This window comes from Hakea prostrata, chromosome 7, assembly GCF_041222555.1.
Source record: "Hakea prostrata isolate BN-2017 chromosome 7, UWA_Hpros_2, whole genome shotgun sequence".
In the NCBI taxonomy this organism is placed as follows: Eukaryota; Viridiplantae; Streptophyta; class Magnoliopsida; order Proteales; family Proteaceae; genus Hakea; species Hakea prostrata.
Genome location: NC_142606.1, coordinates 31,285,198 through 31,573,555, shown reverse-complemented (window position 1 = coordinate 31,573,555; position 288,358 = coordinate 31,285,198). Strand labels below are relative to the sequence as shown.

General features: G+C 41.6%; 1 protein-coding gene across 5 annotated transcripts; it reads right to left on the bottom strand.

The window, feature by feature from the left end:
• Positions 1 to 176,237: 176,237 nt before the first annotated feature.
• On the bottom strand, positions 176,238 to 184,153 carry LOC149010895 (casein kinase 1-like protein HD16). 5 transcript variants are annotated; one of them, XM_089161780.1, is made up of 17 exons: positions 184,067 to 184,153; positions 183,492 to 183,890; positions 181,959 to 182,072; positions 181,794 to 181,867; positions 181,614 to 181,683; positions 181,462 to 181,517; positions 181,287 to 181,358; positions 180,668 to 180,762; positions 180,507 to 180,573; positions 180,272 to 180,401; positions 179,970 to 180,188; positions 179,710 to 179,852; positions 179,453 to 179,627; positions 179,260 to 179,350; positions 179,014 to 179,171; positions 178,736 to 178,924; positions 176,238 to 177,132 (listed from the first exon to the last, which is right to left on the bottom strand). In XM_089161780.1, the coding sequence occupies exons 2-17, from the start codon at positions 183,840 to 183,842 to the stop codon at positions 177,055 to 177,057; spliced, it is 2,082 nt and encodes a 693-aa protein (XP_089017906.1). In that variant the 5' UTR covers positions 183,843 to 183,890; positions 184,067 to 184,153; the 3' UTR covers positions 176,238 to 177,054. The 5 variants fall into 5 exon arrangements, with proteins under 5 accessions (XP_089017906.1, XP_089017908.1, XP_089017905.1 ...); XM_089161782.1 differs by having other exon boundaries at positions 176,238 to 177,213; positions 183,492 to 184,153; XM_089161779.1 differs by having other exon boundaries at positions 183,492 to 184,153.
• Positions 184,154 to 288,358: the final 104,205 nt, after the last annotated feature.

The window sequence follows — 288,358 nt, the reverse complement described above, 5'->3', positions numbered from 1 at the left end:
TCCCTCTATGAGGCTATTTAAGTCCCTCAAGTGTGCTTCATTCTTGTCTTCGTCACTTGCAAGAATAGTCGTTTCTCTTTGCCTTTGTTGCCTCTGCATTTTTATCTTCTGACGATATCCAAATCGGAACCTGAACAAGTGAGTTTTCCTTTTCTTCTCTTCTCTATTCAGTTCCAAAACGAGCTTCTTCTCCCTGAGTAACCTCCAAAGTAGTATACTTGGGGGTTATTCATTCCGAAAGTTCTTTGCTGGATATCCTTCTCTGATGTCTGAACTTCAAACATCTAGGGTTTCTCTCCTTCTTTTGTTTTTTGCGCTGGCTGACCTCTTGGACTGATGGTATTTGTTTTTTTCTCGTAGTGCCTCTAAGAGTTAGCTTGGATGTTGTAGGGCAAAGTCTTTCAAGAAGACTACTCCAGTGCTGACAAGGTTGTTCCATCCAAAGAGACTGCTGCTGATGACTCTGCCAAAGTTCAGATTCTCACAGCCTCTGCTGATGCTTCTCTCGCGCCTCCTTCCATGATGAAGACCGTTCGGTCCCCTAAGGAAGATGTCACTCCTTCTGTCGTCTTTCGCACTTCTGAAACCTCTACTGGTGTCTCGTTGGCATCTTCCTCCAACCCTCCACTAGCTGTGGAGATTCTTCCTCTGTCAATGGAGGTGCCTCTTCCGTCAGTGGAGGAGGTTTTTGAAGAGGCTGAGGGTGCTGCTTCTAAGAGAAAGTGTCCTCGGTCAGATGACGATGTGTACAGGCCTTCCTGGTCGCTGAAGAGGTCTGACTTGGTGACGAGCAACTGTGAGAAAGCACTAGAATGGTGCACTTCTGCTTAGATGCCGGTCGAGAGCAGAGCCTTCACTGTGGTCCCGGACATGGATTTTGTAAAATCCCTTGTGCTATAAGTATCTCTACCTTGCTTTTCTTTCTAAAATTTTTCTAAAATTCTGCTCTTGACTAACTCTTGAAGTATTGCAGGAGCCTCGCTGGTAACTTCCACAAGCAGGTGGAATCAGCTTTTAGGCTTAGTTGTCACATCCTCCCAGCCGGTACCCTAACTGGCATACCCGAGAGTGTGATCCACAGCCCAAAAGATCAAGTTTAGGAACGATCATATCCATTTAGCACAATAACAAATCAAAAGCAAGAACAAATCATTGTATTCTAATAAGTTAATAATAAAATTCAAGAAAAGATCTCAAAAGAATCACTAAGAATATTAGAGTGCGAAAACATGATACCAAATCAAAAGACAACTGTAGAGTATAGCGGAAATATACTCCACAACATATGCGGAAGGTAGATCAAAATCTAAGTAAAGCTCTAAGCTAATACAAGTAAAGTAAAAGATAAGTCTAGAAGAAACAAGAGAAATCTAATCCACATCTTCAGTCTGCTCTTCTTCATCTTCAGTCTTCATCTTCTTCACCTTGCCCTTCCTTATATGGACCGTCATCATATTTCAAACCTGTAGAGAAGTCTAACAAAAGATATGGTACAAAAGGAGTGAGTTTCGAAAGAAACCCAGTAAGGCAGTTAAATCCATAATAACATAAATGACAGGATTTCAAAACAAACATAAATGTAGTATGGTATGAGACAAACAATGAATGTATGAATCTAACTCTATGTATGCTGGTCTCTATTGGCAGACATGCTTTAAGTCATAGCACCATACTTGTGAAACCCAGCCCTAACCTTGACCCGGAAACCTTGTTGTTTGTAGGTCCGATGACCCGAAGTAAAGTAAAAGTCGGCTTTGGGCCATCCCAGAGGACTTGGTGTCGGCTTTGAATCCATGAAAGTTGATGATGAGGTTCTATTTATGGAACGAATCCGATGAAGATCTAATTAGTTGATGGACTTGGAGTGCTCTCTATCTTGGTTTGAAGGCATTTCTACCTATTAGGTAAGTCACTTGACTTGTGTGCACAACCCCTTTAGGTTTGGATTTGGTCCGGACCTTCAATTCCCTGTTTTGGCCTTCTTTGTCGCATTGGTCGTGATTGGTCGGCCGCCATCGACCAATCCACTCGACCAATGAGTGCTGTCTTTGGCATTGGTTGATTCTTGCTCTATTTAGTCCAACCTCGAGTCCACTTCGTATTTGCTGCCTCCAAACCCTCGGAGCGACCAGACCTCTGCAAGTCATCTCTCTTGCATCCTTGGTGTTTTCTTGACGGATCTTCGTCGGAACTCTTCTTTTTGCATCAAAAGGTATGTCTACTCACTCTTCTTCTCCTCCATCTTTGTGTTTCTTTCCTTTTGAGTTGAGGCAGTAGAAGAGATGCTGCATCCTCTGTTGCAAACATCTCTGAACATGTTCTCATGATCATCCTAAGGATTTAAGGCTAGAACAATGATCTTAACCATGATCATTGCAAGCTTTTGAAGGATTCATGATCAAACCATGATTTAATCTCTGTTAATCTTCTAATCTGAATTCTGATCTCTTTGGATCTTCTTTCATTGATCATGTTAGTGGTTAATGGTTGTGTTTTCTTTCCATGATCCATAATCCATAGAATTCTAGTTGTTCTCTTCTACCTTACTATGTGTTCTTCATGATGCATGATAGTTACATATATGGTAGGTTTTATTTCCTTATTTAGATTTATGCTTCTAAGCCTTATTCCATGAAGACCTATGCATGTTTTCATGTTTTCATTACCGAAAGCAATGATCCATCCTCCTATAGTTCTTGTCCTTGTTTTCTATTTCAAATTCATCAAGATCCATGTTTGAGTTAATTATGGTAACTTTTTGTTTCCTAATTTGGATCTTGATACCTTGATTTGATTAGTGTTTTGAGGTCCCCTATATGCTAGAATACTACGATGTAGTCTACCCCTTGATTAGTACCCTTTTGAACCACCAAATTCGGATTTTATATCTTAAAACTCGATTTTATAGGATATCTGCTGCATTGGTCGACTGATTGGTCGACGGACCACTCAACCAATCCACTCGACCAATGAGTACAGCAACTCCAGATTGGTCTGTTTCGGATGTTTTGATATATTTTCTGTTAGGGATCTTTCCTAATATGTTGTATATACTTGTTTAGGACCTTCTTCTCAAGTTTGCCAAGATCTTACTTGATTTCTTAGGATCCTTTTGCGAGTTATAAAAGGTAAGGATGGTTATTTCCTTAATTACATAGATAGCATGAATCTAGTTTCTATATTTGAATATCATGAATATGTTTCCTAAATTAGATTCTTACAATGATATACTACTGTTGCATAACTTTGATTACGTAGCATTACTTATTCATATTGAATTGATTCATGTATGATTTACTTACCAATGTTATACAAGTGATTGTAATACTGATTTCTTTCCATATATGTAGTTACCATATATGTGATGATATGAATTGATGCATGTGTATGCTTACGTATGGTTTGGAAAGGAGAGGTGTCCTTTCGACACTTCGTCCTTGGACTACTACGGGAATATTATGGGATGTTTCCGGAGATGCCCTCTGGACACCTTCCTAAACTATTGGATGACATATCTAGGATTGTCTAGTAGTGTTTGGCTAGGATGTCTGTTATGTCGGACCCTAATCGGAGGGGTATTGAGACCGACGACCCGTGGTAGCAATGGGGATTCATGGGCGCTCAAGACCGGTAACCAACCCGTGAGAGGACAGGAATCACATTGTGGGGGCCATTTATTGGTAGGGTTGCATATGGTTAGACCTGGGCTCCGGGCGCTTAAGACCGGTAACCAACCCGTGAGAGGCGTGAGAGCTTCCCGTTTACCATATGTGGATAACCAATAGGGTTGATGAGTCCGTAGTCCGGTTGGTCGGTGCCATAGGATCGCGACTCTGTGTGAAGGATACCGGAAAGGATCGTCCGAGGATGGAAGTATCTGGATCGCTTGTGTAACCAGTAGAGACTTGCATTTGGCTGTTTTACCCGACATGCGCCGTACTTATACCAAATGGTTGTGAGAGAGTGTGTTGACTTAACCCCCTGCCAGGTTTGTCTAGGATGAAGGCCCATTCCTCGGCTGCTCAAGACCGGTGAATGATCCGTGAGAGAATCCAGATATCTTTGGTTGGGATGTGGTGGACTTTCCTAAAGAGGTCGTGCTATGACTTAAGCATGTCCAATAGAGCCAGCATCCATGGTTGATTCTTCATTCTTGCTTGTCTCATATCATTTGCTTTTGTTTGTTCGATCCCTTTTGTTATTTGGTTTTCCCTCGGTTTCTTTGAACTCATTCCTTTATTGTACATGTTGTTAGACTATCCCGTCCGGTATTATGTGGTCCCTATGAGGCGCCAGAGCATATCTCCGGGGTGTTCTTACCACTTACCAAGTCCCGCGTGGTTATGCTCCGCTGCTGTCCGCCTTGTGGCGTCCTGTGCTTTTTGGTCTTCTCGGTCCTGTGGATTTTGTTCCCAATGTCTCTCGGTTGTTTTCTTTTCTTTGCTCTTCCTGTTGTGCTTCCTCTTATCTTATCCTTATCTTTCCTATGCATTTTTTTTTTTTTTTTTTTTTTTTTTTTTTTTTTTTTTTTTTTTTTTTGTTTGTGGGTGGGTGGGGGGGGGGGGCGGGGGGTGGGGGGCGGGGCGGGGGGGGCGCGGGGGGGGGGGGGGGGGGGGGGGGGGGGGGGGGGGGGGGGGGGGAGGGTTTTTAGGGGGGCCCCGCCACACCCCGCCGGTGGGGGGGGGGGGGGCCCCGCCCCCGGGCCGTCGGGGGGGGGGGGGGGGGGCCCCCCCCCCCCCCCCCCCCCCGGTGGTCTGGCCGCGGGCGGCGGGGGGAAAGCCCAGCCAAATCAAGTCTTCTACTTAGTTATATCAAGTCAGATCCGGATACGTCCATTCCTCGCCCCACAGCGATCCTTTCCGGTATCCTTCACACTAGAGTCCTCATAGTCCCTGACTACGGACTCATCAACCCTATTGGTTATCCACATATGGTAAACGGGAAGCTCTCACGTCCTCTCACGGGTTGGTTACCGGTCTTGAGCGCCCACAAATCCCCATTGCTACCACGGGTCGTTCGGTCTCAATACCCCTCCGATTAGGGTCTGACATAACGGGACATCCTAGCCAAACACTACTAGACAGTCCTAAATATGTCATCCAACAGTTTAGGAAGGTGTCCAGAGGGCATCTCCGGAAACATCCCATAATATTCCCGTAGTTGTCCAAGGACAGAAGTGTCAAAAGGACACCTCTCCTTCCCGAACCATACTTAATCAATCACAATCACAAATCAATCATATCATACACATTTACACTATATAGAAAATATACCATAATAAGATTCATCTCATATACAGTTGAAAAATAAAGACATTCATAAACTAAAGAAAGCAAGTAAATAATACAACTGTAATTGAAGTAAATACAACAGTAATATATTCATAAAAGAATCTAATTATGGTAACAAATCCGAAAGATTCTAATATAGAAACTAAAATCACACAATCTATGCTATTATAGAAGTAACCATCCTTACCTTATATAACTTGAAGAGAATCTCCAAGGATCAAGGAGAATCTTCCTAAACTTGGCAAGAAGGTCCTAAACAAGTATATATATCATATTAGGAAAGAAACCTAGAAGGAAAGATATCAAAACATCCAAAACAGACCAAATCTAGAGTTGCTGTACTCATTGGTCGATTGGATTGGTCTACTGTCTCATTCGACCAATCAGTCGACCAACAGAGACAGTGGCCTACAAAATCAAAGTTTTAAGAATAAAGAACCGAATTTGGTGGTTCAAAAGGGTACCAAACAAGGGGGAAACTACTATGACAGTATCCTAGTATATAGAGGACTTCAAAACACTAATCAAATCAAGTCTTCAAGTTACAAATTAGGAAACAAAAGTTACCATAATTAGATTAATCATGGTTCTTGAAGAATTCATAGTAACAATCATGGACAAGAACGATAGGATGATGGATCATTGATTGTGATAAAGAAATCATGAAAAGCATGCATAGATCTTCAAGAAAAATAGATCTAAGACTGAAGAACATGAATCTAAATAAGGAAACAAAACTTACCATAAATGTATCAGTTATGGTTCTTGGAGAAAGCATGGTATGATCAAGAAGAAAGAACTAGAGATTGATAGGTTACAACTCTTGTAAAGAAAACACAGCGATTGACTACTAATATGATCAATAAAACAGATCTAAGAAGATCATAATTTGAATCAAAAGATGAACAAAGACAAGATCATGATTTAGATCATGATTCCTTCAAAAGCTTGCAATGATCATGATTAAGATCATTGCCTTAGCCATTAATCCTTAGGAAATCATGAGAGACGAATAGAGAGATGTTTGCAACAGAGAATGCAGCATCTTCTCTACTGTCTCAGCCCAAAAAGGAAAGAAAAACAAAGATGGAGAAGAAGAAGAGAGTGTAGACATACCTTTGATGCAAGAGGAAGAAGATTACTTGAGTTCTTGCGAGGGATCAACCAAGGATGCAAGGAAATTGGTTAGAATGGAGTTCTAACTCGTTCCAGAGGCTTAGGAGGCAGAGGAGACGAAGTAATCCCGAGATTGGACTTAAATAGAGCAACAAAGACCTAAATCTGGAAAACGGATCTCATTGGTCGATTGGATTGGTCTACCGCGATCGACCAATCGACCAATGGAGACAAAGAAGGTACAGATTGCACTGTTTTGGTCATAACTTCTTCGTTTGAAGTCCGATTGATCCGAAATTCAAAAGGGAACTTCACACAAGCATACTAAGACTATCTAGCATGAATTTGACATCATCCATGGTCCAAAAATCAGTACTTTATAAATTGGGAACATGAGTTTCTAAATTGGAAACAACATGGTTCTCATAGAAAACTCACCATGGATTCAAGGGAAGAATTAGAGAGAACAAGGCTTCTCTCTAATGGAATATCAAGAACATATCAGAGGCAAGAATAACTAAATAGAAAATCAAAAGAATACTAATCCTAGAATGAGAGGAATCAAAAATAGAAACTTAGTAGAATGCTTATATCAATGGTCAACATAGAAGGCTAAAATGGCTAGAAAGAAAGGGGAATTGATTCAAAGAGATGAAATACATTAAAACAACAGTAAGGCTAAGATCAAACATGTTAAACATTAATTAGAAAAGAAGCTACAGTAGAATGATCATGCTGTCCAAAACTCAACCAAAATCAGTGAAGAATTGAGGAGATTCACCATGTGGTTTCAAGGAATGCATAGAGTGATTGGGAGTTCACTCTAAGACATAAGGAGATTAGAGAATAGGTAGTTATAGTAGTGTAACACCTTCTCCACAATCAAAACATCAAGATAGAACAGTAAGAAGAAGAAAAGAGAGAAGAAGGAGACAGAACACTGAAATCAAGGTCCAACTTCAAGATGTAACATTAAACTAACCTTTCTTCACCCAAAATAGATAGGGTGTCCTGGCTAGGTTTGGGCTGGATTTCACATTAGTAGCCTGAGTAATAATCTTTCCCGGCTTCAGGAGGAATCCAAAGCCAAAGACGCCAAGATTGCTCATCTTAAGGAGAGGCTTTGGGAAGTTTCCTGAGTAAAGAATTCTAAAATCGTGCAACTTCATTCAGATTTGGATGGTGCTAAGGAGAAAATCCAAAGGCTGGAGTGGGAAGTAGACAAGCTTTCAGAAGAGCTGAAAGGGTCTGGAGCTAAGGCTCCTGCGCCTTTAAGGCAAGCTGTTACCCTTCTGCCCGAATCTCTTCCGACTGATGTTCGCAGGGCTTGCATCTTCAAATATTTGCAGAGTAAGCTGTTCGTTAACATGCTGAACGCTTATAATTTGTAGGCATATCGGGATGGCGAGAACGGGGTATGGGAGTCGATCTTAAGGAGAAATCCTTATTTCAACACGGCTCCCCACTGCGCGAATTGTCATCCCGAAGTGTTTGAAAAGCTGCGGCTTCCTCTTCCTGCTTAGGCCAAGGACGTGGTGGACCTGCCCATTCTAGATCTGGATATAATGCATTATCTTGATGACTCTCCTCCTTTGTCCCCTCTTAAGGATTCAGCTATGAAGAGATTGCCTTGAATGCAGGTCTGACCAAAGATCAAACCTCTTCAGAAAAAGCTAGATAAAGAGTATGGAATTGAGGAGGATTTTGTAGGTGGGAGTTTACGAAATTCTTCACAATCACCGAGGAGAAAAATCAAATGATGAGAGGACCTATGTCTCCACGGCCAGTAGTCATCATACGTTTTCCCGACTCTCTTTCAACGTTCCAAACTCATTTTTCTTGACTCTGTGTTGCTTCTAGAAAAGCTACTTTGATCCTTTTTTTTGGAGTTCTTCGCAATCACCGATGATGATGTTTCTTCTTGACCGAAAGAAGATTGTACCTCAACACTTGTTATCTCATATGTATTTTCTGAGAATTTTGTTGTAAAGGTTGGCCCCTTTTGGTCGTTTAAAGAAATAACGAATTAACTTTATCCTTGAGCTTTGTCATTCAATGAAGTCTTCATTTTAATAGGTCTTAGTCACTTTAAAACGATGCCTTTACTTAAGGATTTCCGTAGAGATTCAATAAGCTTGAGAAGGTCCCACTCGGGTTTTAAACCGATGCCTTTACTTAAGGATTTCCGTAGAAATTCATTAAGCTTAAGAAGGTCTCACTCGGGTTTTAAACCGATGCCTTTACTTAAGAATTTCCGTAAAAATTCATTAAGCTTGAGAAGGTCCCACTCTGGTTTTAATCCGATTCTTTTACTTAAGGATTTCCGTAGAAATTCATTAAGCTTGAGAAGGTCTCACTCGGGTTTTAAATCGATGCCTTTACTTAAGGATTTCCGTAGAAATTCATTAAGCTTGAGAAGGTCTCACTCAGGTTTTAAACCGATGCCTTTACTTAAGGATTTCTGTAGAAATTCATTAAGCTTGAGAAGGTCTCACTAGGGTTTTAAACCGATGCCTATACTTAAGGATTTCCGTAGAAATTCATTAAGCTTGAGAAGGTCTCAGTCGGGTTGTAAACCGATGCCTTTTGTTTTTGATCCATTTGTCGCTGAATATTGTATGTTGCCCCCAATCAAAAGATATTGTGTTGAAACTGGGAATTGCATTGATTGAGTTGAATGCTGTTACATCGAAAATGAAAATGATGATCTTCTTAGGGATTGTATTTCTTCAGATGTCTAGCATTCCACGAACGATCCAGCTCTTTACCGGTTGCCATGTTCTTCAGCTTATGTAAAATCCGGCCTTATCCTAACCCTGACCCGGCCCGGATTTTATACTGTTGCAGGTCCGAAGACCCGAAGTGGTATTAGAAGAGACCTGTGGGACCTCTTAGTGGATGATTCGATGCTTGATATAGAGCCTATGGACATTGACAATGATGCCCCTTACTTGAGCACATTGTCTGTGTTGAGTGAAAATCTGTGCATCGATGAAGGTTGAATTAGTTGAAGCACTTCTTGGAACCTCGTGATCAATCCAAAGGTATTTTCTGAAACTAGACTTGTTGATTGACTTGTAGGAGAAAAGCCCGCTCGATTTGACCCTGTATAGCCTCCGGAATCCACTCCTGAAGTTGCTGTCATGGCTTGGTCGACTGACAGTCAACCAGCCAGTTGACCAAGAGTAATGGAATTCGATTATTCACTAAATCACTTCCCATTTTGCCCCTACCTTTTTGGATGAATGAGGACCTAAACTAATCATTGGCACTCTAGAGCTCGAGGTTGGACACTCTCTTGGGCTATTCCTTGATGTTTGGGAAGATCTTTGACTCCAATCATTAGTGTATACATTAATCATCAACTCAAGGTATGATTTCTTCTATTCTTCTTCTAATCTATTCATTTTTCTATCAATTGATGATCTTGAAACCATGGTTGAAGTGCTGCAACCTTGCAAACACTTAACCATGAGTTTCCCCCTTTCAATTCCTTGATCCTTCCCCACTCATGCTATGTTAAAATTCAAATTAGATTAATTGCACTCCATCACTTTGATTCTATTCAATTTAACCTATTTTGATTCAAATATGATGTGTAGATGCATGTTAAGCTTAGACTATAATGAAATTAAGATTCTAACTTGATTCTTAACACTCATTTGATTGATTCCCATCATCCTTTACAATTTCTATCAATTCCAATTTAATTCTTGTTAAGTATCATATAGAACCTAAGATTTCGATTTTGGCATTTTTGATTGAACCGTTGGATCATCATGAAAATTAGTGTGTAGTATCCTCTTACTGTTTTAAACATGCCCTCAAAATTTCGTGACGATCGGAGAACCGGAAGGGCAATTTCGGATCAAGTTTCCATTGCTGCCCTGTGGTTAACAAGTCTTGGTCGACTGCTTGGTCCACTAACAGTCAACCAAGCCAGTCAACCAAGAGCTGTTAAGACCTCTGTACTCAGCCGAATTGATCCGTTTGAACCCCGATTCGATTGCTTTCTTCTCTGACATTACTTGTATGTTATCTAGGATATCAACACTGATTTTGGGACCATACTTGTAAAACCCAGCCCTAACCTTGACCCGGGAACCTTGTTATTTGTAGGTCCGATGACCCGAAGTAAAGTAAGAAGTCAGCTTTGGGCCATCCCAGTAGAGGACTTGGTGTTTGGCTTTGAATCCATGAAAGTTGATGATGAAGTTCTATTTATGGAAACTGAATCTTGATGAAGATCTGATTAGTTGATGGACTTGGAGTGCTCTTTATCTTGGTTTGAAGGCATTTCTACCTAGTAGGTAAGTCACTTGACTTGTGTGCAAAACCCCTTTAGGATTGGATTTGATCTGGGCCTTCAATTCCCTGTTTTGGATTTGCTGTCAGCATTGGTCGACTGATTGGTCGACTGGGCCAGTCGACCAATCCACTCGACCAATGAGTGTTGTCTTTGGCAATTAGGTTTTTCTTGCTCTATTTAAGTCCAATCTTGAGTCCACTTCGTATTTGCTGCCTCCAAACTCTTTGGAAAGAACCAAAGACCTCTGCAAGTCATCTCCCTTGCATCCTTGGTGTTTTCTTGACGGATCTTCGTCAAAACTCTTCCTTTTGCATCAAAAGGTATGTCTACTCTCTCTTCTTCTCCTCCATCTTTGTATTTTCTTTCCTTTTTGAGTTGAGATAGTTGAGGAGATGCTGCATTCTCTGTTGCAAACATCTCTGGACTTGTTCTCATGATCATCCTAAGGATTAGAGGCTAGAACAATGATCTTAACCATGATCATTGCAAGCTTTTGAAGGAATCATGATCAAACCATGATCTAATCTTGTTAAACTTCTGATTTGAATTCTGATCTCCTTGGATCTTCTATTTTGATCATGTTAGTAGTTAATTACTGTGTTTTCTTTTCATGATCCTTGATCTATCAATCTCTAGTTGTTCTCTTCTACCATACTATGTGTTCTTCATGAATCATGGTAGTTACATATATGGTAGGTTTTATTTCCTTATTTAGATTTATGCTTCTAAGCCTATTTCCTTGAAGATCTAAGTATGTTTTCATGATACCTTTACCTGAAGCAATGATCCATCCTCCTATTGTTCTTGTCTTTGATTTCTATTTCGAATTCATCAAAATCCATGGTTGATCTAATTATGGTAACTTTTTGTTTCCTAATTTGGATCTTGATGTCTTGATTTGATTAGTGTTTTGAGGCCCCCTATATGTTAGAATACTACTGATGTAGTTTACCCCTTGATTAGTACCCTTTTGAACCACCAAATTCGGATTTTATATCTTAAAACTCTGTTTTTTTTAGGCTACTGTCTGCATTGGTCTACTGGACCAGTCGACCAATCCACTCGACCAATGAGTTCAGCAACTCCAGAATTGGTCTCTGTTGGATGTTTTGGTATCTTTTCTGTTAGGGATCTTTCCTAATATGTTGTATATACTTGTTTAGGACCTTCTTCTCAAGTTTGCCAAGATCTTACTTGACTTCTTAGGATTCCTTTGCGAGTTATAAAAGGTAAGGATGGTTATTTCCTTAATTACATAGATAGCATGAATCTAGTTTCTATATTTGAATATCATTGATATGTTTCCTAAATTAGATTCTTACAATGATATACTACTGTTGTATAACTTTGATTACAGTAGCATTGCTTATTCATATTAAATTAATTCATGTATGATTTACTTACCAATTATATACAAGTGATTGTAATTATTGATTTCTTTCCATTAATGAAGTTACCATATATGTGATGATATGAATTGATGCATGTGTATGCTTAAGTATGGTTTGGAAAGGAGAGGTGTCCTTTTGACACTTCTGTCCTTGGACTACTACGGGAATATTATGGGATGTTTCCGGAGATGCCCTCTGGACACCTTCCTAAACTATTGGATGACATATCTAGGATTGTCTAGTAGTGTTTGGCTAGGATGTCCTGTTATGTCAGACCCTAATCGGAGGGGTATTGAGACCGAAAGACCCGTGGTAGCAATGGGGATTCATGGGCGCTCAAGACCGGTAACCAACCCGTGAGAGGATAGGAATCACATTGTGGGGGCCATTTATTGGTAGAGTTGCATATGGTTAGACTTGGGCTCACGGGCGCTTAAGACCGGTAACCAACCCGTGAGAGGACGTGAGAGCTTCCCGTTTACCATATGTGGATGATCAATAGGGTTGATGAGTCCGTAGTCAGGGACTATGAGGACTCTAGTGTGAAGGATACCGGAAAGGATTGTCAGGGACGAGGAATGGACGTATCTGGATCTGACTTGATGTAACTAAGTAGAAGACTTGCATTTGGCTAGGTTTTACCCCGACATGCGCCAAGATTTATACCAAATGGTTGTGAGAGAGTGTGTTGACTTAACCCCCTGCCATGGTTTGTCCTGAGGGATGAAGGACCCATTACCAATCGGCTGCTCAAGACCGGTGAAATGATCCGTGAGAGAATCCAAGATATCTTAAATGGTTGAGGATGTGAGCGGACCTTCCTAAAGAAGTACGGTGCTATGACTTAAAGCGTGTCTGCCAATAGAGACCAGCATACATAGAGTTAGATTCATTCATTCATTGCTTGTCTCATATCATATTGCATTTATGTTTGTTCTGGAATCCTGCCATTTATGTTATTATGGATTTTAACTGCCTTACTGAGTTTCTTTGAAACTCATTCCTTTATTGTACAATGTTTGTTAGACTATCCTGCAGGTACTGAATACTATGACGGTCCCTATGAAGAAGCGCAAGGCGAAGAAGCATATCTCCAAGAAGGTGATTGCGGTTACCACAATTACACTGAAGATCCCGCGAGTGGTTATGCTCCGTACGATGCTTAGTCCGACCATTGAGTGGAAGCGTCCTTGTGCCATTTATGAGATTTACACTTATAAGGATGTTGTCTATAAAGTGGAGAACAATTTAGTTACCCAATGTACTTGCTACTGGGATTAGATTTTTGTCTAGTTTATTATCTTTTAGAGCTACTTTTCCGCTGGTTGTAAAGTGGGATTTTTGCCTCACTTCACTTATCTGTTTGATACTCTGATTATATCTATTATTCTGATTTATATATGATTCATTCTTTCCTTATTGGATCTATGGTTTATCTTCCGCACTTTTATTATGATTGTTCATGATTATGTTATTGTTTATGTGGGAGGTTGATCACTCGATACCTGATCTTTGGGCTGTGGATCACACTCTCGGGTATGCCAGATAGGGTACCGGCTGGGAGGACGTGACAATACTTGTTGATCATTAAATATATTTACAACTTGATTAAGGTAAGCACAATCGTTAACTCAAGTATGCTAATTATACCAACATGTTTACATTATGGGAACTTAATGGTTATGTTCATATAAGTATTCCTTTACTATACATGACTGTTATATGTTTTCTTATTTGTAATAGAATGTTATATATCATTTAGAATGTCATGTTCAATTGTACTTTATGATTTTTATATATGATCAATCATGTTATGATATGTCGTGCTTATATGATGAATCGTTGATTTAGTATGATATGATGAGATTGAGCTTGTGATTGACTACGTACGACTTGGGATTGGGAAGTGTCCTTTTGACACTTTTGTCCTTGGACATCGGAGAGAGTAGTATGGGATATTCTCCGAAGGTGTCCATCGACGGTTTCCCGGGTTGTTGGATGACATGTATAGGATTGTCTAGGTGTATGGTTAGGATATTTTTCCTTGTCGTATCAGACCCGAATCGGAAGGGTATTGAGACCGAACGACCCGTGGTAGAGTATGGTTAAAGGGCGCTCAAGACCGGTATCCACTCCGTGAGAGGACTTGAACTATACTGCGAATACCCGAAAGGGGCCATTTATTGGTAGGGTTGCAAATGGATAGGCCTGGGCTCACGAGAGCTCAAGACCGGTACCCAACCCGTGAGAGGTCGTGAGAGCTTCCTGTTTACCTTTTGTGGATGACCAATAGGGTTGATGGGTCCGTAGTCTGAGTTGGTCGGTGCCATATGATACGCTGACTCTAGTGTGAAGGATACGGAACCGAGTTGGTCGGTGCCGTAGGGAAAGTATCCAAATTTGACATGATACGACTGAGTAGATGGCTTGCATTGGGCTAGGCTTCGCTGCGACATGCGCCAATACTTATACCAATGGTGATGTGAGAGAGTGGTGACTAAATCCCCAACCATGGCTTGATGAGGACCTTACCCAATTACCACGACAGACCCAAGATATCTTATGATTGAGGGGGAGTGACTAACAACCCAAAGAAGTATGGTGCTATGGCTTAAAGCATGTCTACCTTAGAGACTAGCATACTTAAGATTAGAATCATATTTCATCATTGTCTCATATTATATTGCATCATATTGTGACTTGTATCGAATGAACTGTGTATTATGAAACGACTTGCCTTGCTGAGTTCTTTTGAACTCATTCCTTTTTGTGCAATTTGCTAGATTATACTGCAGTACCGAAAAACCTTGATGGCACGTCCTATGACCCGAGCTATGATCCAGCATACTACCCTTCAGGTGATGGCTACGCGGAGAGTCAGGATTGCTATACCGAGGAAGATTATGGTTCGTACCAGGGTTAGCCCCACCTTAGTGAGGGAGTGGCCACGTTGGGTTTACTTCATCCACACTTATGAAGAAGAAATCATTAGGATAGAAGAAACCTATGTGTAGGCCCCATTTCCCTGGATGACTGTAATTGTTTGGATATTCTCTCTCTAGTTCTTATGGATTTACTCGTTACACTATTTGTATTCGGGATGTATTAACCACTTTTCCGCTATTGTGAAGGAGTGACTTCTGATTACTCTTTCTCTTTGTGATTTTGTCATTTAGAAGTTGATGCTTAATATTTCCGCACTCTGATTTAGTATCTTTTCTCATTCAATTGATCTATTTATTGTTTATTTTAGACATTGATTATATTGTTCATGATTATAATATCGCGTATGTGGGAGGTATGGCCGCTCGATCTGGATCTTCGGGCTGTGGATCACATCCCGGGTATGCCAGATAGGATACCGGCTGGGTGGATGTGACAGAGTGGTATCAGAGCCCAAGATCAAGTAAGGCCCTAACCACATAAACGATAACGGAACATTCCGAGTCACAGATCCAAGGTGACTCAATTACTCTTAGAAGTGAATAATAGAAAACTCGGACTAGAAACCTGATTAACGAAGCATAAGTGGATTGTTGAATAACATACAATAATTATAATTTAACAATCATCATTTAATGAAACAAAAAAAGAAAGTGAATAATACACAATAACAGATGAAACTGAAATAACTTTCATTAACTTAAATAAGTTTTACAATGGGTTACATATAGAAAGCATAACTGAAATCCTAGTACAATCTATCTATCTAGGAGATCGTCGCTGGACTCTGGATGTCCTGACATCCTCTATGATCTGAGTGAGCTGAGACTGCATCTGATCCTACCTGGACTCTATCTGTGCAAGCCTCACCTCAAGCCTCTCATACATATGTGATTGACTCGCCTCCATCCTCTCGTATATCTGAGTCTGCCTGGCTCCTAAACTCTCGAACAACTACTCCTGTCTAACCCCCATCCTCTCCATCATGGAAGTCATAGACTGCATCTGAGCATACAAATCTGGTGCCTCTGGTGCAGCCTGTGATGGACCCCCAGTCTCAAACTGTGATGCGGGAACCCCCTGATCATCGGGACCGACCTCCTGTACGCCGATATCATCCCCAGCCTGATCCTCTCCTGGAACATCCTCACCATCATCCTCGGACTCTGACTCGTCACCTAGACTGGGAGACTTGTCAACATGATCTAACTGCATCAGTCCAATAGTCCTTGTACCAATGGAATACCCCGCACCTCCAACAACTCTATCCTCACCATCCAGATCTATCCCGAAATAACTGAAGATGCGTGTCAATAGAATCCCAAAGCAAAGATTTCTAACACCCGGATGCGTGACAACCTCGATCATAACATTCCGTATAATATAAGACAGATCGATCTCGAATCCCATATAGATCCGATAGATGAGTAAGGCATCCATCACCGTAACCACATTATGATGTCCCGCTCTCGGTATAATGTTCCTCCCTACAATCCGACCGATGACTTTGGCCGATGCAATCATCTCACCGCTGTTTCTAGGCTGATAACACCGGTCATCGTTCCAAAGTGTCATGCATATCTCATACAACTCGTATGGAAGCATATGTCTACTGAAATCCTCCCCTACTGATATCCACACACATGCATGTGGACAATAAGGAACCCCGAGAATCTCTGCTATTGTGCGAGTAGTAAATCTAATCTGAGTCTCCCTGATCTGACTCGCTATCACTAACTCCATCTGATCAGCTCGCCCCTACACAAATGAAGTCAAATTGCTGTAAAACAGTCGAATTAACTCTGGGTACACCGGCAAATCCTCAATAAGTAGGTGTGTCCACCCCAAAGCATCGAATCTCTCCCCGATCCTAAAAGTAGTCAACTCTGCAACCCAAAATGGTCGCCCATACTCTATGTGACAATGCCCAAAGTATGCATCGTAAAGAAACTCGGCCAATGGTGTGACGAAGCGGTGTCGATCAATCACCTCTGCTCGTGGCAGCAAAGGCACCTGACCTCTACCTCTCCTGGCTCCTACTACCCTACCTCGAGCTTGACCACCTCCTCCTTGTCTCTCCATAGAGTATAAATATCTGTAGAAAAGATCAACAAGTCAATGTTAGGAGATTAACCAAAATTGGACATGAAGGGCATTTTCGTAATTTTTGGAAAATTTTCAAATTTGGGGGAAATTCAAGTTGAGTATACTGGCATATGCATAATACTTAGAATTGCATGATTGTGGTGTTTGTTCGAAGAAAACCAGTCGAAATCGCGTCCTAAAGTTGAAAATTCAGCAAGCTAGAAAAGAGGAATTTCGACGTTTTGGTCAAATTTGGGGATTTTTGATATTGTTGAAATTGGTTGAAACGAATTGCATGGTAATGTGTAGCATATCATTTGGAATGTGTGGCATCAAATTTGGTGTTAAAACTCCTAGCGGTTTGGGAGAAATCGGAATTTTTCTAAATTTTGGAAACTTTCGGCTACGTTAGCGAGATCAAGTTGAAAATTTGTGTTTGCTAGATGTTTAAGCGTTTTTGTTGCATGAAAATTTTGGGATTATGTTTCTAAGCATGCATGAACATGTTTCTATCTTAGAACAAGTCTAACATAGTATTTTGAGAAATCTAAGTAAAGAAAATATTTGAGAAGATGATGAATAGTGATTTACTTACTTGGTTGAGTAATGCTTGATGTATTGACGATGTGGAAGCCTCAAATCACTTGGATTATACTTAGAAGTGTTTGCTAATGCGTTCTCCAGAGCCCCTCCACAAGAGAAATGAGTTAGAAATGAGAAATGAAGAGGAAATGAAGTTAAAAAGCCTGATTTTTCGTTACTGTTGGGCTTGGTCGACTGACAGTTGACCAAGGCTATTAAAATTGAGAAAAATGGAAATTTTGGATTTTGAAAAATGTTTGATTATTTGCTTATTATATTGATGAATCTATGTATAATTTGAGCATTTTAATCATGTGGTCAAATGTGTTTTGATGAATCTTCGTATCTCTATGTGGTCAATGTTCTTTTGCAGAATGGTCTTGCTGAGAAGTCGTCTTGTCGGCTCCGGTAGTACCGGAAATGAGGAGCCACCTGCTGGAGGGTCTGATCAACAGACCCAAGAGGACAGCCATACTACCAATGGCATCCCCAATGCCCCTGACATTGGAAGCTTCAAGGACATTGCAAGTGTCATGACCAACATGATGCAACAGCAGCAAGCTCAGTTCAACCAGATGATGGCTGGTTTTGTGAATCTGAGGGAAGAGAACCGTGCTGGTGGGCATGGCAACCCTGGCTTGGCTGCCTCGTATGTGGAGAAGTTCGCAGGAACCCCGCATACCCGGCTGATGGAGAGTTTCTTGAAACTGCAGGTGCCTTCATTTACTGGTGTATCAAAGGATGTTCTGTTCCCTAACAGATGGCTGAGGGAATTAGAAAAGGCCTTTCGGAACTTGCAGTGTACGGATGCTCAGAAGTGCTCTTCGTCAAGCAGAAGCTTCAGCAAGAAGCGGATGCATGGTGGACTTCTTCTCGACCTATTCTTGAAACCCTCCACGGTGGTGTTGTCTCTTGGGAAGTATTTAAGGAAGCCTTCTGTAAGAACTATTTTCCCGAGGCAGTGAAAGACGCCAAGGAGACTGAGTTTATGGCATTGGCCCAAGGTTCCCTTTCTGTGCTGGACTACCAGTAGAAATTTGAAGAGTTATTCTTTTTTGCCCCTGATTTGATGAAGCCTGACAATGCGAAGGCAAAGAAATTCTTCAAAGGACTGCGGCCATCTTTAAAGACGTACCTCACCCTTCTCCCTCTTGAGAGTTACGCCCGGTGGTTCCAGAATGCAATGAAGTTGGAAGAATTTGGAAGAAGCTGAAAGCGAAAATGCTCGAGTTCAGAGGCCTTGGTAGCCTAGGCATCTCGGTCTTGTGGATCGCACTGAGCGTCAGTTTGTGAGGCCTTCACCATATCCCACTCCTGCCTTCCAGCCTAGGAGTGTGGGTCAGAGTTCCGGTACTACTATTGTGGGCCCCCGTGGCCAATATAGTGGAGCTCGACCTACAAGATTTGTGCAGCCTTCCCGGCATGGTGTGGTTTCCCCTCGGCCTGCTTTTCAGAGACCCCCTTTGGTAGCCGCCCTTGTTGGACAGAGAGATCTTGTGTGCTTCCTTTGTAAGCAGCCCAGACATTTTGCTCGCTTGTGTCCGAAAAAGTCCGCCTTGCCTAGTGTTTCTGCTCCTACCATGAGAGGCGCTCCCGCTTCTGTTCCTGCCCCTACCCCTCCTTCTGGTAGAGTATTTAGCATCTCCGATACTGAGCAGGACCCTTGCCATGAAGTTGTAACAGGTACATTGTTAGTCGCTTCTTTTCCAGCACTTGTGTTGTTTGATACGGGTGCATCTCATTTGTCACGTCCTCCCAGCCGGTACCCTATCTGGCATACCCGAGAGTGTGATCCACAGCCCGAAGATCAGGTATCGAGTGATCAACCTCCCACATAAACAACAACATAATCATGAACAATCATAATAAAAGTGCGGAAGATAAACCATAGATCCAATAAAGAAAGAATGAATCATAACTGAATCAGAATAATAGATATAATCAGAGTGTCAAACAGATAAGTAAAGTGAGGCAAATATCCCACTCTACAACCAGCGGAAAAGTAGCTCTAAAAGAATAAACTAGACAAAATCTAATCCCAATAGCAAGTACATTGGGTAACTAAATTGTTCTCCACTTTATAGACAACATCCTTATAAGTGTAAATCTCATAAATGGCACAAGGACGCTTCCACTCAATGGTCGGACTAAGCATCGTACGGAGCATAACCACTCGCGGGATCTTCGGAGTAATTGTGGTAACCGCAATCACCTTCCCGGAGATATGCCTCTTCGCCTTGCGCTTCTTCATAGGGACCGTCATAGTACTCGGTACTGCGGGATAGTCTAACAAACATTGTACAATAAAGGAATGAGTTTCAAAGAAACTCGGTAAAGCGATTAAAATCCATAATAACATAAATGGCGGGATTCCGAACAATCATAAATGCAATATGATATGAGACAAGCAATGAATGAATGAATATAACTCTATGTATGATGGTCTCTATTGGCAGACATGCTTTAAGTCATAGCACCGTACTTCTTTAGGAAAGTCCACTCACATCCTCAACCATTTAAGATATCTTGGATTCTCTCACGGATCATTTCACCGGTCTTGAGCAGCCGATTGGTAATGGGTCCTTCATCCCTCAGGACAAACCATGGCAGGGGGTTAAGTCAACACACTCTCTCACAACCATTTGGTATAAGTATCGGCGCATGTCGGGGTAAAACCTAGCCAAATGCAAGTCTTCTACTTAGTTACATCAAGTCGATCCGAGATACTTCCATTCCTCGTCCCTGACGATCCTTTCCGGTATCCTTCACACTAGAGTCCTCGTAGTCCCTGACTACGGACTCATCAACCCTATTGGTTATCCACATATGGTAAACGGGAACCTCTCACGTCCTCTCACGGGTTGGTTACCGGTCTTAAGCGCCCGTGAGCCCAAGTCTAACCATATGCAACCCTACCAATAAATGGCCCCCACAATGTGATTCCTGTCCTCTCACGGGTTGGTTACCGGTCTTGAGCGCCCATGAATCCCCATTGCTACCACGGGTCGTTCGGTCTCAATACCCCTCCGATTAGGGTCGACATAACAGGACATCCTAGCCAAACACTACTAGACAATCCTAGATATGTCATCCAACAGTTTAGGAAGGTGTCCAGAGGGCATCTCCGGAAACATCCCATAATATTCCCGTAGTAGTCCAAGGACAGAAGTGTCAAAAGGACACCTCTCCTTTCCAAACCATACTTAAGCATACACATACATCAATTCATATCATCACATATATGGTAACTTCATATATGGAAAGAAATCAATAATTACCATCACTTGTATAACATTGGTAAGTAAATCATACATGAATCAATTTAATATGAATAAGTAATGCTACTGTAATCAAAGTTATGCAACAGTAGTATATCATTGTAAGAATCTAATTTAGGAATCATATCAATGATATTCAAATATAGAAACTAGATTCATGCTATCTATGTAATTAAGGAAATAACCATCCTTACCTTTTATAACTCGCAAAGGAATCCTAAGAAATCAAGTAAGATCTTGGCAAACTTGAGAAGAAGGTCCTAAACAAGTGTATACAACATATTAGGAAAGATCCCTAACAGAAAAGATACCAAAACATCCAACACAGACCAATTCTGGAGTTGCTGTACTCATTGGTCGAGTGGATTGGTCGACTGACCCAGTCGACCAATCAGTCGACCAATGCAGACAGTAGCCTAAAAAAACAGAGTTTTAAGATATGAAATCCGAATTTGGTGGTTCAAAAGGGTACTAATCAAGGGGTAAACTACATCAGTAGTATTCTAACATATAGGGGACCTCAAAACACCAATCAAATCAAGATATCAAGATCCAAATTAGGAAACAAAAAGTTACCATAATTAGATCAACCATGGATCTTGATGAATTCGAAATAGAAATCAAAGACAAGAACAATAGAAGGATGGATCATTGCTTCAGGTAAAGGTATCATGAAAACATACTTAGATCTTTAAGGAAAAAGGCTTAGAAGCATATATCTAAATAAGGAAATAAAACCTACCATATATGTAACTACCATGCTTTATGAAGAACACATAGTATGGTAGAAGAGAACAATTAGATATTGATAGATTATGGATCATGGAAAGAAAACACAGTAATTAACTACTAACATGATCAATATCGAAGATCCAAAGAGATCAGAATTCAAATCCGAAGTTTAACAAGATTAGATCATGGTTTGATCATGATTCCTTCAAAAGCTTGCAATGATCATGGTTAAGATCATTGTTCTAGCCTCAAATCCTTAGGATGATCATGAGAACATGTTCAGAGATGTTTGCAACAGAGAATGCAGCATCTCTTCTACTGTCTCAACTCAAAAAGGAAAGAAAAACAAAGATGGAGGAGAAGAAGAGAGAGTAGACATACCTTTTGATGCAAAAGGAAGAGTTTCGACGAAGATCCGTCAAGAAAACACCAAGGATGCAAGGGAGATGACTTGCAGAGGTCTTTGGTTCGTTCCAGAGAGTTTGGAGGCAGCAAATACGAAGTGGACTCGAGATTGGGCTTAAATAGAGCAAGAAAAACCTAATTGCCAAAGACAGCACTCATTGGTCGAGTGGATTGGTCGATCGGCCCCGGTCGACCAATCGATCGACCAATGCTGACAAGTCCAAAACAGGGAATTGAAGGCCCAGATCAAATCCAATCCTAAAGGGGTTTTGGACACAAGTCAAGTGACTTACCTAATAGGTAGAAATGCCTTCAAACCAAGATAGAGAGCACTCCAAGTCCGTCAACTAATCAGATCTTCATCAGGATTCAGTTTCCATAAATAGAACTTCATCATCAACTTTCATGGATTCAAAGCCAGACACCAAGTCCTCCACTGGGATGGCCCAAAGCTGACTTCTTACTTTACTTCGGGTCACTGGACCTACAAATAACAAGGTTTCCCGGTCAAGGTTAGGGCTGGGTTTTACATCATTCATTCATTTCATCTACTTTTGCTGTGAAGACTAACCTAACACCCAGATGTTTATCTACTTGTTTGTCAATTTGTACCCCTGTTGGGTCTGCTGTTAAACTAGATAAAGTGTTAGAAGAATGTCCTGTTCTTGTTTGTGAGTTGAACTTGAAGGCAAATCTAGTGTTGTTTGATATGAGGGACTTCGACGTCATCTTGGGAATTGACTGGTTGAAATCCTACAACGCTGTGATCTTGTGCTCTTTGAAGAAGATTCAGTTTTGATTGGATGGGAATTCAGTTTTCGAGTTCCAAGGAAAGAAGGGAAGCGTGAGCAAGAAGACTTTGACCGCTTTAATGCAAGTCCACGCTTTGGTGGAAGGTGCTTCATCTAGAAGCAAGGTCAAGGAAAGGAAGAGACTTAAAGATGTCAGTGTTGCTTGTAATTTTGCTGATGTATTTCCAGACGATCTATCAGGACTACCCCCTGATAGAGAGGTTGAGTTCTCCATAGACTTGATTCCTGGAGCGTCTCCGGTGTCTAAGGCTCCATATAGGATGGTGCCTACCGAGCTTGAGGAGTTGCGAACTCAGTTAAATGAACTCCTGGATAGAGGTTTTGTGCAGCCAAGTGTGTCGCCCTGGGGAGCTCCGGTCTTGTTCGTTAAGAAGAAAGATGGTAGTATGCGTCTGTGCATTGACTACAGAGAGTTGAACAAGTTGACGATTAAGAATAGATACCCGTTGCCCCGGATTGATGATCTATTTGATCAGTTGAAAGGCGCTGCTATGTTCTCAAAGATTGACTTAAGGTCTGGGTATCACCAGTTGAAAGTGAAGTCAAGTTATATCTTTAAGATGGTGTTTAGGACAAGGTATGTACATTATGAATTCAAAGTCATGCCTTTTGGTTTAACCAACGCTCCTTCTGTTTCCATGGACCTCATGAACCGGGTATTTCACGATGTGCTCGATAAGTTTGTAATCGTTTTCATTGATGACATCTTGATATACTCGAAGAACGAAGAAGAGCATGTGAAGCACCTAAACTTCACATTGCAAAGGTTGAGAGAAAAGAAACTCTATGCTAAATTTAGCAAGTGTGACTTTTGGCTCTCAAGGGTAGTGTTCCTTGGCCATGTTGTTTCAACCGAAGGTATTCATGTTGACCCGGAAAAAGTGCAAACCGTTACCGATTGTGAAAGACCGAAGATCGTGGCTGAGATAAGAAGTTTCCTTGGATTGGCTGGATACTATCGGAGATTTATTGAGAATTTTTCTAGGTTGGCTGCCCCTATGACTAAGCTAACTAGAAAAGAAGAGAAGTTCGTTTGGACCGAAGCCTGCGAGAAGAATTTTGAAGAGCTGAAAGTTAGATTGACAAGCACCCCGGTTTTAACTATACCTGATAGTTCCGGTGGGTTGACAGTCTACACTGATGCTTTCAAGATCTGTTTGGGTTGCGTGTTGATGCAACACGGCAAGGTTGTGGCTTATGCCTCTCGGCAATTGAAGGATTATGAGCGGAATTATCCCACTCATGACTTGGAGCTTGCCGCCATTGTTTTTGCTTAAAAGATTTGGAGGCATTACCTGTACGATGAGAAGATCGCTATTTTCACAGACACAAGAGTTTGAAATACTTCTTCACACAGAAAGAGCTGAATATGAGACAAAGAAGATGGTTGGAGTTGGTTTCTGACTATGATTGTGACATTCAGTATCACCCAGATAAAGCAAATGTAGTTGCGGATGCTCTTAGTAGGAAAGATCAGAGGAAGGATTTGAACTTGTGTGCTTTGAATCGGCCTTTGCTTTTGTCGATGGAAAGATTTGGTTTGGAAGTGGTTCCTGAGGGTTCGGATTGTATCCTTTATGCCATGACGGCAAGATCCACCCTTAGAGACCACATTGTTGCCTTGCAAAGTTCTGATCTTGAGTTGAAAGAGAAGCTCGAGAAGATCGCCACGAATTCAGAAATGGACCCTGCTTTTAGTACATCTTTAGATGGTACCTTATTGTTTAGAGGTAGACTTTGTGTGCCTGCTGCTGATGAAATCAAGAAGGAAATATTGAAAGAAGCACACTAGTCGATCTTTACAATATACCCTGGAAATACCAAAATGTATAAAGACTTAAGGGAACATTTTTGGTGGGATGGTTTGAAAGCGGATGTTGAAGACTTTGTTGCCAGGTGTGAGACTTGTCAACGTGTGAAAGCCGTTCGTCAGCCTCCATCCGGATTGCTTCAACCCCTTCCTATTCCTAGCTGGAAGTGGGAAGATATCTCCATGGACTTCGTGACTAGCTTTCCGCGGACAAGTAAGGGAAATGACACTGTGCGGGTGATTGTCGATAGGTTGACCAAATCAGCCCATTTCATTCCTATGAAGATCACTTACACTTTGGATAAGCTAGCTAGGCTTTATGTGGACAATGTGGTTCGTCTGCACGAAGTGCCTATGAGTATTGTTTCTAATTGTGATCCTAGGTTCACCTCAAGGTTTTGGAATGATTTGCAGAAAGCCTTGGGAACCCAATTGAATCTGAGTACAGCCCATCATCCACAGTCTGATGGACAATCTGAGCGTACAATTCAAATCTTAGAGGATATGCTTAGATCCAATGTGGTGGACATGGGTGGAAATTGGGATGAACACTTAGCTTTAGTTGAGTTTGCCTATAACAACAGTTATCAAGCAACAATAGGCATGGCTCCGTTCAATGCTTTGTACGGTAACACTTGTAAGACACCTTTGTATTGGACTGAGACAGGTGAAAGAAAAGTCTTAGGTCTGGAAATGATTGAAGCTACAAGTGCAATGGTCGACATGATTAGAGAAAGAATTAAGTCTGCCCAGTCAAGACAGAAATCTTATGCCAACAAGAGAAGGACCGATTTGGAGTTTCCAATTGGGGAAAAAGTTTTCCTTAAAGTGTCACCTATGAAAGGGGTGACGAGATTCAATGTAAAGGGAAAGCTTAGCCCTCGCTTCATTGGACCTTATGAGATCCTGGAGAAGGTTGGACCTGTTGCTTATCGCTTGGCCTTGCCCCCATCTCTTGTTCACATTGTGTTCCATGTTTCAATGCTTTGAAAGTACATTGAGAACATAGAGCATATATTACAGCAAGCACCCGAAGGACTTAGTGCCGATCTTTCTTATGATGAAGGACCAGCCGAAATTCTTGATAAAAAGGAAAAGCAGCTGCGGAATCGCACCATCCCTTTGGTGAAGTTTCGGTGGAAAAAACCATACCCCGGAAGAAGCCTCATGGGAGAAAGAAGAAGACATGAGAGAGAAGTTTCCTCATCTTTTTAGAAGCACATGTACGCTTTCAATTTCGAGGAAGAAATTTCTTTTAAGGGGGGGAGAATGTAAAATCCGGCCTTATCCTAAACCTGACCCGACCCGGATTTTATACTGTTGCAGGTCCGAAGACCCAAAGTGGTGGTAGAAGAGACCTATGGGCCCTCTTAGTGGATGATTCGATGTTTGATACAGAGCCTATGGACATTGACAATGATGCCCCTTACTTGAGCACATTGTCAGTGTTCAGTGAAAATCTGCGCATCGATGAAGATTGAATTAGTTGAAGCACTTCATGGAACCTTGTGATCAATCCAAAGGTATTTTCTGGAACTAGACTTGTTGATTGACTTGTAGGAGAAAACCCTGCTCGATTTGACCCTGTATAGCCTCCCAAATTCACTCCTGAAGTTGCTGTCATGGCTTGGTCGACCGCTTGGTCGACTGACAGTCGACCAAGAGTAATGGAATTCGATTATTCACTAAATCACTTCCCATTTTGCCCCTACCTTTTTGGAACTCGTGAATGAGGACCTAAACTAATCATTGGCACTCCAGAGCTCGAGGTTGGACACTCTCTTGGGCTATTCCTTGATGTTTGGGAAGATCTTTGATTCCAATCATTAGTGTATATATTAATCATCAACTCAAGGTATGATTTCTTCTATTCTTCTTCTAATCTATTCATTTTTCTATCAATTGATGATCTTGAAACCATGGCTGAAGTGCTGCAACCTTGCAAACACTTAACCATGAGTTTCCCCCTTTCAATTCCTTGATCCTTCCCCACTCATGCTATGTTATAACTCAAATGAGATTAATTGCACTCCATCACTTTGATTCTATTCAATTTAACCTATTTTGATTCAAATCTGATGTGTAGATGCATGTTAAGCTTAGACTATAATGAAATTAAGATTCTAACTTGATTCTTAACACTCATTTGATTGATTCCCATCATCCTTTACAATTTCTATCAATTCCAATTTAATTCTTGTTAAAGTATCATATAGAACCTAAGATTTCGATTTGGGCATTTTTGATTGAACCATTGGATCATCATGAAAATTAGTGTGTAGTATCCTCTTACTGTTATAAACATGCCCTCAAAATTTTGTGATGATCGGAGCACCGGAAGGGCAGTTTTGGATCAAGTTTCCATTGCTGCCTTCTGGTTAACAAGTCTTGGTCGACTGCTTGGTCGACTGACAGTCGACCAAGCCAATCAACCAAGAGTTGTTAAGACCCTTGTACTCAGCCGAATTGATCCGTTTGAACCCCGATTCGATTGCTTTCTTCTCTAACATTACTTGTATGTTATAGAGGATATCAACACTGATTTTGGGACCATACTTGGTGATCATTAAATCTATTTACAACTTGATTAAGGTAAGGACAGTCGTTTAACTCAAGTATGCTAATTATACCAACATGTTTACATTATGGGAGCTTAATGGTTATGTTCATATAAGTATTCCTTTACTATACATGACTGTTATATGTTTTTTTATCTGTAATAGAATGTTATATATCATTTAGAATGTCATGTTCAATTGTACTTTATGATTTGTATATATGATCAATCATGTTATGATATGTCATGCTTATATGATGAATCGTTGATTTAGTATGATATGATGAGATTGAGCTTGTGATTGACTACGTACGACTTGGGATTGGGAAGTGTCCTTTCGACACTTTTGTCCTTGGACATCGGAGAGAGTAGTATGGGATATTCTCCGAAGGTGTCCATTGACGCTTTCCCGGGTTGTTGGATGACATGTATAGGATTGTCTAGGTGCATGGTTAGGATATTTTTCCTTATCGTATCAGACCCGAATCGGAAGGGTATTGAGACCGAACGACCCGTGGTAGAGTATGGTTGAAGGGCGCTCAAGACCGGTATCCACTCCATGAGAGGACTTGAACTATACTGCGAATACCCTAAAGGGGCCATTTATTGGTAGGGTTGCAAATGGATAGACCTGGGCTCACGGGCGCTCAAGACCGGTAACCAACTCGTGAGAGGATGTGAGAGCTTCCCGTTTACCATTTGTGGATGACCAATTGGGTTGATGAGTCCGTAGTCCGAGTTGGTCGGTGCCATAGGATACACTGACTCTAGTGTGAAGGATACGGAACCGAGTTGGTCAGTGCTATAGGGAAAGTATCCAGATCTGACATGATACGACTGAGTAGATGACTTGCATTGGGCTAGGCTTCGCCGCGACATGCGCCAATACTTATACCAATGGTGATGTGAGAGAGTGGTGACTAAATCTCCAACCATGGCTTGATGAGTACCTTTCCCAATTACCACGGCAGACCCAAGATATCTTATGATTGAGGGGGAGTGACTGATGACCCAAAGAAGTATGATGCTATGGCTTAAAGCATGTCTACCTTAGAGACTAGCATACTTAAGATTAGAATCATATTTCATCATTGTCTCATATCATATTGCATCATATTGTGACTTGTATCGAATGAACTGTGTATTATGAAACGACTTGCCTTGATGAGTTCTTTTGAACTCATTCCTTTTTGTGCAATTTGCTAGATTATACTGCAGGTACAGAAGACCTTGATGGCCTGTCCTATGACCCGAGCAATGATCCAGCATACTACCCTTTGGGTGATGGCTATGCGGAGAGTTAGGATTGCTATACCGAGGAATATTTTGGTTCGTACCAGGGTTAGCCCCACCTTAGTGAGGGAGCGGCCACGTTGGGTTTACTTCATCCACACTTATGAAGAAGAAATCATAAGGATAGAAGAAACCTATGTGTAGGCCCCATTTCCCTGGATGACTGTAATCGTTTGGATATTCTCTCTCTAGTTCTTATGGATTTACTCGTTACACTGTTTGTATTCGGGATGTATTAACCACTTTTCCGCTATTGTGAAGGAGTGACTTTTGATTACTCTTTCTCTTTGTGATTTTGTCATTTAGAAGTTGATACTTAATATTTCTGCACTCTGATTTATTATCTTTGCTCATTCAATTGATCTATTTATTGTTTACTTTAGGAATTGATTATATTGTTCATGATTATTTTATCACGTTTGTGGGAGGCATGGCCGCTCGATCTGGATCTTCGGGCTGTGGATCACATCCCGGGTATGCCAGATAGGATACCGGCTGGGTGGATGTGACAGCTTATATGCCCCCGAACTGATCGGTTTGATTACCATATATGGTCCTTCCCATGAGGGACCTAGTTTCCTCTGGTGGCGCAGATATGCAGCTAAGGTATTCCTTAGAACTAGGTCTCCTGCTCGGAATTGATGATGCCTTACTCGAGTATTGTAGTGTGACGCTATCCTTCGCTGATAATATTGGGTTCGAGCAATCGCTTTTGCCTGAACTTCATCTAGTAGCTCAACACTATCCAGCCATCCTTGTTCATTGGCTTTGCCTTTTAACTTGTGGAGAACGTGAGAAGAACCCTAGTAGAGCCTCGTCTTCAAGCCCAAGGTTGAATCCAAGCAAGGTTCCTCCATTGATCTTCTTCTACAATAACATAATCATGAACAAGATGTAATCAATGTAACATTATATAAACAATGAGATCAAGATAAGAAGAAGAGAATGATAACATAATCAGAGTGCGGAAAGAAATGATACCAATATAATAATCAATGTCGAACAATCATATGAAGAGTGTGTGGAAAATCAATCCACATATCATAGCAGAATGTAGCTCAAAACTAAAAGGAAAAGATTACAACCGATTCCCAAAAGAAAGGAAAGAAAAAAAATAATCAAACTAAACTAAGGTCTCTTCCGTCTTATAAAGAACGTCTTCATAACATAAGCTAGAGAAACTAAACACGGCCACTTCCATTCCAAAATAGGGCTAATCCTGGTACGCAGCATGATCTCACGAGGGATCTTCACCGTTATCTTCTAACAGCTAGCACCTTGAGAGTAGTATGTATCATCGGCTTGTGCTTCATAGTACTGGCCTTCATACTCGTCAGGACCTGCAAGATAGTCTAACAAAGATATTTGCAAAAAGGAGTTAGTTCAAAAGAACTCAGCAATGCACGTTATTCCATAGCAACATAAATAACATGATAGCTAAACATAGCAAATGCCAAAATGATATGAAACAGACAATGCATGTATGATTTTACTCTATGTATGCTGGTCTCTATTGGCAGACATGCTTTAAGTCATAACACCATACTTCTTTGTGTAGGTCTCAAATCACTCTCCCTCAACCATTCCGGTATCTTAGGTTCTCCATTGGTAATTGGGTCATGCATCACTCGGCACATTCCTTGGCTGGGGTTTAGGTGACCGCTCTCTCACATCACCATTGGTCTAAGTATTGGCACATGTCAAGGTAAAGCCTAGCCAAATGCAAGTCATCTACTTGGTTATATCAAGTCAGAGTTAGATACTTCCATTCCTCGCCCCGGGCGATCCTTTCCGGTATCCTTCTCACTAGAGTCATCGTATCCTATGGCTACAACCAACTCGGACTACGGACTCATCAACCCTATTGGTCATCCACAAATAATAAACAGGAAGCTCTCATGTCCTCTCACGGGTTGATTAATGGTCTTGAGCGCCCATGAGCCCAAGTCTACTATTTGCAACCCTACCAATAAATGGCCCCAACAATGTGATCCATGTCCTCTCAAGGGTTGGTTACTTGTCTTGAACGCCCACAAACCCACATTGCTACCATAGGTTACTCGGTCTCAATACCCTTCCAAATTGGGTCTAATATAACAGGGACATCCTAGCCAAACACCGCTAGACAAGCCCTAGGTATGACATACAATAATCCAGGAAAGAGTCAAAGGGCACCATCAGAAATTTCCCATACAATTCCCATTGATGTCCAAGGATAGAAACATTAAAAGGACATTCCCCAATCCCAAATCATACCTAATCAATCACAATCCACATTCAGTCACAACATACACAACTGATATTCCAACATATAGAAAGATACATATAAACATGATCAATCAAATATGTAAATGACAAGAATAATGTCCATACATGATCAAAGTAATAAGAACATACATGAACAACAACTGTCCTTACCTTAAATAGATTCGAAGATATTCCGAAGGAACAAGAGATCAAGTCCAAAGTTAGCATATAAACCCTAGACAAGCATATATACAACATTAGGAAAAAGCCCTAGAAGATTGAAGGTCAAACGGATCAAACTAGACAAAGAAAACAATGTTGTTCATGCCTGGCAGCGTGGCTGGCTGACTGGTCCAGTCGACCAGGTGAATAGTACTCGTAGCCAAAAACTGAATTTTGATCCGAAGCTCATCTTTCGGCATTCAAAACACTCTAAAATTTCAAAGGAACCTTAGGAACAGTAATCTAATACTAACTAGCATAGATTAGACACCAAACAATGATCAAAACCATGACTTTCTAATTTGATCAAAAGCATGGTTTTCAATGAAAACAACCATGGATGCAAAGGAGAATGAAGGATTCACTCAAGAGGATTATTAGCAATAGATCAGAGATGAATACTAACATAAAATCAAATCTAATATTCTAGAGAAATCAATTTAAAAGAATGATCATGGCTTCATGAAAAAATCATATGAATCATGGCTAAGAATCAAGTATGACGATCATAGCATCAATGGAATGAATGGAGATTCATTCTCATCATTGGAAACTGTAGAAGAGGTGTTTGCAAGGTTGCAATACCTTCTTCATAATCACAGTAGTAAGAATTTGATCATGCAAGAGTAAATCAATAAGAAGTACAAGAGATTACTAACCTTGAAGATGAAAAAGAAATGAAGAACTTGAGATCTTGCAAGAGTTCTTCACTAACACCAAGGAGAGGCTTTGAGAGAGGCTTCCCACATTCTCCAAGGGTTTTAGAAACAAAAGAGGCTAAGAAACACAAAGTCTACTTACATAGAGCATCAAAAGACCTAAACAGAAGATATTCTCAGATTCTGTCAGCAGCTGACAGCCTAGCTGGCCGATTGGCCAGTTGACCAGGGCAGTCGACCAAGCTAGGACAGCAAGCTTTAAATAGGAAAATGAAGGCCTAAACTTCATCAAATTCAAGTGGGCTTCTCCCAACTCAACAATTGACTTACCTAGCATAGAGGAATGCCTTCAAACCATTTCCAAATAGGCTTTAGGTCCATCAACTAATCTCTCCTTCAACGAGGTGTAGTTTCTTATCAAACACTGCCAAAGCTTCCAAGTGTGGAGCACCATCATCAATCTCCATGGGTTCGGGGTCAAACACCATGTCTTCCACTGAGATGGCCCATAATTGTCTTTTTCCTTCACTTCGGGTCTTTGGACCTACAAACAACAGGGTGTCCAGGTCAAGGTTAGGGCTAGATTTCACAATTACTCTATTGTAACGACCCAACCTCTAATCTTCTTAGTCTTAGAGTGAATGGAGATTCACTCTATGTTTTCCTTGAAGCCATATGGTGTTTTTCTATATTTTGATCTAGCATGAGACCATGATTTACTCTTAGTGTAGTTTTTTATTTTAATCCATGTTAGATTCATTCCTAAGTTGCTTTCTATGCATGATCTACTATTTTCTTACCTTTAGAATGAATCCCCACTCATTCTAGCATTTCCGTGAAAATCCGCAGTTTAAGCCTAATAGATGATTTGTTGGAATTCTATTCCAATGGCCTTATTAGATGTTTAGACCATCATAGATAGTCTTAGTATTTTGTTTTAGAATTTTTCTATTAATTTTGGAGTGTTCCGATGTGTTTCAAAGAGTTTCCAACCAAAGTTGGGAGTTTCTGTCCATACACAGAATGCTTGGTCGATCCTCCTTGGTCGATGCCATCAACCAAGAGACCATCGACCAAGGGTATTGTTGAAGCAACTTTGCTCCGTTTTGTCTCCGTTTCGTCTCCGATAATTAGAGTTTGTTCTTTATATTCTGTACATGTTTGTTTAGGATTGTTCAGGTGATTTTAGACTTGCTCTCTCATCTCTTACTTGAAGGTTACGGAGTTGGATACGGGGTGAGTACGTTCACTCACAATTTACATACTTGCATTGTAAACTTTGTTAGATTGCGGTTGCATATGTTAGCTACTATTTAGAATTCTTTTTTATATTGTTTCAATTCTGTAATTACAGTAGGCTATTCATGTGGTGATTTACATATTGGAATTGATTATGAATGATGAACTGTGAACTGGACTTGATTGTGATATGTATGGAATCATGATGTGATATGATTGCCTAGGTTGTGGTTGTGGAATGGGGAATGCCCTTTTGGCGTTTCTATCATTGGACACTAGTGGAGGTGGTATGGGACGCATTCCTATGGTGCCCTTTGGTGCTTTCCTTGACTCCTGGTTGACATACCTACCTAGGTTTGGTCTATAAGTGTTTGGCTAGGGAAACCCCGTCATATCTAACCCTATCAAAAGGAGAATTGAGACCGAGTGATCCGTGGAAGCAATAGGGATTTGTGGGCACTCAAGACCGGTAACCAACTTGTGAGAGGACTCAAATCACATTGTGGGGCCATTTGTTTGCAAAATAAAAATAACCGCAAGCACATAGTATCATGTAGCTAACGAGTCGATCTCAAGGAGATATGCAACTTAGAATTTAACCTCTTAATGGTAATGCGAGTGTAATGATTCAAATTTGTTAACTAATTAAACTAAACGAGCCGCCCTAATCCATACATCTAATGCAATCAAATTGAGATAAATAACACAAACATAACCAACCCATAAATAAAAAGCAAGAAAAAAATGCGAACAATAAATAAATAAATAAAACGATGTGACCCGAGTGTCAACTCTTGATCAAGGGAAGGGGAGTATAATTAGGATGACTTTGACCATAGACCCTTTATTGTAGTTTACAGTCCACCGATCAAGGGAACGGATATTAAAAAGAAAGAAAAAAAGTGCAATAAGTAAATAACAAATCAATAAAAGGAAAAGGGAAACCTTAACCAAAGAGAGGCATGACTGTAGGCATCTTTGATCAAGGACCTAGGGGGAAGGGATAACAATAAACAAATGATAGAAAAATAAATTGCAAAAAGTAATAACAAAGCAATAAAAGAAAAAGGGAAACCTTAACCAAAGAGAGGCATAGGCATCTTTGATCAAGGACCCAGGGGGAAAGGAGAACAATAATAAATGCTGAAAAATTAATCCTAAGTTAAGAATATGGAGGGAAAAATAGAAGCGGGAATGGGGGGAGGGAAGAAGATTATTGGCTAAGGTTACTTACTTGCATCTTTAAATCTTGAATAATAAAAAAAACTTGAATGAACGATTCAAATCTCAATCAACCCTAACACCCATATCTAGAACGATCAAGATTTGCAATTGCTAGACCCAAAGAAAAACGAATCATCAAACTTGAAACTTGAACTTGAAATTGAAATTGAAGTTGCATTACATAGAAAAATTAAACTTAAACATTCAATCTCGAAATTAGAACCTCACAAAAGCAATCAAAGAAAATTAGATAAAGCCTAAAAAATTGAAGAGAAAAGAAAGTGTGCTCTTCCTAAGCTCTCCAAAAATGTTCTCCCTTATTGACTGACTTAGAGAGTTAAAATGCAAAATTCCACCATTGGCTTTGAGGATCAAGAAGTCATGAAGCTCTCCTCCAAAAATCAGCTTGATTGGACACCGGATGACCATTCGATGAAGGGCTTGATCAAAACTGGACAGAGACACTCAAAAACGGGATTTTCCCTCTTCCTTCTCTAAATATGATTCTTTTTCCTCTTTTTCTTTCTTTAATCAAGTCCCAAATAGGAAATAAAATATTGAAGCATGCAAGGGACTCTTTCTCTCCATGTTCTTCTTTATTACTAAAATACTTTGGAGTTGGCCCATAATCACATCTCTATCCCATTATGCTCCAGATCAAGCCCATTTTTACACTTGGGAATTTGAACAGACCTCTTGACGTTTTAAATTGCATTTTCATACCCAAAAGTCCAAATGTTTGCTTAAATCTTGAAAAGTCCTAAAATCTGCAAAAACAACATAAAACCCAATGTAGCTCCACTCTAAGTGTGTAAAATGCATGTGTTATGCCCTAAGATTTCATACTAATACGATGAAAATTGCACCAAACCCGCCAGACCGGGTTCACAATCTTCGTCTTGGTCAGACCATGATCGGGCCCACCAAGACCTAATGAAACAATCATAAAGGCGTCGTATTACAATTACTAATCTGGTATGGCCTCCCAAACTTTGCGGTAGACGAAACTGACTTGTAGAAGGCCTCTATCAGCAAAGCGGTGAAGGAATCATGCTGAGAATAGGTAACTAGTTACATCCCTGAATATCTAGGGGAAAACCCTAAGATCGGACGGCCACCGAAGGAGATCGAGAATTCATTCAATGGTCGAAGATTAGAAGTAAAGTCTATATAAACCACGGACGTACAACCTATCAGGTATCTGAATCGTTTCCCAATTACATTATTCTTATGCTCTGCAATTAGCCAGACCCTTTGTGATCAGTCCAATTACTGACTTAAGCTTCGGAGGTGGCCTCTCGACCCCAGCGGTCGGGCCACATCTAACTTTATTTTGCAGGTCATCTTCACAAATCCGAAGGCTTAACAATTTTTGGACTCATCATTTGGCGCCGTCTGTGGGAATCTTAATCAAAAAGCCATCGTGCAAATCAGATCAAGAATGCTAAATCAACCGAATAATAATAAGGTGATCAAATTCCCTTATGTGGTAATCGGTAATCTTGCTTTCAATTCCCGTTTTCAGTAACCACCCATAAGGAGGTACGTGGTACATTCCTTCTTCCCTTAAATTAAAGTAGCCATTACAGAGGGATTATTTAGTGAAGAAATCTCAGTTTTATTTCGCTCCCGAATCGAATCGGGGCAATTAATCTGAATTATTGGGAAATTCGCTTAGTTTTGTGAGAATCGATCAGTGTTTCATTGATTTCATTGGTTTTATAAAAATAAAATTATATTTATTAGAATCATGTGCAATGGAATGGTTAAATTTGAATGATTTCTTTGCCTAACAACATCATTGCTGCAATAAATTAACTTTTATCGTTGCTTTCTACAAAGAACGGTAACATAAGAACTGATTCGGAGTTATGAATTCTTTATGTTAAAGCATATTCTTTTGCGTTCGTGAGAGCCTGTCTTCAGAATTTGAACAACAGAGGAATTTGGAATCTAATGGTCTTACCTGCTAAAGAGGTGAGAGTTTTTATCAACGTCAAGTGGATCTAGAGAAGAAGGCCTGAATCGATGAAGATTCAGAAAGGTGTTCTTGAACGATTCCGTGTCGTGGTCTGCTGGAATGATAGATTTTCCAGACAAGACATAATGGTTGTCGCCCATCTTAAAACTTAAATATGTTTTACCTCACATTATAGCGTGGTATGCAAATTCACGGTCTGTGTTAAGTATTGGTTCATATAGATAAAATAAGATGTAAATTCGTATTTTGTCTCATTAGCATCTGTTTCAGCTATAGCTGTTTTGATATTGATACGGAGAAAATATAATCAAACTGGGTTCGCCCTTGGTTCAACCCTCGACCCCTGTCGGAAAGAAAGGAATCGACTCGCTTCCGAGCGGGCCGGGTTTAAAAGATAGCTTGCTAAGGAAGTAAGTTGACTCAGTCGACAAGCACACCCGAATCCGTGATAATCTGAGTGGATGAATTGTCAAGGAGATGGTTAACAACACTTGCGGAAGATACCGATCGTTATTATATGGATAACTACCATATAACGTTCGTATTATCAAAGGAGTTATCTATTAGCCCAACCACGGATGGATCTATCATTAACGGATCTATTCATTAAGATCTGACGGCTACCTGAAGAAGGCTCAAATACATCCAACGAAGGAGATTCGAAGGTACATACTATATAAGACATCACCTACCCACAAGGTGAGAAGGATATAAATACAATCTGAACTGTATTCTCAATATTCATTTCTTTTGCTCTGTGCTCAAGCAGAGCCATTTACGATCAGTTCATCAACTGACTTAGCCTTCGGAGGTGGACTCCCTACCCCAGCGGTCGGGCCACATCTGACATTCATTTTTGCAGGTCATCCATAGGAGATCTAAGGGCTGAGCAGATTTTGGACGCATCATTTGGCGCCATCTGTGGGAATTGCTTCAGAAAGCCATGGTTACTAGATCAACAGCAGCAACTACAGCGGCCCAATGAGAAGCTGGCATTCAACTCCCAAGAGGAAATGATCCAGAGATCCCTGAGGGAAGTCGACCTCATGAAGTACGGGAAGATGGTGGTCAGGGAGGCAATAATCCTCCTGATCCACTCCAGTACCAGCTAGATCAACTGAAACTCCAGCTATTGGAGGTGAATCAGACGCTTCCTACGTCACCCATACTGACAATATTTGGAGGTCCCGAACCTGAGTCGCTCAGGAAGCTAAAGGCCAAATCCAAGTTCGTTGGAACCAAAGAAACGTAGAAGCGGAAAAGGCCGAATGGTGAGGGTTTGATCACCTTCTGTGAAGAAGAAGAAAGAGGCGTTTGTTTACCTCATGATGATGCCATAGTCATCAAAGTAGAGATTGCACGCCGAGAAGTACACAGAGTGTTAGTTGACACAGGGTCTGCTGCAAACCTTTTATCTTATGCAGCTTATCAAAAGCTTAAAGTGGATGAAGACTTAATGGAGCTGTCATCCACGCACCTATATGGCTTTGCTGGATCGTCCGCAATAGATGAAGGATCCGTACAGCTAGATTTATCAATCGGAAGCTTCCCTAAAGAGGCTACTATTCGGGTAAACTTCATGGTGGTTCGAGAACTTCCGACTTACAACGTCATTCTCGGGAGACCATCCTTATCGAAGTTATGTGCTATAGTTTCGACAAAGCACCTGAAGATAAAATTCCCGACAGAAATGGGAATTGGTTAGGTTTCTTCTGACTAAAGAATCTCTCGACAGTGCTATGTTGTCACATCCACCCAACCGGTACCCTACCTGGCATACCCGAGTGTGTGATCCACAGCCCCAAGACCAAGTATCGAGGTAATCAACCTCCCACATAGACAATAACATAATCATGAACAATAATAATCAATGTGTAAAAGATAAACAAAAGATCCAAATAAGGAAAGATTAAATCATATATATCATCAGAGTACGAAAGACAACCAGAATGTCGAAATCAATAAGTAAAGTGAGGCGGAATCCCACTCTACAACCAGCGGAAAAGTAGTACTAAAAGAAAAGGAATGAAAACTAATCCCAATAGCATGTACAAAAAGTAACTAAATTGTTCTCAATCTTATAGACAACATCTCTATAAGTATAAATCTCAAAAATGGCGTAAGGGCGCTTCCACTCTATGGTCGGACTAAGCATCGTACGCAGCATAACCACCCATGGAATCTTCAGTGTAATTTTCGTAACCGCAATCACCTTCCTGGAGATATGCCTCTTCTCCTTGTGCTTCTTCATACATGTAGTCATGATACTCAGAACCTGTAGAGTAATCTAACAAAACATTGTACAAAAGGAATGAGTTTCAAAGAAACTCAGTAAGGCAGGTAATCCATAACAACATAAATAGCAGGATTTCAAAGCAAAGTAAAATGCTATATGATATGAAACACATGATGCAATATGATTCTAACTCTATATATGCTGGTCTCTATTGGCAGACATGCTTTAAGTCATAGCACCGTACTTCTTTAGGAAGGTCTCATCACACAACGCCTTTTGGTAGTGGGTTCGGCATCCCTCGGTACATTCCATGGCTGGGGGTTAAGTCACCACTCTCTCACATCACCATTTGTCTAAGTACTGGCACATGTCAAGGTCAAAGCCTAGCCAAATGCAAGTCTCCTACTCAGTTACATCAAGTCAGATCCATATACGTCCATTCCTCGCCCCTGGGCGATCCTTTCCAGCATCCTTCACACTAGAGTCCTCATAGTCCCTGACTACGGACTCATTAACCCTATAGGTCATCCACATATGGTAAACGGGAAGCTCTCACGTCCCCTCACGGTTGGTTACCGATCTTGAGTGCCCATGAGCCCAAGTCTATCCATATGCAACTCTACCAACAAATGGTCCCCATAATGTGATTCATGTCCTCTCATGGGTTGGTTACTGGTCTTGAGCGCCCATGAATCCCCATTGCTACCACAAGTCGTTCAGTCTTAATACCCCTTCGATTAGGGTCTGTCATAATGGGACATCCTAGCCAAACACTACTAGACAGTCCTAAATATGTCATCCAACAGTTTAGGAAGGTGTCCAGAGGGCATCTCCGGAAGCATCCCATAATATTCCCGTAGTAGTCCAAGGACAGAAGTGTCAAAAGGACACCTCTCCTTTCCAAACCATACCTAAACATACACAAGCATAATTCCATAACATCACATATATGGCAATTTCTTATATGGAAAGAAATCAATAATAACATCCAACTTGCATATATTTGGTAAGTAAATCACACATGAATCAATCTAGTATAAACAAGTAATGCTACTGTAATCAAGGTAATGCATCAGTACTATATCAGTGTAAGCATCTAATTAAGGAAATAAACTAACAAGATTCAAATATAGAAACTAGAACATGCAATCTATGTAGTTAAGGAAATAACCATCCTTACCTTATATAACTCACAAAGGAATCTTAGGGAATCAAGACGTTGACTAAACTTGGGAAGAAAGTCCTAAACAAGTATATATAACATATTAGGAAAGATACTAAAAAGGAAAGATATCAAAACATCCAAAACAGACCAAATATGAGGTTGCTGTACTCATTGGTCGATTGACTTGGTCTACTGCCTCAGTCGACCAACAGAGACAGTGGCCTTAAAAAAATCAGAGTTTTAAGAATATGAAACCGAATTTGGTGGTTCAAAAGGGTACTAAATAAGGGGTAAACTACAATGGCAGTATACTAGTATATAGAGGACTTCAAAACACTAATCAAATCAAGTCTTCAAGTTACAAATTAGGAAACAAAAAGTTACCATAATTAGATCAATCATGGTTCTTGAAGAATTCATAGTAAAAAACATGGACAAAATTAGCAAAACAGAACCCATTGGTCGATTGGTCCAATCGACCAATCAGAACAGCAAGACCAAAACAGGAAAATGAAGGCTCAGATAAAATCCAAACATCAAGGGGTTTTGCACACACACCAAGTGACTTACCTAGTAGGTAGAAATGCCTTCAAACCAAGACAAAGAGCACTCCAAGTCCATCAACTAATTCAATTTTCATCAGGATGCAGTTTCCATAAATGGAACACTGACATCAACACTCATGGATTCCAAGCCAGCCACCAAGTCTTCAACTGAAATGGCCCAAAGCTGACTTCTTGCCTTACTTCGGGTTGTCGGACCTACAAACAACAGGGTTTCCGGGTCAAGGTTAGGGCTGGGTTTCACATATGTAGCATATTTGAAAGATAAGGAGGGCCCAAGGAAGGTAACTGCATTACCAATAGAAGTACGAGACGATCGGGATGAGCCAGAGATGCAAAGACCCGAGCCAGTCGAGAAGTCGGAACAAATCTAGTTGTATCCCGATAATGAAAAAAGAATTACCTACATCGGGTCTCAGCAACTAGAGGAATTCAAGAAGGAACTAATGTTTTTTCTTCAGCAAAACAACGATGTGTTCGCGTGGTTTGCAGAGGATATGCCGCGAATTGATCGGTAGGTTGCAGAGCATAAACTTTGGATAGATCCGAAGGTAAAACCAGTAATTCAAAAGAGGAGAAATTTCTCCATAGAAAAGCACGAAGCCATTAGAGGTGAGGTTGAAAAATTGAAGAACTCTGGGTTCATTGAACCCATCGAATGCCCAGTCTGGTTGGCCAACATGGTAATGGTCAAGAATGCAAATGGAAAGTGGAGAATGTGTACAGATTACACAGATCTCAACAAGGCTTGCCCAAAAGATTGTTATCCGTTGATAGATCTTTTAATAGATGCCACTGCAGGATATGAAACATTAAGTTTCATGGATGCATACTCGGGATACAACCAGATCCTCATGAACAAAGAGGATGAAAAGTTTACTGCTTTCATGACTGATCGTGAAAGCTTCTATTACAAAGTCATGCCGTTCGGCCTGAAAAACGCAGGGGCTACTTATCAGAGGGCTGTCAACAAAATATTCAAAGACTTGACCGGGAGAAACGTGGAAGCGTATGTTGATGATATGTTGGTAAAGAGCACTGCAAGGTCAAAACATATTGAAGATTTAGCAGATGTATTTTCAGTACTCCGGAAATACCAGATGAAGTTGAACCCGGAAAAGTGCGCCTTCGGTGTATCATCGGGCAAGTTCCTGGGCTTTATGGTGTCATAAAGAGGTATTAAGGCTAATCCGGCCAAAATACAGGCTTTGATAGACATGGAAGCTCCCAAGACTGTTCGAGATGTGCAATGCCTAACAGGAAAAGTAGCCGCGTTGAACCGGTTCATCTCACAGTCGGGAGAAAAATGCCTACCTTTTTTCAAGGCACACAAAGATTTGAGAGGCAGTAAGGAGGCAAAATGGTCGGAAGAGTGTCAAAAGGCGTTCGAAGATTTGAAGGAAACACTGGGAAGACCACCGCTCCTTGTCCCGACCGAAAAGGGAGAAATGTTGCAACTATATTTGGCAACATCCCCCTCGGTAGTAAGTGCGGTGCTCATTCGGGAAAAAGTCAAAAAACAGTGGCCAATCTATTTTGTCAGCCACGTACTACTCAACACGGAAACACGATATTCCCATATCGAAAAGCAGGCTTTGGCTCTTATGATAGTAGCCAGAAAGCTACGGCCATACTTTCAGGCTCATCCAATTGAGGTATTTACTACTTTTTCTCTTAGTAAAATTCTTCATAAACCTAATTTGTCTGGAAGAATGGTGGCATGGTCGGTCAAGCTAAGCGAATTCCAAGTAAGCTTTAAGCCTCGAACGGAAATTAAGGCCCAAGCATTGGACAACTTTGTAGTAGAAACTACTACACCAATAGAGGAGATTGTCAAGCCTAGTATTCCGACCATGTGGGAGGTATACGTGAACAGCTCGAGCAATAAACAAGGAGCAGGGTCTGGGATTCTTTGAAAAGCCTAGCAGGTTTTATTATTCGTTATGCGTTAAGGTTTGCATTCGAAACAAGTAATAATGAGGCGGAGTACAAGGCTCTAATAGCTGGACTTCGCTTGTCAAAAGCATAGGCAATAGCGGAGGTATATCTTTAGTGACTCACAGCTTATTGTCAATCAAGTACAGGGGGAGTATGGCGTCAAAGAACCTCGACTACAAAATATCAAGAGATTGTGCAAGCGTTGCAGAAAGAATTCAGGAATCCGAAAGTATGTCAGATCCCAAGAAAAGAAAATATAATGGCAGATGCTATCAAGACTAGCTTAATGGCAAGGAAAAGAATTTAGACCCTTCGGTCTATATTGAGGAAGTAACATTTCCAAGCAATCAGGAGAAGGAGATATCCTATATTGAAGCTAAACGATGCTGGATGGACCCGATCGTGGAATATCTTAGAGATGATAAGCTACTAGAAGATCCGAAAGAGGCAAGATTAATCAAGGTACGGGCAACACGATTTATAATGCAGAATGGAAGGCTATACTAAAGGTCCTATGCTAGACCCCTCTTGAGATGCTTGGGTCCCGAAGGATCGAAAATAGCTCTAGCAGAGGTTCATGAAGAAATTTGTGGGGCTCACATGGCCGGTCGAGCTCTAGCCCACAAAATTTTTAGGCTCGGCTTGTATTGACCGAAGCTCTAACAAGTTGCTATGGAATATGTTCGTCGATGTAGCAATTGCAGAATCCATGCTACGGTATCAAAAAGACCAGTTGAATCCTTGACTTCAATTCTAGACCCCATCCCTTTTGCGATGTGGGGAATTGATATCATGGGAAAATTCACCAAGGCAGCCGGCGGAAGAGAATATCTAATAGTAGCAATTGATTACTTCACCAAATGGGTCGAAGCTAGTGCTCTGGCGACCATCGCTGAAAGAAAAGTGGAGAAGTTGATGTTAGAGTCTATCATTTATCGGTTTGGGATGCCAAAAATTCTCGTGACTGATCACGGCACACAATTCGATAATCCACAATTTGAACAATTTTGCAGTACATATCTAATCGAGCATCGTATGTCATCAGTAGCATACCCCCAAAGCAACGGCCAAGTGGAGGTTACAAACCGAACACTACTTGAGGGGATAAAGAAGAGACTCAAAGCGAATAAAGCTTTATGGGTCGAAGAATTGCACAACGTTCTATGGGCCTACCGAACTACGGTTTGAACTCCCACAGGAGAAACTCCTTTTAAATTGGCCTATGGGTTTGAAGCATTGGCACCTGTCAAGGTAATGGCTGGAACACTACAGGAAAGAGAGTTCGAGGAAAAAGCAAACGAACAAGGATTGCTAGATAGCCTTGAATTATTAGATGAAGTTCGTACAACAGCAATAGCACGAACTCAGCATTATCAAAGAAGGATAGCATCACATTACAATTCCCGAGTAAAGAGTTGTCGATACCTGGCTGGAGACTTGGTATTAAGGAATACCTTAGCTTCAGACCCACGCCACCAAAGGAAATTGGACCCTTCATGGGAAGGCCCATATATGGTAACTAAACCTGTCACATCCACCCAGCCGGTACCCCATCTGGCATTCCCGGGAATGTGATCCACAGTCCAAGGATCAAGAATCGAGGGACCATGCCTCCCACATACATGATAACATAATCATGAACAATAATAATCAAGGTAAAAACAACTAATACTAGATGTCATGAATAAGATAAGATTCAATAAATCAGAGTGCGGAAAAGCAAATAATATCAAGGTGTAAATGTGATCATAAAGGTGAGAGGATATATGATAATCACCCTCTCAAAGCAGTGGAAATGAAGTATGATTAAGTTAATTACAAGTTCAAGTATCAAAAGATAATCCTAAAACAAGTTAGTTACATGACCAAAGGTTCCATAAATAGATCAGGGAAATGGGGCACTAAGCTAGGGTTTCTTCTGTCCTAATGATGGTCTCCTTAATGGTGTGGATGAAGAAAGCCCAGCTCTGCCGCTCCCGCACTATCGTGGGGCTAACCCTGGTACGAATAGTAATCCTCCTCGGCACCAACACTCTAATCTTCACCAAAGATACCACCCGGAGGGTAGTATGCGGGATCAAAGTCCATCTCGAAGGGGGTGCCATCATAATCTTCGGTACCTATAGGATAATCTAAAAACATTTGTACAAAAGGAATGAGTTCGAAGAACTCAGCAAGGCAGTTATTCCATAATTAAAATCATACATATACAAACATAACATAATGCAATGTGATATGGAACATATGATGCAAATATGACTCTAACTCTATGAATGCTAGTCTCTATGGTAGACATGCTTTAAGTCATAGCACCATACTTCTTTGGGTGGTCAGTCACTCCCCCTCAATCATATAAGATATCTTGGGTCTGCTAGGGAAGTTAGATAAAGTCATCTCAAAAACCATGGTAAGGGAATCGGTCACCGCTCTCTCACATCACCGTTTGGTATAAGTACTGGCGCATGTCATAGTAAAGCCTAGCCCAATGCAAGTCATCTACTTAGTTGTATCAAGTCAGATCCAGATACGTCCATTCCTCACCTCCGGCGATCCTTTCCGGTATCCTTCACACTAGAGTCAGCGAAATCCAAAATTTTGGACTCATCAACCCTATTGGTCATCCACAAATAGTAAACGGGAAGCTCTCACGTCCTCTCACGGATTGGTTACCGGTCTTGAGCGCCCGTGAGCCCAAGTCCAGCCATTTGCAACCCTACCAATAAATGGCCCCTTTCAGGTATCCGTAGCATGGTTTATGTCCCCTACCGAATTGGTTACCAGCCTAGAGCGCCCATCAAACCATACACTACCACGGGTCGTTCAGTCTCAATGCCCTTCCGATTCGGGTCTGACACGACAGGAACAATCCTAGCCACTCAACTAGACAATCCTATGTATGTCATCCAATAACCCGGGAAAGTGTCGATAGGCACCTTCAGAGAACATCCCATACTATTCCCTCCGATGCCCAAGGACAGAAGTGTCAATAGGACACTCCCCAATCCCAAGTTATACGTAGGCAATCACATATTCAAATTCATCATTTCTCATGCATCCAATATTGAAATGAATCATCATAGACATAAGTAATCAATATTAATTTAACATGACAAGAGTATAAGAATTCCGATGCTACTGTCCTAACACATGTATAACAGTCTTACAATAATTAAAAGAAATTAAGAGATTCTATTCTCTAAGTAAGAACACAATTCATAAGTTGATGGCCTATATTGTTTATGGAGATAACCATCCTTATCTTGGGTTGAGTTGATGATGAATTGAGAATACCAAGAAATGGTCCAAAAGAATTGTTAAAACCCTAAACAAACATCAATAATAAGTTAGAGAAGAGATCGGAAAGATCGGATGTGAAATGGGTCTAAACTGGCTAAAGTTGCTGTCAGCAACAACTTTGGTCGATGGTCTTTGGTCGATGGCATCGACCAAAGAGGATCGACCAAAATTCTCTTCGGGACAAAATAGTGGATTTTGGGGGTTTTCATCCGAAATTGGTTTTCCGGTGTTCGGATCAATCTGAAACTTGGAGGAATGCTTAAGACAGTATGAGGACACTATAAATCAAGAAAACAACATAATCCAATGGTCTAAATAGAAAGCCCCAATTTGAGCTATCAAGTTCAAATGACAAGCATTATGGCATGGTTTGGGATTGATTGCATTGACATAGAAATGGCATGAAATAGCTAGGGGAACTTATAGAAATTCGTTTGGAATCAAATAATAGTGATAAACATGAACATAGCATACCATACAACTCAGTTTTGTACAAAATGACATGATGTTGAGAGGAAAATCAAGAAATACATATGCTAGGCTTGAGATGGGGTCATAGCATCAATAGATGGCTAAGGAAATCATAGGTTAAGCATGAGTGGACACTTGGAGTGATGGTTGCAAGGTTGCAGCATCATCTCCAATGTCTCAACAGCAAGAGAGGGATAGAAAAGAATAGAAAAAGGTAGAATAAAGAGTGGAATGATGATTCATACCTTGATGTTGAAGATGGAGGCAAGAATCAATGATAAACAATGTGTTTTTGGTGGAGTACCCTTCACATATACCTAGGAATTGCTTTGGGAAGCTCTCCCCACGTTTTCAGGAGTGAAAATGATTGCAATAGGGCTCAAGGCTCGAGGTTATAATAATTAGAAAAGAGAATATTCCATGGAATCATTAACTTGGCTGACTGGGAAACTTTGGTCAATGGTCTTTGGTCGATGGCATCGACTAAAGAGGATCGACCAAAATATTTTTCAGCAGAAAAACAGGTTTAGTTCAGCAACTTCAAGTGGGGTTTTGAAAGGCTATACAAGGTCAAATTGAGTGAGGTTTTCTTCTGCAATTCAATCAAGAAGTCTAGTTTCGGGGAATACCTTCGGATTGTGCATGGGAGGTCATTAAGTAGTTCAACTAAATCAATCTTCACCGATGTACAGACTTTCCTTAAACACTGACAATGCATTTAAGCAAGGGGTATCATCATCAATGTCCATGGGCTCGGTCTCCGCATCATAGTTATCAATCAGAAGGGTCCACAAATCTCTTCTACCACCGCTTCAGGTCTTCGGGCCTAAATACAACAGTGGATCCGGGTTAGGGTCAGGGTTAGAATAGGGCTGGATATTACAAAACCGGTCAGTTCAGGAGCATATAAGCTGAAGAACATGCAAACAAACAAAGAGCTGGATCGTTCGTGGAATGCTAGACACCTGAAGAAATATTATCCTTGAGAAGATTATCATTTTCATTCATGATGTAACAGCATTCAACTCAATCAATACAATTCTCAGTTTTCCACACACCAATTTTTGATTGGGGGCAACACAATACTCAGATCAGATCCAGTGACAAAATCAAAAGGCATCGATTTAAAACTCGAGTGAGACCTTCTCAAACTTATTGAATTTCTCCAGAAATCCTTAAGTAAAGGCATCGGTTTAAAACCCGTGTGGGACCTTCTACAAGGCATCGATTTAAAACCCAAGTGAGACCTTCTCAAACTTATTGAATTTCTCCGGAAATCCTTAAGTAAAGGCATCGGTTTAAAACCCGCGTGGGACCTTCTACAAGGCATCGGTTTAAAACCCGAGTGAGACCGTCTCAAACTTATTGAATTTCTTCGGAAATCCTTAAGTAAAGGCATCTGTTTAAAACCCGTGTGGGACCTTCTACAAGGCATCGGTTTAAAACCCGAGTGAGACCTTCTCAAACTTATTGAATTTCTCCGAAAATCCTTAAGTAAAGGCATCGGTTTAAAACCCATGTGGGACCTTCTACAAGGCATCGGTTTAAAACCCGAGTGAGACCTTCTCAAACTTATTGAATTTCTCCGAAAATCCTTAAGTAAAGGCATCGGTTTAAAACCCGTGTGGGACCTTCTACAAGGCATCGATTTAAAACCCGTGTGGGACCTTCTACAAGGCATCGGTTTAAAACCCGAGTGAGACCTTCTCAAACTTATTGAATTTATCTAGAAATCCTTAAGTAAAGGCATCAGTTTAAAACCCAAGTGAGACCTTCTCAAACTTATTGAATTTCTACGGAAATTCTTAAGTAAAGGCATTGTTCTAAAACAACTAAGACCTATTGCAGTAGAGACTCCAATGACTGACAAAGTTCAAAGATAAAGTTAATTCTTTATTCCTTTAAACGACCAGAAGGGATCAACCTTTACATCAAATGTACATATGAGATAATAAGTGTTGAGATACAATCCTCATTCGGTCAAGAAGGAAAATCATCATTGGTGATTGTGAAGAACTCCAAAGACAGGATCGAAGTAGCTTTGTCAGAAGCAACACAGAGTTAAGAGAACAGAGTCGGAAAAACATATAATGGCTACTGGCCGTGGAGACATAGGTCCTCTCATCATTTGGTTCTCTTCTTGGGTGATTGTGAAGAATTCCGTAAACTCCCACCTACAAAATCCTCCACAATTCCATACTCTTTATCCAGCTTTTTCTAAAGAGGCCTGGCCTTTGGTCGACCTTGCATTCAAGGCAAGCTCTTCGTAGTTGAATCCTTTAAGAGGAGACAAAGGAGGAGAGTCAACAAGATAATGCATTATATCTGGATTTGGAGGAGGGAGGTCCACCACGTCCTTGGCCCAAGTAGGAAGAGGAAGTCCCAGCTTTGCAAACACTTCGGGATGACAATTTGCGTGGTGGGGAGTCGTGTTGAAATAAGGATTTCTCCTTAATATTGATTCTTATACCTTGTTCTCACCATCGCGATATGCCTGCAAGTTATAAGTGTTCAGCATGTCAACAAAAGGCTTACTCTGCAAATATTTGAAGATGCAAGCCCTACAAACATCAGTCGGAAGGGACTCGGGCAAAAGGGTAACAACTTGCCTTTGTGGCGTAGTTACGGCTTCAGACCCTTTCGCCCCTGCTGAAAGCTTCTCAACTTCCCGCTCCAGCTTTTGGATTTTCTCCCTAGCACCATCCAAATCCGAACGAAGTTGCTCATTTTCAGAATTCTTCACTCGGGCAACCTCCCAAGCATTGTCTCCAAGATGAGCAATCTCAGCATCCTTGGCTTTGGATTCTTCCCGAAGCCTGGAAACCTCATCACTCAGTCTACTGAGTCTAAAAGTTGCTTCCACCTGATTGTGGAAATTACCAGCAAGGCTCCTGCAACAACTCAAGAGTTCGTCAAGAGCAAAAAATCTTCAGAACGAAAGACAATGAAGAGAAACTTACATCATCAGGGACTTTATAAAATCCCTATCCAGGACCATAGAGAAGGCTTTGTTCTCGGTAGGCATCTGGACAGAAGTGCACCATGCCTTGTCAAAATCGCCTGGTCACCAAGTCGACCTCTTTAGCGACTAGGAAGGTTGGAACACATCATCATCTAACCAAGGATGCTTTCTAGAAGCAGCACCCTCGGCCTCCTCGGGAACCTCCACAACAGTTGGAGGGTTGAAGGAGGACGCCAAACAAGCACTAGAGGCAGGTTCGGGAACCCGAACAATGACCAAAGGAACCACATCTTCCGTAGAAGACTGAACGGTCTTCATCATGGAAGAAAACGCCAACAAAGCGCCAGCAGGGGTTTCGGCAGTGCGAACAACTACGGAAGGGGCCACATCCTCCTTGGGAGACCGAACGGTCTCCATCAAAGAAAGGAGCCGCGGGAGAGGCACCAACGGAAGCTGCAGCAATCTGAACTTTAGAAGATTCACCAATAGCAATCTCCTCGCATGGAACAACCTTCCTCAACATTGGAGCAGTCTTCTGAACAGTCTTCTGAACAGTCTTCTTGAAAGATTTCTCCCTAACATCATCCAAGTTAACTCTTGGAGGCACTACAAAGGAAAAGATAGCATCGTCAGTACGAGAGATCAACCAAAAATAAAGAAGAAAAGGGAAAACCCTAGATTTCCGAAGAACAGATGAAGTGAAGAATATCCAATAGAGAACTTTCGGAATAAGTAAACCCCAAGTATACTACTGTGGAGATTGAATGACAGAGAAGAAACTCACTTGTTCAGGTTTTGATCGAGGTATCGTTAGAGGATAAGAGTACAGAGGCAGCAAAGGCAAAACACTACTTTGCAAACGATGAAGACAAGAACGACTTGCCGATAGCGAAGACAAAAATGAAGCACGCTTGAGGAACTTAAATAGCCTCAGGGAGTGACGTGACGGTTGAAAACCCAAGTAAATCAAGGGTTAAAACAGAAGGGACGTTTTGAATTCCGAAAAATGCAGGATCAATGGTCAGGGGATAACGGCGCTTCAAATTCGAAACTTAAAGGTTGTCCCAAGTTTCCACGTGGAGCAACGTGCACTTGATACAAGGATACTGCCATATACCAACCATCACACCAGTATTAAATAAGAGAGTATTCCCAAATCCTTGGGAAGGACAATTTATATGCGAATACAAGGAAACGTTTGGGCTTCATCATAAAGAGGGAGCAATCGGGGGAGAAATGCGCCAAGCATCATAAAGGGTTCGGTAAGAACCAAATCAACTCAAATCAACGCTCCCGAGCATATCCCTCTGATGTCCTGAGCGTCTTCTTCAATTAAGGTACAAGTTTATCTCCATAAGAGCTTATCTCATTCCTGAATGTCATTCTAAGTGCGCTATGAGAAAGTATTATCAGAACTTTATAGCAATCATTTAAAGAGTTCGAGAATGAGGCAAATATCTATTTCATTATCAATAGGCCATGGGGGGCCAACCCTTACAAAAAAAAAAAAAAAAAAGGAGATAGCTTCCTATTGTTCTTTAACAATTTTGGCCGAAGGATCCTTGTCTGAGGCAAGCTTTGGAGGATCTTCAGGAAGAGGCAGCGAATCATTAAGATACTTCTCGATATCAGGATCCGTTGGAATAGGGTCCTCTTCCTCCCAGACCCAGACGGGTAAAGGCAGTTCAAGCTTCTCAAACACTTCCTTGTGGCAAACACTCTGGAAGGGAGTTGTGTCAAAAGAGGGGTTAGCCTTAAGAATAGCCTTCCAGACGTCATTCTACCCCGCTCGGTAAGCTTGAAGGTTGAACGAAGTCATCAGATTGCTGAAGGGGGTGCTATTCAGATACTTCCGAATGCAGTCCCTTCGAAGATCTTGAGAAAGATGTTCAGGTTTGCTAGGAACCGCCATTCCCTTCAGATGCTCATTCTCTTTGGCTTGAAACTCGAGTCTGTCAGTATCTCGGTAGCAAGCATTTTTTGCTTCTTAGCCTCGCGTTCGGCAGCAGTAGCACGACTGATTGACAAGTCAAGATCTTTTTTCAAAGAGTTGATAGCCTTGTCATTCTCCTCCTTCGACACTTCAGCTGCTTTCTTCAACCGGTCTACCTCAGAATTTGCCTTCGCCAAATTCTCTTCAGTAGTCTGTAGCAAGGAGTCATTACGACCAACTCGGCTCAAAGCCTCCATGTGTTGGTAGAAGCTCAGCATGGCATTCCTAAGAAAGTAGGTGAATTATCAAAAATCCCAGGAGAGATTACAAAACAAGTAGCAAAAGACCAAGAAAAATAATACCTTGTGGAGAGACGAAGAAGAGAGTCATCTTCAAGGTTTCAAAGGCTTGGCGATCGGCCGGCATCAGGCCGAGAGAGCTCCACTCGGAAGCCTTCTCATGGTCCTGCGTGACCCGGTCCAACACCACCAATGACCATTGTGGAACAAAGACTTCTTCAGAATCTTTGTTCTTTTTGGATTTCTTCGAGGCAGAAGCATCGACCAAGTCATGCTTCCTTTTGGATCAAGCAGGAGAAGGGACTTTGACCTCTTCCACCATTGGTCATTTCCCTCTCCCCGAGGCCTCAACTATTGGCCTCAAGTTTCTTATACCCTTATAGGAAGGGTCTGGAGGAGGCATAGAGGCCACCTGGTCTGCAGTCAATGATCGAGGAGACCGTTGCTCTGCAGTTACAATGGCCTTGGCAGCCTTAACCCGAAGGTTGTCTAGGTTAATTCTTGGAGGCATTGCAAAGGGACAAAAGTCATAAAGTTGAATAAGGTTGCAGTACACTCAAGAAAGATGAAACGTGACAGTTAGAAAGCTCACATTGAGCTAGCCCCCAATATTGAAGAATGAGGGTGTATTCCATCTCATAACCATGTATCTCTTGATACCATGGAATTGACTTGATCCTCCCAACAGCTGCTCTGTTTGCCTTGGAAAGTGGAGGGATCCGGTTGCCCTCAGAATATGAAGTGAACAGTTTCCAGGTGGTCGGGAAGTTAAGGTCTGATTGAGGCGCTCGATAGAAGAAATACCGCTTGCGCCACCCCTTGTGATTGGAAGGATAGGTTCCCCTGGCAAGAATGTTGCTCGATCCATCAAGCTCAACCTTGTTGCGCTTGGAAAGAACAACCCAACCCGGAGGGTGAGAAAGAGACAGTTAATGAAATGTACAAAAAGAGGACGAGAAGGTGTGATGCCAAGTTCGAAACATAAACCCAGAAAGCCGACGATGAGAAGCCAACTATTGGGAAGGAGCATGCTAGGACAAATCTCCCAGTGATTTAAAATGGCAGAAAACAAAGTATTGAAGAAGGGAAAGCGAACTCCACTTTCTAGAGTATCTATATACAAGGAAAATTCGCCAGGAACGATTGAATTAACCCTCTCATCAGGATTGGGAGCTAAGATGGTACGAAGAAGGAAAGTCGAAGTGTTCGATGGCCGAAGGAAGGTTCTCCTCAGTAAAGGAGGAGGGAACAGAGCCAGGTTTGTGACAACCCCCGTATTTCTAACCCGAGATCCGTATTGCAGGTCCAAGAACCCGAAGGTCTAGTCGGGTAAGTTTGTGGAGTGTCCGGATAGAAGTCCATGATCGATCCCCTGTCTGAAGAGCCTACCTTGCTTGGTAGTTGGTCTTCTGGAAGGCAAGTGTTGTTCAGAGATGTCCGGAATGAAGGTAAGATCTCCCCTATCTCTTCTTTAGGGCTAGGTTGTACTTGGATATCAACCCCCTAGCAAAAGCACCCTTGTATGGCAAATTACATGGGGGCGATTGCTAGTGGCGGTCGATCAAACCAAGCGACCGCTGGAGCGACAGCCCGATCTGTTTTCTGGGTTTTGCCCTATTTTCCCCCGTGACTTGTATAAAAGGTAACCCTCGTCCAACTTACGAATATTTTATTCGTGGTTACCGTTTTTGGAGGTCAGACGGCTGCGGAGAAGTGCTGAAAGTGGATCTGAAGTGCTGGCAGTGATCTGGAGATCAGTCCTTCCCTTTTTCTGGTGTTCCGAAGTGAGGTAATGGATTCACCCTTCATCCTTTATCTCATTTGTCTTTCAATTTCGTGTTAACCCATCCCTTCATCATGGTGGTTACCCTTTTGATTCAATTGTGACTCTCTTTCTAATCTTCTTGAGGTGATTCATCCGAAAACGAAACCCTGCTTTCGTGAAAAGGATAATCTAATCAAGGGGAGAGTTCTAGGTAACCAATGATGGTAATTGTTAGGATTCCATCACCCATTGGCTATAGGAGTCTAAGATTCGAGATTTAGGTCATGATTGTAATATCCAGCCCTATTCTAACCTTGATCCTGACCCGGATCCACTGTTGTATTCAGGTCCGAAGACCCGAAGCGGTGGAAGAAGAGATTTATGGACCATTCTGATTGATGATCATGATTATCAGACCGAGCCCATGGACATTGACAATGATACCCCTTGCTTAAATGCATTGTCAGTGTTTAAGGAAAGTCTGCGCATCGGAGAAGATTAATATGGTTGATGTACCAAATGACCTCCTGTGCACGATCCAAAGGTATTCCCTGAAACTAGACTTCTTGATTGAATTGTGGAAGAAAACCTCATTCAATTTGACCTTGTATAGCCTTTCAAATCCCTACTTGAAGTTGCTGTTCTAAACCTGAGTTTTCTGCTGGGAATATTTTGGTCGATCCTTTTGGTCGATACCATCGACCAAGGACCATCGACCAAAATATCCCAGTCTGCCAAGTTACAATTCCATGGAATATTCCTTTTCTATTTAATATAACCTCGAGCCTTGAGCCTTTTGCAATCATTTTCTCACTTGGGGAACGTGGGGAGAGCTTCCCAAAGTAGCTCATTGGTTAGTGTTAAGGGTACCTCATCAAAGACACTTAGTTTATCATTGATTCTTGTCTTCATCTTCCACACTAAGGTATGACTCCTCATTCCACTCTCTACCCTACCATTTTCTACTCTTTTCTATTGTCACCTTGCTGATGAGACATTGGGAATGGTGCTGCAACCTTGCAACCACCACTCCAAGTGCCTACTCATGTTCAATCCATGATTTCCTTAGCTATTCATTGATGCTATGCTTCTATCTCATGCCTAGCATATGTATTCCATGATTTTACCTATTAACATCATGCCCTTTGATATCAAACTGAGCTATAGAGTGTATTATGTTCATGTTTAACATTGCCATATGATTCCAATCGAATTTCTATTAGTTCCTCTAACTATTGCATGCTATTCCTCATCAATGCAATCAATTCCAACTCATGCCATGATGTTTATCACTTGAACTTGATAGCTCAAATTGGGGCTTTTTAATTAGACCATTGGATTGGGTTAATTCCTTGATTTATAGTGTCCTACTACTGTTGTTAAGTATGCCTCCAAGTTTCAGATTGATCCGAACACCGAAAGACTCATTTTGGACCAAAATCCCCAAAATCCACTATTCTGTCCCAAAGACAATTTTGGTCGATGGTCTTGGTCGATACCATCGACCAAGACCATCGACCAAAGTTGTTGCTGACAGCAACCTTGGTCAGTTTTGACCCAAATGACATCCGATCTTCCCGACTTCTTTTCTAACTTATTATTGATGTTTGTTTAGGGCCTTAACAATTCTATTGGACTATTCTTGGTATTCTCAATTCATCATCAATTCATCCAAGGTAAGGATGGTTATGTCCATAAAGATATAAGTCATCAAATATTGAACTGTGCTTTATTTAAAGAATGAAATCCCTAAATTTCCTTTCAATCATTATGAGACTGTTACATATGTGTTAGAACAGTAGCATTTAAATCTTTATACTCTTGTTGTGTTACTTTATCATTTTGATTTGCTTATGTTTATAATGATTCGTTTCAATATCATGATTTGATTACTATTATGAATATGCATTGGATGCATGAGAAATGATGAGATTGGATGTGTGATTGCTTACGTATGACTTGGGATTTGGGGGGTGTCCTACTGACACTTCTATCCTTGGGCATCGGAGGGAATAGTATGGGATGTTCTCCAATGGTGCCTATCAACACTCTCCCGAGTTATTGGATGACATACATAGGATTGTCTAGTTGTGTGGCTAGGTTCATCCTTGTCGTGTCAGACCCGAATCGGAAGGGCATTGAGGCCGAACAACCCATGGTAGTGTATGGTTGGATGGGCACTCTAGGCCGGTAGCCAATCCGGTAGAGGACATAAACCATGCTACGGATACCTGAAAGGGGCCATTTATTGGTAGAGTTGCATATGGATAGACTTGGGCTCACGGGGGCTCAAGACCGGTAACCAATCCGTGAGAGGACGTGAGAGCTTCCCGTTTACTATATGTGGATTACCAATAGGGTTGATGAGTTCGAAATCCGGGATTTCGCTGACTCTAGTGTGAAGGATACCGGAAAGGATCGCCGGGGGCGAGGAATGGACGTATCTGAATCTGACTTGATCGACTGAGTAAATGACTTGCATTGGGCTAGGCTTTACTGTGACATGCGCTAGTACTTGACCAAATGGTGATGTGAGAGAGTGGTGACCGATCCCCATACCACGACTTTTTGATGACTTTACCGATCTTCCCCGAGCATTCCCAAGATATGGAAATGGGAGAGTGACTGACGACCCAGAGAAGTACGGTGCTATGACTTAAAGCATGTATACCCTAGAGACTAGCATTCATAGAGTTAGGCTTATATCTGCATCATATGTTCCATATCGCATTGCATTATTATATGTTCTGAATGTGTATGATTTCTAATTATGGAATAACTTCCTTGCTGAGTTCTTCGAACTCATTCCTTTTTGTGCAAATGTTTTAGATTACATTCCAGGTACCGAAGATTACGATGGCACCTCCTATGAGGCGGACTATGATTCCACATACTACCCTCCGAGTAGTGGCGTCGGTGAGGATCCGTATATTGGAGCCGAGGAGGATTACTATCTGCACCAGGGTTAGCCCCAGAGTTGTGCAGGAGCGGCAGCGTTGGGTTTACTTCATCCATACTGTTGAGGAGACTACCATTAGTATAGAAGAAACCCTAGCATAGTGCCCCATTCCCCTGGTGTATTTGTGGAACCTTGGACCTTGTAATTAACTTGTTTTTGGATTATTCTGGTGACACTTGGATATATAACTAACTTGATTTACTTCTTTTCCGCTGCTCTTAGAGGGTGGCTACCACACCTTCTCACCCTTTATGATTTTGATCACACTCTATTATTATCTATATTCCGCACTCTAATTTAGTTAATCTTATCTTATTCATGATACTTAGTATTAACTATTTTTACCATTGATTATTATTGTTCATGATTGTGTTACCATGTATGTGGGAGGCATGGACCTCAGATCATTGATCCTTGGACTGTGGATCACATCCCGGGTATTCCAAATGGGGTACCGGCTGGGTGGATGTGACAGATTGGTATCAGAGCCCAAGATCGAGTGGAACCCCGACCACAGAAACGGTGACGGAACATTCCGAGTCACAGTTTCGAAAGTGACTCAAGTACTCCTAGAAGTGAATAATAGATAACCTGGACTAGAAACCAAAATATTGAAACATAATTTGACTCATGAATAAGACACAATAATATAGACAAAATAACTGAACTTGTCACGCCCTCCCAGCCGGTACCCTATTTGGCATACCCGAGAGTGTGATCCACAGCCCGAAGATCAGGTATCGAGTGATCAACCTCCCACATAAACAATAACATAATCATGAACAATCATAATAAAAGTGCGGAAGATAAACCATAGATCCAATAAAGAAAGAATGAATCATAACTGAATCAGAATAATAGATATAATCAGAGTGTCAAACAGACAAGTAAAGTGAGGCAAATATCCCACTCTACAACCAGCGGAAAAGTAGCTCTAAAAGAATAAACTAGACAAATCCTAATCCCAGTAGCAAGTACATTGGGTAACTAAATTGTTCTCCACTTAATAGACAACATCCTTATAAGTGTAAATCTCATAAATGGCACAAGGACGCTTCCACTCAATGGTCAGACTAAGCATCGTACGGAGCATAACCACTCGCGGGATCTTCAGAGTAATTGTGGTAACCGCAATCACCTTCCTGGAGATATGCCTCTTCGCCTTGCGCTTCTTCATAGGGACCGTCATAGTACTCGGTACTGCAGGATAGTCTAACAAACATTGTACAATAAAGGAATGAGTTTCAAAGAAACTCGGTAAAGCGATTAAAATCCATAACAACATAAATGGCAGGATTCCAGAACAATCATAAATGCAATATGATATGAGACAAGCAATGAATGAATGAATCTAACTCTATGTATGCTGGTCTCTATTGGCAGACATGCTTTAAGTCATAGCACCGTACTTCTTTAGGAAAGTCCACTCACATCCTCAACCATTTAAGATATCTTGGATTCTCTCACGGATCATTTCACCGGTCTTGAGCAGCCGATTGGTAATGGGTCCTTCATCCCTCAGGACAAACCATGGCAGGGGGTTAAGTCAACACACTCTCTCACAACCATTTGGTATAAGTACTGGCGCATGTCAGGGTAAAACCTAGCCAAATGCAAGTCTTCTACTTAGTTACATCAAGTCGATCTAGATACTTCCATTCCTCGTCCCTGACGATCCTTTCCGGTATCCTTCACACTAGAGTCCTCATAGTCCCTGACTACGGACTCATCAACCCTATTGGTTATCCACATATGGTAAACAGGAAGCTCTCACGTCCTCTCACGGGTTGGTTACCGGTCTTAAGCGCCCGTGAGCCCAAGTCTAACCATATGCAACCCTACCAATAAATGGCCCCCACAATGTGATTCCTGTCCTCTCACGGGTTGGTTACCGGTCTTAAGCGCCCATGAATCCCCATTGCTACCACGGGTCGTTCGGTCTCAATACCCCTCCGATTAGGGTCTGACATAACAGGACATCCTAGCCAAACACTACTAGACAATCCTAGATATGTCATCCAACAGTTTAGGAAGGTGTCCAGAGGGCATCTCCGGAAACATCCCATAATATTCCCGTAGTAGTCCAAGGACAGAAGTGTCAAAAGGACACCTCTCCTTTCCAAACCATACTTAAGCATACACATACATCAATTCATATCATCACATATATGGTAACTTCATATATGGAAAGAAATCAATAATTACCATCACTTGTATAACATTGGTAAGTAAATCATACATGAATCAATTTAATATGAATAAGTAATGCTACTGTAATCAAAGTTATGCAACAGTAGTATATCATTGTAAGAATCTAATTTAGGAATCATATCAATGATATTCAAATATAGAAACTAGATTCATGCTATCTATGTAATTAAGGAAATAACCATCCTTACCTTTTATAACTCGCAAAGGAATCCTAAGAAATCAAGTAAGGTCTTGGCAAACTTGAGAAGAAGGTCCTAAACAAGTATATACAACATATTAGGAAAGATCCCTAACAGAAAAGATACCAAAACATCCAACACAGACCAATTCTGGAGTTGCTGTACTCATTGGTCGAGTGGATTGGTCGACTGGCCCAGTCGACCAATCAGTCGACCAATGCAGACAGTAGCCTAAAAAAAACGGAGTTTTAAGATATGAAATCCGAATTTGGTGGTTCAAAAGGGTACTAATCAAGGGGTAAACTACATCAGTAGTATTCTAACATATAGGGGACCTCAAAACACCAATCAAATCAAGATATCAAGATCCAAATTAGGAAACAAAAAGTTACCATAATTAGATCAACCATGGATCTTGATGAATTCGAAATAGAAATCAAAGACAAGAACAATAGAAGGATGGATCATTGCTTCAGGTAAAGGTATCATGAAAACATACTTAGATCTTCAAGGAAATAGGCTTAGAAGCATAAATCTAAATAAGGAAATAAAACCTACCATATATGTAACTACCATGCTTTATGAAGAACACATAGTATGGTAGAAGAGAACAATTAGAGATTGATAGATTATGGATCATGGAAAGAAAACACAGTAATTAACTACTAACATGATCAATATCGAAGATCCAAAGAGATCAGAATTCAAATCAGAAGTTTAACAAGATTAGATCATGGTTTGATCATGATTCCTTCAAAAGCTTGCAATGATCATGGTTAAGATCATTGTTCTAGCCTCAAATCCTTAGGATGATCATGAGAACATGTTCAGAGATGTTTGCAACAGAGAATGCAGCATCTCTTCTACTGTCTCAACTCAAAAAGGAAAGAAAAACAAAGATGGAGGAGAAGAAGAGAGAGTAGACATACCTTTTGATGCAAAAGGAAGAGTTTCGACGAAGATCCGTCAAGAAAACACCAAGGATGCAAGGGAGATGACTTGCAGAGGTCTTTGGTTCGTTCCAGAGAGTTTGGAGGCAGCAAATACGAAGTGGACTCGAGATTGGGCTTAAATAGAGCAAGAAAAACCTAATTGCCAAAGACAAGACTCATTGGTCGAGTGGATTGGTCGATGGCCCAGTCGACCAATCGGTCGACCAATGCCGACAAGAAGTCCAAAACAGGGAATTGAAGGCCCAGATCAAATCCAATCCTAAAGGGGTTTTGCACACAAGTCAAGTGACTTACCTAATAGGTAGAAATGCCTTCAAACCAAGATAGAGAGCACTCCAAGTCCGTCAACTAATCAGATCTTCATCAGGATTCAGTTTCCATAAATAGAACTTCATCATCAACTTTCATGGATTCAAAGCCAGACACCAAGTCCTCCACTGGGATGGCCCAAAGCTGACTTCTTACTTTACTTCGGGTCACTTTGGACCTACAAATAACAAGGTTTCCGGGTCAAGGTTAGGGCTGGGTTTTACATTCTCCCCCCTTAAAGAAATTTCGTCTTCGAAATTGAAAGCGTACTGTGCTTCCAAAGAGGTAAGGAAACTTCTCCTTCATGTCTTCTTCCTTCTCCCAAGAAGCTTCTTCAGGGGGTATGGTTCTTCCACCGAATCTTCACCAAAGGGATGGTGCGATTCCGCAGCTGCTTGTCCTTCCTATCCAAGATTTCGGCCGGTTCTTCATCGTAGGTCAAATCAGCACTAAGTCCTTCAGGTGCTTGGTGCAAAATGTGTTCCGGATTCTCTATGTATTTTCGGAGCATCGAAATATGAAACACATTGTGAACACCAGCAAGAGGCGGAGGTAATGCTAATCGATACGCAACAGGTCCAACCTTTTCCAAAATCTCGAAAGGTCCAATGTAGCGAGGGCTAAGCTTTCCCTTAACATTGAATCTCATCACACCCTTCATTGGTGAAACCTTCGAAAGACTTTCTCTCCAACTTGAAATTCCAAATCGGTCCTTCTCTTATCAAGATAAGATTTCTGTCTTGATCAGGCGGACTTAATCCTTTCTCTTATCATATCTACCATAGCACTCGTAGCTTCAATCATTTCAGGACCTAAGACTTTTCTTTCACATTGTCTCAATCCAAGACAAAGGTGTCCTACAAGTACTTGCCATACAAAGCCTTGAATGGAGCCATGCCTATTGTTGCTTGATAACTGTTGTTGTAGGCAAACTCAACCAAAGCTAGGTGTTCATCCCAATTACCACCCATATCCACCACACAAGATCTGAGCATGTCTTCCAATGTCTGAATTGTCCGCTCGGATTGTCCATCGATCGTGGATGATGAGCTGTACTCAAGTTCAATTGGGTTCCCAAGGCCTTCTCAAAACTATTCCAAAACCTTGAGGTGAACCTAGGATCACGATCCGAAACAATACTCAATGGCACACCATGCAGGCGAACCACATTATCCACATAAAGCCTTGCTAGCTTATCCAGAGTATGAGTGATCTTCATAGGAATGAAATGGGCTGATTTGGTCAACCTATCAACAATCACCCACACAGTGTCATTGCCTTTACTTGTTCGAGGCAAGCTAGTCATGAAGTCCATGGAGATATCCTCCCACTTCCAACTAGGAATAGAAAGGGGCTGAAGTAATCCAGATGGAGGTTGTCGAACGGCTTTCACACGTTGGCAAGTCTCACACTTGGCAACAAAATCATCAACATCCGCCTTTAGACCAATCCACCAAAAATGTTCCTTCAAGTCCTTGTACATCTTGGTGCTTCCCGGGTGTATAGTAAAGACTAACTGGTGTGCTTCCTTCAATATTTCCTTCTTAACTTTTTCGTTTGCAGGCACGCACAGTCTTCCTCTAAACAACAAAGCACCATCCATGGATATACCAAAGTCGGGGTCCGACTTAGGATTCGAAGAAATCTTCTCAACTTTGATCAAAAACTCTTGATCAGAACTCTGCAGAGCAACAATCTTATCTCTAAGACCAGATCTTGCCGTCATGGCGTAAAGAATAAAACCAGAATTCTCAGGGACGATTTCCAAATCAAAACTCTCAATAGAAGACCACAATGGTAAACTCAAAGCATTCAAATCCAAAGTCTTCTTCTGGTTCTTCCTACTAAGAGCATCAGCAACAATGTTTGCTTTCCCAGGGTGATACTGAATATCACAATCATAATCAGAGACTAGTTCCAACCATCTCCTTTGTCTCATGTTCAACTCCTTTTGGGTAAAGAAGTATTTCAAACTCTTATGATCCGTGAAAATGGCAATCTTCTCACCGTAAAGGTAATGTCTCCAAATCTTCAAAGCAAAGACAACGGCGGCAAGTTCTAGATCGTGAGTGGGGTAATTCCGCTCATAATCCTTCAATTGCCGAGAAGCATAGGCTACGACCTTGCCATGTTGCATCAGTACACAACCCAAACCAATTTTTGACGCATCGGTATAAACTGTCATACCACCGGAACTATCAGGTATAGTCAAAACCGGGGCACTTGTCAATCTATCTTTCAACTCTTGGAAATTCTTCTCACAAAGGCGTCAGACCAAGCAAACTTTTCTTCTTTCCTGGTCAACTTAGTCATAGGAGCAGCCAACCGAGAAAAGTTCTCAATAAACCTTCGGTAGTAACCCGCCAATCCAAGAAAACTTCTTATTTCCGTTACTGACTTCGGTCTTTCCCAATCAGCCACAGCTTGGACCTTTTCAGGATCGACACGAATACCTTCGGCTGAAACTACATGACCAAGGAATACCACTCTCTTAAGCCAGAAATCACACTTGCTAAACTTAGCGAACAACTTCTTTTCTCGCAACCTTTGCAACGTGAAACTTAGATGACTCGCATGCTCTTCTTCGCTCTTCGAATAGATCAAGATGTCATCAATGAAAACAATCACAAACTTATCAAGCACATCATGAAATACTCGGTTCATGAGGTCCATGAACACCGCAGGAGCATTGGTCAATCCGAAGGGCATGACTCTAAACTCGTAGTGACCATACCGCGTTCGGAAAGCTGTCTTGAAGATATCACTAGACTTCACTTTCAATTGGTGATATCCGGACCTTAAGTCAATCTTTGAGAACACAACTGCACCCTTCAACTGATCGAAGAGATCATCAATTCTGGGCAGCGGATATCTATTCTTGATAGTCAACTTATTCAACTCACGGTAGTCGATGCACAAGCGCATACTACCGTCTTTCTTCTTGACGAACAAGACCGGAGCTCCCCAAGGTGACACACTAGGCTGTACGAAACCTCTATCAATGAGCTCATTCAACTGATTTTGCAACTCTTTCAACTCAGTAGGAGCCATCCTATACGGAGCTTTAGATATCGGAGCGGCACCAGGGACGAGATCAATAGAAAATTCGACATCCCCTGTCCGGAGGCACTCCCGATAGATCATCGGGGAAGACATCAACAAAGTCGCAGACAACTCGACTTCATCGACTCTCTTCTCCACTATACCCTTGCCTTCGGATGAAGCATCATCCACTAGGGCATAGACTTGCATCGGTCACAGACATACACCTTCTTACAAACCCTTCTCTTTTCACCCCGAAATTCTAAGACCGGACTTCCACGAGATATGGAACTGAATCTTCTTTGAGGAACAAAGGAACACAGCTTTGTGGGCTGTCAACCAATCAATTCCCAAAATAACATCGAAGTCCTTCATGTCAAGAATCACAAAATTGGCTTCCAAGTTCTTCTCACCAATCAACACAGGACATTTAGATAACCCCTTATCTAGTTTCACAACAGACCAGTAGGTGTACTAATCAATAAACAACTAGACAACTTCTCGGGGATTAGGTTAGTCTTCTTGATGAATGCAGATGACATGAACGAATGAGATGCACCCGTATCAAATAAGACAAATGCAGAAATAGAAGCAACTAACAATGTACCTGTAACCACTTCATGGCTTGGATCCTGCTCAAGACTGGAAATACTGAAAACTCTACCAGAGGGAGGAGCAGGAGAGCACTCTTCACCACCAGGGCAAGGCTGCTGGGGCGGGTCCGCTTCGGACAGTGCACGAGCAAAATGACCAGCTTGCTTGCGAGTAGAAGCACACAGGATTGCTGGATCCAACAGGGGTGGCTGCAACAGAGGGCTTCGAACAAAAGGCCTTGCACTTGCACTTGCACTTGCACTTGCTGGTGGTCGGTTTCCGCCATACTGTCTAAACCGGCCGGGCTGCTGAAAACCCGTGTTCGACCTACACTCTTAGCCCGAAAGGTAGGAGTGGGATAGGGTGTAGGTCTCACAAAACGACGGTCATTACGATCCACCAACCCAGAATTCCTTGATCTGCCGGGGCTTCGCACACGAGCACTTTCCTTCTCCGTTTCTTCCAACTTCTTCGAGTTCTCGCACCATTTGAGCATAGCTCACTATAGGCTGGACTATGAGGTAAGCTTTAATGGCGAGGGCGCAGTCCTTTGAAGAACTTCTTTGCTTTCGCGAGGTCATCCTTCGGAGAATCTGGAGCAAAGAAATGAAGCTCTTCGAACTTCGTTGGTACTCCAACACGAGACAGAGATCCCTGAGTAAGAATCATGAACTCAACTTCCTTCGCATCTTTCACCGCCTCGGGAAAGTAATTCATACAAAAAGCCTCTTTGAATAACTCCCAAGTTACAACTCCTGCATGCAAACCTTCCAAAACAGGCCGAGTGGAGATCCACCATGCATCAGCTTCTTGTTGCAACTTCTGTTCAGCAAACAAAATCTTCTGAGCTTCCGAGCATTGCAGATGTCGGAAAGCCTTCTCCAACTCACGAAGCCACTTGTTGGGAAACAAGGGATCCTTGGTAACTCCAATGAAAGTGGGTACTTGCATCTTCAGAAAACTCTCCATCAGGCTAGTATGAGGAGTTCCAGCTAAACCTCCCGCATTCAGGACTGCGGCATGAGGAGTCATGAAACCCACCAACATTAGCACCAGCCCGGGTCTCATTATGCAGAGTCATGAAACCCACCAACATCTGGTTGAATTGAGCTGCTTGCTGCTGCATCATATTGCCCATAATATTGGCAATATCTCGGAAACTTCCAACATTCGGGGCACCAGGTATCTCACCACCTCCATGAGGTATTTCACTACCTCCCTGAGGTATCTCACCACCACCATGACCACTGGATTCACCACGCCCACTTCTCAGAGTAACCATTCTACAAAACCGAGAACATCAAAATACCGAATTTTCGAAGTTTCAACATAAACCACAAGTCCAAATGATTTGAAAACTTAAATCATGCTCAAATATATCCATATAGTCATCAAACAATAATCCATTAGGCAAAAATCACATTTTCCAAAAATTCAACAGCAAATGAGGTCTCTGTGACCATTGGTCGAGTGATTGGTCGACTAACCCAGTCGACCAATGAGTCGACCAATGCAGACAGAATGCGAAAATTCGCATTATAAGCCTCATTTTCACATTCCAACCTATTCTAACTTCTTCCAAAGGTGGGAGAGCTCAAGGGAAAGTCTCCAAGAGTTCTCACAAGTATTCTTGAGGTGATTTAGTGCTTCAAAAACAACACCACAACACACAATCTTCACAAACAAGGTAAATCTCTTATTCTTTCTTCCATTTTCATCTTCTCATGCTTGCATTTCAATAAAACCATGCTTTACTTGTATCCAATGCTAGAAATTATGCTTAGGAATGCTTAGAAACATATTCCCTAGGTTTTAAACACAATGCCATGCATAGACTACAAGTTTTAACATAATGGTGTTCATCTCGCAAAGTTTTCATACCGAAATCAATATCTTTAGAAAAATTCCGTTTTCTCTCAAACCGCTTGAAATTTTCACACGAGATCAAATGCTACATGCTCAAGATGACATTGTAGATAGGTCCATACAATTTGATTTAACCAATTTCAACTTTTCAAAAATCCAATTTTGACCTAAATTGCAAAATCCCCAAATTTTCCTTCTTGCTGAATTTTTCGCTTTAATCCAAGTTTTCGATCGATTTTCATCAAACAAACTTCATAGACATGAAATTCCAAGTATTGCGCACATGCTAGTATATTCAAATCAAATTTCCCCCAAATTTGAAATTTTCCGAAAAATTACGAAAATACCCTTTTGGCTCAAATCTTAAAATAGCACTAACTGGAATTGTCTCTTGTCTCTTTCACAGATACCCACTATGCGAGAGGGGAGGGCGAGGACGAGGTAGAGGTCGTGGGTCGCATTGTAGGTGCTCTTAGGGGCAGAGGTCGGGTTCCTTCGAGCCTAGACAAGAGGTTAGGAGACCGGACATGTTTGACACACCTCGGGCCGAGTTCCCCGTACGAGGCCTACTTCGATTCTTGCAATATCGAGATGGGACGTCTACTTCACTTACGCCAGCTCGTAGCCTTTAGGATTCGGCGGAGAGGTTCGACACATTGCGGTGGACTCATCTCTTCACCGAGGATCCGCCGGTATACCCGGAACTAGTGAGGTTGTTCTTCAAAGAACCTTACCTACAAAGAGGAGGCTCGAGGCCAAGGACATCCACTTAGACTTGTCCTCGGGAGCGGGGTCTTCCGGACTCGGATTCGCTTCTCTACCCGGACACCGGGCTGAGATCTTGCAGGGTTCCTTACTATCCACAAGCGGTGTGTGTGGATACCCGCAGGAGCAGATCTGGACAGCCATCCGATGCCGTACGAGCTACGCGAGATATGCTCTACGCTATGGGATAGCCGTCGATGCTTCACTCCATGGACCAGCGGACGGATGACGGATTCTGCATGGATTATCGGTCGCATAGTCGGCCGAAACATTATGCCGAAAGCCGGACATCACCATCGGGTCACAGTGATGGAGGCCTTAGTCATCTACCGCATCTACATGGGCTTCGAGATCGATCTCTCCTACATCATTCAGCAGGTCATGCTGGACTTAGTTCTGCGGCCTAGCATGCGGAACCTTTGCTATGGGAGGCTACCGACTTTGATCTTCGGCATTTCGGGGTGAGTTTCGAGGATACACCGGTGGACACCGGTTCACAGGGGATACTCTATTGGGACTCGGACCATTCGTCGGATGAGACTACAACGATCGGAGAGATCTCCCGGTCCGGAGGGTGAGGATGATGATGAATCGAGGGAGGAGGATCGGGGGTCGAGAGGATGGAGGAGAGGATATCGGTCCCGATAGTGATGATCAGGCCGGAGATGATGCAGATATGCACGAGGCCGAGCCCGTGCATCACGAGTTTCCTTCATCACACTTCGAGGTAGGTGGCCCTTCACATGCGGTTCCGGAGACTTCAGATCTTGGAGCACAGATGAGATCGATGACTTCCATGCTAGAGAGAATGGAGGTCGACAGAGCAGATGTACGAGAGGATGGAGTCACGACAGGATAGGATAGAGCATCGGGTGACTCAGCTAGCGGAGGAGTTCGGAGCATACGAGAGATCGAGAGAAGATCACCTAGATAGACCGTACATTAGGATTTCCATTTATGCATTTCAGATGTAATCGTTGTAACAACTTTTGAAATTAATGAAGTTCATTTTGTTTCCCTTTAATTATTGTATATTATGCACCTTTCTTTTCCTTGCATTAGTGACATTTGTTCAAGTATAATTATGGTATGTTATTCGGAAATGTTCTGTTATGCCTCAAAGGTCAAGTTTCTAATTCAGTGTTCTATTATTCACTTCTAAGAGTAGAAGAGTCATTTCAGATCAATGACTCAGGAATGTTCAGTTATTGTCTTTTGTAGTTAGGATCTCCTCGAACCTTGGGCTCGATACCAATCATCACGCCCTCCCGGCCAGACCCTATCCGGCATACCCGAGAGTGTGATCCACAGCCCGAAGATCAGGTATCGAGTGATCAACCTCCCACATAAACAATAACATAATCATGAACAATCATAATAAAAGTGCGGAAGATAAACCATAGATCCAATAAAGAAAGAATGAATCATAACTGAATCAGAATAATAGATATAATCAGAGTGTCAAACAGACAAGTAAAGTGAGGCAAATATCCCACTCTACAACCAGCGGAAAAGTAGCTCTAAAAGAATAAACTAGACAAATCCTAATCCCAGTAGCAAGTACATTGGGTAACTAAATTGTTCTCCACTTAATAGACAACATCCTTATAAGTGTAAATCTCATAAATGGCACAAGGACGCTTCCACTCAATGGTCGGACTAAGCATCGTATTGAGCATAACCACTCGCGGGATCTTCGTAGTAATTGTGGTAACCGCAATCACCTTCCCGGAGATATGCCTCTTCGCCTTGCGCTTCTTCATAGGGACCGTCATAGTACTCGGTACTGCAGGATAGTCTAACAAACATTGTACAATAAAGGAATGAGTTTCAAAGAAACTCAGTAAGGCAGTTAAAATCCATAATAACATAAATGGCAGGATTCCAGAACAATCATAAATGCAATATGATATGAGACAAGCAATGAATGAATGAATCTAACTCTATGTATGCTGGTCTCTATTGGCAGACATGCTTTAAGTCATAGCACCGTACTTCTTTAGGAAAGTCCACTCACATCCTCAACCATTTAAGATATCTTGGATTCTCTCACGGATCATTTCACCGGTCTTGAGCAGCCGATTGGTAATGGGTCCTTCATCCCTCAGGACAAACCATGGCAAGGGGTTAAGTCAACACACTCTCTCACAACCATTTGGTATAAGTACTGGCGCATGTCAGGGTAAAACCTAGCCAAATGCAAGTCTTCTACTTAGTTACATCAAGTCGATCCAGATACTTCCATTCCTCGTCCCCGACGATCCTTTCCGGTATCCTTCACACTAGAGTCCTCATAGTCCCCGACTACGGACTCATCAACCCTATTGGTTATCCACATATGGTAAACGGAAAGCTCTCACGTCCTCTCACGGGTTGGTTACCGGTCTTAAGCGCCCGTGAGCCCAAGTCTAACCATATGCAACCCTACCAATAAATGGCCCCCACAATGTGATTCCTGTCCTCTCACGGGTTGGTTACCGGTCTTGAGCGCCCATGAATCCCCATTGCTACCACGGGTCGTTCGGTCTCAATACCCCTCCGATTAGGGTCTGACATAACAGGACATCCTAGCCAAACACTACTAGACAATCCTAGATATGTCATCCAACAGTTTAGGAAGGTGTCCAGAGGGCATCTCCGGAAACATCCCATAATATTCCCGTAGTAGTCCAAGGACAGAAGTGTCAAAAGGACACCTCTCCTTTCCAAACCATACTTAAGCATACACATACATCAATTCATATCATCACATATATGGTAACTTCATATATGGAAAGAAATCAATAATTACCATCACTTGTATAACATTGGTAAGTAAATCATACATGAATCAATTTAATATGAATAAGTAATGCTATTGTAATCAAAGTTATGCAACAGTAGTATATCATTGTAAGAATCTAATTTAGGAATCATATCAATGATATTCAAATATAGAAACTAGATTCATGCTATCTATGTAATTAAGGAAATAACCATCCTTACCTTTTATAACTCGCAAAGGAATCCTAAGAAATCAAGTAAGGTCTTGGCAAACTTGAGAAGAAGGTCCTAAACAAGTATATACAACATATTAGGAAAGATCCCTAACAGAAAAGATACCAAAACATCCAACACGGACCAATTCTGAGTTGCTTGTACTCATTGGTCGAGTGGATTGGTCGATCGCCCAATCGACCAATCAATCGACCAATGCAGACGATAGCCTAAAAAAACGGAGTTTTAAGATATGAAATCCGAATTTGGTGGTTCAAAAGGGTACTAATCAAGGGGTAAACTACATCAGTAGTATTCTAACATATAGGGGACCTCAAAACACCAATCAAATCAAGATATCAAGATCCAAATTAGGAAACAAAAAGTTACCATAATTAGATCAACCATGGATCTTGATGAATTCGAAATAGAAATCAAAGACAAGAACAATAGAAGGATGGATCATTGCTTCAGGTAAAGGTATCATGAAAACATACTTAGATCTTCAAGGAAATAGGCTTAGAAGCATAAATCTAAATAAGGAAATAAAACCTACCATATATGTAACTACCATGCTTTATGAAGAACACATAGTATGGTAGAAGAGAACAATTAGAGATTGATAGATTATGGATCATGGAAAGAAAACACAGTAATTAACTACTAACATGATCAATATCGAAGATCCAAAGAGATCAGAATTCAAATCAGAAGTTTAACAAGATTAGATCATGGTTTGATCATGATTCCTTCAAAAGCTTGCAATGATCATGGTTAAGATCATTGTTCTAGCCTCAAATCCTTAGGATGATCATGAGAACATGTTCGAGAGATGTTTGCAACGAGATGCGCATCTCTCTCCCCAAAAAGGGAAGTGAGGAGAAGAAGAGAGAGTAGACATACCTTTTGATGCAAAAGGAAGAGTTTCGACGAAGATCCGTCAAGAAAACACCAAGGATGCAAGGGAGATGACTTGCAGAGGTCTTTGGTTCGTTCCAGAGAGTTTGGAGGCAGCAAATACGAAGTGGACTCGAGATTGGGCTTAAATAGAGCAAGAAAAACCTAATTGCCAAAGACAACACTCATTGGTCGAGTGGATTGGTCGACTGGCCCAGTCAACCAGTCAGTCGACCAATGCTGACAGCAAGTCCAAAACAGGGAATTGAAGGCCCAGATCAAATCCAATCCTAAAGGGGTTTTGCACACAAGTCAAGTGACTTACCTAATAGGTAGAAATGCCTTCAAACCAAGATAGAGAGCACTCCAAGTCCGTCAACTAATCAGATCTTCATCAGGATTCAGTTTCCATAAATAGAACTTCATCATCAACTTTCATGGATTCAAAGCCAGACACCAAGTCCTCCACTGGGATGGCCCAAAGCTGACTTCTTACTTTACTTCGGGTCACTGGACCTACAAATAACAAGGTTTCCGGGTCAAGGTTAGGGCTGGGTTTTACAGAACTTCATTGATTTCATAGGGAAATTTTTACAATTCTAAAAAAGAGAAATAAATCCATGATGACATAAAAGAAAATTCCTAGTGCTGTCTATGTAGGTGAACGACTCCTGCGATCTGTCTGATCCCTCCTTGATCTGAACTCCTCCTCCATTCGTGCAAACCTCTCACTGAGGGTGCACATGTGTAACTCCATCCTCTCCTGCCGAGCCTCGATCCTCTCAAGAATAGAGTAAATCGATGACTGATGAGAAGCCACATCTGGAGCCTCAGAAGTCATGAGTGATGGGCCTCCGACCTCAGTAAATCATGGAGCGGGAACCTCCTCATGTCTCGGAGCCTCCTCATGACCCTGATCATCATCCTCACTATGCTCATCATCGTCACCACCATCATCATCATCAGTACTATCATCCTCCGAGTCGTCATCTCCTGATGCATCATCGATATCATCCTCATCCTCTGATCTGACTGCATCCTGGAGTCCCATCTTCCTGATCAACCATGTACCAATGGGCTCACCTAAATCTCGACCCTGAATCATAGGTGTATCCTCCAAGTCCACACCAAAGTACTCAAAGATACAAGTCAAGAGTCGGCCGAAAGCCAAGTTCCTATCCCTAGGAAACTCGATCCGATCAATCATGACATTTTGCATGATGTATGCTAAATCGATTTGTGCTCCAGTATACATACTATAAATGACCAGTGCCTCAATCGCCGACGCTTTGCTATGATGCCCTGCCTTTGGAAGGGTGTTTCGCCCGACGATGCGAGCGATAACTCTAGCTGAAGGACGCATCGCGGTACCACACCGAGGCATATAGCAGTCAATGTCATCCCATAGAGTCATGCACACCTCGTATACCTCATAGGGAAGAAGCACCTCTGTGATATCTGTGCCAGCGGGAATCCACCAATGGGAATCTCGTACGATCAGTACATCTAAGATGCGAGCCAGTGTCCTCATAGTGAAACTGATCTCTCTATCTCCGACCATGGAATCCATGACAATCCTAGAACCATCCCTCGGATCATCCTCTATACGGTAAGTCAGATTACTATAGAAGTATCTGATAAGATCTGGGTAGACTGGCTGTGCCGTAGTGTATAAGTGAAGCCAATCCATAGCCTCTAATCTCTCTCGGATGCGAAATACCTCTAAATCATCCACATCCACCAATCGTCCGTGCTCGATCGGTATATCATGGAAATAATGTTCGTGTAGAAACTCCGCCATAGGAGTAGTGAAATGCTCCTCGTCTATGACCTCAGCATGGGGAACAAGTCCTCTACCCCTGTCCACTAGTCTCCCTCCTCTAGGCATGGTGGATCTGTTGAAACAAGGAAAGAAACTCATTTGGATTAGTCTCAGTGTGTGATTGTTAGATGAAGGGCATTTTCGTAAATTTTCAGAAAATTTGATTTTGGTGAAATTTTGATTTGATCATTCTAACATATGCATAAGACCTATACAAGCATGCTAGAATACTTTATTTGGTGAAAATCCATCTTTTTGGCATATTCAAAGTGAAAATTCAGCAAGTAAGAGAGAGAAAAAATCCCTCTTTTGGCTTGCATTTGTAATTTTTGAAAAATTGGAATTTGACCGAATGGAGAGTGGGAACACTTTCCCCATAGTAGATCAGTGTTGTAGAAATTTGTTTCATGTCAAAATTCCTTTTGGGTTGAAAATGAGACAAGTGCTTGTAAAGTTGAGTTTTTGTGAAATGAGTAGTGTTTTGGTAACCAAAATAGATGCAATCTTGTGTTTGGAACTTAATCTTACTTGAAAAGTTATGAAAACATGTTTCTAATCATTTATATGTATGATTCTAACCATTAGCTACAAGTATTATTCAGTTTTATTGAAGAACACAACAATGGTGAATGAAGTTTACAAGAAAAGAGAAAAAGAAAGAGAACTTACTTGTGTAGATGATCAAGTGAGATTATCAAAAATGATTGAAGCCTTGAATCAAGTCCTAGCACTTTTGAAAACCCTAGAAAATTGCCTTCTCCAGAGCTAAACTCGAAATGGTTGAGTGAGAAATGAAAATGAAATGAGAAGTGGGCCCTTTAAATCTGATTTTCGCGCATAATTTATTTTGGTCGATCCTTTTGGTCGATGCCATCGACCAAGAAGCATCGACCAAAATTCATCATTTTTCTGCATTGGGTTATTTTGGGAATTTTTGATTCTTTGACTCATTTCCTTTGGATTTTGATCAATGCTGATTTATTTGACTGTTATATTGATAATTCTAACCATGATTTGGTTATCCTATTCGTTGGCCAAGTTGTCTTTGTCAAATTTGAAATTTTGGTATCCTTATCTTTGATCCTTGTAGAATGGTCTTACTTAGAAATCGTTTCATCGAATCCGGAAGCAACGAAAACGAAGAAACCCGTGCTGGGGGCTCTGATCAGCAGACACAGGACGATAGCCACACCACGAATGGCATTCCTGGTGCCCCCGATATCGGAAGCTTTAGAGATATCGCCAGCGTCATGACCAACATGATGCAACAGCAGGCTGCCCAATTTAATCAAATGATGACTGGTTTTGCTACCCTTCGCAATGAGAACCGTGCCGAAGTTTGAACTTCTGGAGCCGCAGCCCCTCTTATGGAAAGATTCACCGGGACACCCCACACCCGTTTGATGGAAAGTTTCCTAAAGTTACAAGTACCTTCTTTTACTGGTGTGACCAAGGACACCCTCTTTCCGAACAAGTGGCTTCGTGAGTTGGAGAAGGCCTTCAGACATTTGCAATGTTCTGATGCTCAGAAAGTGTTGTTTGCCGAGCAGAAGCTTCAGCAAGAAGCTGATGCATGGTGGGCTTCCACTAGGCCTATCCTTGAGACCTTGAATGGTGGTGTTGTTACCTGGGAGAAGTTTAAGGAAACTTTTTGCAAGAACTACTTTCCGAAAGCTGTAAAGGACGCAAAGGAGGCCGAGTTCATGGCCTTAGTACAAGGTACTTTGTCTATGCTTGAGTATCAGCAAAAATTTGAAGTACTTTTCTTCTTCGCCCTCGAGTCTATTAAGTCTGAAGAAGCCAAGGCGAAAAAGTTTTTCAAGGGTTTGCGACCTTCTATTAAGGCATACCTCACTGTCTTGCCTCTTGAAGGATATGCTCAGGTGGTTCAAAACTCGAAGAAGCTTGAAGAAAATGAAAAGGAAAATGCTCGAGTTCAGAAACCCTGGCAACCTAGACCTTCTGGATTTGTAGACCGCACTGATCGGCGTTTTGCTAGACCTACTCCTTATCCTGCACCCGCCTTTCAGCCGAGAAATTTTGGTCAGAATCCTAATTCCCTTCCTGTGAGCTATTATGGTCAGTCCAGTGGAGCCAGACCTCGGGGAGCTACTTATCCTCCTAGGCCCGGGATGGTGAATCCTAGACCAGCTTATCGAGACCTCCCCCCGCTGCAGCTCCTATTGGACCGAAAGGTACTACTTGCTTCCTCTGCAAGCAAGCAGGCCATTATGCTCGTTCCTGCCCCAAGAAGTCTGTGCAACCTCAAGCTCCTGTAGTGAAGAGTACTCCTGCTGCTACTTTTGCCCCTCCCTCTAGCAGAGTGTTTAGCATATCTGGTACAGTGCAAGACCCCTGCCACGATGTTGTAACATGTACTCTGTTAGTAGCTTCTCTTCCCGCATTTGTATTATTTGATATGGGTGCATCACATTCATTCATATCATCTACTTTTTCCTTGAGAACTAACTTGACACCTCGATGTTTATCTAGTCATTTATCTATTTGTACCCCTGTTGGGTCTGCTGTTAAACTAGATAAATTGTTAGAAGATTGTTCTGTATTGATTTGTGGAAGGAATCTGAAGGCAAACCTTGTATTGTTTGACATGAGAGATTTTGATGTAATCTTGGGAATCGACTGGTTGACCTTCTACAATGCCGTGATCTTATGCTCCTCAAAGAAGATTCAGTTCCGTGTAGAAGAGAATTCAGTTTTCGAATTTCAAGGAGAGAAGGGAAGATTTAGCAAGAAGACCTTGTCCACTCTAATGCAAGTCCATGCCTTTTTGGGAGATGCTTCGTCTGGAAGCAAGGTCAGAGAGAAGAAGAGACTTGAAGAAGTCAGAGTTGTTAGTGAATTCCCCGATGTTTTTCCGGATGACTTGTCGTGTTTGCCTCCGATAGGGAAGTTGAGTTTTCTATAGACTTAATTCCCGGAGTGGCTCCTGTATCCAAGGCCCCTTACAGAATGGCACCTACTGAACTCGAAGAGTTGCAAACTCAATTAAATGAACTCTTACAGAGAGGTTTCGTGCAACCAAGTGTGTCGCCTTGGGGAGCTCCGGTCTTGTTTGTAAAGAAGAAAGATGGTAGTATGCATCTGTTCATTGACTACCGGGAATTGAACAAGCTGACAATCAAGAACAGATACTGTGAAACCCAGCCCTAACCTTGACCCGGAAACCTTGTTATTTGTAGGTCCGATGACCCGAAGTAAAGTAAGAAGTCAGCTTTGGGCCATCCCAGTAGAGGACTTGGTGTCTGGCTTTGAATCCATGAAGGTTGATGATGAGGTTCTATTTATGGAAACAGAATCCTGATGAAGATCTAATTAGTTGATGGACTTGGAGTGCTCTCTATCTTGGTTTGAAGGCATTTCTACCTACTAGGTAAGTCACTTGACTTGTGTGCAAAACCCCTTTAGGATTGGATTTGATCTGGACCTTCAATTCCCTGTTTTGGCCTTGCTGTCAGCATTGGTCGACCGATTGGTCGATCGGGCCAGTCGACCAATCCACTCAACCAATGGGTGCTGTCTTTGGCAATTAGGTTGATTCTTGCTCTATTTAAGTCTAACCTCGAGTCCACTTCGTATTTGCTGCCTCCAAACCCTCGGAACGAACCAAAGACCTCTCGCAAGTCATCTCTCTTGCATCCTTGGAGTTTTCTTGGCGGATCTTCGTCGAACTCTTCTTTTTGCATCAAAAGGTATGTCTACTCTCTCTTCTTCTCCTCCATCTTTGTTTTTCTTTCCTTTTTGAGTTGAGACGGTAGAAGAGATGCTGCATTCTCTGTTGCAAACATCTCTCGAACATGTTCTCATGATCATCCTAAGGATTTAAGGCTAGAACAATGATCTTAACCATGATCATTGCAAGCTTTTGAAGGATTCATGATCAAACTATGATTTAATCTCTGTTAATCTTCTAATCTGAATTCGATCTCTTTGGATCTTCTTTCATTGATCATGTTAGTGGTTAATAGTTGTGTTTTCTTTCCATGATCCATAATCCATAGAATTCTAGTTGTTCTCTTCTACCTTACTATGTGTTCTTCATGATGCATGATAGTACATATATGGTAGGTTTTATTTCCTTATTTAGATTTATGCTTCTAAGCCTTATTCCATGAAGACCTATGCATGTTTTCATGTTTTCATTACCGAAAGCAATGATCCATCCTCCTATAGTTCTTGTCCTTGTTTTCTATTTCAAAATTCATCAAGATCCATGTTTGATTTATTTATGGTAACTTTTTGTTTCCTAATTTGGATCTTGATACCTTGATTTGATTAGTGTTTTGAGGTCCCCTTTATGTTAGAATACTACTGATATAGTCTACCCCTTGATTAGTACCCTTTTGAACCACCAAATTCGGATTTCATATCTTAAAACTCTGATTTTATAAGTTATCTGTGTCCCATTGGTCGATCGATTGGTCGATCGGACCACTCGACCAATCCACTCGACCAATGAGTACAAAGAACTCCTGCAATTGGTCTGCTTTGGATATTTTGATATATATTCTGCTAGGATCTTTCCTAATATGTTGTATATACTTGTTTAGGACCTTCTTCTCAAGTTTGCCAAGATCTTACTTGATTTCTTAGGATTCTTTGCGAGTTATAAAAGGTAAGGATGGTTATTTTCCTTAATTACATAGATAGCATGAATCTAGTTTCTATATTTGAATATCATTAATATGTTTCCTAAATTAGATTCTTACAATGATATACTACTGTTGCATAACTTTGATTACAGTAGCATTACTTATTCATATTGAATTGATTCATGTATGATTTACTTACCAATGTTATACAAGTGATTGTAATTACTGATTTCTTTCCATATATGGAGTTACCATATATGTGATGATATGAATTGATGCATGTGTATGCTTACGTATGGTTTGGAAAGGAGAGGTGTCCTTTTGACACTTCTGTCCTTGGACTACTACGGGAATATTATGGGATATTTCCGGAGATGCCCCTCTGGACACCTTCCTAAAGCTGTTGGATGACATATCTAGGATTGTCTAGTAGTGTTTGGCTAGGATGTCCTGTTATGTCGACCCTAATCGGAGGGGTATTGAGACCGAACGACCCGTGGTAGCAATGGGGATTCATGGGCGCTCAAGACCGGTAACCAACCCGTGAGAGGACATGAATCACATTGTGGGGGCCATTTATTGGTAGGGTTGCATATGGTTAGACTTGGGCTCACGGGCGCTTAAGACCGGTAACCAACCCGTGAGAGGACGTGAGAGCTTCCCGTTTACCATATGTGGATGATCAATAGGGTTGATGAGTCCGTAGTCCGAGTTGGTCGGTGCCATAGGATACGCTGACTCTAGTGTGAAGGATACCGGAAAGGATCGTGCGGGCGGGAGGATGGAAGTATCTGGATCCGACTTGATGTAACCAAGTAGAAGACTTGCATTTGGCTAGGGTTTTACCCCGACATGCGCCAGGACTTATACCAAATGGTTGTGAGAGAGTGTGTTGACTTAACCCCCCGCCAAGGTTTGTCTTGAGGGATGAAGGACCCATTACCAATCGGCTGCTCAAGCCGGTGAAATGATCCGTGAGAGAATCCAAGATATCTTAAATGGTTGAGGATGTGAGTGGACTTTCCTAAAGAAGTACGGTGCTATGACTTAAAGCATGTCTGCCAATAGAGACCAGCATACATAGAGTTAGATTCATTCATTCATTGATTGTCTCATATCATATTGCATTTATGATTGTTCCGAATCCTCGCCATTTATGTTATTATGGATTTTAACGCCTTACCGAGTTTCTTTGAAACTCATTCCTTTATTGTACAATGTTGTTAGACTATCCTGCAGTGCACCGAGTACTATGCGGTTCCTATGAGGAAGCGCAAGGCGAAGAGACATATCTCCGGGAAGGTGATTGCGGTTACCACAATTACTCGAAGATCCCACGGGTGGTTATGCTCCGTACGATGCTTAGTCCGACCATTGAGTGGAAGCGTCCTTGTGCTATTTATGAGATCTACACCTACAAGGATGTCGTCTACAAAGTGGAGAATAATTTAGTTACCCAATGTACTTGCTACTGGGATTAGCTTTTATCTAGTTTATTCTTTAGAGCTACTTTTCCGCTGGATGTAAAGTGGGATTTTTGCTTCACTTTACTTATCTGTTTGATACTCTGATTATGTCTATTATTCCGATTCGTTTATGATTCATTCTTTCATTATTGGATCTATGATTTATCTTCCGCACTCATGTTATGATTGTTCATGATTATGTTATTGTTTATGTGGGAGGTTGATCACTCTCGATACCGGATCCCTCTCGGGTGTGCTGAGGGCACTGGCGGGGGGGCGTGCGGTAGGCTGGGGAGATACCCTTTGCCTCGGATTGATGACCTTTTTGATCAGTTGAAGGGTGTTGCTGTCTTTTCAAAGATTGATTTGAGATCGGGATATCACCAGATGAAGGTGAAGTCAAGTGACATCCTTAAGATAGCGTTCAGAACAAGGTACGAACATTATGAATTCAAAGTGATGCCTTTCGGCTTAACTAATGCCCCTGCCGTGTTCATGGACCTCATGAACCGAGTATTTCACGATGTACTCGATAAATTTGTAATCGTTTTCATTGATGACATCTTGATTTACTCAAAGAATGAGGAAGAGCATGCGGAGCACCTGAACTGCACGTTGCAAAGGTTGAGAGAAAAGAAACTCTATCCTAAATTTAGCAAGTGTGACTTCTGGCTCCCAAGTTTAGTATTTCTTGGCCATGTTGTTTCAGCCGAGGGTATTCGTTTTGACCCAGAGAAAGTCCAAACTGTTACTGATTGGGAAAGACCGAAGACCGTGACTGAGATAAGAAGTTTTCTTGGATTAGCAGGATACTACCGGAGATTCATTGAAAACTTTTCTAGGTTGGCTGCCCCTATGACTAAGCTAACTAGAAAAGAAGAGAAGTTTGTCTGGACCGATTCTTGTGAGAAGAACTTCGAAGAGCTGAAAGTTAGATTGACAAGCACCCCGGTTCTAACTATACCTGATAGTTCCGGTGGATTGACGGTCTACACTGATGCTTCTAAAATCGGTTTGGGCTGCGTGTTGATGCAACACGGAAAGGTAGTGGCTTATGCCTCTCGACAACTAAAGGATTATGAGCGGAACTACCCCACTCATGACTTAGAGCTTGCAGCTGTTGTATTTGCTTTGAAAATTTGGATACACTATCTATACGGTGAGAAGATCACCATCTTTACGGATCATAAAAGTTTGAAATACTTCTTCACCCAGAAGGAGCTGAATATGAGACAGAGAAGATGGTTGGAGTTGGTCTCTGACTATGATTGTGACATCCAGTACCACCCGGGTAAAGCAAATGTAGTGGCGGATGCTCTTAGTAGAAAGAGTCAAAGCAAAGAGTTGGATTTAAATGCTTTGAGTCGGCCTTTGTTGTCCTCGATGGAAAGATTTGGTTTGGAAGTGGTCCCTAAGGGTTCGGATTTCATTCTCTATGCCATGACTGTAAGATCCTCCCTTAGAGATAGAATTGTTGCCTTGCAAGGTTCTGATCAAGAGTTGAAAGAGAAGATTGATAAAATTGCCTCGAATTCAGAAATGGACCCTGCTTTTAGTACATCTATGGATGGTACCTTATTGTTTAGAGGTAGACTCTGTGTGCCCGCTGTTGATGAAATCAAGAAGGAAATATTGAAAGAAGCACACCAGTCCATCTTTACAGTACACCCTAGAAGTACCAAAATGTACAAGGACTTAAGGGAACATTTTTGGTGGAATGGTTTGAAAGCAGACGTTGAAGACTTTGTTGCCAGGTGTGAAACTTGCCAACGTGTGAAAGCTATTCGCCAACCCCCATCTGGATTACTTCAGCCCCTTCCTATTCCTAGTTGGAAGTGGGAAGATATCTCAATGGACTTTGTGACTAGCTTGCCGCGGACGAGTAAGGGAAATGACACTATGTGGGTGATTGTTGATAAGTTGACTAAATCACCCCATTTCATTCCTATGAAGATCACCTACTCTTTGGATAAGCTAGCTAGACTTTATGTGGACAATGTAGTTCGTCTACACGGAGTGCCAGTGAGTATCGTTTCGGACTGTGATCCTAGGTTCACCTCAAGGTTTTGGAATGGACTGCAGAAAGCCTTGGGAATCCAATTGAATCTGAGTACAGCTCATCACCCACAGTCTGATGGACAATCTGAGCGGACAATTCATATTCTTGAAGACATGCTTAGGTCTTGTGTGGTTGACATGGGTGGAAATTGGGATGAACACCTAGCCTTAGTCGAGTTTGCCTATAACAACAGTTATCAAGCAACAATAGGCATGGCTTTGTATGGTAACACTTGTAGAACGCCCTTGTATTGGACTGAGACTGGTGAAAGAAAAGTCTTAGGTCCAGAGATGATTGAAGCTACAAGTGATATGGTTGACATGATTCGGGAAAGGATCAAGTCTGCTCAATCTAGACAGAAGTCGTATGCCGACAAGAGAAGAACCGACTTAGAATTTCCAATTGGAGAGAAAGTTTTCCTTAAAGTATCACCTATGAAAGGGGTGACGAGATTCAATGTGAAAGGAAAGCTTAGTCCTCGCTTCATTGGACCTTTTTAGATTTTGGAAAGGGTTGGACCTGTAGCATACCACTTGGCCTTGCCTCCGTCACTTGCTGGAATTCACAATGTGTTCCATATTCAATGCTTCGGAAATACCTAGAAAACCCGGAGCACATACTACAGCAAGCACCCGAAGGACTTAGTGCCGATCTTTCTTACGATGAAGGACCAGCCGAGATCCTAGATAGAAAGGACAAGCAGTTGCGGAATCGCACCATTCCTCTGGTGAAGATTCGATGGAAAAACCATACCCCTGAAGAAGCTTCATGGGAGAAAGAAGAAGACATGAAGGAGAAGTTTCCTCATCTTTTTGGAAGCACAGGTACGCTTTCAATTTCGAGGACGAAATTCTTTTAAGGGGGGGGGAGAATGTAATATCCAGCCCTATTCTAACCTTGACCCTGACCCGGATCAACTGTTGTATTCAGGTCCGAAGAGCCGAAGCGGTGGAAGAAGAGATTTATGGACCAATCTGATTGATGATCATGATTCGGAGACCGAGCCCATGGACATTGACAATGATACCCCTTGCTTAAATGCATTGTTAGTGTTTAAGGAAAGTCTGCGCATCGGAGAAGATTAATATGGTTGATGTACCAAATGACCTCCTGTGCACAATCCAAAGGTATTCCCCGAAACTAGACTTTTTTATTGAATTGTGGAAGAAAACCTCACTCAATTTGACCTTGTATAGCCTTTCAAATCCCTACTTGAAGTTGCTGTTCTAAACGTGAGTTTTCTGCTGGAAATATTTTGGTCGATCCTTTTGGTAGATACCATCGACCAAGGACCATCGACCAAAGTTGTTGCTGACAGCAACCTTGGTCAGTTTTGACCCAAATGACATCCGATCTTCCCGACTTCTTTTCTAACTTATTATTGATGTTTGTTTAGGGCCTTAACAATTCTATTGGACTATTATTGGTATTCTCAATTCATCATCAATTCATCCAAGGTAAGGATGGTTATATCCATAAACATATAAGTCATCAAATATTGAACTGTGCTTTATTTAAAGAATGAAATCCCTAAATTTCCATTCAATCATTATGAGACTGTTACATATGTGTTAGAACAGTAGCATTTAAATCTTTATACTCTTGTTGTGTTACTTTATCATTTTGATTTGCTTATGTTTATAATGATTCGTTTCAATATCATGATTTGATTACTATTATGAATATGCATTGGATGCATGAGAAATGAAGAGATTGGATGTGTGATTGCTTACGTATGACTTGGGATTTGGGGGGTGTCCTACTGACACTTATGTCCTTGGGCATTGGAGGGAATAGTATGGGATGTTCTCCGATGGTGCCTATTGACACTCTCCCGAGTTATTGGATGACATACATAGGATTGTCTAGTTGTGTGGCTAAGTTCATCCTTGTCGTGTCAGACCCGAATCGGAAGGGCATTGAGACCGAACAACCCGTGGTAGTGTATGGTTGGATGGGTGCTCTAGGCCGGTAGCCAATCCAGTAGAGGACATAAACCATGCTACGGATACATGAAAGGGGCCATTTATTGGTAGAGTTGCATATGGATAGACTTGGGCTCATAGGCGCTCAAGACCGGTAACCAATCCGTGAGAGGACGTGAGAGCTTCCCATTTACTATATGTGGATGACCAATAGGGTTGATGAATCCGAAATCCGGGATTTCGCTGACTCTAGTGTGAAGGATACCGGAAAGGATCGCCGGGGGCGAGGAATGGACGTATCTGAATTTGACTTGACCGACTGAGTAGATGACTTGCATTGGGCTAGGCTTTACTGTGACATGCGCCAGTACTTGAACAAATGGTGATGTGAGAGAGTGGTGACCAATCCCCTTACCACGGCTTTTTGATGACTTTACCGATCTTCCCCGGGCATTCCCAAGATATGGAAATGGGAGAGTGACTGACGACCCAGAGAAGTATGGTGCTATGACTTAAAGCATGTATACCCCAGAGACTAGCATTCATAGAGTTAGGCTCATATCTGCATCATATGTTCCATATCGCATTGCATTATTATATGTTCTGAACGTGTATGATTTCTAATTATGGAATAACTTCCTTGCTGAGTTCTTCGAACTCATTCCTTTTTGTGCAAATGTTTTAGATTGCATTCCAGGTATCGAAGATTACGATGGCACCTCCTATGAGGCGGACTATGATTCCACATACTATCCTCCGAGTAGTGGCGTCGGTGAGGATCCGTATATTGGAGCCGAGGAGGATTACTATCCGCACCAGGGTTAGCCCCAGAGTTGTGTGGGAGCGGCAACGTTGGGTTTACTTCATCCATACTGTTGAGGAGACTACCATTAGTATAGAAGAAACCCTAGCATAGTGCCCCATTCCCCTGGTGTATTTGTGGAACCTTTGATCTTGTAATTAACTTGTTTTTGGATTATTCTGGTGACACTTGGATATGTAACTAACTTGATTTACTTCTTTTCCGCTGCTCTGAGAGGGTGGCTACCACACCTTCTCACCCTTTATGATTTTGATCACACTCTATTATTATATATATTCCGCACTCTGATTTAGTTAATCTTATCTTATTCATGATACTTAGTATTAACTGTTTTTACCATTGATTATTACTGTTCATGATTGTGTTACCGTGTATGTGGGAGGCATGGACCTCAGATCATTGATCCTTGGACTTTGGATCACATCCCGGGTATTCCAAATGGGGTACCGGCTAGGTGGATGTGACAATGATCACTCGAAATCCGGATTGAAAACGGGTGATCAGAAGCTTGAGTTTCAGATTGAAACTCTCTATTTTTGGGGCGGTCACTAGTGGCGGTCGCTCAACCTAAGCGACTGGCACGAGCGACCGGCTGGTAAACAGTGACCAAATGACTTTTGGTTATGATCCACATTGATTCAATTAACTTATACATTATTGTAACCCTGTAAAACCCAGCCCTAACCTTGACTCGGAAACCTTGTTATTTGTAGGTCTGATGACCCGAAGTAAAGTAAGAAGTCAGCTTTGGGCCATCCCAGTGGAGGACTTGGTGTCTGGCTTTGAATCCATGGGAGTTGATGATGAAGTTCTATTTATGGAAACTGAATCTTGATGAAGATCGGATTAGTTGATGGACTTGGAGTGCTCTCTATCTTGGTTTGAAGGCATTTCTACCTATTAGGTAAGTCACTTGACATGTGTGCAAAACCCCTTTAGGATTGGATTTGATCTGGGTCTTCAATTCCCTGTTTTGGAATTGCTGTCAGCATTGGTTGACTGATTGGTTGACTGGACCAGTCGACCAATCCACTCGACCAATGAGTGCTGTCTTTGGCAATTAGGTTTTTCTTGCTCTATTTAAGTCCAATCTCGAGTCTACTTCGTATTTGCTGCCTCCAAACTCTTTGGAACGAACCAAAGACCTCTGCAAGTCATCTCCCTTGCATCCTTGGTGATTTTCTTGACGGATCTCGTCGAAACTCTTCCTTTTCATCAAAAGGTAAGTCTACACTCTCTTCTTCTCCTCTATCTCTTATTTTCTTTCCTTTTTGAGTTGAGACAGTAGAGGAGATGCTGCATTCTCTGTTGCAAACATCTCTGGACTTGTCTCTCATGATCATCCTAAGGAATAATGGCTAGAACAATGATCTTAACCATGATCATTGCAAGCTTTTGAAGGAATCATGATCAAACCATGATCTAATCTTTGTTAAACTTCTGATTGAATTCTGATCTCCTTGGATCTTCTATATTGATCATGTTAGTAGTTAATTGCTGTGTTTTCTTTTCATAAAATCCATGATCTATCAATCTCTAGTTGTTCTCTTCTACCATACTATGTGTTCTTCATGAATCATGATAGTTACATATATGGTAGGTTTTGTTTCCTTATTTAGATTTATGCTTTTAAGCCTATTTCCTTGAAGATCTAAGTATGCTTTTCATGATACCTTTACCTGAGGTAATGATCCATCCTCCTATTGTTCTTGTCTTTGATTTCTATTTTGAATTCATCAAGATCCATGGTTGATCTAATTATGGTAACTTTTTGTTTCCTAATTTGGATCTTGATGTCTTGTTTGGATTAGTGTTTTGAGGTCCCCTATATGTTAGAATACTACTGATGTAGTTTACCCCTTGATTAGTACCCTTTTGAACCACCAAATTCGGATTTCATATCTTAAAACTCTGTTTTTTTAGGCTACTGTCTGTATTGGTCGATCGATTGGTCGATCGGACCAATCGACCAATCCACTCGACCAATGAGTACAGCAACTCCGCAATTGGTCCGTGTTGGATGTTTTGGTATCTTTTCTGTTAGGGATCTTTCCTAATATGTTGTATGCACTTGTTTAGGACCTTCTTCTCAAGTTTGCCAAGATCTTACTTGATTTCTTAGGATTCCTTTGCGAGTTATAAAAGGTAAGGATGGTTATTTCCTTAATTACATAGATAGCATGAATCTAGTTTCTATATTTGAATATCATTGAGTTGTTTCCTAAATTAGATTCTTACAATGATATACTACTGTTGCATAACTTTGATTACAGTAGCATTACTTATTCATATTGAATTGACTCATGTATGATTTACTTACCAATTATATACAAAGTGATTGTAATTATTGATTTCTTTCCATATATGAAGTTACCATATATGTGATGATATGAATCGATGCATGTGTATGCTTAAGTATGGTTTGGAAAGGAGAGGTGTCCTTTTGACACTTCTGTCCTTGGACTACTACGGGAATATTATGGGATGTTTCCGGAGATGCCCTCTGGACACCTTCCTAAACTGTTGGATGACATATCTAGGATGGTCTAGTAGTGTTTGGCTAGGATGTCCTGTTATGTCAGACCCTAATCGGAGGGGTATTGAGACCGAACGACCCGTGGTAGCAATGGGGATTCATGGGCGCTGAAGACCGGTAACCAACCCGTGAGAGGACAGGAATCACATTGTGGGGGCCATTTATTGGTAGGGTTGCATATGGTTAGACTTGGGCTCACGGGCGCTTAAGACCGGTAACCAACCCGTGAGAGGACGTGAGAGCTTCCCGTTTACCATATGTGGATGATCAATAGGGTTGATGAGTCCGTAGTCAGGGACTATGAGGACTCTAGTGTGAAGGATACCGGAAAGGATCGTCAGGGACGAGGAATGGACGTATCTGGATCCGACTTGATGTAACTAAGTAGAAGACTTGCATTTGGCTAGGTTTTACCCTGACATGCGCCGGTACTTAGACCAATGGTGATGTGAGAGAGTGGTGACTTAACCCCCAGCCATGGAATGTCCCGAGGGATGCCGGACCCATTACCAACTCATGATGAGTGATTGAGACCTTCCTAAAGAAGTACGGTGCTATGACTTAAAGCATGTCTGCCAATAGAGACCAACATACATAGAGTTAGATTCATTCATTCATTGCTTGTCTCATATCATATTGCATTTATGTTTGTTCTGAAATCCTCGCCATTTATGTTATTATGGATTTAATCGCCTTTACCGAGTTTCTTTGAAACTCATTCCTTTATTGTACAATGTTTGTTAGACTATTCTGCAGTGCCGAGTATTATGACGGTCCCTATGAAGAAGCGCAAGGCGAAGAGGCATATCTCCAGGAAGGTGATTGCGGTTACCACAATTACACTGAAGATCCCGCGAGTGGTTATGCTCCGTACGATGCTTAGTCCGACCATTGAGTGGAAGCGTCCTTGTGCCATTTATGAGATTTACACTTATAAGGATGTTGTCTAAAGTGGAGAACAATTTAGTTACCCATTGTACTTGCTACTGGGATTAGATTCTGTCTAGTTTATTCTCTTTTAGAGCTACTTTTCCGCTGGTTGTAGAGTGGGATTTTTGCCTCACTTTACTTATCTGTTTTGACACCCTGATTATATCTAGTATTCTGATTTATTTATGATTCATCTTTCCTTATTGGATCTATGGTTTATCTTCCGCACTTTTTTTATGATTGTTCATGATTATGTTATTGTTTATGTGGGAGGTTGATTACTCGATACCTGATCTTCGGGCTGTGGATCACACTCTCGGGTATGCCAGATAGGGTACCGGCTGGGAGGATGTGACAAACCCTGTGTTTAGGTATTCTCTGTTTGAAAAGAAAGTCTTGTAATAGTTTACGGATCTCTTTTTACGGACAGTTTATTTATATGCAAGAAAGGACATTCTAACCTATCTTTATGAATAGACTTAAACATGCTAGTCCAGTGTCTGTTAGCAATAGCCTTTCATTATATATATTGTTGTAGTCATGTTTTATATACTGATCTTGTTGTACTACTGTTGTTTGTCTTGTTTACATATATACTTTGTTGGTTATGAATGTGATATACTGATGATGCATAGTATGAGGTTCTGATGGATGAGGTATTCCTTTGGGATATCTTAGATTAAGATATCAGAAGGTTGTGGAATGGGACACATGCCTGCTGATGTCTCCAGCACTGTCATGACTATTGGATGACATTCTTAGGTAGAGTCTAGAATTTCATGGTTAGGTACCCCACATGCTACTACCCTTTCGGTAGGGGGATTGAAACCGAGTGACCCGTGATGACAGTGATGTGACGTTGGTCCATTGTTAGTCATATAGGGTTGGGCTCATGGACGTCCAAGGAACGGACTGGGTGTCATGAGGAGTCATGAGAGCTTCAGCCCCAATAATATGTGGATGACCATAGGGTTAAGGAGTGGAGTCCAACAGCGATAGCCAGTCCGTGAGGATTCACATTCCTAGGTTGCGAAGGATACTGAACCGAGTTGGTTGGTAGCATAGGGGATGTATCTGGACTTCATGTAGACATGTTACCAGTATGACCCTTGCATTGGATTAGAAACCCCGACATTCGCCAGTACTCATTACCAATGGTCATGGTAAGAGAGTGTTGACTTAACCCCAGCCATGGTTTGTGAGCCAGCTGTGGACTTTCCCTTTTTGCCCAAAATCCCTACAGAGGTAACCAGTCCTTGCCGGATCAGAGTGACTAGACTTACCCAAAGGAGAGCTGGTGTGTATCTTAAAGCATGTCAGCTAATAGAGACCTGCATAGTTAGAAATCATAGTATCATTAATACTTTGCACTCATTCATGTCATTTATGCATTTATGCATTTATGCTTTGTTGGAAAATTGATGGGATTTGTAATTGTTCTTACTGACTTCTCTAGAACTCACTCCTTTATTTTGTATATGTTTATTAGCCTGCACAGAAGAAGGAATTGTACCGGAAGATGGACTGGTTTCCTATGAAGGAACCATCCCGTATGAAGAGGATGTGGCACCGGCAGTGGGAAATGGAGATAGCCTGTGCGGGAGCTCCTGCGGGTGCATGGAGTGCGCTTATCGCACCTATTGATGGCCAGAGACCAAAAGTGGTTAAATAGTTCATTCAGCGAATGGAGAAGAACTGGAGGACACCCTATCTTGAAATTCATGAAAAACACTATTTAACCTTAGAAAAGGAAACTGGAAAGAAACTGATATAATTCTTTTGATTGCTTCCGCTGAACTCGTGTTCGTTTTATTCATTATTCTTTCATTTATTATTGTTATTGGATTATTTGGACTCCTGTAATTCTTTAATTCATTTATTGAACATTTATTGCTCTTGATTGTCTATATTTGTATTTATTATTGTTGATAGACTAAAACCGTGGATCTTGTGATGGATCACTCCCACGGGTTGTCGGGAGGGTAACCGAGACCGGCGGGTGGGGTGTGACAGAGTGGTATCAGAGCTGTGGTTTTACGAAGTCAATAATACTTAATACAAGTGTTAGATGAGCAATCTGAGTCATAGATCCAGAAGTGAATCAAAAGAACTAGAGTGGATAATTGAACATCTTTCGTTAGAAATAAACTAAGATAGTAAGTGAATCTTTCTTTTGCATAATTTACTATAAGTCAAGTGAAATATATTCTCACATCTTAATTATCAAGAAAGTGCATAAGAGACAATAATATAAATGCAACAAACATAATTGTACTTCATTAATGAGTTAATGCTTTACATAATTTGGAGTGTACTTTACGCTTTACAAAATGATAGGGAATGAACATGTGCTAAATAAAAACTACAATAAACATATCTAAACCCTAAAGTCAGTACTGAATCAAATGGATCAAGGTCTAAGTCTATCTACTGCTGTGGTGGAGGTGGTGGTGCTAGTCTCATCTGGCGGAGCATATCAAGGCACTCTACTATCTGGCCCCTCATCTCTACCTGCCCCTGCTCGAACTGGTCCATCCTAGTAAACAGACCTCTAGCCCAAGGTGGTGCGACCTCCAAAGTATCCTAAGTCTCGGATGTGCCTCCTGTCTCGAACTGAGAAGGTGGTGGCGAGTCTACATGATTAGCATCATCAGCCTCTACATCCATGTCCTCCGGCTCGGCTGGCATCTCTGGTGAGTTTGGTCCGCCCAGTAAGTGCATCTGAGCGACCAATTTGTGACCTATCGTGCTGCCAGGCCCAACCGGAATAGCCTCCTTGTGAAACCCAGTCCTAACCTTGACCCGGAAACCCTGTTGTTTGTAGGTCCGACAAGCCAAAGTAAAACAAGAAGTCAGTTATGGGCCATTCTAGTGGAAGACTTGGTGGCTGGCTTGGAATCCATGAGTGTTGATGTCAGTGTTCCATTTATGGAAACTGCACCCTGATGAAGATGGAATTAGTTGATAGACTTGGAGTGCTCTCTGTCATGGTTCAAAGGCATTTCTACCTACTAGGTAAGTCACTTAATGTGTGTGCAAAACCCCTTTATGTTTGGATTTGATCTGAGCCTTCATTTCCCTGTTTTGGACTTGCTGTCCTGATTGGTCGACTCATTGGTCGACTGGACCAGTCGACCAATCCAATCTACCAATGAGATCTGATTTTTCTAATTAGGTCTTTGCTTGCTCTATTTAAGTCCAATCTCGAGTCTACTTCGTATTTTCTACCTCCAAACTCTTTGGAACGTACCAGAGCCCTTTGCAAGTCATCTCCATTGCATCCTTGGTGATCATCTTGACGAATCTTCGTCAAAACTCGTGCTTTTACACTAAAAGGTATGTGATCATCCTCTTCTATGTTTCATCTTTGATTCTTCGTTATTTTTATTTCCTTTTCTGATTGAGGACAGTAGAGATGATGTTGTATCTGTAATACAACTATCTCAGTCACGCCCTCCCAGCCGGTACCCTATCTGGCATACCCGAGAGTGTGATCCACAGCCCGAAGATCAGGTATCGAGTGATCAACCTCCCACATAAACAATAACATAATCATGAACAATCATAATAAAAGTGCGGAAGATAAACCATAGATCCAATAAAGAAAGAATGAATCATAAATGAATCAGAATAATAGATATAATCAGAGTATCAAACAGATAAGTAAAGTGAGGCAAATATCCCACTCTACAACCAGCGGAAAAGTAGCTCTAAAAGAATAAACTAGACAAATCCTAATCCTAGTAGCAAGTACATTGGGTAACTAAATTGTTCTCCACTTAATAGACAACATCCTTATAAGTGTAAATCTCATAAATGGCACAAGGACGCTTCCACTCAATGGTCGGACTAAGCATCGTATTGAGCATAACCACTCGTGGGATCTTCGTAGTAATTGTGGTAACCGCAATCACCTTCCCGGAGATATGCCTCTTCGCCTTGCGCTTCTTCATAGGGACCGTCATAGTACTCGGACTGCAGGATAGTCTAACAAACATTGTACAATAAAGGAATGAGTTTCAAAGAAACTCAAGAAGGCGATTAAAAATCCATAATAACATAAATGGCAGGATTCCGTAACAATCATAAATGCAATATGATATGAGACAAGCAATGAATGAATGAATCTAACTCTATGTATGCTGGTCTCTATTGGCAGACATGCTTTAAGTCATAGCACCGTACTTCTTTAGGAAAGTCCACTCACATCCTCAACCATTTAAGATATCTTGGATTCTCTCACGGATCATTTCACCGGTCTTGAGCAGCCGATTGGTAATGGGTCCTTCATCCCTCAGGACAAACCTTGGCAGGGGGTTAAGTCAACACACTCTCTCACAACCATTTGGTATAAGTACTGGCGCATGTCAGGGTAAAACCTAGCCAAATGCAAGTCTTCTACTTAGTTACATCAAGTCAGATCCAGATACTTCCATTCCTCGTCCCCCGACGATCCTTTCCGGTATCCTTCACACTAGAGTCGGCGTATCCTATGGCACCGACCAACTCGGACTACGGACTCATCAACCCTATTGGTTATCCACATATGGTAAACGGGAAGCTCTCACGTCCTCTCACGGGTTGGTTACCGGTCTTAAGCGCCCGTGAGCCCAAGTCTAACCATATGCAACCCTACCAATAAATGGCCCCCACAATGTGATTCCCGTCCTCTCACGGGTTGGTTACCGGTCTTGAGCGCCCATGAATCCCCATTGCTACCACGGGTCGTTCGGTCTCAATACCCCTCCGATTAGGGTCTGACATAACAGGACATCCTAGCCAAACACTACTAGACAAATCCTAGATATGTCATCCAACAGTTTAGGAAGGTGTCCAGAGGGCATCTCCGGAAACATCCAATAATATTCCCGTAGTAGTCCAAGGACAGAAGTGTCAAAAGGACACCTCTCCTTTCCAAACCATACTTAAGCATACACATGCATCAAATCATATCATCACATATATGGTAACTTCATATATGGAAAGAAATCAATAATTACAATCACTTGTATAACATTGGTAAGTAAATCATACATGAATCAATTTAATATGAATAAGTAATGCTACCGTAATCAAAGTTATGCAACAGTAGTATATCATTGTAAGAATCTAATTTAGGAATCATATCTATGATATTCAAATATAGAAACTAGATTCATGCTATCTATGTAATTAAGGAAATAACCATCCTTACCTTTTATAACTCGCAAAGGAATCCTAAGAAATCAAGTAAGATCTTGGTAAACTTGAGAAGAAGGTCCTAAACAAGTATATACAACATATTAGGAAAGATCCCTAACAGAAAAGATACCAAAACATCCAACATAGACCAATTCTGGAGTTGCTGTACTCATTGGTCGAGTGGATTGGTCGAGTGGTCCAACGACCAATCAACGACCAATGCAGATAGAGCCTAAAAAAACAGAGTTTTAAGATATGAAATCCGAATTTGGTGGTTCAAAAGGGTACTAATCAAGGGGTAGACTACATCAGTAGTATTCTAACATATAGGGGACCTCAAAACACTAATCCAATCAAGATATCAAGATCCAAATTAGGAAACAAAAAGTTACCATAATTAAATCAATCATGGATCTTGATGAATTTGAAATAGAAAACAAAGACAAGAACAATAGGAGGATGGATCATTGCTTTCGGTAATGGTATCATGAAAACATACATAGATCTTCATGGAATAAGGCTTAGAAGCATAAATCTAAATAAGGAAATAAAACCTACCATATATGTAACTACCATGCATCATGAAGAACACATAGTATGGTAGAAGAGAACAACTAGAAATCTATAGATTATGGATCATGGAAAGAAAACACAGTAATTAACTACTAACATGATCAACAAAGAAGATCCAAAGAGATCAGAATTCAGATTAGAAGTTTAATCAAAGATTAGATCATGGTTTGATCATGATTCCTTCAAAAGCTTGCAATGATCATGGTTAAGATCATTGTTCTAGCCTCAAATCCTTAGGATGATCATGAGAACATGTTCGGAGATGTTTGCAACAGAGAATGCAGCATCTCTTCTACTGTCTCAACTCAAAAAGGAAAGAAAAACAAAGATGGAGGAGAAGAAGAGAGAGTAGACATACCTTTTGATGCAAAAAGAAGAGTTTCGACGAAGATCCGTCAAGAAAACACCAAGGATGCAAGAGAGATGACTTGCAGAGGTCTTTGGTCTGCTCCGGAGGGTTTGGAGGCAGCAAATACGAAGTGGACTCGAGATTGGACTTAAATAGAGCAAGAACAACCTAATTGCCAAAGACAAGACTCATTGGTCGAGTGGATTGGTCGATCGGCCCAACGACCAATCAGTCGACCAATGCCGACAAAGAAGACCAAAACAGGGAATTGAAAGTCCAGATCAAATCCAATCCTAAAGGGGTTTTGCACACAAGTCAAGTGACTTACCTAATAGGTAGAAATGCCTTCAAACCAAGATAGAGAGCACTCCAAGTCCATCAACTAATCAGATCTTCATCAGATTCAGTTTCCATAAATAGAACCTCATCCTCAACTTTTATGGATTCAAAGCCGTACACCAAGTCCTCTACCGGGATGGCCCAAAGCTGACTTCTTACTTTACTTCGGGTCATCGGACCTACAAATAACAAGGTTTCCGGGTCAAGGTTAGGGCTGGGTTTTACATTCTCCCCCCTTAAAGAAATTTCGTCCCCGAAATTGAAAGCGTACTCGTGCTTCCAAAGAGGTAAGGAAACTTCTCCTTCATATCTTCTTCCTTCTCCCAAGAAGCTTCTTCAGGGGTATGGTTCTTCCACCGAATCTTCACCAAAGGAATGGTGCGATTCCACAGCTGCTTGTCCTTCCTATCCAAGATTTCGGCCGGTTCTTCATCATAGGTCAAATCAGCACTAAGTCCTTCAGTGCTTGCTGCAAAATGTGTTCCGGATTCTCTATGTATTTTCGGAGCATCGAAATATGAAACACATTGTGCACACCAGCAAGAGGCGGAGGTAATGCTAATCGATACGCAACAGGTCCAACCTTTTCCAAAATCTCGAAAGGTCCAATGTAACGAGGGCTAAGCTTTCCCTTAACATTGAATCTCATCACACCCTTCATTGGTGAGACCTTCGTAAAGACTTTCTCTCCAACTTGAAATTCCAAATCGGTCCTTCTCTTATCAAGATAAGATTTCTGTCTCGATCAAGCGGACTTAATCCTTTCTCTTATCATATCTACCATAGCACTCGTAGCTTCAATCATCTCAGGACCTAAGACTTTTCTTTCACCTGCCTCTACCAAAGACAAAGGTGTCCTACAAGTACCGCCATACAAAGCCTTGAATGGAGCCATGCCTATTGTTGCTTGATAACCGTTGTTATAGGCAAACTCAACCAAAGCTAGGTGTTCATCCCAATTACCACCCATATCCACCACACAAGATCTGAGCATGTCTTCCAATGTCTGAATTGTCCGCTCGCATTGTCCATCGACCGTGGATGATGAGCTGTACTCAAGTTCAATTGGGTTCCCAAGGCCTTCTGCAAACTATTCCAAAACCTTGAGGTGAACCTAGGATCACGATCCGAAACAATACTCAATGGCACACCATGCAAACGCACCACATTATCCACATAAAGCCTTGCTAGCTTATCCAGAGTATGAGTGATCTTCATAGGAATGAAATGGGCTGATTTGGTCAACCTATCAACAATCACCCACACAAAGTGTCATTGCCTTTACTTGTCCGAGGCAAGCTAGTCACAAAGTCCATGGAGATATCCTCCCACTTCCAACTAGGAATAGGAAGAGGCTGAAGTAATCCAGATGGAGGTTGTCGAACGGCTTTCACACGTTGGCAAGTCTCACACTTGGCAACAAAATCATCAACATCCGCCTTTAGACCAATCCACCAAAAATGTTCCTTCAAGTCCTTGTACATCTTGGTGCTTCCCGGTGTACAAGAAAGACCGACTGGTGTGCTTCCTTCAATATTTCTTTCTTAACTTCTTCGTTTATGCAGCACACACAGCCTTCCTCTAAACAACAAAGCACCATCCATGGATATACCAAAGTCGGGGTCCGACTCGGGATTCGAAGAAATCTTCTCAACTTTGATCAAAAACTCTTGATCGGAACTCTGCAGAGCAACAATCTTATCTCTAAGACCAGATCTTGCCGTCATGGCAGAAAGAATAAAATCAGAATTCTTAGGAACGATTTCCAAATCAAAACTCTCAATAGAAGACCACAATGGTAAACTCAAAGCATTCAAATCCAAAGTCTTCTTCTCGGTTCTTCCTACTAAGAGCATCAGCAACAACATTTGCTTTCCCAGGATGATACCGAATATCACAATCATAATCGGAGACTAGTTCCAACCATCTCCTTTGTCTCATGTTCAACTCCTTTTGGGTAAAGAAGTATTTCAAACTCTTATGATCCGTGAAAATGGCAATCTTCTCACCGTAAAGATAATGTCGCCAAATCTTCAAAGCAAAGACAACGGCGGCAAGTTCTAGATCGTGAGTGGGGTAATTCCGCTCATAATCCTTCAATTGCCGAGAAGCATAGGCTACGACCTTGCCATGTTGCATCAAGTACACAACCCAAACCAATCTTTGACGCATCGGTATAAACTGTCATACCACCGGAACTATCGGTATAGTCAAAACCGGGGCACTTGTCAATCTATCTTTCAACTCTTGGAAATTCTTCTCACAAGCGTCGACCAAACAAACTTCTCTTCTTTCCCGGTCAACTTAGTCATAGGAGCAGCCAACCGAGAAAAGTTCTCAATAAAACTTCGGTAGTAACCCGCCAATCCAAGAAAACTTCTTATTTCCGTTATCGACTTCGGTCTCTCCCAATCAGCCACAGCTTGGACTTTTTCAGGATCGACACGAATACCTTCGGCTGAAACTACATGACCAAGGAAAACCACTCTCTTAAGCCGTAAATCACACTTGCTAAACTTAGCGAACAACTTCTTTTCTCGCAACCTTTGCAAAGTGAAACTTAGATGACTCGCATGCTCTTCTTCGCTCTTCGAATAGATCAAGATGTCATCAATGAAAACAATCACAAACTTATCAAGCACATCATGAAATACTCGGTTCATGAGGTCCATGAACACCGCAGGAGCATTGGTCAATCCGAAGGGCATGACTCTAAACTCGTAGTGACCATACCGCGTTCGGAAAGCTGTCTTGAAGATATCACTAGACTTCACTTTCAATTGGTGATATCCGGACCTTAAGTCAATCTTTGAGAACACAACTGCACCCTTCAACCGATCGAAGAGATCATCGATTCTGGGCAGCGGATATCTATTCTTGATAGTCAACTTATTCAACTCACGGTAGTCGATGCACAAGCGCATACTACCGTCTTTCTTCTTGACGAACAAGACCGGAGCTCCCCAAGGTGACACACTAGGCTGCACGAAACCTCTATCTATGAGCTCATTCAACTGATTTTGCAACTCTTTCAACTCAGTAGGAGCCATCCCGTACGGAGCTTTAGATACCGGAGCAGCACCGGGGACGAGATCAATAGAGAATTCGACATCTCTCGTCCGGAGGCACTCCCGATAGATCATCGTGGAAGACATCAACAAAGTCGCAGCACAACTCGTACTTCATCGACTCTTTTCTCCACTATACCCTTGCCTTCAGATGAAGCATCATCCACTAGGGCATAGACTTGCATCAAGCAAGGCAGAAAGACCTTCTTACAAACCCTTCTCTTTTCACCCCGAAATTCTAAGACCGGACTTCCACAAATATGGAACTGAATCTTCTTTGAGGAACAAAGGAACACAGCTTTGTGGGCTGTCAACCAATCAATTCCCAAAATAACATCGAAGTCCTTCATGTCAAGAATCACAAAATTGGCTTCCAAGTTCTTCTCACCAATCAACACAGGACATTTAGATAACCCCTTATCTAGTTTCACAACAGACCAGAGGGTGTACTAATCAATAAACAACTAGACAACTTCTCGTGGATTAGGTTAGTCTTCTTGATGAATGCAGATGACATGAACGAATGAGATGCACCCGTATCAAATAAGACAAATGCGAAATAGAAGCGACTAACAATGTACCCGTAATCACATCATGGCTTGGATCCCGCTCAAGACCGGAAATACTGAAAACTCTACCAGAGGGAGGAGCAGGAGCACTCTTCACCACCGGGCAAAGCTGTGCCGGGCGGTGCCGCTTCGGACAGCACGAGCAAAATGACCAGCTTGCTTGCAATAGAAGCAAACAGATTGCTGGATCCAACAGGGGGTGGCTGCAACAGAGGGCTTCGAACAAAAGGCCTTGCACTTGCACTTGCACTTGCACTTGCTGGTGGTCGGTTTCCGCCATACCGTCTAAACCGGCCGGGCTGCTGAAAACCCGTGTTCCGACCTACACTCTTAGCCCGAAAGGTAGGAGTGGGGTAGGGTGTAGGTCTCACAAAACGACGGTCATTACGATCCACCAAACCAGAATTCCTTGATCGCCAAGGCTTTTGCACACGAGCACTTTCCTTCTCTCGTTTCTTCCAACTTCTTCGAGTTCTCGCACCACTTGAGCATAGCTCACCATAGGCTGGACCGTGAGGTACGCTTTAATGGCAGGACTCAGTCCTTTGAAGAACTTCTTTGCTTTGGCGAGGTCTTCCTTCAAAGAATCGGAGCAAAGAAATGAAGCTCCTCGAACTTCCGTTGGTACTCCAACACGTACGCAGTTCCTTGAGTCGAATCATAAACTCAGCTTCCCTCGCATCCTTCACCGCCTCGGGAAAGTAATTCATACAAAAAGCCTCTTTGAATAACTCCCAAGTTACAACTCCCGCATGCAAACCTTCCAAAACAGACGAGTGGAGATCCACCATGCATCGGCTTCTTGTTGCAACTTCTGTTCAACAAACAAAATCTTCCGAGCTTCCGAGCATTGCGGATGTCGGAAAGCCTTCTCCAACTCACGAAGCCACTTGTTAGGAAACAAGGGGTCCTTGGTAACTCCAAAGAAAGTGGGTACTTGCATCTTCGTAAAACTCTCCATCAAAGTAGTATGAGGAGTTCCAAACTAAACCTCCCGCATTCAGGATCGTGGCATGAGGATTCACATTAGCACCAGCCCGGGTCTCATTATGCGAGTCATGAAACCCACCAACATCTCGGTTGAACCGAGCCGCTTGTCGCTGCATCATATTGCCCATAATATTGGCAATATCTCTCGAAACTTCCAACATTCGGGGCACCAGGGATCTCATGAGTACCCCGATCAACATTTGGTATCTCACCACCTCCATGAGGTACTTCACCACCTCCCCGAGGTACTTCACCACCTCCATGACCACCGGATTCACCACGCCCACTTCTCGGAGTAACCATTCTCACAAAACCGAGAACATCAAAATACCGAATTTCGAAGATTCAACATAATCCACAAGTCCAAATGATTTGAAAACTTAAATCATGCTCAAATATATCCATATAGTCATCAAACAATATTCCATAAGGCAAAAATCACATTTTCCAAAAATTCAACAGCAAATGAGGTCACTGTGACCATTGGTCGAGTGATTGGTCGAGTGACCCACTCGACCAATGAGTCGACCAATGCGGACATGTAATGCGAAAATTCGCATTATAAGCCTCATTTTCACATTCCAACCTCATTCTAACTTCTTCCAAAGGTGAGAGAGCTCTAGGGAAAATCTCCAAGAGTTCCCACAAGTGCTCTTGAGGTGATTTAGTGCTTCAACAACAACACCACAACACACCATCTTCACAAACAAGGTAAACCTCTTAATCTTCCTTCCATTTTCATCTTCTCATGCTTGCATTTCAATAAAACCATGCTTTACTTGTATCCAATGCTAGAAATCATGCTTAGGAATGCTTAGAAACATATTCCTTAGGTTTTAAACACAATGCCATGCATAGACAACAAGTTTTAACACATTGGTGCTCATCTCGCAAAGTTTTATACCGAAATCGATATCTTTAGAAAAATTTCGTTTTCTCTCAAACCGCTTGGAATTTTCACACGAGATCAAATGCTACATGCTCAAGATGACATTGTAGATAGGTCCATACAATTTGATTTAACCAATTTCAACTTTTCAAAAATCCAATTTTGACCTAAATTGCAAAATCCCAAATTTCCTTCTAGCTGAATTTTTCGCTTTAATCCAAGTTTTCGATCGATTTTCATCAAACAAACTTCATAGACATGAAATTCCAAGTATTGCGCACATGCTAGTATGTTCAAATCAAATTTCCCCCAAATTTGAAATTTTCCGAAAAATTACGAAAATACCCTTTTGGCTCAAGTCTTAAAATAGCACTAATTGGAATTGTCTCTTGTCTCTTTCACAGATACACTATGCAAAGGGGAGGGCGAGGACAAGGTAGAGGTCGTGGTCGCATCGTAGGTGCTCTTAGGGGCAGAGGTCAGGTTCCTTTCGAGCCTAGACAGGAGGTTAGGAGACCAGACATGTTTGACACACCTCGTGCCGAGTTCCCGTACGAGGCCTACTTCAGCTACTGCAATATCGAGATGGGACGTCTACTTCACTTACGCCATCTCAGAGCCTTTAGGATTTGGCAGAGGTTCGACACTTTGCAACCTAACTTACACAGAGGAACCTAACTTACACAGAGGAGGCTCGGGGCTAGTGAGGTTGTTCTTCAGCGAGGATCTACCGGTATACCCGGAACTAGTGAGGTTGTTCTTCAGCAACCTAACTTACACAGAGGAGGCTCGGGGCCAAGGACATCCACTTAGACTTGTCCTCAGGAGCAGGGTCTTCCAGGACTCGGATTCGCTTCTCTACCCGGACACCGGCTGAGATCTTGCAGGTTCCTTACTATCCACAAAGCAGTGTGTGTGGATACCCGCAGGAGCAGATCCGGGACAGCCATCCGATGCCGTACGAGCTTCGCGAGATATGCTCTACGCTATGGGATAGCCGTCGATGCTTCACACCGTGGACTAGCGGACGGATGACGGGTTCTGCACGGATTATCGGTCGCATAGTCGGCCGAAACATCATGCCGAAAGCCGGACATCACCATCGTGTCACAGTGATGGAGGCCTTAGTCATCTACCGCATCTACATGGGCTTCGAGATCGATCTCTCCTACATCATTCAGCAGGTCATGCCGGACTTAGTTCTCGCGGCCTAGCATGCGGAACCTTTGCTATGGGAGGCTACCGACTTTGATCTTCGGGCATTTCGGGGTGAGTTTCGAGGATACACCAAAGGACACTAGATCACAGGGATACCCTATTGGGACTCGGACCATTCGTCGTATGAGACTACAGCGATCAGAGAGATCTCCCGGTCCGGAGGGTGAGGATGATGATGAATCGGAGGATGAGGATCGGGGATCAAAGGATGGAGGAGAGGATATCGGTCCCGATAGTGATGATCAGGCCGGAGATGATGCAGATATGCGCGAGGCCGAGCCTCGTGCATCACGAGTTTCCTTCATCACACTTCGAGGTAGGTGGCCCTTCACATGCGGTTCCGGAGACTTCGGATCTTGGAGCACAGATGAGATCGATGACTTCCATGCTAGAGAGGATGGAGGTCGGACAGAGCAGATGTACGAGAGGATGGAGTCACGACAGGATAGGATAGAGCATTAGGTGACTCAGCTAGCGAGAGGAGTTCGAGCATACAGAGATCGGAGCGGATCACCTAGATAACCGTGACCTTAGGATTTCCATTTATGCATTTCAAATGTAATCGTTGTAAAAACCTTTGAAATTAATGAAGTTCATTTTGTTTCTCTTTAATTATTGTATGTTATGCAACTTTCTTTTCCTTGCATTAGTGACATTTGTTCAAGTATAATTATGGTATGTTATTCGAATCGTTCGTTATACCTCAAAGGTCAAGTTTCTAACTCGGTGTTCTATTATTCACTTCTAAGAGTAGAAGAGTCATTTCAGATCAATGACTCAGGAATGTTCAGTTGTTGTCTTTTGTAGTTAGGATCTCCTCGAACCTTGGGCTCGATACCAATCATGTCACGCCCTCCCGGCCGGTACCCTATCCGGCATACCCGAGAGTGTGATCCACAGCCCGAAGATCGGTATCGAGTGATCAACCTCCCACATAAACAATAACATAATCATGAACAATCAAAACAAGAGTGCGGATGATAAATCATAGATCCAATAAAGAAAGAATGATTCATAAATGAATCAGAATAATAGATATAATCAGAGTATCAAACAGATAAGTAAAGTGAGGCAAAAATTCCACTTTACATCCAAAATGGAAAAGTAGCTCTAAAGAATAAACTAGACAAAATCTAATCCCAAGTAGCAAGTACATTGGGTAACTAAATTGTTCTCCACTTTATAGACAACATCCTTGTAAGTGTAAATCTCATAAATGGCACAAGGACGCTTCCACTCAATGGTCGGACTAAGCATCGTACGGAGCATAACCACTCGTGGAATCTTCGAGTAATTGTGGTAACCGCAATCACCTTCCCCGGAGATATGCCTCTTCGCCTTGCGCTTCTTCATAGGGACCGTCATAGTACTCGAGACCTACAGGATAGTCTAACAACATTGTACAATAAAGGAATGAGTTTCAAAGAAACTCGGAAGGCGCTTAAAAATCCATAATAACATAAATGGCAGGATTCCATAACAAACATAAATGCAATATGATATGAGACAAACAATGAATGAATGAATCTAACTCTATGTATGCTGGTCTCTATTGGCAGACATGCTTTAAGTCATAGCACCGTACTTCTTTAGGAAAGTCCACTCACATCCTCAACCATTTAAGATATCTTGGATTCTCTCACGGATCATTTCACCGGTCTTGAGCAGCCGATTGGTAATGGGTCCTTCATCCCTCAGGGACAAACCTTGGCAGGGGGTTAAGTCAACACACTCTCTCACAACCATTTGGTATAAGTACTGGCGCATGTCGTGGGTAAAACCTAGCCAAATGCAAGTCTTCTACTTAGTTACATCAAGTCGATCCAGATACTTCCATTCCTCGTCCCCGACGATCCTTTCCGGTATCCTTCACACTAGAGTCGGCGTATCCTATGGCACCGACCAACTCGGACTACGGACTCATCAACCCTATTGGTTATCCACATATGGTAAACGGGAAGCTCTCACGTCCTCTCACGGGTTGGTTACCGGTCTTAAGCGCCCGTGAGCCCAAGTCTAACCATATGCAACCCTACCAATAAATGGCCCCCACAATGTGATTCCCTGTCCTCTCACGGGTTGGTTACCGGTCTTGAGCGCCCATGAATCCCCATTGCTACCACGGGTCGTTCGGTCTCAATACCCCTCCGATTAGGGTCCGACATAACAGACATCCTAGCCAAACACTACTAGACAAATCCTAGATATGTCATCCAACAGTTTAGGAAGGTGTCCAGAGGGCATCTCCGGAAACATCCCATAATATTCCCGTAGTAGTCCAAGGACAGAAGTGTCAAAAGGACACCTCTCCTTTCCAAACCATACTTAAGCATACACATGCATCAAATCATATCATCACATATATGGTAACTTCATATATGGAAAGAAATCAATAATTACAATCACTTGTATAACATTGGTAAGTAAATCATACATGAATCAATTTAATATGAATAAGTAATGCTACCGTAATCAAAGTTATGCAACAGTAGTATATCATTGTAAGAATCTAATTTAGGAATCATATCTATGATATTCAAATATAGAAACTAGATTCATGCTATCTATGTAATTAAGGAAATAACCATCCTTACCTTTTATAACTCGCAAAGGAATCCTAAGAAATCAAGTAAGATCTCGGTAAACTTGAGAAGAAGGTCCTAAACAAGTATATACAACATATTAGGAAAGATCCCTAACAGAAAAGATACCAAAACATCCAACATAGACCAATTCCGGAGTTGCTTGTACTCATTGGTCGAGTGGATTGGTCGAGTGGTCCAATCGACCAATGCAGATAAAGAGAGCCTAAAAAAAACAAAGTTTTAAGATATGAAATCCGAATTTGGTGGTTCAAAAGGGTACTAATCAAGGGGTAGACTACATCAGTAGTATTCTAACATATAGGGGACCTCAAAACACTAATCCAATCAAGATATCAAGATCCAAATTAGGAAACAAAAAGTTACCATAATTAAATCAATCATGGATCTTGATGAATTTGAAATAGAAAACAAAGACAAGAACAATAGGAGGATGGATCATTGCTTTCGGTAATGGTATCATGAAAACATACATAGATCTTCATGGAATAAGGCTTAGAAGCATAAATCTAAATAAGGAAATAAAACCTACCATATATGTAACTACCATGCATCATGAAGAACACATAGTATGGTAGAAGAGAACAACTAGAAATCTATAGATTATGGATCATGGAAAGAAAACACAGTAATTAACTACTAACATGATCAACAAAGAAGATCCAAAGAGATCAGAATTCAGATTAGAAGTTTAATCAAAGATTAGATCATGGTTTGATCATGATTCCTTCAAAAGCTTGCAATGATCATGGTTAAGATCATTGTTCTAGCCTCAAATCCTTAGGATGATCATGAGAACATGTTCAGAGATGTTTGCAACAGAGAATGCAGCATCTCTTCTACTGTCTCAACTCAAAAAGGAAAGAAAAACAAAGATGGAGGAGAAGAAGAGAGAGTAGACATACCTTTTGATGCAAAAAGAAGAGTTTCGACGAAGATCCGTCAAGAAAACACCAAGGATGCAAGAGAGATGACTTGCAGAGGTCTTTGGTTCGTTCCAGAGGGTTTGGAGGCAGCAAATACGAAGTGGACTCGAGATTGGACTTAAATAGAGCAAGAACAACCTAATTGCCAAAGACAACACTCATTGGTCGAGTGGATTGGTCGACTGGCCCAGTCGACCAATCAGTCGACCAATGCTGACAGCAAGACCAAAACAGGGAATTGAAAGTCCAGATCAAATCCAATCCTAAAGGGGTTTTGCACACAAGTCAAGTGACTTACCTAATAGGTAGAAATGCCTTCAAACCAAGATAGAGAGCACTCCAAGTCCATCAACTAATCAGATCTTCATCAGGATTCAGTTTCCATAAATAGAACCTCATCCTCAACTTTTATGGATTCAAAGCCAGACACCAAGTCCTCTACTGGGATGGCCCAAAGCTGACTTCTTACTTTACTTCGGGTCATCGGACCTACAAATAACAAGGTTTCCGGGTCAAGGTTAGGGCTGGGTTTTACAATCTCTTTACTCTTTCCCTCTCTTTTCCTAAGGATCTAAAGCTTGGTGGATGATCTTCATAAAGATCATCACTTGCTTTGCTTTTGAAGGAAAGCTTGTATTCGTTCTCTTTCCTTATTTAGATTGATGTTCTTCAGCCTTAGCTCTATTTCTTTTGAGAATCCATGCATGTTTTTCATGATTCCTTTATCACAAACAGTGATCCATCATCCTATTGTTCTTGTCCATGATTTTTACTAAGATTTCTTCAAGAACCATGATTGATCGAATTATGGTAACTTTTTGTTTCCTAATTTGTAACTTGAAGACTTGATTTGATTAGTGTTTTGGAGTCCTTTATACACTAGTATACTGCCATTGTAGTTTCCCCTTTGTTTAGTACCCTTTTGAACCACCAAATTCGGTTTCATATTCTAGAAACTCTGATTTTTGAAGGCCACTGTCTCTGTTGGTCGACTCATTGGTTGACTGAGGTAGTAGACCAATCCAATCGACCAATGAGTATAGCAACCTCATACTTGGTCTGTTTTGGATGTTTTGATAACTTTCCTTTTAAGTATCTTTCCTAATATGTTATTGATATGGAGGAAATATGATCGGACCGGGTTCACACCTGGTTCGACCCTCGACCCCGGTCGAGACAGAGGGAATCGACTCGCTCCCGAGCAAACCGGATCCAGAAGATGGCTTGCTAAGGAAGAAAACTTATTCAGCTACAAGCACGCCCTAATTCAACTTATGAATTAGGTTAATTACCCTAATGATGGCAGACTCGAATTGACGGCTACGGCTAATCATTATCGAAGGGATAATCATCGCATAACCTAAAGGTTATCTCAGGAGTCCTCTACTAGTCCAAACTAGTAGAAGTTTATTGCTCAACGGATCTAACTGTTAAGATCCAACGACTACCCGAAGAAGGCTCAAGTGCATCCAACGAAGGAGATTCGAAGTACACTATATAAACCTCACTGCCATACGAGGTGAGACACACACAATCTGATACTCAGACTCAGATTCAGATACATACTGATAGACGTAAACTATCAGCGACTTACGATCTAGATCACCTTCCCAGATCTTTATTCCTTAGCCCTGTGCTTCTAGCAGAGCCCTTTGTGACTTAGCCTTCGGAGGTGGACTCCTGACCCCTGCGGTCGGGCCACATCTGACGCTTTCGTTTTGCAGGTCATCAAGAGGAGATCTAAGGGCTGAGCAGATTTTGGACGCATCATTTGGCGCCGTCTGTGGGAAGAGACTTGAAAAACCATGGTGACTAGATCAGCAGCAGCCGCTGCACAGCGCGATTCCAGTGTTCAGATCCCTGGAGCGAATAATCCAGATATTCCCCAGGGAAGCCAAAATCCTATCGAGGTAGATGGTGGTCAGGGAGGACGTAATCCTCTTGATACATTCCAAGATCAATTGAATCAGGTAAAGATTCAATTCTTGGAGGTGAGCCAAGCACTCCGCATGCTCACCAGACGAGTGGTTTTACCACAAGAACCTGATCAACGCGATTCAGGGAGACGTGCGTTGCCACTTGATCAAAGATTGGCTGAAGACTGGAATATCGGTCAGAATTTTCGTGAAGGAGACCGAGGACCTAGGAGGATTGACGATCAACCTAAGCGAGACGATCGGTTCGACAGACTGCAAGAGAGTACAACTGATTCAAATACAAGGTTGGATACAGGGGTAAGAACTCACTCACCAATTGTCAGAAGAACTGTTCGTGATGATCGAGCAGTTCGCAATGAATGGAATGTTCGTGATGGACGGGTCGTTCATGATGATCAGATAGCTCGGATCATGTTAATCGAGGTTGTGATCATATTGCTGAGATCACCCGACCCAGATTGGTCAGGAATTGGCCAACATCAATCAGAAATTAGGGCAGTTGGCTAAGGGAAGGATAACTGAGGATATTTACTCAGTCATTCGGAAGACCCCATTTGCCGAGCCAATTGCGGGATATCAGTTTCCCCATAACTTCCGTTTGCCTACCTTTTCTACATTCGATGGCTCCGGAGATCCAACAGCTCACATTGGCTATTACCAACAGACCATGGCAATTTCAGGTAATTCTGATGAAATTTTATGCGGGGTTTTTGGTTCATCTTTAACTGGAGCAGCACAAAAGTGGTTTTCGAACCTCCCCTCTGGAAGGATCGTAAACTTTGATGAATTGGCGTGCAAATTCATAAGGTGATTCCAGAGTGGAATACAGGTCAAAAAGACAGAGGAAACATTGTTTACTGTCAAGCAATGAAAAAACGAATCAATCAGAGAGTTTTTGAAAAGATTCAACAAAGTAACGATGGAGATAGAAAATTTGGATGAGCAAGTAGCCAAAACTGCTCTATTCACGGGCTCACTAATCGGAAACTCCTGGAGTTATTACTACAGGATATGCCTGCAACTTATGCTGAGTTGGTACAGAGATGCCAGAAGCAGGCCGAAGTCATGGAGATTCTAGATGCGCGCCAAGGAGATAATAAAGTCTCCAATGAGGAACAGAAGGCTCCTGAGCAAAAGCAGAAGCCAAAGAAAAATGTCCGTGATCGGGTTGGAAAATCTCAGGCTTGGTGCTAGAGGTCTCCCGGTAAAAGTGAATATACTCCATTGAATGTTCCTCGAGCTGATATTCTAAATATCATCAAAAGAAAAAATATTTTGAAGTGGCCGCCTAAAATTCTTTTGAAGCCTGGAGAGCAACAGGATCGAGAAAAATATTGCCGATTCCACAAGGACTATGGTCATTATACAAATGACTGTCGTCATCTGAAAGCAGATATTGAGAGATTAATCTCAGGGACACTTGTCCAATTTTGTCAGCAGAAGGAGGGAGGAGCCACGTGAGCCACGCGCGGCTGCTCCTAAAAGGGATCGTTCGGTTAGTTCAGAACGATCAAGGGAGGCTCCAAAGTCTAAGAAGGGCAAGGAGGTGATTGAAGCTACTCGGTCACCGATCCTTACCATCTTCGAAGGACCAGAGCCCGAATCACTCCGGAGTTTGAAAACAAAATCCAAATTTGTCGGAACCGGAGAGACGCAGAAGCGAAAGAAGCTGAATGGTGAAGATTCTATCACCTTTGGTGAGGAGGATGAAAGAGGCGTCTGTTTACCTTATGATGATGCTATAGTCATCAAGGTAGAAATTGCACGTCGGGAAGTGCATAGAGTTTTGGTTGATACAGGGTCTGCAGCTGACCTGATTTCTTATGAAGTGTATCAAAAACTGAAGGTGGATGAGGACTTGATGGAGCCTTCATCCACGCATCTATATGGTTTTGCAGGGTCGTCTGCGGTGGCAGAAGGATCTGTCCAGTTGGACTTATGTATTGGAAGTTTTCCTAAGGAAACAACCGTTCGAATCAATTTTTTGGTGGTTCGGGAACTGCCAGCTTACAATGTTATCCTCGGGCGACCATCTTTATCCAAGATAGGTGCTATTGTTTCGACAAAACACTTGAAGATAAAATTCCCGACTGATATGGGAATTGGTCAAGTCTCCTCTGACCAGAGGATCTCTCGGCAATGTTACGTTGCCTATTTAAAAGACAAGGAGGGCCCGAGGAAGGTGACTGCCCTACCTATAGAAGTTCGAGACGATCGGGAAGAAGCAGAGATGCAAAGGCCCAAACCAGTGGAGAAGCTGGAGCAAATCCAACTGTGTACCGAAGATAAGAAGAAGATTACTTATATCGGGTCTGAACAGCCTGAGAATTTCAAAGATGAGTTGAAGTTATTTCTTCAATAGAATAAAAACGTATTCGCATGGTCTGCTGAAGACATGCCAGGAATCGATCGGGTTGTCGCAGAGCATAAACTCTTGATAGATCCGAAGGTGAAACCAGTGATACAAAAAAGGAGAAATTTCTCCATTGAAAAGTATGAAGCCGTTCGGGGCGAGGTTGAAAAACTGAAGAATTCTGGTTTCATAGAACCAATTGAATGCCCAACTTGGTTAGCTAACGTGGTAATGGTAAAAAAGGCGAATGGGAAGTGGAGAATGTGTACAGATTACACAGATCTCAACAAGGCTTGCCCTAAAGATTGCTATCCGTTACCTCGGATTGACTTCTTGATAGATGCGACTGCAAGATATGAAACTCTAAGTTTCATGGACGCCTACTCAGGGTATAATCAGATCCTTATGAATAAGGAAGATGAGAAGTTTACGGCTTTCATGACTGATCGTGAAAGCTACTACTATAAAGTCATGCCATTTGGCCTGAAGAACGCAGGAGCAACATATCAGAGGGCCGTCAACAAGATTTTTAAAGATCTGATAGGAAGGAATGTTGAAGCTTATGTTGACGACATGCTAGTGAAGAGCATTACAAAAGCAAATCATATTGCAGATTTGACTGAGGTATTCTTAGTACTGCGAAAATATCAAATGAAGCTTAATCCAGAAAAGTGCGCCTTTGGAGTTTCCTCGGGCAAGGGCTTCATGGTGTCACAGAGAGGTATTGAGGCTAATCCTGCCAAAATACAGGCTCTGATTGATATGGAGGCTCCCAAAACTGTTTGTGATTTGCAGTGTTTAACAGGGAGAGTTGCCGCTTTGAATCAATTCATCTCCGAGTCTGGAGAAAAGTGTTTGCCATTCTTCAAGGCACTCAAAGATTTGAGGGGTAACAAGGAGGCAAAATGGACCGAAGAATGCCAGAAAGCTTTCGAGGAGTTAAAAGAAGCACTCGGACAACCGCCGATCTTGTCCCGACCAGAGAAGGGGGAAATATTACAGCTATATCTAGCGACGTCCCTTTCAGCGGTCAGTGCAGTACTTGTTCGTGAGAAAGATAAAAAACAGTGGCCGATTTACTATGTGAGCCACGTATTGCTAGACGCGGAGACACGATATTTGCAGATTGAGAAGCAGGCTCGGCTCTCATGATGGCCGCCAGGAAGCTAAGGCCATACTTTCAGGCTCATCCAATTGAGGTATTTACAACTTTTCCTCTCAGTAAAGTTCTTAATAAACCGGATTTATCTGGAAGGATGGTGTCCTGGTCGGTTGAACTCAGCAAGTTCCAAGTGAGCTTTAAGCCCAGAATCGCAATCAAGGCTTAGGCGCTAGCCAATTTTGTAGTAGAAAGTAGCACCAATGGAGTCCACCGTCGAGGATCCCATTATACCAACCATTTGGGAGGAATATGTGGATGGTTCGATTAATAAAGATGGAGCAAGAGCTGGAATTCTATTGAAAAGTCCAGCAGGATTTATTATTCGATATGTTTTGAGATTTGCATTTGAAGCAAGTAATAACGAAGCAGAATATGAGGCTCTGATAGCTGGACTTCGGTTGTCAAAAGCGTTATCTATCGCAGATGTTACTATTTATAGTGACTCTCAACTTATAGTCAACCAAGTCCAGGGGGAGTACGGTATTAAAGAACCACGCTTGCAGAAATATCAAAAGATAGTGCAGGCATTTCAAAACCAATTTCGGAATTTGAAGATATCTCAGATTTCGAGGAATGAAAATTCAGTGGCAGATGAGCTATCCCGACTAGCCAATGCCAAAGAAAAGAATCTAGACCCTTCGGTCTATATTGAAGAGATAAATTTTCCAAGTTATCATGAGAAAGAAATTTCTTATATTGAAGCAGAGCGTTGCTGGATGGATCCGATAATCGAGTATCTGTGTAATATCCTGCCCTATTCTAACCTTGACCCTGACCCGGATCCACTGTTGTATTCAGGTCCGAAGACCCGAAGCGGTGGAAGAAGAGATTTATGGACCATTCTGATTGATGATCATGATTCGGAGACTGAGCCTGTCACATCCCCCCAGCCGGTACCCTAATTGGCATACCCGAGAGTGTGATCCACAGCCCAAAAGATCAAGTTTAGGAACGATCATATCCATTTCACACAATAACATAATCAAAAGCAAGAACAAATCATAATGTTCAAGTAATTTATAATAAAAGTCAAGAAAGGATCTCAGAAGGATCACTATAGATTATCAGAGTGCGGAATAACAAGATACCAAATCAAAAGACAACTGTAGAGTATAGCGGAAATATACCCTACAAACACATGCGGAAGGTAGATCGAAATCTAAATAAAGCTCTAAGCTAATACAAGTAAAGTAAAAGATAAGTCTAAAAGGAACAAAAGGAATTTAATCCACATCTTCAGTCAGCTCTTCTTGCTGTTCAGTCTTCATCTTCTTCACCTTGTGCTTCCTCATATGTACAGTCAAAGAAATCCGAACCTGTAGAGAAGTCTAACAACAGATTGTACAGAAAAGGAATGAGTTTCGAAAGAAACTCAGTAAGGCAAGTTAATCCATAACAACATAAATAACATGGAAGCAAACCATAACAAGATGCAATGCAATATGAAACAAGTAATGTATGTATGCATCTAACTCTATGTATGCTGGTCTCTATGGCAGACATGCTTTAAGTCATAGCATTGTACTTCTTTGGGAAAGTCCGCTCACACCCTCAACCGTATAAGATATCTTGGGTTCCCTCACCCATTTAAGGTATTCTTGGGTAGCCGGTTGGTAATGGGTCCTTCATCCCTCAGGACAAACCATGGCAGGGGGTTAAGTCAACACACTCTCTCACAACCATTTGGCATAAGTACTGGCGCATGTCAGGGAAAAGCCTAGCCCAATGCAAGTCATCTACTCAGTTACATCAACTCAGGTCCAGATACTTCCATTCCTCGCCCCGGGCGATCCTTTCCGGTATCCTTTCCACTAGAGTCCTAATAGTCCCAGACTACGGACTCATCAACCCTATTGGTTATCCACATATGGTAAACGGGAAGCTCTCATGTCCTCTCATGGGTTGGTTACCGGTCTTGAGTGCCCATGAGCCCAAGTCTGGCCATATGCAACCCTCCAATAAATGGCCCCCACAATGTGATTCCCGTCCTCTCACGGGTTGGTTACCGGTCTTGAGCGCCCGTGAATCCATTGCTACCACGGGTCATTCGGTCTCAATACCCTTCCGAATCGGGTCTGAAATAACAGGGGTGTATCCTAGCCAAACACTGCTAAACATCCTTAGGTATGACAATCATTGATTCGGGAAAGCGTCGATGGGCAACCCCGGAAACATCCCATACTATTTCCGATAATGTCCAAGGACAGAAGTGTTAAAAGGACACTTCCCAATCCCAAACCAAACTTAAGCAAACACATTCTCAGATCAGTCATGACATACACAACCAGTAGTTCATCATATAAAACAGAATGTAAAAGCAACATCAGATTAAGCAGTAATAAGTAATTCATATAACATAAACAATGAAAAGATGATATAAATAAGTGCTACTGTTCCCACAGTAGGAGATCAGAATTAAAATACAATAATAGTAGGTAATCTCATAGTTTCATAAAGTAGAAACCAGAGAACAAGCAATCTATGTAGTTAAGGAATTAACTGTCCTTACCTTCTAACTTGGATAGGATCTTAAAGAATCAAGTATGATCTTGACTAAACTTGAGAAGACAATCCTAAACAAGTGCACACAACATGTTAGGAAAGATGCAAAAAGGAAAAGATCATAAATCAATCGTAACAGACCAAGATTGAGGTTGTTGTACTCATTGGTCGATTGATTGGTCTGCTGGACCAGTCGACCAATGAGTCGACCAATGTAGACAGTGGCCTGCAAGAATCCTAATTTTGAGAATCCAGAACCGAATTTGATGGTTAAAAAGGGTACAATTAAGAAGGGAATTATCATGGTAGTATTTTAGGGTATAGAGGATATCAAATCATAACTCAAAACAAGTTCTCAAGTTACAACCTAGAAATCATGAGGTTAACCTAATTAGGTTGAACATAGGTTAGGAGGGAAAAAAATAGAAAGATTAAAGATAATGAACTAGGATATGAAAGAATTCAGATCTAGTAAAGAAAACATAATAATTGGGTTAACATGATCAACTAGGGGATTCCTGGGTTTAATCCAAGAGAATTAGGGTTTCACCCTTTTGGCTCCCTGGACAATAATTGTGAGATCTGGATGAACAAAGACAAATCAAAACAGGAAAAATATAGATGATTAAGTTTTAGGTTAACACAAGGTCACCCAAAAAGGATTTCCCTTTCACAAGGTAGGTTACCAAAAGTTCTCCAGACAATCACACAGGTTAGGGTTTCAAAGGATTAGAGTTAGGTTTTCAAGAATTCAATAGGTAGGGTTTAAGAACATGATGATGATCATGAGTCTTAAAGAATATGGTGAGATTAGAGAATTGATGATTACAAGAATGCTTCATCATCTTTCTGATCTCAATGAAGAACAGAATAAAAGAAAGAAATCAGAGATAGAAGAGAGAGTGAGTGAAATCATACCTTTGCCGTAGGAGGATGAAGATTTCTTCAAGTCTTGTGAGAGATCACCAAGGAATGCAAGGGAACTGATTAGATTAGGGTTCTAACTCGTTCCAGAGGCTTAGGAGGCAGAGGAGGCGGAGTATTCCCGAGATTAGACTTAAATAGAAGAGACAGGACCAAATTGGTAAATTCAGACACCATTGGTCGATTGGATTGGTCTACTGGTCCAGTCGACCAATGAATCGACCAATCAGGACAGCAAGGTTCAAACAAGGATTCAGAGGGCTATACAGGGTCAAATTGAGTGAGGTTTTCTTCTACGAGTCAATCAAGAAGTCTAGTTTCCAGAGATACTTTCATATCAAGAATGGGAGTTCATTAGATCCACCAACTAAGCTCATCTTCTTTGATGCGCAAGCAGGATTTGTCAAACATAGTTCAGCAACTTCGGACAGGGATTTGGAAGCTTATATGGGGTCAAATTGAGTGAGGTTTTCTCCTGGAAGTTCATTAAGAAGTCTAGTTTCGGAAAATATAATCGGATTGAGTACAGGAGTTCATTAGGTATTTCAACTAATTCACCCCTCTTCGGTGCGCAGATTCAGAACAAAACTGATGGCTCTCATGGAAAGGCTAGGGGTAATCAAGATTCACCCTAGGAAAAGAGAAACAAAGAATGCACAATCTGAAAAGGTGTTGGGAAGTTTTCAACAGATAAAAGAACATTAGGGTCTCAGATATGGTTACCTCTCATAAGAGTTGGTTACCTCCCATGAGAGTTACCCATAATTAACTCTTACAAAAACAACCCAAGATGGATAAAGGAACATCTCATTAATATTTCAAAATCAAGAATGGAATTAGGAAGGGTCTACCAATGAGAGGAAAGAATGTAAATAAATTCAAAGGAAAGAAGTCCTAATATCCCATGGGAAGACTAGGGAGAATAAAGATTCACCCCAGGGAATAAAGATTAAGAAATCATAATAAAGAAAGTCTTGGGGAGGATCCAATGAATTAATAGAAAATAGAAGGGTTGCCAATTGGTCCAAGGAAAAACAAGGATCGACTCCTCAATCATGAGTACACAAGGGAAGGTCATGGTAATAGTGTGAGACCTTCCCCATAATCATAAAGATAGGTAGAAAATTCAAGGAAAGTATCATCAAGATTGTTGGTGGAATCAAATTCAAGAATCATCGCCATATGGCTTCAAGAACATAGAGTGAATTAGGGAATTCACTCTAGGGCTAAAAGAATTAGAGAAGAGGTCATTACAGCAGTGTAATACCCTTCTCATAATCAGAATATCAGAAGTAGAGAAGAAAGAATGAATTAAAGAAGAAACGAATTGAATACTAACCTTTTAGAAGAGAAACCGATGAAGAAATCTGAACAAATGCTTGAGGGTCTTTCTTGGCTTCGAAGGAGAGGATCTAGGGCTCTTTCCACGTTCTCCAAAGGCTTAGAACAGATTGAGAGTGAAAAACATGGAGTCTCCCCCCCCCCCCCTTTTAAATAGCACAAGGAGTCCAAGAATTACTAGGATTTCACCAAACTAACCAAATTGACCCTGCTGATTGATTGGTTGCCAAAAAGGAAGATCTAAGGTCCTTTCCACGTTCCATAGAGAGTTAGAAACCTAGTGGGAATGTTTACCACGAAATTAAAAGAAATAAAGCTTTTAAAAACCTTAAAAACAGAAATTTACCAAAATGCCACTGCCTAGACAGCTTGTTCAAAAATAGGGATTTAATGGGCCTAACTTCAATATTTTTGGATGGGCTTCTTTCAACGCATCATACTACTTACCTAGTATAGAGGGATGTCTTCAAACCAGGTCCAACTAAGCGTTAGGTCCATCAACTAAGTTCTTCTTCACCAATGAGTAGTTCAACACCAAATCAATTAAGGTTTCCATAAGGAAACACCATCATCAATATCCATGGGTTTTGGGTCAAACACCATATCTTCTACTGAGATGGCCCACAAAGACATCATCCCTCATTTTGGGACATTGGATCAACCCTAAGAGAAAGGTCTGACATGGCTTCCTAAGATTTTCAAAGATAGTAAAACTGAAATCACGGTCAAACTTCAAAGTCAACATTAAACAAAACTGAAATCACGGTCCAACTTTAAAGTCAACATTTAAACTAACCCTTCTTTACCCAAAACAGATAGGGTGACCTGGCTAGGTTTGGGCTGGATTTCACATTCTCCCCCGCCCCCCTTAAAATAATTTCGTCCTCGAAATTGGGAGAGTGCTTGGTTTCAAAAAGGCAGGGGTACTTTCCTATTATCTTGGCTTCCTTCTCCCAAAGTCCACGAAAAACAAATAACAATAAGTCTTTTGTAATAAAACAAGGAGTAAATCTGACATGCTTTGAAAACAAATCGAAAGTATGATCATGGCTTCATGAAGATTTTACAAGGATCGTGGCAAAGATTAATATGAAGATCATAAAGCTTTAAGAATGAAAGGAGATTGTAGAAGAGATGGTTGCAAGGATCAATATGTTGCAAGGATGCAACATCTACTTCATAATCTCAATCTCAAATCATAGCAAGAGTAGATCAATACAACGCAAGAGAGGTTACAAATCTTTGATTGAAGAATAGGAGATGAAAAGCTTGAAGTCTTGAAACAATTAGAAGGAATAACAAATCATGAAGATCATACTTGATTTCTCTTCGAAATCATCATGTGGAGAATTCACAAGGTTATAGAGTGTATGGATATCCACTCTAGAATAGCAGGAATAGAAGGATCAGTTTTAAGATCATCCTCCTATCAAAGGGAATGTAAGGCACAAGAAGAAATCGTGGAGAGGATAGATCAACTTTCGGGTAAACTTCTACCAAACGAAACTAGGCAATTCATACGGCAGAGAATAAATCGAACAGAGTGTATGGTATATATGCATTTAGTACAACAGCAAGGTTAGGAATAGGTGGGATCTCACAAAGCCCATGGACATTGACAATGATACCCCTTGCTCAAATGCATTGTCAGTGTTTAAGGAAAGTCTGCGCATTGGAGAAGATTAATATAGTTGATGTACCAAATCACCTCCTGTACACAATCCGAAAGTATTCCCCAAAACTAGACTTCTTGATTGAATTGTGGAAGAAAACCTCACTCAATTTGACCTTGTATAGCCTTTCAAATCCCTATTTGAAGTTGTTGTTCTAAACCTTAATTTTTTGCTGAAAATATTTTGGTCGATCCTTTTGGTCGATACCATCGACCAAGGACCATCGACCAAAATATCCCTGTCTGCCAAGTTAATGATTCCATGGAATATTCCTTTTCTATTTAATAAAACCTTGAGCCTTGAGCCCTTTTGCAATCATTTTCTCACCTGAGAACGTGGGGAGAGCTTCCCAAAGCAGCTCCTTGGTTAGTGTGAAGGGTACCTCATCAAAGACACTTAGTTTATCATTGATTCTTGTCTTCATCTTCCACACTAAGGTATGACTCCTCATTCCACTCTCTACCCTACCATTTTCTACTCTTTTCTATTGTCACCTTGCTAATGAGACATTGGGAATGATGCTGCAACCTTGCAACCACCACTCCAAGTGTCTACTCATGTTCAATCCATGATTTCCTTAGCTATTCATTGATGCTATGCTTCTATCTCATGCCTAGCATATGTATTCCATGATTTACCTATTAACATCATGCCATTTGATACCAAACTGAGCTATAGTGTGAGATCCCACCTATTCCTAACCTTGCTGTTGTACCAAATACATATATACCATATGCATTGTTCGATTTATTCTCTGCTGTACGAATTGCCTAGTTTCGTTTGGTAGAAGTTTACCCCAAAGTTGATCTATTCTCTCCATGATTTCTTCTTGTGCCTTACATTCCCTTTGATAGGAGGATGATCCTAAATCATTCCCATGACTGATCCTTCTATCCCTGTTGTTCTAGAGTGGATCTCCATACACTCTATAACCTTGTAAATTCTCCACATGATGATTTCAAAGAGAAATCAAGTGTGATCTTCATGATTTGTTATTCCTTCTAATTGTTTCAAGACATCAAGCTTTTCATCTTCTATTCTTCAATCAAAGATTTGTAATCTCTCTTGTGTTGTATTGATCTACTCTTGCTATGATTTATTCTTTGAGATTGAGATTATGAAGTAGATGTTGCATCCTTGCAACATATTGATCCTTGCAACCATCTCTTCTACAATCTCCTTTCATTCTTAAAGTTTTATGATCTTCATATTAATCTTCGCCATGATCCTTGTGAAATCTTCATGAAGCCATGATCATACTTTCCATTTGATTTCAAAGCATGTCAGATTTACTCCTTGTTTTCTTACAAAAAGACTTATTGTTATTTGTTTTCCGTGGACTTTGGGAAAAGGAAGCCAAGATAATAGGAAAGTACCCCTGCCTTTTTGAAACCAAGCACTCTCCCAATTTCGAGGATGAAATTATTTTAAGGGGGGGAGAATGTGAAATCCAGCCCAAACCTAGCCAGGTCACCCTATCTGTTTTGGGTAAAGAAGGGTTAGTTTAAATGTTACACCTTAAAGTTGGACCTTGATTTGATCTTAGCTTGTTTCTTGTAGACCCTTTTGGTTGACGATTTGGTGTCGGAATCCAAGCCCATGGACATTGTCGATGATGCCCCTCACTTGAGAGCATTGTCAATGTTAGTTTTGAATCTGTGCACCGAAGAGGGGTGAATTAGTTGAAATACCTAATGAACTCCTGTGCCCAATCTGAATATATTTCCCGAAACTAGACTTCTTTATGGACTTGGAGGAGAAAATATCACTCAATTTGACCCCATATAACCTTCCAAATCCCTGTCCGAAGTTGCTGAACTATGTCTGTCAAATCCTGCTTGCGCATCGAAGAAGATGAGCCTAGTTGGTGAACCTAATGAACTCCAATTCTTGATCCGAAGGTATTTCTGGAAACTAGACTTCTTGATTGACTCGTAGAAGAAAACCTCACTCAATTTGACCTTGTATAGCCCTCCGAATCCCTGTTTGAACCTTGCTGTCCTGATTGGTCGACTCATTGGCCGACTGGACCAATAGACCAATCCAATCGACCAATGGTGTCTGAATTTACCAATTTGGTCCTGTCTCCTCTATTTAAGTCAAATCTCGGGATTACTTCGCCTCCTATGCCTCCTAAGCCTCTGGAATGAGTTAGAACCCTAATCTAATCAATTCCCTTGCATTCCTTGGTGATCTCTCACAAGACTTGAAGTAATCTTCTTCCTCTCGCATCAAAGGTATGTCTACTCTCTTTTCTTTCTTCTCCATCTCTGATTTTCTTTCTCTAATCTATTCTTGGCTGAGATCAGGAAGAAGATGATGCACTCTTGCAACCATCCACTCCATGATCTCATCTTGTTCCTTGAGATCTATGATCATCATCATGATCTCAACCCCAGCCAGTGGAATCTTTGAAAACCCTAACCCTAATCCTTTGAAACCCTAACCTGGGTGATTATCTGAGAACCTTTTTGGTAACCTCCCATGTGAGGGAAACCTCATGGGTAATGTGGAGGTTGATCTAAATTCAATATTCTTTAATTCTTCTTGTTGTAATTGGCCAATCATCAATTCCCTCCCTCCTGTGATCTTAACCTTTTTATGGGAACCATAAAGGTTGAAACCCTAATTTCTTGGGTTAAATCAAGAACCCATATTTTTACCATGACTTGATGATTTTATCTTCCCATATGATTCTAATACATCCTAGGAAGTTCCCCTTCGAATTTCGGATCAATCCGACTTCAAACTAAGAAGTTATGGCCAAAACAGTTTTCACTATCCCGTACTGACTCGATTGGTCGACTGATTGGTCGACTGGGTCAGTAGACCAAGGCAATCGACCAATGAAGTCAGTAGCTTCAATTTTCGCTCGATTTGATTCGTTTGCTCTCTGATCTTTTAGATATCTTTCCTAATGTTGTATCTATGCTTGTTAGGGGTTTAATTGCCATGTTTGGTGTCTCTCTCTTTGATCTTTGGATTATCTTCGGCGATAATCAGGTAAGGACAGTTGATTCCTTAACTACATAGATTGCTTGTTCTCTGGTTTCTACTTTATGAAACTATGAGATTACCTACTGTTATTGTATTTTAATTCTGATCTCCTACTGTGGGAACAGTAGCACTTATTTATATCATCTTTTCATTGTTTATGTTATATGAATTTCTTATTACTTGCTTAATCGATGTTGCTTTTACATTCTCTTTTATATGATGAACTACTGGTTGTGTATGTCATGACTGATCTGAGAATGTGTTTGCTTAAGTTTGGTTTGGGATTGGGAAGTGTCCTTTTGACACTTCTGTCCTTGGACATTATCGGAAATATTATGGGATGTTTCCGGGGTTGCCCATCGGCGCTTTCCCGAATCAATGGTTGTCATACCTAGGGTTGTCTAGCAGTGTTTGGCTAGGATATACCCCTGTTATATCAGACCCGAATCGGAAGGGTATTGAGACCGAACGACCCGTGGTAGCAATGGGGATTCACGGGCGCTCAAGACCGGTAACCAACCCGTGAGAGGACGGGAATCACATTGTGGGGGTCATTTATTGGAGGGTTGCATATGGCTAGACTTGGGCTCATGGGCGCTCGAGACCGGTGAGTTATATCCGTGAGAGGACATGAGAGCTTCCCGTATACCATATGTGGATAACCAATAGGGTTGATGAGTCCGTAGTCCGAGTTGGTCGGTGCCATAGGATACGCTGACTCTAGTGCGAAGGATACCGAAAAGGATCGTCAGGGACGAGGAATGGACGTATCTGGAACTGAGTTGATATAACTGACTAGATGACTTGCATTGGGCTAGGCTTTTCCCTGACATGCGCCGGTACTTATGCCAAACGGTTGTGAGAGAGTGTGTTGACTTAACCCCTTACCATGGAAATTGTCCGAGAAGGATGCAGGACCCATTACCAATCGGTCGCCCGAGATATCTTAAATGGTTGGAGGGAATCCAAGATATCTTAAATGGTTGAGGATGTGAGCGGACCTACCCAAAGAAGTACGGTGCTATGACTTAAAGCATGTCTGCCATAGAGACCAGCATACATAGAGTTAGATGCATACATACATTACTTGTTTCATATTGCATTGCATCTTGTTGTGGTTTGCTTCCATGTTATTTATGTTGTTATGGATTAACTTGCCTTACTGAGTTTCTTTCGAAACTCATTCCTTTTTTTGTACAATCTGTTGTTAGACTTCTCTACAGGTTTGGATTTCTTTGACGGCCCGTATGAGGAAGCGCAAGGTGAAGAAGATGAAGACTGGAGAACCAGAAGAGCTGACTGAAGATGTGGATTAGATTTCCTTTGTTTCTTCTAGACTTATCTTTTACTTTACTTGTATTAGCTTAGAGCTTTATTTAGATTTCGATCTACCTTCCGCATGTGTTTGTAGGGTATATTTCCGTTATACTCTACAGTTGTCTTTTGATTTTGGTATCTTGTTATTCCGCACTCTGATATTCTATAGTGATCCTTTTGAGATCCTTTCTTGACTTTTCTTATAAATTACTTGAACATTATGATTTGTTCTTGCTTTTGATTATGTTATTGTGCGAAATGGATGTGATCGTTCCTAAACTTGATCTTTTGGGCTGTGGATCACACTCTCGGTATGCCAGATAGGGTACCGGCTGGGAGGATGTGACAGAATGGTATCAGAGCCTAAGTTTTCGGACAATCATAACCATAGAACACAGTAATGAAAGCATCCTTGAGTCATAGATACAGAAATGACTCAAACATTCTTAGAAGTGAATAATTGAAAACTTGGATTAGAAACTTGAACAATCAAAGCATAATATACCGAGCTTGAATAATACACAATAATTAAAGTTTATGACTTGTACTTGGGTTGTAGTCATGGTTAGAGTTAAGTTGTCAGTTTTAAGTTATTGGGTATGTGTGTTGAGTTGTGAGTTGAGTCTTGCTTTGAAAGTTGTCGTGGTGAGTTGTTTTTGTGAGTAAATTGTCATTGTGAGGTGTTGTCGTCATTGTCGTCATGAGTTGTCATATGAGTCTGTGTCATGTTGCTGTCGTGTGTTGTCATATAAGTTTGAGTCGGGAGTTGTCATTGGGAGTAATGGTCGTTAGTAGTCGTTATGAGTTATAAGTCATAACTAAACATTAACAACTACTGATACAACAAAAGAAAATGCATAATGTACAATAACACAAGTGAAACAAACTGAATTTCACTAATCACTTAGGTTTACAAGTATGAGGGAAACTACATCTAAGAAAGCATAAAAGGAAACTCCTAGTACTGTCTATCTAGGTGATCGACTCCGGTGATTTGTCTGGTCCCTTCTAAATTTGAACTCTTTCTCTAGTCGTGTCGTATGTGATGGACCTCCAATCTCACGAAAGCGTGGTATAGGAATCTCCATGTGTTTCGAAATCTCACCCTGATCCTGATTCTCATCTCCTTGATCATCAATAACATCCTCAATCTGAACTGGAACCCCATCATGATCATCATTGTATCCATACTCATCCTCATCATCATCATCATCATCATCATCATCATCATTATCATCATCATCATCATCATCACTGTCGTCAGCATCCTCATCCTCTGTGTCATCAGCCTTGACAATGTCACTCTCATCCTCTGACCTAGCTATGTCACAAAGCCCCTATGATGTCCCTGGTAGTGAAATTGACCGCTTTGCCTCCAACCGTAGACTCGATTACAATTCTAATGCTTTTGTTTAGGAAATTGTTCCTGAGAATCGAGCTGACCTCTCATAGCCCGAGACTTTCATCTTAGTCGTGTCAATCGATCTTCTATAGTGTATTTGTGTGCCTCTATCCTCAAAACTGTCGAGCTGGAATAGTTTCCTCCTCATCTTCCTGGACTTATTGATCCTGAGTCTCATCCTGAGCTTGAACCTCATCCTCGTACTCATCCTCATTCTCATCATACCCCCATCATCATCATCACTGTCATCAGCACTCTCATCCTCTGATCTAACTGCATCTCAAAGCCCCATCTTCCCGATCAACCATGAGCCGATAGAAGATTCAATGTCGCAATCGGTACGTTGCTCTTATCCTTTAACTTCTGCTATTGATCTATTCTTTACTTACACATTGTATAAATACCATATGCTCTGCTTTGATTTATCTTTGCTTGCGCATTGTATGAATACCACATGCATTGCCCTGATTTATTCTTTACTTATACATTACATACATATCATATGTGTTGCTTGATTTATTCCTTACTGATGCATTGCATATAGGCCATATGCATTGTTTTGATTTATTCTTACCTTGTGAGTTTTCCTAGTCTCTTTGAAGTGGTTGTCAGTATTGCTTTGAATTCCTCTTAGCTGTTTGAAAAGTCAGCCAAGAGTCCAATGTTCTTTACCTATTAGATCTATTTTTCGTTCTACCTTCCATGCCCTGGTGAAAATTCGGTGGAAGAATCACACCCCTGATGAAAGTTCCTCATCTTATTGGAAGCCCAAGTATGCTTTCAATTTCGGGGACGAAATTATTTTAAGGGGGGGAGAATGTGAGATCCCACCTATTCCTAACCTTGCTGTTGTACCAAATACATATATACCATATGCATTGTTCGATTTATTCTCTGCTGTACGAATTGCCTAGTTTCGTTTGGTAGAAGTTTACCCCAAAGTTGATCTATTCTCTCCATGATTTCTTCTTGTGCCTTACATTCCCTTTGATAGGAGGATGATCCTAAATCATTCCCATGACTGATCCTTCTATCCCTGTTGTTCTAGAGTGGATCTCCATACACTCTATAACCTTGTAAATTCTCCACATGATGATTTCAAAGAGAAATCAAGTGTGATCTTCATGATTTGTTATTCCTTCTAATTGTTTCAAGACATCAAGCTTTTCATCTTCTATTCTTCAATCAAAGATTTGTAATCTCTCTTGTGTTGTATTGATCTACTCTTGCTATGATTTATTCTTTGAGATTGAGATTATGAAGTAGATGTTGCATCCTTACAACATATTGATCCTTGCAACCATCTCTTCTACAATCTCCTTTCATTCTTAAAGTTTTATGATTTTCATATTAATCTTCGCCATGATCCTTGTGAAATCTTCATGAAGCCATGATCATACTTTCCATTTGATTTCAAAGCATGTCAGATTTACTCCTTGTTTTCTTACAAAAAGACTTATTGTTATTTGTTTTCCGTGGACTTTGGGAAAAGGAAGCCAAGATAATAGGAAAGTACCCCTGCCTTTTTGAAACCAAGCACTCTCCCAATTTCGAGGACGAAATTATTTTAAGGGGGGGAGAATGTGAAATCCAGCCCAAACCTAGCCAGGTCACCCTATCTGTTTTGGGTAAAGAAGGGTTAGTTTAAATGTTACACCTTAAAGTTGGACCTTGATTTGATCTTAGCTTGTTTCTTGTAGACCCTTTTGGTTGACGATTTGGTGTCGGAATCCAAGCCCATGGACATTGTCGATGATGCCCCTCACTTGAGAGCATTGTCAATGTTAGTTTTGAATCTGTGCACCGAAGAGGGGTGAATTAGTTGAAATACCTAATGAACTCCTGTGCCCAATCTGAATATATTTCCCGAAACTAGACTTCTTGATGGACTTGGAGGAGAAAATATCACTCAATTTGACCCCATATAACCTTCCAAATCCCTGTCCGAAGTTGCTGAACTATGTCTGTCAAATCCTGCTTGCGCATCGAAGAAGATGAGCCTAGTTGGTGAACCTAATGAACTCCAATTCTTGATCCGAAGGTATTTCTGGAAACTAGACTTCTTGATTGACTCGTAGAAGAAAACCTCACTCAATTTGACCTTGTATAGCCCTCCGAATCCCTGTTTGAACCTTGCTGTCCTGATTGGTCGACTCATTGGTCGACTGGACCAGTAGACCAATCCAATCGACCAATGGTGTCTGAATTTACCAATTTGGTCCTGTCTCCTCTATTTAAGTCAAATCTCGGGATTACTTCGCCTCCTATGCCTCCTAAGCCTCTGGAATGAGTTAGAACCCTAATCTAATCAATTCCCTTGCATTCCTTGGTGATCTCTCACAAGACTTGAAGTAATCTTCTTCCTCTCGCATCAAAGGTATGTCTACTCTCTTTTCTTTCTTCTCCATCTCTGATTTTCTTTCTCTAATCTATTCTTGGCTGAGATCAGGAAGAAGATGATGCACTCTTGCAACCATCCACTCCATGATCTCATCTTGTTCCTTGAGATCTATGATCATCATCATGATCTCAACCCCAGCCAGTGGAATCTTTGAAAACCCTAACCCTAATCCTTTGAAACCCTAACCTGGGTGATTATCTGAGAACCTTTTTGGTAACCTCCCATGTGAGGGAAACCTCATGGGTAATGTGGAGGTTGATCTAAATTCAATATTCTTTAATTCTTCTTGTTGTAATTGGCCAATCATCAATTCCCTCCCTCCTGTGATCTTAACCTTTTTATGGGAACCATAAAGGTTGAAACCCTAATTTCTTGGGTTAAATCAAGAACCCATATTTTTACCATGACTTGATGATTTTATCTTCCCATATGATTCTAATACATCCTAGGAAGTTCCCCTTCGAATTTCGGATCAATCCGACTTCAAACTAAGAAGTTATGGCCAAAACAGTTTTCACTATCCCGTACTGACTCGATTGGTCGACTGATTGGTCGACTGGGTCAGTAGACCAAGGCAATCGACCAATGAAGTCAGTAGCTTCAATTTTCGCTCGATTTGATTCGTTTGCTCTCTGATCTTTTAGATATCTTTCCTAATGTTGTATCTATGCTTGTTAGGGGTTTAATTGCCATGTTTGGTGTCTCTCTCTTTGATCTTTGGATTATCTTCGGCGATAATCAGGTAAGGACAGTTGATTCCTTAACTACATAGATTGCTTGTTCTCTGGTTTCTACTTTATGAAACTATGAGATTACCTACTGTTATTGTATTTTAATTCTGATCTCCTACTGTGGGAACAGTAGCACTTATTTATATCATCTTTTCATTGTTTATGTTATATGAATTTCTTATTACTGCTTAATCTGATGTTGCTTTTACATTCTCTTTTATATGATGAACTACTGGTTGTGTATGTCATGACTGATCTGAGAATGTGTTTGCTTAAGTTTGGTTTGGGATTGGGAAGTGTCCTTTTGACACTTCTGTCCTTGGACATTATCGGAAATATTATGGGATGTTTCCGGGGTTGCCCATCGGCGCTTTCCCGAATCAATGGTTGTCATACCTAGGGTTGTCTAGCAGTGTTTGGCTAGGATATACCCCTGTTATATCAGACCCGAATCGGAAGGGTATTGAGACCGAACGACCCGTGGTAGCAATGGGGATTCACGGGCGCTCAAGACCGGTAACCAACCCGTGAGAGGACGGGAATCACATTGTGGGGGTCATTTATTGGAGGGTTGCATATGGCTAGACTTGGGCTCATGGGCGCTCGAGACCGGTGAGTTATATCCGTGAGAGGACATGAGAGCTTCCCGTTTACCATATGTGGATAACCAATAGGGTTGATGAGTCCGTAGTCCGAGTTGGTCGGTGCCATAGGATACGCTGACTCTAGTGCGAAGGATACCGGAAAGGATCGTCAGGGACGAGGAATGGACGTATCTGGAACTGAGTTGATATAACTGACTAGATGACTTGCATTGGGCTAGGCTTTTCCCTGACATGCGCCGGTACTTATGCCAAACGGTTGTGAGAGAGTGTGTTGACTTAACCCCTTACCATGGAAATTGTCCGAGAAGGATGCAGGACCCATTACCAATCGGTCGCCCGAGATATCTTAAATGGTTGGAGGGAATCCAAGATATCTTAAATGGTTGAGGATGTGAGCGGACCTACCCAAAGAAGTACGGTGCTATGACTTAAAGCATGTCTGCCATAGAGACCAGCATACATAGAGTTAGATGCATACATACATTACTTGTTTCATATTGCATTGCATCTTGTTGTGGTTTGCTTCCATGTTATTTATGTTGTTATGGATTAACTTGCCTTACTGAGTTTCTTTCGAAACTCATTCCTTTTTTTGTACAATCTGTTGTTAGACTTCTCTACAGGTTTGGATTTCTTTGACGGCCCGTATGAGGAAGCGCAAGGTGAAGAAGATGAAGACTGGAGAACCAGAAGAGCTGACTGAAGATGTGGAATAGATTTCCTTTGTTTCTTCTAGACTTATCTTTTACTTTACTTGTATTAGCTTAGAGCTTTATTTAGATTTCGATCTACCTTCCGCATGTGTTTGTAGGGTATATTTCCGTTATACTCTACAGTTGTCTTTTGATTTTGGTATCTTGTTATTCCGCACTCTGATATTCTATAGTGATCCTTTTGAGATCCTTTCTTGACTTTTCTTATAAATTACTTGAACATTATGATTTGTTCTTGCTTTTGATTATGTTATTGTGCGAAATGGATGTGATCGTTCCTAAACTTGATCTTTTGGGCTGTGGATCACACTCTCGGGTATGCCAGATAGGGTACCGGCTGGGAGGATGTGACATATAGAGTGTATTGTGTTCATGTTTAACATTGCCATATGATTCCAATCGAATTTCTATTAGTTCCTCTAACTATTACATGCTATTCCTCATCAATGCAATCAATTCCAACTCATGCCATGATGTTTATCACTTGAACTTGATAGCTCAAATTGGGGCTTTTTATTTTGACCATTGGATTGGGTTAATTTCTTGATTTATAGTGTCCTACTACTGTTGTTAAGTATGCCTCCAAGTTTCAGATTGATCCGAACACCGGAAGACTCATTTCGGATGAAAACCCCCAAAATCCACATTTCTGTCTCGAAGGAAATTTTGGTCGATCCTTTTGGTCAATACCATCGACCAAAGACCATCGACCAAAATGTTGGCAGACAGCAACCTTGGCCAATTTTGATCCAAATGACATCCGATCTTCCCGACTTCTTTTCTAACTTATTATTGATGTTTGTTTAGGGCCTTAACAATTCTTGGTATTCTCAATTCATCATCAATTCATCCAAGGTAAGGATGGTTATCTCCATAAACATATAAGTCATCAAATATTGAATTGTGTTTTATTTATAGAATGGAATCCCTTATTTTCTTTCAATCATTATAAGACTGTTACCTATGTGTTAGAACAGTAACATTTAAATCTTTACACTCTTGTTGTGTCCTCTTATCATTTTGATTGCTTATGTTTATAATGATTCGTTTCAATATCATGATTTGATTACTATTATGAATATGCATTGGATGCATGAGAAATGATGAGATTGGATATGTGATTGTTGACGTATGACTTGGGATTGGGGGGTGTCCTACTGACACTCCTGTCCTTTGGCATCGGAGGGAATAGTATGGGATGTTCTCCGATGGTGCCTATCAACACTCTCCCGGGTTATTGGATGACATACATAGGACTGTCTAGTTGTGTGGCTAGGTTCATCCTTGTCGTGTCAAACCCGAATCGGAAGGGCATTGAGACCGAACAACCCGTGGTAGTGTATGGTTGGATGGGCGCTCTAGGCCGGTAACCAATCCGGTAGGGGACATAAACCATGCTACGGATACCTAAAAGGGGCCATTTATTGGTAGAGTTGCATATGGATAGACTTGGGCTCACGGGTGCTCAAGACCGGTAACCAATCCGTGAGAGGACGTGAGAGCTTCCCGTTTACTATATGTGGATGACCAACAGGGTTGATGAGTCCGAAATCCGGGATTTCGCTGACTCTAGTGTGAAGGATACAGGAAAGGATCGCCGGGGGTGAGGAATGGACGTATCTGAATCTGACTTGACCGACTGAGTAGATGACTTGCATTGGGCTAGGCTTTACTGTGACATGCGCCAGTACTTGACCAAACGGTGATGTGAGAGAGTGGTGACCAATCCCCTTACCACGGCTTTTTGATGACTTTACCGATCTTCCCCGGGCATTCCCAAGATATGGAAATGGGAGAGTGACTGACGACCCAGAGAAGTACGGTGCTATGACTTAAAGCATGTATACCCTAGAGACTAGCATTCATAGAGTTAGGCTCATATCTGCATCATATGTTCCATATCGCATTGCATTATTATACGTTCTGAATGTGTATGATTTCTAATTATGGAATAACTTCCTTGCTGAGTTCTTCGAACTCATTCCTTTTTGTGCAAATGTTTTAGATTACATTCCAGGTACCGAAGATTACGATGGCACCTCCTATGAGGCAGACTATGATTCCACATACTACCCTCCGGGTAGTGGCGTCGGTGAGGATCCGTATATTGGAGCCGAGGAGGGTTACTATCCCCACCAGGGTTAGCCCCACAGTTGTACGGGAGCGGCAGCGTTGGGTTTACTTCATCCGTACTGTTGAGCAGACTACCATTAGTATAGAAGAAACCCTAGCATAGTGCCCCATTCCCCTGGTGTATTTATGGAACCTTGGATCTTGTAACTAACTTATCTTTGGGATTTTCTTGTGACGTTTGGACTTGTATTTGACGTTGTCACACTTCTTTTCCGCTGCTCTGAGAGAGTGGTTATCATACCTTCTCTCACCCTTATGATTATGTTTATACTTTAATGTTATTGTCTTCCGCACTCTGATTTATTTAATCTTATCTTATTCATGATACTTAGTATTAACTATTTTTACCATTGATTATTACTATTCATGATTATGTTACGGTGTATGTGGGAGGCATGGACCTCAGATCATTGATCCTTGGACTGTGGATCACTTCCCGGGTATTCCAAATGGGGTACCGGCTGGGTGGATGTGACAATCTAAGAGATGACAAATTACCTGAGGATCCGAAAGAGGCAAGGTTGATCAAGATACGATCAGCGAGATTTGTCATTCAGAATGGGAGACTATACAAAAGATCTTATTCTGGACCCCTTATGAGATGTATAGGCCCCGAAGGAGCAAAGTCAGCTTTGGCTGAAGTTCATGAAGGAATTTGTGGGGCTCACATGGGTGGACGAGCCCTGGCCCACAAAATTCTAAGACTTGGGTTATATTGGCCTAAGATCCAAGAGGCTGCTATGGAGTATGTTCGTCAATGTGGCAACTGTCAAATTCATGCTACAGTATCGAAGCGCCCGGCGGAAACCATGACTTCAATCCTAGATCCTATTCCCTTTGCGATGTGGGGAATTGATATCATGGGCAAATTCACCAAGGCGACAGGCGGACGGGAATATCTGATAGTAGCAATTGATTACTTCATGAAATTGGTTGAAGCCGATTGCTGCAGGCAGCAATTGCGAGAAAAAGTGGAGAAATTTGTGCTTGAGTCAATCATATATCGCTTTGGGATTCCAAAGATTATCGTAACGGACCATGGTACTCAGTTCGACTGTCCGCAATTTGAACAATTCTGCGGAACATTTATGATCGAGCATCGTATGTCCTCAGTGGCATACCCCCAGAGCAATGGACAAGTAGAGGTTACTAACCGAACGCTACTGGAAGGAATAAAGAGAAGACTCGAAGCTGACAAAGCTTCTTGGGTCGAAGAACTTCATAACGTACTGTGGGCCTATAGAACTACGGTTCGAACACACACAGGAGAAACTCCATTCAGGTTGGCATATGGATCCGAAGCATTGGCACCAGTGGAGATAATGGCAAGGACTTTACGGGATCGAGAGTTCGAGGAAAAAGCAAATGAGCAAGGACTGCTTGATAGTCTTGATCTGTTGGACGAAGTTCGGGCAAAGGCAATAGCACGAACTCAACATTATCAAAGAAGGATAGCGTCTCATTATAATTCTCGAGTGAAGAATCGTCGGTACTTAGCCGGAGATTTGGTGTGAAGAAACACCTTAGCTTCCGAGCCACGTCACCAAAGAGAATTGGACCCTTCCTAGGAAGGACCTTATATGGTTGTAAAACCAGTTGGTTTAGGAGCTTACAGGCTGAAGAACATCAACACCCAGAAAGAGTTGGATTGTTCGTGGAATGCCAGGCATCTCAAAAAGTTTTATCCTTGATGATGATTTCAATTTTGTTCACGATATAAACATTTTCAACTCAATCAATGCAACTTTTGGCTTTCAACAAATTATCTTTTGATTGGAGGGCATCATACACCACATTCAAGAACAAGATCCAACTATAAGGCATCGGATTACATTCAAGAACAAGATCCAACTATAAGGCATCGGATGAAAATCCGTGTGGGTCCTTCAACACTTATGGAATTTTTTCGGAATTTCTTAAGTTGAGGCATCGGATGAAAATCCGAGTGAGTTCCTTTTGCAAGGCGTCGGTTTGAAACCCGAGTAAGTTCCTTCAAGACTTATTGAATTTTTGAATTATCCTTAAGTAAAGGCATCGGTTTAAAACCCGAGTGAGTTCCTTCTCAGACTTATTGTATTTCTCCGGAAATCCTTAAGTAAAGGCATCGGTTTAAAACCCGAGTGAGTTCCTTCTTAGACTTTTTGTATTTCTCCGGAAATCCTTAAGTAAAGGCATCGGTTTAAAACCCGAGTCAGTTCCTTCTCAGACTTATTGTATTTCTCCGAAAATCCTTAAGTAAAGGCATCGGTTTACCCGAGTGAGTTCCTTCTCAGACTTATTGTATTTCTCCGGAAATCTTTAAGTAAAGGCATTGTTTCAAACAACTAAGACCTAATGCAACAGCGATTCAAGTGGCTAGCAAAGTTCAAGATGAAGTTAATTTCTTATTTCTTCAAAAGATCGAAAGAGGCCAGTATCAAAACATAAGATTACAAGAGCTAGATACAATCTTCGGTCAAAAAAGAAAGTCATCATCGGTGATCATTAAGAAGTCATACAAGATCGGCACAACTTTGCTAGAACAAACACATGAGTCAACCATTGGTATGGATTCAAGGAAAAGAAGAGGAGAAATGAGGATTACAAAAAACATTTCAGCATGTATAAAATCCTCCGCAATTTCATACTCTTTGTCCAGCTTGTCCAGGAGAAGTATGGTCTTCGACCAAACTTGCATTCAAGGCGAGCTCATCATAACTGAATCCTTCCAAGGGAGAGTAAACAAGAGAGTCTTCCAGATAATGCATAATATCTCGATTAGAAGGCGGAGGATCAATCTTATTTTTGGTCCAGTCAGGAGGAGGAAGGCCCAGTTTGGTAAATACTTCAGGATGGCAAACAACACTGTAGGGAGTTGTATCAAAATGAGGATCCTTCCTTAATATTGATTCCCATACTTCGTTCTCACCATCCCGGTACGCCTGCAAGTTATAAGCATTCAGCATATCAACAAAAGGCTTACTATGTAAATACTTGAAGACGCATGCTCTGCGAACATCAGTTGGAAGGGATTCGGGCAATGGAACGACAGCTTGCCTTTGGGGTAACGTTTCAGATCCTTTGGCTCCTGACTTTCCAACTGCTCGTTCCAGTTGTCGGATCTTCTCCCTGGCATCATCCAAGTCCGACTGAAGACAATCGATCACCGAATTCTTTTCTCTTGCAACCTCCCAAGCTAGTTTCCTAAGGCGAGCAATCTCAGCATCTTTAGCTTCAGAGATTTTCTGAAGCCTGAAAACTTCATTGCTCAACCTATTGAGCCTAAAGGCTGCTTCCACTTGGTTGTGGAAGTTACCAGTAAGACTCCTGCAAACAACTTCCGAGTTAAAAAGGAGCAAAAGAGTAATATTCAGAATCAAAAGATAATGAAGAAAGACTTACATCACCAGTGACTTCATAAAGACTTCATCTGGAAGTTTGGAAAGAACTGCGCTCTCAGAAGTCATTCGAGCAGTAGTGCACCATTCCAACGCTCTGTCAAACGAGTTTGACACTAATTCGGGTGAAGGATGAGAAGGATGAGCTACACCAAGAGAAGGGGGAGCTGCATCACTTGTCACCCGACGGCGCTTCCTGGTGGCAAAATCCTCCAACTCCAAAGGAGAGGAGGAGGATGCCAAACAAGCACTAGAATTGGAAATAGGAGCAGCACCTGTTGGGACCACACCTTCATCAAACGCCAACATAGTTGTCTCAGATGCCCGAAGAGTCTCCTTCGGGGGTGCACCAATGGTCTCTGCAGCAGGGGCGTCAGCAGCGCCATCAACAACGGAGTGATCAAGATTTTCCTGGGAAAGACGAGCAATCACTTCAGGCAAAAGAGGCGCAAGGACGGCATCAATAGAAACTGTGGGAATCTGACTTGAAGATTCACCAACAGCAGTCGCCTTACGCTTGGAGGATTCACTAGCTGAAACCACCTCACTGGCCCCAACCACAGCCGACAAAACGATTTTCTTACAAGATTTCGCTCTGATAAAGTTCGGGTTGATCTTGGGAGCCACTATATAAACAGAAAAGCCGTATTAGTACAGATATCCAGCGACGAAAGAAAATAGGGAAAACCCTAGTTCTCTATCACTTATGAAAAACCCGATTAAACTAAACCCCAAGTACTACTACTGTGCAGTTTACTCAGGGGAAAGGGGGAAAGAGATGAGTAATCAAAAAACTCACTTGTTCAGAGGTTGATAGAGTTATTGTTGGAGTACGAGGAATACGGAAGCAAGCAGGAGGATGGAATGTCACTTTAGCAAATCTAACTTGCAGATAGCAGGATAGATGGAGAGTACCCACGAAGGCTTTAAATAGTCTCAGGTATTAAGACGATGGTTGAGAGCTAAGGACAACCAATGGCCCAGATCGAAATGACGCTTTGAAATCCACAGAAAGCAAGATCAACGGTCGGAGGGATGCCACATGAAACATGTGGAGGCGAGCACCCAATGCAGGGATACCGCCAATCGTCGCACCGCCATTGTAATAATGGATGTATTTCCGATTCATTGGAAACAGTGAATGGTATACCAAAGCAAGGAAACGTTTGGACTTCGCAGATACGAGAAGGGAAACGTGTGAACTTTGCAGTAAATGAAGTAGTGGGGAAGATTAATGCATCTTTCCAAAACGCATCTTCATAATATCTCTACAAGATTATTATTCGTCGAAGAATGTGAAGTTAAATGATGAGTTTTATCATTTATATTTTGATATTCAAGACAAGATTTCAGCAAGAGACAGGGAAATGGAAAGGCCAACATGAAAAAGAAGTGTCTATTCATTAGCAAGGAGGTCAATCTTTATAAATAAAAAAAAAAAGAGATAACTCCCTAAGCCTCTTCTTCATTGTTGCCCGAGGAGCCCTGGTCGGGAGGACTTTTCTCAGGATCCTGAGAAGAGCCTTCCTCAAGAATAACATTGTTGGAGTCCTCTTTAACAGCAGCTTGTGACTCGGCTTGTGACTTCTCCTCTAGAAGCGCCGGCTCGTCAGACAAATATGCCTCATATTGTGGGTCAGCTGGAAAAGGATCATTTTCTTCTCGAGCCCAGTCTGGGAGATCCATGCCTAATTTCTCGAAGACCTCTTTATGGCACACCTCACGAAAGGGAGCGGTATTGAAGGCAGGGATTGATGCGAGAATTCGCTCCCAAACGTCATTCTGCCCTAAGCGATAAGCTTGAATGTTGTAGGCACCTAGCAGCTCGGAAAAAGGTACGCTATTCAGGTACTTCCGAACACACTCCTTCCGAAGCTCTGGCTTGATGTGCTCGGGCTTGCTAGGGACTGCCCACTTCAGATATTCTTCGTTCTCCCTACATTGAAATTCAAGCTTGTCACCGAACAACGTGGCAGCTTCTTTTTGCTTTTTGGCCTCGCGCTCGGCAGTAGTGGCACGAGCCTTCGAAGCATCAAGGGCCTCTTTGAGGGAGATCACTTCTTCCTCATGCTTTCTTTGCAGCTCCTCGGTAGCTGCAGTCAGCCGGTCTATCTCAGAATTGGCTTTGGCCAAATTCTCTTCACAGGTCTGCAGCAAGGAGCTATTGCGGCCAACCCGGCTCAATGCTTCCATGTGTTGATAGAAGCTCAACACAGCATTCCTGGGAAGGCGGAAATTATCAGAAAAAGTCATAAGAAATTATGAAAAAATAAGTAAGCAAGAAGACCGGTACCTTGTGGATTGACTAACAAGGGCAACGTCATCCAGGTTTTCAAATTCCTGGCGATCAGAAGGAACAAGACTGAGGGAGCTCCACTCTGCAGCTTTCTCAGGGTCTTGAGTCACCCTGTCGGTCAACTTCAGGGTCCACTAGGGGGTGAAGACCTCACAATCCGTTGAAGTTTTGGATTTTTTATGGGAGGAAGCATCAATTGTATCATGCCTCCTTTTGGTTCGAGCAGAGGAGGAGACATTAGACCTCTCCACCATTGGCTTTTTCCCTTTACCCGAAGCATCAGCCACGGGCCTGATATTCCTGATACCCCTGTAAGAGGGGTCGGGAGAGGGAACAGAAGCCTCTTGATCAACGGTCAAGGCACTAGGCGATCGTTGCTCGGCTGTCACAACGGCCCTAGCAGCCTTCACTCGCAGGTTCTCGGGGTTCATTCTTGGAGGCACTGCAAAGAAGAGCAAGAGTCAGAATTAAAGACATATCACTTCAATAAAATTAAAAGATGATGTTTAGAAGCTCACAATGAGCCAAGCCCCAGTACTGAAGAATGGAGTTATACTCCACCTCAAGTCCATGTATCTCTTGATACCATGGAATGGATTTGATCTTCCTGACAGCCACCTCGTCTTCTTTGGATAAGGGAAGGCCTCGGTTATTCTCGGAAGAAGAAGTACACCGCCTCCAGGCGGTCGGGAAGTTAAGATCCGATGGAGGCGCTCGACAGAAAAAGTATCGTTCACGCCATCTTTTGTGGTTAGAAGGGCAAGTTCCTTTGGCAAGGATGTTGCCCCTCCAATCAAGTTCAGCCTTATTGCATTTGGACAGAAAAACCCATCCGGGAGGATGGGAGATAGAAAGAACATGAAAATGTACAAAGAGAGAAAGAGATGGCGTAATGCCGAGTTCAAAACACAAACCCAAGAAGCCGACGATGAGACGCCAGCTATTGGGAAGGAGCATTCCGGGAAAAATGTCCCAATGATTCAAAACTACGGAGAACAAAGGATTAAAAAAGGGAAAACGAACCCCGCTTTCTAGTGCATCTATGTACAAAGAAAATTCACCCGAAAGGGTTGAATCAACCCTCTCATCAGGATGGGGAGCCCTAACCTGATAAGAGGAAGGAAAATCAAAATCTTGGATGGCTGAAAGAAGGGTTTCCTCCTTGTAAATGGAGGGAACAGAGCCAGGTCCACCATCGGACCTGGAAGTTTGAGGCTGCCTAGAAGACTCAACAGTCTTGGAAGATCCAGACTCGAGGAGGACAGAAGGAGTTTCGGTTTTTCTCTCTAAACCTTTTTGAGAAACTTCAGCAAACTCGCGCCAGAGGACAGTTAGGGTTTTGTTATCACTATCCAACTGTTCGGAAGGAGGAGAAGCAAAAGCTTCATTACCACTACTATTACTAACACTGGGTACCAGAGAGGCCCTATTATCCGCCATTACTTGTTTCAGTAAACTACAAAAAGAAAAAGACCAGTAAACTTACTGATTCAGTGAGGCAAAAGCTTGAGAGCAGGAAGGCGCGAAGCAGACAACAAAGGTTCAAATTCTGGACAGGAAGAATGAAACCTACGAAGACAACGAACCGCTTTTAAAACACCCGCACGAGTGTTCGGGAATCTGAACGATCGAGATTGATTCAAAATCGACGATCGAGAATAGAAGACGGTTTGAAAGTTTGAACTCACGAATCCGAAACAGGCGTTTGGAAACCGTCGCTTGGATTACATGAGATACGTGGGCTTACCCTCACAACGCTCGAGGAAAAGTGACCACCGCATTAAATGTGACATGACATTTAATGGAACACGCAGAGACTATTGCCTGACGAAAGAACCCAGTTAAAAACCAAGCCCTCGGGATCGACCGAACTTTTGGTCTGGGGGGCTCGTGATATGGAGGAAATATGATCGGACCGGGTTCATACCTGGTTCGACCCTCAACCCCGGTAGAGACAGAGGGAATCGACTCACTCTCGAGCGAATCGGATCCAGAAGATGGCTTGCTGAGGAAGAAAACTTATTCAGCTACAAGCACGCCCTAATTCAACTTATGAATTAGGTTAATTGCCCTAATGATGGCAGACTCGAATTGACGGCTGCGGCTAATCATTATCGAAGGGATAATCATCGCATAACCTAAAGGTTATCTCAGGAGTCCTCTACTAGTCCAAACTAGTAGAAGTCTATTGCTCAACGGATCTAACTGTTAAGATCCAACGACTACTCGAAGAAGGCTCAAGTGCATCCAACGAAGGAGATTCGAAGGTACACTCTATATAAACCTCACTGCCATATGAGGTGAGACACACACAATCTGATACTCAGACTCAGATTCAGATACATACTGATAGACGTAAACTATCAGCGCCTTACGATCTAGATCACCTTCCCAGATCTTTTTTCCTTAGCTCTGTGCTTCTAGTAGAGCCGTTTGTGATTAAGTTCATCAACTGACTTAGCCTTCGGAGGTGGACTCCCGACCCCTGCGGTCGGGCCACATCTGACGCTTTCATTTTGCAGGTCATCAAGAGGAGATCTAAGGGCTGAGCAGATTTTGGACGCATCAGTTATATACACTTGTTTAGGACTTTCTTCCCAAGTTTAGTCAAGGTCTTACTTGATTCCCTAAGATTCCTTTGCGAGTTATATAAGGTAAGGATGGTTATTTCCTTAACTACATAGATTGCATGTTCTAGTTTCTATATTTGAATCTTTGGTTTATTTCCTTAATTAGATTCTTACAATGATATACTACTGATGCAACTACCTTGATTACAGTAGTATTACTTGTTTATACTAAATTGATTCATGTATGATTTACTTACCAAATATATGCAAGTTGGATGTTATTATTGATTTCTTTCCATATAAGAAGTTGCCATATATGTGATATGATGGAATTATGTTTGTGAATGATTAAGTATGGTTTGGAAAGGAGAGGTGTCCTTTTGACACTTCTGTTCTTGGACAACTACGGGAATATTATGGGATGTTTCCGGAGATGCCCTTTGGACACCTTCCTAAACTGTTGGATGACATATTTAGGGCTGTCTAGTAGTGTTTGGCTAGGATGTCCTATTGTGTTAGGCCCTAATCGGAGGGGTGTTGAGACCGAAAGACCCGTGGTAGCAATGGGGATTCACGGGCGCTCAAGACCGGTAACCAACTCGTGAGAGGACAGGAATCACATTGTGGGGACCATTTATTAGTAGGGTTGCATATGGATAGACTTGGGCTCACGGGCGCTCAAGACCGGTAACCAACCCGTGAGGGGATGTGAGAGCTTCCCGTTTACCATATGTGGATGACCTATAGGGTTGATGAGTCCGTATTCAGGGACTATGAGGACTCTAGTGTGAAGGATACCGGAAAGGATCTCCAGGGGCGAGGAATGGACGTATCTGGATCTGACTTGATGTAACTGAGTAGGAGACTTGCATTTGGCTAGGCTTTGACCTTGACATGTGCCAGTACTTAGACAAATGGTGATGTGAGAGAGTGGTGACTTAACCCCCAACCATGGAATGTCCCGAGGGATGCCGGACCCACTACCAAAAGGCGTTGTGTGATGAGACCTTCCTAAAGAAGTACGGTGCTATGACTTAAAGCATGTCTGCCAATAGAGACCAGCATACATAGAGTTAGAATCATATGGCATCATGTGTTTCATATCATATAGCATTTTACTTTGCTTTGAAATCCTGCCATTTGTGTTGTTATGGATTAACTGCCTTACTGAGTTTCTTTCGAAACTCATTCCTTTTGTACAATATCTTTTGTTAGATTACTCTACAGGTACTGATGACTATGAAAGTCAATTCGAGGAAGCGCAAACTGAAGAGGCATACTACACGCAAGGTGCTGGCAACCATGAAGATTACATTGAGGATTCCTCAAGTAGTTTTGCTTGTTACCAGGATTAGCCCATTGTGGAGTGGGAACGTTTGAGCGTCATTGATGAAGTCTATGTTTATGAAGATGTTCTTTATAAGATAGAATAGACTTTAGTTTAGTTTGTTATATCTGTCTTTCTTATCTTAGAACCAGATGTAACCTTTCTTTTGACTTGCGATCTACTTTCCGCTGGTTGTAGAGTGGGATTCCGCCTCACTTTACTTTATTGATTTAGACATTCTTATTGTCTTTCGTACTCTAATTATATATGATTTATTCTTTCCTTATGTGGATCTTTTGTTTATCTTTTGCACATTAATTATTTATGTTCATGATTATGTTATTGTCTATGTGGGAGGTTGATTACCTCGATACTTGATCTTCGGGGCTGTGGATCACACACTCGGGTATGCCAGGTTGGGTACCGGCTGGGTGGATGTGACACTCCTCTCCCTTTAGGTCGACCCCGAAGTGCTCAAAGATTCGTGTCAGAAGTCGCCCGTATCCAAGGTTCGCTCCCCTCGGATAAGCCACTCGATAGATCATTGCATTCTGGATTATGTAAGCCAAGTCTATCTGGTAGTGGGTGTACACAGTGAAGGTCATCATAGCCTGCATGAGTGAAATCTCACTCTAATGACCTGCCTTAGGTAGCAGGTTCCATGCTATGATCCGGGAGATGATCCTGCATGAGGGAAGTAGCTCAGTCACTGACTCTACCCCGCTGCACTCCTGTATGCAGATGCTCGAGTAGATGAGAGCTCTCTCCTCCCAGTGGATGACATCGTTCCATTCAGCCCCCGGCTCAAACCATCTCCTGTCTCTGTGGACGTATGGCACATCAAGGATGTGAGCCAGCTCCTCTATGGTGAAGCGAATGTCTGTAGTCTTCACCCGGCTCTCTATCACCAGCCTAGTGTCATGCTCTCCCACCCTCTCTCTCTGTGGAAGGTCAGGTCTTGTAGAATAACCTGACTAGCTTTGGATAGGCATCCTCGTTCAAGAACAAGGTACCTCTCCAGCCCAAAGCCTCGAATCTACTCTCGATCTGGAATTGCTGAACCTCTGAAGTCATTACCAGTCGACCATACTCGATCGGGCGTTGACTGAAGTGGCCAAAGTACAGCTCATGTGCCTCCTTTGATCTGAAGTAGTCTGGATGGACTGGGTCATGTGCGTCACCTCTACCTGGACCACGACCTCGGCCGCGAATCGGTACTCTCCTACCTCCGCGGGCAGCCATCTAGTGAGAAAATCTGTTTTTAGGCTAAAAAGATGCAAAATGAGAGTCATGAGATGTCCAATAATTACCTGTTAGCGTAAAAATGCATAGTGAACAGTAGATCTATGCCTAGACATGTTATGGGAAGTAAAAGAAACATTTTGCATCAAAGAAAACCTAGAAATAGTTACACATTGTAGTTTCTTACATGCAAACCATGGAAATGAAGGGTTTTGTGAGAAGATTACCTGTGTAGCGTGTAGAAGTTGCGTGGGAAGTAGATCCGAAGCCAACGGAGTCTCCAAAATGTTTTCCTAACCCTTAGCACGAAATCCCCAGAGCCCAAAGTGTGTTTGGAGCAGTGTAGAAGTCCAAATGAGACCCAAAAATCGTATTTGAAGAGTTTTTGTCGCGAGTATTTTGGGGCGGTCGCTCCTGGCGGTCGATTGACTTAAGCGACCGGCTCAAGCGACCGGCCCAGTTACTGTTGCACAGATTTTTGGATTTTGGCTCTGCTTTGATTCTTTTTGGACTTTGTGCTTGTTGTTGCTTTTGTTTGTGAATGTTGACCATGTTGTGGAGTTACTTTGACTTGAGGAATCTTTTTCCGGACTTGATCTTATATTGTTGCTAATTTCTGGATTTCTTTTCGCAGAATGGTTCAATTAAGAAATCGTGCTATTAATGGTCAAGGTGGTGAAGATCAAAACCGTGTTGAGATACCTGTCGTAAACACTGGAACTGAGCCTCCCCGAGTTGAAATTCCTTCTACTGGAAAAAATCCTCTGCGTGCACCGCAAGTAGTCTCTATACAGGATGTGATGAACATTCTGGGAAACATGATGCATCAGTGGCAGAATCAGTTTACTACTGTTGTGGATAAAATATTCACTTCCGATTTATATCGGTCTAATCAGGCTTCACCTGGTTCAATTGATGAGATGAAAGAACTTATGAGTTCACTCGATATTAAAAGAGGAGAGGATCAACACCATCCAATGAGAAGCGATGATCCGATGGTCTTGATTGAAAGTGTTATGAGCGGGAAAGTTTATATAAAAGGGAAAGGAAGATTCGTAGGAAGGTAAGTCTCTGAAATCAACCAAAATACTGATTCACTCTCATTGAACTCCATTAGAACACCTTGGAAGCTCTCTGGAGCTCTGAAGCATCATCTGCACCATACTGACTAGGCTGTCGGAGACGTGACGCCAATCAAGACGATAGGCTCCGTTTCTCACTGGTGTTCTATTTTTCAAGAGTGGAAGGTTGATTGATTGAAGAGCAAACCAAATCGATTCAAATCTGAGGAGTTCGGTGCGAAAGTGACGGATCAAGACGATCGGCGATTTTAGCACCAACATTTTGGCGTCGTCTGTGGGAAGAACAGTAGCTTGAACAAGTTCAAAGCAAAGGTTATGGCTCAATCACCTGAGCGAGAGGAGGTATTACCAACTGAAATGGCAGAGACAAGCCAGAGGGAGCCGAGGAGAGTAAATCCAAAAAGCAGAACAAGAGAAACGGTTCCAATACCACAAATTCCGATGATGCAGACTCGGCAGAGGCAAAGAATGATTGAAGATCATTCACTTCGTCCTACTGAACAGTTCGAAAGACAGGAGAAACAACTGGCGGATGCGTTGGCTACATCTCATTAGGAACTAAATCCGAATCAAATTACGTAGTGATTCGAAAGTATGCAACATCAAATCTTAGAAACTCAAAATTTGATGAGGACGTTCTTAAAGAAAATTGGAATTCATCCAGAAGGAAGAGGTCCGATCTCACCAGCTAGAAGATCTCGAACTCTTTCCCGAGCTGAGACAATCTCTGTTCCGAATTCTCAGATTCAAAGGTCAAGAGAGGGCCAAAGAAGAACAATTCTCAAAGAAGGATCTGGAGAAAGTGCAGATCCAAATTATATTCCTCTGGAATCTGAAGACCAAGGATCATCTAAAGACGATCGACTAAGTCACATTCAAAGTAAAAAGAGTAGAAGCCTTGGAGATTGGGGAGATAAAAGAGAAACAAGGAGGTCAGAAGGTAGCAGATCTGAAGTTCACGGATCGGAAATCAGTAAAAGATTTCGCATCCTGGACAATCAAATTCAGTGATTGGCGAACAAGGATAGTGGAGAAAAAGTGGAAGAAGTGATAAATCAAAATCCATTTGCTAAAGATATTATGTCGGCACCTTTGTCGCGCAATTTTAAACTTCCGGTATTCACGATGTATGATGGAAGCACAGATCCGATGGAGCATCTGGCTCAATTCAACTCTGTTATGATGCTAGCAGGTAATTCTGATGTTTTAAAATGTCGATCCTTTCCATCTTCATTGAAAGGTTCTACAACAACTTGGTTCTTCAGTTTATTACCAGATTCTATTAGAGATTTCAAAGATTTGACGAAAATATTCTTGTCAAGGTTCCAAAGTAGTATGAAGAGTAGCAAAACTATTGATAATTTGGCTACAATTCAACAAAAATCAGGAAAATCAGTTCGAAGTTACATGAAAAGATTCAATCAAGAATCAATTCAGATTAAGAATTTGAATGAAGCAGTAGCATATGATGCTATGTTCAGAGGTCTGACAGATGATCATTTGTTAGAATTTCTGATCATGAACAAACCGGCAACTCGCTGTAATCAATATGCAAACATGAAAGATATCCTTCAAGCAAGGAAGGAGAATGATGGCGATGGAGGCAAAAGGAAAGAGGACGGAGTCATGAGATCTAATCAAAGGGATCGAAGGAATAACAGAAATTTTCCAAGAAATGGTCCTGATCGTCAATTCAGAAGGGATATTCCAAGACCATTCTAGGAAAATTATACTCCTCTCAATACTAGAAGGTCGGAAATTCTTATGCGAATTCAACATCAAGGAATTGTAAAGTGGCCATTACCAATGATAGCAAAGGCAGATGAGAGAAATCCGAACAGATTTGTGAAACCCAGCCCTAACCTTGACCCGGAAACCCTCTTGTTTGTAGGTCCAGCAACCCGGAGTAAGGCAAGAAGTCAGCTTTGGGCCATTTCAGTAGAAGACTTGGTGGCTGGATTGAAATCCTTGAGTGTTGATGTCAGTGTTCCATTTATGGAAACTGCACCCTGTTGAAGATCGGATTAGTTGATGGACTTGGAGTGTTCTCTGTATTGGTTCGAAGGCATTTCTACCTACTAGGTATGTCACTTTAGGTGTGTGCAAAACCCCTTGATGTTTGGACTTGATCTGAGCCTTCAATTCCCTATTTTGAAGTTGCTATTCTGATTGGTCGACTCATTGGTCGACTGGACCAGTCGACCAATTGATTCTGTTTTTGTAAATTAGGTCGTGGCTACTCTATTTAAGTCCAATCTCGGGAATACTCCGCCTGATCTGCCTCCTAAGCCTCTGGAACGAGTTAGAACTCCATTCTAATCAATTCCCTTGCATCCTTGGTTGATATCTTGCAAGAACTCAAGTGATCTCCTTCCTCCTGCAAAAAAGGTATGTTTATGTTCTATTTTTCTTCCATCTCTGATTTTATTTTCTTTGATATGTTCTTGGTTGAGATCAGGAAGATGATGCTGCATTCTTGTAACCATCTATTCCATGATCTCATTCGATTCTTTAAGATCTATGATCATTGTCATGATCTTAACCCTAACCAGTTGAACTCTTGAAACCCTAGCCAATTAAATTCTTGTAACCCTAACCCTTGGATGATCTTTCTGGAAACTTTTTGGTAACCATGTGAGGGAAACCTCATGGGTAATACTTAGGTTAATCTAAATTTGATCTTTCTATGGTTTTTCTTGTTGTTATTGGCAAATCATTAATTCCCTTTCATCCTGTGATCTCAACCTTTTCATGGGAGCCAAAAAGGGTGAAACCCTAACTTCTTGGATATATGTTATTGACCCTGTTAATAGCCAATTAATGTGTTTTCCTTACAAGAATTGTAACCTATCATCCTCTAATTCTTTATCCTTGATCATACTATGTTTTCTTCATGATCCATGATTTAACCTAATTAGGTTAACTTTTTGGTTCCTAAGTTGTGACTTGGAAACTTGATTTGGTTGGTGGTTTGATGTCCTCTATATACTAGGATGCTTCCATTGTAGTTTCCCCCTTATTTTGTACCCTTTTGAACCACCAAATTCGGTTTCTTTTTCTAAAAATCCGGATTCTTGAAGGCCACTGTCTCTGTTGGTCAACTCATTGGTAGACTGGGGCAATAGACCAATCAATCGACCAATGAGTACAGCAACCTCATTCTTGGTCTATTTTGATTGATTTGATATCTTTCCTTCTATGTATCTTTCCTAACATGTTGTATACACTTGTTTAAGACTTTCTTCTCAGGTTTAGTCAAGGTCTTACTTGATTCCCTAAGTTCCTTTACGAGTTAGAAGGTAAGGACAGTTATTCTTTAATTACATAGATCGCAAACTCTCTGGTTTCTACCTTATGAAACTATGAGTTTACCTATTGTTGTTATACTTATATTTCTGATTTACTACTGTGAGAATAGTAGCACTTGCTTATGTTTTCTTTTTATTATTTAAGCTTATGTGAATTGCTTATTACTATATTGTTTAAAGATTAGATCATGACTGCATACTCTCTTGTATATGATGGATTGTTGATTGTGTATGTCATGTCTGATCTAAAATTGTGTCTGATTAGGTATGATTTGGGATTGAGATGTGTCCTTTTGACACTTCTGTCCTTGGACATTATCGGAAATAGTATGGGATGTTTCCGGGGTTGCCCATCGACGTTTTCTCGAATTATTGATTGTCATAACTAGGACTGGCTAGCAGTGTTTGGCTAGGATGTCCCCGTTATATTAGACCCAAATCGGAAGGGTATTGAGACCGAACGACCCGTGGTAGCAATGTGATTCACGGGCGCTTAAGACCGGTAACCAACCCGTGAGAGGACGGGAATCATATTGTGGGGGCCATTTATTGGAGGGTTGCATATGGCTAGACTTGGGCTCATGGGCGCTCAAGACCGGTGAGTTATATCCATGAGAGGACATGAGAGCTTCCCGTTTACCATATGTGGATAACCAATAGGGTTGATGAGTCCGTATTTGAGAGAGTCGGATATGATGACTCTAGTGTTAAGGATACCAGAAAGGATCCCGAGAGGGGAGGAATGGAAGTATCTGGATCTGAGTTGATGTAACTAAGTAGATGACTTGCATTGGGCTAGGCTTTTACCCTGACATGCACCAGTACTTAGACCAAATGGTGATGTGAGAGAGAGATGACTTAACCCCCAGCCATGGAATGTCTGAGAGGGATGCCGGACCCACTACCAACAGGAGCCGTACGCTTGACCTACCCAAAGAAGTATGGTGCTATGACTTAAAGCATGTCTGCCAATAGAGACCAGCATACATAGAGTTTAGATGCACACATACATTATCTGTTTCATACTGCATTGCATCTTGTTATGTTCTGCCACATGTTATTTATGTTGTTAATGGATTAACTACCTTACTGAGTTTCTTCGAAACTCATTCCTTTTTGTACATTGTTTTGTTAGATTATTCTACAGGTACTGACTACTATGAAGAACAGTACACTGAAGCGCAAGCCGATGAAGCGTACTACACGCAAGGTGTTGGCGACAATCAAGATTACTCTGATGATCCCTCAGTTGATCAAGTTTCGTACTACGATTAAAGGCAACGTGGAATTGGAACATCTCAGTTGGATTGATGAAGTCCACTATTTTGAAGATGTCATCTATAGGATAGAAGACTCTTAGTTTAGTTTATCTTTCTTATTTCCTTTGATTTCAGTTGTTATTCCTTTTAGACTTATACTACGTTCCGCTGTATTTGTGGAGTGAGTTTCCACCTCACTTTACTTCTTTTGATATCTACAGATATCTGGTATCATTTTCCGTACTCTGACTATATTGTTTATTCATTTCTTGTTTTGAACCTTGTTTGTTATATTAAACCTTGATTATTTCTTGTTTATGATTATGTTATTGAATATGTGGGAGGATGATTTCCTCGATACTTGATCTTCGGGCTATGGATCACACTCTCGGGTATGCCAGTTAGGGTACCGGCCGGGAGGATGTGACAGATTTTGCAGATATCACAGGGATCATGGTCATGATACTGATGATTGCATAATTTTGAAAAATGAGATTGTATGATTAATCAGTCAGGGGAGACTGGATCATTATGTTCAAAGAAGAAATGGAGGTAACCGGAGGAATGTTGCTTATCAGCCGAGAAGATGGAATAACCAGCCACCAGCAAGGGAAGATCAGCCGAAGGGATATTTTCAATATAACTCTCCGGTTGAAAATGTTAAGCATCAGGAAAACCAGCAAGTTCAACGGAAGCAATCTCCTGTCATGACCATCTTGGGAAGTTTAGATTTGAATTCACTTTCAAAGTCTAAGGCACATGCAAGGTATGTAAATGCTGTCGAATCTCATGTTATTCCTAGAAGAATCAAAAAGATGAAAGAGATAGTCTTCACAGAGGAGGAGATGGATGGAATTCAGGAACCACATGATGATGCCATTGTGGTAGTCATTGAAGTGGCAAACAGGGATATTCACAGGGTTCTAGTCGATACGGGGTCATCCGTAGACATCATGTCTTATGAAGCTTTTCAATGATTAAAGTTGGATACAATCAAGATAAAACCTTGTGGGACAAGACTATTTGAATTTTCTGGAAAATCTACTTCGGTAGAGGGAATTGTGGAGTTAACAATCACATTGGGAACACATCCACAAACAATAACTATGGTTACTAAATTTTTGTTGATAAAGAGTCTATCAGCCTACAATATAATTTTGGGGAGACGAACGTTGAATGCTATTGGAGCTGTAGTTTCGACGAGACATTTGAAAGTTAAATTCCCAACTGAAGGAGGTATTGGAGAATGCAAATCTGATCAGAAAATTTCAAGGCAAAGCTATACAAATTTTTTGAAAGATTCAAAGGCACAGGGTAAAGCTCTTGCTCTTACTGTGGAAATCATGGATAACAGGGATGAAGAAAAAATTCAAAGAGGTGAGCCAATAGAAAAGCTAGAGAGAATTTGTTTTGGCCTTGAAAATTCAGATAGAGGAACCATGATTGGAGCTGATCAGAGCAATCAGGACAAGGACCAGTTAAAAGAATTTCTTCACAAAAATGCAGATGTCTTTGCTTGGTCAGCACAAGATATGCCAGGTTTAGGCAGAGAAGTGGCAGAACATTGTCTCTGGATAGATAAATCTATCAAACCAGTAAAACAAAGACGAAGAAATTTCTCATCAGAAAAGCATGACGCGATTAAGATTGAAGTGGAAAAACTTAGAGAATCTAAGTTTATTGAGCAAATTGAATGTCCTAAATGGCTGGCGAACGTGGTAATGGTGAAGAAGCATAATGGCAAATGGCGAATGTGCGTAGATTATACTGATTTGAACAAGGCATGTCCTAAGGATTGTTATCATTTGCCACTAATTGATCAGTTGATCGATGCTACGTCAGGTCAGCAAATGTTAAGCTTTATGGATGCTTATTTTGGTTATAATCAAATTCTTACGAAAAAGGAGGACCAACCCCACACAACATTCATGACAAATCGGGAAAGCTATTGTTATTAGGTCATGCCTTTCGGGTTAAAAAATGCTGGCGCAACGTATCAAAGGGCAATGAATAAATTGTTTGCTGACCAGATTGGAAGAAATATGGAAGTTTATGTAGATGATCTTCTTGTAAAAAGTCAATTCAGATTTGATCATCTCACTGATCTAAGGGAGCGCTTTGATGTGTTGAGAAGGAATGGAATGAGACTCAATCCTGAAAAGTGTGCATTTGGAGTTTCGTCTGGTAAATTCCTTGGTTATATGGTTACACAGAGGGGTATTGAGGCGAATCCAGAGAAAATCAAGGCCATCTTGAATATGACAGCACCCAGTAGTATGAAGGAAATCCAAAGTTTAACAGGAAGAGTTGCGGCATTGAGCAGGTTTATATCAAAATCAGGAGATAAATGTGCACCATTCTTCAAGGCGTTGAAAAATTTAAATGCACTTAACGAATTCAAATGGTCGAGGACTGTCAGAATTCATTTGAAGAATTAAAAAGGAGGCTGGCCAGTCCACCAGTTCTGTCTTAACCAAAGCCAGGAGAGATCTTGCAGATATATTTATCTTCTTCGAACGCAGCAGTAAGTGCGGTATTAATTCGAGAAGAAGGTACTATCCAAAATCCTATCTACTTTGTAAGTCATACATTGTTAGATGCAGAGTCTAGATATCCGGAATTTGAAAAACAGGCTTTAGCTTTGATAATGGCAGCTAGGAAGCTTAGACCTTATTTTCAAGCTCATCCAATTATTGTTCTTACTAACTGGCCTTTAAAGAAAATATTGCATAAGCCTGATCTGGCGAGGAGAATGGTATCATGGGCAGTAGAGTTAAAAGAGCATGATATAGATTATAAACCCAGAATTGCGATAAAGGCACAGGTGTTGGCTGATTTTATTGCTGAAAGTATTTCACTACCAGAGAAAGAAAAGGATTCCAATGAGATGTCTTCTGGGTGGACTCTGCATGTGGATGGATCAAATCATTCTCAGGGATTAAGATCAGGGGTGATTTTACAAAGTCCGTTCGGATTTGTAATTCAAAAAGCACTTCGATTTAATTTTCATGCTTCAAATAATGAGGTAGAATATGAAGCTCTAATTGCTGGTTTGCGGCTGGCCAGATTTCTTTATGTACAGAATATTGAGGTAAGAAATGATTCCGAGCTGGTGGTTAGCCAAGTTATAGGAGTATATGATGCGAAGGATGACCGGATCGTCAGTTATCTTAAGAAGGTGTGGGAGTGTAAAGAGTGGTTTTCACAATTCTCGATCATGAGAATATCCCGAAATCAAAACAATGAAGCAGATTCTCTGGCAAAATTAGCATCTGCAAAATCTACTTCTTTACCGCAGTCTGTATATTTTGAAGAGCTGGATACACCAGCATATTCAAAGCCAGAGATAATGGAAATTGATGCAAAAACATCCTGGATGGATCCTATTATATAGTATCTTAAAAATGGTATTCTTCTTGAGGATAGAGAAAAGGCCAAAGCTGTGAAAAGAAGAGCTGCTAAGTTTATTCTAAAGAATGAACTGTTATATAAAAGAACAGTTTCTGGGCCACTTTTGAAATGTTTGGGACCATCTGATGCATAGTATGCTTTGGCAGAGGTCCATGAAGGAATCTGTGGAAGTCATCTAGGCGGTAAGGCTTTGGCTTATAAAATTCTAAGACAAGGATTTTATTGGCCACGCATGCAATCTAAAGCCATTGGGTATGTAAGGAGATGTCATCAATGTCAAATTCATGCACCAATTCAGAACCAGCCGGCAGAACAACTGACATCAATACTCAATCCCCTTCCATTTGCTATGTAAGGAATGGATTTACTAGGTCCATTTCTTGTTACAACAGGAGGAAAAAATTCGTGGTATCTGCAATTGATTATTTCACGAAATGGGTGGAAGCAGATTGAGAAGTTCTTCAGAAACCATGTCATATTCAGATATGGTCTACCGAAGATTTTATTGACAGATCATGGAACTCAATTTGACAATGAAAGATTCAAAGAATTCGGCGCAAATTATCACATTGAATGCAAGCACTCATCTATGGCATATCCTCAATGCAATGGTCAAATCGAGGTAACCAACAGAACACTTCTGCAAGGAATAAAGAGGAGACTAGATGAGGCAAATAGCCTATGGATCGAGTAATTACCTCATGTACTGTGGGCATATAGGACTACAGTTAGGACACCAACGGGAGAAACGCCTTTTAGACTAGCATATGGGTCTGAGGCATTGGCTCTAGTGGAGGTTATGGTGGGATCAGACAGATCAGAAAAATTTGATCCAATGACTAATGAAGAAGGATTGAGGGCAAATCTTAAATTTTTGGATGAAGTCAGAGAAAAAGCTTTATACCGCAATATATAATATCAAAGGAGAACAGCGGCGTACTACAACGCTTGGGTCAGACCTAAATCTTTTAGAGTGGGAGATTTAGTCTTGAGAAAGAAATCAGCATCAGATCCAAGGAACTGTGGACACTTTCTGCAAACTGGGAAGGACCATATGTGGTGACGAAAACGTGAGCCAGAAATATATTTTGGCTACAGGATGCTTATGGGAGCTGTTTGAAACGACCGTGGAATGTAATTCATCTCAAGAAGTATTATCAATAGAAAGGAAACAGGATTTTTTGGTATTCTTGAAGAAATCATCTTATTAATCGTTATCATCAAAGGATTCTTCTTCATTTAATTCAAAGGATATTTTTGGCAAACCAATCTTCTGATCATGCCTTTCAACACTGATCCAGGGTCATTCCTTTCGAGGGTGATCCCGACTTTCCGAAGTCAGGCTCAAGTAGCCAGCCTTTTGAGGTCTGATCATGCTTTTCAACACTGATCCAGGGTCATTCCTTCTGAGGGTGATCCCGACTTTCCGAAGTCAGGCTCAAGTAGCCAGCCTTCCGAGGCCTGATTATGCTAGCTGATCACGGATCATTCCTTCCAAGGATGATCCCGACTTTTCGTAAGTCAGGCTCAAGTACCAAGCCTTCCGAGGCCTGGTCATGCTTTCCGAAGCTAATCACGGATCATTCCTTCCGAGGGTGGTCCCGACTTTTCGTAAGTCAGGCTCAAGTAGCCAGCCATCCGAGGCCTGGTCATGCTTTTTGAAGCTGATCACGGATCATTCCTTTCGAGGGTGGTCCTGACTTTACGTAAGTCAGGCTCAGGTAGCTAGGTCACGCTAGCTAATCATGGATCATTCCTTCCGAGGATGGTCCCGACTTTCCGAAGTCAGGCTCAAGTAGCCATCTCTCTAAGGCAGCCTTTTGATCGAAAACAAAGGAGCTAATCAATAAAACAACTCACAATGTAGATTATGTGGAGGATTTTGATCAAAAGTTCAAAGACTTTCTACAAGCCAATTATCTAAGAATATCTGATCGGTTATAAAAGCTTCATCAGTTGTATTCTCTTCAGGCATATTTCGTTAGAAGCTAATGAAGAATGTAGGTTTGGTCAGAGGCGTATATCTAATCAGATATGCAATAGCCTGAGCATGATAGTCAATATTATAAAGAATCTCTTCAAAAAATGCTATTCTGTCAAAGCCAAAAGGAGCAAAGGAAGAATGAAGAAAATTCTATTGATGAAAAAGATGGACAAAATCAAAGACCTCATATACTGAAGAGGTTGACAAAAAAAAAAAAAAAGGGAATGGAAATGTTCCTTTAAATTTTTGAATTTGCAGACGGATCAACATCTGCAACATCATCACACGAATCAACATCTGCAGCATCATCAGCAACAACTTCTTCATCATCTTGAAAAGGTGAGTCATCATCATTATCATCTAGATCACTGCCGAATGGTTATGGCCAAGAGCTGGAAGACTCATTATCATCATTATCAGTATCATCTTCTGACGTACTATCAGAGTTCGGGTATTTCAAATTCCTGAGATCAAAAAATGTTCTGAATGGGAGAAATTTTGGAGGCAGCAATTTAAAATCTATGTTGGGGTGAATCTTAAGGATTTCCGAGAAGATTTGGTCGAGCAGGTCCTTTACCATACTCTTGCAAAATCTGAGGAAAGCTAGGTTATCTCCAATTTCCTTCATAGATGAGGTAACTGAATTAAGGACAATCTGATTTTCATTCTGTATTCTTTTCTTTTCTGCCTCAAACTGTCTTTTTTCTGTCTCCATATTTTCATGCATTAAGGCTTTGTACCTGAGAGTCTCATCTAAAAGAGCATGTAGACTCTCTTTTTCCTTTGAAATTAAGCCTAAGGAAACCTTAAGATTATCTGTTTCTGCTGCAGCCTCGCAGAGTCTCAATCCCAACTGTCATTTTGACTTTCTAAAGTAGACTTTTCCTGTAAAATCGAGTTAAAAGCTTTGACATGATATTCCTGAGCCAACTCCAAATTTGCATTCAACTTTTCAATCTCATTGAACTTTTCCTGAAGTTCATTCTTCTCTTTCTCAATATCTTTTAACCAGGCAAAAGCTCTAGTTAACTTTTCCTTGATCCTCTCTCTCAGCAGTGGCAATCTTGGCCCTTTCGAGGGCATTATCCTTTAACATCTCAAGCTGGAGAAGCTCGTCCTTATGATTCAAAACAGCCTCCCTTAACATAGAAACCTCTTCCTATAAATCAGCACAATGATCAGAGCAGAGTTGATAATCAGTTTGCAAATCATCTAGATCATTCATTAAATCTATTTCTCTGAATTTAGCAGCTGTTAACTTTCTCTCTGAAGAGTTCAAATTCCTTTGAAGTTCTTGTACCTCATTAACTAGCTCAAAATTCCTCTTAATCAAGTGATCATTTTCCTGAGATAAAGTTTTTTTCCCTCTCCAATACTTCAAAAAATGCATTAAAAGCAGCTCCAAAACACCAGTGGATTAATCAATAAAAATCGAACCGAATAAATATATAAAATCAATAATAAATCAATTTTAATGAAGAAAGAATGAAGATTTGTTTCTTACCCCCATCTGTGAGAGTAAAGCTCAGAGTCGAACATTCGAGCTGTTTCTCTCTTGTCGCGAGGAATCCAGCCTTTGGTTCCCCATTCTCTGGCAACCTCCCAATTGCGACTGGCAGTATGATTTTCTTTCAAAAGCCATTCAGGGTTGAAAGGGTTTCCTCAGTCGGCAACACTCAAGGTATCGTCAGGTTGACCAGGAATTGGCTGGAGATCAGCAACTTCAATCACATTCTAAAGATCTACATTTATGGCAGCATCATTTGAATCGACTTGCCCAACAATATTTTCAGCCGCAATATTTTCCTGATCTCCAAGACCAATCTGGGGATCAACTGCCATAGGGGCTTCATGAAGGGCAGCATTATTTTTTGGTGGGGTAACTTCGGGGATTTCTTCAAAAGGAGGAGCATTCTGGTTACTTTCTTCAAAAGGAGGAGCATTCTGGTGATTTTCTTCAAGAACAAGGGGTATATTGATGTCTGGAATGACATCATCCAACACAGGGTCTGATAAAGGCAAAACAAAAGTAGAAGGCTCATTCACATTTTCTTTGGCAACAGTTTCCAGGGGATGATTGGACACATCAACATTCACATCACATAACTGATCAGCAATTTCCTCAATAATATCACCTGCAGCATGAATTAATATATCTTCAGCGATTTTCTTCAAATGATCAAGAGGATAGTCAAAAATTTCCTTACCCTGACCTTCATCTTCAACCATCTTTTCTGGGAAGATTGAAGTGTCATGGGATAACTCAGCTAATATGTCTGGCAGTATGTTTTCTCTGTTTTCTTCAACATTAGTTCCAACAACAGTAGGGATTTCTTCGGAAGGATTGTTTTCCTCATTGGGGGCTTCAACAGGAACAGAATTGGATTCTTTTCTCTTCTTTTTCTTGGAGCCAGATAACCCCTGGCCAGAAGCTAGACCTGTAGATTGAAGTCTACATCTCAGGGTGTTGGAAGTTCTGGAGGTCCTCATCTTGGGACCAAGTGTTTTGCTGGCAACAGTCTTCACAATTTGAACATCAGGGTTTTCTTTGACAGAATCTTCTGGCGTCTGGTCAACTTTTTCCTGACTAGGAGAAGTCTCCTTCTCAGTAGACTTTCTTTTTGAGGAGCGAAGAGCAGTGTGTTTTCTTTTCTTGGAAGGCTTGACAATCTTTGAATCAGATTTTTCTTCTTCTAAGACAACCCTTCGAAGTTCAGCGATACTAGGAATTGGACGGACAACAGTTTCTGTATATGCATAAAATGAAGACAAGGTTTAAAAGAAAAGTAATGATAAAGGGAGGAAAGGTATACCATTGTTATTATCCTTACCTGGAAAGAGACCATGACTGATTAGGCCCGCATCTGTTTTTAGTTTGGCCACGTCAATTGGAGTTCCGGTAGGAATCAAACCCCAAGTTTCTCGGTTATATTCATTGAGTTATGGGCGCGCTTTCAAAGGGGACAAGGAGTTCAAAGAATGTAAGCACCATCGGGAGTGGAAATTTGGATTCGGAATGGCGTAGAAAAAATACTTTTCTCGCCACTATTTGTTATCATGGGGAATGGAGGAGTCAATGAAAATCTGGGATTCTTTACCCAGTTCAACAGAAATACAAGTTCTTCTGGCAAAGTGAAGGTATCCGGGTTCGCGGGATACTTTCAGAGTGTAATAGTTCCTGAAAAGATTGGCAGAGGCGGTGCGTTCCATTCTAAGAATAAAGGCGAAAAAGCAGTACATCAATCTCCAACTATTTGGAGTGAGTTGAGAGGGACAAACATGATAGTAATCTAACAAAGACTGAACTATTGGGATCAAAGGAATTCTGAAACCTGAATCGAGATGGTCAAGGTATATGGTGATGACTCCTGGATCAACTGAATAAGGACGATCAGAAGGTTCGGGAACCCATATTCTGGCGTCAGAAGGGAAATGGTAACTTTCCAAATAAGAAGCCAGGTGAGACTTCTTTATCTTGGTGGGATACACTCAGGGCGTGCATATTTTGGGTCCATCTTCTCCTTGGACATATCTACAGGAGTATAAACAATGATGGTTTCATCGTGAGCGTACAGAATGGGTTTCCAGTCTGAGGGATTCTGATGAGAAGAGGAGGCACTAGAAATATATTTCAGTCATTCGATGCTTAAAGGAATAATGGACTGAGCGGAGGTATTGGGTGCTGAAGGGTTGGAAGCAGGATCCATGGTGGAAGCAGGAAAGGAAGAGGAAGAAAAATTGAAAAATGAAATTTGAAGAAAAGTGATAGGAAGAAATGGCGGATAAGTGTATTTGATATTCTCGAAAGAGGAGAACAGTGTACGGAGGAGAGAATGTGACAGTTGAGAGATAAATATATAAAAAATGAAGAGGGATGAAGAGGGGCGAAAGGAGATTTCTTGAAAAATGGGGGGAATTACATGATGTTTCAAGATCAATGGTCATTACTTTTCATAACCAACGCATGGATTCAATCTGTGAATTAAGGGAAATTACGGTTGAAAATACGAGGATGATATATGAAAAGTAAGGGAGAACATGATGACTGTACGTGGGGAAGAGACAAAATTCATGATCAAGCGGCGATAACATTAAGGAAGATGAAAAGTTATATTTAAAAATTTGTGAAAGGTCTGACAAAAAAGAGATTTCAGCCGGTTTGCAGGATGATTTGGGGGCTGAGTACAGAGATGTGATAATCACACAAGATGGTTCCACAATTACAAAAAATATGATTCTATAAGGGGGAGAGCAATAAGTCAATTGTCAAGTTAATGATGATATGATGGTTTGACGTCATAGTTTTTCAAGAAACAAAAAGTACCTTGGGAAAAGACGTAAGAGCTGAACAGGGAATGCTGGATAATTTTGATGGACAGGTTCAAACCTACTGATCAGAGTCTCATGAAAATTCAACCTGATCAGTAGGCTTGGGGGCATGTGTTGTGGATAAAATATTCACTTCCGGTTTATATCGGTCTAATCAGGCTTGACCGGGTTCAATTGATGAGATGAAAGAACTTATGAGTTCACTCGAGATTAAAAAGAGGAGAGGATCAACACCATCCAATGAGGAGCGATGATCCGATGGTCATGATTGAAAGTGTTATGAGCGGGAAAGTTTATATAAAAGGGAAAGGAAGATTCGTAGGAAGGTAAGTCTCTGAAGTCAACCAAAACACTGATTCACTCTGATTGAACTCCATTAGAACACCTTGGAAGCTCTCTGGAGCTCTGAAGCATCATCTGCACCATATTGACTAGGCCGTCAGAGACGTGACGCCGATCAAGACGATCGGCTCCGTTTCTCACTGGTGTTCTATTTTTCAGGAGTGGAAGGTTGATTGATTGAAGAGCAAACCAGATCAATTCAGATCTGAGGAGTTTGGTGCGAAAGTGACGGTTCAAGACGATCGGCGATTTTAGCACCAACAACTACTATGATGCAAGGTTTCGCGACTACTCAGCAGAATGCTCAAGCAGCTCTTAACCCTAATGGAGCTGATACTTCTGCAGCTGGTACGCTTGTGGACGGTTTTGCCCCTGGTCCGCATGCAAGGTTGATGGAGCATTTCTGAAGCTTCAGATTCCTGCTTTTACTGGTATTTCGTCGGATGCATTGTTCCCTAACAAGTGGATCCGAGAGATGGAAAAGCTTTTCGCAACCTTAGTTGCAGTGAAGCTCAGAAGATTCTATGCGTGGTGGAATGCTACCAAACCTATTTTGGAAGCTTCGCACCCGATTCTTACTTGGGAAATTTTCAAGGATGCATTTTGCAAGAATTATTTTCCTGAGTCTGTGAGAGATGCTAAAGAAGCTGAGTTTATGGCACTCACACAAGGACCTAGTACTGTTCTGGAGTACCAGAAGAAGTTTGAAGAATTGTTCTACTTTGCCCCTGCTGCTTTCAAAGGTGATCGTGAGAAGGCAAAGAAGTTCTTCAAAGGTTTGAGGCCATCACTGAAGACTTACCTGGCGATTCATCCGATTGTGGATTATGCTGAGATGGTACAGAATGCGAAGAAGGTAGAAGATAATGAGAGAGAGAATAATCTGCTCCAGCGTTCTGTTGCGAACAGGAATCATTTGGTTGACTGTAACCGGAGATTCTCTAGGCCTGCTCCTTATTCTGCCCCTTCGTTTCAGCCTAGAGGAGCTAGTTCCAGTTTTAGCTCTGCCTCAAGCTATGGTTCTAGCAGTGCACCTGTGCGTCCTGTTGCAGGTAGTCAGGGTACTGGACCGATCTATGCTAACCCTCGTCCAGTGGCTCATAACCAGAGACCTGCATATGCTCCTTCAACAGCTCCTGTGAGTGGTAGGGATTAGATCTGCTTTAACTGTGGGAAGCCGGGTCATTATTTCTCGTAATTGCACTCAGAAGCCGAATCCTCAGGTGTCAGCTTTGAAGCCTGCTTCGAATGTTCCCTCTGGGAAAGTGTTCAGTGTAGTTGGTTCAGAATCTGAGACAGATCATGATGTTGTGACAGGTATTATTTCAGTATCATCTACCTCTGCTTTCGTACTATTTGATACTAGTGCATCTCATTCATTCATAGCATCTTCTTTTGTGAGTCGTATTCCTATTACACTTGCGAAGTTGGAAAGAGGACTAGTTATTAGTACTCCTACCAGATCTGTTGTTAGATTAGATGAAGTGGTTGAATCTTGTTCGGTTGTTATTGCTGGTAGAACCCTAGAAGCCCGTTTGATCAAGTTGGATATGTCTGATTTTGATGTGATTCTTGGAATGGATTGGTTATCTAAGTATGGCATAGTTATCCTTTGTTCTGAAAGGAATGTACTGTTTCATCCTAAGGATGATAGTCCGTTTGAGTATCATGGTAGACAAGAGAAGTTGAGCAAGAAGATAGTGGCTGCGACTGTGAAAGTCAGGCAGTGGACCAAGGATGTTGGACTTCTTTCCTCTCCTGTGGATGTCTCGGAAGGTGTGAAATAGTTGTTTGGTATTGAAGTTGTCAGGGACTTTCCTGATGTTTTCCCTGATGATTTGTCTGGTTTGCCTCCAGAGAGGGAGTTAGAGTTTTCAATTGATCTAATTCCTGGAGCAGCCCCTGTGTCGAAAGCTCCGTATCGGATGGCTCCAACTGAGTTGAAGGAACTCCAGACTCAGTTAAGTGATTTGTCAAGCAAAGGGTTTATCCAACCCAGTGTTTCGCCCTTGGGGAGCCCCGGTATTGTTTGTGAAGAAGAAGGACGGTAGTATGCGAATGTGCATAGACTATCGGGAATTGAACAAGTTGACGATTAAAAATAAATATCCTCTTCCTAGGATCGACGACGTGTTTGATCAGTTGAAAGGTGCCTTTGTGTTCTCAAAGATCGATCTGCGATCTGGGTATCATCAGTTAGGAGTAAAGTCCAATGATGTCTGCAGGACTGCATTTAGGACTAGAGATGGGCATTATGAATTCCGAGTTATGCCTTTTGGTCTTACTAATGCACCGGCAGCATTCATGGATCTGATGAACCGAGTATTTTAGGATGTCTTAGATAAGTTTATCATTGTATTAATTGATGACATTTTGATTTATTCGAAGAGCGAAGAAGAACATGTTGTGCATTTGAGTTTTGCTCTGCAGCGTTTGAGAGAGAAGAAGTTGTTTGCCAAGTTCAGTAAATGTGACTTTTGGTTACCTAAAGTTATGTTCTTAGGTCACATTGTTTCTGCTGACAGTATTAAGGTTGACCCTACAAAGGTTCAAGTTGTTGCCGACTGGGACCGACCTAAGTTAGTCATTGAGATTCGAGGTTTTCTTGGTATGGCGGGATATTATAGGCGCTTCATTGAGAATTTCTCTAGACTCTCAGCTCCTATGACAAAGCTACCAGAAAAGGAATCAAATTTGAGTGGAAGGAAGCCTGTGAAAAGAGTTTCCAAGAACTCAAGAAAAGGTTGACTAACACTCCTGTGTTGATGATACCAGATGACTCTGGAGGTTTGACAGTGTATACTGATGCCTCTAAAGTTGGTTTGGGTTGCGTTCTGATGCAGCATGGGAAGGTTGTAGCTTATGCTTCTAGGCAGTTGAAGAACTATGAGCATAACTATCCTACTCATGACTTGGAATTGGCAGCTGTGGTTTTTGCTCTGAAGATCTGGCGTCACTATCTTTATGGTGAAAAGATATCGATTTTCACAGACCACAAGAGTCTCAAGTATTTCTTTACTCAAAAGGAGTTGAATATGAGACAGAGAAGATGGCTAGAACTGGTGAAGGACTATGATTGTGATATTCAGTATCATCCAGGAAAAGCTAATGTGGTTGTTGATGCTTTGAGTAGAAAGAGTAATCAAGGAAGTGTAGATCTGACATCTCTCAGTAAGCCCTTATTGTTCTCCATTGTCAGATTTGGACTTGAGATTTTGTCAGAAGGTTTCATTGCTATTTTGGCAGCTGTGTCAGTTCGACCGAGTTTGAGGGACCGAATTGTTGCTCTGCAGTCGACTGATCCGGAATTAAAGAAGAAGATTGACCTGATCACTTCAAAGACTAAGGATGTGGAAGATTTCTCCCTAGCCTTTAATGGTGCTCTTGTTTTTAGAGAAAGAGTTTGTGTTCTTGCTGTTGAAGACCTCATAAACGAAATCTTGACTGATGCTCATCAGTCCATCTTTACTATTCACCCCGAAAGTGTGAAGATGTACCATGATATGAAAGGGTATTTTTGGTGGTCTGGCATGAAGAATGATGTAGAAGACTTCATTGCTAAGTGTGGAACTTGTCAACATGTGAAAGTTGTCCAGCAGCCTTTGTCTGGCCTTCTGCAACCTCTTCCAGTACCTAGTTGGAAGTGGGAAGACATTGCTATGGACTTTATCACCGGTCTACCCCGAACTAGCAAAGGGAATGACTCAGTGTGGGTGGTAGTGGACCGATTGACCAAATCGGCACGCTTCATTTCGATGAAGATCACCTATACTATGGATAAGTTGGCCCGACTTTATGTTGATAATGTGGTGAGACTGCATGGTGTTCCTATTAGCATTGTGTCAGATAGAGACCCAAGGTTTACTTCGCGTTTCTAGAATAGTCTGCAGAAAGCTCTAGGTACTCAACTGAATTTGAGTACTGCTCATCATCCTCAGACCGATGGCCAATCGGAAAGGACCACACAGATTTTGGAAGATATGCTTAGAGCGTGTGTCATAAATATGAGTGGTAATTGGGATGACCACCTAGCCTTGGTGGGGTTTGCTTATAATAACAGTTATCAGTCTACTATTGGAATGGCCCCGTTTAAAGCTCTGTATGGAAAGACTTGTAGAACTCCTCTGTATTGGGATGAAGTTGGGGAAAGGCGTGTTATTGGCCCTGATCTAATCGAAACTACCGGTACCATGGTGGAAATGATTAGAGAAAGGATCAAAACTTCTTAGTCTCGACAGAAGTCTTATGCGGATAAAAGAAGATCAGACCTTGAGTTTCAAGTTGGTGAGCTTGCGTTTTTGAAAGTTTCGCCGATGAAAGGAGTCATGCGTTTTAATATCAAAGGAAAGCTCAGCCCTAGGTATATTGGTCCCTTTGACATTATTGAAAAAGTTGGACCAGTAGCTTATCGGTTGGCTCTGCCTCCGTCTCTTGCTGGTGTGCATGACGTTTTCCATGTGTCAATGCTAAGGCAATGCTTGGCAAGCGCAGAGCAGTTTCTCCAGCATGAACCGGAAGGTTTGAGTGTGGATTTGACGTATGATGAAGAACCGGCCGAGATTTTGGATCGGAAGGATAAGCAGTTGAGAAACCGGACTATACCTTTGGTGAACAAGGTGTCCTTAGTAACACCAGTGAAAGAAGGCACTTGCATCTTCAAGAAAACTTTCCATCGACGAGTGTAAGGAGTTCCAGCTAGCCTTTCCGCATTTGGTACTGCGGTATGAGGAATTCCATTCACACCAGTACGAGTCTCATTATGTAATGTCATGAAACCCATCATCATCTGGTTGAACTGATTCGACTGCTGGTGCATGATGTTGCCCATGATATTGGCAATATCACGAAACTATTCACTTCCGGAGCATTAGGTATTCCGGTCGTATTATCACCGTTCACATGAGTGTGCTGACCAGTGCTACCATTAGGAGTATCTTCATGAAACACTTCTTCCTCATTTCCAGTATTATTAGAACCAATATTGCGGTTCCTTAGCACAACCATTCTGCAAAAATCAAAGCAAGTCAAAAACACTGAAATTCCAATATACCATCAATAATCACTTAACCTTAGTCTTAGCATATCCAAATAAAGCTTAAAATCATCACTTTAATCATCAAATAGTCATTCATGAACCATATATCAAAATCCCCAAATTTATCCAAAGTTCCAAAAATTTACTCTTTGGTCGATTAGCTGGGTCGAGTGATCCAGTTGACCCAAGCAGTCGACCCACGCATACAATGCGCGAAAAACACCTTAAAAATCACATTTTTCATTTCATACTCATTCCAAAACACAAGACTTCGTGGGAGAGCTCTAGGGCAAGGTTCTCTAATGTCTTCTAGAGTCATTCTAGGCCATTCAACATCAACAACAAGTCTCCAACATTCTTGCAACATCATCTAAGGTAAATTTCCTTCTTTTCCTTGCTTAACAACTTCAAACCGATAGGCATTCTTCCAAATATCATGATTTGCTTGTTATAAATGATAGGAATCATGTCTAGGAACATATAGGAATGTGTTCTAGGTGATCTTAACACAATGCCATGTCTTCACAATGCTTGCTATCAATTTCATGGTCTCTTGTTAACGATTTCTCAACCGAAAACCCTCTTTTGAAAATCTTCTCTCATTTTCAAACCACAAGGAGTTTCGTCTTCAAATTAATTCCAACATACTTGCAATGATATGATGAACATGTGTATGTAAATTGATTGAACCAAAACCAAACTTAAAAAATCGCATTTTGACCTAAATTGAGAATTTTTCCCCTTTTTATGCTTGCTGAATTTTGACCTTTAAACCACCAAATTGAAATGTTTTTTCTCAAATAAAACATGTTAACACACTATTCTAAGTACCGTGCACATGCTAGTATGCTCAATTTGAAATTTCGCCAAAATCGAAAATTTTCGAAAAATTACGAAAATACCCTTCATGCTGAATTTTGTAATTCTACTAATGTCAAGTCTCTTTTTGTCTTCTTTACAGCTATACAGACATCATGCCTCCTCGTGGACGACATATGGATGGGAGGAGAGGCAGAGGTCAGGTTCCACTCTTGGAGCCACGAGATGTAGTCATTTGAGGAGACCTATTTAGTACACCCCGAGCAGAGTACTTATATGAGGTCTTCTTCGAGCAGTGCCGCATTGAGTATGGCCAAGTACTCAGGCTACGACAGCTTAGCACTTTCCGGATTCGTCAGAGATTCGATACGATGGAGTGGACGCATCTTTTCACTGAGGATCTTCTGGTCTATCCGGACTTAGTGAGGTTGTTCTTCAGCAACCTTACATCGGTCGAGGAGGGTCGAGGGCGAGGTCCATTCGATTTGATCCTAGAGAGTCGAGTTTGAGAGACACGGATTCGATTTTCTTCTAGCACACTGGCAGAGATTTTCCAGGTACCACACTACCCTCATGAGTGTGTATGGATACCGACTGGGGCAGAGATAGATGCTTATCTACTACCACACGAGCTGCATGAGATTTGTATCACACTTTGGAAAGATGATGGGTGTTATACACCACGGACTAGTGCATAGATGACAGATTCGGCTAGAATCATCGGTCGCATTGTGGGCTGCAAAATCATCCCGAAGGCGGGGCATCACGAGAGAGTATCAGTGATGGACGCTCTACTGATTTACCTCATATACCGGGGTTTCGAGATTGATCTTTCCTTCATCATCCAGAACGTCATGCTAGAGGTTGTGACGTCTCCAGGCGTACGGAACCTTTGCTTCGGACTTCTACTCACGCTTATCTTCCGGCATTTCAGAGTGAGGCTGGAGGATACATTGATGCAGACACGATTGCTAGGCTATGACATCAGGACGATGACTATTCATCAGATGCACATTACTCAGACTGAGAGGTCAGATGATGAGGATGGTGTTGAGACAGATGAGGAGGATGATGAGGAGGATGGTGGTGACTACGATGCTGGTCCAGATACAGATTACCAGGCAGGAGATGACATTGAGATGCGTGAGGCAGATCAGGGTCATCAGGAGATCCCCACATCATCACATTTTGAGATCGGAGGTCCTTCACTCACAGTTCCAGAGACTGTGGAGCTGTGTGCATAGATGCGCTCTATGACTTCCATCTTAGGGAGGATAGAGGAGGCAGGAGAGGATGGAGTCACAGTTGACTCAGGTTGTAGAGGATGTTAGAGTACTGAGAGAGCAGAGGCAGTAGTCTAGATAGATTGTACTAGGATTTCCTTTTATGTTTCTCAAATGTAACTTGTTGTAGAACTTTCCTAGAATTAATGAAGTTCACTTTTGTTTCACCATCTTATTGTGTATTATGTATTTTCTTTTGTTGCATTATGTGATGTTTGTTAAATCAGACTTATTATGTATTATTCGGAGTATATTATTCTTCACTTTTAAGTTTCTAATTCAAGTGTCCTATTATTCAATTCTAAGAATACTTGAGTCACTTCTGGATTTATGACTCGGGAATGTTCTATCATTGTTTCTGTGGTTAGGATTTTACTTAGAACTATGGGCTCTAATACCACTATGTCACATCCACCCAGCCGGTACCCTATCTGGCATACCCGAGTGTGTGATCCACAATCCACAATCCACAATCCACAAGATCTAGTATCGAGTAAATCAACCTCCCACATTCACAATAATATAATCAAGAACAGGACTAAATCAAGGTTAACAATATTATTCAAATGAATCAAAGTAAAGTAATGAGATAATCATCAGAGTGCGGAAATGATACCAATAGATATATAAAATCAAATATAGAGTGAGGCGGAATCTCACTCCACGAGTACAGCGGAATGTAGATTGAAAGTCAAAGGAGATTACAACTGGTTCTAAAGACAAGAAAGAAAAATATAATCTAACTAGGCTAGAGTCTATTCTACTTTATAAAGAACGTCTTCATAAACATAGACTTCATCAATCATGCTCAGACACTCCCACTCCATAGTAGGGCTAATCTTGGTAACAAGTAAGACCACTCGAGGAATCCTCAACGTAATCTTCATAGTTGCCAACACCTTGCGTATGGTACGCTTCTTCATCTTGCGCTTCTTCATATTGGCCTTCATAGTCAGCAATGCCTGCAGAATAGTCTAACAAAAGATGTTGTACAAAAGGAGTGAGTTTAAAAAGAAACCCAGTAAGGCAAGTAATTTCATAATAGCATAAATAATATGATAACATAAGCAAAGCATAATGTGATATGATATGAGACAGACAATGCATGTATGAGTCTAACTCTATGTATGATGGTCTCTATAGGCAGACATGCTTTAAGTCATAGCACCATACTTCTTTGGGTAGGTCTCAATTCACTCATCCTTGGTTGGCAAAGGGTCCTTCATCCCTCTCGGACAATCCATGGCTGGGGGTTAAGTCACCTCTCTCTCACATCACCATTTTGTCTAAGTACTGGCGCATGTCAGGGTAAAGCCTAGTCAAATGCAAGTCATCTACTCAGTTACATCAACTCAGATCCAGATACGTCAATTCCTCCCCTCTCGGGATCCTTTCCGGTATCCTTCATACTAGAGTCAGCGCATCCAGCTCTCTCAAATACGGACTCATCAACCCTATAGGTCATCCACATATACTAAACGGGAAGCTCTCATGTCCTCTCACGGGTTGGTTACCGGTCTTGAACGCCCATGAGCCCAAGTCTATTCATATGCAACTCTACCCATAAATGGCCCCCACAATGTGATTCATGTCCCCTCACGGGTTGGTTACCGGTCTTGAGCGCCCATAAATCCCCATTTCTACCACGGGTCGTTTGGTCCCAATACCCTTCCGAATCAAGTCTGATATAACAGGGAATATCCTAGCCAAACACTGCTAGACAAGTCCTAGGTACGAAAACCAATAATCCGTGGAAAGTGTCAAAGGGCAACATTGGAAATATCCCATACTACTCCCAATGATGTCCAAGGACAGAAATGTCAAAAGGACATTCCCCAATCCCAAATCATACCTAAACAATCACAATCATAATTCAGTCATATCATCCACGACAGATATCTCATCATATGAAAGAGTATAATAAGACAAGATTAAATGAATAAGCAACATACATGAATAAGTATTCATACATGATCCAAGTACATAAAGTAATTAAGGAAATTAGATAATACTGTACTTACAACATTCATATCATAATAGAAACTAACATAACAGTAGCAAATCTAAGTAGTTCCCAAATTAGAAACTAAATCTATGAAATCTATGTTAATATGGTAACAACTTTTCTTACCTTAAATAAATTCGAATATATTCCGGACGGACAAGAGGATGAATCCAAAGTTAGCAAATAAACCCTAGAATAATATCATACAGTCATTAGGAAGTAGTCCTAAAAGAATAAGCATCAATCGAATCAAAACGGACGAAGAAATCCAATTCTGTCATTGCGGGTTGATTGGCTGGGTTGACTGAGTCAGTCGACCCAGGCAGTCTGCCAAGAGCAAATCCGAATTCAAAAATAGAATCTTGATCCAAAACCTATGCTATACAATCCGGAATGCTACGAAACTTGGAGAGAATGTCAAGCACAGTAGTCTAAGACTAAAAAGCATAATTTAGACATCAAACCATGATTAAAACCATTACTTACTAATTTGAAATCATAGTTTCTATTTTGGTAAAAATCATGGTTTTCATTGGAAACATGCTATGAATGAAAGAGATGAACTAGAGATGATAAGGTCTCATTCTAGTACAAGAACACAGTAAATCAGAGGTATGAATAATCATGGAGAGGCATCTACAATGCTAGAATAAATCAAAATAAGAATATGATCATAGTTTAAGAAGAAATCATAAAAAATCATATTAAGAATGAATGAGATGATCATAGCATAAGAGAATGAAAAGAGATTGTAAAGATATGACTACAAGGTTGCAGCATCTTCATCATAATCTCAGTTCAGAGATGAGAGTGATCATGGAAAGAATGAATCAATAACACAAAAGATTGAATACTAACCTTTGATTGAAGAACAAGAGAGAGAACTAGCAAGTTTGCAAGATTAGGTCTTCTTCAACACTTTTGGAGGCTTGGAGATGAGTTCCTTTCATTCTCTAAGTGCTTTGGAGGCTAGGGATACTAAAATCACAAAGTCATGGGGTATATATAGCAATATAACCTAAATAGAAAATTCTGCTCAAGTTCAGCATCTTTGGGTCGATTGGCTGGGTAGCCTGGCCTAGTCGACCTAAGCAGTCGACCCAGCAGACAGCCAAAGCCAAAGTCAGGGATTTGAGGGTCTTCCACTACTCGAAATCAAACGAAACTTTAAACACATATACTATAACTTACCTAGCATGGAAAAATGGCTTTAAATCATATCCCACCAAACTCTATGGTCATCAACCAATCTTCTCTTCATCAAGGTGTAGTCTCTTCTCTATATCCAATACTGTCTTCAAACATGGGGCATCATCTTCAATCTCCATAGGTTCGGAGTCGAACACTATATCTTCTACTAATATGGCCCATAGTTGACTTTCACTTCTACTTCGGGTCTTCGGACCTACAGACAAAAGAGTATCCGGATTAAGGTTAGAGTCGGGTTTCACAGTTTGGACTGCCCAGAAGATTCGGTAGTCGCCTTTGGAGTTCTGGATGGTCCAGACTCAGGAAGCACAGAAGGAGCCTCAGCACTTTCTTCTGCTCTTTTCTGTTGGCTAACTTCTTCGAAGTCACGCCAAAGAGCAATTAAGGTTTTCTTATCACTATCTGACTATTAAGGAGGGGCAGAAGCAAAGGCCTCATCACCAGAGTCACCTTTACCGACGCTATGTTCAGAAGGAATTTCAGAGGAAACCCTACCACCTCCCATCGCTGTAAAGGTCTGGTTGTGGTTTTTAACAAAAAGGAAATCGGAGATGAAAGTAAAAAATCGAGATAACAAGTAAATGTTATAAAGGAGTCAGTAGACTTACTGATTCACCGAAAGCAGAAAGCCTAAGGGCGAGAAGATTGTTAGACCGCGAAGAAGACGACGAAGTTTCAAAATTCCAGACAAAGAGAATGAAACGTACGAGGACAACGAACCGCTTTTAAGCACTCACACAGATGATCGGGGACATGTACGATCGAGATGGATTCAACATCAACGATCTTGATTTGAAGATGTTTTAAAAGTTTGAACTCACGAATCAAAACAGGCGATTCAAAAACCGTCGTTTAGATTTCGTGAGCAATGATGGTTTCGGCTGCAAAGGACGCGTGGCGTCACCCCCATAGAAAGTGAAGACATTCACGATGCTCGAGGAAAAAGCAATACAGCCGCATTAAATGCGATACGACATTTAATAAGCTGAGGATTATGCAAAGCCCTCTTTCAACAGATTATCAAGTTCAAAACCAAGCCCTTGGAATTGCCCGAACGCTTGGTCTGGGGGGCTCATGATATGGAGAAAATATAATCGAACCGGGTTCGCCCTTGGTTTGACCCTCGACCCCAGTCGGGAAGAAAGGAATCGACTCGCTTCCGAGCGGGCATATTCAAAAGATAGCTTGTTGAGGAAGTAAGCTGACTCAGTCAACAAGCACGCCCGAATCCGTGATAATCGGAGTAGATGAATTGTCAAGGAGACGGTTAACAACACTTGCGGAAGACATCGATCGTTATTATATGGATAACTACCATATAACGTTCATATTATCAAAGGAGTTATCTATTAGCCCAACCACGAACGGATCTATCTTTAACGGATCTATTCATTAAGATCTGATGGCTACCCGAAGAAGGCTCAAATACATCCAACGAAGGAGATTCGAAGGTACATACTATATAAGACATCACTTGCCCACAAGGTGAGAATGACATATATACAATCTAAATCGTATTCTCAATATTCACTTCTTTTGCTCTGTGCTCAAGCAGAGTCGTTTATGATCAGTTCATCAACTGACTTAACCTTCGGAAGTGGACTCCTGACCCCAGCGGTTGGGCCACATCTGACGTTTGTTTTTGCAGGTCATCCATAGGAGATCTAAGGGCTGAGCAGATTTTGGACGCATCAGATATTAATGATTTTAAAACACCTTCTAATGTTGATTCTTTGTGGATGCTTCTCTGGATAATTGAGAAGCTGACAGTGTATGATGAATCAGTAGCATGGAATAATTTATGATGAACCATTATTGATTTCTTAGAGATCTGATTAAACACGTAATTGGGTCTAACATAAACGTATGCAGTTTCTTTCATTACAGAATGTTTTGGCTTCATTGGATGAAAATCCATTGATTTAAGATTTTTTTACCTTACATTGATGAGGTGATGATTAGTCTCGTTCAGCAACTAGAGCACCATGATTCATTGTTCATGGAGTAGGAAAAGCATTAATAGATATCAACTGGCCAGAACCAGGAATTCTTCAAGGAAGAGGGAAAGGATTTAATGAAGAAGGATCTCCTTGAAAAGTGGATGGGTCAGTCGCTCCACATTCCAGGAAGATGCAAGTTTTACAAAATCCAAAACAAAATCTGCACGTAAGAAAAAAGAAGGGCGGCAAATCTTCAGAGGTCTCCTAATGAGAGTCGGTTATGTGAATTTGAAGAAGATATCGAGATCTTCTTGCCAAATAAAATTGTGTTAATTTCACTAAGATGCAGAAAGTTATTTTTCTCTATTTTCACAGATGTAAATATCTCTATTTTCTAAGATCTCCATCACTCTTTTTTGGCAAGTTGGTGACCGCTTGAGAACGACTCATGCTCCGAGCGATCCAATAAAGAAATCATTCACCGATCTATTACCTTCAAGAATTCGTGAGGAATTTCATGAAGGACTTCTACAGGAAAGATGCTACGATTTTATCACGATGAGGTCGTAGGAAAAGCTACAAGAACGTAGCAGCGAGACGGAGATGATGCCCCAGGGATTATTGAAGTAATTATGCTTCAAGCTAGCCTTCCGCGCGGTCCACCTGTGATTAGGCTCGCCACCTCTGCGTCACTCCCTAATGCTCGATGATATCGTATTGGTGAAGCATTACTCGAACGCTATGCTATTCAGGAATAGTGAATTGGTCCCATAGTGAATCAAAAGCCTAATGACGCAGTGGATCTGCTGCTGCCCGTCGTTTGTCCGACACTTTCGCCGAGTTCAGTGTCGACTGCTAGTCCTTTTCGATCGGGATCTCCGATCTGCAGACCCAGAAAGCAATTAAAAAAAAAAAAAAGCAGAGGCTGGTTCTCCAGCATGATCATGACGTATCTGCTCTAGTTTCTCATTAATTAAGAATTCAACAAGTTCCGGAATAAACTCATAAAATCAGAAGGCCACAGTGCTGAAAGTTCCTCTTCTTGCTGTAAGTTTTTCCACAATTCTGATTTGCAGCTTTTTTATTCCTCTATAGATTTGCAAAAATGGTCACCGTGCTTTTGGCATGATTCTAAAGAGACCATAAGTATGCTAAGAATCCAGTTTTGTTGACAAATGTCATGGTACATGCATGCTTTTATTATCTTTTTTTCAATACTACACGCATAGTTACACTGCTGGTATTGTTCGTCATTTAAATAATGAAATTGCTATTATTTATGCTCCATCAATTCTGTCCCAAAAAACCAAATCACATGACTCTAGTGATTATTTATCGGGTTTTATGGAGATTAAGGGTCGAAATTACAGATGTATTTTTCAATTTCAATACGTGGTTCTTATAATGGACAAGCGTGGTCATGCATGACTTCCAAACCATGGAGATTTTTCAGTAGTGAACTCTTCACTAACAAAGGGAAAAAATGAAGGTGTTTAAATTGGCCGAGGTTCTTGGTCAGAACCCAGAGACATTCGATCCCATCTCAGCAGCGCTCCAATTTTCCTTAACATTCAGACGAGATCCAACCAGATACCATGTTAGATCTAATCAACCATGTCAACATCCTATTGATCGGTACCATGGACTACCCGTTTACAATAGCCGGCATATCCTACATCGAGGTGCACGCAAAGAAGGCTAGGGAAAAGATGCTCGCTACAATATACTGTGTGCTCAATGCACGGACTAATATCCAGCTCAACCTCTTTGTAGAGGGAAGATTTCAGATGGTAAAACAGTTTCTTTCTTTATAATATATTTTGGCTTCATTGGATGAAAATCCATTGATTTGAAACATTTTACCTTACATTGATGAAGTGATGATTAGTCTAGTTCAGCAACTTGAGCGCCATGATTCATTGTTCAGAGAACTTCAATCTGTAAGGAACTATACAACGAAAATGTTTAGATATTCAAGTTAGACTTAAAGGGTCGATGTTGGACCGATGTGGAAGGCTTGGATGATCAAATATTATTTAGTGATTGGAAAGAGATTCTTTCTACATTTGATGCCTGATCAGAGTATTCGTTCGTCATATACAACCTAGAGTTGGATGTGGAATATCAAAAGGAATATGTCAAATATTCCATATGAGTGCAGCTCTTTACTTGCGGATGGTTACTCACTTCAGCTTCACCAAGGGCCTTGGTTTTCTATTACCATGATTATTGCGTAAAATGTCATTTTAAAATAAAAATGCTGCTCCTGCCGCATCATCTTCTCAATTGACAACATTTTGATTATAATTTATGCTTGATTGTTTATTCTATATTGGATGAGACCCAAGTCAAAATCTGAAATCCAAGATTCGAGAAGAATCATTATGATTTTGATAGCACAATAAAATCTTTTAGGGGTATGGGTAATATCATACTCCTCTAGTTATTCATACTCAATCTCAGTGGAGCAATATGCCCGGTAAGGGAGCTACCTTTCGATTAGCCTTTACTTTGATTTCTTTCAATCTAAATTTCAATATGGCAATGCATTGTATATGGTAAATTATGGCTGCAAACCTCAAAGGTGAGTAAACAAGGTAGTAATGCATGAAGCTTTTTGTATATTATTCTCAAGCTACTACATGTGATTTGTCATTTTCTTTCCCTTGGTTGGGAAAGGCTCCAGAGCATTAATAGTTTTTTCTTGGCATTTGATTTGTTGTTAGCATTATCTTACGATTGAATATTTGATATTGATCCCACGCTTGATATCAGCTTCAGAATATATTATGATATTATTCTGTTTCATGAATCATGATTAGTTTTTATTTAAAAAATAAAAAATCCCTGGTAAGAGGATGATATGTCATTATGACAATGGGTCAATCAACCACATTCATATGTGGATACAGCAGATTCAGCAGAGATTTTTTCTTAGATAGTCCATCAAATGGATGGCTTGGATTCAGTCAATAATTGCACCATTCTGGTTCTTCTAATGCATCTGGGACTGCAAGCTCGATCGAAGGAGATACCCGGAGAACCTATTATTCATCCAGCTGTGATATGATGAGGTCACTAGTTTTTCACATCATCCATCTATTCGAGGCAACCTGATGATAGTACACATGTTTTTATGCTCAATAATATCCTAACTACTCGATCACCAACTGGTGCATACATTTCTGCTAAAGCTTCAACAACTTTTATAGATGCTAAATTGATAAGGTTCCTGACCCGTGCACTTCAAGTTCCAAAAACCAAACCTCTTTTGAATAAGGGGCCATATGAAGGGTATAGCAGTACAGCACAATCACTTCAAAAGGCTTTCGGTTTTGACCGAATGAGACTTCCGAAGACGATGATGAGGCATCGGGGGCACTAACCCGAATGAGTCTTCCGAAAGCTTATGAATTCTATGGAATTCATCTAAGTATGTTTATGATGAGGCAAATAAGAGCAAAGGGAAAGTTGTTGCAACTTTTTCTAAAGAGCGTGAAGTCAATAAGCAGGAACCTTCCACATCTCTTGCAAAGATTGTTCTTTTTAAAGCTATTGACTGAGATACTCAAGGAGATGAAGAAAATAATGTTCTTCAGGAATTAATGCAGGAGAATAATGGCTAAAGTCTTTTTGTCTTACTGTTGCTCATGCATAGTGTTGTTATATATAGCTGGTTCATACCTAAACTGACGATGGACACATCGTAGCCCTATGATGAGGATGGCTTAGATGAAGGGTGGAGATGGCTTCTCGGTGTAGCTTGCGCAGCAAGCTAGTCCGCATGATCTCCAAGACAACTGGAGATCTAACAGGTGAATCCAGAGATCAACGTTGAGTTGATCCTGATTTGACACCATTCCTCAATTGGGAAGACAAAACATGGGACACAGTACTCAAGCCAAGCCTTCGACGAATGAGAAGCTTTCGAGCTATCCATGCACATTCAATGAAACTCAGTGCATTTATTGCTTAAATAAATACGAGGATTGGCATACGAATATGCGTAGAGTTCCTTGACGACATTACTTTTCCTGAGAAGTAGTGCATTTGATAACTATTGGGAAGTCTACTAAGAAGCTTCTCGGGACAGCTGGTGACCACTCATGAAACTCTCATCTCCGTGTCTTTCTATAGCCGACAAGGGACCTTCACGACTAATGAACTAGGGTTTTTAATGAACCAAGGCATTGGTTGGGGAGTCCGAATTTGCGACCCCGACGGCTTACCACCACAAAAAACAGGGGGGGCCCAGGGGTAGTGATGGGAGGGGTTTTTTTTTTTAATATTTTTAGTGGTGGGGCCCACCATTTTTGTGGTGGAAAAACCGTCGGGGAGCACAGAGAGTGCTCCCCGTCGGGGGTGATGATCCGGATTCTTGGTTGGGTTGGTTCTCCTAGATCCAAGGGTGTGAGCCGAATATCCATAACTCAACCTTCATCAGGATGCTTTTCGATCACCACACCTTTTATTTTATTTTTATTTTTTTCTAATTGAATCTGATAAAAAACCACACCCCGACCGGTAAAGTTTCCCAAGCTTACCTGCTGAACAGTTTCGTAGAGCCGATGATACAGAAAGACATGATAGGGGCAACTGGCATGGTAACTTAATTAGCACCAGATAATGCTTCGTAATGTAGACACAAGACGATGTAACTACGTAGCATCAATGAACAAAAAAATATACATATATAAGTAGCATCAAGGCCAGCTTTAATGGTTTCCGTACCTCTACCCATAACACTACCTGACACGCCGCCACCATTCATTTCTGAGGGATCCACCATTTGTTTTTTTTTTTTTTTTTTTTTTTTTTTTTTGGTAATAAAGGAAATTTATTTGAAAGAAAAGCCACGAGGGAAATAATTCCCAGAGGCATCAAAGTACATAAACCAGTGGATGAGGGGGGGTGGAGGAGGGGGGATGAGGGATTGGGAGTTGGCAGCATAATAGGCTAGGCTATCAGCCACAAAATTCCCCTCCCTAAGAGTGTGAATGAAGGATATAGAGTCAAAATTTACAATATGGAACTTGATGTCATTTAAAATGTGTTTAATCTTCCAAGGCACTGAAGGACATGGCTGATTGAGCAGATTAATGATAATTTCATTGTCTCCTTCGAATATCACTTTCTTGACCGTTTGCTATGGCAAGATGAATGACTTTTTTTAAAGCTTCAGCTTCGGCTTGAATAGCAGAAATGTTGCCACATGGGGATGCAAAGCTGAGGAGGTGATGACCAAAATAGTTTCGAGCAACACCCCCAATGCCGGATTTGAACCTGCTAGATGTATCCAACAAAGAAGAGCCATCAAAATTAAATTTAATGAAATCCGAGGGAGGAGGAGACCATTTAAGGATCAGGTGCTGCTTCGATTTTCGAGTTCTTCTATGACAAAGTTGCAAGTATTCTGAGTTTAAATTCCACGCAAGCCGCCAGATCTGTTTATGAGTTTTGCTGGGAAGACCGTGAGCTGCTTTGTTGAAGTTCGACCATATAATCCAGAGTGTAGTGAGGTGGAGAGATAATGCTTGTTCTTCCTTGGAATGATGCTTGATTTTGGAGATCCAATTCTTAATTTGGTCGCAGATGTCAGCATTTTGTATCCACCAACATACTTTGAAATTGCTCCAGATCTGTTTGACAAAGGTACATTTCAAGAAAATATGATTAATGTCAATCAAAACATCAGAGCAAAGACGGCATTTTTCAGGAATATCGCATCCTCTGTTTCTGAGTAGGGAAGGTGTTGGGAGTTTCTCATGGAGCAACTTCCAAGTGAAGTGTAAAATCCGAGGGTTGAGAGGGAGGTGCCAAAGCTTCTTCCAATGGGTGTGAACCTGTTGTTTCTTGAGACTGAGAAGTCTGGTAACTGAAGATACTGTGAGGTTCCCTAATTGGGATTGATCCCAAATGATGCGGTCTTGTTGCTTGATTGAAGGTAAAGGTATTTCCAAAATGGTTTGAGCTACATCTGGGGGCCACCATTTCTTTACAATGTGGACGTCCCAAGATGATGTAGAATGGTTGATGAAGTGAGAGACTTTCTTAGGAGCATCCAGTGGGATTGGGTGAAGCACTTGTAACTTATGATTATGATTAATCCATCTCGATGACCAAGATCGATAGTTTCTCCATCCCCCACTTGAAAGAAAAGGTTGTTCTTGATAGCTTCTCAGACTCTTATAAGTGATTTCCAACCCCAAGATGAGCTTCAGTTGGCAGTAGCATGGAGGAAACTGCAATTATCGAAGTATTTGCTTTTCATGACTCTGTACCACAATGAATCTTTCTCTGTGATTAGGTCCCATGCTTTCTTAGCTAGAAGAGCATAGTTGAAGGACTCGAGATCTTTGAGATTGAGACCACCACAGCTTTTTGGAAGACAAATGGTCTTCCAATCAATGGTATGAATGTGATCCTTGTCGCCATTGGACCAAAAGAATTTTCTGTTGGCAGCTTCAATGGTTGTGAGAGTTCTTTTTGGCAGAATAAAGCATGACATGTAGTGGCTAGGCATAGTTTGTGTAACTGATTTAATCAAAACAGATTTCCCAGCATAGCTCAGGAGCTTGGCTTTCCAACCTTGGAGTCTATGATTGACTCTTTGTATGAGATTGTTACAATGTAGATGCTTTATTTTACCACTGAAGAGGGGGATACCCAGGTAAATATCAAGTTCAGAAGTGGGTATCAAATTGAAATTTTCCTTGAGTTTGTTTCTGATTGAGTTGGGGGTGCTCTTGCTGTAATGGGCTTTGGTCTTTTGGGAGTTTAAGACTTGACCGGAAGCCTAACAGTAATGGGAGATGATTTTGTAGAATTGAGCAATCTCTTTGTAGCTGGCTTGGGCAAAGAGAATGAGGTCTTCGGCAAAAGCTAAGTGGGATAGGCTTTCTCCACCATTATTGAGTTTAATACCCCTAATTTTCTTCTTCCATCTAGCTTCTTCAATATGAGAAGATAGGACTTCAGCACATAAAGCGAAAATATAGGAAGAGAGAGGGTCTCCCTGTCTAAGACCTCTTTCAGGCTTAATGTTTTTGGATGGATTGCCATTGATGAGAAAGGACATTTGGGGAGAAGTGATGCAAAACATGATCCATTGAATCCAATTGGGGGGAAAGCCATAAGCCTTTAGAACTCTCTCAATGAAACACCATTCAAGTCTATCATAAGCCTTACTCATATCGAGCTTGATAGCCTTGATACCTCTCTTACCTTTTCTTCTTTGGTTGATTTTGTGCATAATCTCATGTCCAATGAGGATGTTATCCTGTATATGTCTACCTTTGATGAACCCATTTTGGTTAAATGAGATGATTGATGGGAGGATGAGTTTGATTCTGTTGACCATGATTTTGGTGATGATTTTGTAGCTGACATTACATAAACTGATTGGCCTGAAGTCGTTAACAGATGTGGGAATGTCAACTTTGGGGATGAGAGTGATGTAAGTGTGATTGATGGGAGAGGAGAAGGTTGATGATTTGAAAAAAGTTATAAACATGATCAATGATGTCTTTTCTACAGATTTCCCATGAAAATTGGTAGAATCCACTAGAGGATCCATCAGGGCCAGGGGCTTTTTGTTCAGGGATGCTGAAAAGTGTATTTCTGATTTCATTTTCAGTGATGGGAGAGTTAAGAATGTTAAGATGATCATCAGTGATCCTGTTTTTAATGGGATCAAGGTAGGACTCATCAAAGCTCGGTTTAGTTGAGGTAAAGATAGATTTGAAGTGTGAGATGAATGCAGCCTCAATCTGATTGGAATCTTCACAGGGAGATGCCGTTATAGTTGATAAATCTGATTCTATTTCTGGCTCTTCTCTTCATGGTTGTTGTGTGATAGAATTTGGTATTTCTATCTCCCAATTGAACCCATTGAGTTCTAAATTTTTGGAGCCATTTTTTATCAATCTGATTGAGGGTGAGTCTAAGTGAGGCAAGGAGTTGGTTCTCTTTGATTTCCCAATGTGAATCTCTTAAATCAGTGGGGCATTTCATGTGATTGTCAATGTCCATCCTAATAAGAGATTCTTTTTTATGTAGGTCACCAATATGGGACCAATTCCATTTCTTGAGTTTCCATTGGAGTAGTTGGAGTTTGGATGCAAGGATGTATGAAGAGGATCCTTTGAATTGACAAGACCAAGATTGGTGAACTATGTGTAAGAATGATGGTTCAAGTAACCAGAATTTTTCAAATCTGAATGGTTTTTTGGTATTCGGTGAGGGGGGGGGTCTAGATGAAGAAGAATGGCACAATGGTCTGATTTTGTAACAGTTAGATGTTTAACAAAGGCTTCAAGAAAGATATTAATCCAGAGTGTGTTAGCCGAATATCTATCAAGTATAGAATCGACTCTCTTTTTCCCCTTCAGTTTGTTACACCAGATGTGTTTGTTCCCATGGGCTTGTAAAGGTACAAGGTTAGCATCAAAAGTGAAATTTTGAAAATTTTTAGTTTGATGCTGTTTAAGGGCTAAGCCTCCAAGTTTATCATGTTCAAAAATGTATGAGTTCCAGTCACCACATAAAAGCCATGCATTATCAACAAATTGTGCAAGATTGTGAAGTGTTAACCATTGGTATTTCCTAATGTTACTATAGGAACTCAAATAAATGAAAGTCATAGTCCATTGAATGGAGTTGTAAGATACATGAGTATGGATACACCAATCAGAGGACCATAAGACATGAACATTAACTGCAGTAGACCAACATAAGAGAAGGCCTCCACTATTGTGAAGGGGGGGGATAACAAAATGAGAATCAAAACCTAATTTCTTAGAGAAAGAGCTAGGACAAACAGTAGAACTTTTAATTTCAGATAAAAACACAATATGTGGCCTCAATTTATGGATGTTCACTTTGATTTCTCTTTGTGCAGAGGGTTGGCCGAGCCCTCTGCAATTCAGGCAGTAGGTCATCATGGCTTCCTTGATGGCAATTGACGGTTTGCCATCGACACCTCAGATTCAGCAGTCTTTTGCTTCTTAAGGAGAAAATCAGGATGATTAGAACCTTCCCCAATTTCTTTGATGGTGCATTTTCTCTTGTAGGAGGGGAGGGTAGATGTGTGGGGGGAAAGTGAGGACCACCCCTTTGAGTAAGAGTGATTGAGATTTTCAGCTAAAGTGATGTTGCTTTGTTGGCTGGATGGTGTTGTTTGAGAATTTTGATTATGAACCTGTTGGATCATCCATTGGAAATGTTGAAAGAGTGGAGTGATGGGAGAGTGGCTGGTGCTTTGATTTACCAAGTGTTGTGGGTCATTTGGGGTAGCTAGAGATAGCTTTGTAAAGGGTTGGGAGCTGGAATCAGTTGGAGGAGTAATTGTGAATTTCATATTTTCAAAATCAGTGGGGGATTCATCAGGCTGTTGGGCTCTATCCTTCAGTGGTTTAATGATGTTGATTGGGATGTGATCATCAACAGTCAGATACCTCGGGATTTCAAGGTTGAGTGAGTGAGCAATCCATAGGAAGGATTTCAGGATACAAAGCTGTCTGTCTTTAGTGTATGGAGCTTGGATGGGAGGGTTAGGGATACCATTTAGATCAGTAGGGTTAAAAGGAATTGATCCGAGGAATAGATCATCATAGATCCTACTGATGTCAACAAGTGAACTTGCTCTTCTAGCAGGTATGGCAGTTGTGGGGAGCCTGAGTTTCAATTTTTCTGCAGCAAGGGTGGAAGAGATTGATTGGGTGAGCTCTTTTGTGTTCTTGTGTGGACAATCAATGCATTTATGGCCAATTCTGATGCAATTTGGGCAAATGTTGGATGGGAGATACTCAAAGCTGAAGTGGATGATCTGTTTTTTGTTTGGGGTAATTTCAAAGATGACAGAGGTGAGATCAAGCATTAAAGGGATGGCTATGCGAGCGGCAGGGAGATTGTTTGAGGCAGTGGGGCCTTCTGGATTTTCCAATTCAATAACATGACCAACAGTAGAGAAAAGATCAATAAGGATGTCAAGTTTGTGAAGGCTCCAATGGAGGTTGGTAATTTGGACCCACATGATTCCTAAGGAAAAGGTAGCAAGACTAGCAGGTATAGATTGGTTCCATGGTTGCATAAAGATAATATGGTTTTTGTAGTACCAAGGCTGAGAGAATAGAACAACATTCAGATCTCTAGCTCTGTCGAATTTGATGATGAATTTGTCATGAGCTCCTTCAACAAGATGGAAACCATTGACTTTAACAGATTTGGATTTCCAGCCACCTTGAATCATCTTTTGAAATTCAGAGTAGGTGATGTGGATGCCATCAGGGACCCAACCAATGATGGTATATTTGAGATCCTGCTTGATCTCTTCCACAAGAATCGTGAGGACAGGGTAACCTTGCTAACAGGGCGAACAGGGATGTCTATCTTAGCTGCAAAATCCGCAGCTAATCTCTCCGCAGAAGGATCATTGGGGAGGAAATGAAGATAATCAGTGTGGATAAGAGGGACAGAAGATGAAGAAGAAGATGGGTTGGACATGATATCCTTATCAACGAAGGATCTGACCACGGTTTTACTAACACGGAGAGTGTTGAAAATCAGATGTAGATATTCTAAGTGACAAGGATGACCGAACCATCTTCTCCAATAAATAGATGAGGTGAGATGAAGTGGGAGAATGAATGGAGACAGAGGGTGTCCAAGGAGAGATTAGTAGATAAACATCGAATTGGGCGGCTACATAAGGTAGATGAACGCCGGCTGAGGCAGAGTTAGGGCTGCCGTCACAGAAGATGCAGGGTCGAAGGAGGGTGGGAGGGAAGGGGGGTAAGAATAGGTTCATGATGGCACATACTCAGGTATCTTATCGAGCTCCACAGAAATGAAGTTGCAGAAAAAAGTGATGATACAACCAAGAAAGCATGCATGCAAAGGGATCCAATAAAACAAAAAATCAAAACAAAAATGTGCAAATAAAGTAAATGTAAAGTGTGACTGGGGAAAAGAGGATCTCGCTCTGACCTTGATTTATATTGGCTAACATAGATGAGATAGGTGATTATGCCAAGATGTGCCAGAGGGTGATGGCTAAGCAAACGATGCAAGATCCGGCGGAATAAATGTGCAAGGCAGGTCCTCCTCAAAATCCAAGCATTACTCCCTTCAAATCGATAAATACACCAGGTAACGAAATTACTATCTTCGTTCTCGGGAACCCTCGCTAGGGAAAAATGCATCAGCTATAAAGCAGTTCAACACCAAAACTGGGGAATATGTGCACAGTAAGGGATCCACCATTTCAGCATTAACTACCTTATATATTATTTAAACTACAGGAAAACTAAAAAAAAAAAAAAAAAAAACCAAACTTCCCAGAACACAACCAAGCATTTACAACAAGTAAAACATGAACTGGGCATGACTTTAATCAAGAAATCTTTGATCAGGACTATACAAACTACACAATAATTAAAACGCCATCATTTGCTTGTAGTAACCTTTTTACACTCTTCACAAAAGACACAGCACAATGCGTTAGCAATTGCTGGTCTCAGAATTTAAGTAATTAACACTTCACACATCAAAATTTCTCCAGAGTAATTAACCAACATTTTGGCTTCAGAAATTGAAGCGTCTGTGGCTTTCCTATCAGATGACATGAGATAAGAACATAAGAACAGCACCCAGAAGTACGCAGCGACTCCAACTATAGAATCTGGAAGCACCCTGAACAAAAAAATGAGAGACTCAAGAGACCGTTCGACCATAGCAGATTGATGCAATGTAAAGATTTTTAGCCCATTTTTCCTGCAAGCAACCATAGTAATCTTCAGTCTAAGGTTACAGAAATTTCCTTCTTTTCAGTAAATGACAAGTATACGCTTCCATTTTCAGAGAATGACAGCTACCTCCCCTCAGTTTTCACAAAAACCTGCCCACCCTTAGTTTTCTTTGTTAGATGCTACAAAATGTCAATATTAACCCAAATATTGTTAATAGACTAAAATACTAAATCTCCTCAAGTTTATAGTTAAAACCCCAAAATCCATAATGTCTAGGGTTCCTTCAACCTTCAATAATCCAATTGTCTTCTGCAACCTTAATACCTGAAATTGAAGTCCTTCACCCTATTAATTGCCAAACAAAGTGAACAGATTTCACTCCTCAACCACCCTCATCTTCAAATGTTGCATCCCAATGCATTCAATAAATTGCTCTAGTGAACTGAACGACAGTAAGCCAAAAAATCCAGAGAGCTGATCATGTGAGCGGTTCAAAAGTTATAGCTCCCAATTGATTATTCTCGAACACTAATTTAGTGCTAGTCAGAACCATATTTATCAACCCATGCAAAGGTAACAATTTTGGGCTCTTGCATTAAAATTTCTGAACACCAAAAATTAACCCAACATGGGTCCATCAATTGCAAGCACATTTCGAGGGCAGCTTCCTCTTTTGATTGAGGATACTCTTACCATCTGATTTTGCCAATTACTTGCTGAGTTGCAGATCTACTGCACAGAACCTACAACCTAAATGCCCTGCTGATCGTGTATATTTAACCTGCAAGAGACTGCACTTCTTTTTGGGGACGAAGGGGGTGGGAGGGAGGGGTGGGCTGTTGTGGTTGGGGCTAAAGGAAAACCCCATTCCAACAGCACATTGGTCAATCTAAAGCAACCTCAGAGCTTAATAGCATGGAGTATGATGGTTCATTCCAATTCTCAATTCAACATAAATCCATTAATGGAAAACCATCATTATGTTTGAACATGGCTCCGGATTGGAGTGATATGTGGCTTAAGAAAGTGTTAGGATAGGATCCACAGTGCCGAGATTAAGGCTGGCCCTGCACAAACCACGGTTTCAAGCTTCTGTCCTCTTCAATATGTACAAAATGATTAAAAAGTTCTGAAAAGGGGTTCACAAATGCCTATGGAATCGAGTCAAACCAAATCTTCTCCATCTCATCTTCTTTATTTAAGGAAGTTGGCAATTGGTGATTGTCCCACCTCGTTTGTTTTAATTTAAGAAGATGGGTGAAGGATAACTCCTTCACCCACATCTTGTATCCACCAAAATAAAATAAGGTATTTGGGGTTTTAACTGTAATGGTAACTGGGGGTACTTATTGGGGGGTTTCAACAAAATAATCACATTGGTTAAGGGCATTGAAGGTTTTCAAAGATATTTTATAACAATGATACCACTTAACAAGGAAAACTAATGGTAAGGTTCTTATTATTGGGGTTTTTAGGTAAGACAGTAGGTACATGTCAGTCACAAATATCAAGGGGAGGGTTTTGCCAATTAAGAGGGAAGTACGAACCTTGACATGTGTACTAGGAAAAGCAGATGTCCGAAGAGTCTCCTGTGTTTCATCCACTGGTCTTCTTCTAGGCACACTCAGCACAAAAGCAGCCTGGTCCCAAGTTGCTGCAGTGGCTGTGATGCGATAACCACTATCCCATCTTCGATGGATACCTTCACTAGGGTACAGAAAATCTAATTCAACAACCTGAAATAAAGAAAGATGAGATTAGTTGCAATCCGTCATTTGAAAAAAGAACTTCACAGGAGAAAGACAATTTGACAGAAATAAAGAACCTGATCCGAAAATCCTGCACTGCGCGACATAACAATACCCCATCTATTTCCTGCAGTGGCCATCGAGGTCACAAAGAAACCCTCCCTCCATTTTTTGTTGATCCACTTGAATGGAAATGAATCACTAACTTTGTATGACTGCTGTGCATATTGTGTACCTGCAACAAATGAATTAACAGAGCTCAGAGAACTGGAGATATATTTGCAAAACCAACTTAAAAAAACATTAAAAGGATGCCAGTCAACCTTTGGACATTACAACCAATGAGCATCCATTATTAGCTCCTGCTATTGCGCTGATATAGTAGTTCTTCTCCCACTGTTCCATAATCCATTCCTACAAAAAACATAATTAATTAAGGGGAATGACCAAATTTGGCAGAAGACCCATGCAGGCAATAAGAGCCTCAGGTGGACAGGAGTAAGAACACTCACTCACTTTTGGAAGAAAACAGGGTGAGAGTTCATGAACTTGTGAAGTGAAGCCAGTGCCGGCATCCATGATAAGGGCCCATAGATTTGAGCAAGATGCTACACTACTAATAAATAGACCATCTTCATTTCCTTTCTCAATATGTTGTGCCAGCCTAGCATCTGCAACATTATAATGATACCTACAGTCACACAACTCCATGAGCTCGCACTATCTTTTTGTACCATTAATTAAGCGACTCGTGGAATCTGAGTAACATATACCTTTGCTTCATAGGCCGGCGAGCATTATAGACACTAATCCATTGGGTTGCAGGCATCCCCATCCTGACCTTTTTCTTCGGCTGCTCATCTTCCTCATCCTCCATTGTCAACCGGCCTCTCTTATGGCCAACCTGATAGATAAGCTTTACAACATGTAATCATAGGTTAGATGTTTTAAAATGTACTAGCTAGGAAGTGTATCAATAACAAAAGTAAGAAAAATAAATAAAAATTTTAGTATGAGGGATAAAGGAGAGTACCTTCTGAGCACCATCAGTATTAATTGGTCTTATATCAGGATTTGGACCAACAATACCATCAAATAAGGAAATGCATTTTGCATAGTTAGGTTCCTCGTCATATTTCAGATTCACAACATAATCTACAAACTGTCTAAAAGGTTGTGGACAAAAGCAACAAAGAGTTTCTGGGGACGTTGCCATCTTCTTTTTGCAGACAAGGAACCCTTTATTTTCCCCCTGTAAATAATAACAGACAATGTGAGGAAACGGATACACGACATAATGTTGACATTTATGTTAACATTGAGAAGGGAATATACCTGGTAGCCCTGCCACGGTAGACGACCACGAAGAAGAAAAATTAATGTATAAGCAAGCGATTCCAAATCATCTCGCCTGCTTCCGGTTCTTCCAAGATGAGCATGAACACTAGCATAACGCACGGTTCCCCTACAAAACCAAAAAAATAGCCAAGCAAAAAATACACAGTTGTCATTGAGTTCTACATTCCATCATAAGCAAAGAGATAGGCCAATAAATATTTTAGGCCAATACCTGAAAACATCAGGTCGCTGGTCATACTCTACATGCTGACCAGTAGTACTATCTCGCCACCTAGTCGCTGCCACCCAACACAGGTTATGACGTAATGAGAAACTCAACAATTTCTACCAAGAACCATAAGGAAATGGCAATTGAAGACAAACTGCACTAACCCAATCCAAGATCAATAAGGAAAAGTTTTTTCTCATCTGAAGTCCCTGGAGTACCAAGCAAAAAGTTCTCTGGCTTTACATCCCCATGGACATACCTGCCAAAAATTATATTCCACAAACAGCAAGACCAATACTTCAAAAACTCATTTCCACAACCAAGTGCTTTTATGCATGCCAATTAGGAGGGATAAATGTAACAAATAGAAGCTGATAAACCAGAGAATATTGAGAAGAGAGGAAGAAGGTGGTGGTGGAGACAACTTTTCTTAGCAGTCCCACCCCCCAACCCCCACACACTCTTCTTTCCAAAAAAAAAAAACATCATTAAATAGTCAAAGGAATCAGATCTGCTGGAATAAGCAACTTCTTAAAACTAGAAACATAGACGAGAAAAGTAAATAAAGGAAAATACATTGAAAATCTAGCTTACAGCACACTACTCAGCACCATAAACTAATACACAACAAGAACATCAATACATGACACATGGATCCATGTACACATGGGTCATGTACTCCCCTACTGCCTAAAGTGGTAGACATTAGGATAATCAACAATATAAGGGAGAGGAAAGCTATTAAAATGCCAGACCATGTGGGTATTGTTTTCCCAATCTCACCCTTTAGAATGCATCTTCTCCAAAATAGAGATTGCTTCAATTGCAATGCAAGCAACCATTTCAATCGACATTCTGCAGTCAGTAAAGTGGGATTAGAAGCTAAAAAGTAGAAAATACAAGTTGGTCAGGATAAAAACTGATAAGAATCTATTGAGCTCTTCTCAGATGAACGCACGAGTGAGAATTGTTATTCCAAACATCCCATAAACTAGGTCCCAGCATATCCATAACCTGGAGGATGACGAATAATCAGAAGTAATCACAGAAGCAGACCCATGGGGTATCATTACGTGAAAACCATAGAGATAATTGCAGACGGAAACATACCATGACATAATAATCACCTTGGCGGCCCTTGTAGTATACTCTTGGTACACCATGACTGCCACCGAGAGTGCTGCCGTTCAATACAAAAAGTTCAACAATAAATTGTCTGTAAAATTTTAACAATTGAAGTATCTAGAAGATAACTTAAGTAAACAAGAAAGAGAATGTAAGGGGTCATACTTGTAGACTTGCCACTCGTAAGGCGGTCCATAATTACAACCCTTGCTAGTTCTATGCTCAAATTTTAAAGCAACCTTCAATAGAGTAACCCCAGAACATATTAAAAAATGAGATCAAACAAAAACCATGTTAAATAGCCACTATGTATGGAAATGAGAAACATACCTCTACAGGCCCCGTACTTACACCAGAAATCCGTCGTCCAACATACACTTGCCCAAAGCCTCCTTTGCCCAGCTTCTTTTCTAATCTGTACACAGGGGAATTACCCACTTGGACCTGTAGCAAAGAAACCAAACTATAAGATGCAAAACCAAACAAATATATTCAGAAAGTACCAAGTGCAATCAGATTTAATAACTACGTCAATCATAATTTCTTTCTTCTTTTAACTGCATCATCGCTTGTAACTGAAAGTGACCATAAGTAGTACAACCAATGGCCAAAACAACCAAGATACCAGAATCAGATGTAATTTCAAGGTCACACCAGTAATTAGCAATTTGATCAAAATCCAACTTTTGGGTTTTCATTCTTATCCAACAGTACAGAAGGAATGCTTAACAAGACATGTATGCAGCCATTTCCAGAAAAAGTAGGAAACCATAAGGATGCCAATACTAGAATATGAGACAAACTGGATTACAGAAAGATAAAAAAAAAATAATACTAAAAAAGGAAACACAAAGTCCACATGCCGGTAATTAAAGTGAGACCCAACCACGCTTTGGAATAGGATTCAATGTATAGCTGGAATCTCAATAATGTCTGGCCTGCCACGTGCTCCTAATGAGCATGACCATACGTCCCCTTAGAATAAAGTGGAAAAGATAATAATTTCCTTCCATTTCAATTTCTCATCATTAATCAAATGTAATATCAGAACTCTGCTAGAGCATCACTGAAAGTGCAGTTTGAAAGTCTTGTAAAAACAAGGACCAGAACCCATTTTCCAAATCACCGTGTATCTGTGGTATGGAAACCATATTCGTCAAGCTCATTGAAATGGATCATGATCACGTACTGTGGTTTAGATGCGTGAAAATAACATCAATAAACAGAAGCAACTCCACATATCTCATTTTCTGAGAAAAATATATCAGGCCAGCTTTAAAGGGAAAATGATGCATTTTTGTTTTACCAAAAAACTAATATTGTAAGAGAGGAAAAAGAATGAAAATGACAAGAAACAAAATATTACAACTCTTTTTGCTTAGAACTCATGCACATAGGGTTTGAAGATGATGAACTGTCCTATTGCGCAAAAAATTAAATTTCCTATAATGGAAACTCAGCTACTGAAGTAAAAATTCTAGTAACTGAAAGAATAGAACGCATAGAACACATAACAATCTCCCAATCCCTATTTTATCAAATCTCCTCAACTAATATTATAAATCATCTGCTATTCACTGTCAAAAGGAAGGGGGTGACAACTGGTTCTAAAACAATACTAAGTTCACCTCTAAGCAGAGACCATACCATAAGGATCTTCAATCGATATGTTCTCAAATCTCACAGAAATGAAAAGGTAAAAAACTGCATACTTTCGCAACATTACCAGAGAAGAATAAAACCTCAATAATATTTTTTTTAAAATTTAAAACACCACGATCTCCAACCACCCACAGTTAGAGTTTGAAACAAAAAGCACAAGGCAATGACCAACAGAGGGGAAAATGAAAAAGTAGGTGACACCTTTTCAGGAACGGGAGCGGCGCTTCCTTCATCCTCAGCACCAGGAGCCTTGTCAGCGCTTCTTGCTCCGCTATCATAGTCGTCCATTTGCTTCTCCCCAACCTCTTCTTTACCAGCACCAACTAATCCACCGAGATCAGCCCCAACTCCTACGCCGCCTTCCTCTAAAATCCTCTCTCCTCCCTCTTTAGGTTGCGTCGTAGGAACACAACCTTTCACGATGTTCTCATCAATCGGTTGCTTGTTCTTCGCTGTTCTTCTTCTTCTAGTCTTGGTAATCAACCCCTTGTCTCCGGTTAGATTCGGCTGTGCTGCCAGGCCTCTGCGGACTCCACTACGCAGTTCTGGCATCGTTCATCAAATCTCATGCCTGAAACACCTTCACAGTTCCACCAGAACCTTCTCGTGTCATGCACAAACCCAGAATCGGAAACAAGAACCAACAGCAGAAAAGGTTTACGATTAAAAACCCAAACTTCTCTGACAGATTTCAGGCAAAGATATTAGAAAAATGAAAAATCAAAGAAACAAGAAAGGATCGAAAGACTGATTCAGAGAAAGTTAGGGTTTTCAACGATGTAATTTTGGTGATCCGTAGAGGTAACGCTTCCAGTACATTCGAAGGAACAGAGTGAAATTTGCTAACGGAGAGCCTTTCCGAGTTCCGCAGCTTCCGCTAAAGCGTAAATTACTAAATTTTCATTTTATTTGCATGAAGAAAGCAGGTCTCAACATATTATAGATACGTGGATCCAACGGCTGATATATTTCAAGAGATGCATTTGATGCCTGATGGACGGTACGATTTGGTTTTCAGACAGATCTTTTTTCTTAGTTTTTCATTTTTTGCGCACAAATTTGAAATTTTTCACGTGATAATACAATAATAATAGGTGGATTTACGTGTCACAAGTAATAAAGTGTCGCAGTTCTCAAGGGATTCAATTTTTTTCCCTAACTCAAATTTAATTTAAAAGATAAAATTGATGGATGCCAAACATTAATCTTCTAGATATCAGAGCAACGCAAAAATCCAATTCATGGAAAAATTCCTTGAATCCCTTGAAAAAACGTAGAATTACAAAGTTCAAAAACAGACTATTAAGGGAATAATATCATCTACGAAAGCTTAAATACAAACGAAACCATAGGACTAGCATATTGAAATGAGAGACCACTTCGTTCTTATCTGCTTTATCCATGATGTGAGCGTAATTTTGACGTAGTTTCTAATAAGGCCGAATGAATTCCAATGGCTTCACTCATCAAAAAGGATCCTTTTGCATCAACTAGAGATTCCATGAAATAAAAGTGCGGAGTGACATTAATTCTTCTATGCATTTTTTATAGTGTTAATATTATCAAGTAGAAACACTTGCATTCTTGCCCTTGAAATACGTAGTGGTCGTCAACTAGCCCGAGTACCCCATGGTTAGGATGGCCTATACCCCCTTGAGAAAGGCATGAAGAGCCTACCCCCTCAGGAAAGACATGAAGGACTTTCCCCTCAAGAAAGGCATGAAGAACCTTCCCCTCAAGAAGGGCATGGACAGTCTTACCCCTCAAGAAGGGCATGAAGAACCTTTCACCTCGGGAAGGGCATAAAGAGTCTACCCTGTGAAATCCAGTCCAAACCCTAACTTGAAAATTCATTTATTTGTAGGTCCAAAGACTCAAAGTGAAGGTAGAAGGCAATTGTGGGTCATCTCAATGGAAAACATGGTGTTTGAATCAGAACACATGGAGATTGATGATGGAGTTCCCTATTTGGAAACCTTATTTGATTTGGAGAAGAAACTACATCTTGATGTTGAAGAGCTTCGTTGATGAACTTAAGGCCTAGTTGGACATGTTTTGGAAGGTCCCTCAATGCTAGATAAGTCACTTGTTGAGTTGGGAGGAGCCCTATTGAAAATTTTGAGTTTTGGAGCTTGAAATCCCTGTTCTCGGCTTGTGGTCAGTGCTAGGTCGATCACCTAGTCGATCAGACTGAGACCAAGTGAGCGACCAATAAAAATAGGGGCTTATGTGTAAATCTATGATATTTAGGTTTTTTATGCTTTATTTATTAGAACTTTGTGGTAATCAGCCCCATATTATTCTAAAAACTATGAAGAACGTGAGAAGCCTCTCTCAAACATTCATATTGGAGTTTTAGAAGATCCTCATCTGATACGGAAAAAATATGATCGAACTTGGTTCATTCATGGTTCGACCTTCAACTCCAGTCGAGACGAAGGGAATCAACTCGTTTCCGAACGAGTCGGGTTCAGGAGGTAGCTTGCTGAGGAAGAAAACTAAATCAGCTACAGGCACACCCTAATCCAATACTTATGGAGGAGGTTAATTAACCTAATGACGGCAGGCAAAATTCGGCGGCTGTCACTTATCACTTTCAGAAGGATAATCACCAGATAACGATCGGATTATCCTAGGAGTCCTCTACTAGTCCAAACGAAGAAGGCTCATATACATCCAACGAAGAAGATTCGAAGGTACACTCTATATAAACATCGCCTCCCCACAAAGGGAGGGGGATCTGGAGACACACACTTGAACGTGAACACTCAGATGCTTACTATCTGAATCGTATTCCAGTTATTCATTCCTTAGCTCTGTGTTCTAGCAGAGCCGTTTGTGATTAAGTTCATCAATTGACTTACCCTTCGGAGGTGGACTCCTGACCCCAGCGGTCGGGCCACATCTGACGCTTTGTTTTACAAGTCATTCTCAGGAGATCTAAAGGCTGAGCATATTTTGGACGCATCATTTGGCATTTTCTATGGGAAACGTTTCAGAAAGCTATGGTGACTAGATCAACGGCAGCAGCAGCCGTTGCACAGCGGGATGTTGGTATCCAAATTCCTGGAGTAAACAATCCAAATATTCCCTAGGGAAGTAGTCGGCCGCTCGAGGTAGATGGCGGTCAAGGAGGTAATAATCCTCCAGAGACACTCCAATATCAACTGGATCAACTGAAACTCTAGATGTTGGACTTAAGTCAGGCACTCCGTGCACTGTCCAGACAGGTGGTGATACCACCATAGCCTGATCGTCGTGATACGGGAAGGTGTGCATCGCAACGAAGAATAATTGTTGAACAAAATGTCGGTCAAAACTTCCATGAAGAAGACCGAATACCTAGGAGAACTGAAAATCTCCCTAGACGTGATGATCGGTTCAACGGACCACAAGGGAGTACTACAGATTCAAATACAAGGTTGGTTACCGGAGTGAGAACTCACTCACCAACTATTAGACGAGCTGCTCCTGATGATCGTGTTGTTCATGATGATCGAGCTGTTCGTGATGATCGTGTTGTTCGTGATGATCGAGCTGTTCGTGACGATCGTGCTGTTCGTGATAATGATTACGTTGTTCGGGGTCGTGATCGTGTTGCTGAATATCGATCGACACACATTGGTCAGGAACTGGCTAATATCAATCAGAAGCTCGGGCAATTGGCGAAAGGTAGGATAACTAATGATATATATTCAGTTATTCGAAAGACTCCGTTTGCCGAGCCCATTGCCGGATACCAGTTTCCTCACAATTTCCGTCTGCCAACTTTTTCTTCATTCGACGGCTCCGGAGATCCTACGGCCCACATCGGTTATTATCAGCATACTATGGCAGTTGCAGGTAATTCTGATGAAATTCTCTGCAGGGTCTTTGGTTCATCTTTAACTGGAGCGGCACAGAAATGGTTCTCGAACCTTCCATCAGGGAGGATCTTGAATTTCGACGAGTTGGCACGCAAATTCATAGGGCGGTTCCAAAGTGGAATTCAGATCAAGAAGACTGAAGAAACCTTGTTTACTATTAGACAAGGGAAGAATGAATCAATTCGGGAATATCTAAAAAGGATCAACAGGGTTACAATGGAGGTAGAGAATCTAGATGAGCAAGTAGCTAAAACTGCCTTGTTCACTGGACTCACTAATCGAAGACTCTTGGAGTTATTACTTCAAGACATGCCCACAACTTATGCTGAGTTGGTACAGAGATGCCAAAAGCAAGCGGAAGTCACGAAAATCTTGGATGCACGCCAGGGAGACAATAAAGTCTCCGCAAAAGAACAAAAGGCTCCTGAGAACAAGCGAAGCCAAAGCCAGAACATTCGTGATCGAGTTGGAAAGCCTTATCAGGCGTGGCGGCAGAGATCTCTCGACAAAGGTGAGTATACTCCAGTAAATACTCCTCGGGCTGATATTCTGAACATTATCAAAAAGCGGAATATCTTGAAGTGGCCTCCGAAGATTCCTTCAAAACCAGGGGAGCAGGATCGAGAAAAATATTGCCGTTTCCATAAAGATTATGGTCATTATACCAATGATTGTAGACATTTAAAGGCAGATATCAAGAGATTGATATCCCAAGGACATTTGTCCAGCTTCGCCAGGAACCACGTGAGGCAGGGCCAAAAAGGGACCGTTCGGTTAGCCCAGACCAACCAAAGGAGGCTCCTAAGTCTAAGAAGGGTAAGGAGGTAATTGATGCTACTCGATCACCGATCCTTACAATCTTTGGTGGTCCCGAGCCTGAATCACTCCGGAGGCTGAAAGTAAAATCAAAACTTGTTGAAACCGGAGAGACTCAGAAGCGTAAGAGACTAAATGGTGAGGATTCGATCACCTTTGGAGAAGAAGATGAGAGAGGCGTTTGTTTACCTCATGATGATGCCATAGTCATCAAGGTAGAGATCGCACGCCGCGAAGTACACAGGGTGTTAGTTGACACCGGATCTGCTGCAGATCTTTTATCTTATGCAGCTTATCAAAAACTTAAGGTGGGTGAAGACTTGATGGAGCCATCATCCACACATCTATATGGCTTTGCAGGATCATCTGCAGTTGCGGATGGTCGGTCTAGTTGGACCTATCAATTGGAAGCTTCCCTAAGGAAGCCACCGTTCGGGTAAATTTCTTGGTGGTTTGGGATCTCCCTGCTTAAAATGTAATTCTTGGGAGACCATCGTTGTCAAAATTAGGTGCTATCGTTTCAACGAAGCACCTCAAAATTATATTCCCCACTGAGATGGGAGTCGGTCAAGTTACATCTGACCAGAGAATCTCTCAGCAATGTTATGTTGCATATCTGAAAGACAAGGAAGGCCCGAGAAAGGTAACGACATTACCAATTGAAGTATGAGATGATCAGGATGAGGCAGAAATTCAAAGGCCCGAGCCAGTAGAAAAGCTTGAGCAAATCCAGTTTTATCCCGATGATGACAAAAGAGTTACTTATATCTGGTCTGAACAACTGGAAGAATTCAAAGGGGAGTTGAAGTCTTTTCTTCAGCAAAATAGTGACGTGTTCGCATGGTCTGCAGATGATATGCCGGGAATCGATAGGCATGTTGCAGAACACAAACTTTGGCTAGATCCCAAGGTGAAACCAGTTATCCAACGAAGGAGAAATTTCTCCATGGAAAAATATGAAGCCGTTCGAGGCGAAGTCGAGAAGCTGAAGAGTTCTAGTTTCATCGAACCAATTGAATGCCCCGTCTGGCATGCCAACGTCGTGATGGTCAAAAAGCAAACGGGAAGTGGAGAATGTGTACAGATTACACAGACCTCAACAAGGCTTGCCCTAAAGATTGTTACCCGTTGCCTAGGATTGATCTGCTGATAGATGCAACTGCAGGGTATGAAACCTTGAGTTTTATGGATGCTTACTCAGGGTATAATCAAATCCTCATGAATAAAGAGGACGAAAAGTTTACAGCTTTCATGACTGATCGTGAAAGTTTTTATTATAAAGTCATGCCTTTTGGCCTGAAGAATGTAGGGGCTACTTACCAAAGAGCTATCAACAAAATATTCAAGGATTTGATCTGGAAAAATGTCGAAGCTTATGCTGACAATATGCTGGTAAAGAGCATTGCAAGAGCGAGACATATTGAAGATTTAACAGAGGTATTTTTAGTACTACGCAAATACCAGATGAAGCTGAATCCGGAGAAATGTGCCTTCGGAGTCTCGTCGGGCAAATTTTTGGGCTTCATGGTATCACAAAGGGGTATTGAGGCTAATCCAGCCAAAATACAAGCCTTAATTGACATGGAGGCTCCCAAAATTGTTCGGGATGTACAATGCTTAACGGGGAGAGTAGCCGCTTTGAATCCGTTTCATCTCACAATCAGGAGAAAAGTGTCTACCTTTTTTCAAAGCTCTCAAAGACTTGAGGGGAAGCAAGGAGGCAAAATGGACTGAAGAATGTCAGAAAACTTTCGAGGAACTGAAGGAGACACTAGGAAGACCACCACTATTATCTCGACCCGAGAAGGGGGAAGTTTTGCAGCTATATTTAGCAGCATCACCTTCAGCGGTCAGTGCAGTTCTTGTTCGGGAAAAAGATAAGAAGCAATGGATAGTATATTATGTCAGTCACGTATTACTGGACGCGAAAACTCGATATTCTCAGATTGAGAAGCAGGCTCTAGCTCTTATGATAGTAGCTAGAAAACTACGGCCATATTTTCAAGCTCTTTCCATCGAGGTATTTACTACTTTTCCTCTTAGTAAAGTTCTTCGTAAACCTGATTTATCTGGAAGAATGGTGGCATGGTCGGTTGAACTTAGTGAGTTCCAAGTAAGCTTTAAGCCTCGAACGGCAATCAAAGCTCAAGCACTATCCGACTGTGTAGTAGAGACTACTGCACCCGTGGAAGAAGTTATCGAGCCCACTATCCCGACTGTCTGGGAGGTATATGTGGATGGATCAAGTAACAAAGATGGAGCAAGAGCTGGAATTCTCCTAAAGAGCCAAGGAGGATTCATTATTCGTTCGGCACGATTCATTATGCAAAATGGGAGGTTGTACAGAAGATCTTACTCTGGACCCCTCCTAAGATGTTTGGGTTCTGAAGGATCGGAATCACCCTTGGCTGAAGTGCATGAAGGAATTTGTGGTGCCCACATGGGTGGTCGAGCCTTGGCACACAAAATTTTGAGGCTTGGTTTATACTGGCCTAAGCTCCAACAGGTTGCTATGGAGTACGTTCGCCGATGTAGCAATTGTCAAATCCATGCCATGGTGTCTAAACGCCCAGCTGAAACCATGACTTCGATTCTAGATCCCATCCCTTTTGCGATGTGGGGAATTGATATCATGTGCAAATTCACCAAGGCGTCGGGCGGAAGAGAGTATCTCATTGTAGCAATAGACTACTTCACCAAATGGGTCGAGGCTAGCGCCCTGGCAACCATCACTGCAAGAAAAGTGGAGAAGCTTGTGCTCAAGTCAATTATATATCGATTCGGGATGCCAAAAATAATCATTACCGATCATGGCACCCAATTCAACTATCCTCAATTTGAACAATTTTGTGGAACTTATTTGATCGAGCATCGTATGTCATCAGTGGCATATCCCCAAAGCAATGGTCAGGTAGAGGTTACAAACAGGACACTACTTGAAGGAATAAAGAGAAGACTCGAAGCTGATAAAGCCTTGTGGGTCGAAGAATTGTAGAATGTCCTGTGGGCCTACCGAACTATGGTTCGGACACTTACAGGAGAATCTCCTTCTAAGCTGGCATACGGATCTGAGGCTTTGGCAGATGTGGAAGTAATGGCTGGAACACTTCGGGACAGAGAATTCGAAGAAAAAGCGAATGAACAAGGACCGGCTGATAGCCTTGATTTATTGGATGAGGTTCGTGCAAAAGCAATAGCACGAACTCAGCATTATCAAAGGAGAATAGCGTCACATTATAATTCCCGAGTAAAAAACAGTCGGTACTTAGCAGGAGAAATGGTATTGAGAAATACCTTAGCTTCAGATCCACGCCATCAGAAGAAATTCCCTTCGTGGGAAGGACCATATATGGTTATCAAACCAGTCGGTTCGGGAGCTTACAAGCTGAAGAACTTGACAACCCAGAAAGAGCTGGATCATCTGTGGAATGCCAGGCATCTGAAGAAATACTATCCCTGAAGATTATCATTTTCGTTTACGATGTAACAAATTTCAAACTCAATCAATACAATTTTCAGTTTTCAACATACTGTCTTTTGATTGGGGGCATCATACAACACATTCAAGGAGCAGATCCAACGATAAATCAAAAGGCATCGGTTTAAAACCCGAGTGAGTTCCTTCTACAAGGCATCGGTTTAAAACTCGAGTGAGTTCCTTCTCAAACTTATTGAATTTCTACGGAAATCTCTAAGTAAAGGCATTATAAGACCTACTGCAACAATGACTCAAGTGACTGGCAAAGTTCAAAGATGAAGCTTAACTCTTTATTTCTTTAAACGACCAGAAGAGGCCAACCTTTACATCAAGCATACATATGAGACAACAAGTGTTGGGGTACAATCTTCACTCGGTCAAAAGAGAAAGACATCATTAAGAAGTTAAACAAGATCGAAGGAGCTTTGCCAGAAGTAATACAAAGTCAAGAAGCAACACAGATTCAAGAAGAAGAAGAACAGAGTCGGGAAAAAGCATGTTATCAAAATCCTCTGCAATTCCATACTCTTTATCCAGCTTGACCGGAAGAGGCCTGATCGTTGATCAAACCTGCATTCAAGGCAAGCTCTTCATAATTGAATCCTTGGAGAGGAGCATAAGGAGGGGAATCATCGAGATAATGCATGATATCCGGATCTAGAGGTGGAAGGTCGTTCGTATCCTTGGACCAGTCAGGAAGGGGAAGACCTAGCTTTGCAAACACTTCAGGATGACAACTGGCGTTGTAGGGAGTCGTGTTGAAATAAGGATCTCTCCTTAATATTGATCCATACTTCGTTTTTGCCATCCTGGTAGGCCTGCAAGTTATAAGCGTTAAGCATGTCAACAAAAGGCTTACTGTGCAAATACTTGAAGATGCAAGCTCTGCGAACATCAGTTGGAAGGGATTCGGGCAAGGGAATAACAGCTTGCCTTTGGGGTAACGCTTCAGATCCTTTCGCCCTTGACCTTCTTGCTCCTCGTTCCAGCTGCCGGATCTTCTCCCTGGCATCATCCAAATCCGAATGGAGACAGTCGATCATAGAATTCTTCTCCTTTGCAACCTCCTAAGCTAGGTTTCCAAGACAAGCAATTTATGCGTCTTTGGCTTTGGAGTCTTCCCGAAGCCTGGAAACTTCATTACTCAGTCTACTGAGTCTAGAGGCTGCTTCCACTTGGTTGTGGAAGTTACCAGTGAGACTCCTGCAACAACTTCCGAGTTAGTCATGAGCAAAAGAAAAATCTTCAAAACAAAAAGGAAATGAAGAAAAACTTACATCACCAGAGACTTCATAAAGTCACTATCTAGAATGGTGGAAAGGGCTCTGCTCTTGGTAGGCATTTGAACAGCAGTGCACCATTCCAGTGCTTTATCAAACTCGCTTGACACCAAATCAGATTGCCTCGAAGAAAAAGAAGGATGAGCTACATCATCCGCCAACCTAAGGCGCTTCTTAGTGGCAAAATCCTCCAGCTCCAGAGAAGGGGAGGAGGAAGATGCCAAACAAGCCTTAGAGTTGGAAATAGAAGCAACCCCTGCTGGGACCGCACCTTCATTAGATGCCAACATAGTTGCTTCAGATGTCTGAAGGGTCTTCATCAGGGGATCCCGAACAGTTTCTCCAGCAAGGGCATCAACAGTACAACCAACGACGGAGGGAGCCACATCCTCCTTGGAAGACCGAACGGTTTCTTCAGGCAGAGGGAGCGAAGAAGAAACATCAGCAGAAACTGTGGGAATCTGATCTGAAGATTCACCAACAGCAGTCTCCTTACGTTTAGAAGATTCACCAAATGCAATCGCCTCACAGGAAGCAACCTTCATCGGTACTGGGGCAGCTTTCTTACAGGAATTCGCCCTAATAAAGCTCAAATCAATTCTGGGAGGCATTGCAAATACAAAAAAGTAGTGTCAGTACGAAGATCCTACAACATACAAGAAAAGGGGAAACCCTAGGTCTCTGTTAAGCACGAACAGTTTAGAACTTCCTTAATAAGTAAACCCAAAGTATGAATACTGTTGAGTTTACTCAAGGGAGAAGAAGAGATAAAGATTCGTGACAAAATACTTACTTTTTCAACTTCGATCGAAGATGGTGTTGAAGGACAAGAGTATGTATAGAGCAAAAAAAAGACAGAATGTCGTTTTGCAAATCTATCAGACATAAATAATTTGCAGATAGCAAGATAAGGGTGAAGTACCTTTGAGGGGCTTAAATAGCCTCAAGGTGTGATGCGATGGTTGAAACCCCAAGGTAATCAAGGGACAGGATTGAAGAGATGCTTCGAACTCCTCAAAACGAAGGATCAACGGTCAGGGGATAACGGCGCTTCAAATTCAAAATTTGAAGGCTGATCAAAGTTTCCACGTGGAACAATATTCACCTGATACGAGGATACTATCAACCGTCGCACCACATGAAGTATTAAACTCCTTGGGAGAAGTGATGGGTATACGAACGCAGGAAAACGTTTGGACTTCACAATAAGTAGAGGAACGGTTGGGAATAAATGTTCAGAGGAAAATGAACACATTTCTCCCGAGCGCGTCTCTGTGATATCCCAAACGATATCTCCAGTTAAAGTACAAGTTATTCTGCAAGATTAACTTATATCATTTACGTCTTGACCTAAAGACGATATTTTGGGATATGAGACGAAGAAGCATTAAGGCAATCATTGGAAGAGTTCGAGAAAAGAGATTGATTTCTATTTCATCAATAATGTGGGGGGCAACCCTACAATGTATATATATATACGTAGGAAATTTGGTTCCCTATGTATCAACCGAGGAGTCTTTCTCAGGATCTCTTTCCGAAGTAGGCTGTGAAGGTTCTTCAGGAAGAGGCGGTGAATCAGCAAGATACTCCTCAATATTTGGGTCCGCAGGAATAGGATCCTCCTCTTCCAAAACCCAATCCGGGAAAGCCAACTTAAGCTTCCCGAAGATTTCTTTATGGCACACCTCTCGAAAGGGAGTTGTATCAAAGGCAGGATTGGATTCAAGAATCTTCTCCCAGACGTCATTTTGCCCCACTCAATAAGCTTGAAGGTTGAAATGGCACATCAATTTGGTAAAGGGGACGCTGTTCAGATACTTCCGGATGCATTTTCTCCAAAGATATGGCTTGATATGTTCGGGTTCGCTGGCAAATGTCATTTTCGATAGGAGCTCATTGTCCAAGGATTTAAGTTCAAGGCTCTCGCCAAAGGCAATAGCCTCCTGTTTATGCTTCCGGGCCTCACGTTCAGCGTCACGGGCCCGAACATTGGACGAGTCAAGTTCCTTCCTTAAGGAATTCAGCTCCTCCTCGTGCTTCTCCTTCAGCTCTTCGGCTGCCTTCTTCAGCCGGTCGACTTCGGAATTGGCCTTTGCCAAATTCTCTTCGCAGGTTTGCAGCAAGGAGCCATTACAACCAACTCGGCTCAATGCCTCCATGTGTTGATAAAAGCTCAACACAACATTCCTGAGAAGACAAGGAGATTATTAGAAAATCTCAAAAAAGACTACGGAGCAATTGGCAAAGGATCAAGAAAATTAATACCTTGTGGAGTGACTAGCAAGTGCGTCATCCTCTAGAGCTTCAAAGGCCTGACGATCAGCAGGCAAAAGACCAAGAGAGCTCCATTCAGCAGCTTTCTCGAGATCCTGAGTTGCCCGATCTGTTCGTGTCAGCGTCCATTGAGGCATGAAGATCTCCTCAGAGTCCTTATTCTTTTTGGATTTCTTCGGGACGGAAGCATCGGCTGAGTCATGCTTCCTTTTGGATCGAGTGGGAGAGGGGAGGTCTATCTCTTCCACAATTGGTTTTTTCCTTTTCCTCGAAGCGTCAGCTACTGGCTTCAAGTTCCTGATAGCTTTGTATGAAGGGTATGGGGGAGGCGCAGATGATACTTGTTTTGCAGTCAAGGCTCGAGGGGACCGCCTTTCAGCAGTCACAACAACCTTGGCAGCTTTTACCCGAAGACTCTCGGGATCCATTCTTGGAGGCACTACAAAGAAAGGCAAGAGTCAGAGTTAAAAGAATTCTCAATATCTTCAAGGAAATAAAGCATGGCGGATAGAGAGCTCACGTCGAGCCAACCCCTAGTATTGAAGGATGGAGTTGTATTCCATCTCATATCCATGTATCTCTTGATACCATGGAATTGACTTGATCTTCCCAACAGCCGCTCTGTCTTCTCGAGATAAAGGAAGGACCCGGTTACCCTCAAAGTATGAAGAGTACTGCTTCCAGACGATCGGGAAGTTAAGGTCAGATTGAGGCGCTTGACAGAAGAAATATCACTTGCACCACTCTTTGTGATTAGAAGGGCAAGTTCCTTTGGAGAGAATGCTGCCCCTCCAGTCAAGTTCCACTCTATTTGCGCTTGGAAAGCACAACCCAACCAGGAGGATGGGAGATAGGAAGAATGTGAAAATGTACGAAAAGAGGAAGAGAAGGCGTAATGCCAAGTTCAAAACATAATCCCAAGAAGCCGATGATGAGACGCCAGCTATTGGGAAGAAACATTCTAGGACAAATGTCCCAATGATTTAGAACGGCTGCAAATAAGGGATTGAAGACAGGAAAGCGAACCTTGCTTTCCAGTGCATCTATATATAGGGAAAATTCGCCCGGAAGGGTCGAATCAACTCTCTCATCTAATTTGGGAGCCCTAAGATGGTACGAAGAAGGAAAGCCAAAACCCTGGACAGCTAAAGGAAGATTTTCCTCATTATAGGAGGAAGCTACAGAATCAGGTCCACCGGCAGATTTGATGGATTCTTTTGACTGCCCAGAAGACTCGGCAGTCGCCCTAGGAGTCATGGAAGGTCCAGACTTAGGATGCACAGAAGAAGTCTCGGTTCTTTCTTCTACTCTTTGTTGGCTAACTTCTGCGAAGTCACGCCAAAGAGCAGTTAGGGTTTTGTTGTCACTATCCGACTGCTCAGAGGGGAGAGAAACAAAGGCCTCATTGCCACTATCGCTTTTACTAGTGCTTGGCACAGGGGAAACCCTATTATCTTCCATTACTAAAAGGTCTGACGACAGTTTCTAGAGAAAAAGAAACCTAGAGACAGAAAGTAAACTTTGCAAAAAGACCAGTAAACTTACTGATTCACTGAGGCAGAGAGCTCGAGAACGAAAGAATCGTAAAGGCGCTAAGAAGACGACGAGATTTCAAAATTCCAGACAAGAAGAATGAAAACCTACGAAGACAATGAAGCGCTTTTAAACACTCGCACGGATGTTTGAGGACATGAACGATCGAGATTCATTTGGCATCAACGATCGAGATTTGAAGACGGTTCGAAAGTTTGAACTCACGAATCCAAAACAGGTGTTCAAAAACCGTCGTTTTGATTGCGTGAGCCACGATAGTTTTCAATGGTAGGAGGATGTGTAGTGGCACCCTCACAAAGCTCGAGGAAAAAGCGACACTACTGCATTTAATGCAAAATGACGTTTAAAGGATTATGCAAGACTATTGCTTGACGACAAACCCAGTTAAAAACCAAGCCCTCGGGATCGACCAAACGCTTGGTCTGGGGGGCTCGTGATACGGAGAAAATATGATCGAACTTGGTTCATTCATGGTTCGACCTTCGACTCCGGTCGAGATGAAGGGAATCCACTCGTTTCCGAACGAGCTGGGTTCAGGAGGTAGCTTGCTGAGGAAGAAAACTAAATCAGCTACAGGCACACCCTAATCCAATACTTATGGAGGAGGTTAATTAACCTAATGACGGCAGGCAGAATTCGACGGCTGTCAGTTATCACTTTCTGAAGGATAATCATCAGATAACGATCGGATTATCCTAGGAGTCCTCTACTAGTCCAAACTAGTAGAAGTTTATCACTCAACGGATCTATCTATTGAGATCCATCGGCTATCCGAAGAAGGCTCATATACATCCAACGAAGAAGATTCGAAGGTACACTCTATATAAACATCACCTCCCCACAAGATAGGGGGATTTGAAGACACACACTTGAACGTGAACACTCAGATGCTTACTATCTGAATCGTATTCCAGTTATTCATTCCTTAGCTCTGTGTTCTAGCAGAGCCGTTTGTGATTAAGTTCATCAACTAACTTAGCCTTCGGAGGTGGACTCCCGACCCTAGCGGTTGGGTCACATCTGACGCTTTGTTTTGCAGGTCATTCTTAGGAGATCTAATGGTTGAGCAGATTTTGGACGCATCAGTTCCACAATAAACCAGGGAAATGGGGCACTAGACAAGGGTTTCTTCTATCCTAATGATCGTCTCCTCGTAGGCGTGGATGAAGAAAGCCCATCTCGGTCGCTCCCGCACAATAGTGGGGCTAACCCTGGTACATAGAATAATCCTCTTCGGCACCAAAACTTTGATCCTCACCGTAGCTACCACCCGGAGGGTAGTATGAGGAATCAAATTCTGTCTCGTAGAATGAGCCATCAGAGTCTTCGGTACCTGCGGGAAAATCTACAACAATTGCACAAAAGGAATGAGTTCAACAGAACTCAGCAAGGCAGTTATTCCATAATCCAAAATCATATAAATACAGATCATAACATAATGCAATGTGATATGAGACATATGATGCAAATATGATTCTAACTCTATGAATGCTAGTCTTTATGGTAGACATGCTTTAAGCCATAGTACCATACTTCTTTAAGTAAGTCTCAATCACTCAATACCGGGGGGAATTGGGTCCTGCATCCCTCTCAGACAAATCCATGGTTGGGGTTTCGGTCACCACTCTCTCACATCTCCATACGGTCTAAGTATTGGTGCATGTCAAGGTAAAGCCTAGCCCAATGCAAGTCATCTACTCAGTCGTATCAAGTCAGATCCGAATACTTCCATTCCTCCCATCCCGGGATCCTTTCTGATATCCTTCACACTAGAGTCACGGATATTACCCACCGGACTCATCAACCCTATTGGTCATCCACAAATAGTAGATGAGAAGCTCTCACGTCCCCTCACGGATATGACTCACCGATCTTCGAGCGCCTGTGAGCCCAAGTCTAGCTATTTGCAACCCTACCAATAAATGACCCCTTTCGGGTGTCCATAGTGTCACATCCACCCAGCCGGTACCCTACCTGGCATACTCGAGTGTGTGATCCACAGCCCCAAAGATCAAGTATCGAGGTAATCAACCTCCCACATAGACAATAACATAATCATGAACATAAATAATCAATGTACAAAGTATAATCCAAAAAATCCAAATAAGGAAAGAATAAATCATATATCATCAGAGTACGGAAGACAATCAAAATGTCTAAATCAATAAGTAAAGTGAGACGGAATCCCACTCTACAACCAGCGGAAAAGTAGTTCTAAAAAGAAAAAGAAAAGGAATGAAAACTAATCCCAGTAGCAGGTACAATAAGTAACTAAATTGTTCTCAATCTTATAGACTACATCTTTATAAGTATAAATCTAAAAAATGGCGCAAGGGCACTTCCACTCTATAGTCGGACTAAGCATCGTACGCAGCATAACCACCCGCGGAATCTTCAGTGTAATTGTCGTAACCGCAATCACCTTCCTGGAGATATGCCTCTTCTCGTTGCGCTTCTTCATACGAGCAGTCATGATACTCGAACCCTGTAGAGAAGTCTAACAATATATTGCACAAAAGTAATGAGTTTCAAAGAAACCCAGTAAGGCAGTTAATCCATAACAACATAAATAGTAGTATTTCAAAGCAAAGTAAAATGCTTATATGATATGAAACACATGATGCAATATGATTCTAACTCTATGTATAAAGGTCTCTATTGGCAAACATGCTTTAAGTCATAGCACCGTACTTCTTTAGGAAGGTCTCATCACACAACGCCTTTTGGTAGTGGGTCCGGCATCCCTCGGGACATTCCATGGCTGGGGGTTAAGTCACCACTCTCTCACATCACCATTGGTCTAAGTACTGGCACATGTCAGGGTCAAAGCCTAGCCAAATGCAAGTCTCCTACTTAGTTACATCAAGTCAGATCCAGATACGTCCATTCCTCGCCCTTGGCGATCCTTTCCGGCATCCTTCACACTAGAGTCCTCATAGTCCCTAACTATGGACTCATCAACCCTATTGGTTATCCACATATGGTAAACGGGAAGCTCTCACGTCCCCTCACGGGTTGGTTACCGGTCTTGAGTGCCCGTGAGCCCAAGTCATTCCATATGCAACCCTACCAAAAAATGGCCCCCACAATGTGATTCCTGTCCTCTCACGGATTGGTTACCGGTCTTGAGCACCCATGAATCCCCATTGCTACCACGGGTCATTCGGTCTCAATACCCCTCCGATTAGGGTCTGACATAATAGGACATCCTAGCCAAACACTACTAGACAGCCCTAAGTATGTCATCCAACAGTTTAGGAAGGTGTCCAAAGAGCATCTCCGGAAACATCCCATAATATTCCCGTAGTTGTCCAAGGACAGAAGTGTCAAAAGAACACCTCTCCTTTCCAAACTATACTTAATCATTCACAAACATAAACCCATAACATCACATATATGGTAACTTCTTTTATGGAAAGAAATCAATAATAACATCCAACTTGCATATATTTGGTAAGTAAATCATACATGAATCAATTTAGCATAAACAAGTAATGCTACTGTAATTAAGGTAGTTGCATCAGTAGTATATCATTATAAAAATCTAATTAAGGAAACAAATCAATGATATTCAAATATAGAAATTAGATCATGCAATCTATGTAATTAAGGAAATAACCATCCTTACCTTATATAACTCGCAAAGGATCTTAGGGAATCAAGTAAGACGTTGACTAAACTTGGGAAGAAAGTCCTAAACAATTGTATATAACATATTAGGAAAGATACTAAAAAGGAAAGATATCAAAACATCCAAAACAGACCAAATATGAGGTTGCTGTACTCATTGGTTGATTGGATTGGTCTACTGCCTCGGTCGACCAATGAGTCGACCAACAGAGACAGTGGCCTTCAAAAATCAAAGTTTTAGAATATAAAACCGAATTTGGTGGTTCAAAAGGGTACTAAACAAGGGGGAAACTACAATGGCAGTATACTAGTATATAGAGGACTTCAAAACACTAATCATATCAAGTCTTCAAGTCACAGATTATGAAACAAAAAGTTACCATAATTAGATCAATCATGGTTCTTGAAGAATTCATAGTAAAAATCATGGACAAGAACAATAGAATGATGGATCACTAATTGTGATAAAGAAATCATGAAAAGCATGCATAGATCTTCAAGAAAATAGATCTAAGACTGAAGAACATCAATCTAAATAAGGAAAGAGAATGAATACATGTTTTCCTTCAAAAGCGAGTGATGATCTTGATGAAGATCATCCACCAAGCTTTAGATCCTTAGGAAAAGAGAGGGAAAGAGTATAGTGATGGTTGCAACAGAGATACAACATCACTACTACTGTCCTCAATCAGAAAAGGAAAGAAAAGTAATGAAGAATCAAAGATGAAACATAGAAGAGGATGATCACATACCTTTTTGTGTAAATGCAAGAGGTTTGACGAAGATCTGTCAAGAGAATCACCAAGGCTGCAAAGGAGATGACTTGCAGAGGGCTCTGGTTCGTTCCAAAGAGTTTGGAGGCAGAAAATACAAAGTAGACTCAAGGTTGGACTTAAATGGAGCAAGCAAAGACCTAATTAGCAAAATCGGATCTCATTGGTCGATTGGATTGGTCGACTAGCTCAGTCGACCAATGAGTCGACCAATCAGGACAGCAAGTCCAAAACAGGGAAATGAAGGCTCAGATCAAATCCAATCATAAAGGGGTTTTGCACACACATTAAGTGAATTACCTAGTAGGTAGAAATGCCTTCGAACCAAGCCAGAGAGTACTCCAAGTCTATCAACTAATTCCATCTTCATCAGGGTGCAGTTTCCATAAATGGAACACTAACATCACACTCATGGATTCTAAGCCAGCCACCAAGTCTTCCACTGGAATGGCCCATAACTGACATCTTGCTTTACTTCGAGTTGTCGGACCTACAAACAACAGGGTTTCCGGGTCAAAGTTAGGGCTGGGTTTCACACGTAGCATGTTTTATGTCCTCTCCTGGGTTGGTTATCGGTCTTGAGCTCCCATCAAACCATACACTACCACAGGTCATTCGGTCTCAATGTCCTTCCGATTCGGGTCTGACACTACAAGGACAAACCTAGCCACACAACTAGACAATCCTATGTATGTCATCCAATAACCCGGGAAAGTGTCGATAGGCACCTTTGAAGAACATCCCATACTATTCCCTCCGATGCCCAAGGACAGAAGTGTCAATAGGACACTCCCCAATCCCAAGTTATACTTAGGCAATCACATATTCAAGTCCATCATTTCTCATGCATTCAATACATCTTCATGATAAAAGTTAAGTCATAATATTGAAATGATCCATCATGAACACAAGTAACAAGAATAATAAATCATTATGACAAGAGTATATGAGTTGTAATACTACTGTTCTAAAAACATGTATGGCAGTCCTATAATAATCAAAACAAATAAGAGATTATGCTCACTAAGTATAAGTACCAAAACATAAGTTCATAGCCTATGTATTTATGGAGATAACCATCCTTACCTTAGGTTGAGTTGATGATGAATTAAGAATTACCAAGAAATGGTCCAAAGTAGTGTTAAGACCCTAAACAAACATAAATAAGAAGTTAGAGAAGAAATCGGGAAGATCGGATGTTGAACGGGTCAAAACTGGCTAAGATTGCTGTCAGCAACAACTTTGGTCGATGGTCTTTAGTCGATGGCATCAACCAAAGAGGATCGATCAAAAAGTCTTCGGGACATAATAGTGGGTTTTGGGGATTTTGGTCCGAAATTGGTCTTCAGGGGTTCGGATCGATCTGGAACTTGGAGGGATGCTTAATAATAGTATGAGGACACTACAAATCAAGGAAATTGCATAATCTAATGGTCTAAATAGAAAGCCCCAATTTGAGCTACTAAGTTCAAGAGATAAACATCATAGCATGGATTGAAATTGATTGCATTGACATTGAAAAGGCATGCATTAGCTAAGGGAACTTATAGGAATTTGATTAGGATCATATGCTAGTGATAAACATGTACATAGCATAGTATACACTTCAATTTGTACAAGAAGGCATGATGTTAAGAAGAAAATCAAAGAATGTATATGCTAGGCTTGAAATGGGGGCATGACATCAATAGACAAGTGAAAGGATCATAGGTTAAGCAAGAGTGGACACTTGGAGTGATGGTTGCAAGGTTGCAACACCATCTCCAAGGTCTCAACAGCAAGAGAGGAATAGAAAAGAATAGAAAAAGATAGAATAGAGAGTGGAAGTGATGAATCATACCTTGTAGTTGTAGATGGAGACAAGAAACAAAGATTAACAATGAGTTTTGGTGGAGTCTTCTTCACAAGTGCCTAAAAGTTGCTTTGGGAAGCTCTCCCCATGTTCTTAGGAGTGAAAATGATTGCAATAGAGCTCAAAACACGAGGCTAGTATAAATAGAATAGGGAATATTCTAAGAATCATTAACTTGTCTGTCTTGGGAACTTTGGTCGATGGTCCTTGGTCGATGGCATCGACCAAAGAGGATCGACCAAAATGTCTTTCAACAGAAAATCAGGTTTTTGATCAGCAACTTCGGACAGGGATATGGAGGGCTATACAAGGTCAAATTGAATGGGGTTTTCTTCTACAATTCAATCAAGAAGTCTAGTTTGGGGAATACCTTCAGATTGTGCACGGGAGTCCATTAGGTACTTCAACTAAATCATTCTTCTCCGATGCGTAGACTTTCATTGAACACCAACAATGTACTCAAGTAAGGGGTATCATTGTCAATGTCCATGGGCTCGGTCTCCGGCTCATAATTATCAATCAGAAGGGTGCATGAGTCTCTTCTACCACCGCTTCGGGTCTTCGGACCTAAAAACAACAGTGGATCCGGGTTAGGGTCAGGGTTAGGATAGGGTTGGATTTTACATTTATAGTACTGACCATCATAGTCAACAGTAGTAGTACCTGCAGAAAGGTCTAACAAAAGATGTTGCAAAAAGGAGTGAGTTCAAAAGAACTCAGCAAGGCAGTTCAATCCATAATAACATATGATAACAAATCATACAAAATGCACAATGATATGAAACGGACAATGCAGATATGCTTCTAACTCTATGTATGCTAGTCTCTATTGGCAGGCATGCTTTAAGTCATAACACCATACTTCTTTGAGTAGGTCTCAATCACTCCCCCTCAACCATCTCGGTATCTTGGGTCTGCCGGTGGTAGTTGGGTCAAGGCATCCCTCTCGGACATTCCATGGCTGTGGTTTAGGTCACCACTCTCTCACATCACCATTGGTCTAAGTATTGACGCATGTCAAGGTAAAGCCTAGCCAAATGCAAGTCTTCTACTTAGTTATATCAACTTAGCTCCAGATACTTCCATTCCTCGCCCCGGGCGATCCTTTCTGGTATCCTTCACCCTAGAGTCAGCGTATCCTATGGCTACAACCAACTCGGACTACGAACTCATCAACACTATTGGTCAGTTACATCAATTTAACAGGAAGTTCCCGTTTCCTCTCACGGGTTGGTTACCAGTCTTGATTTCAGGGGCCTTTGTTCCACTTCTGCAACTGTACCAATGAATGACCTCTCACTAGTATCCACAATGTCATTCATGTCCTTTACGGATATAACTTTCCGGTATCCGAAGCGCCCACAAATCCCCATTGCTACCACGGGTTGCTCAGTCTCAATTCCCTTCCGATCGGGTCTGATATAATAGGGACATCCTAGCCAAACACTTCTAGACATGCCCTAGGTATGTCAATCAGTAATCAGGGAGAGCACTAAGGGGCATAGGAAAATGTCCCATACCACCTCCACTGGTGTCCAAAGGCCCCTCACAATGTGACTTGTGTACTCCCATGGGTTGTTTACCTGTCCTGAGCGCCCACAAATCCCCATTGTTGCCACAGGTCACTCGGTCTCAATTCCCCTCCGATAGGGTCTGATATAACAGGGTATTCCTAGCCTAACACTGCTAGACATACCCTAGGTATAACAACAAGTAATCAAGGAAAGCGCCAAAGGGCACCATAGGAAAGTGTCCTATACCACCTCCACTAGTGTCCAATGACAGAAACGCCAAAAGGGCATTCCCCATTCCCGGTTACAACTTAGGCAATCACATAGTAATTCAACCAATCATAATCATAACCGATCAGCCATTCACATGAGTAATAACCAATCACTCATATTCCATATAGATATGCAATTCATATGAGTAATGTCCTACTGTAGTTATAGTAGTACTTCAATTATAACCAAGTTCTAAAAACAATAGTATGATCATGCAATTCAATTCCAATGTGAGTAAGCATGTAAATTAGGTTATTTGTAAATGAACATCCTTACCTTGATTAGATTCATAAACTCCGGAGAAAAGGTCAGGGAGTAAGTCCAAAGTTACCAAAAAAAACCTAAACAAACATAGATTAAGCATTAGTGTAAAATCCACCTTTTACCTAACCTTGACCCGACACGGTCATTGTTGTGTTTGTAGGTCCGAAGACCCGAAGTGGTGGTAGGAGGGACTTGTGGGCCCTACTGGTTGATGACGTAATGTCGGAACTCCAGTTTATGGACATTGATGATGCTGCTCCTTCCTTGAGTAAATTACCAGTGTTAGGTTAGAATCTGCGCACTGATGAAGAGTGAGACAGTTGAAATATCAAACGGACTCCGGTGCAAAATCCGAAGGTAGTCCCTAAAACTAGACCTCTTGAGTGAACTGTAGGAGTAAACCTCATGCAAATTGACCTTGTATAGTCCTCCAAGTCCGCACCTAAAGTTGCTGAACTATTCTGTAAAATTCTACAGAAACTGTTTTGGTCGATACTATTGGTCGATACTATCGACCAAATGTATCGACCAACAAGCTTGCTGAACCCAAATTTAAAGATTCTTGGAATATTCTTTTCTAATTATTTATTCCTCGAGACTGGAGCCCTATTCTCGCGTTTTTAACATCTGGGAACGTGGGAGAGCCTCCCAAGAACTCCTCCTTGGTAGTGGTGAAGCATCTTCTTCATCAATCATTGCCAACCACTCCTTTTTACTTTCTTGTTCCACTTTAAAGGTATGACTCTCTCTCTCCTAATCACTTTCTCACTCATCTTTTCTCTATTTTACTGTTGGGACCATGGCCAAGGTGCTGCAACCTTGCATACACCTTGCCATGAACTTTCTAAACCCCATACAATGATGTTTTCACCGATATGACTATGATTGATTCACCTCATGATCATTAACTACACATTTCCATGATTTATTGCTTACCAACTTGCTTTATTTACCAAAACTGAGATGAAGCTCATGAGTAACCTAATCTATACCTTGCATATGTGTTCCATGTTACTTCTAAACGATTCCCTACCTAATCCCCCATGTTTTCTCTTAATTTGCATTGAGATGTAGCCAATGCCATGACCTACAACTCTTAACCTTAATATGTCGATTTGGGGATTTCCAAATGGACCATTGGATTATGAAAGTTTCTTGATAATTAGTGTCCCCATGTTGTGCTTAGACTATCCTCCAAGTTTCGTGTCAATCCGAGACCCGGAAGACCAAATCGGGCAAGAGTCCAAAAAGCCGCTTGTCTGTCCCGGAATTGATTTGGTCGATACTATTGGTCGATACTATCGACCAAATGTATTGACCAATAGAGTTGTCAAAGCAACTTTTGCCTAGTTCTGATTCGTTTGATCTCCAATTGTTCTGATTTCTTCTCTAACCTTTCATATATGCTTGTTTAGGACTTTAGGCTATTTGGGCCACTTGCTTGTGATCTTGGACCATTCTCTTCTCCAATTCAAGGTACGGATAGTTATCGATATAATCACCTAAGATATGGAATTTTGACTTGGTATCCCTAACTTAGTAAATATAGTTTCTATTTCATATTCTTATCATGTTAGACTTGCTACATATGTTTTTCAACAGTAGCTTTGTGTTTACATTATGTTATTTCAATGTCTTATCATGTTTATCAATTTCAATATATGATGACTTATGTCAATATCATGAATTGAATGTTTATTATGATGTTGTATCTTGTGAACTAATATGATGAACTTGGGCATGTGATTGCTTAAGTATAACTTGGGATTGAGGGGTACCCTACTGGTGCTTCTGTCCTTGGACATCAGAGGGAATAGTATGGGATGTTCTCCGAAGGTGTCCATCGACGCTTCCCGGGTTATTGAATGACATGCGTAGGACTTGTCTAGATGTATGGCTAGGATGTCCCTATCATATCAGACCCGATTCGGAAGGGCATTGAGACCGAACAACCCGTGGTAGTAGTGTGGGTTGTGGGCGCTCAAGACCGGTACCCACTCCGTGAGAGGACATAAATTGCATTATGGTTACCCGAAAGGGGCCATGTATTGGTAGGGTTGCAAATGGTTAGACTTGGGCTCACGGGCACTCAAGACCGGTGAAATGATCCGTGAGAGGGACGTGAGAGCTTCCCGTTTACCATTTGTGGATGACCAATAGGGTTGATGAGTCCGGTGAGTAATATCCGTGACTCTAGTGTGAAGGATACCGGAAAGGATCCCGAGAGGGGAGGAATGGATGTATCTGGAACTGATATGATATGATTAAGTAGATGACTTGCATTGGGCTAGGCTATACCTTGACATGCGCCAATACTTAGACCAAACGGTGATGTGAGAGAGTGGTGACCGAAACCCCCAACCATGGATTTGTCCGAGAGGGATGCAGGACCCAATTTCCCCCGGTGATGAGTGACTGAGACTACCTAAAGAAGTATGGTGATATGACTTAAAGCATGTCTACCATAGATGGCCAGCATACTTAGAGTAAAATTGTAAAACCCAGCCCTAACCTTGACCCGGAAACCTTGTTATTTGTAGGTCCGATGACCCGAAGTAAAGTAAAAAGTCAGCTTTGGGCCATCCCAGTAGAGGACTTGGTGTCTGGCTTTGAATCCATGAAAGTTGATGATGAAGTTCTATTTATGGAAACTGAATCTTGATGAAGATCGGATTAGTTGATGGACTTGGAGTGCTCTCTATCTTGGTTTGAAGGCATTTCTACCTATTAGGTAAGTCACTTGACATGTGTGCAAAACCCCTTTAGGATTGGATTTGATCTGGGTCTTCAATTCCCTGTTTTGGATTTGCTGTCAGCATTGGTCGACTGATTGGTCAACTGGACCAGTCGACCAATCCACTCGACCAATGAGTGCTGTCTTTGGCAATTAGGTTTTTCTTGCTCTATTTAAGTCCAATCTCAAGTCTACTTCGTATTTGCTGCCTCCAAACTCTTTGGAACGAACCAAAGACCTCTGCAAGTCATCTCCCTTGCATCCTTGGTGATTTTCTTGATTGATCTTCGTCGAAACTCTTCCTTTTCATCAAAAGGTATGTCTACACTCTCTTCTTCTCCTCTATCTCTTATTTTCTTTCCTTTTTGAGTTGAGACAGTAGAGGAGATGCTGCATTCTCTGTTGCAAACATCTCTGGACTTGTCTCTCATGATCATCCTAAGGATTAGAGGCTAGAACAATGATCTTAAACCATGATCATTGCAAGCTTTTGAAGGAATCATGATCAAACCATGATCTAATCTTTGTTAAACTTCTGATTTGAATTCTGATCTCCTTGGATCTTCTATATTGATCATATTAGTAGTTAATTGGTGTGTTTTCTTTTCATGATCCATGATCTATCAATCTCTAGTTGTTCTCTTCTACCATACTATGTGTTCTTCATGAATCATGGTAGTTACATATATGGTAGGTTTTGTTTCCTTATTTAGATTTATGCTTTTAAGCCTATTTCCGTGAAGATCTAAGTATGTTTTCATGATACCTTTACCTGAAGCAATGATCCATCCTCCTATTGTTCTTGTCTTTGATTTCTATTTCGAATTCATCAAGATCCATGGTTGATCTAATTATGGTAACTTTTTGTTTCCTAATTTGGATCTTGATGGCTTGATTGGATTAGTGTTTTGAGGTCCCCTATATGTTAGAATACTACTGATGTAGTTTACCCCTTGATTAGTACCCTTTTGAACCACCAAATTCGGATTTCATATCTTAAAACTCTGTTTTTTTTAGGCTACTGTCTGCATTGGTCGACTGATTGGTCGACTGGACCAGTCGACCAATCCACTCGACCAATGAGTACAGCAACTCCAGAATTGGTCTGTGTTGGATGTTTTGGTATCTTTTCTGTTAGGGATCTTTCCTAATATGTTGTATACACTTGTTTAGGACCTTCTTCTCAAGTTTGCCAAGATCTTACTTGATTTCTTAGGATTCCTTTGCAAGTTATAAAAGGTAAGGATGGTTATTTCCTTAATTACATAGATAGCATGAATCTAGTTTCTATATTTGAATATCATTGAGTTGTCCTAAATTAGATTCTTACAATGATATACTACTGTTGCATAACCTTGATTACAGTAGCATTGCTTAAATTGATTCATGTATGATTTACTTACCAATTATATACAAGTTGATTGTAATTATTGATTTCTTTCCATATATGAAGTTACCATATATGTGATGATATGAATTGATGCATGTGTATGCTTAAGTATGGTTTGGAAAGGAGAGGTGTCCTTTTGACATTTCTGTCCTTGGACTACTACGGGAATATTATGGGATGTTTCCGGAGATGCCCTCTGGACACCTTCCTAAACTGTTGGATGACATATCTAGGATTGTCTAGTAGTGTTTGGCTAGGATGTCCTGTTATGTCAGACCCTAATCGGAGGGGTATTGAGACCGAACGACCCGTGGTAACAATGGGGATTCATGGGCGCTCAAGACCGGTAACCAACCCGTGAGAGGACAGGAATCACATTGTGGGGGCCATTTATTGGTAGGGTTGCATATGGATAGAGTTGGGCTCACGGGCGCTTAAGACCGGTAACCAACCCGTGAGAGGACGTGAGAGCTTCCCGTTTACCATATGTGGATGATCAATAGGGTTGATGAGTCCGTAGTCAGGGACTATGAGGACTCTAGTGTGAAGGATACCGGAAAGGATCGTCAGGGACGAGGAATGGACGTATCTGGATCTGACTTGATGTAACTAAGTAGAAGACTTGCATTTGGCTAGGTTTTTCCCTGACATGCGCCGGTACTTATGCCAAATGGTTGTGAGAGAGTGTGTTGACTTAACCCCCTGCCATGGTTAGTCCTGAGGGATGAAGGACCCATTACCAATCGGCTGCTCAAGACCGGTGAAATGATCCGTGAGAGAATCCAAGATATTTTAAATGGTTGAGGATGTGAGCGGACCTTCCCAAAGAAGTACGGTGCTATGACTTAAAGCATGTCTGCCAATAGAGACCAGCATACATAGAGTTAGATTCATTCATTCATTGCTTGTCTCATATCATATTGCATTTATGTTTGTTCTGAAATCATGCCATTTATGATATTATGGATTTAACTGCCTTACTGAGTTTCTTTGAAACTCATTCCTTTATTGTACAATGTTTGTTAGACTATCCTGCAGGTACTGAGTATTATGACGGTCCCTATGAAGAAGCGCAAGGCGAAGAGGCATATCTCCAGGAAGGTGATTGCGGTTACCACAATTACACTGAAGATCCCGCTAGTGGTTATGCTCCGTACGATGCTTAGTCCAACCATTGAGTGGAAGCGTCCTTGTGCCATTTATGAGATTTACACTTATAAGGATGTTGTTTATAAAGTGGAGAACAATTTAGTTACCCATTGTACTTGCTACTGGGATTAGATTTTGTCTTGCTTATTCTCTTTTAGAACTACTTTTCCGCTGGTTGTAGAGTGGGATTTCGCCTCACTTTACTTAACTGATTTAGACACTCTGATTATATCTAGTACTCTGATTTATATATGATTCATTCTTTCCTTATTTGGATCTATGGTTTATCTTCTGCACTTTTATTATGATTGTTCATGATTATGTTATTGTTTATGTGGGAGGTTGATTACTCGATACCTGATCTTCAGGCTGTGGATCACACTCTCGGGTATGTCAGATAGGGTACCGGCTGGGAGGATGTGACAAAAATCATATTGCATTATATGCTTCATATCATCTGCATCATGTTATGATTATCTTGTGGTTTATGTGTGATGGAATAACTTCCTTGCTGAGTTCTTTTGAACTCATTCATTTTCTGTTGCAATATTTTGTTAGGCTATTCTTCAGGTGATTACTCTGATGGCACCCTCCCTGAGGCGGAGCTGGATACCTCATACTACTATCTGGAGGCTAGCTATATTGAAGACTTCGGTGACCATACCGAAGAAGATCACCCGGAGTACCAGGGTTAGCCCTGGAGTTGTATGGGAGCAGTCATGTTGGATCTCCATAGTCCTCACCTTTGAAGAGGACATATCCATTTCGGAGGAGACTTATGAGTAGTTACCCCTTCTTTTTGTGACAGTTAAACTTAGAAGAATTGTAATAACTTTAACTTATCTTCATAACTTGAGACTTGTACTTAACTAGATTTTTGACCTCACTTCCGCATGGTGAAGGAGTGGATTCCGCCCACTGCCTTCTTAAATTATCTGATTTGATATTTATTTCCGCAGTCTGATTATCCATGATATCTTATTCTTGAATTCTATTTTATTGATTGTAGCTTAATATTGATTGTTCATGATTGCGTTATTGTCGATGTGGCTGATGTGGTCTCTGAACTATGGATCTTCGGGGCTGTGGATCACATCCCGGGTATGCCAGATAGGGTACCGGCTGGGTGGATGTGACAGAGTGGTACCGGAGCCCCAGGTTCAGTAAGACCCTAACCACGGAAGCGATGATGGAACATTCCGAGTTACCGATCAAGGGGGTAACTCAATTATTCTTAGAGTTGAATAATAGATAACCAAGATTAGTAACCAAATAAATGAAACTTAACTGATTATGGAATAAGACACAATAATATAAGCAAAACAACTTGATCTCATTAATCACATAAGGAAATTTTTACAAGTCTGAAAGAAAGTACATTTGTGAGAACATAAAAGGAAATTCCTAATGCTATCTATTTAGGTGATCTACTCTGACGATTTGTCTGATCCCTCCTCGATCTAAACTCATCTTCGAGCCGTATAAACCTCTCACCTAAAGTGTGCATGTATGTCTCCATCCTCATCTGTCGAGCCTCGATCCTCTCGAGTATGGAATAAATCGAAGACTGATGAGAAGCCACACCTGGAGCCTCAGAAGTCTGGTGAGATGGACCTCCATCCTCGGAGAATCGTGGAGCGGGAATCTCCTCATGCCCCTGATCATCATCTTGAGCTGGAGCATCACCCTGATCATCATCATCTCCATGCTCATCTACATCGTCATCCCCGGCATCCCCATCGATGTTGGCCTCATCTCCCGATCTAACCGCATTACCAAGCCCCATCTTCTTGATCGACCATGCACAAAGGTTCTCACCTATCTCTATATCAGGAATCATCAGTGTGTCCTCTAAATCCACATGGAAGTACTGGAAGATGCGTGTCAAAACCCGGCCAAAAGCTAGGTTCCTGACCTCGGGAAGCTCAACTCGGTCTATCATGATATGCTGCATGATGTGAGCCAAGTCTATCTGCACGCCAGTGTAAATGCAATAGATGACTAGTGCCTCCATGATCGTCACCCTACTGTGATGCCCTGCCTTCGGAATAATGTTTCGCCCGACAAAGCGAGCGATGACTCGGGCAGATGGTAGCATAGAAGTGCCACTCCTGGGCATGAAGCAGTTCTCATCGTCCCATAGAGTCATGCATATCTCGTGTGTCTCGTATGGAATGAGACCCTCCAGAATGTCAGTGCGAGGAGGAATCCACCAACAAGAGTTTGGTACGGACGGCACCCCCAAGATCTCAGCCAACTCGCTGGTAGTGAATATGATCTCAATGCCTCTGACCACAGAACTGATGACAATCCGAGGACCATCTCGCGGGTCATCCTCGAATCGGTAGGTCAGGTTACTATAAAAGTACCTGACAAGCTCTGGGTAGACTGGATATGGTGTGGTGTACAAGGGTAACCATCCCATCGCCTCTAACCTCTCCCGTATGCGGAAGGTCTCTAGCTCATCTAAGACTACCAACCGCCCGTACTCGATCGGTATGTCATAGAAGTAGCGCTCGAACAGGAACTCTGCCTGAGGTGAAATAAAGAGGTCCTCCTCGGTAACCTCCTGTCGTGGAGCATGTCCTATACCTCTATCAGCCCTCCGTCCTCCTCTGGGCATGGTGAACCTGCAGAGACAAGAAAGAAATTTCATTTTGATTAGTTCCCTTGGTCATTTGTTAGATGAAGGGTATTTTTGTAATTTTTCAAAAATTTGAAATTGTTGCGAAAATGCGATTCGAACATACAAGCATGTGTATAAGACATGGATAAACATGCGGGGATATTTCGTTTGGTAAAAATCTAACATCTTGGCCATGTAGGAGCGAAAATTCAGCAAGAAAAGTGAAGGAAAATCCCTCTTTGGGCTATGTTGTGATTTTTTTCAAAAGTTGGAGTTTCGGCAAACCGAATGTGGGGACACCTTTCCCATGGTAAATTAGTCATGTGGGACTTGGTTTCATGTCAAAATTCATTTTGGTTTAAAAATGAGGCAAATAATTGCAAAGTTGAGAATATTGAGATGAATAGTGATTCTTGGAACCTAAGAATGTGAAATCTTGTGTTTCATGCTTAGTTTGGCTTGTAAAATGGTGGGAGCATGTCTCTAAATGTCCCAAGGCATGATTCTAACCATTAGCATCAGCCATTTTGAAGTTTTGAAGAAAAACCATATCTTGGTAAATGAAAACGCAAGAAGAGAGAAGAAGAGAATGAGACTTACTTGTGTTGTTGATCAATGCAAGCTTGCAAGAGTAGTGGAAGCCCCAAACGAACCCTAAAACCCTTAGAGACCTTAAGAAGAAGTTTTCCCCAGAGCCAAGTTTGAAATGGAAATGTTTTGAAATGAAACGAGTGGGCCATATATTCTGTTTTCGCGCAGAATGTTTTTGGTCGATACTATTGGTCGATGCCATCGACCAAATGTATCGACCAATAGGGAAAAAAATTCTGCTTTTGGGCTTTTGTGGAAATCTGATTTGTGATTTGTTTCTTGTCAATGTTGGATTATAATCTTGCTATGTTGATGATTTTAAGCATGATTTGGGCATTCTATTCTTTTGATCAAGTGATTTTTATAAGTTAAATTTCGATGTTGAAAATTCCGATGCTTGCAGAATGGTGCTTTTGAGGAATCGTTTGATTGGTTCCGATAATTCTGGAGTTGAAGATGTGCTTGCTGGGACCCCGGACCAGCAAAGACAAGGAGAGCACCCCGCCCCTAATGGAGTTCCCGATGCTCCTGAAATCGGAAGCTTCAGAGACATTGCTAGCATTATGACCAACATGATGCAACAACAGGCGGCACAGTTCAATCAAATGATGACCGGATTTTTGGCTATGCGAGAAGAGAACCGAGCAAGTGGTTCAAGAAACCCTGGCCATGCAGCTCCGTATGTGGAGAGGTCCACTGAGATCCCGCATACCAAGCTGATGGAAAGTTTTCTTAAACTTCAAGTACCATCTTTTACCGGAATGACCAAGGACACCCTCTTTCCTAATAGATGGTTGAGAGAATTGGAAAAGGCATTTAGACACTTGCAGTGTTCAGATAATCAGAAGGTGTTGTTTGCAGAGCAAAAGCTTCAACATGAAGCTGATGCATGGTGGACCTCCACCAGGCCTATTCTCGAGAACCTTCATGCTGGTGTGGTTACTTGGGAGTTGTTTAAGGAAGCATTCTATAGAAACTATTTCCCTGAGTCGGTGAAAGATGCCAAGGAGGCAGAATTTATGGCATTGGTGCAAGGCACCCTTTCGTTGCTGGAATACCAGCAGAAGTTTGAAGAACTCTTTTTCTTCGCTCCTGATTCCTTGAGTTCCGATGTTGCCAAGGCGAAGAAATTCTTCAAAGGGTTGCGACCTTCGATCAAAGTCCACCTCACTGCCTTACCTCTTGGAGACTATGCTCAGGCCGTGGAGAATGCGAAGAAAATTGAGGAAACTGAGAAGGAGAATGTGCGAGCACAGAAACCTTGGCAATCCAGACCTTCTGGATTTGTTGATCGCACCGACCGTCGCTTTGTGAGGCCTGCACTGTACCCCACTTCCACCTATTAGCCCCGGAGTGTTGGGCCGAGTCCCAGTGCTGTTCATGTAGGCCAGTATGGCCAGACTAGTGGGACCCGACCTGCAAGAATTGTTCAGCCTTCTCAACCTGGAATGGTACACCCCAGGCCTGCATTTCAGAGACCTCCAGTGGCAGCTACCTCGGTTGGACCGAAGGATAATGTTTGCTTCTTTTGCAAACAGCCCGGCCATTTTGCCCGTCTCTGCCCCAAGAAGTCTGTTCAGCCTGGTGCTCCTGTTCAGAAGAGTGTCCCTGCTCCTCCTGCCGGTAGAGTCTTTAGTATATCTGGTACTGACCAAGAAGCTTGTCATGATGTTGTCAAAGGTACATTATTAGTCACTTCTTTACCAGCATTTGTATTATTTGATACGGGTGCATCTCATTCATTCGTTTCATCTAATTTTGCTGTGAAGACTAACCTAACACCCAGATGTTTATCTAGTTATTTGTCAATTTGTACCCCTGTTGGGTCTGCTGTTAAACTAGATAAAGTGTTAGAAAAATGTCCTGTTTGTGTTGGTGGTTTGAACTTGAAGGCAAGGTTGGTGTTGTTCGATATGAGAGATTTCGACGTGATCTTGGGAATTGATTGGTTGACGTCCTACAACGCTGTGATCTTGTGCTCTTCTAAGAAGATCCAATTTCGATTGGAGGGGAATTCAGTTTTGGAGTTCCAAGGAAAGAAGGGAAGAGTGAGCAAGAAGACCTTGACCGCTTTAATGCAAGTCCACTCCCTGGTGGAAGATGCTTCATCTGGAAGCAAGGTCAAGGAAAAGAAAAGACTGATAGATGTCAGTGTGGTTTGTAACTTTGCTGATGTATTTCCAGACGATCTATCAGGACTACCCCCTGATAGAGAGGTTGAGTTCTCTATAGACTTAACTCCTGGAGCGTCTCCGGTGTCTAAGGCTCCTTACAGGATGGCGCCTACCGAGCTAGAGGAGTTGCAAACTCAGCTAAATGAACTCCTGGATAGAGGTTTTGTGCAGCCAAGTGTGTCACCCTGGGAAGCTCCGGTCTTGTTCGTTAAGAAGAAAGACGGTAGTATGCGCCTCTGCATTGACTACCGAGAGTTGAACAAGTTAACTATCAAGAATAGATACCCGTTGCCTCGGATTGATGACTTGTTTGACCAGTTGAAGGGCACGTCTGTATTCTCGAAGATCGACTTGAGATCGGGGTATCACCAATTGAAAGTGAAGTCAAGTGATATCTTTAAGATGGCATTCCGCATGAGGTATGGACATTATGAATTTAAAGTTATGCCTTTTGGTTTAACAAATGCCCCTGCCGTGTTCATGGACCTCATGAACCGGGTATTTCATGATGTGCTCGATAAGTTTGTGATCGTGTTCATTGATGATATCTTGATTTACTCGAAAAATGAAGAAGAGCATGCGGAACATCTGAACTTCACTTTGCAAAGGTTGAGAGAAAAGAAACTCTATGCTAAGTTTAGCAAGTGTGACTTTTGGCTCTCAAGGGTAGTGTTTCTTGGCCATGTTGTTTCAGCCGAAGGTATTCGTGTTGACCTGGAAAAAGTGCAAACCGTCACCAAATGGGAAAGACCAAAGACCGTGACTGAGATAAGAAGTTTCCTTGGATTGGCAGGATACTACCAGAGATTTATCGAGAATTTTTCTAGGTTGGCTGCCCCTATTGTGAAACCCAGCCCTAACCTTGACCCGGAAACCTTGTTATTTGTAGGTCCGATGACCCGAAGTAAAGTAAGAAGTCAGCTTTGGGCCATCCCAGTAGAGGACTTGGTGTCTGGCTTTGAATCCATGAAGGTTGATGATGAGGTTCTATTTATGGAAACAGAATCCTGATGAAGATCTAATTAGTTGATGGACTTGGAGTGATCTCTATCTTGGTTTGAAGGCATTTCTACCTACTAGGTGAGTCACTTGACTTGTGTGCAAAACCTCTTTAGGTTTGGATTTGATCCGGGCCTTCAATTCCCCGTTTTGGCCTTGTTGTCCGCATTGGTCGACCGATTGGTCGATCGGGCCAGTCGACCAATCCACTCGACCAATGGGTGCCGTCTTTGGCAATTAGGTTGATTCTTGCTCTATTTAAGTCTAACCTCGAGTCCACTTCGTATTTGCTGCCTCCAAACCCTCCGGAACGAACCAAAGACCTCTCGCAAGTCATCTCTCTTGCATCCTTGGAGTTTTCTTGGCGGATCTTCGTCGGAACTCTTCTTTTTGCATCAAAAGGTATGTCTACTCTCTCTTCTTCTCCTCCATCTTTGTTTTTCTTTCCTTTTTGAGTTGAGACAGTAGAAGAGATGCTGCATCCTCTCGTTGCAAACATCTCTCGAACATGTTCTCATGATCATCCTAAGGATTTAAGGCTAGAACAATGATCTTAACCATGATCATTGCAAGCTTTTGAAGGATTCATGATCAAACCATGATTTAATCTCTCGTTAATTTCCTAATCTGAATTCTGATCTCTTTGGATCTTCTTTCATTGATCATGTTAGTGGTTAATGGTTGTGTTTTCTTTCTATGATCCATAATCCATAGAATTCTAGTTGTTCTCTTCTACCTTACTATGTGTTCTTCATGATGCATGATAGTACATATATGGTAGGTTTTATTTCCTTATTTAGATTTATGCTTCTAAGCCTTATTCCATGAAGACCTATGCATGTTTTCATGTTTTCATTACCGGAAAGCAATGATCCATCCTCCTATTGTTCTTGTCCTTGTTTTCTATTTCAAAATTCATCAAGATCCATGTTTGATTTATTTATGGTAACTTTTTGTTTCCTAATTTGGATCTTGATACCTTGATTTGATTAGTGTTTTGAGGTCCCCTATATGCTAGAATACTACCGATGTAGTCTACCCCTTGATTAGTACCCTTTTGAACCACCAAATTCGGATTTCATATCTCAAAACTCGATTTTATAAGCTATCGTCTGCATTGGTCGACCGATTGGTCGACTGGACCATTCGACCAATCCACTCGACCAATGAGTACAAAGCAACTCCAGAATTGGTCTGCTTCGGATGTTTTGCTATATTTTCCGTTAGGGATCTTTCCTAATATGTTGTATATACTTGTTTAGGACCTTCTTCTCAAGTTTGCCAAGATCTTACTTGATTTCTTAGGATTCTTTGCGAGTTATAAAAGGTAAGGATGGTTATTTCCTTAATTACATAGATAGCATGAATCTAGTTTCTATATTTGAATATCATTAATATGTTTCTTAAATTAGATTCTTACAATGATATACTACTCGTTGCATAACTTTGATTACAGTAGCATTACTTATTCATATTGAATTGATTCATGTATGATTTACTTACCAATGTTATACAAATGATTGTAAATATTGATTTCTTTCCATATATGGAGTTACCATATATGTGATGATATGAATTGATGCATGTGTATGCTTACGTATGGTTTGGAAAGGAGAGGTGTCCTTTTGACACTTCGTCCTTGGACTACTACGGGAATATTATGGGATGTTTCCGGAGATGCCCTCTGGACACCTTCCTAAACCGTTGGATGACATATATAGGATTGTCTAGTAGTGTTTGGCTAGGATGTCCTGTTATGTCGACCCTAATCGGAGGGGTATTGAGACCGAACGACCCGTGGTAGCAATGGGGATTCATGGGCGCTCAAGACCGGTAACCAACCCGTGAGAGGACAGGAATCACATTGTGGGGGCCATTTATTGGTAGGGTTGCATATGGTTAGACTTGGGCTCACGGGCGCTTAAGACCGGTAACCAACCCGTGAAAGGACGTGAGAGCTTCCCGCTTACCATATGTGGATGATCGATAGGGTTGGTGAGTCCGTAGTCGTGGACTATGAGGACTCTAGTGTGAAGGATACCGGAAAGGATCGTCGTGGACGAGGAATGGAAGTATCTCGGATCCGACTTGATGTAACCAAGTAGAAGACTTGCATTTGGCTAGGTATTACCCCCGACATGCGCCAAGACTTATACCAAATGGTTGTGAGAGAGTGTGTTGACTTAACCCCCCGCCAAGGTTTGTCCCGAGGGATGAAGGACCCATTACCAATCGGTCGCCCGAGATATCTTAAATGGTTGGAGGGAATCCAAGATATCTTAAATGGTTGAGGATGTGAGTGGACTTTCCTAAAGAAGTACGGTGCTATGACTTAAAGCATGTCTCGCCAATAGAGACCAAAGATACATAGAGTTAGAATCATTCATTCATTGTTTGTCTCATATCATATTGCATTTATGTTTGTTCCGGAATTCCGCCATTTATGTTATTATGGATTTTAATCGCCTTACTGAGTTTCTTTGAAACTCATTCCTTTATTGTACAATGTTGTTAGACTATCCTGCAGGTACGGAATACTATGACGGTCCCTATGAGGAAGCGCAAGGCGAAGAGACATATCTCCAGGAAGGTGATTGCGGTTACCACAATTACTCTGAAGATCCCACGGGTGGTTATGCTCCGTACGATGCTTAGTCCGACCATTGAGTGGAAGCGTCCTTGTGCTATTTATGAGATCTACACCTACAAGGATGTCGTCTACAAAGTGGAGAATAATTTAGTTACCCAATGTACTTGCTACTGGGATTAGCTTTTATCTAGTTTATTCTTTCGAGCTACTTTTCCGCTGGATGTAAAGTGGGATTTTTGCTTCACTTTACTTATCTGTTGACACTCTGATTATATCTATTATTCCGTTTCGTTTACGATTCATTCTTTCTTTATTGAATCTATGATTTATCTTCCGCACTCTTGTTATGGTTGTTCATGATTATGTTATTGTTTATGTGGGAGGTTGATCACTCGATACCCGATCTTCGGGCCGTGGATCACACTCTCGGGTATGCCGATAGGGTACCGGGCCGGGAGGGCGTGATGATTGGTATCGGAGCCCAAGGTTCGAGGAGATCCTAACCACAAAAGGCAACAACTGAACATTCCCGAGTCATCGATCCGAAGTGACTCTTCTACTCTTAGAAGTGAATAATAGAACACTGAATTAGAAACTTGAACTTTGAGGCATAACAGAACATTTCTGAATAACGTACCATAATTATACTTGAACAAATGACACTAATGCAAGGAAAAGAAAAGTGCATAACATACAATAATTAAAGAGAAACAAAATGAACTTCATTAATTTCAAAAGTTTTACAATGATTACATCTGAAATGCATAAATGGGAAATCCTAAGGTACAGTCTATCTAGGTGATCTACTCTGATCTCTATATGCTCCGAACTCCTCTCGCTAGCCGAGTCACCCGATGCTCTATCCTCGTCTCGTCGAGACTCCATCCTCTCGTACATCTGCTCCCGTCCCGACCTCCATCCTCTCTAGCATGGAAGTCATCGATCTCATCTCGTGCACCAAGATCCGAAGTCTCCGGAACCGCATGTGAAGGGCCACCCGCCTCGAAGTGTGATGAAGGAAACTCGTGATGCACGGGCTCAGCCTCGCGCATATCTCAGATCATCTCCGGCCCGATCATCACTATCGGACCGATATCCTCTCCTCCATCCTCTCGATCCCTCATCCTCATCCTCCGATTCATCATCATCCTCACCCTCCGGACCAGGAGATCTCTCTAACCGATGTAGTCTCATCCGTCGAATGGTCCGAGTCCCAATGGGGTATCCCCGTGATCTAGTGTCCATCGGAGTATCCTCGAAACTCACCCCGAAATGCCCGAAGATCAAAGTCGAAGCCTCCCATAGCAAAGGTTCCGCATGCTAGGCCGCAGAACCAAGTCCAAAGATGACCCGCCGAATGATGTAAGAAAGATCGATCTCGAAGCCCATGTAGATGCGGTAAATGACCAAGGCCTCCATCACCGTGACCCGATGGTGATGTCCGGCTTTCGGCATGATGTTTCGGCCGACTATGCGACCGATAATACGTGCAGAACCCGTCATCCGTCCGCTAGTCCACGGTGTGAAGCATCGGCGGCTATCCCATAGCGTAGAGCATATCTCGCGAAGCTCGTACGGCATCGATGGCTGTCCAGGTCCGCTCCGGCAGGTATCCACACACACCGCCGTGGGTAGTAAGGAACCCGCAAGATCTCGGCCGTTGTCCGGGTAGAGAAGCGAATCCGAGTCCGAAGGACCCCGCTCCCGAGGACAAGTCCGAGTGGATGTCCCCCGGCCCCGAGCCTCCTCTCGTGTAAGTAAGGTTGCCGAAGAACAACCTCACTAGCTCCGGCATACCGGCAAATCCTCGGTGAAGAGGTGAGTCCACCGTAAAGTGTCGAACCTCCCGCCGGATCCCGAAGGCTCCGAGCTGGCGTAAGTGAAGTAGACGCCCCATCTCGATGTTACAATAGCTGAAGTAGGCCTCGCACGCAAACTCGGCCCGAGGTGTGTCAAATAGGTCCGGCCTCCTAACCTCCTCTCTCGGGCTCGAAAGGAACCCGACCTCCGCCCCCGAGAGCACCTACGATGCGACCTCGACCTCTACCTCCTCCTCGTCCTCCCCTCTCGCATGATGTATCCGTGGAAGAGACAAGAGACATTTCCAATTAGTGCTATTTCAAGATTTGAGCCAAAAGGGTATTTTCGTAATTTTTCGGAAAATTTCAAATTTGGGGGAAATTTGATTTGAACATACTAGCATGTGCGCAATACTTGGAATTTCATGTCTATGAAGTTGTTTTGATGAAAATCGATCGAAAACTTGGATTAAAGCGAAAAATTCAGCAAGAAGAAATTTGGGGATTTTGCAATTTAGGTCAAAATTGGATTTTTGAAAAGTTGAAATTGGTTAAATCAAATAGTATGGACCTATCTACAATGTCATCTTGAGCATGTAGCATTTGATCTCGTGCGAAAATTTCAAGCGGTTTGAGAGAAAACGAAATTTTTCTAAAGATATCGATTTCGGTATAAAACTTTGCGAGATGAGCACCAAATGTGTTAAAACTTGTTGTCTATGCATGTCATTGTGTTTAAAACCTAGGGAATATGTTTCTAAGCATTCCTAAGCATGATTTCTAGCATTGGATACAAGTAAAGCATGGTTTTATTGAAATGCAAGCATGAGAAGATGAAAATGGAAGAAAGAATGAGAGATTTACCTTGTTTGTGAAGATGGTGTGTTGTGTTGTTGTTGTTGAAGCACTAAATCACCTCAAGAACACTTGTGGGAACTCTTGGATATTTTCCCTAGAGCTCTCTCACCTTTGGAAGAAGTTAGAATGAGGTTGGAATGTGGAAATGAGGCTTATAATGCGAATTTTCAGATTCTGTCTTCATTGGTCGACCGATTGGTCGACCGGGTCACTCGACCAACCACTCGACCAATGGTCACAAGTGACCTCATTTGCTGTGGAATTTTTGGAAAATGTGATTTTTGCCTTATGGAATATTGTTTGATGACTATATGGATATATTTGAGCATGATTTAAGTTTTCAAATCATTTGGTCAAGTGGATTTTTGATGATTTTAAGTAAAGAGTGGAAGCAAGTTGTTGATGATGTCCTTGGATATCTTGCTTCTGATTTGGAAACCAAGGTGACACACTAGGTGGGAAAAAGTTAAAGAAGAGAAGGGAGTTTCACCTTGGGGAGCTCCGGTCTTGTTCGTCAAGAAGAAAGACGGTAGTATGCGCTTGTGCATCGACTACCGTGAGTTGAATAAGTTGACTATCAAGAATAGATATCCACCGCCCGAATCGATGATCTCTTCGATCAGTTGAAGGGTGCAGTTGTGTTCTCAAAGATTGACTTAAGGTCCGGATATCACCAATTGAAAGTGAAGTCTAGTGATATCTTCAAGACAGCTTTCCGAACGCGGTATGGTCACTACGAGTTTAGAGTCATGCCTTTCGGATTGACCAATGCTCCTGCGGTGTTCATGGACCTCATGAACCGAGTATTTCATGATGTGCTTGATAAGTTTGTGATTGTTTTCATTGATGACATCTTGATCTATTCAAGAGCGAAGAAGAGCATGCGAGTCATCTAAGTTTCACTTTGCAAAGGTTGCGGGAAAAGAAGTTGTTTGCTAAGTTTAGCAAGTGTGATTTCCGGCTTAAGAGAGTGGTTTTCCTTGGTCATGTAGTTTCAGCCGAAGGTATTCGTGTCGATCCCGAAAAGGTCCAAGCTGTGGCTGATTGGGAGAGACCGAAGTCGAGAACGGAAATAAGAAGTTTTCTTGGATTGGCGGGTTACTACCGAAGGTTTATTGAGAACTTTTCTCGGTTGGCTGCTCCTATGACTAAGTTGACCAGGAAAGAAGAGAAGTTTGTTTGGTCTGACGCCTGTGAGAAGAATTTCCAAGAGTTGAAGGATAGATTGACAAGTGCCCCGGTTTTGACTATACCCGATAGTTCCGGTGGTATGACAGCTTATACCGATGCGCCAAAGATTGGTTTGGGTTGTGTACCGATGCAACATGGCAAGGTCGTAGCCTATGCTTCTCGGCAATTGAAGGATTATGAGCGGAATTACCCCACTCACGATCTAGAACTTGCCGCCGTTGTCTTTGCTTTGAAGATTTGGAGACATTATCTTTACGGTGAGAAGATTGCCATTTTCACGGATCATAAGAGTTTGAAATACTTCTTTACCCAAAAGGAGTTGAACATGAGACAAAGGAGATGGTTGGAACTCGCCTCCGATTATGATTGTGATATTCAAGATCATCCTGGGAAAGCAAATGTTGTTGCCGATGCTCTTAGTAGGAAGAACCAGAAGAAGACTTTGGATTTGAATGCTTTGAGTTTACCATTGTGGTCTTCTATTGAGAATTTTGATTTGGAAATCGTTCTCGAGAATTCTGATTTTATTCTTTCTCGCCATGACGGCAAGATCTGGTCTTAGAGATAAGATTGTTGCCCTGCAGAGTTCTCGATCAAGAGTTTTTGACCAAAGTTGAGAAGATTTCTTCGAATCCCGAGTCGGACCCCCGACTTTGGTATATCCATGGATGGTGCTTTGTTGTTTAGAGGAAGACCGTGTGTGCCTGCAAACGATGAAGTTAAGAATGAAATATTGAAGGAAGCACACCAGTCGGCTTTCATCAGACACCCGGAAGCACCAAGATGTACAAGGACTTGAAGGAACATTTTTGGTGGATTGGTCTAAAGGCGGATGTTGACGATTTTGTTGCCAAGTGTGAGACTTGCCAACGTGTGAAAGCCGTCCGACAACCTCCATCTGGATTACTTCAACCCCTTCCTATTCCTAGTTGGAAGTGGGAAGATATCTCCATGGACTTTGTGACTAGCTTGCCTCGGACAAGTAAAGGCAATGACACCGTGTGGGTGATTGTTGATAGGTTGACCAAATCAGCCCATTTCATTCCTATGAAGATCACTCATACTCTGGATAAGCTAGCAAGGCTTTATGTGGATAATGTGGTTCGTCCGCATGGTGTGCCATTGAGTATTGTTTCGGATCGTGGATCCTAGGTTCACCTCAAGGTTTTGGAATAGTTTGCAGAAGGCCTTGGGAACCCAATTGAACTTGAGTACAGCTCATCATCCACAGTCTGATGGACAATCTGAGCGGACAATACAGACATTGGAAGACATGCTCAGATCTTGCGTGGTGGATATGGGTGGTAATTGGGATGAACACCTAGCTTTGGTTGAGTTTGCCTATAACAACAGTTATCAAGCAACAATAGGCATGGCTCCATTCAGGGGCTTTGTATGGTAGTACTTGTAGGACACCTTTGTACTGGACTCGAGACAGTGAAAGAAAAGTCTTAGGTCCCGAGATGATTGAAGCTACAAGTGCTATGGTAGATATGATAAGAGAAAGGATTAAGTCCGCCCACCGAGACAGAAATCTTATGCCGATAAGAGAAGGACCGATTTGGAATTTCAAGTTGGAGAGAAAGTCTTTCTGAAGGTCTCACCAATGAAGGGTGTGATGAGATTCAATGTTAAGGGAAAGCTTAGCCCTCGTTACATTGGACCTTTCGAGATTTTGGAAAAGGTTGGACCCGTTGCGTATCGATTAGCATTACCTCCGTCTCTTGCTGGTGTGCACAATGTGTTTCATATTTCGATGCTCCGAAAATACATAGAGAATCCGGAACACATTTTGCAGCAAGCACCTGAAGGACTTAGTGCTGATTTGACCTATGATGAAGAACCGGCCGAAATCCTGGATAGGAAGGACAAGCAGCTGCGGAATCGCGCCATTCCTTTGGTGAAGATTCGGTGGAAGAACCATACCCCTGAAGAAGCTTCTTGGGAGAAGGAAGAAGACATGAAGGAGAAGTTTCCTTACCTCTTTGGAAGCACAGGTACGCTTTCAATTTCGGGGACGAAATTTCTTTAAGGGGGGGAGAATGTGAAACCCAGCCCTAACCTTGACCCGGAAACCTTGTTATTTGTAGGTCCGATGACCCGAAGTAAAGTAAGAAGTCAGCTTTGGGCCATCCCAAGAGAGGACTTGGTGTCCGGCTTTGAATCCATGAAGGTTGATGATGAGGTTCTATTTATGGAAACAGAATCCTGATGAAGATCTAATTAGTTGATGGACTTGGAGTGATCTCTATCTTGGTTTGAAGGCATTTCTACCTACTAGGTGAGTCACTTGACTTGTGTGCAAAACCTCTTTAGGTTTGGATTTGATCTGGGCCTTCAATTCCCTGCTTTGGCCTTGCCGTCAGCATTGGTCGACCGATTGGTCGATCGGGCCAGTCGACCAATCCACTCGACCAATGGGTGCCGTCTTTGGCAATTAGGTTGATTCTTGCTCTATTTAAGTCTAACCTCGAGTCCACTTCGTATTTGCTGCCTCCAAACCCTCTGGAACGAACCAAAGACCTCTGCAAGTCATCTCTCTTGCATCCTTGGAGTTTTCTTGGCGGATCTTCGTCGGAACTCTTCTTTTTTGCATCAAAAGGTATGTCTACTCTCTCTTCTTCTCCTCCATCTTTGTTTTTCTTTCCTTTTTGAGTTGAGACAGTAGAAGAGATGCTGCATCCTCTGTTGCAAACATCTCTGAACATGTTCTCATGATCATCCTAAGGATTTAAGGCTAGAACAATGATCTTAACCATGATCATTGCAAGCTTTTGAAGGATTCATGATCAAACCATGATTTAATCTCTGTTAATTTCCTAATCTGAATTCTGATCTCTTTGGATCTTCTTTCATTGATCATGTTAGTGGTTAATGGTTGTGTTTTCTTTCTATGATCCATAATCCATAGAATTCTAGTTGTTCTCTTCTACCTTACTATGTGTTCTTCATGATGCATGATAGTACATATATGGTAGGTTTTATTTCCTTATTTAGATTTATGCTTCTAAGCCTTATTCCATGAAGACCTATGCATGTTTTCATGTTTTCATTACCGAAAGCAATGATCCATCCTCCTATTGTTCTTGTCCTTGTTTTCTATTTCAAAATTCATCAAGATCCATGTTTGATTTATTTATGGTAACTTTTTGTTTCCTAATTTGGATCTTGATACCTTGATTTGATTAGTGTTTTGAGGTCCCCTATATGCTAGAATACTACTGATGTAGTCTACCCCTTGATTAGTACCCTTTTGAACCACCAAATTCGGATTTCATATCTCAAAACTCCGATTTTATAAGCTATCGTCTGCATTGGTCGACCGATTGGTCGACTGGACCATTCGACCAATCCACTCGACCAATGAGTACAAGAACTCCAGAAATTGGTCTGTTTCGGATGTTTTGCTATATTTTCTGTTAGGGATCTTTCCTAATATGTTGTATATACTTGTTTAGGACCTTCTTCTCAAGTTTGCCAAGATCTTACTTGATTTCTTAGGATTCTTTGCGAGTTATAAAAGGTAAGGATGGTTATTTCCTTAATTACATAGATAGCATGAATCTAGTTTCTATATTTGAATATCATTAATATGTTTCCTAAATTAGATTCTTACAATGATATACTACTGTTGCATAACTTTGATTACAGTAGCATTACTTATTCATAATGAATTGATTCATGTATGATTTACTTACCAATGATATACAAATGATTGTAAATATTGATTTCTTTCCATATATGGAGTTACCATATATGTGATGATATGAATTGATGCATGTGTATGCTTACGTATGGTTTGGAAAGGAGAGGTGTCCTTTTGACACTTCTGTCCTTGGACTACTACGGGAATATTATGGGATGTTTCCGGAGATGCCCTCTGGACACCTTCCTAAACCGTTGGATGACATATATAGGATTGTCTAGTAGTGTTTGGCTAGGATGTCCTGTTATGTCGACCCTAATCGGAGGGGTATTGAGACCGAACGACCCGTGGTAGCAATGGGGATTCATGGGCGCTCAAGACCGGTAACCAACCCGTGAGAGGACAGGAATCACATTGTGGGGGCCATTTATTGGTAGGGTTGCATATGGTTAGACTTGGGCTCACGGGCGCTTAAGACCGGTAACCAACCCGTGAAAGGACGTGAGAGCTTCCCGTTTACCATATGTGGATGATCGATAGGGTTGGTGAGTCCGTAGTCGTGGACTATGAGGACTCTAGTGTGAAGGATACCGGAAAGGATCGTCAGGGACGAGGAATGGAAGTATCTGGATCCGACTTGATGTAACCAAGTAGAAGACTTGCATTTGGCTAGGTATTACCCCCGACATGCGCCAAGACTTATACCAAATGGTTGTGAGAGAGTGTGTTGACTTAACCCCCCGCCAAGGTTTGTCCCGAGGGATGAAGGACCCATTACCAATCGGTCGCCCGAGATATCTTAAATGGTTGGAGGGAATCCAAGATATCTTAAATGGTTGAGGATGTGAGTGGACTTTCCTAAAGAAGTACGGTGCTATGACTTAAAGCATGTCCGCCAACAGAGACCAGCATACATAGAGTTAGAATCATTCATTCATTGTTTGTCTCATATCATATTGCATTTATGTTTGTTCTGGAATTCCGCCATTTATGTTATTATGGATTTTAATCGCCTTACCGAGTTTCTTTGAAACTCATTCCTTTATTGTACAATGTTGTTAGACTATCCCTGCAGGTACGGAATACTATGACGGTCCCTATGAGGAAGCGCAAGGCGAAGAGACATATCTCCAGGAAGGTGATTGCGGTTACCACAATTACTCTGAAGATCCCACGGGTGGTTATGCTCCGTACGATGCTTAGTCCGACCATTGAGTGGAAGCGTCCTTGTGCTATTTATGAGATCTACACCTACAAGGATGTCGTCTACAAAGTGGAGAATAATTTAGTTACCCAATGTACTTGCTACTGGGATTAGCTTTTATCTAGTTTATTCTTTCGAGCTACTTTTCCGCTGGATGTAAAGTGGGATTTTTGCTTCACTTTACTTATCTGTTGACACTCTGATTATATCTATTATTCCGTTTCGTTTACGATTCATTCTTTCTTTATTGAATCTATGATTTATCTTCCGCACTCTTGTTATGGTTGTTCATGATTATGTTATTGTTTATGTGGGAGGTTGATCACTCGATACCTGATCTTCGGGCTGTGGATCACACTCTCGGGTATGCCAGATAGGGTACCGGCTGGGAGGGCGTGACACCTATGACTAAGCTAACTAGAAAGGAAGAGAAGTTCATTTGGACCGAGTCTTGCGAGAAGAATTTCGACGAGCTGAAGGTTAGATTGACAAGCGCCCCGATTTTAACTATATTCGATAGTTCCGGTGGATCGACAGTCTACACTGATGCTTCCATGATCGGATTGGGTTACGTGTTGATGCAACACGACAAAGTTGTGGCTTATGCTTCTCGGCAATTGAAGGACTATGAGCGGAATTATCCCACCCACGACTTAGAGCTTGCCGCCGTGGTTTTTGCTTTAAAGATTTGGAGACATTACCTATACGGTGAGAAGATCGCTATCTTCACAGATCATAAGAGTTTGAAATACTTCTTCACCCAGAAAGAGCTGAATATGAGACAAAGAAGATGGCTGGAGTTGATTTCTGACTATGATTGTGACATCCACTATCACCCAGGTAAAGCAAATGTAGTTGTGGATGCCCTTAGTAGGAAGAGTCAGAAAAAGGATTTGAACTTGTGTGCTTCGAGTCGACCTTTGTTGTTATCAATGGAAAGGTTTGGCTTAGAAGTGGTTCCTGAGGGTTCGGATTGTATTCTTTATGCCATGACGGCAAGATCCACCCTTAGAGACCGGATCGTCGCTTTGCAAAGTTCTGACCCTGAACTAAAAGAGAAGATTGAGAAGGTTGCCATGAATTCAGAGATGGACCCTGCTTTTAGTACATCTTTTGATGGTGCCTTATTGTTTAGGTAGACTCTGTGTGCCTGTTGTTGATGAAATCAAGAAGGAAATATTGAAAGAAGCACACCAGTGGATCTTTACAATACACCTTGGGGGTACCAAAATGTATAAAGACTTAAGGGAACATTTTTGGTGGATTAATTTGAAAGCGGATGTTGAAGACTTTGTGGCCAAGTGCGAGACTTGTCAGCGTGTTAAAGCCGTTCGCCAACCTCCGTCCGGATTGCTTCAGCCCCTTCCTGTTCCTAGTTGGAAGTGGGAAGATATCTCAATGGACTTCGTGACTAGCTTGTCGCGGACAAGTAAAGGAAATGACACTGTGTGGGTGGTTGTAGATAGGTTGACTAAATCAGCCCATTTCATACCTATGAAGATCACCTACACTTTGGACAAGTTAGCTAGACTCTATGTGGACAACGTGGTTTGTCTACACGGTGTGCCGGTGAGTATTGTGTCTGACCGTGATCCTAGGTTCACCTCAAGGTTTTGGAATGGATTGCAGAAGGCCTTGGGAACCCAATTAAATCTGAGTACAGCTCATCATCCCCAGTCTGATGGACAATCTGAGCGGACGATTCAAATTTTAGAAGACATGCTTAGATCTTGTGTGGTGGATATGGGTGGAAATTGGGATGAACACTTAGCTTTAGTGGAGTTTGCCTATAACAACAGTTATCAATCAACAATAGGCATGGCCCCTTTTAAAGCTTTGTACGGTAACACTTGTAGAACACCTTTGTATTGGACTGAGACAGGTGAAAGAAAAGTCTTAGGCCCGGAAATGATTGAAGCTACAAGTGCTATGGTCGACATGATTAGAGAAAGGATTAAGTCTGCTCACTCAAGACAGAAATCCTATGTCGACAAGAGAAGGACCGATCTGGAGTTTCCAATTGGAGAGAAAGTTTTCCTTAAAGTATCACCTATGAAAGGAGTGATGAGATTCAATGTGAGAGGAAAGCTTAGCCCCCGCTTCATCAGACCTTTCGAAATCTTGGAAAGGGTTGGACCTGTTGCTTATCGCTTGGCCTTGCCTCCATCTCTTGCTGGAGCTCACAATGTGTTCCATGTTTCGATGCTTCGGAAGAACATAGAGAACCCGGAACACATACTACAGCAAGCACCCAAAGGACTTAGTGCTGATCTTTCTTACGATGAAGGACCAGCTGAAATCCTAGATAAAAAGGACAAGCAATGCAGGGAATCGCACCATCCCTTTGGTGAAGATTCGGTGGAAGAACCATACCCCGGAAGAAGCTTCATGGGAAAAGGAAGAAGAAATGAAAGAGAAGTTTCCCCATCTTTTTGGAAGCACAGGTACGCTTTCAATTTCGAGGACGAAATTCTTTTAAGGGGAGAGAATGTAAAATCCAGCTTTTACCTAACCTTGACCAGACCCGGTCATTGTTGTGTTTGTAGGTCCGAAGACCCGAAGTGGTGGTAGGAGGGACTTGTGGGCCCTACTGGTTGATGACGTAATGTCGGAACTCTAGTTTATGGACATTGATGATGCTGCTCCTTCCTTGAGTACATTACCAGTGTTAGGTTAGAATCTGCGCACTGATGATGAGTGAGACAGTTGAAATATCAAACGGACTCCGGTGCAAAATCCGAAGGTAGTCCCTAAAACTAGACCTCCTGAGTGAACTGTAGGAGAAAACCTCATGCAAATTGACCTTGTATAGCCCTCCAAGTCCGCACCTAAAGTTGCTGAACTATTCTGTAAAATTCTGCAGAAACTGTTTTGGTCGATACTATTGGTCGATACTATCGACCAACAAGCTTGCTGAACCCAGATTTAAAGATTCTTGGAATATTCTTTTCTAATTATTTATTCCTCGAGACTGGAGCCCTATTCTCGCGTTTTTAACATCTGGGAACGTGGGAGAGCCTCCCAAGAACTCCTCCTTGGTAGTGGTGAAGCATCTTCTTCATCAATCATTGCCAACCACTCCTTTTTACTTTCTTGTTCCACTTTAAAGGTATGACTCTCTCTCTCCTAATCACTTTCTCACTCATCTTTTCTCTATTTTACTGTTGGGACCATGGCCAAGGTGCTGCAACCTTGCATACACCTTGCCATGAACTTTCTAAACCCCATACAATGATGTTTTCACCGATATGACTATGATTGATTCACCTCATGATCATTAACTACACATTTCCATGATTTATTGCTTACCAACTTGCTTTATTTACCAAAACTGAGATGAAGCTCATGAGTAACCTAATCTATACCTTGCATATGTGTTCCATGTTACTTCTAAACGATTCCCTACCTAATCCCCCATGTTTTCTCTTAATTTGCATTGAGATGTAGCCAATGCCATGACCTACAACTCTTAACCTTAATATGTCGATTTGGGGATTTCCAAATGGACCATTGGATTATGAAAGTTTCTTGATAATTAGTGTCCCCATGTTGTGCTTAGACTATCCTCCAAGTTTCGTGTCAATCCGAGACCCGGAAGACCAAATCTGGGCAAGAGTCCAAAAAGCCAGCTTGCTGTCCTGGAATTGATTTGGTCGATACTATTGGTCGATACTATCGACCAAATGTATTGACCAATAGAGTTGCTGTCAGCAACTTTTGCCTAGTTCTGATTCGTTTGATCTCCAATTGTTCTGATTTCTTCTCTAACCTTTCATATATGCTTGTTTAGGACTTTAGGCTATTTGGGCCACTTGCTTGTGATCTTGGACCATTCTCTTCTCCAATTCAAGGTACGGATAGTTATCGATATAATCACCTAAGATATGGAATTTTGACTTGGTATCCCTAACTTAGTAAATATAGTTTCTATTTCATATTCTTATCATGTTAGACTTGCTACATATGTTTTTCAACAGTAGCTTTGTGTTTACATTATGTTATTTCAATATCTTATCATGTTTATCAATTTCAATATATGATGACTTATGTCAATATCATGAATTGAATGTTTATTATGATGTTGTATCTTGTGAACTGATATGATGAACTTGGGCATGTGATTGCTTAAGTATAACTTGGGATTGAGGGGTACCCTACTGGTGCTTCTGTCCTTGGACATCAGAGGGAATAGTATGGGATGTTCTCCGAAGGTGTCCATCGGCGCTTCCCGGGTTATTGAATGACATACGTAGGACTTGTCTAGATGTATGGCTAGGATGTCCCTATCATATCAGACCCGATTCGGAAGGGCATTGACACCGAACAACCCGTGGTAGTAGTGTGGGTTGTGGGCGCTCAAGACCGGTACCCACTCCGTGAGAGGACATAAATTGCATTACGGTTACCCAAAAGGGGCCATGTATTGGTAGGGTTGCAAATAGTTAGACTTGGGCTCACGGGCACTCAAGACCGGTGAAATGATCCGTGAGAGGGACGTGAGAGCTTCCCGTTTACCATTTGTGGATGACCAATAGGGTTGATGAGTCCGGTGAGTAATATCCGTGACTCTAGTGTGAAGGATACCGGAAAGGATCCCGAGAGGGGAGGAATGGACGTATCTGGAACTGACATGATATGATTAAGTAGATGACTTGCATTGGGCTAGGCTATACCTTGACATGCACCAATACTTAGACCAAACGGTGATGTGAGAGAGTGGTGATCGAAACCCCCAACCATGGATTTGTCCGAGAGGGATGCAGGACCCAATTTCCCCCGGTGATGAGTGACTGAGACTACCTAAAGAAGTATGGTGCTATGACTTAAAGCATATCTACCATAGATGACCAGCATACTTAGAGTAAAATCATATTGCATTATATGCTTCATATCATCTGCATCATGTTATGATTATCTTGTGGTTTATGTGTGATGGAATAACTTCCTTGCTGAGTTCTTTTGAACTCATTCCTTTTCTGTTGCAATATTTTGTTAGGCTATTCTTCAGGTGATTACTCTGATGGCACCCTCCCTAAGGCGGAGCCGGATACCTCATACTACTATCCGGAGGCTAGCTATATTGAAGACTTCGGTGACCATACCGAAGAAGATCACCCGGCGTACCAGGGTTAGCCCTGGAGTTGTATGGGAGCAGTCATGTTGGATCTCCATAGTCCTCACCTTTGAAGAGGACATATCCATTTTGGAGGAGACTTATGAGTAGTTACCCCTTCTTTTTGTGACAGTTAAACTTAGAAGAATTGTAATAACTTTAACTTATCTTCATAACTTGAGACTTGTACTTAACTAGATTTTTTACCTCACTTCGCATGGTGAAGGAGTGGATTCCGCCCACTGCCTTCTTAAATTATCTGATTTGATATTTATTTCCGCAGTCTGATTATCCATGATATCTTATTCCTGAATTCTATTTTATTGATTGTAGCTTAATATTAATTGTTCATGATTGCGTTATTGTCGATGTGGCTGATGTGGTCTCTGAACTATGGATCTTCGGGGCTGTGGATCACATCCTGGGTATGCCAGATAGGGTACCGGCTAGGTGGATGTGACAATAACAGTATCTGGGGGCTTCTGAACCAAAGGTCTAGAATTTACATTCACAGGCCTAGCATTCGGAATATTCACAACTTGTCTATTTCCACCATACTGACTATGCTGGCCGGTTTGCTGAAATCCAAGACTCTGACTTACACTTCTAGGCTGGAAAGCAAGAGTAAGATAAGGTGCAGGTCTAACAAAACACCGCTCAGTATGTTAACAAATCCAGGATTCCTTGACTGCCAAGGTCCTTGCGCACGAGCGTTTTCCTTTTCAGTCTCTTCCAACTTTTTCGAATTCTGAACTGTAAAATCTAGCCCTAACCTTGACCCGAAAACCCTGTTGTTTGTAGGTCCGACAACTCGAAGTAAAGGAAGAAGTCAACTATGGGCCATCTCAATGGAAGACTTGGTGTTTGGCTTAGAATCCATGGAAGTTGATGACAGTGTTCCATTTGTGTTAATCTAAACTCTTTCAATGACTTTCTTGTTATCAAATTGCTAAGAAAATTATTCCCTTTCATCTTGTGAACCTACCTTGGGTTATCTGGAGACCTAATCTAGGTTAACCTTCATGGGAGGATATTCAATTGGAAACCTTAACCCTTTATTGATTTTTGAATCATCCTCAAAGCTTTTCTTGATGTGATTACTTATTCTTTATTCCCTAGGGTGAATCCTTATTGCACCCTAGCCTTTCCATGAGAACCATGGTCAAGTATATGTTAAGACCCTAAATCTTCTTGGTTCAAATCAAGAACCTATCTTTTGACCTTCCTAGTAGTTCTAATATGTTCTAGGAAGCTCCCCTTCGAATTTCGGATCAATCAGACTTCAAACGAAGAAGTTATGACCGATTTGGTGTTTGCAATTCCGTCTTGATTCCATTGGTTGACTAGTTGATCGACTGGGCCAATAGACCAACCAAGTCAGTAGCCTCTATTTTGCTCTGCTTTGCTTCCGTTTCGTCTCTGATCATTAGGGTTTGTTCCTTATGTTCAATACATGTTTGTTTAGGGTTGTTTTGGTGATCTTGGACTTGCCCATTGATCTCTTTCTTGAAGTTTATGAAGTCGAATACGAGGTGAGTATTCCACTCACAATATGCATATTTACATACATTTTGTTATGATATGATTCGAATGCATGATTTAGCTACTGTTGATATACTTTCTTTATATTATGTTACCTCTGCAATTACAGTAGGTTGTTAATATTGTGATTTACATATTGGAATGAATCATGAATGATGTTGAATGTGATTTGGACTATGGTTTGACATGTATGATTGTGATGTGATGTGATTGATTAGGTATGATTTGGGATTGGAAAGTGTCCTTTTGACACTTTTGTCCTTGGACATCGGAGGGAATAGTATGGGATGTTCTCCGAAGATGCCCATCGACGCTTTCCCGAATCATTGGTTGTCATACCTAGGGCTATCTAGCAGTGTTTGGCTAGGATGTCCCTGTTATATCAGACCCGATTCGAAAGGGTATTGAGACCGAACGACCCATGGCAGCAATGGGGATTCACGGGCGCTAAAGACCGGTAACCAACCCGTGAGAGGACGGGAATCACATTGTGGGGGCCATTTATGGGTAGGGTTGCATATGGATAGACTTGGGCTCATGGGCACTCAAAACCGGTAACCAACCCATGAGAGGACATGAGAGCTTCCCGTTTACTATATGTGGATGACCTATAGGGTTGATGAGTCCGTAGTCATGGACTATGTTGACTCTAGAGTGAAGGATACCGGAAAGGATCGCTAGGGGCAAGGAATGGACGTATCTAGAATTGAGTTGATATGACTGAGTAGATGACTTGCATTAGGCTAGGCTTAACCTTGACATGCGCCAGTACTTAGACCAATGGTGATGTGAGAGAGCGGTGACCTAACCCCCAGCCATGGATTGTCCCGAGGGATGAAGGACCCACTACCAACCGGCATTGTGAGATGAGACCTACCCAAAGAAGTACGGTGCTATGACTTAAAGTATGTCTGCTCATAGAGATCAGCATACATATATAGAGTTGGAAGCATATTGCATTTATTGTTTCATATCATTGCACATATGTTTGTTTGTGAATTTATATGAAGATGCTTATTGTGTTGGTTTATTTGCTAAGTTCTTTTGAGCTTACCCTTCGGGGGACTTGTTTTAGATGACATTGCAGGTACGAAAGAGAACCCGTGCCACAGTACGGAGGACCTTCCCATACATAGTACAGCTCCGGAAGTCCTTGGACAAGGTAATGAGTAATGAGGCAGCCAATACACAGACTTGGACTGCGTTGATGGCTCCTATTGATGACAGCTGGCATTGTCTTATTCACCGATAGGATCGTGCGCTAGATGCTGATCTGAAGCTTCAAGAGCATAACCTAAGGTGAAGAAGAGGAAGACTGAAGAAGAAGAAGAGCCAACTGTAGATGTGGATTAGATTCCTCTTATTTCTTCTAGACTTTTATTTTACTTGTAGTAGTTTAGAGCTTTATTTAGATTTCGATCTACTTTCAACATATGTTTGTGGAGTATATTTCCTCTATACTCTACAGTTGTCTTTTGATTTGGTATCTTGTTATTCTGCACTCTGATATTCTTTTTTGATCCTTCTGAGATCCTTTCTTGACTTTTATTATAAATTACTTGAATATTATGATTTGTTCTTGCTTTTGATTACGTTATTGTGCTAAATGGAAATGATCGTTCCTAAACTTGATCATTTGGGCTTTGGATCACTTCCCTGGGTAATCCAGATAGGGTACCGGCCGGGGGGATGTGACAGTATGTATTCTGGATTCTCTATGTACTTCCGAAACATCAAAATACGAAACACATTATGAACTCCAGCAAGAGATGGAGGTAAGGCCAAACGGTATGCAAAGCCTCGAATGGATCCATGCTTATTGTTGTCACATCTACCCAGCCGGTACCCTACTAGGCATACCTGGATATGTGATCCACAGTCCTGAAGATTAAGTATCGAGTAACCATGCCTCCCACATACGCGATAACACAATCATGAACAATAATAATCAAGGTAAAAGCATATACTAAAAGAAGTCATGAATAAGATAAGAACAAATAATCATTGTGCGGAATAAAGATGATACCAAATGTATAAATATAATCCAAAAGAGAGAGAGTGAGTGGAAGTCACTCCCTCAGTGGCAGTGGAAAGTAGTCAATCAAAATTAAGTTACAAAACCAACATCTAAGAGTATGTCAATGAAAGTTAAGTTACAGATCCAAGTTCCAAATAATAACAATAAAAAGGCCTAAGCTAAGGTCTCCTTAGTCTTCTACAAGATGTCCTCGTAGGTGTACACGAAGGAAACTAAGCAGGGCCTCTCCCACACCAAAGTCGGGCTAATCCTGGTATGGAGGGTAATCATCCTCGGCACCTTCATAGTAACTTGCATAATGGCCAAGACCTTCAGTGTAGTATGCGGGATCCTGGTCCGCCTCGAAGTATGAGCCATCGGCTTCTTCGGTACCTGCAGAGGAGGCTAACAAAACAATTGCACAAAAGGAATGAGTTCAAAAGAACTCAGCAAGGTAGTTAATCTATAATACATAAACCATATGATACAAATCATAACATGATGCAAGATGATATGAAACACATGATATAAGTATGATACTAATTCTACATATGCTAGTCTCTACGGTAGACATGATTTAAGTCATAGCACCATACTTATTTAGGTAAGTCTCAATCACTCAATCATCGGTTGGTAATGGGTCCTGCATCCCTCGGGACAAATCCATGGCTGGGGTTTAAGTCACCGCTCTCTCACATCACCATTGGTCTAAGTAGTGACGCATGTCAAGGTGAAGCCTAGCCCAATGCAAGTCATCTACTTAGTCATATCATGTCAGATCTAGATACGTCCATTCCTCCCATCCTGGGATCCTTTCCAGTATCTTTCACACTAGAGTCACATATATTACTCACCGAACTCACCAACCCTATTGGTCATCCACAAATAGTAGACGGGAAACTCTCACGTCCTCTCACGGATATAACCCACCAGTCTCGAGCACCCGCGAGCCCAAGTCTAGCTATTTGCAACCCTACCAATAATAAATGGCCCCTTTCGGGTATCCGTAGTATGATTTATGTCCTCTCACGGGGTGGTTACCAGTCTTGAGCGCCCATCAAACCATACTACTACCACGGGTAGTTCGGTCTCAATGCCCTTCCGATTCGGGTATGATACAATGGGGATGTCCTAGCTAACACGTCTAGACAAGTCCTATGTATGTCATCCAATAATTTGGGAAAGCGTCGATGGGCATCTTCGGAGAACATCCCATACTATTCCCTCCGATGTCCAAGGACAAAAATGTCAAAAGGACATTCCCCAATCCCAAATCATACTTATCCAATCACATTCTCAGTTCATCATTTCATACATACATGATACATCATCATATTGAAAGATAAGTCATAACATCACATGATCAAGTGTATAAGTAAATGACAAGAATGAATAGACATGATAAGCAAAGTAATAAACATGGTGCTACTGTTATAAGGTAACTACAATAGTCATATGATGTCTAAAACAACTAATAAGCTAAGCCTACTAAGTTGCCAACATCAGTGTAATAATCACATAGTCTATGTCATATGGGTATAACTGTCCTTACCTTAAGCCGTGATGATGATAATCCAAGGGCCACAAAAGAATGATCCAAATATGGTATAAAGACCCTAGACATCTTCATATGGACCGTCATAATATTTAGTACATGTAGGATAATCTAACAAAAGATATTGCACAAAAGGAGTGAGTTTCAAGGAAACTCAACAAGGCAAGTTAATCCACAACAATATAAATAACATGATTACAGAGCATAACATGATGCAATATGATATGAAGCAGACGATGTATGTATGATTCTAACTCTATGTATGCTGGTCTCTATTGGTAGACATGCTTTAAGTCATAGCACCATACTTCTTTAGGAAGGTCTCATCACACAACGCCGTTTGGTAGTGGGTCCTTCATCCCTCAGGACAATCCATGGCTGGGGTATAGGTCACCGCTCTCTCACATCACCATTGGTTTAAGTATTGGCACATGTCAGGGTTAAGCCTAGCCAAATGCAAGTCTTCTACTTAGTTACATCAAGTCAGATCCAGATACGTCCATTCCTCGTCCCTGGCGATCCTTTTTGGTATCCATCACACTAGAGTCCTCATAGTCCCTGACTACAGACTCACCAACCCTATTGGTCATCCACAAATAGTAGACGGGAAGCTCCTTCCGATTCGGGTCTAATATAATGGGGTATTCCTAGCCAAGCACTGCTAGACCAGTCCTAGGTATGATAATCAATAATCCGTGAAAGTGTTAATGGGCACCCCCGAACACATCCCATACTATTTCCGTTGATGGCCAAGGACAGAAGTGTCAAAAGGACACCTTCTAATCCCAGACTATACCTATCCAATCATATTCTTAAATCATTCATATCATACACAATTCCAGTAACTCATCGTACAGAAAGATTCACATAGACATGATCAATTTCATAAGTAACTGACATTAATAGATATTCATAATTTAAGAACACATGTATGTAATGCTACTGTAGTTAAGCACTTGCATCAGTAGTACAATAATAAGAAAGTACTTTTATAGTAGAGAATCCAAGAAAATCCAAAAATAGAAACTAAGATTCACGCAATTTATATAATTATGGAAATAACTGTCCCAAGATCAAATAGAGGTTCCAAACTTAGCAAATAAACCCTAAATAGTCATAGATACCTTATTAGGAAAGAGACCTAAAAGATAGAAGATCAAACAAATCAGAAAGGACCAAGAATAGACCTACTGACTTGCTTGGTCGATTGGTTGGTCTACTGACCCAGTCGACCAACTGAGTCAGTAAGAGACAAAATTGATGTTTCTGATCTGAAACTTGATTTACATGATCTGAAACATCACTAAACTTGGAGGAGATTACTATAACAGTATTCTAACACTAAAGAGCAAGACTAAGCACCATCAATGATCAAAACACAGAGATATTGAATTGGAAAACAAAATTTTATATATTAGTAACAATCAAGGTTTTTGATGAAGACATAGTATGGACTCAAAGGGAAAACCAGAGATGAAAGGATTCTCATTCTAGTAAAAGAAATCAGAATTCATACATTAGTCTATCAAGAAAAACAGATCTAATCATGCTTAAGAATTGAATCAAAGAAGAGGATCATGATTTCATGAAAAACTTGCAAAGATTAAGGTTAAGATCACTATGATGATCATAAAACCTAAAGAATATAAAGAGATTAGTGAAGAGATGGTTGCTAACAGAGAATGCAGCATCATCTTCACTGTCTCAGACAATAAGAAATAGAAAACAACAGTAGAAGTACAAGATGAGAGGAATTACAAACCTTAGGTGAAAGAAGAAGAAGGATTGCTTGTGTTCTTGCAAGAATCTCACCAAGAATGCAGAGGAGAGGCTTGGAATGGAGTCTCCACACGTTCCAGAGGGCTTAGGAGGCAGAGGAGATGAATTAATCTCGTAGATGTAATATATAGAGCAACCAAGACCTAAATAGAAAAAACAGATCTTGTTGGTCGATTGGCCCAATCGACCAAGCAATCGACCAAGCATGACAGCAAGGCCAAGATAGGGATTTGAAGGACCAAATCAAAACAAAACTTAAAGAGCTTCTCCACACACATCATATGACTTACCTAGTATGTAGAAATGCCTTCGAACCAAATCAAATAATACTCCAAGTCCATCAACTAATCTCATCTTCAACTAGGTGTAGTTTCCTTTTCAGTTCAGAACAAGTTTCCAAATATGGAACACCATCATTAACTTCCATGGGTTATGGGTCAAACACCATGTCTTCTACTGAGAGGGCCCATAGTTGGCTTCTTCCTTTACTTCGGGTCTTCGGACCTACAAACAATAGGGTTTCTGGGTCAAGGTCAGGGCTGGGTTTCACAGCAATCCCTCTCCCTCCAAGGGAGGCCTTGGCAACAGCTTCCTTCGCCTCCTTGGCAATCTCTGCTAGTGTCTTCAATTCTGAATCTAGAGGAATCCTGGCCACAGGGGTTGGCATCTCAGAAGCAGGGAGGGGAGGAGCAGGTTTAGTGCCCCTAGTCTTCTCACATTCGTTCCTAGCTGTGATTCGGGCAGGTTTATATCTTTGAGCCAAAGCTTCTCGGCTGATGGCCATTCTGGAGTCTAAAAAAGAACAAAGAACATCAAGTAAATATAAAAAGCAGACAGAAAGGAAGGAAAGAGGGGATGTGGGGAGACAAGGGGGCTCACCCATCCATGATAAACCAAAGAAATAGAGGAGCATCAAAATCCATCTCCCTGCCATGGACAGGAACCCCCCGTCCTTGTGCGAATAGCTGAAAGAGGGCACGTTCCTTTTGGTTCAACTTGGGCTTATCATTTAGGTGATTCTGGATGCTTCCAATGATCTCTGCCCACTCCATTCGGGCACACTCCTGAGGTGGAAGACAAGCTATGTACCTATCTCGCCACCTCTTGTGACTGGTTGGCAGGGTATCATCTTCTATAATCTTAAATTTGGTGTCAGGGGTCCCCCGCCAGCTAAAGATAAACAACTCCTCTCTCTCTCTCAATGGTCCTTAAGGAGAATACCCATCTAAAGACGTTCAGATTGCAATTGTGAAATCCAACACTAGCCTAACCCTAACCTTGACCCAGAATCCTTGATGTTTGTAGGTTCGAAGACCCAAAGTGGAGGAAGAAGACAATTGTGGGCCCTTCAGTAGAAGACATGGTGTTTGATTTTGAACCCATGGACATTGATGATGGTGCCCCATACTTGGATGCACTGTCAGTGTTTGGTAAGAAGCTGCACCTTGAAGAGGGGGAGATTAGTTGATGTACCTAATGCACTTCCGGACTTGGTTCGAAGGTAATTCTCTGACCTAGACTTGTTGATTGAGTTATAGGAGAAAGCCCAAGTGAATTTGAGTTGATCTGGCCTTCCAATTCCCTATCTGAAGTTGCTATCACTGCTTGGTCGACTGGGCCAGTCGACTAGCTAGTTATTAAATACGAAAATTGTGATTTTTGGAATATTTTATACACTACATAAGGGAACCTCGTAGTTAGAACCCTATCTACTCCTAAAGCCTCCTGAGAACGTGGAGAGAGCCTCCTAAGACCTCTCCTTGGTAGTGGTGAAGTATTCTATCAAAAACCATTGTCTCTCTTCTCAAATTTCTTCTACAAGGTATGTATTCTCTCATTCTCTCTCTAATCTACTCTCACCTCTTCTCTTTCTTGTTGTTGAGACTATGAAGATGGTGTTGCAACCCTTCAACCACCTCTTCTTGTGTTCTCTCCTTGCATTTGTATAAACCTCTCTCGATCTATCTATGCTATGCTCTCTATATTGATTCTTAACCTTTCATTATCATGATTTTCTTCATAGCAACATGATTTCATCTCCTAAATTGATTTCTATAGTATGCTAAGTCTGATTTCTTGTTAGTAATTGATTCTAATCCATTGTCCATCATTCCCTTAATTAATTCCCTAATTGTCCTTGCATTTGCAATTGATTTCATTGAAGAACATGATGTTTAGCATTTAGAAGCTAGGGTTTCAAATCGGGGATTCTTAATTAGACCATTGATTGATGTTAAATCTTTGCTAGATAGTCTTCATTTACTATTCCTAACATTCCCTCCAAATTTCGGAGTGATCTGAGACCTGGAAGATAGGTTTCGGATAAAAAATCTCAATTCAGCCCCAACACTGTTCACTTGGTCGACTAGCTGAACACAGCTTTGCTACATTTGCCTGATTTGATCCATTTGACCTCCAATTTGCTTGATTCTTCTTCTAATATTGCATCTATGATTGTCTAGGGTGCAAGTACTAAACTTGGGACCATTCTCATTGATCTTTGGATTATCTTCAATTCGATTTAAGGTAAGGATGGTTGTTACCATAAATACATAGAATATGTGAATTTTACTTCTATGTTGAAAACTTAGTAGATTCACTTTCTTTGTTGTATTCTTAACATCATATGACTGCTGTATGTACTTCAAGACAGTAGTACCATGTTTATATATTCTTTTGTTATCATGATTATCCATTCTTGTTAATTACATATATGATTGATCATGTTATGATATATATCTTTCGATATGATGAAGTATCATTTATGTATGATATGATGGAATTGGGAATGTGATTGAATAAGTATGATTTGGGATTGGGGAATGTCCTTTTGACATTTCTGTCCTTGGACATCGGAGGGAATAATATGGGATGTTTCCGATGATGCCCATTGACGCTTTATCGGATTATTGAATGTCATCATAGGACTTGTCTAATGGTGTTGGCTAGGATGTCCTTGTTGTATCAGACCTGAATCGGAAGGGTGTTGAGACCGAATGACCTGTGGTAGCAATGTGGATTTGTGGGCGCTCAAGACCGGTAACCAATCCGTGAGAGGACATAGATCACATTGCGGATACTCGTTAGAGGCCATTTATTGGTAGGGTTGCCAATAGCTAGACTTGGGCTCACGGACGCTCAAGACCGGTAACCAATCCGTGAGAGGACGTGAGAGCTTCCCGTCTATTATTTTTGGATGACCAATAGGTTTGATGAGTGCATAGTCCGAGTTGGTTGTAGCCATAGGATATGTGACTCTAGTGTGAAGGATATTGAACCGAGTTGGTTGTAGCCATAGGGGAAGTATCTAGATCTGACTTGATACGACTGAGTAGATGACTTGCACTAAGCTAGGCTTTACCGTGACATGCACCAATACTTATACCAAATGTTGATGTGAGAGAGTGGTGACTTAAACCTCAGCCATGGATTGTCCTGAGGGATGCAGGACCCATTACCTACTGGAGCCGAGTGACTGGACTTACTCAAGAAAGTATGGTGCTATGACTTAAAGCATGTCTACCATAGAGACTAGCATACATAGAGTTAGATTCATACATGCATCGTCTGTTTCATATCATCTTGCATCGTGCTATGTTTTGGATCATGTTATTTATGTATTATGGAATAACTTGCCTTGCTGAGTTCTTTTGAACTCACACCTTTTGTGCAAATGCTTTGTTAGACTATTCCATAGGTACCAAAGAACTGGATGGCCAATTCTATGAAGCGCCCTTTGATGAAACACACTACCATCAAGGTGCTAGCGACCACGAAGACTACGATGAAGATCCCTCATTGGATTATGCTTCGTACCAGGACTAGATCTTCTCGGGAGCGGATTTGGCCATGTCTCGTTTTTTTGGTTTATGTTTTTGAGGATATTTTGTATAAGACTAAAGAAACATTAGTTTAGATATTTATCCCTTTAATTCTCTTTTTGAGACTTGGATTGTAAACCCTTAATTGTTATTCAAACTACTTTCCGCTACGACTTAGGGAGTGATTTCCGCTCACTCTCTACACTCTGATTATATTTTTGCATTGGTATCATATACTTTCGCACTCTGATTATATTGTCTTCTAATCAGTATCTTAATCTCATTGTTTATATGACATTACATTGATTATATTGTTCATGATTATGTTATCGTGTATGTGGGAGGCATGGTTCCTCGATACTTGATCTTCGGGGCTGTGGATCACAAACACGGGCATGCCTGGTAGGGTACCGGTTGGGTGGATGTGACAGCAATCAACATCCAAGTTATATTAGTATCCTATGAACCCTAGCAAACACCTCCACCTGTTAGGAGCAAGCATCCCTGGGTGACCATAGTAGTACAGGACCTACATAACGAAAGGATGCAAGGGTATCCTCATCCCTCCTAGCATGCAATCAAAGTATAATGGGAACTCCTTCTCCCTCAGAAGACATGCTCTCTTGCAGGGACCCAGAAGCCTAATTTGAAACTCTGGAGGGATCCTAAAGGCATACCTCATTATTTCTACGTGTTGAGGATGCAACAAACTGGGGAAAAAGAGAGGACCTGATTTGGAGGAGAAGGCAGAATTCCTACGATCTAATGGGACTTCAAAATCTATGTCTCAAGGTAACTCCTCTTCACAAAGGTTTTCTGGAGCTGTGTCTTCACGCAGTGGAGACCTCTGTTCTCTTATAGAACCAAATGCACGGTCTGGAGAAGGGGAAGGAGAGGGAAACCTACCCTCAAAAGGGTCGCCACTAATTTCTACATCTTTCCAAGGTGCAGGAAGAGCCTGGGAAGCAGAGGCACTAGAAGTGCCATACTTCTTCACTAATTTCCTAACCATACTGGCAGAATGGGAAGGGAACTTACGATTTGAAGGTTGAAGAAAGCTTTCGAGAAGACTTGATTAGCAGATAGTTGCAGAGCTCGTGATATCAAAAAGCTAGGAAAAGAGAGAACGGTGGAAGTTGCACAATTTATAGACTCCCCAAGTGCGATGGACTATAAAATCCAGCCCAAAACCTAAATTAGACACCCTATTTGTTTTGGATGAAGAAGAACTTGTTTGATGTTTGACCTTGAAGTTGGACCTTAAGTATAGTGTTGATATGTTTAGAAGATCCTAGAAAGTTAGGTCGGACCTCTCCCTTAGTGTAGATCTAAAGGCCCGAAGAGAAGTGAAAGTCAACTATGGGCCATAGCAGTAAAAGACATGGTGTTCGACTCCGAACCCATGGAGTTAGACAGTGATGCCCTATACTTGAAGACCTTGGTTGATTTAGAAAAGAGACTACGCCTTGATGAAGAGAAGATTGGTTGATGACCTTAGAGCTTGGTTAGATATGATTCAAAGCCATTTTTCCATGCTAGGTAAGTTGTAGTTTATGTGTTTAAAGTTTCGTTTGATTCCGAGTAGTGAACAGCCCTCAAATCCCTGTTTCCGGCTAAGTTGACAGTCTGGGCCAGTCTACCCAGTCAATCAACCCAAGGATGCTGAACTCGAGCATAATCTTCTAAATAGGCTTATATTGCTATATATACCATAGGACTTCGTGTTTTTAGTATCCCTAGCCTCCAAAACACCTAGAGAACGAAGGGAACTCATCTCCAAGCCTCCATTGGTGTGGAAGAAGATCTACATTCAACTCTCAAGCTTTCTCTCTCTTGTTCTTCAATCAAAGGTTAGTAATCTTACTTCTATGTTATTGATTTATTCTTTCCATGATCTTTCTCTTCTCTAATATGAGATAATGAAGAAGATGTTGCATCTCTGCAATTGTATCTTCTACAATCTCCATTCATTCTCATACTATGATCATCATAATCAATTCTTACCATGATTCTTATGTTTTCTACATGCATCTATGATCATATTCTTATTTTGATTTCTTCTAGCATTATAGATGTATTCTTATGATTATTCATACCTCTGATTTACTATATTCATGTACTAGAATGAGATCTCATCATCTCTAGTTCATCTCTTTCATTCATAGCATGTTTTCAATGAAAACCATGATTTTTACCAAAATAAAAAGTATGATTCCAAATTAGTAAGTAATGGTTTTAATCGTTGTTTTGTGTCTAAAATATGCTAGATAGTCTTAGACTACTGTGTTAGACATTCCCTCCAAGTTTCGTAGCATTCCGAATAGTGTAGAATAGGTTTCGGACCAAAAATCTGATTTTTGACTCGTACTGTTCATTGGGTCGACTGGGTTTATCAACCCAGCCAATCAACCCGCAGTGGCAGCAACTATGTTTTTGATCCGTTTCGACTCCAATCTTTTGGAATCGTTTCTTATGACCTATACATGTTTTGTCAAGCTTGTTTAGGTGATTTTGGATCTGTTCTCTGATCTCTTATTTGAAGACTATAAATTTGGATTATGAGGTGAGTATTCCAACTCATAATATGCCTATTTACATGTCTTTATGTATTATGACATGAATGCATGATTTAACTACTGTTGTTTGGTTTTCTTTACATCATGATACTTTTGCAACTATAGTAGCTTGTCCACATTGTTAATTTCATATTAGAATTGATTATTGATTATGAGAATGCGATATGGACTATGTAACATCCAGCCCAAACCTAGCCTGGACACCCTATTTATTTTGGGATAAAGAAAGACTGGTTCAATGTTAGACCTTAAAAGTTGGACTTTAATTTCAATATTATTATCTTTGAAAACCTTAGGAAGCCATGTCAGACCTTTCCCTTAGGGTAGATCTGTAATGTTTGGCCTTATCCTAACCTTGACCTGGCCTTGGACCTGTTATGTTTGTAGGTCCGAAAACCCGAAGTGGGGGAAATGAGACTTGTGGACCCTTTTGGTTGATGTTTTGGTGTCGGAACCCAAGCCCGTGGACATTGACGATGATGCCCCTCACTTGAGAGCATTGTCAGTGTTAGTTTTGAATCTGCGCACCGAAGAGGGGTGAATTAGTTGAAATAACAAATGAACTCCTGTGCTCAATCCGAAAATATTTCCTGAAACTAGACTTCTTGATGGACTTTTAGGAGAAAACCCCACTCCATTTGACCCCATATAGCCCTCCAAATCCCTGTCCGAAGTTGCTGAACTGTGTCTGGCAAATCCTGCTTGCGCATCAAAGAAGGTGAGCTTATTTGGTGGACCTAATGACCTCCCATGCTTTATCCAAAGGTATTTCTGGAAACTAGACTTCTTGATTGACTTGTAGGAGAAAACCTCACTCAATTTGACCTTGTATAGCCCTCCGAATCTCTGTTCGAAGTTGCTGAACTATTTCTGGATTTTCTACTGAAACCTGTTACCTATTTTGGTCGATACCATCAACCAAGGACCATCGACCAAAGTTGCCCAGAATCAAGAAAAAGATGCTTTTTGGATATTCCTTCATCTATTTAAGTGAAACCTTGAACCTAGAACGATATTTCACTCATTTCAACACCTGAGAACGTGGGAAGGCTCCTCTTAGGCTCCTCCTTAGCTTGGGTGATGACCTTCTACAAGAATCCTTGTCTCTCTTCTCCAACTACCATCTTCTAAGGTATGATTCTCTCTGTCACGCCCTCCAAGCCGGTACCCTATCTGGCATACCCGAGAGTGTGATCCACAGCCCGAAGATCAGGTATCGAGTGATCAACCTCCCACATAAACAATAACATAATCATGAACAATCATAACAAGAGTGCGGAAGATAAATCATAGATCCAATAAAGAAAGAATGAATCATAAATGAATCAGAATAATAGATATAATCAGAGTATCAAACAGATAAGTAAAGTGAGGCAAAAATCCCACTTTACAACCAGCGGAAAAGTAGCTCTAAAGAATAAACTAGACAAAACCTAATCCCAGTAGCAAGTACATTGGGTAACTAAATTGTTCTCCACTTTATAGACAACATCCTTGTAAGTGTAAATCTCATAAATGGCACAAGGACGCTTCCACTCAATGGTCGGACTAAGCATCGTACGGAGCATAACCACTCGCGGAATCTTCAGAGTAATTGTGGTAACCGCAATCACCTTCCCGGAGATATGCCTCTTCGCCTTGCGCTTCTTCATAGGGACCGTCATAGTACTCAAGACTGCAGGATAGTCTAACAACATTGTACAATAAAGGAATGAGTTTCAAAGAAACTCAGTAAGAGCGATTAAAAATCCATAATAACATAAATGGCAGGATTCCGAACAAACATAAATGCAATATGATATGAGACAAGCAATGAATGAATGACTCTAACTCTATGTATGCTGGTCTCTATTGGCAGACATGCTTTAAGTCATAGCACCGTACTTCTTTAGGAAAGTCCACTCACATCCTCAACCATTTAAGATATCTTGGATTCTCTCACGGATCATTTCACCGGTCTTGAGCAGCCGATTGGTAATGGGTCCTTCATCCCTCGGGACAAACCTTGGCAGGGGGTTAAGTCAACACACTCTCTCACAACCATTTGGTATAAGTACTGGCGCATGTCGGGGTAAAACCTAGCCAAATGCAAGTCTTCTACTTAGTTACATCAAGTCGATCCAGATACGTCCATTCCTCGTCCCCGACGATCCTTTCCGGTATCCTTCACACTAGAGTCCTCATAGTCCCTGACTACGGACTCACCAACCCTATTGATCATCCACATATGGTAAACGGGAAGCTCTCACGTCCTCTCACGGGTTGGTTACCGGTCTTAAGCGCCCGTGAGCCCAAGTCTAACCATATGCAACCCTACCAATAAATGGCCCCCACAATGTGATTCCTGTCCTCTCACGGGTTGGTTACCGGTCTTGAGCGCCCATGAATCCCCATTGCTACCACGGGTCGTTCGGTCTCAATACCCCTCCGATTAGGGTCCGACATAACAGGACATCCTAGCCAAACACTACTAGACAATCCTAGATATGTCATCCAACAGTTTAGGAAGGTGTCCAGAGGGCATCTCCGGAAACATCCCATAATATTCCCGTAGTAGTCCAAGGACAGAAGTGTCAAAAGGACACCTCTCCTTTCCAAACCATACTTAAGCATACACATGCATCAATTCATATCATCACATATATGGTAACTTCATATATGGAAAGAAATCAATAATTACAATCACTTGTATAACATTGGTAAGTAAATTATACATGAATCAATTTAATATGAATAAGTAATGCTACTGTAATCAAAGTTATGCAACAGTAGTATATCATTGTAAGAATCTAATTTAGGAATCATATCTATGATATTCAAATATAGAAACTAGATTCATGCTATCTATGTAATTAAGGAAATAACCATCCTTACCTTTTATAACTCGCAAAGGAATCCTAAGAAATCAAGTAAGATCTCGGCAAACTTGAGAAGAAGGTCCTAAACAAGTATATACAACATATTAGGAAAGATCCCTAACAGAAAAGATACCAAAACATCCAACATAGACCAATTCTGAGTTGTTGTACTCATTGGTCGAGTGGATTGGTCGATCGGTCCAATCGACCAATCAGTCGACCAATGCAGAGACGATAGCCCTAAAAAAAACAGAGTTTTAAGATATGAAATCCGAATTTGGTGGTTCAAAAGGGTACTAATCAAGGGGTAGACTACATCAGTAGTATTCTAACATATAGGGGACTTCAAAACACTAATCCAATCAAGATATCAAGATCCAAATTAGGAAACAAAAAGTTACCATAATTAAATCAACCATGGATCTTGATGAATTTGAAATAGAAAACAAAGACAAGAACAATAGGAGGATAGATCTTTGCTTCAGGTAATGGTATCATGAAAACATACATAGATCTTCATGGAATAAGGCTTAGAAGCATAAATCTAAATAAGGAAATAAAACCTACCATATATGTAACTACCATGCATCATGAAGAACACATAGTATGGTAGAAGAGAACAACTAGAAATCTATAGATTATGGATCATGGAAAGAAAACACAGTAATTAACTACTAACATGATCAACATAGAAGATCCAAAGAGATCAGAATTCAGATTAGAAGTTTAACAAAGATTAGATCATGGTTTGATCATGATTCCTTCAAAAGCTTGCAATGATCATGGTTAAGATCATTGTTCTAGCCTCAAATCCTTAGGATGATCATGAGAACATGTTCAGAGATGTTTGCAACAGAGAATGCAGCATCTCTTCTACTGTCTCAACTCAAAAAGGAAAGAAAAACAAAGATGGAGGAGAAGAAGAGAGAGTAGACATACCTTTTGATGCAAAAAGAAGAGTTTCGACGAAGATCCATCAAGAAAACACCAAGGATGCAAGAGAGATGACTTGCAGAGGTCTTTGGTTCGTTCCAGAGTTTGGAGGCAGCAAATACGAAGTGGACTCGAGATTGGACTTAAATAGAGCAAGAACAACCTAATTGCCAAAGACATCACTCATTGGTCAAGTGGATTGGTCGACTCGGTCCAAATCGACCAATCGATCGACCAATGCTTGACAAAGAAGACCAAAACAGGGAATTGAAGGTCCAGATCAAATCCAATCCTAAAGGGGTTTTGCACACAAGTCAAGTGACTTACCTAATAGGTAGAAATGCCTTCAAACCAAGATAGAGAGCACTCCAAGTCCATCAACTAATCAGATCTTCATCAGGATTCAGTTTCCATAAATAGAACCTCATCATCAACTTTCATGGATTCAAAGCCAGACACCAAGTCCTCTACTGGGATGGCCCAAAGCTGACTTCTTACTTTACTTCGGGTCATCGGACCTACAAATAACAAGGTTTCCGGGTCAAGGTTAGGGCTGGGTTTTACATTCTCCCCCCTTAAAGAAATTTTGTCCCCGAAATTGAAAGCGTACTGTGCTTCCAAAGAGGTAAGGAAACTTCTCCTTCATATCTTCTTCCTTCTCCCAAGAAGCTTCTTCAGGGGTATGGTTCTTCCACCGAATCTTCACCAAAGGAATGGTGCGATTCCACAGCTGCTTGTCCTTCCTTTCCAAGATTTCGGCCGGTTCTTCATCATAGGTCAAATCAGCACTAAGTCCTTCAGTGCTTGCTGCAAAATGTGTTCCGGATTCTCTATGTATTTTCGGAGCATCGAAATATGAAACACATTGTGCACACCAGCAAGAGGCGGAGGTAATGCTAATCGATACGCAACAGGTCCAACCTTTTCCAAAATCTCGAAAGGTCCAATGTAACGAGGGCTAAGCTTTCCCTTAACATTGAATCTCATCACACCCTTCATTGGTGAGACCTTCAGAAAGACTTTCTCTCCAACTTGAAATTCCAAATCGGTCCTTCTCTTATCAAGCATAAGATTTCTCTCTCTCGATCGCGACTTAATCCTTTCTCTTATCATATCTACCATAGCACTTGTAGCTTCAATCATCTCAGGACCTAAGACTTTTCTTTCACCTGTCTCGATCCCAAAGTACAAAGGTGTCCTACAAGTACTGCCATACAAAGCCTTGAATGGAGCCATGCCTATTGTTGCTTGATAACTGTTGTTATAGGCAAACTCAACCAAAGCTAGGTGTTCATCCCAATTACCACCCATATCCACCACACAAGATCTGAGCATGTCTTCCAATGTCTGAATTGTCCGCTCGGATTGTCCATCGATCGTGGATGATGAGCTGTACTCAAGTTCAATTGGGTTCCCAAGGCCTTCTGCAAACTATTCCAAAACCTTGAGGTGAACCTAGGATCACGATCCGAAACAATACTCAATGGCACACCATGCAGACGAACCACATTATCCACATAAAGCCTTGCTAGCTTATCCGGAGGTATGAGTGATCTTCATAGGAATGAAATGGGCTGATTTGGTCAACCTATCAACAATCACCCACACAGTGTCATTGCCTTTACTTGTCCGAGGCAAGCTAGTCACAAAGTCCATGGAGATATCCTCCCACTTCCAACTAGGAATAGGAAGGGGCTGAAGTAATCCAGATGGAGGTTGTCGAACGGCTTTCACACGTTGGCAAGTCTCACACTTGGCAACAAAATCATCAACATCCGCCTTTAGACCAATCCACCAAAAATGTTCCTTCAAGTCCTTGTACATCTTGGTGCTTCCCGGGTGTACAGTAAAGACCGACTGGTGTGCTTCCTTCAATATTTCTTTCTTAACTTCTTCGTTTGCAGGCACACACAGTCTTCCTCTAAACAACAAAGCACCATCCATGGATATACCAAAGTCGGGGTCCGACTCAGGATTCGAAGAAATCTTCTCAACTTTGATCAAAAACTCTTGATCAGAACTCTGCAGAGCAACAATCTTATCTCTAAGACCAGATCTTGCCGTCATGGCAGAAAGAATAAATTCAGAATTCTCAGGAACGATTTCCAAATCAAAACTCTCAATAGAGGACCACAATGGTAAACTCAAAGCATTCAAATCCAAAGTCTTCTTCTGGTTCTTCCTACTAAGAGCATCAGCAACAACATTTGCTTTCCCAGGATGATACCGAATATCACAATCATAATCGAGACTAGTTCCAACCATCTCCTTTGTCTCATGTTCAACTCCTTTTGGGTAAAGAAGTATTTCAAACTCTTATGATCCGTGAAAATGGCAATCTTCTCACCGTAAAGATAATGTCTCCAAATCTTCAAAGCAAAGACAACGGCGGCAAGTTCTAGATCGTGAGTGGGGTAATTCCGCTCATAATCCTTCAATTGCCGAGAAGCATAGGCTACGACCTTGCCATGTTGCATCAGTACACAACCCAAACCAATCTTTGACGCATCGGTATAAACGTCATACCACCGGAACTATCGGTATAGTCAAAACCGGGGCACTTGTCAATCTATCTTTCAACTCTTGGAAATTCTTCTCACAAAGCGCCGACCAAACAAACTTCTCTTCTTTCCGGGTCAACTTAGTCATAGGAGCAGCCAACCGAGAAAAGTTCTCAATAAACCTTCGGTAGTAACCCGCCAATCCAAGAAAACTTCTTATTTCCGTTATCGACTTCGGTCTCTCCCAATCAGCCACAGCTTGGACCTTTTCAGGATTGACACGAATACCTTCGGCTGAAACTACATGACCAAGGAATACCACCCTCTTAAGCCGTAAATCACACTTGCTAAACTTAGCGAACAACTTCTTTTCTCGCAACCTTTGCAAAGTGAAACTTAGATGACTCGCATGCTCTTCTTCGCTCTTCGAATAGATCAAGATGTCATCAATGAAAACAATCACAAACTTATCAAGCACATCATGAAATACTCGGTTCATGAGGTCCATGAACACCGCAGAGCATTGGTCAATCCGAAGGGCATGACTCTAAACTCGTAGTGACCATACCGCGTTCGGAAAGCTGTCTTGAAGATATCACTAGACTTCACTTTCAATTGGTGATATCCGGACCTTAAGTCAATCTTTGAGAACACAACTGCCCCCTTCAACCGATCGAAGAGATCATCGATTCTCGGGCAGCGGATATCTATTCTTGATAGTCAACTTATTCAACTCACGGTAGTCGATGCACAAGCGCATACTACCGTCTTTTCTTCTTGACGAACAAGACCGGAGCTCCCCAAGGTGACACACTAGGCTGCACGAAACCTCTATCTATGAGCTCATTCAACTGATTTTGCAACTCTTTCAACTCGGTAGGAGCCATCCCGTACGGAGCTTTAGATACCGGAGCAGCACCAGGGACGAGATCAATAGAGAATTCGACATCTCTCGTCCGGAGGCACTCCGATAGATCATCGTGGAAGACATCAACAAAGTCGCAGACAACTCGACTTCATCGACTCTTTTCTCCACTATACCCTTGCCTTCGATGAAGCATCATCCACTAGGGCATAGACTTGCATCGGTGCAAGGCAGACAGCCTTCTTACAAACCCTTCTCTTTTCACCTTGAAATTCAAAGACCGGACTTCCACAAATATGGAACTGAATCTTCTTTGAGGAACAAAGGAACACAACTTTGTGGGCTGTCAACCAATCAATTCCCAAAATAACATCGAAGTCCTTCATGTCAAGAATCACAAAATTGGCTTCCAAGTTCTTCTCACCAATCAACACAGGACATTTAGATAACCCCTTATCTAGTTTCACAACAGACCAGAGGTGTACTAATCAATAAACAACTAGACAACTTCTCGTGGATTAGGTTAGTCTTCTTGATGAATGCAGATGACATGAACGAATGAGATGCACCCGTATCAAATAAGACAAATGCAGAAATAGAAGCGACTAACAATGTACCCGTAATCACATCATGGCTTGGATCCCGCTCAAGACTGGAAATACTGAAAACTCTACCGGAGGGAGGAGCAGGAGCACTCTTCACCACTCAAGGGCAAAGGTCAGGGCCGCCGGACAGGCACGAGCAAAATGACCAGCTTGCTTGCAGAGAAGCAAACAGATTGCTGGATCCAACAGGGGTGGCTGCAACAGAGGGCTTCGAACAAAAGGCCTTGCACTTGCACTTGCACTTGCACTTGCACTTGCACTTGCACTTGCTGGGTGGTCGGTTTCCGCCATATTGTCTAAACCGGCCGGGCTGCTGAAAACCCGTGTTCCGACCTACACTCTTAGCCTGAAAGGTAGGAGTGGGGTAGGGTGTAGGTCTCACAAAACGACGGTCATTACGATCCACCAAACCAGAATTCCTTGATCGCCAAGGCTTTTGCACACGAGCACTTTCCTTCTCTCGTTTCTTCCAACTTCTTCGAGTTCTCGCACCACTTGAGCATAGCTCACTATAGGCTGGACTGTGAGGTAAGCTTTAATGGCAGAGGACGCAGTCCTTTGAAGAACTTCTTTGCTTTGGCGAGGTCTTCCTTCGGGAGAATCCGAGCAAAGAAATGAAGCTCCTCGAACTTCTGTTGGTACTCCAACACAGACGAGTTCCTTGAGTCGAATCATAAACTCAGCTTCCTTCGCATCCTTCACCGCCTCGGGAAAGTAATTCATACAAAAAGCCTCTTTGAATAACTCCCAAGTTACAACTCCCGCATGCAAACCTTCCAAAACAGACGAGTGGAGATCCACCATGCATCGCCTTCTTGTTGCAACTTCTCTCAACAGAAACAAAATCTTCCGAGCTTCCGAGCATTGCAGATGTCGGAAAGCCTTCTCCAACTCACGAAGCCACTTGTTAGGAAACAAGGGGTCCTTGGTAACTCCAAGAAAAGTGGGTACTTGCATCTTCGTAAAACTCTCCATCAAAGTAGTATGAGGAGTTCCAGCTAAACCTCCCGCATTCAGGATCGCGGCATGAGGATTCGCATTAGCACCAGCCCGGGTCTCATTATGCAGAGTCATGAAACCCACCAACATCTGGTTGAACCGAGCCGCTTGTCGCCGCATCATATTGCCCATAATATTGGCAATATCTCCCAAACTTCCAACATTCGGGGCACCAGGGGATCTCATGGGTACCCCGATCAACATTTGGTATCCCACCACCTCCATGAGGTACTTCACCACCTCCCCGAGGTACTTCACCACCTCCATGACCACTGGATTCACCACGCCCACTTCTCGGAGTAACCATTCTCGCAAAACCGAGAACATCAAAATACCGAATTTCGAAGATTCAACATAAACCACAAGTCCAAATGATTTGAAAACTTAAATCATGCTCAAATATATCCATATAGTCATCAAACAGTATTCCATAAGGCAAAAATCACATTTTCCAAAAAATTCAACAGCAAATGAGGTCTCTGTGACCATTGGTCGAGTGATTGGTCGAGTGACCCAATCGACCAATGAGTCGACCAATGCGAGCATGAATGCGAAAATTCGCATTATAAGCCTCATTTCCACATTCCAACCTCATTCTAACTTCTTCCAAAGGTGAGAGAGCTCTAGGGAAAATCTCCAAGAGTTCCCACCAGTGTTCTTGAGGTGATTTAGTGCTTCAACAACAACACCACAACACACCATCTTCACAAACAAGGTAAACCTCTTAATCTTCCTTCCATTTTCATCTTCTCATGCTTGCATTTCAATAAAACCATGCTTTACTTGTATCCAATGCTAGAAATCATGCTTAGGAATGCTTAGAAACATATTCCTTAGGTTTTAAACACAATGCCATGCATAGACAACAAGTTTTAACACATTGGTGCTCATCTCGCAAAGTTTTATACCGAAATCGATATCTTTAGAAAAATTTCATTTTCTCTCAAACCGCTTGAAATTTTCGCACGAGATCAAATGCTACATGCTCAAGATGACATTGTAGATAGGTCCATACAATTTGATTTAACCAATTTCAACTTTTCAAAAATCCAATTTTGACCTAAATTGCAAAATCCCCAAATTTCCTTCTTGCTGAATTTTTCGCTTTAATCCAAGTTTTCGATCGATTTTCATCAAACAAACTTCATAGACATGAAATTCCAAGTATTGCGCACATGCTAGTATGTTCAAATCAAATTTCCCCCAAATTTGAAATTTTCCGAAAAATTACGAAAATACCCTTTTGGCTCAAATCTTAAAATAGCACTAATTGGAATTGTCTCTTGTCTCTTTCACAGATACACACTATGCAGAGGGGAGGGCGAGGACGAGGTAGAGGTCGTGGTCGCATCGTAGGTGCTCTTAGGGGCAGAGGTCGGGTTCCTTTCGAGCCTAGACAAGAGGTTAGGAGACCAGACATGTTTGACACACCTCGGGCCGAGTTCCCGTACGAGGCCTACTTCAGCCATCGCAACATCGAGATGGGACGTCTACTTCACTTACGCCAGCTCGGAGCCTTTAGGATTCGGCAGAGGTTCGACACATTGCAGTGGACTCATCTCTTCACCGAGGATCTACCGGTATACCCGGAACTAGTGAGGTTGTTCTTCAGCAACCTTACCTACACAGAGGAGGCTCGAGGCCAAGGACATCCACTTAGACTTGTCCTCAGGAGCAGGGTCTTCCAGGACTCAGATTCGCTTCTCTACCCGGACACCGGCTGAGATCTTGCAGGTTCCTTACTATCCACAAGCAGTGTGTGTGGATACCGCAGGAGCAGATCCGGACAGCCATCCGATGCCGTACGAGCTTTGCGAGATATGCTCTACGCTATGGGATAGCCGTCGATGCTTCACACCGTGGACTAGCGGACGGATGACGGGTTCTCGCACGGATTATCGGTCGCATAGTCGGCCGAAACATCATGCCGAAAGCCGGACATCACCATCGGGTCACGTTGATGGAGGCCTTAGTCATCTACCGCATCTACATGGGCTTCGAGATCGATCTCTCCTACATCATTCAGCAGGTCATGCTGGACTTAGTTCTCGGCCTAGCATGCGGAACCTTTGCTATGGGAGGCTACCGACTTTGATCTTCGGGCATTTCGGGGTGAGTTTCGAGGATACACCAGTGGACACTAGATCACGGGATACCCTATTGGGACTCGGACCATTCGTCGATGAGACTACAGCGAGTCGAGAGAGATCTCCCGGTCCGGAGGGTGAGGATGATGATGAATCGAGAGGATGAGGATCGGGGATCGGAGGATGGAGGAGAGGATATCGGTCCCGATAGTGATGATCGGGCCGGAGATGATGCAGATATGCGCGAGGCTGAGCCTATGCATCACGAGTTTCCTTCATCACACTTCGAGGTAGGTGGCCCTTCACATGCGGTTCCGGAGACTTCGGATCTTGGAGCACGGATGAGATCGATGACTTCCATGCTAGAGAGAATGGAGGTCGACAGAGCAGATGTACGAGAGGATGGAGTCACGACAGATAGGATAGAGCATCGGGTGACTCAGCTAGCGAGAGGAGTTCGGAGCATACGAGAGATCGGGAGCGGATCACCTAGATAGATTGTACCTTAGGATTTCCATTTATGCATTTCAGATGTAATCGTTGTAAAAACTTTTGAAATTAATGAAGTTCATTTTGTTTCTCTTTAATTATTGTATGTTATGCACCTTTCTTTTCCTTGCATTAGTGACATTTGTTCAAGTATAATTATGGTATGTTATTCGGAAATGTTCTGTTACGCTTCAAAGGTCAAGTTTCTAATTCAGTGTTCTATTATTCACTTCTAAGAGTAGAAGAGTCATTTCAGATCAATGACTCAGGAATGTTCAGTTGTTGTCTTTTGTGGTTAGGATCTCCTCGAACCTTGGGCTCCGATACCAATCAGTCACGCCCTCCCGCCCGGTACCCTATCCGGCATACCCGAGAGTGTGATCCACAGCCCGAAGATCAGGTATCGAGTGATCAACCTCCCACATAAACAATAACATAATCATGAACAATCATAACAAGAGTGCGGAAGATAAATCATAGATCCAATAAAGAAAGAATGAATCATAAATGAATCAGAATAATAGATATAATCAGAGTATCAAACAGATAAGTAAAGTGAGGCAAAAATCCCACTTTACAACCAGCGGAAAAGTAGCTCTAAAGAATAAACTAGACAAAACCTAATCCCAATAGCAAGTACATTGGGTAACTAAATTGTTCTCCACTTTATAGACAACATCCTTGTAAGTGTAAATCTCATAAATGGCACAAGGACGCTTCCACTCAATGGTCGGACTAAGCATCGTACGGAGCATAACCACTCGCGGAATCTTCGAGTAATTGTGGTAACCGCAATCACCTTCCTGGAGATATGCCTCTTCGCCTTGCGCTTCTTCATAGGGACCGTCATAGTACTCGGTACTGCAGGATAGTCTAACAACATTGTACAATAAAGGAATGAGTTTCAAAGAAACTCGGTAAAGGCGATTAAAAATCCATAATAACATAAATGGCGGATTCCAGAACAAACATAAATGCAATATGATATGAGACAAGCAATGAATGAATGACTCTAACTCTATGTATGCTGGTCTCTATTGGCAGACATGCTTTAAGTCATAGCACCGTACTTCTTTAGGAAAGTCCACTCACATCCTCAACCATTTAAGATATCTTGGATTCTCTCACGGATCATTTCACCGGTCTTGAGCAGCCGATTGGTAATGGGTCCTTCATCCCTCAGACAAACCTTGGCAGGGGGTTAAGTCAACACACTCTCTCACAACCATTTGGTATAAGTCTTGGCGCATGTCGTGGTAAAACCTAGCCAAATGCAAGTCTTCTACTTAGTTACATCAAGTCGGATCCAGATACGTCCATTCCTCGTCCCCGACGATCCTTTCCGGTATCCTTCACACTAGAGTCCTCATAGTCCCTGACTACGGACTCACCAACCCTATTGATCATCCACATATGGTAAACGGGAAGCTCTCACGTCCTCTCACGGGTTGGTTACCGGTCTTAAGCGCCCGTGAGCCCAAGTCTAACCATATGCAACCCTACCAATAAATGGCCCCCACAATGTGATTCCCTGTCCTCTCACGGGTTGGTTACCGGTCTTGAGCGCCCATGAATCCCCATTGCTACCACGGGTCGTTCGGTCTCAATACCCCTCCGATTAGGGTCCGACATAACAGGACATCCTAGCCAAACACTACTAGACAATCCTAGATATGTCATCCAACAATTTAGGAAGGTGTCCAGAGGGCATCTCCGGAAACATCCCATAATATTCCCGTAGTAGTCCAAGGACAGAAGTGTCAAAAGGACACCTCTCCTTTCCAAACCATACTTAAGCATACACATGCATCAATTCATATCATCACATATATGGTAACTTCATATATGGAAAGAAATCAATAATTACAATCACTTGTATAACATTGGTAAGTAAATTATACATGAATCAATTTAATATGAATAAGTAATGCTACTGTAATCAAAGTTATGCAACAGTAGTATATCATTGTAAGAATCTAATTTAGGAATCATATCTATGATATTCAAATATAGAAACTAGATTCATGCTATCTATGTAATTAAGGAAATAACCATCCTTACCTTTTATAACTCGCAAAGGAATCCTAAGAAATCAAGTAAGATCTTGGCAAACTTGAGAAGAAGGTCCTAAACAAGTATATACAACATATTAGGAAAGATCCCTAATAGAAAAGATACCAAAACATCCAACATAGACCAATTCTGGAGTTGCTTGTACTCATTGGTCGAGTGGATTGGTCGACTGGTCCAACGACCAATCGAGTCGACCAATGCAGACATAGCCTAAAAAAACACAGAGTTTTAAGATATGAAATCCGAATTTGGTGGTTCAAAAGGGTACTAATCAAGGGGTAGACTACATCAGTAGTATTCTAACATATAGGGGACTTCAAAACACTAATCCAATCAAGATATCAAGATCCAAATTAGGAAACAAAAAGTTACCATAATTAAATCAACCATGGATCTTGATGAATTTGAAATAGAAAACAAAGACAAGAACAATAGGAGGATAGATCTTTGCTTCAGGTAATGGTATCATGAAAACATACATAGATCTTCATGGAATAAGGCTTAGAAGCATAAATCTAAATAAGGAAATAAAACCTACCATATATGTAACTACCATGCATCATGAAGAACACATAGTATGGTAGAAGAGAACAACTAGAAATCTATAGATTATGGATCATGGAAAGAAAACACAAGTAATTAACTACTAACATGATCAACATAGAAGATCCAAAGAGATCAGAATTCAGATTAGAAGTTTAACAAAGATTAGATCATGGTTTGATCATGATTCCTTCAAAAGCTTGCAATGATCATGGTTAAGATCATTGTTCTAGCCTCAAATCCTTAGGATGATCATGAGAACATGTTCAGAGATGTTTGCAACAGAGAATGCAGCATCTCTTCTACTGTCTCAACTCAAAAAGGAAAGAAAAACAAAGATGGAGGAGAAGAAGAGAGAGTAGACATACCTTTTGATGCAAAAAGAAGAGTTTCGACGAAGATCCGTCAAGAAAACACCAAGGATGCAAGAGAGATGACTTGCAGAGGTCTTTGGTTCGTTCCAGAGAGTTTGGAGGCAGCAAATACGAAGTGGACTCGAGATTGGACTTAAATAGAGCAAGAACAACCTAATTGCCAAAGACAGCACTCATTGGTCGAGTGGATTGGTCGACTGGTCCAGTCGACCAATCAGTCGACCAATGCTGACAGCAAGACCAAAACAGGGAATTGAAGGTCCAGATCAAATCCAATCCTAAAGGGGTTTTGCACACAAGTCAAGTGACTTACCTAATAGGTAGAAATGCCTTCAAACCAAGATAGAGAGCACTCCAAGTCCATCAACTAATCAGATCTTCATCAGGATTCAGTTTCCATAAATAGAACCTCATCATCAACTTTCATGGATTCAAAGCCAGACACCAAGTCCTCTACTGGGATGGCCCAAAGCTGACTTCTTACTTTACTTCGGGTCATCGGACCTACAAATAACAAGGTTTCCGGGTCAAGGTTAGGGCTGGGTTTTACACTCTCTCTTGCTCCCTATTCTACTCACTTCCCTTCTTCTTTTACTGATGGGACCATGGCCAAGGTGCTGCAACCTTGCAAACACCTTGCCATGAACGTCTCTTCCCATTTATACTTGCTTTTCCTTCATTCTTGCTATGCTTCACTTGCATCTTGATCCTTACATATACATTACCATGATTCCTTGCTTAACAACTTGATTTCTTATACTAAACTGAGATGTGGAGTATGATTAGTCTAATCTCTGGCTTGCAAATGATTGTAATCATGTTCCTAACTTGTTCCCCAACTAATTCTCTAGCTTCCCTTTCAATTACATCAATTTCTCATGAATGCTAGGATTCTTGTCTTTAGAACATAGGACCTCAATTTGGGGGTTTTCATTTGGACCATTGGATTGTGATAATACTTTCTAGGTAGTGTTCTTACATTGTTATTAATCATCCCTCCAAGTTTCAGATCGATCCGAACCCCGGAAGCCCCATTTCGGACCAAAATCCCCAAAATCCACTATTCTGTCCCGAAGACAATTTTGGTCGATCCTTTTGGTCGATACCATCGACCAAGACCATCGACCAAACTTGTTGCTGACAGCAACCTTGCTCCGTTTTGATCCGTTTGACATCCGATCTTCCCGACTTCTTCTCTAACTTATTATTGATGTTTGTTTAGGGTCTTAACAATTCTTTTGGACTAATTCTTGGTATTCTCAATTCATCATCAACTCAACCTAAGGTAAGGATGGTTATCTCCATAAACATATAGATCATCAACTTATGATTTATGTTCTTATTTATGAATAGAATCTCTTGATTTCTTTTAATCGTTATAAGACTGTGATATACGTGTTAGAACAATAGTATTGAAATCTTTATACTCTTGTCATGTTACATTACTATTCTTGTTTACTTATGTCTATGATGATTCATTTCAATATCATGATTTAACTTGTATTATGAAGATGTATTGGATGCATGAGAAGTGATGAACTTGAATATGTGATTGCCTACGTATAACTTGGGATTGGGGAGTGTCCTATTGACGCTTCTGTCCTTGGGCACCGGAGGGAATAGTATGGGATGTTCTTCGAAGGTGCCTATCGACTCTTTCCCGGGTTATTGGATGACATACATAGGATTGTCTAGTGGTTTGGCTAGGATGTCCCCTGTCGTATCAGACCCGAATCGGAAGGGCATTGAGACCGAACGACCCGTGGTAGCAGTGGGGATTTGTGGGCACTCAAGACCGGTAACCAACCCGTGAGAGGCCATAAATCTCATTGTGGGAGCCATTTATTGGTAGGGTTGCAAATGGATAGACTTGGGCTCACGGGCGCTCAAGACCGGTAACCAACCCGTGAGAGGACGTGAGAGCTTCCCGTTTACTATTTGTGGATGACCAATAGGGTTGATGAGTCCGTAATCCGGGATTACGCTGACTCTAGTGAAAAGGATACCGGAAAGGATCGCCGAGGGCGAGGAATGGACGTATCTGGATCTGAGTTGATATGACTGAGTAGATGACTTGCATTGGGCTAGGCTTTACTGTGACATGCGCCAATACTTATACCAAATGGTGATGTGAGAGAGTGGTGACTAAATCCCCAACCATGGTTTTTTTGAGGACTTTACCAATATTCCCCGGGCATTCCCAAGATATGGAACGGGAGAGTGACAGACGACCCAGAGAAGTATGGTGCTATGACTTAAAGCATGTCTACCTTAGAGACCAGCATTCATAGAGTTAGAACCATACTTGCATCATGTGTTCCATATCATATTGCATCATGTGTTCCATATCATATTGCATCATGTTATGGCTTGTATCATATGGTTTATATTTTATGGGATGACTACCTTGCTGAGTTCTTTTGAACTCACTCCTTTTTGCAACATATTTTGTTAGACTTTTCTACAGGTACTACCATTGTTGACTGTAGCAGTCAACCCTCTGGAGGCCGAGTTGAAGACTTGTATCATACTGGTGGCGATGAACCAGTTGATAAAGACGAGTAGACCGAGATCGGGACTTTTTGTAGCAGTTCAGTTTTATATTGTGTGTTAGGGATGGGATGTCGCCTCATTCCCTTTTTAACCTTTTATTTGAATTGTCGGGACTATAGCTTAGTTGTTTCACTTGTTATTTGGTGAATCGGTTGTAACCTTTACTTTTAGTCGTCTCATCTTCCGCTATTATTATAGGATGGGTTTCCTCCCTCCTTTTCACACTTGATTGTTTATACTAATGAAATCCTTTCCGCACTCTGATGTTATTTGTGAATCCTTCTAAGGTACTTTCTCAACTTTTATTATTAAATTATTTGGATACAAGGAATTGTTCTTGCTTTTGATTATATTATTGTGCTAAGTGACTATGATCGTTCCTAAACTTGATCGGCGGGACTGTAATTCACTCCCCGGGTAATCCAGATAGGGTATCCCCTTGGTGGATTTAGGGCGGGATGTGACAGACTATGATGTGGATATGAGTGTGATTATGATATGTTTGGAATCATGATGTGATGTGGATGCCTAGGTCATAGTTGTGGAATGGGGAATGCCCTATTGGCGTTTCTGTCTTTGGACATCAGTGGAAGTGGTATGGGACACTTTCCTATGGTGCTCCTTGACTCTTTCCCTAACTACTGGTTGACATACCTAGGATTGGTCTAGCAATGTTTGGCTAGGAATACCACTGTTATATCAGACCCGATTCGGAAGGGTATTCAGACCGAACGACCCGTGGTAGCAATGGGGATTCATGGCACCCAAGACTGGTAACCAACCCATTAGGGGACATAAATCACATTGTGGGGGCCATTTATTGGTAGGGTTGCATATGGATAGACTTGGGCTCACGGGCGCTCAAGACCGGTAACCAACCAGTAAGAGGACGTGAGAGCTTCCCGTTTACTATATGTGGATGACCAATAGGGTTGATGAGTCCGTAGTATGGGACTATGCTGACTCTAGTGAGAAGGATACCGGAAAGGATCGCCCGGGGCGAGGAATGGACGTATCTGGATCTGAGTTGATATGACTAAGTAGAAGACTTGCATTTGTCTAGGCTTTACCCTGACATGCGCCAGTACTTAGACCAAACGGTTATGTGAGAGAGTTGTGACCTAAACCCCAAACATGGAATGTCCAAGAAGGATGCCTTGACCCAATTACCACCGGCAGACCCAAGATGCCAAGATGGCTGAGGGGGAGTGATTGAGACCTACCAAAAGAAGTATGGTGCTATGACTTAAAGCATGTCTGCCAATAGAGACCAGCATACATACATAGAGTTAGAAGCATATTTGCATATATTGTTTCATATCATTGCATATATGTTTGCTTGTGAATACATGTGAAGATGCTTATTGTGTTTGGTTTACTTGCTAAGTTCTTTTGAGCTTACCCTTCGGGGGACTTGCTTTTAGATGACATTGCAGGTACGAAAGAGAACCCATGCCCCAGTACGGAGGACCTTTCCGTACATGGTACAGCTCCGGATGTCCTTGGACAAGGTAATGAACAGCGAGGCAGCCAACACTCAGATTTGGGCTGCATTAACGGCTCCTATTGATGGCAGCCGGCATTGTCTTATTCGTTGATGGGATCGTGCGCTAGATGCTGATTTGAAGCTTCAAGAGCATGACCTTAAAGCGAAGAAGATGAAGACTGAAGAAGAAGAACGACTGAAGATGTAATATCCAGCCCTATTCTAACCTTGACCCTGACCCGGATCCACTGTTGTATTCAGGTCCGAGGACCCGAAGCGGTGGAAGAAGAGATTTATGGACCATTCTGATTGATGATCATGATTCGAAGACCGAGCCCATGGACATTGACAATGATACCCCTTGCTTAAATGCATTGTCAGTGTTTAAGGAAAGTCTGCGCATCAGAGAAGATTAATATGGTTGATGTACCAAATGACCTTCTGTGCACAATCCGAAGGTATTCCCCGAAACTAGACTTCTTGATTGAATTGTGGAAGAAAACCTCACTCAATTTTACCTTGTATAGCCTTTCAAATCCCTACTTGAAGTTGCTGTTCTAAACCTGAGTTTTCTGCTGAAAATATTTTGGTTGATACCATCGACCAAGGACCATCGACCAAAATATCCTAGTCTGCCATGTTAATGATTCCATGGAATATTTCTTTTCTATTTAATGTGACCTCGAGCCTTGAGCCTTTTGCAATCATTTTTCTCACCTGAGAACGTGGGGAGAGCTTCCCAAAGCAGCTCCTTGGTTAGTGTGAAGGGTATCTCATCAAAGACACTTAGTTTATCATTGATTCTTGTCTTCATCTTCCACACTAAGGTATGACTCCTCATTCCACTCTCTACCCTACCATTTTCTACTCTTTTCTATTGTCATCTTGCTGATGAGACATTTGGAATGGTGTTGCAACCTTGCAACCACCACTCCAAGTGCCTACTCATGCTCAATCCATGATTCCCTTAGCCATTCATTGATGCTATGCTTATATCTCATACCTAGCATATGTATTCCATGATTTACCTATTAACATCATACCGTTTGATATCAAACTGAGCTATAGAGTGTATTATGTTCATGTTTAACATTGCCATATGATTCCAATCGAATTTCTATTAGTTCCTCTAGCTATTGCATGCTATTCCTCATCAATGCAATCAATTCCAACTCATGCCATGATGTTTATCACTTGAACTTGATAGTTCAAATTGGGGCTTTTTAATTAGACCATTGGATTGGGTTAATTCATTGATTTATAGTGTCCTACTACTATTGTTAAGTATGCCTCCAAGTTTCAGATTGATCCGAACACCGGAAGACTCATTTCGGACCAAAATCCCCAAAATCCACTATTCTGCCCCGAGGACAATTTTGGTCGATCCTTTTGGGTGATACCATCGACCAAGACCATCGACCAAAGTTGTTGCTGACAGCAACCTTGGTCAGTTTTGACCCAAATGACATCCGATCTTCCCGACTTCTTTTCTAACTTATTATTGATGTTTGTTTAGGGCCTTAACAATCCTATTGGACTATTCTTGGTATTCTCAATTCATCATCAACTCATCCAAGGTAAGGATGGTTATATCCATAAACATATAAGTCATCAAATATTGAACTGTGCTTTATTTAAAGAATGAAATCCCTAAATTTCCTTTCAATCATTATGAGACTGTTACATATGTGTTAGAACAGTAGCATTTAAATCTTTATACTTTTGTTGTGTTACTTTATCATTTTGATTTGCTTATGATTATAATGATTCGTTTCAATATCATGATTTGATTACTATTGTGAATATGCATTGGATGCATGAGAAATGATGAGATTTGATGTGTGATTGCTTACGTATGACTTGGGATTTGGGGGTGTCCTACTGACACTTCTGTCTTTGGGCATCGGAGGGAATAGTATGGGATGTTCTCCGATGGTGCCTATCAACACTTTCCCGAGTTATTGGATGACATACATAGGATTGTCTAGTTGTGTGGCTAGGTTCATCCTTGTCGTGTCAGACCCGAATCGGAAGGGCATTGAGACCGAACAACCCGTGGTAGTGTATGGTTGGATGGGCGCTCTAGGCCGGTAGCCAATCCGGTAGGGGACATAAGCCATGCTACGGATACCTGAAAGGGGCCATTTATTGGTAGAGTTGCATATGGATAGACTTGGGCTCACGGGCGCTCAAGACCGGTAACCAATCCGTGAGAGGACGTGAGAGCTTCCCGTTTACTATATGTGGATGACCAATAGGGTTGATGAGTCCAAAATCCAGGATTTCGCTGACTCTAGTGTGAAGGATACCGGAAAGGATCGCCGGGGGTTTTATATGAGTAGCAGCCCTCTTAGCCTAACCCTACTTCCCTACTAACTCCAAATAGTAAGACCTTCACAATGAGCGGAAGTGAATGGCTCATTAGATCTGCCTCCACTCCTGAGGACTCACTAACGGGTCCGACATTGTCCATGCTATGATTTCCGAGTCTTTAATGCATCTATATGAGCAGGGGCACCAGAATTTCCATTTTTTTTTTTTTTAGAAGAAAATTTTATTGTGTAAATCTCTGTAAAGAACTTTATTGAAGTTCTTTTTTTCCTGATCATACCTCTTGAATACTTTTTAAATCACATCACTAATGTCTTTTCCTTTAAAGTTTTTAATTAGCATCTAATCAATTACATATTCAAATAGGGGAAAGAAAAATTTAATTCCAAGAGAATCATTTGAAATAATTAAGGTTAGGGACAGACCCATGATTCAACATCGCGGGAGGGGGGGATGTTGATGTATGAAATGTCGTCGACACAAGAGGTATCGGTGGCTGTCGACACCACCAGAATCCCAAAATGTTTGCTACATTTGCAAGGATTTCAGAATCCCAAAATGTTTGCTACATTTGCAAGGATTTCAGTTAAATTTTTCATTTTTATAAATAATTATTATATTAGGAGACACAAATGTTACTTTTATTATTTGATTTCTAATTATAAATTAATAGATTTAGTCAACATTACTTTATAATTTCAAGTCCACTTTTGTTTCCAATTATAATTTCAATTACTTCTTTGTGTCTAGGTATAACAACGTTACATAATTTTAATTACATATTTGTTTTTTGAATTTTAATGACAAGGATTTCGGTCAAGTTTTTTTTTTTTTTTTAATAGTAATTATATTGGAAAGAGATAACAATTTAACTTTATCATTTGATTTCTAATTATAAATTTATAAATTTAGTCAACTTTACTTTATAATTTTAATTATATCTTTGTTTTCAATTATAATTTCAATCAACCTTATATAATTTCAAGTATATCTTTGTTTTCAATTATAACAACTTTACAATACAAACTCTCATATTCTATTGTGTTTTGAATTTGATTTGGTGTATTAAAAATATATGCTCTCTCACATTATTGATATGAAATCCTGCACGCCATTCCCTGTCAAGTTCCTGCAAAACACGCGCTCGACCTTGCGGGGTCAAGGTACGTCGCCGACGAGCAAGTCAATCCCAAAGATATATGATCTCAATTACTTAATAAGAAATTCAAGTAATTGATTACAGAGAATATGAATACTTACTTTCTTATGTTTACTTGTGGTGTTTATATAGTTTAAGATGATAGAGTTAAACTCCAACTCCATGTTGGATTTTTTTTTATAAATAAAATAAAATAAATAATAATATAGTATAATATATTATTTAGATAAGTTTTAAAACATTAAAACTCTATCTCCTTAGTTTTGTTTTAGGACTCTTGTTTAGTTCTTACTCTATAGGACTCTTCTGGATGTATAGATTCCAATCAAAGGGTTTTGGCAATTCGGCATATATATTAGGTAATTTAATTTACCATATATGTTTAGTCCCACATCGGATGGAGCTAATGACTATCGTTTATATATACATTTATAGCTCCTAAGTGGGGTGTATGCCAATAGAGAGTTAGTGTTGATCACGCGCGTGCATCGATCGAGCTGGACCGAGTGGAGCGTGGTTGCGGTTGCGGTCTATAGACCCTAGTCTAACCAGACCATAGGGCATTATAATATTATATAACTAATATTAAATGTCTATGATGGGACTTGGGACTTGCTGTAGGGAGGTGACTGATCATAAAGTCATAACTCTTTAGCAAGTAGTATTCGTTGGAGTGCTAACCTTCAAATCTAAGGAGTTGTTGTATCTTGGAGGTGAGAACGTCAAGGTCAAACCCAGTCTGCACTAAGGGGGTGTTCAAATACCTTAAGGAAAAGTATTGTACATGCACCTCAACTCACCTTGTTCGAGTTCATACTAGTTTTGTTTCGCTTCTTCTAGTACATTCGGGTAAGTGGTTCTGACAGAAGGTAAACTTTATATTATGTTTCTCTTTGTCTGATATTGGTTTGTCTATATTGTGCCTCTGGTCTTCTGGTTCTAACAATCTTAAGGTATTTGAGTCAGTATAAGACATGGCCAGCTGACAAGGAGACACCTGCTGTTGATTCAATGGCCTCTAGCAAAACTCCTCTTGACAATGTTGTTCCAAACACACAAGATGTCATCCCAGTCCTGCAAACCAATGATTTTGTTCTTACGAATGTCATCCTACCAGTGCATGTGTTGCGGTCTTCTATGGACCACATACGGATTATGTCAGAATTTGACAAGATAGACCAATTCGTTGGTGTGAAATCCAGCCCAAACCTAGCCCGGGTCACCCTATTTATTTTGGGTGAAGAAAGACTTGTTTGATATTAGACCCTGAAGTTAGACCTTGATTTCAGTGTTATTACCTTGAAAGCCTTAGGAAGTCATGTCCGATTTTTCCCTTAGTGTAGATCCATGTCCCGAAATGATGGAAGTTGTCATTGTGGGCCCTCTTTATGGAAGACATGGTGTTTGACCCGAAACCCATGGATATGGTTGATGGTGCTCCATACTTGGATGCATTGTCAGTGTTTATTTTGAATCTGCAGCCTGAAGAAGATGAGCTTAGTTGGTGAACCTAATGAACTCTCGTGCTTGATCCAAAGTTATTTCCCAAAACTAGACTTCTTGATTGACTTGTAGGAGAAAACCCCACTCAATTTGACCCCGTATAGCCCTCCGAATCCCTGTCCGAAGTTGCTATTCTTGTCTGGTCGATTGCCTGGTCGACTGGCTAGTTGTTGACTAGCCAGTCGACCAGCAGTTATGAAATTCGAAAATCACAAAAATCTTTACCATTTTTACCCTACCTTTTTGGAACTCTTGAATGAGGGTCTATCCTAATCATTGACACTCCAGAGAACGAGGAGTGACATTCCCTAGGCCATCTCTTGGTGTTTGTGAAGATTATTGGCTCCAATCATTGGCTTTCCATCTCAATCATCACTTCAAGGTATGGATTCTCTTCTTCTTCTTCTAATCTACTCAATCTCCTATTAATTTCTACTCTTGGGACCATGGCTGAAGTGCTACAACCTTGCAAACACTTGGCCATGAGTTTCCCCTTTTCATTTCCATTAATCTAACTACGTTCTTGCTATGATATACTCTCATTATGATTGCTTACATTGCATTTCTATGATTTCTTTCATTTCAATCTATCCTTGATTCAAAACTGATATGTAGAAGTATGCTAGGTCTAAATTACTATGGACTCATGATTCTAATTTAATTCTTATCATTCCCTTGATTGATTCCCCATCATTCCTTGCAATTACAATCAATTCCAATTCAATTCTTAATAATTAGCATATAAAACATAGGGTTTCGATTTGGGTATTCACAATTTGACCGTTGGATCATGATAAAATTTAGTGTGTAGTGTCCTCATATTGCCATGATTATTCCCTCCAAGTTTCACATCGATCGGAGCACCGGAAGATCAGTTTCGGGCCAAATCTCCATTTATGCCCATTACTGTCATGCCTTGGTCGACTGACAGTCAACCAGCCAGTCGACCAGCATATGACAGCAGCTCTATACTTGGCCGAATTGCTTCGTTTGACCTCTGATTCAACTGTTTTCTTCTCTAATGTTACTTATGTGTTGTCTAGGGTACAAACACTGACTTTTGGGCTATTCTTGGTGATTCTTGGTATTATTTCCGACTCGATTAAGGTAAGGATAGTTATTGCCATAAATACATAGGCTATGTGCTTATGCCTTGATTTTCATAACTTAGTGAACATGGTCTCTTTATTACTTTTGAACATCATAGGACTGTTATACATGCTTTAGAACAGTAGTATTGTGATTTCATATGCTCTTGTTATAATGATTAATTATTATTGTCACTTATACATATGATGAATCATTTCAATATTAGGACTTAACTTCTATTATGATGATGTATCAAATGTATGTGAGATGTTGGACTTGAGCAATGGTTGCTTAGGTATAACTTGGGATTGGGGAGTGTCCTATTGACACTTCTGTCCTTGGGCATCGGAGGGAATAGTATGGGATGTTCTCCGAAGGTGCCCATCAATACTTTCCCGGGTTATTGGATGACATACATAGGATTGTTTAGTTGTGTGGCTAGGATGTCCCTGTCGTATCAGACCCGAATCGGAAGGGCATTGAGACCGAACGACCCGTGGTAGGGTATGGTTTGATGGGCGCTCAAGACCGGTAACCACCCCGTGAGAGAACATAAACCATACTGCAGATATCTGAAAGGGGCCATTTATTGGTAGGGTTTCAAATAGCTAGACTTGGGCTCATGGGCGCTCAAGGCCGGTAACTAACCCGTGAGAGGACGTGAGAGCTTCCCGTTTACTATTTGTGGATGACCAATAGGGTTGATGAGTCCGTAATCCGGGATTACGCTGACTCTAGTGTGAAGGATACCGGAAAGGGTCGCCTGGGGCGAGGAATGGACGTATCTGGATCTGACATGATATGACTGAGTAGATGACTTGCATTAGGCTAGGCTTTACCTTGACATGTGCCAATACTTAGACCAAATGGTGATGTGGGAGAGCGGTGACCGACACCCCAGCCAAGGTTGTCCGGAAGGTTTCAGGACCCAATTCCCACCGGTTTGAGTGATTGAGACCTACCCAAAGAAATATGGTGCTATGACTTAAAGCATGTCTACCTTAGAGACCAGCATTTATAGAGTTAGAACCATACTTGCATCATGTGTTTCATATCATATTGCATCATGTTATGGCTTTTATCATATGGCTTATGCTTTATGGAATGACTGCCTTGCTGAGTTCTTTTGAACTCACTCCTTTTTGCAACATATTTTGTTAGACTTTTCTGCAGATACTACTATTTTTGACTGTGATGGTCAACTCTCTGAAGACCAAGTTGGTGACTCGTACCACTCTGGTTGCGGTGAAAACGTTGATAAAGACTAGCAGTCCGAGACTGATATTTGTCAGGAGCAGATTCGGCCTTGTCACACCCCACCCGCCGGTCTCAGTTACCCGCCCGACAACCCGTGGGAGTGATCCGCCATAGGATCCTCAATTTTAGTCTATCAACAATATTAAATACAAATAAAGATAATCAAGAGCAAACAATGTTCAATAAATGAATTAAATGAATTACAGGAGTCCAAATACTCCAATAACAATAATAAAGGAAAGAAATAATGAATAAAAATGAATAAGGGTTCAGCGGAAGTAAAAAAAGAATTATATCAATTTCTTCCCAGTTTCCTTTTCTAAGTTTAAAAAGTGTTTTTCATGAATCTTAAGGTAGGGTGTCCTCCAGTTCTTCTCTATTCATTGAGCAAACTTTTTGAACACCTTCCTTCTCTGACCATCAATAGGTGCGATAAGCGCACTCCATGCAGCCGCAGGAGCTCCCACACATGCTATTTCCATCTCCCACTGACGGTGCCACATCTTCTTCATACGGGATGGTTCCTTCATAGGAAACCAGTCCATCTTCCTGTATAATTCCTTCTTCTGTGCAGGCTAATAAACATATACAAAATAAAGGCGTGAGTTCTAAAGAACTCAGTAAGAAACAATCATCAATCCCATTAATTATCCAACAATGCCAAAATGCACAAATAATATGAATGAATGCAAAGTATGAGTGATACTATGATTTCTAACTATGTAGGTCTCTAACAGCTGACATGCTTTAAGATATACACCAGCCCTCCTCTGGGTAAGTCACATCACTCTGATCCGGCAAGGACTGGCTACCTCTGTAGGGATCCTGGGAAAAAGGGAAAGTCCACACCTGGCTCTCATTTCCATGGCTGGGGTTAAGTCAACACTCTCTCACCAAGACCATTGGTAATGAGTACTAGCGCTATGAAACCCGGCCCTAACCTTAACCCGGATACTCTTTGACTGTAGGTCCGAAGACCCGAAGTAGAAGTGAAAGTCAACTATGGGCCATATTGGTAGAAGATATAGTGTTCGACTCCGAACCTATGGAGATTGAAGATGATGACCCATACTTGAAGACAATGTTGGATATAGAGAAGAGACTGCACCTTGATGAAGAGAAGATTAGTTGATGACCTTAGAGCTTGGTGGGATATGATTTAAAGCCATTTTTCTATGCTAGGTATGTTATAGAATATGTGTTTAAAGTTTCATTTGATTCCGAGTAGTGGAAGACCCTCAAATCCCTGTTTTTGGCTTTGCTGACAGCTTGGGTCGACTGCTTGGGTCGACTGGGCCATGCTACCCAGCCAATCGACCCATAGTTGCTGAACTCGAACAAAATCTTCTACTTTGAGTATCTTGCTATATATACCCCCATGACTTCGTGATTTTAGTATCCCTAGCCTCCATAACACTTAGAGAACGAAGGGAAACCATCTCCAAGCCTCCAAGAGTGAAGAAGAAGACCTAATCATGCAATCTTTCAAACTCTCTCTCTTGTTCTTCAATTAAAGGTTAGTATTCTATCTTTTATGTTATTGATTTATTCTTTCCATGATCACTCTCATCTTTGAACTGAGACTATGATGAAGATGCTGCAACCTTGTAGTCATATCTTTACAATCTCTTTTCATTCTCTTGTGCTATGATCATCTCATTCATTCTTGACATGATTCTTATGATTTCTTCTTTAAACTATGATAATATTCCTATTTTGATTTATTCTAACATTATAGATGCTTCTCTATGATTATTCATACCTCTGATCTACTGTGTTCTTGTACTAGAATGAGATCTTATCATCTCTAGTTCATCTCTTTCATTCATAGCATGTTTCCAATGAAAACTATGATTTTTACCAAAATAGAAACTATGATTCTAAATTAGTAAGTAATGGTTTTAATGGTTGTTTGATGTCTAAATATGTTTTTTAGTCTTAGACTGCTGCGTTAGACATTCTCTCCAAGTTTCGTCACATTCCGGTTTGTGTAGCATAGGTTTCAGATCAAGATTCTCTTTTTATTTTCGGATTTGCTCTTCGGCAGATTGCCTGGGTTGACTGGAGCACTCAACCCAGCCAATCAACCCGCAAGAACAAAATATGATTTCTTCGTCCGATTTGATTCGATTGATGCTTATTCTTTTAGGACTACTTCCTAATGATTGTGTGATGCTATTCTAGGGTTTATTTGCTAACTTTGGATTCATCCTCTTGTTCGTCCGGAATACATTCGAATCTATTTAAGGTAAGGAAGTTGTTACCATATTAACATAGATTGCATAGATTTAGTTTCTAATTTGGGAACTACTTAGATTTGCTACTGTTATGTTAGCTTCTATTATGATATGAATGCTGCAAGTACATTAGGATCTTATTTCCTTATTTATTTTATGTACTTGATTATGTATGAATACTTACTCATGTAGGTTTCTTATTTATTTAATCTGTCTTATTATACTCTTTCATATGATGAGATATCTGTCGTGGATGATATGACTGATTATGATTGTGATTGTTTAGGTATGATTTGGGATTGGGGAATGTCCTTTTGACATTTCTGTCCTTGGACCTCATTGAGAGTAGTATGGGATATTTCCAATGTTGCCCTTTGACGCTTTCCCGGATTATTTGTTGTCATGCCTAAGACTTGTCTAGCAGTGTTTGGCTAGGTTATACCCCTATTATATCAGACCCGATTCGGAAGGGTATTGAGACCGAGCGACCCGTGGTAGCAATGGGGATTTATGGGCGCTCAAGACCGGTAACCAACCCGTGAGGGGACATGAATCACATTGTGGGGGCCATGTATGGGTAGAGTTGCATATGGATAGACTTGGGCTCATGGGTGTTCAAGACCGGTAACCAACCCGTGAGAAGACATGAGAGCTTCCCATTTACTATATGTGGATGACCTATAGGGTTGATGAGTCCGTAGTCTGGGACTATGCTGACGCTAGTGTGAAGGATACCGGAAAGGATCGCCCGGGGTAAGGAATGGACGTATCTGGATCTAAGTTGATATGACTAAGTAGAAGACTTGCATTGGGATAGGCTTTACCCTGACATGCGCCAATACTTAGACCAATGGTGATGTGAGAGAGAGGTGACTTAACCCCCAACCAAGGAATGTCCAAGAAGGATGCAAGACCCAACTACCACCGGCAGACCCAAGATGCTAAGATGGCTGAGGGGGAGTGATTGACCTACCCAAAGAAGTATGGTGCTATGACTTAAAGCATGTCATATCATATCATCTTATGTTTGTTTGTGTTACTATGTTATTTATGATATTATGGAATAACTTGCCTTGCTGAGTTTCTTTCGAAACTCACTCCTTTTTGTACAATATTATTTGTTAGATTATTCTACAGGTCTTAATGGCTATGAAGCGCAATATGAGGAAGCGCAAGATGAAGAAGCGTACCATATGCAAAGTGTTGGCGACTACGAAGATTACTTTGAGGATTCCTCGAGTGGTCTCTCTTGTTACCAGGATTAGCCCTACCGTGGAGTGGGAGCGTCTGAGCATAATCGATGAAGTCTATGTTTATGAAGACATCCTTTATAAAGTAGAAAAGACTCTAGCTTAGTTAGAATATATCTTTCTTTCTTGTCTTTAGAATCAGTTGTAATCCCTTTGATTTTCGAACTACATTCCGCTGTACTCGTGGAGTGAGATTCCGCCTCACTCTACTTTTGATTTATATATCTATTGGTATCATTTCCGCACTCTGATGATTATCTCGTTACTTTACTTCGATTCATTTGAATAATATTGTTAACATTGATTTAGTCTTGTTCTTGATTATATTGTTGTGAATGTGGGAGGTTGATTTTACTAACTACTGGATCTTGTGGATTGTGGATCACACACTCGAGTATGCCAGATAGGGTACCGGTTGGGTGGATGTGACAGGCGCATGTCGGGGTTTCTAATCCAATGCAAGGTCATACTGGTTACATGTCTACATGAAGTTCAGATACATCCCCTATGGCACCAACCAACTCGGTTCAGTATCCTTCGCAACCTAGGAGAGAGAATCCTCACGGACTGGCTACCGCTGTTGGACTCCACTCCTTAACCCTATGGTCATCCACATATTATTGGGGCAGATGCTCTCATGATTCCTCACAACACCCGGTCCGATCCTTGGACATCCATGAGCCCAACCCTAACATATGCAACCCTATCATTTACATGACTAATAGTGGACCAATGTCACATCACTGTCATCACGGGTCACTCGGTTTCAATCCCCCTACCGAAAGGGTAGTAGCATGTGGGGTACCTAGCCATGCAATTCTAGACTCTACCTAATAATGCTATCAAATAGTAAAGACAGTGTTGGAGACATCAGCAGGCATGTGTCCCATTCCACAGCCTTCTAATATCCCTAGCTAAGATATCCTAAAAATAGATACCTCATCCATCAGAACCATATACCAACTATCACCAATACATAACATTCATAATCAACACAGTATGTATGTAAGTAAGACAAATAGCAGTAAAATAACATGATTTATATTTAAGACATGAATACAGCAGCATATACAAGGAAATACAATTTCTAATAGACACTAGATTAGCATATTACAAGTCTATTCAAAAGATAGGATGAATTGTCCTTACCTGCATATAAGTAAAACTGTCCGTAAAAAGAGATCCATTAACTATTACAAGTCTTTCTTTTCAAACAGAATATACCTAAACACAGTGTTACAATATTATATAAGTTAATTGAATCAAAGAGAATCAGACCAAAAGTCATTTGGTCTCTGTTTACCAGCCGGTCACTCGGGCCGGTCACTTAAGTTGAGCGACCGCTGCTAGTGACCACCCCAAAAACAGAGAGTTTCAATCCGAAACTCAGGCTTCTGATTACTCGTTTTCAATCTGGATTTCGAGTAATCATGACCTAAGTCTCAAATCTAATACTCCCAAAGCCAAAGGGTGAAGGAAATCCTTGTAATTACCATCATTGGGTTACCCAGAACTCTCCCCTTGACTGGATTATCCTTCTCACGAAAACAGGGTTTCGTTTACGGGTAATTCATCTCAAGTAGATTGGAAAGAGAGTCACAATGATCAAAGGGGGTAACCACCATGACGAGGGGATGGGTTAACACTAAATTAACAGACAAAGAGAGTAAAGAACAAAGGATAAATTCATTACCTCACGTCAGAAAGCCAAAAAAAGGGAAGGACTGATCTCCAAGTCACTGCCAGCACTCCAAATCCTCTTTCGGAACTTCCCCGCAGCCGTCTAACCTCCAAATTTAGCAACCACGAATAAAATATTCGTTATCTAGACAAGGGTTGTCACGCCCTCCCAGCCGGTACCCTATCCGCATCGAGTGTGATCCACGCCAGATCGGTGTCGGTGATCACCTCCCTAACATAACATATCTGAACATCTACAGGTGCGGGTATCTAGATCCTTGATGATCTTGATCTTGTTTCGGTATCCTGTGTGCAATCCCTTTCTCCCGTCTCTGTCTGCTCTTCCCTCGTCTTTCTTTTTCTCCCTTTTGCGCTCCTTGTATGTTGTCTCTTCCGCGCTTCCCTCTTCGGCTGCTCGTCGCTCCCTCGCGTATTGTGGTCCCTCACCTTCCTTGTCTCTTCCCTTGCGCTTCTTCTGGGACCGTCTTCTCGCTCGGTGTCTCCTTGTACTGGTGGTTTCCCCGTAGCGTTTCCTTCTTGGCGGTTCCGCCTTGCTTGTTGAGCCTTTTCTACTCTTGGTCTGTCTCTATTGCGGCTGCTTTGTCTGCCCGTACTTCTTTGGGTCCCTCCTCCTCCCTTTGTTCTTGGATTCTCTCACGGTCTTTCCCGGTCTTGGCGCCGTTGGTTGGGTCCTTCATCCTCGGGCCCTTGCGGGGGTTGTCCCCTCTCTCACACCTTTGGTTGTCGCGCTGTCGGGGTCCTAGCCTGCGTCTTCTCTTGGTTACATCGTCAGATCCAGATCTTCCATTCCTCGTCCCCGACGATCCTTTCCATATCCTTCCACTGAGTCGGTTCCTTGCCCCCACTCGGACTCGGACTCATCCCCTATTGATCATCCACTTGGTCGGGGCTCTCCGTCCTCTCCGGGTTGGTTCCGGTCTTGCGCCCGTGCCCGTCTACCTTGCCCCTACCTTGGCCCCCCTGTGTTCCTGTCCTCTCACGGGTTGGTTACCGGTCTTGAGCGCCCATGATCCCCTTGCTCCCGGGTCGTTCGGTCTCTCCCCTCCGTTGGGTCGACTACGACATCCTGCCCCTCTAGCATCCTAGTTGTCATCCACGGTTTGGGTGTCCGGGGCTCTCCGCTCCCTATATTCCCATGTGTCCGGCGGTGTCGGGCCCTCTCCTTTCCACCTCGTGCTCCTGCATCTTCTTCTCCTTTGGTCTACATTTGGTCGTTTCAATCCTTGTTCTTGGTGTTCATCTGTCTTCTTGATGTTGCTCGTAATCGTTATGCCGGTGGTATATCTTGTAAGATCTTTTGGCTATTCATGTATTCAATATGCTGTTCTGCTATCTTGTATTGTCCATCCTTACCTTTTATAACTCGCAAGGATCCTGTCGTAAGATCTTGGACTTGAGGGGTCCTAACGTATATCCATTTGGGATCCCTCGGTTTCCTCCCCCTTCGGGTTCTTGTACTCTTGGTGGTGGTTGGTCGTGGTCCTCCCTCGGTCGCCTGCGTGCCTATATCGGTTTTAAGATTGAATCCATTTGGTGGTTCGGGTACTAATCAGGGGTAGACTACATCGTAGTATTCTAGCATATGGGGACCTCAACACTAATCAATCGGTATCAGATCCAAATTAGGAACGTTACCATAATTAACTCAAACATGGATCTTGATGAATTTGAAATAGAACAGGACAAGAACTATAGGAGGATGGATCATTGCTTTCGGTATGACATGACATGCATAGGTCTTCATGGAATAGGCTTAGAAGCATAAATCTTGGAATCCTACCATATATGTAACTATCATGCATCATGAAGAACACATAGTAGGTAGGAGACAACTAGAATTCTATGGTTATGGATCATGGAAAGAAACACAACCATTAACCACTAACATGATCAATGAAAATCCAAAGAGATCGGTTCAGTTAGAGTTAACAGAGTTAAATCATGGTTTGATCATGAATCCTTCAAAGCTTGCAATGATCATGGTTAAGATCATTGTTCTAGCCTTAAATCCTTAGGATGATCATGAGAACATGTTCGGAGATGTTTGCACAGAGGATGCAGCATCTCTTCTCTGTCTCAACTCAAGGAGAACAGATGGAGGAGAGGAGAGGTAGCATACCTTTTGATGCAAGGGTTCCGACGAAGATCCGTCAAGAAACACCAAGGATGCAGAGAGATGACTTGCGAGAGGTCTTTGGTTCGTTCCGGAGGGTTTGGAGGCAGCAAATACGAGTGGACTCGAGGTTGGACTTAAATAGAGCAAGAATCAACCTAATTGCCAAAGACGGACTCATTGGTCGAGTGGATTGGTCGACTGGCCCGGTCGACCAATCGCGACCAATGCAACAGGGAATTGAAGGTCCGATCAATCCCCTAAAGGGGTTTTGCACACAAGTCAAGTGACTTACCTAATAGGTAGAAATGCCTTCAAACCAAGATAGAGAGCACTCCAAGTCCATCAACTAATTAGATCTTCATCAGGATTCAGTTTCCATAAATAGAACCTCATCATCAACTTTCATGGATTCAAGCCGGACACCAGTCCTCTCTCGGGATGGCCCAAAGCTGACTTCTTACTTTACTTCGGGTCATCGGACCTACAAACAACAAGGTTTCCGGGTCAAGGTTAGGGCTGGGTTTCACAAGGGTTACCTTTTATATAAGTCAGGGGGCAAAATAGGGCAAAATCCCCGAAAACAGACCGAGCGGTCGCTCCAGGCGGTCACTTGGTTTAATCGACCGCCACTAGCAACCGCCCCCATGTAATTTTCCATACAAGGGTGCTTTTGCTAGGGGGTTGATATCCAAGGCCAACCTAGCCCTAAAGAAGAGATGGGGGAGATCTTACCTTCATTCCGGACATCTCCGAACAACACTTAACTTCCAGAAATCCAAATACCAAGCAAGGCAGGCTCTTCAGACAAAGGATCCAGATCCATGGGTTCAGGGTATGGATGTCACATCCACCCAGCCGGTACCCTATCTGGCATACCCGGGATGTGATCCACAGCCCCGAAGATCCATAGTTCAGGGACCACATAATCCACATCGACGATAATACAATCATGAACAGATAATAATCATAAACTAACAATGAATGATCATGGAATTCAAAAATAAGGTGTCAGACATAATCAGAGTGCGGAAATAAATATCAAATCAGATAACTTAAGAAGGTAGTGGGCGGAATCCACTCCTTCACCAAACGGAAGTGAGGTCAAAATTTAGTTAAGTACACATCTCAAGTTATAAAGGTAAGTTAAAGTTATTACAATTTCTCTAAGTATACTGTCACAAAAGAAGGGGTAACTACTCATAAGTCTCCTCCATAATAAATATATCTTCTTCAAAGTTGAGGATCATGGAGACCCAACATTACTGCTCCCATACGACTCCGGGGCTAACCTTGGTACACCTGGTAATCTTCTTCGGTATGGTCACCGAAGTCTTCAACGTAGCCAGCCTCCGGATGGTAGTATGAGGTATCCGGGTCCGCCTCAGGGAGGGTGCCATCAGAGTAATCACCTGTAGAATAGCCTAACAAAATATTGCAACAGAAAAGGAATGAGTTCAAAAGAACTCAGCAAGGAAGTTATCCCACCACACATAAACCACAAGATAATCATAAAATGATGCAGATGATATGAGGCATATAATGCAATATGACTTTATTCTAAGTATGCTGGTCATCTATGGTAGACATGCTTTAAGTCATAGCACCATACTTCTTTAGGTAGTCTCAGTCACTCATCACCTGGGGGAATTGGGTCCTGCATCCCTCTCGGACAAATCCATGGTTGGGGGTTTCGGTCACCGCTCTCTCACATCACCGTTTGGTCTAAGTATTGGCGCATGTCAGGGTATAGCCTAGCCCAATGCAAGTCATCTACTTAATCATATCATGCCAGTTCCAGATACTTCCATTCCTCCCCTCTCGGGATCCTTTCCGGTATCCTTCACACTAGAGTCACGGATATTACTCACCGGACTCATCAACCCTATTGGTCATCCACAAATGGTAAACGGGAAGCTCTCACGTCCCTCTCACGGATCATTTCACCGGTCTTGAGTGCCCGTGAGCCCAAGTCTAGCCATTTGTAACCCTACCAATAAATGGCCCCTTTCGGGTAACCGTAATGCAATTTATGTCCTCTCACGGAGTGGATAGCGGTCTTGAGCGCCCACAAATCCACACTACTACCACGGGTTGTTCGGTCTCAATGCCCTTCCGAATCGGGTCTAATATGATAGGGACATCCTAGCCATACATCTAGACAAATCCTATGCATGTCATTCAATAACCCGGGAAAGCGTCAATGGACACCTTCGGAGAACATCCCATACTATTCCCTCCGATGTCCAAGGACAGAAGCACCAGTAGGGGTACCCCTCAATCCCAAGTTATACTTAAGCAATCACATGCCCAAGTTCATCATATCAGTTCACAAGATACAACGTCATAATAAACATTCAATTCATGACATTGTCATAAGTCATCATATATTGAAATTGATAAACATGATAAAACATTGAAGTAATATAATGTAAACACAAAGCTACTGTTAAAAGACATATGTAGCAAGTCTAACATGATAAGAATATAAAATAGAAACTATATTTACTAGGTTAGGAATACCAAGTCAAGATTTCCATATCCTAGGTAATTACATCGATAACTATCCTTACCTTGAATCGGAGAAGAGAATGGTCCAAGATCACAAGCAGTGGCCCAAATAGTCTTAAAGTCCTAAACAAGCATATATGAAAGGTTAGAGAAGAAATCGGAACAATCGGAGATCAAACGAATCGGAATCGGGCAAAAGTTGCTGACAAGGAACTCTATTGGTCGATACATTTGGTCGATAGTATCGACCAATAGTATCGACCAAATTAATTCCAGGACAGCAAGTCAGGCTTTTCGGATTCTTGCCCAGATTTGGTCTTCCTGGTCTCGGATTGACATGAAACTTGGAGGATAGTTAAGCACAACATGGGGACACTAATTATCAAGAAACTTTCATAATCCAATGGTCCATTTGGAAATCCCCAAATTGACATATTAAGGTTAAGAGTTGTAGATCATAGCATTGGCTATAACTCAATGCAAATTAGGGGAAAACATGGGGGATTAGGTAGGGAATCATTTAGAAGTAACATGGAGCACATATGCAAGGTATAGATTAAGTAAATCACGAGCTTCATCTCAGTTTTGGTAAATAAAGCAAGTTGGTAAGCAATAAATCATGGAAATGTGTAGTCAATGATCATGAGGTGAATCAATCATAGTCATATCGGTGAAAACATCATTGTATGGGGTTTAGAAGGTTCATGGCAAGGTGTATGCAAGGTTGCAGCACCTTGACCATGGTCCCAACAGTAAAATAGAGAAAAGATGAGTGAGAAAGTGATTAGGAGAGAGAGTCATACCTTTAAAGTGGAACAAGAAAGTAAGAATAAGTGGTTGGCAATGATTGATGAAGAAGATGCTTCACCACTACCAAGGAGGAGTTCTTGGGAGGCTCTCTCACGTTCCCAGATGTTAAAGACGCGAGAATAGGGCTCCAGTCTCGAGGAATAAATAAATAGAAAAGAATATTCTAAGAATCTTTAAATCTGGGCTCAATGAGACTTGTTGGTCGATACCTTTGGTCGATGGTATCGACCAATAGTATCGACCAAAACAAACTCTGCAGAATTTTTACAGAATAGTTCAGCAACTTTAGGTGCGGACTTGGAGGGCTATACAAGGTCAAATTGCATGGGGTTTTCTCCTACAGTTCACTCAAGAGGTCTAGTTTCAGGGAGTACCTTCGGATTATGCACAGGAGTCCGTTTGCTATTTCAACTGTCTCGCTCTTCATCAGTGCGCAGATTCTAACTTAACACTGGTAATGTGCTCAAGGAAGGAGCAACATCATCAATGTCCATAAACTGGAATCCCGACATTACGTCATCAACCAGTAGGGCCCATAAGTCCCTCCTACCACCACTTCGGGTCTTTGGACCTACAAACATAACAATGACCGGGTCGGGTCAAGGTTAGGTAAAAGCTGGATTTTACAATGGATCATGGACTTCTATCTGGACACTCCACAATTTTACCCGACTAGACCTTCAGGTTCTTGGACCTGAAATACGAATCTCGGGTTAGAAATACGGGGGTTGTTACATTCCTCCCTCCTTAAAAGAAATTTCGTCCCCGAAATTACAACGTACCTGAAGGTCCAAAAAGGTGAGGATACTTGGGCCGCATCTCATCTTCTTTCTCCCAAGATGCTTCCTCAAACGAATGATTCTTCCATCTGATCTTCACCAAAGGTATAATCCGATTTCTCAATTGCTTGTCCTTCCGATCCAAAATCTCAGCCGGTTTTTCATCATACGTCAAATCCGCACTCAAACCTTCTGGTTCATGCTGGAGCAACTGCTCTGTGCTTGTCAAGCATTGCCTTAACATAGACACATGGAACACATCATGCACACCAGCAAGAGATGGAGGCAGAGCCAACCGATAAGCTACTGGTCCAACCTTTTCAATAATGTCAAAGGGACCAATATACCTAGGGCTGAGCTTTCCTTTAACATTAAAACACATGACTCCTTTCATCGGCAAAACTTTCAAAAATGCACGCTCTCCAACTTGAAACTCAAGGTCAGACCTTCTTTTATCCGCATAAGACTTCTCAAGACTGGGCAGTTTGATTCTTTCTCTAATCATATCCACCATGGTACCGGTAGTTTCGATTAGATCAAGGCCAAGAACAAGCCTTCCCCAACTTCATCCCAATACAGAGGAGTTCTACAAGTCTTTCCAAACAGAGCTTTAAACGGGGCCATTCCAATAGTAGACTGATAACTGTTATTATAAGCAAACTCCACCAAGGCTAGGTGGTCATTCCAGTTACCACTCATATCTATGACACACGCTCTAAGCATATCTTCCAAAATCTATATGGTCCTTTCCGATTGGCCATCGGTCTGAGGATGGTGAGCAGTACTCAAATTCAGCTGAGTACCTAGAGCCTTCTGCAGACTATTTCACAAACGCGAAGTAAACCTCGGGTCTCTATCTGACACAATGCTAACAGGAACACCATGCAGTCTCACCACATTATCAACATAAAGTCGAGCCAACTTATCCATGGAATAGGTGATCTTCATCGAAATGAAGTGTGCCAATTTGGTTAGTCGATCCACTACCACTCATACTGAGTCATTCCCTTTGCCGATCGGGGTAGACCAGGTGACAAAGTCCATAGCAATGTATTCCCACTTCCAACTAGGTACTGGAAGAGGTTGCAGAAGGCCAGACGAAGGCTGCCGGACAGCTTTCACACGTTGACAAGTTCCACACTTAGCAATGAAGTCTTCCACGTCATTCTTCATGCCAGTCCACCAAAAATATCCTTTCATATCATGGTACATCTTCACACTTCCAGGATGAATAGTAAAGATGGACTAATGAGCATTAGTCAAGATTTCGCTTCTGAGGTCTTCAACAGCAGGAACACAAACTCTTTCTCTAAAAACAAGAGCACCATCAAAGGCTAGGGAGAAATCTTCCACGTCCTTAGTCTTCGAAGTGATCAAGTCAATCTTCTTCTTCAATTCCGGATCAGTCGACTGCAAAGCAACAATTGGGTCCCTCAAACTCGGTCGAACTGACACAGCTGCCAAAATAGCACCGGAACCTTCTAACAAAATCTCAAGTCCAAATCTAACAACGGAGAACAATAAGGGCTTACTAAGAGATGTCAGAACCACACTTCCTCAATTACTCTTTCTACTTAAGGCATCAGCAACCACATTAGCTTTTCCTGGATGATACTGAATATCACAATCATAGTCCTTCACCAGTTCCAGCCATCTTCTCTGTCTCATATTCAAGTCCTTTTGAGTAAAGAAATACTTGAGACTCTTGTGGTCAGTGAAAATCGATATCTTTTCACCATAAAGATAGTGACGCCAGATCTTCAGAGCAAAAACCACAGCTGCCAATTCCAAGTCATGAGTAGGATAGTTATGTTCATAGTTCTTCAACTACCTAGAAGCATAAGCTACAACCTTCCCATGCTGCATCAAAACGCAACCCAAACCCACTTTAGAGTCATCGGTATAGACTGTCAAACCTTCGGAGTCATCTGGTATCGTCAACACAGGAGCGTTAGTCAACCTTTTCTTGAGTTCTTGGAAACTCTTTTCACAGGCTTCATTCCACTCAAACTTGACTCCTTTTCTGGTAAGCTTTGTCATAGGTGCTGAGAGTCTAGAGAAATTCTCAATGAAGCGCCTATAATATCCCGCCATACCAAGAAAACTTCGAATCTCAGTGACTGACTTAGGTCGGTCCCAATCAGCAACAGCTTGAACTTTTGCAGGGTCAACCTTAATACCGTCAGTAGAAACAATGTGACTTAAGAACATAACTTTAGCTAACCAAAAGTCACATTTACTGAACTTGGCAAACAAGTTCTTCTCTCTCAAACGCTGCAGAGGAAAACTCAAATGCACAACATGTTCTTCTTCGCTCTTTGAATAAATCAGAATGTCATCAATAAATACAATGATAAACTTATCTAAGACATCCTGAAATACTCGGTTCATCAGATCCATGAATGATGCCGGTGCATTAGTAAGACCAAAAGGCATAACTCAGAATTCATAATGCCCATATCTAGTCCTAAATGCAGTCCTACAGACATCACTAGACTTCACTCTTAACTCATGATACCCAGATCTTAGATCGATCTTTGAGAACATAGAGGCACCTTTCAACTGATCAAACAAGTCGTCGATCCTAGGAAGAGGATATTTATTTTTAATCGTCAACTTGTTCAATTCTCGATAGTCTATGCACATTCGCATACTACTGTCCTTCTTCTTCACAAACAACATCGAGGCTCCCCAAGGCGAAACATTGGGTTGGATAAACCCTTTGCTTGACAAATCATTTAATTGAGTTTGAAGTTCCTTCAACTCAGTCGGAGCCATCCGATACAGAGCTTTCGACACAGGAGCTGCTCCAGGAATTAGATCAATTGAAAACTCTAACTTCCTCTCTGGAGGCAAACCAGACAAATCATTAGGGAAAACATCAGGAAAGTCCCTAACAACTTCAATATCAGACAACAGTTTCACACCTTCCGAGACATCCACGTAAGAGGAAAGAAGTCCAACATCCTTAGTCCACCGCCCGACTTTCACAGTCGCAGCCACTATCTTCTTGCTCAACTTCTCTTGACTACCTTGATACTCAAACGGACTATCATCCTTAGGATGAAGCAGTACCTTCCTTTCCGAGCAAAGGATAACTGCGTCATACTTAGATAATCAATCCATTCCAAGTATCACATCAAAATCAGACATATCCTACTTGATCAAACGGGCTTCAAGGGTTCTACCAGCAATAACGACGGAACAAGATTCAACCACTTCATCTAATCTAACAACAGATCTGGTAGGAGTACTAATAACTAGTCTTCTTTCCAACTTTGCAAGTGTAACAGGAATACGACTCACAAAAGAAGATGCTATTAATGAATGCGATGCACCAGTATCAAATAATACGAAAGCAGAGGTAGATGATACTGAAATAATACCTGTCACAACATCGTGATCTGTCTTAGATTTTGAACCAACAACACTGAATACTTTTCCAGTGGGAACATTCGAAGCAGGCTTCAAAGCTGACACCTGAGAACTCGGCTTCTGAGTGCAGTTACGAGAATAATGACCCGGCTTCCCACAGTTAAAGCAAATCAAATCCCTACCACTCACAGGAGCTACTGAAGAAGGATATGCAGATCTCTGGTTATTAACAACTAGACGAGGGTTAGCATAGATTGGTCCAGTACTCTAACTACCTGCAACAGGACACACTGGTGCACCACTAGAACCATAGCTCAAGGTGTTGTAACTAATATGTCCACTGCCGGTTCATACCAGTCAAACCAATTTTAATTGGGTTCGATTGAGAGATAAAGGAAGGATGATCAGCGATGTCCAAAGAGGAGCAATGATCCGACGATTATGATTGAAAGAGTGTTACAAGCGGGAATGCAAGTATAAATGTCACGCCCTCCCAGCCGGTACCCTATCTGGCATACCCGAGAGTGTGATCCACAGCCCGAAGATCAGGTATCGAGTGATCAACCTCCCACATAAACAATAACATAATCATGAACAATCATAACAAAAGTGCGGAAGATAAACCATAGATCCAATAAAGAAAGAATGAATCATAAATGAATCAGAATAATAGATATAATTAGAGTATCAACAGATAAGTAAAGTGAGGCAAAAATCCCACTTTACAACCAGCGGAAAAGTAGCTCTAAAGAGAATAAACTAAATAAAATCTAATCCCAGTAGCTAGTACATTGGGTAACTAAATTGTTCTCCACTTTATAGACAACATCCTTATAAGTGTAAATCTCATAAATGGCACAAGGACGCTTCCACTCGATGGTCGGACTAAGCATCGTACGGAGCATAACCACTCGCGGGATCTTCAGAGTAATTGTGGTAACCGCAATCACCTTCCCGGAGATATGCCTCTTCGCCTTGCGCTTCTTCATAGGGACCGTCATAGTACTCGGTACACAGCGGATAGTCTAACAAACATTGTACAATAAAGGAATGAGTTTCAAAGAAACTCGGTAAGGCGATTAAAAATCCATAATAACATAAATGGCGGGATTCCAGAACAAACATAAATGCAATATGATATGAGACAAGCAATGAATGAATGAATCTAACTCTATGTATGCTGGTCTCTATTGGCGGACATGCTTTAAGTCATAGCACCGTACTTCTTTAGGAAAGTCCACTCACATCCTCAACCATTAAAGATATCTTGGATTCTCTCACGGATCATTTCACCGGTCTTGAGCAGCCGATTGGTAATGGGTCCTTCATCCCTCAGGACAAACCATGGCGGGGGGTTAAGTCAACACACTCTCTCACAACCATTTGGTATAAGGTCTGGCGCATGTCGGGGTAAAACCTAGCCAAATGCAAGTCTTCTACTTAGTTACATCAAGTCGATCCGAGATACTTCCATTCCTCGTCCCCGACGATCCTTTCCGGTATCCTTCACACTAGAGTCCTCATAGTCCCCGACTACGGACTCATCAACCCTATTGATCATCCACATATGGTAAACGGGAAGCTCTCACGTCCTCTCACGGGTTGGTTACCGGTCTTAAGCGCCCGTGAGCCCAAGTCTAACCATATGCAACCCTACCAATA

Coding starts and splice junctions, on each gene's coding strand:
- LOC149010895 (XM_089161779.1), bottom strand. CDS start 183,842: ATGCCAGAACTGCGTAGTGGAGTCCGCAGAGGCCTGGCAGCACAGCCG. Junction 180,402..180,506: donor CAGCGACCTGATGTTTTCAG/GTATTGGCCTAA, acceptor TTGGTTTTGTAG/GGGAACCGTGCGTTATGCTA. Junction 179,853..179,969: donor ATACTGATGGTGCTCAGAAG/GTACTCTCCTTT, acceptor CATGTTGTAAAG/CTTATCTATCAGGTTGGCCA.